The sequence below is a fragment of the Rhamphochromis longiceps genome, linkage group LG2, assembly GCF_057381845.1.
Source record: "Rhamphochromis longiceps isolate RC_006_pf linkage group LG2, R_longiceps_female_GT1.1, whole genome shotgun sequence".
Taxonomy (NCBI): domain Eukaryota; kingdom Metazoa; phylum Chordata; class Actinopteri; order Cichliformes; family Cichlidae; genus Rhamphochromis; species Rhamphochromis longiceps.
This window is the reverse complement of record NC_140558.1, coordinates 38,999,813-39,215,506: the sequence shown is the minus strand read 5'-3', so window position 1 is coordinate 39,215,506 and position 215,694 is coordinate 38,999,813. Positions and strand designations below refer to the sequence as shown.

The 215,694-nt window shown below is 40.1% G+C and overlaps 7 protein-coding genes, 1 long non-coding RNA gene and 1 other non-coding gene across 21 annotated transcripts; 5 read left to right on the top strand and 4 right to left on the bottom strand.

Annotated features, from left to right (window-relative positions):
• Window positions 1-9,553: 9,553 nt before the first annotated feature.
• Window positions 9,554-40,089, bottom strand: bcorl1 (BCL6 corepressor-like 1). Of its 8 annotated transcripts, none has more exons than XM_085428271.1 (13): window positions 39,980-40,086; window positions 34,925-35,038; window positions 24,174-24,259; window positions 21,462-24,071; window positions 21,071-21,200; window positions 20,380-20,844; window positions 18,054-18,241; window positions 17,608-17,874; window positions 17,343-17,509; window positions 16,708-16,853; window positions 13,401-13,478; window positions 12,254-12,425; window positions 9,554-11,303 (listed from the first exon to the last, which is right to left on the bottom strand). In XM_085428271.1, the coding sequence occupies exons 3-13, from the start codon at window positions 24,177-24,179 to the stop codon at window positions 10,958-10,960; spliced, it is 4,575 nt and encodes a 1,524-aa protein (XP_085284397.1). In that variant the 5' UTR covers window positions 24,180-24,259; window positions 34,925-35,038; window positions 39,980-40,086; the 3' UTR covers window positions 9,554-10,957. The 8 variants fall into 8 exon arrangements, with proteins under 8 accessions (XP_085284397.1, XP_085284389.1, XP_085284355.1 ...); XM_085428263.1 differs by lacking the exons at window positions 34,925-35,038; window positions 39,980-40,086 and adding exons at window positions 31,559-32,066; window positions 32,208-32,876; XM_085428229.1 differs by lacking the exons at window positions 34,925-35,038; window positions 39,980-40,086 and adding exons at window positions 28,569-28,773; window positions 32,208-32,875.
• Window positions 40,090-40,174: 85 nt separating this feature from the next.
• Window positions 40,175-40,247, top strand: trnav-uac (transfer RNA valine (anticodon UAC)). Its single transcript has one exon. It is a non-coding gene; the product is annotated as a tRNA-Val (tRNA).
• Window positions 40,248-44,142: 3,895 nt separating this feature from the next.
• Window positions 44,143-59,665, top strand: cstf2 (cleavage stimulation factor, 3' pre-RNA, subunit 2). 3 transcript variants are annotated; one of them, XM_085428158.1, is made up of 14 exons: window positions 44,143-44,275; window positions 44,524-44,602; window positions 44,718-44,887; window positions 44,976-45,112; window positions 46,001-46,120; window positions 46,252-46,368; window positions 48,953-49,070; window positions 51,258-51,317; window positions 56,990-57,089; window positions 57,634-57,830; window positions 57,914-58,038; window positions 58,647-58,730; window positions 59,120-59,262; window positions 59,387-59,665. In XM_085428158.1, exons 1-13 carry the CDS (start codon window positions 44,179-44,181, stop codon window positions 59,243-59,245), a joined length of 1,530 nt encoding a protein of 509 aa, XP_085284284.1. In that variant the 5' UTR covers window positions 44,143-44,178; the 3' UTR covers window positions 59,246-59,262; window positions 59,387-59,665. The 3 variants fall into 3 exon arrangements, with proteins under 3 accessions (XP_085284284.1, XP_085284276.1, XP_085284293.1); XM_085428150.1 differs by having other exon boundaries at window positions 59,120-59,665; XM_085428167.1 differs by lacking the exon at window positions 51,258-51,317 and having other exon boundaries at window positions 59,120-59,665.
• An 801-nt stretch (window positions 59,666-60,466) lies between these two features.
• nox1 (NADPH oxidase 1) lies at window positions 60,467-68,289 on the bottom strand. Its single transcript, XM_085428137.1, has 13 exons — window positions 68,034-68,289; window positions 67,430-67,525; window positions 66,410-66,520; window positions 65,652-65,736; window positions 64,780-64,925; window positions 64,204-64,397; window positions 63,988-64,114; window positions 63,815-63,907; window positions 63,494-63,735; window positions 61,916-62,078; window positions 61,478-61,624; window positions 61,238-61,362; window positions 60,467-60,613 (listed from the first exon to the last, which is right to left on the bottom strand). Exons 1-13 carry the CDS (start codon window positions 68,076-68,078, stop codon window positions 60,487-60,489), a joined length of 1,701 nt encoding a protein of 566 aa, XP_085284263.1. The 5' UTR covers window positions 68,079-68,289; the 3' UTR covers window positions 60,467-60,486.
• Window positions 68,290-68,450: 161 nt separating this feature from the next.
• Window positions 68,451-80,928, bottom strand: xkrx (XK related X-linked). The gene is made up of 3 exons (XM_085428178.1): window positions 80,195-80,928; window positions 73,888-74,147; window positions 68,451-70,135 (listed from the first exon to the last, which is right to left on the bottom strand). The coding sequence occupies exons 1-3, from the start codon at window positions 80,542-80,544 to the stop codon at window positions 69,261-69,263; spliced, it is 1,485 nt and encodes a 494-aa protein (XP_085284304.1). The 5' UTR covers window positions 80,545-80,928; the 3' UTR covers window positions 68,451-69,260.
• Window positions 80,929-80,989: 61 nt separating this feature from the next.
• arl13a (ADP-ribosylation factor-like 13A) lies at window positions 80,990-92,398 on the top strand. 3 transcript variants are annotated; one of them, XM_085428199.1, is made up of 10 exons: window positions 80,990-81,124; window positions 89,355-89,471; window positions 89,647-89,717; window positions 89,804-90,056; window positions 90,190-90,295; window positions 90,423-90,628; window positions 90,705-90,813; window positions 91,332-91,599; window positions 91,687-91,803; window positions 91,917-92,398. In XM_085428199.1, exons 2-10 carry the CDS (start codon window positions 89,413-89,415, stop codon window positions 91,970-91,972), a joined length of 1,245 nt encoding a protein of 414 aa, XP_085284325.1. In that variant the 5' UTR covers window positions 80,990-81,124; window positions 89,355-89,412; the 3' UTR covers window positions 91,973-92,398. The 3 variants fall into 3 exon arrangements, with proteins under 3 accessions (XP_085284325.1, XP_085284334.1, XP_085284316.1); XM_085428208.1 differs by lacking the exon at window positions 80,990-81,124 and adding an exon at window positions 82,524-82,588; XM_085428190.1 differs by lacking the exon at window positions 80,990-81,124 and adding an exon at window positions 85,123-87,636.
• A 2,857-nt stretch (window positions 92,399-95,255) lies between these two features.
• On the top strand, window positions 95,256-97,724 carry tmem35a (transmembrane protein 35A). Its single transcript, XM_085428126.1, has 2 exons — window positions 95,256-95,456; window positions 96,397-97,724. Exons 1-2 carry the CDS (start codon window positions 95,337-95,339, stop codon window positions 96,760-96,762), a joined length of 486 nt encoding a protein of 161 aa, XP_085284252.1. The 5' UTR covers window positions 95,256-95,336; the 3' UTR covers window positions 96,763-97,724.
• Window positions 97,725-99,889: 2,165 nt separating this feature from the next.
• On the top strand, window positions 99,890-119,221 carry cenpi (centromere protein I). Of its 2 annotated transcripts, none has more exons than XM_085428115.1 (20): window positions 99,890-100,146; window positions 104,627-104,764; window positions 105,251-105,369; window positions 105,922-106,029; window positions 106,209-106,257; window positions 106,400-106,446; window positions 106,674-106,763; window positions 106,851-106,979; window positions 107,313-107,456; window positions 112,794-112,914; window positions 113,182-113,276; window positions 113,424-113,541; window positions 113,790-113,854; window positions 114,032-114,141; window positions 116,481-116,616; window positions 116,987-117,111; window positions 117,582-117,630; window positions 118,065-118,280; window positions 118,627-118,668; window positions 118,832-119,221. In XM_085428115.1, exons 1-20 carry the CDS (start codon window positions 99,984-99,986, stop codon window positions 118,964-118,966), a joined length of 2,199 nt encoding a protein of 732 aa, XP_085284241.1. In that variant the 5' UTR covers window positions 99,890-99,983; the 3' UTR covers window positions 118,967-119,221. The 2 variants fall into 2 exon arrangements, with proteins under 2 accessions (XP_085284241.1, XP_085284232.1); XM_085428106.1 differs by having other exon boundaries at window positions 118,062-118,280.
• Window positions 119,222-180,455: 61,234 nt separating this feature from the next.
• On the bottom strand, window positions 180,456-182,454 carry LOC146677920 (uncharacterized). The gene is made up of 2 exons (XR_014914328.1): window positions 181,848-182,454; window positions 180,456-181,054 (listed from the first exon to the last, which is right to left on the bottom strand). It is a non-coding gene; the product is annotated as an uncharacterized LOC146677920 (long non-coding RNA).
• Window positions 182,455-215,694: the final 33,240 nt, after the last annotated feature.

The window sequence follows — 215,694 nt, the reverse complement described above, 5'->3', positions numbered from 1 at the left end:
ATGCTTTCTGTAGATGATAAAGGTTTAACCATCAAGTGACTAAGCTAGGTCATTCATGATTCACATAAAGAGTCATATACTATTTTCATTTTGTGATTGCAAATATACTGCACCTTGCATTTTTTTTAATTAATTAATTTCACAGGAATAAACTCAGTGGTGTGGAAAGGATCATGGAAAGCTGTATGACCCTTGAAATATTAATAACATTTTCCATTACACTGTCATGTTTTATTGTGAAATATGGCTAGAGTACATGTCAGGGTAACATGCTGTTGTAGAAACTTTGAGGGGGACCCAAAATGCCCCAAAACACTTCAGTTGACAGAATCAGGTTAACCTGTTTTCCATAACAATGATTGAAAAGCAGAATTATTTCCCATTAGGTGTGAAAAAGACAAAGAAGTATTCCTCTGTCATTTTAGTCTCTTTAGTTACTAAATTAAATATATAAAATATAAAATATATAAAAGAGACAGTTACAGTAAATACAGCTGAGGAGTACAGTTTAGTCAGTCATAAAGGGCAGCGATAAGATTAAAGCTGCCACTTTATCCACCAATCAGAACTGCTCCAAGTCTAATCAGTTAATCAGAACGATCAGTATTTTAATAAATGTTACAGACTCTCATAGTGTGTGAGTCTCTAAACTGACCACCTAATGACTCCTGAGCAAAGCTGCACTAAAGCAGTATTCAACAGTTTAAACGTTTTAGCTTCAACTTTGGCTATGCACTCAAAAAACTGGACTTTGTGCTGCAATGTAGAAAATAGAGGCAGTTAACCTCTTAACCTCCATCAGGACATCACTGCCCTGTTTACAAATGCAGGACTTGTGGTACCAGGTCTGCGGTTGTCTGTATATACATTTAAAAAGAAGGATTCTGGGTAATCAGCCTAATCAGACTGCCACTAAAAAAGCGGTTTAAAACAGTTAAAAACAGCTAGTCTATGGGCTCCTCTTTCTTGTGCTGTTATAAGAGCAAAGTTCTAACAAAAATCTGAAACCACTGTCTGCGCGTATCATGTTGTGTTCTTTGATTTCTGATGTTTCTCCTGTTTGTGATCAAATCCATTGTAGCTCCTATTTGCATTCCTGTCCATTTTTTGAACCAATCAGCACTTGTCCTATAGTGTCAGCCACTCTGAGCTATGTGCCGCTGGGTTTTTGGACTACACAGACGCACAAGAGCATGTTTACCTAAGCTGAAGACCCCTTTCCATTGGCTCTGTATGAGCAAATAGCGGTCGCAGTGCTTTATGTTAAGCAGCAGTCAAGTGCTAACAGGTTAAAACGTGGGCATAAACAGGAAAAGGAGCGACAGCTGAGTTCACCCATGAGACATCTTTTCAGAGCTTTCACATTGTGTGTGATTTCACCACATAGAGAGACATGTGCAAAAAATAAATAAAAAAATACAAAAAAACCCCAACAAATATTAAAAAGGAAGCATGCAAAACACAGACAGTGATTGTACCTGTTATTGGTGTTAACACTGCCGGCTGTTCCCTATATTTGGGACAATGGCTCCTGATCACAGTAACACACCTCTTATCCTTTATATAACATTCAGATCCTTTTCATCTTCATGGTTTTCCCAAATTGAAACCACAGCACTCTAAGAGACAAAAGTTCTTTCAGTTTTTCACAAACAACCTCAAGGCTAAACATTACTCTTGTTACTCTTCCGAGGGTTTTTGCTCAAAAGGTGTCAATATGTCTGCTTAGAGGGTTGCCCTCTGACAAAAGACACATTTTAATGGCTATGGTGGAAAAGGTCATTCATCCAGAGTGAAAAGAGTCTATCCTTGCAAATTCCTCCTCACGGTCAGCACTGAGCATTTAATTTTGAAGATAGTTTCAATGCTCAAACCATTTGTTTGGTTTGGCAAATTTTTTTATACCATCTTGATTCAGCCCTTCTTTGAACTGAAGACCTCACATATTAAGAAAATATCAGTATCTATTATCTATTACTCAAAGTAAAGATATATTCTACAGTTATTGAGTCTTTCTCATGTCTCCAGTTTACTCTAATTATAAGTCAGGCAGGTGATAGCAATCCTGCCAGTGAGCTAAAAGAGCTGAGTTCTGTGAAGGTTGTGCATCCATCGCTGGTTCTTTTGAATTAAACTGGGGGTGGGACAACAGCATGGCTGTTTGTGTGAGTGTATTCACTGACATGAAGGCATCTATTGTCAGTGGAGCCGGTGCAAACCCATACATACCTCAGAAAACCCATGATCAGATTTCAAACATCAGTGTTTGTAACATGTGGCTGTTTTAAGCTAAAATTTTTCAGAATCTCAGCTGCTTTTGTTTTCTACAGAGAAACGTGACGTCAAATATGATGCAAACAACAGAAGTGCCTTTGTGTATTGAATTCATTTAAACTTGTAGCTATGAATACAGCGTGCAGTCTCTCAGGTTTACTCGGATGGCACTTTAGTTAGTTTTGAGATTGGTAAAATTAAATTAAGGGTTTTTATGAGTTAAAATAAGGAACGTCATCCAAGTGCAAGCAATATACAGTGTAACCCATTTGAAGTTTTTTCTGTTCTATTATAGGCTCTTCTGGTAACCTTTGTCTTCTATTTGTACTTTTGTCTTGCCAGTATGTGACTGTATTCTAATTTCCCTTTATAATGACACCTTCTGTACTGTTTCTAACAGCCTGTGGATTTATTTCCATGTAAAATCCGGAGGATGTTTGGTTTATACTCACCTCAGAGCCCCTTGTCTCAGTGCTTCTCTTTCACTCCCCCACAGGGCCTCAAGCAATACTAGCATACATGTCACTGATGGACTCCAACCCAAACTTAAGGACAGAGAACAAAAACCTGATCTGGCTTCAAAGAGTATTATGCTTGCTGAACAAAGGAAACTAAGGTCAGCTTCTATATTACGTATGAGGACTGCATTTAAAAGATGGACATCACCCGCTGGTTTGTGAAGTCCTACTTTTGAAACTCAAGCTGAGCATTTGGGCTGTCGCCATGACCATTTTTTAAAATCAGGTAAACCAAGGACACGTCACACATGTATGGTTTTCATAAACAAGCTAACCTGACCGAAATGATACCCTGCTTTGGTGATAGTTTTTACACTACTGTGTACCATAATTTACTAAATGAATGTGTTGTATTAAACATGATGAAGACCATAAAATAAACAGGTAAGTGTTTACTGTAGCATGGATCAAGGTAGCAGTATTTTCATATATTTCTAGCTAATGTTACTGCTAGCAAAATGTATATGCTAATTGGTTAGCTTGCTAAATAACTTCAAAACTTATAACTCAACTAGCTTACCAACTTATTTTTTACTGTATGCCAAACAGTTTGTATTTAGCCAACATTAATTATGTAAAGGTACCAATAAAAGGTATAATCACTGCAGCTCTCTATAGTGCAAGTGGAAAGATCCCATCTAGCTGTAACCTGTATACCATGTTTTTGTCATTGTCATTAGCTTTATTGTCATTTTACTAAATACATGTCTGGTGGAAAAAAAGAAAGTTCCAACCCTCATTTAATTGAATAAATATAAAATTAAAATCAATATGTTTGGTCTGGCATCAGGTTACTTAATGTTAACTAATACAGCGAGAAGGTTCTCATTTCTTTAACAACCATCTCGCAGGACATATCGAGTGGCTGTTCAAAAGATGGTAATCCATGGGTTGGAAGGATAGTGGTAAATCACCAACTCCGAGGAAAAAATGTGGTTGTAAAAAAAATCTTGATTGATTGTGATTGGAGATTGCTTAATCAACATCTGAACTTGTGACTAATAATAAAAGTTAAAATATTTCCACTTGAACAGTGATGCACCCATCATAAATGTGGGGGCAGCGTTGTGATCTGGAGTCACTCCAGTTGGTCAGGCGTAGGTTCAACGTTATGTGCCTGAAAAAATTAAGAATACCTGAATATACTGAATGTCCAGGTTTTCCATCAGTGGATTTCTTCTTCTCTAATAGACGTATTCCAGGGTGACAATGCCAGGATTTATTGGGCTCAGTTTGTGAAAGTGTGTTTCAACATCACTTTTCCATATGGATTGCCCATCACAGTCCAGAGCTTAAACCCATTAGAAATCCTAGGAATGTGCTGTCGAAGACTTTACGCTGGGATCCGACTCTTCCATCATCAATATAAGATCATGCTGTCGTCAAATCTGAAGGAAGTCCAATGGCTTTGTTAGGTGAGGCAGTGTACTTGGATATATATACTACATTGGCCTCACAGTCATAGCGCAACATATATGGCATACAGCACAAGTAATACTGCAGCAGTACAGCACAGTATTGCAGATGTCTCAGTGCTTGCTCACGTAATGGTCACAGTGATTGTGATGTCGAGTTCATTTGTGGAGATTTGAGACTACCATTATCTACCATAAAACCACTGGACTGGCCAAATGATTGCCAGTACTCAATAAAATGCACGATAGCTCACTGGGAGTTTGCCAAAAGGTTTCTGAACTAATCTGATCTGATGAAATAAAGGATGAACTTTGTCCAACTTTTCAATGCTGTAAGAGACAGGGCAATAAGATGGACTCAGCAATACCGTCTACAGTCAAGCGAGGTGGTGGCGGCATCATGCTGTGAACATGTTTTACTCTGAACGGGCCTGAAAGAGTAGTCAGGACTATTAGTCACAGAGCAATTCCAAGTGGAAACCTTTACCACCATGCTGCGGATTTCAGGCTCAGGCTGAGATTAACATTTCAATAAGCTAACGACCTGAAGCATACCACCAAAAAGTACAGGTGTGGTTTTTGAAAAGCTCCTGGTTCATTCCTGATATTATTCTGTGTCTGGGGTGATAAGACTGCTGGTCATCCAAACCAGTACACCTACATAGGTCCTACTACCATCACCAAGTCACTAGGTGCAATAAACTTCATGTTAAATCCACACCTGTGGCCTACAACTCCACAAGAAATTAAATACAAAGAATACCTAGTAAAATATATTACATTCTTCTTACATCCAGTGACTTTGCGCACCTCCAGTATAAAAACATTCAACATTTACGATGCAGGAATTGACAGATCACATTTTATTTCATACTTTAGTCCTCGTTTCACAAGATGGAGAAATCTAGGCAGCGGTAAACTACCCTCTACTAACTAAAACTTTTGCAATGACTGTGCACTAACACTATTCTGACATAACTTCCAGAAGAAATGTGTGCCAAACTTGTATTAAGATTCCCAAGAAGACTCAATGCACTGCTGACAAAGGTGCTTTCACTGAGTTCCAAGTGAAGAGTCTGAATACAGATGTAGATTGCATAACTCTAAGGATTTATTCCTAACAAATCTGATGAAGAATTGTCTTATTTTAGTCTGTTGTCTACAGACTGAAAGACAAACACATTTTTTTTGTATTTTAAGATGAATCTGAAACATAAACTGGGCAAAATGTGACACAATATTCAGGATGAGTCACCACACTGTAGTCTCCTGGCTTATTTGACCTTTATGTAGCTAAAAGTTCAAAGTTCATGGTTTCTAAATTGTAACCATATTTCATTAATACGTCTGGGTGACTGTGTTCCAGACGTGCATGCAGCCTGAAGTGTTGGCTGCATGCAGAAGCAGACTCAGATATCTGGACAAGGTCAATCTCTTTGCAACACAGCAAAGGGGCAATGCACGACAGTGCAATTTTCCCCATTGGATTATATTTAGAACCGCAGGGCTCAAAGCACTGAGTCGGGAATTAAACACCACTGGATGTCTTCACATCAGCGCACAGGACATTTAACACCTGTTCTTAGAGAGTCGTTTCAAAATAGGCCTACTACAATTTATCAGTACGCTTCAACACGGCCATATACAGACACACGGAGAAGACTCAGACTGCAGACAGTGAACACGTTAATTTAAATCCTACTGATCATAACAAAAGGCCTGGCTGTGCAGTCTCACGGGATGAAAGCAGGTTTGATCTGTCTTGAACACTAAAACAATCGCCAGATAATCAAAGCACCACTTGGACAGATTAAAACATTTATTCCTGCACCTTTAAGATTCTGGTCAGCAGTTTTGTTTTGTTTTGTTTTTTAAAGCAATCTTTTAAGGAACCTATTTCAATGGGGACCGAGAGAAAAGGAAGTATCGAGACAGAGCCTTACATGCAGACTCATTGAGAAGGACTTCCCTCTTGTGCCTTTTTGAAAGAGGGCTGTTACATAACCTGATGGAGGCACTGTTAACAGACAACAGATGTCCTCAGTGAACCCAAAGGGAGGCAAGACACTTTCATGGGAACTCATTTTCATTACAAATAATACACAGGAGGGCAAAATAATCACCAACCTGAAAAGGGGCATGCTGGCAGAAGGATCATGCTGTAATTTAAATTAAATAGAAAGACCACCCAGCCCCCTGACATTCACACAGTTAACTCGTAATCATGTACCTTTTCTGTCATGTCCCTTTGTGTTTCCATGTATAAACCTGGCCTTGCTTCCACTTTCCATGTTTGTGAGTAGGTCTTGTCCTGACTTGCCCTCTTTTTTTATCCAATCAGTTTGCTGGTGCACAACGGGAGCCCAATGAGCATTAGGGGCATGGCAGGGGCTTGGTGAAGAAGGCGGACCTGAGGAGAGGCAGCTCCAGCATGATGCAAGGAGGCCTGATTTACAAGATTCCCCAATACTCCAGAAAGGCTCTGTGAAAGGATCACTTGGAATGCAGTGAGTCATCCAGATAAAGTTTCCATGACGTGACAAGTAAAACGGTTAAAAAGTCTAAATTCTGAAACTTCAATTTCAAACCCACAAAGCATTTTCTTTTCACTGGTGTCAGATTTCAGTCTTCATTTTTAAAAAGAACATTACCAGAAAAAACTTATAGTTATGAACGCACACAGAACGTGCTGTAAGTCTGGCAGCCGCCACATGCTGTCACTGCTGGGAGATAAAGCCCAGTCGCAGCAGTATTTGAACTACAGTAACCCTGTACAGGACTGTACAGGTTACAGTGCAGTTAGGACCATCTGTACCCAGAGGCCCTGCAAGGGGCTGCAACTGGCACGCTGAATATCAGTATAATAAAATATATCTGCACCGAGACTTGAAACGGAGTCCCATATGCTCCAGGCAAACATTCAGTTGCTGTATTATATTAGTTCTGATATTCTAATATTCTTATCAGTGCTGTAGCAAGAATAAATATGGCCCTTATTAACTAACCTTTGATTTCCATTCTTTCATTTTATGCAGATTTTTAAGAGTAAGTAGCTGTAATCTCATAAAGATTAAAGTGATGACTTGGATTAAATTAGATTTAATGGCTCTTTTATGTCAGTTTTAAGCATTTTTGCTGCTGCTTTTCAGTACTGCAGGGCTGATAATAGAAACATGTGCCCACTCCCTTATGGAAATGGAAGTTGTTGTTAGATCCATTTTATCTGGAGTTCAGTGACCCAGTGCAGGCGTTCCCATCATGAACAGCTACCCTACAGGCTAAGCAGAAGTTGTGGCACGTCTCGCACGATGCCACCTTCTGGTATTTTGGCTCAGCTGCGTCATAGCACAAGCACCACTATGTCCTCAAAAGCAGCGTTAGAAGAGATAAGATGTGGTTTAAAGAAGTTTCTGTCTGAAATGTACTGTTTTCATATGGTCCTGTGATCATGCTGAATGAGGAGGGAGCACAGACGTCGGCAGGATGGTTGTTTTCACAAAGGCTTCTTTTTGCTGTTGTGGTCTTAAGTTTGCATTCACTGATCATTTTTTTAAACAGTTTTTAGCTTTTTTCCGGGTGGAATGATTGTACAGCCGATATTGGGAAAACCAAGCTTGAAGGTGTTGATTTTGTAGCAGGAGCATCTTTCTTTGTCAGCACCTTCTCAGTACACAGATGTAAAACTTGCTTCACTCTGGACAGTGACGCTGGTGATCCAGCAATTTCCACTTCCAATTTCCTCTAATCCGAGGGTGACAGTTTGGGACGTCTTTCCAGATATTGGGAAAGTGATGACACATCAGAATAAAATGTACTTACGTACAATTGCTTGAACTGATGATCTTGGAATCTGCAGTTGTTTAGAAAGGTCTCCAAGAGATCTTCAATTCTCCAAGAGAATTAATCAATCAACCAATTGATTCCTAATTCAAAAACTTCTCAGAGCTTCACAGAGGCCTTGTCGAATTAAAAGACAGTGGTGCTGAGGGTTCTACTATAATTAAAACATTTAAATGGGTTTATGTAACATTTGAACCTCTGTTGATGTGAGAAAAGCCCAAATAAAGTCAAACCTGTGCACCCAATCATTCCACCTTGATAAAAGAGCATTTAAAATAAATCTTTAAAAGCTCAAAGTCCCACGATATTCATGCCCCTGATGACTGTTTGACAACTGCATCTAAGCCCTATGATTAAAAAACAAAGAAAAAAACACAACATATGCACACAAATCATAAAGTGCTAGTCAATCGAAATCTTACATTTAAATGTATTACTGGGAACAGCTTTAAGAGACAGTAGATTGCTGCTTTCAGCTTTAGTACTGACAGACTTGCTGACATTTGTTTATCAGCATCAAATGACTAAACCTGCAGCTCTGTTACAGACCAGGAATACTATTACAGCAACAGATCACCAGCAGGGTGACAAAGTCTTTCTACAAGCAAGTCAAAACAACCCCGGGAAATTATTCTGATCAGTTATCCAGTTAGATTTAGTTTTTAAAAGATTATTATTCGCCCCTGGAAGTTATACATCAACCGCTGTGTAAAAACCAAACAGCTTTTACACATTTTTCCATATTCTTTACTGTGATGTTGTTAATTTTTGGTGAAACATAGCTATAAATTGGTTGCCATATAGCATAAACTGTATAAACAGAATAGGTGTATCCACACCTTTTTAGTCAATAATTTATTCTTTCCACCTAATTAAATTCTTTGTTGTCAGTTATTTATTTTTATGAGCATTTTTAAGTTGTTGTTGTTGTTGTTGTTGCAAAAACCTGTTAATAGCCAGAAAAAAAAATCATGATCACTGCAGCCCACAATGATGGGAACAACCATCACTGGACGGGTCAAAGAGCAGCCTGCTAGAAAGCATGCAGTCACTTATCCCTTCCCACACTGACACTTGTAAACAGAAGTTACCAGAACAAACTGAAGCTGAGGTCAGCTGAGTGGTTTACAGCTTTGAAACTATACCTCACCGTTTGCTCAGCTGTCATTAAACTGTAAACTTGTTCATGATTTTGAGCACACAAATGACTTTTTAACAACTTAAAAGGTGACAATACAACAATTCAGCTACAGGATAATCTTAGGTGCAATAAATAAATACAAATGCTATATTAAGATACTACGAGGGCAGGCAGGGCTTTATTGTTTGCTGAACAAAGGGAGGAAAAGCTTATTACCGAGCTAAACTCAACTGTAAAGCAGTTGAAGCCCCTTTCTTGACTCAAAATTCTTATTAATATTGGTATTATTATCATTATTATTAGTCGCACCAGGAAATATGTCAAAATTGGACTTTATACATAAATTTGACATAAAAGACATTAAGTTGTGATTCACAATCATGCTTTATTCTTGTTTATTTCTTATAAAAGAATCAAATAAAAGGCTCTCTGAAGATCTCACACTTGTTGTATCCCATTTTCTTTAACTAAACTATACTTTTCTTTACACCTTAAGTCTCTTCATCTTAAATATCTTTTGTTAGTTTGTGACTTCAAACCAAAACTTCATTGATTGTCAACACAAAATCTAGTGTAGCACCAGTACAATAAAACTGTACTTTTGCTTTTTTTCTCTCTCTTTTTTTCTCCTTTGTTTTTGAAATACTGTTTTTGAATGAAGGAGGGAAATCTCAGAATAAAGGGATCCTAATAATAAGTACATTTCAGAATGAAGCACCAACCATAGAAAGTATTTTTCATAGATAGGGTTGTCAGATACACAAGAGATCAAATATATTAATGACTATTAAATTAAGCACAACAAACAGTGTAAATAAAACACTGCAACACAAAGCACTCTGGGAGCTGGAAACACCATATTGGGAAGTTGGGGGACCGTCGTGGCTCCTCTGGACTCCAGAGATGGTAGAAAGTTTCCTCTGAGAGAGATCCACAGGATTCTGTATTAGGACGCGTAGAGAAGACTACTGTCTGTCCAGTTCTGTAAACAAACTCTGCGCCTCAATGTCCGAAACAGCCTTATTTGATACTGCAACCAGGGACCGGAACAGCTTTCGCGGGCCTGCCTCACTATGTGAAATGCACAGGAAAAAAAATCAACACTTTAAATTATCAGGTCCATTCAGAAATGATCTCGAGGACACCGGAAGTGAAAAATGGAAAGGAGGCTCTGAGCAGGTGATTAGGTCTGAATGTTATGTGCCACGATCTCTTCTCTGCAGGTCTCCAGATCTCTCAGGTTGACAGAGAAACCATCTGGGCCAATGGCCTCCCTGACTTAAGCGTCTTAGCTGTACGCAACACTTCACCAAGATAAAAGCCTTGGATTATCTCCCGTCGAAAAATATCGCTTTCCCTCAGGAACAAACTAAAACAAAAAAGTCCTAAACATTATCCGTCCTCTGCCACAAGAATACATTTATAGAATCAAATGTGTTTACCCTGATGGCAAGATATACATATACACTACCATGTACATACATAATTAATAAAAAGGTTTACTCAATAGTTCTCATGTATTCAAATATACCTATAGATAGGAACCTGAAAGCTGCTATCCAGCATCGACAACTCCTGTGTGCAGGTCCTTCAGATGACTTCTGCCAAAGGTCAGAGGTCATCGGTGGAGTGTCAGTCGTTACTGTAGCTGGAGATAAAATCTTTGACCCTCGTTACAACGGACGGAGAGGTTTCCACTGAGCTGCTGCCTGGAGGGAAGGCTGACAAAATGACAGTTTGCGTGGTGCTGGGGCGCAGCTCAAGAGAGGCTATCGGCTGTGAGGCTTCCCTGTGTTTGTCACTACCTCTTCCTCTTCCTCCTCCTCGTCCTCTTGTAGGATGTGAATCGAGGAACCCAGTAGTCTCTGGAGCTCCGGTACACAACGCACCAGATCCACAAGTCCGTCTTCGTCCTCCTCTTCTTTCTCTTCCTCCTTAGTTTTGCTTTTGTAGGGAGAAACCAAAGCGGAGCTCACCTGGCTGACCGATACCTGCCTCCAGAGCTCAGCGTGCGACAAACTCACCACCTCCAAGTGTGGATACCGCGCCCGGAAAATCCGCGCAGACATCTTCAGGCGCTTCAGGACATCCGTCAGCAGGAACCAGTTGCAAAAACTGCAAAAGCAAAACATCAGACATCAGCTGAAGGTGGCATGCACAACACGAGAGCTGGCAGTTTAGGTGTAAGCGTCGTCAAATGAACAAACATGAAACTACAGTCCAGTTTTTTGTCCAGACAGACAACAAAAGCAACAATATATTAATGCACCACAGAGACACTTATTAAGTATCATATCGTTTCAAGTGTCACAAAGCAGTGGCATAACCTGAAAAAAATATGGTTGCCCCAAAATGATGGGAAATATCCAACTTTGCCCGCTTGCACACTGGTTAAGAATCCTTCCAAAAAGTCCTGGATCCAGATCAGCTTCAAAACCAAATCATTACTAAGCTGGGCCAAGCCCCAACTCTGGTAAATGCCCCATGTAAATCCCTCAAATTTCTGAGTAATCCTACAAAAATGCAACAAACTGAACTAAACCCATAACCTATTTGCCAAAGGTAACACATGCTGAGGCAATGACCTGATCTATTAAGGTTTTCTTTGCAGAAATAACATCTCCCCATACTAGCATCACCATCTGATAGTAATTAAAGTACCTGACCAATGAAACGGAAGCTTAAATATTGTGTTTTTGAAGACAAAAAAGCAGAAATATTTCATATCATCCTGTACTTGTTCCCCTTTACACGCAGGAACAATAACAACTCATGACATTAAAGATGTTGGGTTGGAACATCATGCAGATATCTTTAGTACATTTCCAATAAATGTTTATGTACCAGAAGCTGAAGCAACTGCTGTTTACTTATAAGTCTTAACCATCAGTATCTGCTATCATCATAGCCTATCTGCCCTAAATTGCTGTAATTCTTAGGCATATTGCAGAGCGGTGACCAAATTTAGATGACATTTGAGTGGCCTGATATTGTATCACCCCCCAAAAATCTGATTTATTACCGTGTGGTTTGTCGCCAGTAAACTCTCATCGTTATGAACTTACCCCTGTGTTAATGACACCTGCACGTGATAGCAGGGTAGCAGAGGCTCCGAGGAGAACTCGAACATAAGACAATCTTTGTCCGACTCTTGCTCGGTCTTCCCCGTTACATTCTCCTCCAACTCCTGGTTCTGCTCAGACAGCAGGAAGTCCCAGCACGGCTCCTGGTCAGTCTCTGTGAAGGGAAGAGTTCACTGAGGTGAGAAAGGGAGGAAGAGCGGACAAGCTGGCTGTTACTGTACTAATGAACGAGGTCTGCATGCCCTCTAGTGGGCAGTATATACCAACAGTTACACACATACAACTGGTGACATATAAAAATACACATAAACACACTTCATGGTGTCAGTCACAGCTTCAAATATAAAAGCAGATGAAAAAAAAGAAGAAAAAAAATTATATACACACACATATATATATATATATATATATAATTTTTTTTTCTTCTTCACACACACACACACACACACACATATATATACGCGCCAGTTAGAAGACAGTTGGCTTAAAGGGAGAGGAGCTAAAACAGCTTTTTTTCCAGGCAGGATGAAGCACATGTTCAGTCAATGAATAGAAACACTGAACTGGAAATGAACATAAAAGTCTCCTTTAAACCTGTATGGAAACAAAATACAAACCTCTACAGTGGATATATAAAGTGCACAATGACAACTATAATATCCATGCTGCCATTGACTGGCAGATTTTGATAAAATGACTGAAATAGCTGGCATTACTCAATGAAAAACAAAAAAAACTAAAAGTTAACAAACCGCTGCAGTTATAAAACCTGATTATCTTTTGTGACTCAGACTGTTCAGAAGCTGTAGACCACTTTGTCTTTAGTCTCCTTCAGTCCTTCCATGCAACTCTAATCCTGCTTCCCTTCCACTAGATAACAGGCTCCCTGTGGCTGTTTACAACAAAACACGGATGCTAATACTCAAAGCTAACACCCCCTCCACGTGCCAGTGGTCAAGCTGGAGCCCAGTCTATAAACTGGCTTCCATTCCCTGTGACTCAGGAGCAGCATAGGAATGCAATTTCAATTACTTTTATGCCACCATGCTTACAAATTAAAGCTGGGTATTTGATTGATCAATGGGCTGACATTCAGCAGACTGACAGGTTCAGCGTGAAGGTTACTCACCGAACAGCGAGCTGCTGTAGAAATCCCAGGGTAAACTAGGATCCTGTTCATTGCGGCCTTCCAGGTCTGTGAAATATTCTGGAGAAAAGAAAAAATACGTGGTATTTTTTTTTTTTATGACTCTGGCTGTTTGCATGTTATGACTTCTACGTGGAAATATGTAGATGAAGGCTGATGCTAGTGCTTGTTCTGGACCAAGCAAAACGTACAATGGTATAAGGGTGAAAGAAAAGTGGACTAAATTAAGACCATCAGCAAAGAAAACAAAGTTAGAGCTTGTGCATGTGATACGGTCCATTGTGTAGCTCTGTGCAGCTACCAGTGCAAGGAGAAAACAGGCCATCAGAGCTGCATGTCTGTCTTTCTGTACCAACTACTGAGCCTTCATCTCTCTGTTTATCTGTAGCCACTTTCACACATGCACTGCAGCAGAGCTGCTTGATTATGGCAAATATAAACACAGTTATTTTAGTCAAAACTGAGATCACAATTATTTAACACCACTAGTCACAGACTTACAGAAAAAACTCAATAAAAATAACCAAGTTGTCTTCTTTACTGTGGCTTTCATTAAATTTTAACACGAATTCTACAAAAAATTATTTGATAAAACACAACGAAAGAGATATGAGCTGAACTAAACAAGCCACAGCCTGGTGGAGTGTAATTGTGAGCTCGTAGAGAGCAACAAAATTAAAAGTTTGGCGAACTGAAAGACGAAACAAAGACGGGGACCTCTAACTTCACTGTGAAATAGAATGCAAACAATTTACCCTGATTATTTTTAATAATTGTGAGAACCCAAAATTGTAAGTAATCTTGTGTCTATGACAATCAAAGTGCCCTAATAAATGAGATCGGACAGTAAATGGTGTTTGCTCGGTAGGCAGGGGTGATGTCTGACAGTCTGAATTCACAGCGAGTGAAAATGCGTCATGTGGCCTGCCTCGTGCATGCTCATCTGAGCTGCCACCCTTCACCTCAACCAGACAGTACAGTGAGAACGTGGCTGACATCATCCATCTCCTGTTGTGTGGTGCAACTCTGGATAATATCCGCACTCTATTCTCTCAACACTGTTGATGTGTAAAAACTGCCTGGAGATGCACGTACGACGTGAGACTAATATGCTACCCAGATTCAGCAGCAAGCAAACACTGACTTATGTGAATTATTTATTGTTTAACCTGGCAAAGTGCTGAAAAGACACCTTTAGCATTGCATGAAAGTGGTCATGTTTATTAGGGGTGCAACAATACTCGTATCGATATTGAACCGTTCGATACTGTGCTTTCGGTTCGGTACGCATATGTATGAACAATACAACATTTTTTATTTATTTTATCAACTTACGATGCTGTCTGTGTTGAGCGCTCAGTGGATCTGCGTTCGACTACTCCGCCTAGGCTGCACTGTCGAGTGCAGATCCACTGAGCGCAGCGCAAGCTGGCAAGACAGAAGCTAAGCTCGTTGCAACATGGCAACTGCCTCAACGCTACCCGAAATTGAACCTCCCCCACCCTCATTCAGATCTGGCGTTTGGAACTATCTTGGTTTTCATGTGAAGCATGACCCTGATGGTAAGCGAGTCATGGACTAAAGTAAAACAGTATGTCGGATGTGCCACGCAATGCTCAATTTGTGGGAACTAGTGCGTCAGCGCAGTTAGCTTGTGTTGACACCGTCCAACCCCCCACGGTAACTTCTTAACGGAGATTTGCCGCGTTATGGCGTTAACGTCATTTCAACGGGATTAACGCTGACGGCACTAGTGGGAACACAACGAATATGACTGCACATTTACTCCGACATCATCCTAGTGCAAAGACAAGTGGAAGCAGACAAAAACAACAAGCAAGCATGCTACAAACTTTGCCCGACTCATTTAGACAGCCGTTAGCACAGGATTCTCCTTATGGGGACCTGATATGTTTAATATGCTGCTGAGAATATAGCCCAGAAGAAGCGTATAGTATAGCTTTTATTTTGGAAAGAGCCATTTCTCTGTAATAAACTCTCTTTTCCAAAGATGAGGGATTCCTCAATCAGATTTCAGCAACATTAAATTTAAAAACTGTACTTTTGAGTTAAAATATATATTTATAATTTTAATAAATGACAAATTAAAAAGGCAAGAACATTTTTTGTATCGAAAAAAATATCGAACCGTGACACCAAAGTATCGAACTGAACCGAACCGTGAATTTTGTGTATCGTTGCACCCCTAATGTTTATAACAAGCTGGCTTTGGTTTTTTTTCTTGCAGCCACACAAAGCAGTAACTTTGGATGGAGAACAGTTTCTGAGGAAAGCAGATTTTAACTGATTCCAGGGAGGCAACTTACAGCAATCATATGTCATCCTTCCAAATGCTTATTTATAAAAATGAATTAAAAGCTTACGGCACAAAAAATGATTTGTTCAGAAAAGTTTTTCTTCTGTTTTTACAGAACAGCAATCTATTAAAAAGTCCTTCCAAATTTAACAGACATGTCAGAGCTCATCACCGCAGCTTTTTACTTAAATTCTCCTTGTTACTTAAAAAAAAACAAAAAACTAAGGATCCTGGTTCTTATAACAAACACACAGTGATGTCTCCTAATTGTTTTCTAACATCCAAACACACAAACACTCTCTTGGATGTGTTGTGGTCCAGCATCTTGCCCAAGGATACTTCAGCACATTACCAGGAAAAGTCAGGCAGGCATCTGTCCACAGGTTTGTAGATGACCCACTCAGCCACCTGAGCTACAGCCACACCCATATGTTGCTGATTTTCTCCAACTCACAAGTGCACTGGACTGTTATCTAATGTCATATCTGCTTTGTGTGATATCAGTTGACAAACCATTCCTAACAGGATTAAGCATAAATCAATCAACACCTAATCAGTCACAAGACATATTTGATGAGCTCAGTTTGTTTCAGTTTAGTAGTACACAACCAAATTCAACTGGAAGACAACAAAAACAATGATTTAAACAACTGTCAGGCTCTTTGTGGATGTGGAAGAAGATTTGACTGAAATTCTTATGTATTCTTCATGTAACCTGTATTGTTCAATTCTCAAAAGCGATGCAGTGGGAGTGGGCGCAGAGTTTACTAATGTGTTGACACACTGCTTGATGGATGACTGTAAAGTTACAACTTCAATGATTTATTTTCCCGTCTCATTCTAAATAGCTTTATGAAAGCATTTGCTGTGTCACCAAATGTTTGTTGATGATTAAAAAAAATGAATTTAACAAAGAATAAACTGTTAATATCTTGTCCAGTGGTGTAAAGGTGAATATGAAGGGTGAACTACCTGTGAGGAACTTCTTCATGCTTGCACTATGTGCCAATTTGACTGGTGTATGTCCAGAGTAGGTCGCCAGAGTTGGGTCTGCACCGTGGTTCAGAAGCAACCAGACTATTGGTAAGTTATCACTTGCTACTGCATCGTGAAGTGGGCTGAGGGGAAGAACAGACAAAACACAAAAGACTTTTAGCATTTGCACAACTTTACATTACACAGAAAATATTGAAGACTGTAGGACAATGACATCTAACTTTAGTTATACATGCTGTTTCCAGGGGTCATGCTTAGATTTATTACAAAGGTTACACATATGACAAGTAACTCAAGAAGAGTCCTGCTAGAAGAAACTTTTGCAATGAAAGACCTCTGGGCAGATATTTTGAAGCATTATCTAAATAGTTTAACTTCAATGGTCATGAGGACATAAAAATGTCATGTAGACAATCCCCAGTTTAATCTTAAAAAATTACTAATATGCCCCAAATTAAGTCTTTAAAAAGCTTATCTTTAAATAGGTTTTTAAGAAACTTCCACCACCATCTTTTCTGTGGTTGAATCTCATTTCAAGATTTTTCAAGTAACACATCTCTCTGTTATAAAGTCTCTGATGAAAGCCACTGTCATGCTGCCTGAAGCCTCACCGTGTTCCATCCTGAGCACTACAATTGACATCTGCACCATTGTTCAGCAGCATCTGGACAATCTGAGTCCAGCCCCGGGAGGACGCCTCATGGAGAGCTGTGTAACCGGCATTATCACGCCGATTGACCTCCCGGATGTCCTTTTCGAGACAATACTGGACTACGTCCTGCAGAACACCGGAAGGAAAGATAAACTGTCAGATTATCATGCATTTTTTCCACTGATGTCAAAATTCCTGTTACCAGTAAACGTGTCGGGTTGTACCTGATAGCCCAAGCGCGCAGCACGTTGCAGCAACGTCTCCCCTGCATTTTTATTGACAATCAGCCGGCGAACCTCTGGCGGAACGGGCCTTTTGGTCAGAGAATCTGGACCGCTGCTTCTTCCTGACGAGCTTTTCTTTTTAGATGGAGAGGATGGCAAACTTTTTGGAGCTGGTGATGGGCTAACTGGTACTTTTGCATCAGCTCCATCATCATCCAAGGTGAGGGAGGCGCTACTCTTGCCCAAACTGCAGCGTTTGGTCTTATTCTAAAACACAGATTTACTGATTAGAGAACTTCCAGCTGCCATCACAAACGTGAGAAACATAGATTTCAATCAGGCCACAGGGGGGCACTGTAAGCTTGTATATCCATTGTACCTTGTTTCTATCAACTATGCATGATCTGTGATGGGCTATCCTCCCACAAGCAGCATCGGCAGCTTACCTTCGGCTCATCACTGTCACATAGGTGTTTGCTTTTGCACTTCCTCTTCCCTGAAGGCTTATCATTGCACTCTGGAGATTCTTCACTCTCCTGGTAGCGAACCGATCCTGAGCGAGTGACTGACGGTCTCTTGGGAAGAGGCTCTGGACTGGGGGCAGCGGGACTCGGACAATGTTCCACCTGTGGAACTGTAATGGCAAATTAGACCTGCCGTTATACTGAGTGGTAGACAGGAGATACACCAACAATCCTAATCTTTACACACCACTCATTTATCAACACTGCACTGATGCAGCTTTGTGCTCATCCCCATCTGCCAAGCCTAACATGGAGAATGGAATAATTTAGGTGCTGATATCAGACTGTCTGGTACTTCCGGAAGCTTAGCCATCTTATCCACGTAAACAAGAAAACTGCTGTTTTCCAGCTACTCTACCCTGATTTTACAATCTTATGCTCAAATCTGCCATGTCCTAGCTTTTTCTCTACATATACACTCACGATGCATGTCATTTCCACACTAACAGATAGATGATGTGGATCTTCTGAGAGAAATATATAGATATAGACAGACAGACCCCAAGCTGGTCTCTGTATTATTGTGAGGTTTTACCTTACAATATAATATAAAACACCTTGATTTGGTGCTATAGATAAAACTGAATTTAATTGAATAGAACATATATTAAACATAGGAAAAATTTAAAATAATGACATCTGTAAATACATAAATAAATAATACCTGTGAGTCAAAATCTCAAGATTCAGACAGTTTTTTCTACTTTTTCCTCAGTGGGACAGAGCTGCTCGATGAAGTTCAACTTTTTAACCATAATTTATTTGTGTAATTTCTTCAGAAAAACCAAACCAAGGTGATTCCTAACAGCTGATGGTTTTGCTACTCACCAAAGCCTCTCTTTCCATCATCTTGCCTGGAGCTGAACTAAACATGCCACAGATTAATTGCACAGTCCTACTGTATCATGTCAGCGAGAGGGAATATCATTATTAACATCATCCTCCCAGGCGCTCAGCTCTAGCTGTGAGCACAGATTCTCACCCTCACCTGCCTGCTCTCTACATCTTTGGTTTTCGAGGGGCAGCCAATCAGAAGAAAGTTATTGCAAAGGTAGCGGAGCTAAAACATCTTATTACTGCGAAAAAACAGCCAGAGACGCAATGTGAGCGGGTCCCAAGCAAAACCTTTGTGAACCTAAGTACTGAAGTGACTACCTATCACAGGGTATTAAATACGTTAGACGGTTACCTTGGCAACCGTAGACTGGAATGTCTGCTAGCGACCAGCTGTCAGCGACAACGCAGTGCGCAACAAGCATGGACACAGCTTGAGTCTCCAAGCTAAGTGACAGTTTGGAGTCATTCATTCTTAAATTCATTAAACAGAAATTTCTTTCATGAACAATCTCAGAACTCAGGGAAAACCAGCATCGTCACCTGTGAGTAACTAAGTTATCTACGAATATGTGTATTTTATTTAACATTTACCTTAAATGCCATAACATCTGGAGGATTTTGGCTTTTTAAAGCTTTACTCAGCTCTATTTTGACCAAATAAATATGGAATTATAATGGAAGAAAAACATCAAAGCAACATGAATTGGTCATTTTTGTTACTTCTGTACTAAAACCAACCATCAGAAAAGATTAAAGTGAATACACAGCAAACTAGTTTTTTGTTGCTAAATTTATATGTATATGTATACTGACTACTTCACAGAGTAGAACAGAGCTTTACATTATTGTCTGTACCGATTCATTCATCAGATTTTTTTTTTTTAAAGAATGAATAATCACTTAGTCTATGAAACGTCAGAAAAGATGACAAATACTCGTCACGAGCCAACAGAGCCAAATGTTTTGTCGCTTTTTATGGTCAGCAGCCAAAAAAGGATTAATGTATAATGGTATTAAAAGAGAATGATTCAGGCTTTTTTGTGAGGCTGTTTCTAACTAATGTTTGATGTGCTTGAAGGACTAAAAAACAAGTAACAATAATTTTTATTTTCAATTACACTTCTGACTATTTTCACTGATGTTTTTGAAAAATAAATGAATTAAAACAATTAATAATTTAAATAGCTGAAAATAATTTTTTAGCAATTAAGTAGTCAGTTGATTAACTGATTAGATGCCTACTTACTACCGGTCATTTAGTGAGCTTTGGATTGCATAAAAATATTCAACAGCTGCTGTATTCAAATGTTGAACTTCATTGATTCTCAAGTCATTCTCTTTTAATACTGTAATATGTGAATCTTTTTCTTTTTTAACCTTCTGACCAGGATAACTTTTAACTGATCTCTACCTTCTGGGACTCCAGCGTCCTTTATCAGAGAGTTAGATTCTTCGAGGTGTTCTCCATCTTCCAGCTTGTCTTTCTCTGTGATGTAGTCCCCAGTCTGATACTTCTTATTACGACATCGCCGACGTTTCTTACGAGATGGCGTATCGCCCTCAGCGCCAGATGTTTTTCCCTTGCCCTGTAGCGTACGTTCCGGCAGAGGATTTGATCGAGGCCTCCCTCTCGGACGGCGAACAGGTTGGGGCAGAGTCAGAGAGGGCGAAGGGGATATTGGGGGAGGAGGCATTGGCGGGGGTGGAGGGGAGGGCGTCGCAAAGCCCCAGAGGTCAAGTCGAGCGTCATCAACTCGCCGCCGCCTTCGCCTCAGTCTTGGGAAGGAGCACTCTGTGGCTTCGGCCTCCTTGGTGGATACGGCGGGACTAATGAGAGACGCTGAAGTCTCCAAAGTCTGAGGACTGCTATCTGGAACTGATTAAATCACATCTGATTGTTACATTCACACCAGACTCTATGCTGAGAGTAAGACTGAGACACTGACTGCAGGTTACTTAGCTCTAAAACTGAAACTGAACCCAGAGTAATCAAACCATATACTACAACAAAACTTTTTTTAACTAAATAAAAGTATCATTAAATTTACATTTTTGTAAAAAATGTAAAAGCTATAGGATTAAGGAAGAAACAAAGACTCTACCTGATTTGTTGCAGGTTTGCTGCTCGGCCTTGCTGGGACTGATCTTTTCCCCTGGAATCGCCTCTTTAGTTGGAGGGGAAGGTTTTCCCGCTGACAGACTCTGCTCCAGCACAGGTGCACATTGTTTCTTCTGCAGAAATACACAGGGGACAGAGTGAGCACGCTCTATTGGAGGTTATTGATCATGAGCCTCTCGTGGTGACAGAGAGGATGCAAGAGACTCACAATAAGCCCTCGAAAGTGAAACCATCAGTCATAACTTAATAATATGAAAGGGAGCTCTGAATAGCCTTTTCGCTCTTTAAACTCTTAAAAGACGATTGCTACCTTAAATATTTCTTCAAATTTAACCAAAGAGAAATAATGAGAGTAATAGGAATTAATAATTTACCTTCTTTTTAGGGGACACTTTGGTTGGAGTATTTTCTGTCTCTTGCTTTTTCCTTCTTGCAGCCTTCTGTAATGCATCTGTTGGAGATTTCTCTTTTGCTGGCTTCTTAGGACTGTTCTTCTTTTGTTTGACGGCAGCAGCTTTTGCTTTGGTTGGCGACTCCTCTTTGGTTCCGTTTGTTTTCTTCTCAAACTTGTCGCCTCCCCCTGCACACTGGCCTGTAAGAATAGATGCAGCCATGCCCTCCAATTTGTCACCAGGAGGACTGTCTGACGGCCCACTTTCTTTCCTCAATATCTCCCCCTCTAACACCTGGGCTAGTTTACTCTCCATCCTGTTCCCATTTGTTGATGCACTGCTCCCGTAGAGATGAGACTGGCCTGCGGGCTTTGAGGAGCCTTGCTTCACCTGAAGTCCCATGTGCTCTCCCTGACTGGTGTGCATGTCAGTGTTATTCTCCAAAAGCTCAGCGGCATTTGCCTTGTCATGTCTTTTCATAGCTTGAGTGAAATCCCCTTGAGATGGTGCACTAGGCCACTTTTCCACAGACCAGCATGGTGGGTATTCAAAAGTAGAGGTATGCTTAGATTGTATGTCTTGATTTCCCGTGAGTGTATTCAGACCATCAGCTTTTCGTGATGCAACAGGCGATGCTTGGGAATTACCTTCATCCGTCAGTGTTGTTGTATCAAGAGCTTGCTGCTTTACAATGGACGCAAGGTTAGACAGAGGAGACTTCATTCTCTCCCACTTATCATCCTCAGGTTTGGACGGGCTGTGATGGGCACTTGGAAACTTACAACTGTCTGTAACTGCGGTGCCCTTAGTCTTTGGAGATCCTTGTGTGATTTTTCGATGATTAGAAGAAGCTTGATGTGATGATGTGAGATGAGATGCCTGCTGCCAAGCTGGACTGACAAGGGGAGCAGAGTATGGTACCGCTGTTTTGCCAGGCCCACATTTCTGAGGAATTTGAGCATTGGTTGAGCTTAACAACGCAGTGGTTAGGGCTCCTTTTGAGGGACAGTTCTTAGTTATGGTTGTGCTGGTGTTTTTAACATGCTTGACACTGTGAGTGTGTTGGTTACCCTTCATCAGACAGGATGGCTTCTTTCCTCCTGTGGCCAGATGTTCTCCCTGGTCAATTATAGATATAAACTCCTGCTTTGCAAAACTCTGGAATTCATCCACAAACGTCCCTTTTCCATCTTTGCCCCTTAGAGTAGAAGCCAATATTGGACTAGCAACTCCCACATATGTACCAGGGATGTTTTTTATTGAATCTTGTGAAGATCCCTTACCCCAGGCTGGTTTGACCTCTGGGATCTGGTGATTCTGAGACCTATTTAATTGCTTTTGATGAGATCCATTTCGGTGGGTGTTTGGTAAGATGGGGTATTGCAGAGCGGAGCCGTAATTTGCAGAATGAGTCTTCTTTGAATTCAGAAATTCTCTCTGATTTGACTCATTATTGTGGGATTCCATCATAGTAACAGGAGGGTCATTTAAGCATTTAGGGCGTTTTGATTTGGCGGACAAATCAAGAGGTACATCTCTTGATTCAACTGAGCAGACTGTGTGGTCGTCTGTTGCAGGAGGTGTGGTTTTTAGAGAGCCCATGGTTGTCTTATCTATGCTGTTGCTTTTCTCTACATGGTTCAGCATTCTGCTCTGTGAGGCGATGTTGGCCAGAGCAGAGCCACAGCAAATGGCAGCAGTCGGAGACAAGGTGTAGTGAGTGGGTGCAGCTGAAGTTAATGATGGATGTTGCAATGGTAGGGCAATAGCTGGTGAGGCTACCACAGAAGCTAAAGATTTATGTTCTCCAACAGATTTAGCATTCTTACTTGATGCGTGGTTAGATCTGAGTTTTGAGGTCGACGTGCCCGTCTTTTTCTCTGCAGCCGGAGTCCGGGCCACAGACAACGGGTAGGGATAGGTCCGCATGAGAGGTGGCCCAGCAACACCTGAGCTTTGAGGCTGGCTTTCTTTCTGAAACTGAGTGGCTGGGGCTTCTCTCAATGCTGCAATCTGACCTAATGCTGGTGGAAGATTCATTTTACAAAGTGGAGAGGAAAAATTTGCTGTGGGAAGGAAGGCAACAGGCTGGGCTGGTTTAAACATGGCAGAGCACTGAAACCCAGGTGGGACACTTTGCACAGATTGTGTTTGTGAATGGGATTTCTTATTGGATGTCACATTGCTGTGACAGGGGCTGAGTGAATCCTCCTGGCTAACTTTTACACCACTCGACCACTGAGGAGTGGGGAAGACCCCAGAACCATCAGCTTTGAGCTTAGAGGTTTCTGCTCTTTTGTCTGTTCTCTTTTCTGAGCTGGTGAGGACCAAGCCGGACATTGGTGCATTGTTGGGCAGTTGCGGTGGAGAAAGTTCGGGGCTGTGGTTGTAGTTGTCCGGGCAGGCTTTTACAGTCTTACAGTCTTTTGTTGGAGTTGTCTTATTTTGCTGACTGAGAGCAACATCTCCTCTGAACTCAGGGGGGAGCGTCTGGGGGGGATTTCCCACCATGCTAGCAGACGCTTTATTTGGAGCACTGATCTCTCTGCTCACCGTGCCTCCATCCCCTACATTCATTAGTGTGGGATCCACCTGAGTAATAAGAAAAGTTCATGAGGCTGGTGTTAATTAGATAAGAGGACAGGATGCGCTATTCAAGCAATACAACTTCAGCAGAAAAAAAAAGCCAATTACCTGCATAGGTGTTTCTTTAGCACAACATGCCTTAGGGGGTATCTGCGTCAGTCAGGTGAGAGTTCTCCTTCAAATACAGTGATATGCTGCAAAACACACAAGAGAAAAAACATAAAACCACTTGCTGTGATTACTTTAGCACCGTTCTCCTTTCAGCTACAGAAAATATCTGTTCGACTAAACCTTCGAGAAGAAGAAATAAGTAACTAACTTTGGGCAACTGAAAACTTCCTTTCTTTAAGATATGCTTGGAGTTCAGCTGTGTTACAATTTCCTAAGAACAAGGAGACAATCTAGAGCAGCAGAGAGAAGTGTGGTAAACTGATGGCACGTATTCGTTGTGTTATTCCCTTTGATTTTATTTTGTTGCACATAGGGGATGTGGAAAGCTGCCAGTGCTCATCCATTTGAAATGTGAACTCTCTTCACTAAAAGAACATTGTACATTCACTGCGTAAAATGAGATCTAATGCATTAATTGAAGCATAGAAGGATTAGGATCCAATGAACCCTTGGCAGAGACACGTAAGAAACTACCACAAATGATGTCTTGATGCATTCTCGATCATCCAGGAAAGTAAATCTCCAAAAGTTGATTCTGTTCATCTGGACGTAGCGTTTTGTGGGAGAAACGTTTCGTCACTCATCCAAGTGACGTCAAAATCAAATTCTCACGACCATTGATCAACAACCACTGACCAAAACCCACTGACCAAAACCCACTGATCAAAGACCATAAGTACCATTCACAGAGAGTTGGGGAATGGCTGGGCCAGGACTCTGCAGTCTATTTACACCTACAGGCCAGTGGACACTCTTTCAATGATGAGGATGTTCACATCCTGGACAGGGAGGAACGCTGGTTTGAGTGCGGAATCAAGGAGGCCATTTACGTGAAAAGGGAAAGACCATCTCTGAATCGAGGAGGGGGCCTGAGGGTACATCTTTCGCCATCTTACAATGATGTGATTGAAGCCATTCCCCAACTCTCGGTGAATGGTACTCATGGCCATTGATCAGTGGTCTTTGATCAGTGGGTTTTGGTCAGTGGTTGTTGATCAATGGTCATGAGAATTTGCATAATTATGATTAAGGAACTGACCTCTCAGCCCATTGTTCCTTCAGTGGGCTGGTTTCAGTCATTATGCAAATGTACTGTTTATAAGGCTGGGGAAACCTGCAGTCAGCTGAGACTGAAGAAGTCACTTGGATGAGTGACGAAACGTTTCTCCCACTGAAAACGCTACGTCCAGATGAACAGAATCAACTTTTGGAGGAGTACCACAAATGATCACCTCTTTCATGTTCCATTTCATTTCTGCAAGTTAACCTTAAATATGATGTACTCCTGAAACTTTTTATGTTGGAAATTAAAGGAGATGGTTTTAATCCTTCTGACAACCTCCCTGCCACAGAGTCCATATCATACAAAATATCACATCATACAAAAAAGAAAATTATGAGAAACCATCAAAGTTTTTTTGAGCCAAAAAGTTGAATCGTGTTCAAATAATTATTACTGTCTTCAGTAATAAAAATGGGCATAACAATTTCTACGTCTACATGTTCACTGGAGGTTCTCGCTCAAGCTTGTGACTTTACAAAATCGTCCTGGTTGAACACAGAGGAGGTTTCCCCTTCAGCAGGTGTACACAATAGGAACAATAATACCGAGCCACATCTCTCAGGTGTTTTCAGTCTCATTGCCACAAAACCAAGCACCTAGCCATGCAAACTGCCTTTACAAACATTTGTCAAAAAATAGGTTGTTCTAAAGAGTTCAATTAATTTGAGAGTGGTACTGTAATAGGATGCCATCACTGCAACGAATGTGAAATTTCTTCCCTCCTAGACAATTCACAGTCAACTGTAAGTGGTATTATTGCAAAGTGCAACTCGGCCACCATGTACAACTACACTATGCAATATGTCATCAACACTCTACTCACTCAGTAACTGCAGAGCTCAAAACCTCCTTATTTGACATTAACATCAGCACAAAAACTGTGCCAGAAGCTTCATTAATAAGCAAAAATATCTATTACACTTGAGAACATCAAGGGACAATTAGCAAAAAAAGCGAAAATTATGTAGGATAACATGTGCTAACTTTAATGCAGCCTGGGCATACACGCGCATTAGGGGAAAATGTGCAAAAAATAAATATCAATGCTAGATTAGACCTGGAATCAGCAGAATCTCAATATTACAAGATTGGGATAAAAAAAAAACATGAATGGGATACCCCTGGTTTTTACTGCAGGAGCCCAGTGAGAAATGCTTTTAACAGTCACTTCAAATAGAGGCTCTACCTAAGGCGACCCAGGGCCTGTCCCCAGCAGGCTCATTCAGTAATCCATGAGGCAATCAGCTGTTACTGCTCAAATGATCTTTTGTTAGAGCCGACATCAGTGTGTGTGTTTTGTGTTGATTAAGTCATGCACACCCGCGAGTGACAAGAAACGAGCAAAGGTTTTTGCATGTGCGCATATAGTTAATGATTATGCATAACTGGACCAGTTACTGGCATGCAGCCTTAAATGCTCATCAGCCAGATTTAATGACCAGACAATCCCACTCACTGCTTTTCTATTGAAAACTCGCACAAGACAAGTTAAAAAGCACTGATGGCCATACACACGATTAGGAATTATAATTAAAGCGTGAATCAACTTCATATCATATAAGTACACAGCTTACACCGGGGACACACGCTGGAACTGACCCTAGTATTTACTGTAGATAGAGGTGAGCGCAGACGAGCGCATCTGCAAGCAAATGAGACGACTACAAAAGGGACTGTGCAACAAGAAAATCTGTGCCAAAGCTTTGGGGGGAAATGGAAATGCTTCACCCTTGAATCAGTGAAACATAACGAAGATGATACACATAATGACTGACAAGCCAATCTCTGCTGGAATCTGCGAGCACGACTGAAAAAAGGGAAATCCAGCGATGCAGATGCCGCTGTGTGCAGCGACGGTCTGCATACATTACCGTACAACAGTTGCTTACAGCTACTTTGTCTTTGTGCTGCGATCGCGGTCGACTCCGCCACTAAACATTTGAATTCATCCGCTCTGATGTAGGCCAGTAAATATATGCAGCAGTCCGCGCATACGCACACAGACAGCCTCACACACACACCGTGGACAACACAAAGTCGAGCCTGGGAGAAAAGAGAGAAAGAAAGAAAAAGCCTTTGAGGAAAAACAGCCGCGAAGAAGCCAAATTGTTCCGATGTAGCCTACTTCCACCCGGTCAGCTCGCTGCCCAGCCCACGTACACGGCACAAAAGACACACGTTCCCAATGTCACATCTGAAAAGTGCACAATAACAACACATGCCCACTGAAGCGTTAGGGAACCCCGAAAACAACACGTTTACCTCTGCTATAATTATCAGCAAGAAAAAACTCTGGAGAGCTCCGGGTCGCTCCCTCCTCTCTCTCTCGCTGGAGATGGCGAGCAGTCACCATAATGAGAGAATGGCAACTGGCTCTCAGGTGATCGGTCCATCCGCACAAAAACACGGGCGCAAACTGAGCAGACAGGCTGTCTGCGTCTCTGAACCTCGTCTAAATAACCCGGAGAGGATGGGATGGAAAGGTCCAGAGATGAAAGACAGATGTTTGAGGAAAATATAGCAAAGTGACACGAGAGATTCCGCTCCTGTCTAGTGGCTGCCTGGGCTACGACGTAGGAGCACACAATGTGTCACATCTCCCCCTGATAAGGTAAGTGAACATCAATGCGAAGACGCGGGGAGAACAACGGGAGAGCCAAACAAACTAAACTCCTGGCCCGTTTCATCAGCCTACAAAGTAACCCTGCCGGTAGACGTTTTTACAAACAAATAATCCGTTTCTGCCGCTGATAGCACAGAAAACTGGAGGCGCAGACTTACTGGCAGATAAGTGTGTGTGGGGGGGAAGAAAAGTAACCAGCAGGAGAACGACCATAGGGGTGGGTGGCACAACTTATTGTGCGGCTGGAGTGGCCATGAAAAGGGGGCAAACAATATAGTTAACTCCGCTGACCACCACTACCACCACCACCTCCAGCAACGTTAGGTTTCCAGCTTCCCTGCGCAGCGGATTCTCCGCGAAGCCCTCGCAGCTCTCCCGGCGGTTTGCATGTTGAGGCAAGCTACTGTTATTTATCCCCGACCTAATGCGAAGTGCTCCCGTCCCTCTTATCGGCCCTTTAGCGGACCGACTGAGCCACTTCGGCGTGGAAAGGCATTCATCAGAGCCCCCGACCCACCGAGCCTGTCCTCTGCTCTCCTCTCCGGCCCCTTTCGGGCTTTCTCTTTCTACGCAAAATACTGAATAGTCCCCAAGACAATCAGCTGTAGGGATAAAAAGATTTCTAATGACACAAACAGTTACGAACCTGCTCGTCCAGATGGCATGTGAACCACCGTGCAGGCACGACTGTGATACGGCCGTGTCCAGCCTTTCGCCTCTACAGTCCGCGGCTGCTCACTGATCTCGACGGTTTTCGGTCCTAAAAGTCCGAGGGGCTGGGGGAGGGAGGAGGGGAGGGTAGGAGAGGGGGGGTCGCCAAGACGGTCCGTTCCGTATCTCCAGTCTCCAGTCTGGTGTGAGAGAGAGCGAGAGAGGGGGTGGGGGGGAGCAGAAGGGTGCACGGTGACAGCATGGGAGATGTAGTGCTCGGCTATCCACGCCCAGGATTAAACGCTGGAGAGGCAGGGAGCGGTGAGGACTGCAGGTACCGGCATGCAACGCGAGCTCCAGCCGCTCAAGGGGAATGGGGGGGATCGCGACCAAAAGAGTGTAACGGTGCGCTAAACTGAAAAGGCTTATCGGGGTAACGAAGTAATAAACCTCGTTTAAAAAACAAAAACATTTTATTCAAACCCACAACAACAACAAATTTAGCCCCGAGTATCGCTGGATGTCCGTGCGCGTCTGGGTGTCAGCGGGTCAATTAACAGTCAGCTGTGGGTGATGGTTTCTAAACGGCCACAATATGAATTAAAAAAAAGAGTGGGAGAGGTTTGGGTCCGTTGCAGGGGAATTAACGCGAGGAAGAAAGACTCCGGGGTGTTGGAGGCTCTCCAGTTACATGCTGTAGGCTGCAGACTGGCGGACTATAGCTGGGAGAAGATGTGGAGGGGAAAGCTTTACTTTTTTCCTTTTTTATTTTACTGGATTCTTTTGAAATAGATACGCATGAAACCTATGATCCTCACATACATTTTTTCGTTATTTGTGACGATACCATGCATCCAACCTTACCAGTGAATGAGATTAAGCTTCCAGCACTGACCTCTGTCAGCTCAGCTCAAACCCAACTTTTTCTTGCAAGCTCTTTTGGAAATTTTACACCTGTGTTTTCATCGTGTTTAATCGAACTGATTTTAAACTATCTGCATAACTATTTTCACATTGCTTTACAAACCAAAAGTGATGTTATTAAAGTGCTGAGTTAGGATTATTCACATCAACAATTTGCTCGCAGATGCTTGCTCTCTTTCATAGAAAACACCAAGAACACAACTCATCATTCTTCTTTGCAAATTTACTTCCTTTTTGCCATGCACAGTCACCACATGTATTATGCTGAAAACATCCCAACTGAAGCATGTGATTTTTATTATTATTAATATTTTATGTGACACTTGGAATGAGCCAGTCCAGGCCTCATGCTGTGAAGCAATTCTATAAACACGGCCGCTAATAAACATTTATAATGAATATATGAACAAACAGAGTGCCATTCCCTCAGCGGTGCCTCTTCAGTTCCCTGTCATTCACCTCTTGCAGTGCTGTGTGTCAAAATCACATTTCCTGTTACTATCAGGTCAGCTCAGGTTTTAACTGGATAGAGAGAAGTGGTTTTAAGACAAGTTCAAGGCATAACTACAATATGGATGAGGCTTGGGTTTTGAATGTTAATGTTAGCCCTCAGATTTCTTCTCTGTATAAAAATCCAGACAGCTGACCCAATGCAGAAGGACAAGAGCCTACAACCTACTGACAACAATCCAAACATGCTTAATATAGAAGCCACACTGTGTTTAACACAACCGAAGAGGGTCAGGATACAAAACAAGACACGTTATTGCAAAGGTAATATCATCTACAACCTTCTCTAGAAGGTTGTGTGCCTCATTTGTAATAGAACAAAATCCCCATTCGTTTACAACCATTTGTAGCCTGTTGTGAATTGGAACAAGTTCACACTGAAACATGAGCAGCCTCCTCCTTCTCTGACTGCAGGGAGCTGGATATCTGTCGACCACCAGCTCATGTGTGCAGTTATGAAGTGAATGACAACACATCTGCAGCTTCCATTCAAACAAAGGCAAACAAACAAACAAACAAAAAAAACCTTAAAGTTTCAACCCAGCCTGTGGAGCAGGAGGTTTACACTTGGTCCTGCCCGATTCTCTCCCCTCAAAAGATAAACAACCACAGGATATTTAGCCCTCTCACTCCATAATCACATTTTGGCTCAGTAGTTAAGCGGTACAGGTTACCCTGCTGTAATTAGGCCACTTGTCTTACCTGAATCCTGAAAGCAGCGCAGGCCTGCTGTTTACAAGGGTATCCGCTCCTTTAGGCCAACAAATTTCCTACTTTTCTCAATACTTGCGATGGTGAGGAAATAACCGTGCACGCATACACACGGGGGGACCCTGACATCGTCGCGCCACTGAAAAAGAGTTTGTTTACTACCATGCACGATCTGTGTCGGATCCTGACCAGCACGGCGGTGCAGGACAAACGATCGCGTCCATCCGCCGAGAGCACCGCGAGCAGAAACTACTTCCCCGCTGCTCTCCTATCGCGGAGTGGATCGGTGTGTGAGAGCCTCTAACATGCCCTTCGCCATTCGCTCAGTAATGGCTGCGTGCAGGCAGCCAAATCGTTGACAGATGGCCAAACGTGAAATTGGGAAACAAAAAAAAACGCCGATCAGTAAAAAAGAAAGAAGGAAAAACGGAGGAAGAACGCCGAAGAGGACCGAGCATAAAGCACGAGTATCACAAAGTCGCCTGCTGACACATCGCATTGTGTCTGAGTCGGGGTAACCCGGAGACCTCAACGACCGCGCAAGAGCTATCCCGGTAGTGGCCGGCCGCTCGGCGCTTCACCAATTATAGACGAGTTTGGTTCACGGGCTGCACATCGGACATCTGAGGGCTTCAAAAAAAAACTTGTTATACGTGCATTTGTAAATCAGTCGAGCAGGGATGTAGCAGTCCGCACATGCACTATGACAACTGCGATATAGATGAAGGCACGTTGTTTATATCGAAGGCCCGATCTCTTTTTATGAAAGAATACACCGTCTTCAAAGTGGGCATTCACAGTCATCTATCTGTGAGTCATATTGGAGATTATCGACCCTACCTATTTAGGCCGCCATGCTCTCCAGCAGCGACGAGGATGTCCCGTCTGAGTTGGTGGTTCACCTGGTCAGTGTTGAATGTCGAGGCTGGGAGGATGGAAGAATAACGCGCTTGAGTGAAAATCAAGCGCATTATTCTTCCATCTTGGTCTAAGTAATGAATTATTCCACAGCGAACGAAAGGAGGAAGGCAGCCGATCACAGAAACAGTCAGGGTGATGTTCTTATTTTCCAGGTTAATGGATGGCCCGATGCGCCGTCCACATCGCCTTTTAAATCTGCCTGAAATTAAAACATATCTCTTTGCCTTCAGTTACCGTGTCCGCGTTTGGGTAACCGACTGCATCCACTGCCGGCACGCTTGGACTGCACACTCAGATGTCATCTCGACACACAAGTTGGCTTGTCCATAGGCTACATGTGACACGATCCTACATAATGCCGTGGGATAACAGCGAAACATCTCCGCAACTACAGGCTCCGGTAGCGGCTCCCGCAAGACAGCGACAACTAGAAAATGCAGATATCCAGGTCAAAGTTTGGCAGAGTTTTGCTCGCCCTCAATAGCATTGTGCAATGCCCCCTTTAATGCCCCCTGCTCGCCCGTAACGCCTTTGTTATTAGTAATCGCATGGTATTGCACCGTCTTACCTTGCGCTCCGAGCCGTCTACAGCCACAAAGCCTTCACACACAGCGCAACAAGCTATTGTTGTCTCCACGGTGGCTTCGCTGCGGGTCCGGGGATGTGATTTTGAAGTAGAATGAATACAGTATGTAATTTTGGCTTGTCCTCGCGATCTTCCCTTATTGCCAGTTTTCGGTCTGCAGCAGCTGGAGATGAAAATCGCGCACCCTGGGTCCTAGCGCCGGGTAAAGCCCTACAGGTGAATAACAAACACGCTGGGTGCTCGGTGGGCTTGAATCTTTAAATGAACGATCCTCGGCGAGTCAGACATACAGTCCTTATAAAGCAGCTTCTCACAGCAGATTTAGATGTTCTGCTTAGAGGTCACTTAAAAAAAGAAAAGAAAAAGGTGTGATCTAAATTTTGATTAAGCGTGTCTTCAAGTCCAATTAAGCTGCCCACGCATTACTTTAACATTCTAATGATGGTTTAGCGTCAGACCCGTGCAGCCCAATTAATCACGGCACGCTGCAGTCTCCTACGAGGCCATCCAGCTCACTGCAGATGTGCAAAAAGAAGTAAAAAGCCAAAAATCAAAGTGACCAGTTTTCACTGTAAAGGTTCATTCATTGTTTGTTAAAACGTAGCCACTTACATGAAGTGTAAATACATTTTCTTTGCCACTGCTGCACAGTTTACCCAATAAGTTTTTACATGTTTAGCAGTGGAGACAAAATGGTTAGAAACTACCTTTACTGGTGGGCTTTATATTTGCTGATATTAGCTCACAGCAGATATACCGCAACTGCAATTTCAGATGCTAAATACTGAATACTGTTTATGTCGTGTCACTGTTTCATGGTCTGTCCATCATTTAAAACATCCTATATTGCTCGGGCTGTAGCTTTACCATTCTGTGTGGTGCTGTAAAATAAAGGTATTGAGTAATACCTTTTCTAGAGCGGGTGTTAATATGAATCTGCTAAGGCAGGAAGCTTTGGACACGAGTTAGACAGCCTATATATATTTCCTGTGTGAATGAAATATCGTAGTTCAGATGCAGTCTCTAAACAACAGCACTTGAGGGCAGTGAGTGTTATGATGAATCTGCAAACTGATACAGCATAATACTAAAAAGGTTAAGGGCATACCATATTATTCTAACTGTAACTGTTTAACTCCACGCTGGGTGGCATTTGTTGCATGCCACACCTCCCTCTCTCTGCCAGTTCACTGTCTCTGGATTGTGAACAGATGAAGTAACAAAACCAAAAAAAAAAAGAACCAAAATATGCACAAGCAAGATGGAGGGCCTGTGTCCTAAATGTCACCCACACAGGCTAATAAAGAGTCTGACATCATCTGTAGATATGACAGCCAAAGGTTTTGCTTTACAAACCAAACCTGTGGCTAAATATATTGTTGAGTTACTAATGAATCACTTTAAAAGTCTTGAAAGAAGCTCACAGAGGCTAATTAAAAACAGAAATAGCTTGTTCTCTTGGCAACATGACAGACAAGACAGAATAAATATTACAACAGCACAAATATAGATGTTAGAAAAATAAAGTTTAAAAAGCAAGTGAGTGAGATTCACATAACACAATGTCTATTTTATTTCAGTTAACAAATTCATTTTAGTTAAATTCATTTAAAGCATTTTGCTGCATTGCTATGCCTGGACCTCCCAAAGGGCCAGAAAGGTCGGGACACCCAGGCAACTTATTAGAGGCTGTAAAAGTAGCTTAAGTCAGTGAACAAATCATCACTGCTGTTAAAGTACCACATTTTCCAGGATACAAACCTTCAACGGATCAAAACTTAACCAGTAGGTAAAGCGCTAAAAGCAAACACAAGCGAAAATGGATGGATTGAATGTGTGTTAGTGGAAGTTTATGATATAGGGCCCGTGGTCTATTTGCCAAATGAGGCTTGTCTGCAGATTTAGGGAGGAGACATACTTCTTTTTCTTGAAAAGAGGAACTGGGGAGCAGTACCTGAGATCTTTCATAAAGGATCTGACCGAGCAAAACTGTCAGAGATGCTATAAAAGCCTCATCAGACAACTGCTACACACACTGCACAGTAGGACAGCTGTCTGTGCCAGTAATGGCCACTGCTTCCACTGAATTCATGTTCACACAATTATCTATTTAGGGGACTGACTGCAGGCTAACCTGAGCTGGTTATTTTTTAGACACCATCATATCGGTTAAATTGTAAGCCCAAATACAAAATGACATACATGCTTACTGCACATGAAAGCTTTAGGATTTCACAGTTTAGATTTTATCTGCCCAGATTTTGAGATATCTGACTGATAATGGACAGTCTGGATGATCTAAAGACCTTGCTGTGAGCAGTTGTCACTGAAAATACACAACTTCACACTGATGGACAGAGTCTATGGAAACTGCTGACAGTGACATCTAAGAATTATCCAGAGTAAGTGGGACACTGCAGCTGATTTTTTAAAAACACATTTTATATTAATATGCATCATTTTGGGATGGGGGACCTAAAACTTAACAAGAAACACTAGCACAACATCCGCAACCCACAACACTAGGGCTAAATGAAATGTTCTTGAGCAATTCTGACAACCAGCCAGATGTTCATGTGGCATGTGATCAATTTAAGGTGTTTCATGAGGAGAAAAGACAAATAGACAGACAAGAACATAAAAGGAAGATGATTCAGAATGAGAAAACCGTAGATGTCGCTTATAGATATGGCACAAACCTTCGACTGAGACATAGACGGCTCTGCAGGTCACACTCTCCAGGGCTCCGGGTCTACAGTCACTGGAATCATGCGTAAGTCCGAGAAGATGACCATCAAAATGGCCACAGGCATCTAACAGCAAATGACATTGCTTGTAAAACTGGGAACACGCTGCAGAGATTAAAGTCCAACTGAAACAGCAATTTAGTTCCAGTGACTGATTTTCAAGATGGTACAACATCTGCATTGGTCTGCACCAAATCAGGCCGTCTACTCTTGATGGCGGGTACACATTATTGTGTAGAAGAAGATTAGGAGTAAATTCTTTCACCCACTTGAAGCTTACATTTTTCTAATCAGTTATGATTGACTCAAAGCATCACAAACCTTTTATACAAGACAGCTGTCACTCTGTTAACAGACCGGTCTGCAGCGTAGCACTACACGCTTCGCTATAAATCACACAAGTGCACTGCATCAAATAATTATCAGTTTCAGTTTCACCTCTATGTGTCCACATTCTCTCTGTTTATCACAAGTGCATTTGTGATTTCAGTTTTTTATGGCCGGCCTCTTTCTGTTGTTAGAACACATCATCATAAAGGAAGAGCTTCATCCACACATCCATGCATTCTCCTAACTATTTATCCAATTCAGGGTCACTGGGAAGCTGTAGCCTATACCAGCTGTCACTGGGAGAGAGGTGAGGTATACCAAGGTCACATCACCAGTCTATCATAGGGCTAACATAGAGACAGATAATCATTCATGCTCACATTCCGACCTACAATAATCACCAAGTATGTGGACTTTGTGAGGAAGCCGGAGTCCATAACAGAACCCACACAGACAGAAGATACTCTCCCCAGAAAGGAAGGCTCTATATAGCTGCCAGATTCAAGCCTAGGACCTTGTTGCTGTAAGGGGGGGGAGAATAGTTTCATTGCCATGCTGTCTTCAATACAAATATATCCAAAATGCATTGTTTTCAGTCCTGTGTTAAAGGCATGCTTTGGAATATTTGACCACAAGTGACACTACGGAGCAATATTCCACAACAAGACGCCCTGTGGAGATTTCTTGTAAACAAACAAAATATATATTTTTTTACATTTAACATTAACACTAAGCCAATTTTAAAGCATTTCAAATCGAGCACTGTTTTGATCCATATCTGCTCACTGGCAAACATATTCCAATCTTTTGTTTATTTCAGGACTCAGATTGCTCTCTCGCTTTGTACTAAGGCCCCTGGTTTGAACCTTATGGTCGGCTGCGGCCTTTGTGTGTGAAGTTTGCATGCTTTTCCTGTGGCAATGTGGGTTTCCCCTGGGTATTCTGGTTTCCACTCACTGTGAAAGTGTTTTTACCTGTCTCTGATCTAGCCCAAAGTCAGATAGGATAAGGTCCAGCCAGTCATCCTTGTCCTAAGTGCTTGAGAAAAAAGCTACTGGCCTTCTTTTTATAACGTTCATGAAGACATTCTGATCTGAAAGGCTTCTTTAGTTCTAAAAGGTGATATGATTCCCAGGTATTTAACCTTAACTGAAGTTGTCACCTTGGAGGTGATACTGACCCACCCAGTCATCCAGTGAGTCTTTAGGGTGACATGAGCCAAGGTGTGAATTCTCTGTGAGACAGTGCCACAACCTGCCATTGTGTGAGTCATTAAGGTCACATGGGTCAAGGTGTGAATGGGAGTTGAATTGCCTCGGAAGGGATCGTAAGACTGCATTATAAAAGGGCTGATAGTTTGTGGCATCGGTCAGTTTCAGACGTATGCAGATAGCCCCCTTTACCTCTCACTCCCGCCGTTTGTCTTCTCTGCCCAGAATTTGAACATTTGTATCCTGAAAGGAGCGTCCCTAACAGGGGTTTCCTTGGCAGAGAGTACTGATGATTTAAACCTTCTCTTACTGTGATCACATTACTTGTAAATATAAATCTAAAATTACAACACAGACCTTACTTTTAACTTCTGTGTATCTTAATTTATTTATTTTTAGAAAATTTTGCTGGTGCAACTCTCGGCAATAATCCAATTTTTTTTTTTTAAGTTGCAGTTTATTACAAGTCCAAGAAATGGCATTTGGAACTGCCTAGCATCAATAGTGGACATGTAAGTACATGCAGATATGTCCTCATTTGACAAAAACCTTGATCCTGTTTCATTCCACGCACTATTAAGGTGATTGACAGCTGGTGAAGTTAAAATTCAAGCCAAAAAAGAAGCAATTTTAAATAATCTTTACAAATGTGCTACAAAGAAAACAATGCTTTCAGTATCTCTGTTTGACACCAGAAACACAAAATGTCCTTTAAAATGAACATAGCTCTAAGATAATTCAATCTGATCTATAAATGGAAATTAATATAAGACTTAATTTCAAAATTGTACATAGGTGAGATAAGCCAATTCCTATATACAGAGTACATAGGAAATGGCTTAGCTGACCCTTTTGCCCAGCATTTTAAACATCTGTAACTGCTTAAGTAGAGGACATATCCACATAAAATTTTCAGGGATGACTAACACATTTGACGTCTGTTAAAAACTGAAACCAAATCTGTTTGACGACAATTTCGTCCTATGAATAACTATGAGCATCGATTCCACTAGATACATTATAGCTTCAATAACAAAACTGCATCAATTGAATGTTCATGGTCCAGAGTAACAGAGCCCAGCAATGGTGCCCTGGATGTTCTATCACTTGAGAAAACTTTGAAAAGTGCATCATATAATGTGGGATAAATAGCTATAACAACTCACAGCATTTTTTAACAGTCATGAATTTGGAGCCTCTGGTGTACTTCTAGGGTCTTTGACTCAGAAAGTATGCATATTATGAAGGTAAAAATTTGGATTAATTCAGTAAATTAAATCATTCCGAAGCACGGTACTGTGAAAGAATGTTTGTGGGGTCTAAACACTGAGTAAAGCTGTTTTAATGCATCCATTTAACTCGCTGATGAATTTTAGCATCGCTATTGCCCCAGTTAGAGTCAACACACTTTCTGGATTCCTCCATCAGCTGATGAGGAGGTCATCCAAATGAGTGAAGATGTAGTGAATGGCTACGGATAGTTAATGGATCCTCACCACCTTCTGCAGCACTTGTTGGACACGCAGCTGAACACTTTCTCTGTTGCACTCTGCTGCCACAAGGACACGTACAAAAGGTCTTCACCAAATCATCAGATTTAAGGCACTTATTATATTATATTTACATTTATTGAGCTCTTAACTTATTGTTTTTTCTATTTAAAACTTTTCAAGCTATTTTCTTTTGTGATACTGTACACATGTTACTGAGCTAAGTTGCTTTTCATGTTTTAGCTGCTTTAACACAGTGATTTCTCATTTGGGGGATAAAGATTTTTTTTTTAAAATCTTACATACATACTTTAAAAAAAACCCTGCTCATTGTAAAGAGGTCAGGTAGGAAATTGTGTAGAAAATTAATATTTATAAGACTGAAATTGTTTGAAAATGACTATTTAAAAACTGTTAAATAGTCTAGGCTACAAGGTGTTTAGATGAATAACTCTATTTACTTTACAAGAGAGTTTAAACATAAAAAAACAATTTTTAATAAAAAGTTCTTTTATGAAAGGTAATTCTGCTATCTTATTTGAGTTTTGTGTCATACTTTAAGTTTCTATCAGACAAAGATAATACACTGGGATTCAGGGAACTGAGCAGAAAATGTAAGCAATTTAAGCTTTTCAGTGTTTTTAACAAAATAATTTAAAATATCTCCTTAGCAATTTAACTTTTAACTTCCAAGTTTACTTTGTGATACTGTATGGCCTGTCTAGCGTCATACACAGATACCATTTGGTCAAATGAAGTCTGTGGCACAGATCTAGCATGTCTTGCATTTTGATCCTGCCCACATATGAATCTATATGATTAATTCTGGCCTGCTGTGTTGGATCAGTGAGAATACAAGCTCTGGCTGGCTCTCAAGGTGTGCTATTGTACCCCACATGATAAACAGACGCAGCTGTCATCCCCACGTTGTTCAGCCAGCCTGACTCCCCTTCCCTCATTGGCACCGAAGAAAGCTGGAGTCAAAACAGCTAAAAATGGAAGAATGAGATGCTGAGGCGATTTCAAGAGGCCAGCGAAAGGAAAACCTCTGGAACAAATAACTTATAGTGTGCATGATTGAAGATCAAGTCATTGCAAAGAACATAAATATGAATACATATTTCAGACCCCACAGGAGCATAAAAAAACAGGAGGGACCGGCCATTTGAACAGAAGCCTGATTGAGGAGCCTCACCAATCAGCAGCAAACACACTTATCACAATTTAGCAAGAGGATGAGAGCGCTTAGGAATTTATATTTGAACCCTCTGATGGGCACCTCTGGAGCTCTTGAGATGAATAATGCACAATAGATACAACAGATACAGATAAGCAGGACAGCGTTAAAAAAGCTAGACTGCTTCTGCTGGACATGTTTAAATACCCTGCTTGTTGCTGCTCTCTGCCTCGTTATTCTGCTTGTCTAAATGTCACATACAGCCATGTGTAATGATTAAACCTGCTAAGTAGTGTAAATATTACAGCATTAAATGTGTGTTTTTAACACATGGCCAAGGTAAATAATAACTTTCAGTGTGTCTGGCTATCAGTTAGTCTTTGATCTAACATCGTGCCTGCTTCCTCTTTTCACAATACACTGAAGTACAGTTACAGTGTTCAGCTATGTGGCAAAAGAGGTTTTCAAGACTGGAATCACATGTTTGAGCAACAAACACACTTGAGCCATGCTAGCCGGATAAGCCAAGAGTGCTTCCTAAGCTAGAAACGCTAATCCTGACTTGGTATGTTGTTAGTTCATGCAGTCGGAAGGCTGGACACACGGACAAATGGAGGCGACTCGCCCCGCTCGATTATTTCCAGCTCACAAGTAGCACCTCGGTGCTAGCTACCATAACGTGTGATCGGTCAAACAAGCAAAAAGAAAAGGGGGGCTCCACTGGCGCTGGAACTAAAAACAGCAGCAGCTAGGTTAGATTAGGACGTAGTTAGGTTAGTATCCAAGCGAGATGACTTACTGGGAGAGACTGACACTCATCGTCACTTTGTCTAAAAAGCAGCGAAGCACAGGGAACCGCTTGAAAGAGCAGCGAATACCAGCGGACTCTCGAAGCGGCTTTCCTTCATCATATTGGAAAAACAAGCAATTATTAGCCACGTTAGATGTATCGCGTATTCTTTATTATGCTACACTTCGGAAAGGACAATCAGCTGGTTCCATAGTGTAGCGGTTATCACGTCTGCTTTACACGCAGAAGGTCCTGGGTTCGAGCCCCAGTGGAACCAGGAATACTTTTCTGCTTCGAAACTGAGTGGAAGCCTCTGCAGTAGGTAGGTTACTATGCTGATAAATTATTAAAATGAAACTAATGTACACTTACTCTATACTTCTAAAACTTTGCAAATATACAAACTTCAGGCTGGACTCCACTTAAAAATACATAGCGATATTCTCTGAATGGCAAAAAAGCATATATGAAGCAAGGGTAACAGGACAACCTGTCTAAAGACTAACAGGTTGTCCTGTTACTCTTTGAAAATAGGTAGATCTTCTATACGTCTGTCATTCTGGCCTAATGTGTCCACTTGTTGGCCGTGATATGACCGAGTTGAGTGTGTAAGTTTCTTGTTGGTGTGAGATTATTTACACTCTAATGGTGAAAAATACTGGTTTGAAAGGCTACCTGTAAATTTTCTTTTTAAGGCCCCAAAAGGCCCAACAGAAATATGATTCTGCAGTGTCTGGATGAATAAGTGATGGGCAAGAGGAAGCTACACACCACTAGTGGATGGTTTTGTGCCGTGGTCTAACAAGAATCATGTTTCTAAATGTAAATAACAGCAGAAAGCTGGGGATCAACTTCAGAAGGAAGATGAAGACTACATGGCCTGTGTCTATCCTGGGGTAAGATGTTGGCGTGGTGGACGACTACAAGTAACACATCGACAACAGGCTGAACTAGAAGAGGCTGTATACAAGAAGAGGGTGAGCAGGCACTGGCTGGAAGGTGGACACTTCTAAAACTGCGGTGGACAGGAGGTCACTTAACAAACTGCTTTCTATCTGGGATAATTCTAACCACCCTCTACAAGACTTACTGGAGAACCTTCTCTACCAGACCAATTCAGCTCTGCTGCCACGAGGACAGAAACGGAAAACCCTTCATACCGCAGGCAATAACTACAGTACAACACGTGTAAAGCAGAAAATCATCTGAATGTTCTGTATGCTCATTTAGACATTTTATTTGAATCCTATGTGGTAACAAAACTTTATTTACTGAATTTTAGAATTTTACTTTTGCTTTGTTGATTCTGAAATGCTTAATTATTATAATTTTTAATGCTATTATCATTGTTGCTGTTTTTATTATTGAAGTGGTGTAACAAAAGAATTTCCCACACCTGAGATAAATATAGTATATTTTATCTTATTGTTATCTTTTAACAGCATTAATTTAGTAATTAGTATTGTGATTCTGCAAACACATACCTACAAAAACTCCCATTAACTCCCATTTCTCAAGACCATATTTTCAGTGTCCTAAACTGAATCAATCATCCTTTTGGCAAAACAAGTTTCACCTACTTAGACACAATTTGCAGATCCTATTTAACTGTATTTCAAAATGATAAACATGCGATCACTCCCTAAACACATTTTTCCACAGTGATTCGCATGCAATGCATAACTTCTAATAACACGAGGCAGAAGTAGATATCAATACAGCACAGACGTCATTTATCAAACACAACGCAAAATTTTTCTGAGGTAATTAAACTGCAACAAGACAGTTTAGAGGACTCAGAAAGCAAGCGAGAGCTGAAGGTTGATACCAATAACTGGTGAAAGCAATGTGACGTAAAGGAGGAAGAAGTAGGACGATGCGGAAGAACAATATCAAAAATAGTAATTTAAGTAGAACTGTGAGACCATGGTTTGACATTAAATGACAGCCCATATGAAAAGAAACTTCTAGACTTCATTAGACTTCCACTCACATCATTAGGTACAACGTTTCAGCTGTTCGTTAACACAAATATTTAACTGGCAAATCATATGACACCAACTCTTTGCAAATCAAAACAACCTGCTGAAGTTCAAACAAAGTATCAGAATGGGGAAGTAAAGTGCTTTAAGTGACTCTGATTGTAACTCTGACACTCTGGTTGTTGGTGCCAGACAGGCTTTTCCTTCAGAAACTGCTAATCCACTGGGATTTTTCCACAGAATATATCTACAGAGTTTACAGAGAATGATCCAATAGAGAGGAAATACCCAGTGAGTGGCAGTTCTCTAAGTGATGTTGATGCCAGACGTCACAGGAGAGTGACCCGGCAGCATTAGGCTGATAGGAAGGCAACAGCAACTCAAATAACCACTCATTACAATCCAGGTATGCAGAAGAGCAACTATGAAAGTTTTTCCATATTTCCCACACTTACAGGTTTTAAATCATCAAACAAATTTTAAAATTAGACAAAGATAACCTGAGTAAATACAGACATTTAATGATGATTTCATGTATTTTAAAAAAAAGCTATCCAAACCTAAGTGGCCCTACGTGAAAAGTAATTGCTTGTTAAACCACTTGACAGCAACAACTGCAATCAAGCATTTGCAATAACTGGCGATGAGTCTTTTACATCGCTGTGGAGGAATTTTGGCCCTATCTTATTTGCAGAATTGTTTTAATTCAGTGACACTGGAGTTTTGAGCATTACTGGGCTGTTCACAGTCATGTCAAAGCATCTCAATGTGATTGGATAGCCAGACCTTGATAAGGTGACTTCAAAATCTTAATTTAGCTTCTTTTTTTTTGAGCCACTCAGAGGTGGAGGTGTGCTTGAGGTTCAGGGCACAAACCGACTGCAGGACATTTTCCTTCAGGATTTTCTGTTACAGAGATGAATTCATGGCTCCATCAATTACAGCATCCTGAAGCAGCAAAGTGGCTCCAGACCATCACTTTAACAGCACCAAAAAAGTTCAACTTTTGTTGTCTTTTGGCAGCCTTTGTGTTCTTTTTGGTCATTAATGGTCTTTCCTATTGTTGAATCATGAACACCGACCTTAACTGAGGCAAGTGATGCCTGCAATTCTTTACATGTTTTTCTGGGTTCTTTTGTGATCTCTGGGATGAGTCAACAATGTGCTCTTGGAGTAAATTTGGTAGGTTGCTCTGGTTAAGGTTCACCACTGTTCCAAGTTGTCTCCATTTGTGGGTAATGGCTGTCACTGTAGTTTGCTGGATCCTGAATCCCTAGAAACTAGTTTGCAACATCTTTGTAATAGATGCCAATGACTTTGTTTCCCTTCAGTTCTTGAGTTTCTTTAGATTGTGGCATGATGTGTTGCTTTTTGAGATCCTTTAGCTTCTTTCGCTTTATCAGACAGCTTCTATATAAGTGACTTCTTCATTCAACAGGTCTGGGAGTAATAAGGACTGTGTGTGAACTAGTGTAATTGAACTCAGGTTTAAAAAAAAATTGTGGCTATTTACAGTTCATTCATGATTTCACAGGAAGTGCAGTACCTTTTTCACACAGAGGCAGGTAGGTTTGGGTAGTTTACCCCTCCCCCCAACAACAATGGCTTGTCTCCCACGCTGGGAGTTTTGTTTTTCTCTGGGTTGTTGCACTTATTACTATTTTAATTATACTTTTTAATTAATGAAATAACAGGATAAAAATAATATTCAACAGTTTAAAGTATCTAAGGCTGCTTTTGCATTCTCTTACTGTAACCCATTAATTAATAATAACAATTAATAATGGCAACAGGTGTGTGATTATCCAGGTGCACCAGAAATTATACGTTACGACAGTTTTACTACATAAAATAAAATGGAAATAAAACAAAATAAAATAGTTGAACAAATAATAATTAATAATCGCTGACAATAAAGCCTCGCTATTCAGTTAGCCAGGTGTTGCCAGTTTACTATCAACAGTCCTATAATAACCCTCAACCGTTATAAAGTAAGCAGTTTTTAAGAATCACTCACCAAACCTCCTTCTTTGCCTACAAACAAGTGCTAATACTTATAAATAAAAACCTTTTTCAATACGTTAGGAATGGTTGCGCTGCTGGGATTTTAATTTGGCCTTTCCCCCACCCACCGCCCTGCCCCCCTTTTTTTCTTTCTTTTTTTTTTTTATGAACGGATGTTGTCTCCTTCTAGTTTCCGGTGTAACATTAAATTCTGTCCCCAAAATGGCGAACGTATCTGTTGCCAACGCCGCTGCTGCGGCCGCAGCTGCAGCCGCGAATAGAGACCCAGCCGTTGACCGGTCACTACGATCGGTGTTCGGTAAGTTTGTTGCTTTTAGGTCGCTGTGTTTGGGTAAGTTTATCCTCTGGGTGCTCAGGAAGAATGTAAGGAAGCGGGTTGTGAATCAAAACTTGCTAACATGGATGTCAGGCTAGTGTTGCTGTTAGCTGAACACCGCGCGAGGGAAAGTTAAAAAGAAATAGCAAGCAAAGGAGCCTCGAATTACAAATCCTTCTTCTGTTTATTGTCATACTAACACTAAATATTGTGTGTATTAATTGTTTTAGTGGGAAATATTCCGTATGAAGCCACAGAAGAACAGCTGAAAGACATCTTCTCTGAAGTCGGACTTGTTGTCAGTTTCAGGTGAGTGAAGGAACGCGCTAGACCTGGTCCTCTCTGAACTAAGATGTTTTATAGGGTTTTAATAAGTCCTTTTAGACAGTCTTAAATGTGGATTGTTCCCTTTTCTTGTACTCAGGTTAGTGTATGACAGGGAGACAGGAAAGCCAAAGGGATATGGTTTCTGTGAATACCAAGACCAGGAGACTGCCCTCAGTGCCATGCGAAACTTGAATGGGAGAGAGTTTAGTGGTCGGGCTCTCCGTGTTGACAACGCAGCCAGTGAGAAGAACAAGGAAGAGCTGAAAAGTAAGTTTTTAATTTCCTCTCGAGTTTGTTTAGGTAAGCTTCTGGTCATAATCTGTTTCAATACCCAAGCTATTTTTGTCTTGCACAGGTTTGGGAACAGGAGCCCCCATTATTGAGTCTCCTTATGGAGACAGCATCCAGCCAGAGGAGGCCCCAGAGTCCATCAGCAGAGCAGTAGCCAGTCTGCCACCTGAGCAGATGTTTGAACTCATGAAACAAATGAAGGTAGGGTGTGTCCCCCCCCCCCCCCCCCCCATATACACTTATAACCATCTCCAGAGAGGAGATTGAGGTTTCTTTACTGTACTCTCGGTGAGAGGTGAACTTATCAATAGTAGAATCATCTGCCAAATGGGTAGTCTGTGGTGCATTTAAGAATTAATTTGATGACTTTATGTTCAGCTCTATGTAAAACGTTATGGTCTCCTGTACACAGCCAAATTTAATAAAACCTCTCGCGTTTGAGCGTTTAATAAATGCATGAAACAACAGTGAGTCTTTTAAAGTAAAAAATTAGTTTTCCCAAATGACATCATCTAAAACTGTATGTATGAGGCTCCTTACTCTTTTTTTTTCTTTTTTTTTAATTGTCAGTAGTAAGGATGGTGACAAATGTTTCACACAGTCTGAATCACCTCCAGCTTAACTGTATGCAGATGCTCCACCTTCCCTTTCATTAACAGAGGCTGTGCTGTGCAGCCTGCCACTCTCAGCTCTGCCAGTGAAGCCTCGTCTTTGTACAGCTGGTAGTCTGCTTCATTAAGCCCAAAGAAACGCCACACTGCAGACGTCTTTTGCTTTACTCAGAAAGTCATTTGTTTCACCAAAAGCTTGTGTCAGTAGGAATGCTCCAGATGCTGATTGGAGTCAGTGGCTCCAGATTTAATAGTAGTGGTATTTCTGCAGATTGTGGTCTAATGCCTGTTTGTTAGGGAGTTATGTCTGAGTCATGAGTGGGTAGTAAAAAGTGGTGGTGGGATTAAAAACTAGAGTGTTTTTTCTTTGTTTGTTTGTTTTTTAAGTCTTTTAGGATGTAGTCAGAGATTTTTCTAGTAGTTTCTAAAATCAGATCCCTTTGGTTTCAAAAAAATGTTTTTCTCTCTCTCCCTCCAGCTGTGTGTGCAGAACAGTCCTCAGGAGGCACGGAACATGCTGCTGCAGAACCCTCAGCTGGCCTACGCTCTGCTGCAGGCCCAAGTGGTCATGCGGATTGTTGATCCTGAGATAGCCTTGGTGAGAATGAAGAGATGAGTCACAGTCAGAAGACAGTTGTTCTCGACTCAGTAAATGTTTATTCTGTCCTGCATTTTAAAGCCAAAGCAAGCAGTATTTTTTTTTTTATGTTCCCCTCACTCCTTGTATAGAAAATGCTCCATCGTCAAACAACAGTCCAGCCTCTGATTCCCAGTGGACAGGGCGGAGGAGCACCGACAGTCACTTCTCCACCTACACAGCCGACCATGCCCGTGTCTCAACCTGTGGTAAGCAGAACATATCTTTTGTCATATTACTGTGTATTCTCTTCAACAAAATGTTCCCATTGTGTGTCCTGAAAAATGTGCACGCATGCAAGGGTTGCTGGGATGGCTGTAGCCCAGGAGGTAGAGCAGGTCATCTACTAATCAAAAGGTTAGAAGTTCAGTCTGGTTTCTCCAGTCTCCAGCCTGCATGGCTAGTATCCTCTGGCAAGATACTGAGCCACAAGTTGGTCTCTGATGCATTCATTGATGTATGAATGTGTGAATGTTAGATAGAAAGCAATTAGGTGTTGAAAAAGTGCTTGTATGAATGGGCAAATAAGGCATGTTGTATAAAGTGCTTTGCCTAGAAAAGCATTGTATATGAACCAGTTAATTTACCATGGAGTGAATAAATACTGGTGAAAGGATCACAAAGTCTGGCCCACCAAAAGTCCTGGTCTGGCTTCAGGAAGTGTTAAAATGTGCGGGGTGAAAAGTTTAAAATATTTCTAGATCTCAACAAGTAGTTTGCTTGAGGTGTTTAAGTCTGTCCCAGCTGAGAGTGGGTGATAGGCCGGGTACATCCCGGACACGCACCAAGTCTATTACCGGGCTAACACAGAAAGACCATAATTCACGCTCACACTAACACCTACAGCCAGTTTAGAATCATCAGTTAACCTACGATACAATTCATTTTGCTTATGAAGTTTCCAAACTGAGGAACGTAGTCCGTGGTGATCCGAATTCTCAAAATGATAAGGAACGGCTTCAGTGCTTCTTTTATTACCCCCTTTAGTAGATCATACGCTGAAGCAACCTTTATGAAAGGAAAGTAGATAAATTTTATCTCATAAGTCATAGCGAAGGACCATCTGAGCGTTCCTGAAAAACGATCAACATAACTGATAAAGTAGGCCTGATCATGCAAATGTTATTTGTAAGTGCATTTTCCATTTCCATAACCTGATGATATGTTTTTAATTTTTCTGTTAAACCCACTGGTTGTCTGTGAATAGGAGTTGGTTTGCATGAGAAGTGCAGATTTATATGTTCTCTAAATCCTGATCATACGCTGCATTAATTGATCTCAGTGCATTTGTTGTTTTGCCAGCTTTTAGGATTATCATCAATGAATTTTCTCTTAGAGCCACCTTGGATAAGTGCTGGATACAGGGAATTTCATAGAAATCCTAAACAAGGAGGAGGGGATGAGTTGGATCAGTCTCCAGTAGGAAAAATAAGAAAATAAGATGCTTTTCATTTTATAGGCTTTAAAGTTCCAGCACCTGTAATGATATGATGTTTTTTCCCAGTGGTTCTTCTTCAACAATATAAGAACACTCTGGGGTGAAGTAAAATGTGCATTTTTAATACATCTTTTGGACATTGTAGTTTCAACACTGCACCATCACATTGTTAAAGAGCCTAATGTATGTGCATTTGGATTCTCTGAGCACCACGCTTCTCTATTTCTAAGTCCTTATAACTTCCCCTTCACACCTCGTAGCGTTTTCACCGAGGTTAGAGAAAGGTGATTAGGAAAAGGACACAGGAGGTTATATGAGGGGATGTGGGAGGAAACAAGAGAAACCGTGCAGGGAGAACACAGAAACTCCACACAGAAAGGCCCCAGATGACTTGAAGGTTTGAACCAAGAATCTTATTGTTGTGAGGCAACCGTGGCAACGTCTGCACCACCATGTGGCATGGCAGTTTGTGGGTTAGTCCATTAATACATTTTAGAACAAGAATTTTCTGCTTTGGTTTAAAAAGAAAGTCACATCCACACAAGCGCTGTATTGAAAAAAACAAAACAAAACCAGTGTCCATTACTGTCAAGCAGCAGACGGCGATATAACCATTAACCGTGTAGAAATGTTGGCCAATCAGATGCCTTGGGGCAACAATAACACAGGGTAGATTATGATACCAAAAAGGAGATAAAGGCACACACCTTTGACGGTGCAAGAGAAGATTTTTGGTTTCCTTGTTTACGCAGAAACTGAGATTTGTTTGAGATTTGTTAATTTTTCAGTGACCTAAAATGGCTCTGTGTGGGGAAACGCCCAAAGCGCATAGAAAAAGCTACGTTTTTATAAAATACCTGTGTCGGTGTGGTCAGGGTGGAATTATAGAAAGGTACATGTAAAGTTGTTGTTCCTTTGTAGATCCACTGTGAGCTGTAAATTTTAATAGCAGCAGTCTAACTCTGAAAACACCAATATCAATAAATGTGACTATACGTTGTGCTGTAGGAGAGGAGGTCCGGCCCATTTGTTGTCAAACAGTGTGAACATGGCCCATTAACTAAAATGAGTTTGACACCCCTGCTGTAAGCAGTGCCTGATGGCAATGCTACTGCTTGTAGATTGGATGTTTTGCTACAAGGTTTGTCCAGAGCTGGCAGGAGTTCCAGCTCCATCTCAAACGACTTTGAAATGGAGCAAACATGCAGACAGAAATGTAACATAAATGTCACTTAACATGTTTTTGTCCTCAATGAGGGGATCAAGCACCATATGTTCTCTTCTTTATAGATACAGTTTCAGGAGATATTATTTCCATTCATTTCTTAATCATTTTTATTTTGTTATGTCCTCAGCCTGGAATGCATGTCAATGGAGCGCCCCAGATGATGCAGCCCCCTAACATGGGAGTTGTCCCTGGACCCATGCCTGTACCAGGACCTGGGCCTGGACCGGGACCAGTTGGACCTCCAGGTAATCATCAGACCACATGCACGCTTGAAATGGCAAAAGTTGTGAAATTGGTTGTGGTAGTGTGACTCTGGCCACTTGTAGTATAAAGTTACACAAACAAACCATAAATACAGGGCAGGTATCTATCTCTAAGACATTAACTTTATAAAATCATTAAACATTCGATAATCTAGAATTGTTACAAATGTTCCAAGCATGTAAATGAATAAGCTGCATGAAGGCATGTCTTAAATTTGAAAACCTGTCATATTTTATTAGCTGTTTTCTTTGGCGTATAAAACAATCACCAATAATGCTAATGTTTGTCGGTAGACAGCAGTAATTGAAAAGCAGTTTTTCAGTGCAGTGTTTCCAATTAGACAAAAGTGGATTCAAAAAGTATTTACCCCCTTTCTGTTTTTGCATACATTTTAATTTAAAGTGGATACAATTAGCATTATTTCTAGATTGGTCTTTGTAAAACGGTAATCTCAAAAGCTGAGATCTGTCGTTTATATTAGTTATCGCATGATTACTGTGGCAGTCATACTGTAGCCGGTAATTACTATTACCACACATCCACATGTGAATACGTAGAATGTGAAGAATTTTGGTACCCAAAGCTTTCTGGTGTCCAGTTGTTATTAGAGGGTTTTTGTTCAGTCACCACTCCATGTGGTGAGTAGATTGGTTCAGGATTCAGAGGAGCACTCTGTGTGCCTCATGATGATTTAGCCTTATATTTGCTTTTTAAAATTCATCTCCATTCATAATCTGACACAGCCAGCACATGTAATGGGAAGTCGTGGCCTGGATATCTGTTATCTCGAGATCAGCTGGCTAATCCGGAAGCCTGAAACATTGACCCCAGACATTAGCTGATGGGTTCCCAGATTCTGTGCGTCTTATTTGCTTTAATTATTCTTGAGGTGTGTCTTTTTCTGTGTTTTTTAAAGTGGTTCGTTTTCATGTGTTTTGGCCTTCGTCCACATGCAAACACAGTTTTTGGTCTGAAAGTGACCTTTGGGAAATGCCTTCCTTTGTTTCATTGATGCGCAGAGTTTTTGGCACGTGATGTCAGAGACTGTGGTCTTACCTTTTTTATTTACATTAATTAAAAAAAGGACATTTACGTTTATTTACACATGAAGTGTCCAACAGGTTCTCACTGGCCAAAGTTTGTGGCCCACAAACTCTGGGGCAGGGACCGCTGGTGGGGCTTAGAGCCACCACAGATAGAGCATGCACGACCAAGGGCAAAATATAAACTGGAGTTAACTTTAGGCTGAGTTTGTTGATTGTGAAATGCTGGCCATGTTTTTTTTTGTTAATAGCAATTCACCAAATTCAAAAATATCTACAAAATCTAAAAATTGTGAAACTGCACAGTGAGGACTTTTTTCCCACCTTCTGAAGTGGGGCAGCCAAAACTGTGTTGTGTTTACATGCTTTTGACAGCACCCAAACACATTTACATGTGGCCTGCGTCTAGAACTTGATTTGAAGTCCATCTATAGCATGGATTAGAAAGGCACACCTGTTTTTACTGGATCCTGAAATCCAAACTGTTTGCTAGGATGAGGGGAAAAAAAGATAAGACATGAGGTCGATTTAACTCTCTATAGACCACTGTGATAAAATTGTTCCAAGGCATTGATTGAAAACAGGGGTTTCTTCTGTGTAACACAACAAGAAGAGCCTCATTATTTGAGGTGACCACGAACCCAACAATCAGTTTGCATTTCCGCCCAGAGAGTTCAGGTTTTGTCTCATCAGACCAGAAAATCTTTTCCTTCATGCTGATGGAGTCCTTTTAAATGCAGTTCCATGCAACTCTAGTGGAAGATTAAATCTACATGACAATTTCTTGCAAAAAAGGAAGGGGATCCGAATACTTACAGAATCCACTTGCGTCCAAACTTTGCACGTGTCATGGCTCATTTGGATCAGCAGGTGTCACCACAGTCATATAAATAGTGGAGGTTTATCCACAACGATATACGCCATGTGTCCTCGTTATCGTCTTCTCTTTTTGTGTTTTATCTTAAATCTTGGATGTATGCCATCTTGATGATTTTGTAAAAGTTCCCTCTTCTTCACCCTTCTGTACCTTTATTTGTGCATGAGATGATTTCACGAGCGTGCTAAAATGGTGCTTTGCCCTCTTGAGTCTTGTCTCCTGTTCTTCTCACTTTAATGCTGGCTCAGGAAACCTTCAGCATTCTCCCACAGGATCGTCTGGTCAAGCTGCTATCGAGCGGCCTCAAGGTATCACTGTACCTCCTCGGTTCTCCAGTCAGGTCGCAGCCCTGCTAAGCAGTGACACTTTTCAAATATACAGCATATATTTTTGACAGCATTTCCGCTGTAAATAAAAATGACTCATCACACATGCAGCCTTTAGAGAAGTTCATAAGTCTGTGTATATAATTATTACAATCTCAGAGCACTACCACAGCTACACAGGAATATACCAGGTCATGAGTACAATCAATGTTTAGTTTTTTGTTGTTGTAAAGATATGCACAGTTGGGCTGATCAGCTCCAGATAGCAGCTGGAGCCAGTTTGTGCAGATGGTGCAGGTGTTCAGCCTTCAGCCTACTTGTCAGCCTGCACGGGGGAGATTGATGGATATCATGACAAGGAGTACTGATGCGATTTCATGGAGCGTTTATGTGATACAAAAGGAAGTTTAGACCGCCTCATAGTGACCTGCAGGTGCATCTGACGTCCCAGTTTATTGTTCCTACAACCATGTAATTAATGTTGTTCCAGGATCGTCATCACAGCCGCTTCAAAGTGTAAAATGCAACATTGTACGTGTAAAGAGGAGACTGGGGCGGATCAGTGGATCCATCTCACTTGGGATACCTGGGTTTATGTGCTGTTTGAATTTTTTATGAGTTATTATATTTATTTATTTATTTAATCTCTCTCTCTCTGTTGTAGTTTGGTTACTTTTAGGCACCAGAACAGTGCTGAAAGTTTCAGTAAAAGTTGTTTGGGTTACATTTTCACTAACTATAAAAATCTGCAGAAACCCCTGAAGACAAATGTGTCAACAAATCCTAGTTGACAGCTTTGTGACACACCCCGCCCACATTATGTGAATTGTTTTTTTTATTCTTTTTGTCTGCTTCCTGGAAGCCTAACTTAAACTAATGACGTCACGGCAGTGTAATGGGGAATTTATATTTGTAGTCCTCGAGCAACATTAATCATGATGTTGTAGGAACAACAGTAACACGGGAATATCAGATAGCGGTACAAGTTCAGGTGTAATTGCAAGGCGGGTCATCTGAGTTTGGATCTAAACACTGGTCAGACAGGGTACACGGCCAGGTAATGGCTACAGAGTAAGACCTTGAATCCTAAAGGGTGTTATCTGATTTCCACAGAACTGCAGCTTCTTCTGTACTTCTTGTCCTCGACATGTTTTTAGCTAGTTTTATATGTCTCCTTCGTTTTTCTGCTTCTCTGTTCGAAATTTAACAGAATACAAATGAAGTTAAAACCTTTCAGTCACTACTTTATTTGGGCGATTACAGAGTGATCAGCAGATTCTGCTGTTTGAGATTTGGCAAAGTTGGAAGGAGACTTGAGCTCCCGTTGATCCAGACTGATGGATGTCAGAGGAGATCTCCTGCTCGACACTTGCGCGATCTTAGTTTTTGAGGGGGTGGCGGGACATTTTTCTTTTCTTCCCAAAAGGCCCGCTTATTCTAATTTTCTCTATTTATGTTACATTTTTAGCCGTGGCGCTGTTGCTATGGCAGTGTGGGTAAATTTGGGTCAGCGAGCCAGTGGCGTGGTGTTTCTCATCCATACACCTGTGTGCTTGCAGATATCTGACAAAAATGATTTGATTTTAATTATCAAACGAGATGTGTTTCTAAAATTGTAATAAATGATATTCACTGACTGCTGACTTTTACAGAGCTACCACTCGTTTCTGTAGAGTTGAGCCTGAAGGGTAACGAGTTCAGATGTGAGATGTTTATTATTGATAGAGACGGTTTATGGATGTTGCTAAAGATAAAGATGAAAGCGGTGAAATATCTCATACAGTGAGAGCTCTCTGTGTTAGCATCATTCATTATTTGAAAAGGCACGTGTCATTTGCACTAATGGAAAGAGACTACTTGGCCTTCTTTTTACTCCAGGATCAGCTTAGTCACTTGATAATGACATGAAATTGCTGGCTTTGCTTTCAAGCTGGACGGTACGGTATAACAATGAAGCTGCTTTGCTACTCTCTTGATTGGCTTTTGTTTGTGTTTGTCAGCATCACTTATCGCTTATGAAGTGAGGCTGAAGCCAGTTCAGTTTAAAAAAACAAACCAAAAATCCACATTTTTAACAGGCTGTGCTGTAGTTTATAGCTTTTACTGCACTGGAGAGTGACTGGAGTGATGTCACCATTTGTATCCCAACGATACAAAGAGACACGCTTCCATGCAGTCCTCCAAGAATCCTCACTGCATGTCTCTGGAACCAGATGATGTAAGCAACTGGCGAATATTGATTGGCTGACAAGTGGGCGTAATAGAGAAGGGAACAATAGTGGAGTTGATCTAGAATGGGAGAATGACGAAATTTAAAAAACTTCAAAGATCCAGGAAATAAAGCATGATAAGCACAGGCGATGGTTGATTTGGACACTCTTCATTGGTTTTAACTACCTGTTTTACTTCAGCTCCTTGAATGTTGGTCAGTCAGATGTAGCGCAGAGCTCAGTTCAAACATACAAGTACCCTCAGACCGGTTGTAGCACATACTTTGTACACTGCCTCCATCTGAGAACAGAGCTCACTGCAGGCAAAGGGGCAGCACCTGGAGTGGAGCAGACGGCATACATGCCACCTTTGCAAGACCATAAATTCTGCTTGAGACGATTCGAGCCCCAGCTGGGGCCTTTCTGTGTTGCATGTCCTCTCTGTGCCTCTGGGTGCTCCAGGCACGGTCCAAAAGCATGCATCGGCTGTAGAAGTGAAGTAGATAAAGAGCTTTACATGTATAGAATAAAGTGTTTTATTAACATATAGTTATGCATGATTCATAGTCTGCTGTACTTGGTCAGTTAGACTAGAAAATTTCTAAATACAATTAAACTGGATTACATTACAAGCGCACCCTTGTGTGCGCACCTCCCCCTTCACACATCAAGCACGGTTTAGTCGAAATATGAGAACTGCTCATTCAAACCAGCGCAGACACGGCGTTGCTCTTACTCGGGTGCCCAGCAATAATCTTGACATGTTTGAAGGTGAATATATGACCAGTTGCTGTTGTTCTATATAATATAAACACATTACATACGTGTATACAGAGCTTCACAGTTAACAATGCTGTATGTGAGGAACTAGTTGGCAGAGGTGGGACCAAGTCATTGTTTTGCAAGTCTCAAGTAAGTCTCAAGTCTTTATCCTCAAGTCTCAAGTCAAGTCTCAAGTAATGTCAGGCAAGTCAGAGTCGAGTCTCAAGTCACTGGTGTAAAAGTCCGAGTCAAGTCACAAGTCTGAAACTTTGAATTTCAAGTCCTTTCGAGTCTTTAAAAAAAAAAAACAAAACGAAAAAATAATGTTGCAGTTATGCTAAATGTAAATATTAGACCATGTAATTTTTAAATCTGTGTTTTTCTCAACACATGACAAAATAGTGAACTTAGAAAATATACACAAATTGTGAAATTGCACCTCTTTAAAATGCAGCTCAATTAAACCTAGCTCCAAGAATAATTTTCACCGACAGTTCTGAGATAAGCTGCATGTTATTCTTGGATGCGGTTGTAGGACCAGCTTTAAAATCGCATGACAAAAATATCATACATATTAAAAAAAAACTGTATCACCAACGTAGCCTGGACAACATTTGCTAGTTAGATGAAGTCAGCTATCTCATCTTAGCATATTTATATGCATATTTATAATTATACGGTTCTTGGAGTGAGTGCATACACTCATGAAGTTTAGTAACTTCAGGTCACTGCAACAAGCCCAGGTACAGTTTACCGACGGATGGGTGCAGGACCTTGAAATGCACCGTGTAGAACGAAAGACCATCGTACGTATCATAAGTTTACCAGTCTCACAAATCGTCGTCATAAATACACATTCCTTAACCGTTTATTAATAGGACCTTTGAGCTCAACGGTAATTAATTAGTAGTGGAAATAATTTCTGGTACCCATCACAGAAATGTAGCAGTGACAATAATACTGTATGCTGTAATCGTACTGGGCAATTAGTGATACAAAAAACCTGTTTTATCCTGTGAATAAAAGTATATGTTTTTTGTCAGTGTACCATAATAACAGAAGCGAAACACAATATTGTGTCAGGACAATTCACTATTTCTGCACAATAAATAAAGGAGCATAGCGCGACAATTTCTGTTCAGCGCCAGACTTGCTTGTAACCTATATCACCAATTATGTTAAGAAAAATGACGCATTAACTACAACAGCAGACTGACCTTTGTGTAAATGCTTGGAGCAGACTAACCTGTGAGCTGGAGTGTTCTGGGACGTTATATTTGGTCTTTGAATGGCTGCGATCCAGGCCATCCGTCGCGTCTTTGTTACTTCGGAAACATGGCTTGAACAATTTCTCTTCAACGACGTAATCCGATAACAACCGATCTCTCTACCCGTCAGCTTCTCGTGGCTGTCATGCGACCGGCTATTGCAGTTAATAATACAACAGCTTCTTGACATTTTTGTGTTTCTTTTTATCGCTGTATAACTGATTTTAATTGAAAGCCTGCGTGCGCTAGTACCGCTTGCCACGAGTTCCCAGAATCCTTTGCGGTTCTACCCGTGAATGACGTCACATTTTCAATCTCTATATAATATGCATGTTAAATTTTATATTTGGGGTAAAATATCAAGTCTTTTCAAGTAAACCGGTTCAAGTCCAAGTCAAGTCCCAAGTCATAGAACATTTTTTCAAGTCAAGTCTAAAGTCATAAAATTAATGACTCGAGTCTGACTCGAGTCCAAGTCATGTGACTCGAGTCCACACCTCTGCTAGTTGGCACTGCTTGACATCTGGAATACCATCTGCTTAGCTGTCATGACACTCTTCTACAAGTGCCACTGAGAGGACTGTAAACAATGAAGTTGGTGCTGCTCTGCTGCACAAACACAGTAGCGTTACACTGACAAGGAGCCCAGATGATCTTTATCTTATCAGTTTCTTCTAAATTCGTTTTCCTTAGAGTAAATCAGAAGACGTTAACTTTCCCAGATCAACAGAAAAAGATCTATTCATTTGTGATGAATATATTTCTGCTTAAGTGCAGTAAATTAGCCTAATTTGCACTGAGCTAACTGATGGCATCATTATAGGTTGTTGCCTTAATGCTGTAACGCCGTATAAATGGAATATGAGACATCCATTGTTCTTGATCTTTTCTATGCATGCCTCTGTTCGCCATGCTTTCATGGCCAAATAATGTCAGACTTAGAAGACACAAGTAGGCGAACACTCTCAAATAAGCTTTGTGTATACGTGTGGGAGCAGAGTTTTTCTTCTTCTTGTTTTGTGTTTATATAAATTTGCTTTCAAATCTTTAGATCTGCATATTAATGCTGATGAGACCACAATGCTCTACCCTTCCTCCTCTTTGTGTGTGTGTGTGTGTGTCCCTGATGTATCTGTGTGTTGTGACCTTGTTCTGTGGCAGTTTGCTGTGGCCTTTGTGCAGTTTGAGCTAACTGTGTAGGTTTTTTTTCTTCTGAGCAAACACTCATCTTTTTAGGAGTGTGCGTGGTTCTTCTTAACTGGAATTTCAGCTTTGAAAGTCATTCGATATGATGACACATCTCCATTTCTTTTCACTAATTAACTGGCAGATGTTTCGTGTATCATCTGTAGTGTGTGTGTGTGTGTGTGTGTGTGTGTGTGTTGTGGTTAAATTTATGAATTCTTCCTCTAAGGACCAGGTGGTATCCCCCCAAGAGGCCTGCTGGGAGATGGTCCCAATGACCCCAGAGGAGGAACTCTGCTGTCTGTCACTGGAGAGGTCATAGACCCCAAGTAAGACATCCCATTTTACCTTAACGATACATTTGGGTGTGACTTTTAGGAGTGTCTGTTCCAGTCATTGATGTTGCAAGACTAAAGTCTTTATTTTGTCCTGGCTGATTTGGGGGAAATGTAATGTTAAAGAAAGGTAAACAACAACTGAAACGCAAGTCTGGTCTCTGGCTGCACAAAACAGCAGGACATGGAAGATGGATGTGTCAGCTTGTCAACAGAGATGCTCACTGTGTCTGCTGCCGTCTGCTTTAATAATTCCCCAGGTGGAAAAATATAAATTAAAAGATGTATATTTTGTTGGTTTCTTTTTCACGATTCACTAACAAATGCATCTAATTTCCTGTGACTGGTTTTCTGATGATAAAGCCCTACTCTACTCTACTACTGACCAGAAATACTACTATATAGTAAAATCTTTGCTTAATATCGTTTGAGTTTTAATGCTAGACTATATCAAAGACCACTTTATGGTCTAAAAACTATGACTTGTGCTGCGTTAGTTTTAAAAATGTTTAACTTCTCTTATTTTGTGTGCGTTTAGCCGGGGTTACATGGGACCTCCACCCCCCCACCAAGTTCCGCCTGTACACATGCCACAGTTGGGAGTTGCACCCCCTCCAGATATGAGGCCTCCAATGGACATGAGAGGCCCACCCATGGGTGAACCACGGAACATGATGGTTGACCCCAGGGCGGCCCCCATGATGGAGCCACGGGGACCCCCTATGGAAGCCAGAGGTACCTGCCCCTATGAGGCGTCATAGTTTGCGAAAGTCTCGTACTTTGAGGGTAAATTCATCTAATTATGTGTCCTTACACAGGCCGTGATCCAAGGGCAATGGATGCTCGTGTTCCAGTTACGGGTCAGAGGGTTCCCATAGCACCAGGAATGCAAGGCCCTGTCCCTCATGCAATGGGTCCGAATGCTCCGCCACCTGCAAGACCGGTACGTTTGCATCTCTGCATGTCTGTGTCAGCTGTGTGTTTTGGTTTAACTGGAATTGGCCAGGATAGGCATGGTTAGAAGTCAGAGGGTTAGCTCAGGTTTTTGGAGCGTTTTGGAGACAAACTTAAAGAGACAGGGCTGAGATGTCAAATGGAGGGAGAGTGGACAGGATTTCTAGAAAAAGATGAATTCCTCAGGAGGTTCATGGATGTAGTGACAGAGGAGGATGCTAAAGCCTGGGTGAGATGGATATTGAAGATCTGCTGTTGCGATCCTTAAAGGGAACTACCGAAAGAAGACCGCGTGTGTGTGTGTGTGTGTGTGTGTGTGCGTGTGTGTGTGTGTGTGTGTGTGTGTGTGTGTGTGTCTTGATATTGTTATGACATCAGTTGTACGATTTGCGTTACTTCATTCTTATTTTAATTTTTTTCCATGTTTTCATCTATACTTCAGGGCATTCAGGGAGTCAGAATGCTCTAAATTGTTTCATAGGCAGCTTTTACAAAAGCACGAAAATCTGCAAAATACAAGAGAAATCTGTGCTGTCTGGATAATCATTGATGGGTGAAGAACTGTGATCTTACAGTAACACTGTATTTGATCTGCAGGGTGCTGGTATTTCTGGGGTTCCTCCATCAGGAGGAGGCTTCAGTCCAGGTCAGAATCAGGTTTCCACACAGGATCAAGAGAAGGTGAGTGTCACTCTTTGTCACTGCTGCATTTTTATCAGTCAGGATGATGAGTCGGTTAAAAATATCTCGGTATAATTACTTCTGAAGTATTTTATACCAACCGAGTTGCAGGTACATGCAGGTAACATGTAAAATGACCTGTTTTTATTATCAGCTTGCTGAAAGCCTCCTTTCTGCATTCCTGATCATTGATTGCCTTACCTGAGAACAGTAACTATTGTTATTCTGGAACAATAGCTGGCAAAGTATAAACGCTTTTGGCAAAGCTGTATGATTTCTGTGTTATCGAACACTATCATTAGACTGTTGTTCTAGACTGTTCTGTTCAGCTTGTTGGTCAGAAAAACACGTTTAACATCCTCAGCAACATTTTCATTTTCCTCTTTCAGGCTGCCCTCATCATGCAGGTCTTGCAGTTGACTCCAGAACAGATCGCAATGTTGCCGCCGGAGCAGCGGCAGAGCATCCTTATCCTCAAAGAGCAGATTCAGAAGACGGCGAGTGGGGCCCCTTGATGGTCTGACTGATTAAAGTACTGAAAAGTCAGAGCTTCTTTCTTTCCAGTCGCAAATAAAACCTTAGCGCTAGAGTCAAAGGTTTTTGAAATGTTGTGACATCCTCCTTTTTTTCCCCCCCCCCCCATTTTATCATGTCAGAATTTCCTGTCTGCCCCACTCGGACCAGGCTGCAAAGTGTGAACAGATCTGAAGATATCCCATCTTAGTCTGGAATATTGTACCTGTTCTTTTTGTTTTAAATCATAATGTTTGTTTTGTGTAACATTGATTCACGTGGAGGCAAGAAAAAGTCACTTTCTATGGTGAATGTTGAACTTGAATAAAAGCTCGAGCAAGAATGTCACGTTTTTCCCCTAGAAAAGCCAACTGTTGTTATGTTGTAGCTGTTTTGTGAATAAAACAACAAAAACACACCAATTGCCTTTATTTTCTTTTATTCATGAGAAATTATTTACAAGAAAAACAGCAGGTGAATTGTTTTCTTCCACATCTTTAGAGGATCATTGACCACTAACTTTAATGACTGGCATGGTTTTATCTTTCACGTTTTTCTGATAAGGAAACGCTCGAATACAGGAGGTCGTAATTGCGCCTCATATTTTTCCAGTAAACCTGTTTCCTGGTAAACTCCTGCCAAGAAAAATAAATTTTTTTGTGTCCTGTTACATGCATGCATTCAAAGAATGGGTTATATACAGTAGAAACCGTGCATCAGCCGTGTAATCAGTTGTCTTGAGTGGAAGATAAACGATTATAAGATCATAATGAATAGTAAATATACTCCATTTGTGAGTATTTTGTAAAGTAAAAGTTTTTCACGTTCTGTCAACACCTTCATATTCAGTAGATCTAAGAACCAAGGTCCTCATCTTAATAACAGCATAAATCGTCCCTGTAACTTTAGTCAAGTACTACAATAATGCAGCCTAATATGACACAAATATATACATATATATATAATATATATATGTAGCCTCAGTGATTCCTTACTTCACAATGGTAAAAATGGGGCAAATCCCTGAGCACCACTGATTAAAATGACCCAACATGCCTCTGTACTCCCTTCAGAGTAGATGGAGGAAGGTCTGTAAACACTCGTCCTGCCACGCTGGTTTTCCTCGATGTTTTGACATTTCTCTTCTGAAGCGAGACAAAGTTCCAACTGATTGTTATCCTTTGAATATGTAAACGTGCGCTTCCTGTTTTTCTCTCGTTTGCTTATTTTATTTTTTTTTTGCTCAGAAGTTCTCCTTGTTGAAGTAAAATCTGGTCTTGCGAGGATCCACGTCTGAGTATTTGGCACATTTCTTCTCCAGGACTTTCCCCAGAGCTTCAGGGCCGCACAAGAAAGTTCCCACAATGGACCTAAAACACACAGAAAAATAAAACAAAGCTGCTTTATCATTCAAACTTTTATTCCATTCATTTATTTTACAGCTATGAAAACGTGCTCGTTTTCAGATTCTACATGCTGTTACAATCAATAAAACACACAGTGGATTCAGCCTCCTGCAGTTTTTGTGTAGTTGAGGTTGTAGACTTTATATTTAAGCAGTTTAAAAGGTCAAAGTCTATTAATTCAGACTTAATAATCCATAATGACAAAATTAAACTTTTTTAGTCTTTCCCTCAAGTGTAATGCACAATATATTAAATATTATTTCATTATTAAGATGACATTTGAGACAATATCATCTTTACATTAATATTATTAGACCCAACATATTGAAATAAGCAGATTTCACTGTGCGAGAATTTATAAAATCATTATCTTTATTATCAGTGAAATGAAAAAGTAGGTAGTTCAGGCCATATAAATGCAACAGAGTTGAGCTATTTTAGTTAACTGAAGAAATATACAGAACTAATGGCATTTTCGCTCTGAAATATTTACATTTTCAAAGCTTTAAGGTAACTTTTGAAAAGTTCTTGTTCTTCTGAGTCTTTTTAAGCACTTGTTTGAATCCAGAGAATTTTTTTTAAGCTTACGTGGGGTTCTCTTTGCGGACTTGTTCAAACTCCTTGTCCCAGATGGGCCGGCCATAGTGAGTCTTCTGTTTGAGCCCAGTGACTACATCAGTGTCCTTATCAAAGTGAACCATAACGTGAGTAGCCTGTGGAGGGAGAGAAAAAAAAACCCCACTGAGCTTGAGATGAAATGACATCAAACTGCTGTTGTGGACTTTGGTCTGAGGGTGGAGTAGGTTGATGACTGATTCACACACGTACGTGACTCTGATCCCATCCAGTCAAGTAGAGTTTATAGGTGAGGAAATCCCCCATGCCTCTCTCCTCCATCTCTTTCTCCAGCACCTGTAGAAGGTCGGCAAACCACTCAAAGGCGTGCGTTTCCCGACAGAGCCAGTAGAAATAAATCTGAAACCAGGAAGCAAATGCATGTTAAACAATGACTCATCCTCTGGCATGGGTGTGCTGTTTCAAACACAAGCGTCTTTATTTACAGGACAATTGAAGGCCCTGTGTTAGGTTTGAATAGAAGAAGTGAGCTGGTTTGATCTCACACAAACATAAGGTCAAAAGCATTTAGTAACTAACACTAAGGTTATTGTTGTCCCAACCTTGGGGATAAAGAAATAATCTTTATATGAATTGGTTTCATCCATTTCATAATAAACAGGCTGATGGGGAGCAGTTGGGTTAAGTTACCTTCCTGGTGCGCAGTTTAGGATCAGAGTCTTTGAACTTGTACCAGATGGACTTGAGGATGGAGGCAAATGGAGTGACGCCGATGCCAGCACCGATCAGCATGCTGACCTCGTAGTCGAACACATCCTCGCTGGCTGTGCCAAAAGGTCCATCCACGCCCAACCTGAGGGCAAAAAGAATTTTTTTTAACAAGAAAAATAAACTACAGGTTTTGAGACGTCTTCAAAGAGCTAGTTGTAGGTCGTCAAGAAACGAGTTGCTGGATGTGACTTTGGACGTCAGTATCAGTTTGTAAAGGTTTTGATTTTTTTGCAGTTTCCTGTGGCGCACTCCAAGGCTCCCACTTAGGCTTGTTATAGTTTAAATATACATGTATTGTTGCTTATTGCTACGCTATAATCTTCAGTTTTTGTTTGTTTGTTTGGAGGATGTACTATTTTGAATGGCAACACAATTTTTCCAGTTACATAACAGAATGGCAATTTTTTTTTAGCAATAATCAAAAACAATTAAAGTACTAGTAGTACTCGTTAAACCAACTCTTTGGTGTAACTAGGGAATTTGTCTGAAACATGAGTGTCATTTATGACTGTGTCAAAATTCACAAATTCATTTGCAATATGCATTTATTAGCATTTGTCTTTGTTATATTAGCTAACTAACATGACAATCATAGCCATAAGTGAGCCTTGCAACACACGAGTCATGTCAGACTTAGCAGTCCCATTTAATTAAAGCCCTTTATTTCAGACCAAATTTAATTGTAAAGTTGATGTTGCTATGTCGTGCACTTATTGTGCATTTTTGTGGGCGACTCTGTCCGTCTCACCTAAGTTTCAAACTGCAGTCCTGAACTTTGGAGACGACTGCTGGGAAATCGGTTTTTAAATTTGTATAAGTAGGTAATCTGGATAAATGCCACATACCAATCCACACCCTTTTTAACCTCAGCTAAATTGCAGTGGCTGTTTCTTTTTATGCATACACAATACTCATTCATACAAAGAGTGAAACTGTAATCTCACTGCAAAGATTTCAAAAATACCGTTTGATCCTTGGCTCTAAAAGACAACAGTGTAACAAAGTGCAAACTGGAATCTGGTACAATAAAAACCCTTGAAAAAAGCTGCAATGTTGATCTTGTGAGAAAACTTAGTTACCATGGATCTCATTACAGTGAATAAACATTCCATATATGTGGGTTAGTTGGCTTAACAGCCTCCATTAAAGTATCTGGAAACATGAAATTTGATTTCTCCTAAAAATGTTTAATAATGGCATCAGTCCGGATACTTTGTACACAGTTATGCACGCTTACACTGTATACAAGTTGAAGCTGGGATCACCTGATGCAATCCGAGTTTGTTATCTTGCTCAGAGATGCTTTGACATTTGGACTCTTTCTTCAGAGTCACGTATTTGCGTGTTGTTACAGTTTTAGACAAAAACAATAGTTTTGATTTTACCCAGAAAAATTAGAAGCTTAAAAAAAACAAAACAAATTACAGGTAGCAATAGTTACCTCCTCATGAAACATCTACAGTAACAGATTGGATAAGGTCAGATTGTTTGACTCACTTGGGTCCCTCTGCTCCCTCTGGTACCTTCTTCATGATTTCAATGAGTTTGTCGGTCCAGTCGCCTGCCGAGCGGATGTGGACGCTGAAGAAATCCTCCTCGGGCGCAGACGTCATGGTGAACGGGTGCCACTCCAGCTGTGAGATGGCTGGGCAGTTGACGAAGACATACTGACCCACCTCCATTTTGAAACCATTCTTTATCAGCTGCAGCTCCAGCACTTTAGAGGGTCGCATGACAATCTGAAGACAAAGCACATGGATTAGGATCACATGCAAAAAAAGTGGAAGAAGCAGCAGGTGAAATGTGAGTCTAGCATACCTTCTTGTATTGTACTCTCTGCATGTAACGAATGAAACGAACCAGGCGCTCACAGAGATAAATAACCATCGGGCCAATCACATACATCCAGGTCTGAAAAAAACCAAGAAGAGGTTAACGAGGTTTCACTGATGAAGGTTTTAATTTACTACTCTCTGTACAAAAGGACAAACCTGTGGAAACCCTCCTGCAAACTGAGGGATGGGACACTCAGGAATCTGTCCCCAGTCATCAGGGTGATCTTTACAGAAAGTTGTGTTGTGTGGTGGATTTGTCCTCTGCTGGCTCCTCACAATGCGCCTGCAGGTGCAAATTGCACAAATGAAACCTGCTTGCAAAAATAACAACACGCAAGCCAAAGTCAACAAAGGCTGAAGCCTGTCTCGTACCCGGCTCCGTGGAAGACGAGACCAGCGAAGAAGATGATGAAGAGGTGGTGCGTGTACCAGAACACTTCAAAGTAGCTGCGTCTGATGACCTCCATGGAGGAGGTGATGATGAGGATGAGCGCGAGAGTGATGACGACACCAGTGAGGCCGGCGATGGTGGTGAAGGCAAAGTAGGTGGGAATCTGCTGAGGATCCTGAGACACAAGCAGACGCGTGAGCTTTCAGGTCTTGGTCACAGTGTTCACATGTCCAGCTGATCCATTAGCAGAGCAGAACTCCCCTTTAAGTTTGCAAGCGGCACATTTATAAGTTGCTTTATTTAAATTGTATTATTATTTTGTCTTCATTAGACACAGTAAAAGGGTCTCAGGTCAAAAATGAACCTGGGTTACCTACATTAAGTCATGAGACACGCGGTCATCTGCTCCACCTGTGAGCGAAAGCGGCACCCCCACATTTTGCAGTTTGATAAATGATAAGTATGAGTCCTGTTATTTGTTTTATGCAAAGCTCTGTATTTGTTGAGAGATGCGTTTCATTTCATGTCAGTTTCGGAGCAATCCGTAGATGACTTACAAGGTTGGTTATACGGACTGGATTCAGGTAGGTGGTGTTTTCTGTGTCAGCCAGATCGGACAGAGCGGTGCTGAGCTCGTCGTCAAGACCTTGTCTACTGTTGTTGTACCGCTCCAGGTTGAACAAGTGAGCGATCGTATGAACAGCTGTGACAAGACACAGAGGAGACACGTCACGGCTGCTTTATGTAGTTTTGTATTTGTTTGCAAAAAAAAAAAAAGTGTGAAAAGTGTTTTTAACAAGTTGATCAAAGGAAACAGTTCAAGCTTTCTGAGTTTCAAATATTTGCAGTCGCTCGTTTGAGAAAAGGTTTTTGTTATCATATGTTCTTAGTCATTTCCCTGTAACTTGTCTTGCCAAAATTAATTCCAGATCTTTACATATCACTTGTTGACTTGTTGTGTGTGTTGTGTGTGTGGCTGCGTGATTGAGGGAAGGAAGGGAGAAAAATTAATCTTTCTGTCAGTTTTACTGTAACTTCACAATAGACTGAGATACGTGTTACTGTGAGACTTGAGTAAACATGTGCTTATCACTCATGTAGGCACATTTGCAGAGTGTGGCGAATAGTTAACCACACCCATGCACGGGTGTCATTTTCTTTTCGAAAAGAAAATGAGAAGTTTGTCTCTTTGTCTTTTATTGTTGGAGCATAATTCATGTCGCTATGACTATAGCACAACTATAGCACCTGAAAAACAAAACAAAAATAGACAGAAACAACATTGAAATGTCATCTTTAAACGGAAGAATATTGCCAGATTTTATTCCAATATCTACTTAAAAGAGACATAAGATACATAAGGAGGAACAGACGCACAATTTCACCTTACATTGCGTTTACTATATAAATTAAATTCACCATTACATACCTGTCATCAGAGCGATCATGTATGCCACCAGCTTGTGGAAAGTCAAATTCTTGTCCAATTGTTTCCTCATTGTTCTGCTGCAACGCTGAAAAGACAAAGAAAGAAAGGGAGTGAATGGCAAAACATGGGAGTGACATTCTTACAAAACAGAAAGCTACTCAACCTGATGAGTTATCCTTTCTCTGTAATAATCTCAGCGAGCAGTAAAAAGTAACTTAAGCTCTAAGCACAAAGCAAATTGAACCTTACATAGTTTGACAGCATGAGAAACCTGCACAAGCATGCAGAGAACATGCAAACTCATCACAAAACAGACATGAGATGTCAGGGGTTTGATTCCAGGACGCCTTACGAGTGCACCACATTGTTATGCTGGTTAATGGTGTCTGAGGTTGTGGGTGGCCACCTGACCAGTTTTGGGGGTTTATTTTTGCAGCCAGCACAGATGGTACCTTCCCAAAGAAAAACGTACTATAGCCTACGAACTATTAGACTTAATCGTTACTATATACAATAATGGACTTCTATACATTTTACATCAGATGAAAACTTTGGTTGTTAGATTCAGATAATTATTTATTAAAAGCTAGACATGAGAATAACAAAAAAAAAAAGGAGTATTTCTTTGTACCCCCCCTTCCCTGTTAATGCAGATTACATTTTTACATAGCCGATCCAGTAATTTAGGTCAGTATCGGACCGATGTCGATACATAATATCGGATCGGTCCATCCTTAATGAAAGCATGAGGAACTTACCACAAAAGAGCCTCGGAGCAGAGACAGCAGGTTCCTGCACACTGGGAGGAGGATGAGCATGCAGTTAAAGTTGAGAACAGCTGCAGGAGCTCTGGCCCAAGGCAAAGCAGACTAAAATAAAAAGCATCTTCATATGAGCATCATTTCACAAAAATCACAGAGGGTAATAGTCATTGCATTTTTTAATATACTTAAGTTCCTATTTCCATTTAAAGGCGTTACCCTCCACCACATTTGCCTTATTGCTGGACCTGGCCTCTCACTGTTGCTAAAAAAAAAAAAGTCTGCTGTCAGTTAGAGAAATTTCCCCCTTAAATTTTACACATTGCTTATTTAAATAACCATTTGGGGTCCAACGATATTGAATTTTTAATATGGCAACATTCTAAGAAGTACTTCTGTGTGATTGCATGGGGCTTGAACACATCAAGTTGCAGTTTACATGAATTAAAATACATTCGGTGTGTAATAAAGACATTTATGCAAAAAGAAGAATATTTTGCCTCCACATCTCACAACTTATGGGCAGATCAAGGTACATGCTTCTGAGTCATATGGGGTTTTAATTAATACACTGTATTTAAAAATCAGTTGAGATCGAAGTTACAAACAAACGTACTTTTATTGCTATATTATATGTTTCTCTGACAGTTTAGCTTAATCTCTTGGAGATGAACGGTTGAAGACACGTTCAAAAACCATCATCTTTACAAGAATGGGACAGACAACACTCTCCAAACGACGCACTATACATAAAGGGGAAAACATATATATACAAATAGTCTATTTGTGACTTAAAGTCGCTTTTCTTCTATATTATTGCAATTCGTACTTGTCAGGGTTGATGCAGTTTAACATAGTTTCGACACAGAGCATTTAAGTTAAAAGCTCAACACCATTGCTGTTCTCAGCTATTTACATCCCCGTTCGTCTGAACTTAAGTTCACTTAAAGAAGAGAAGCAGTAATTGTTTTTGGTAAAAGTAATGAACCGAGCATCATAACAAAGATCTTTACTCACCCCTAAAAGATGACGCGTGTAGAAGAACTGCGGCCCCAAGTCGTAGAAGAAATAAAAATACACAAAAAGGAAGATGTTGATGGCCATCCACACAAACTGCAAACATAACCAGAACAATGTTTCCATCACACAATGGTTGCAAGCATTGAAAAAGGGGCGATCGTGGCTCAAGAGTTGGGAGTTCGCCTTGTAATCGGAAGGTTGCCGGTTCGAGCCCCGGCTTGGACAGTCTCGGTCGTTGTGTCCTTGGGCAAGACACTTCACCCGTTGCCTACTGGTGGTGGTCAGAGGGCCCGGTGGCGCCAGTGTTCGGCAGCCTCGCCTCTGTCAGTGCGCCCCAGGGTGGCTGTGGCTACATTGTAGCTTGCCATCACCAGTGTGTGAATGTGTGTGTGAATGGGTGGATGACAGGTTGTGTAAAGCGCTTTGGGGTCCTTAGGGACTAGAAAAGCGCTATACAAATACAGGCCATTTACCATTTTACCATTTATTTGAAATACGTGACTTTGCGCGCAAAAGCTGTGCGTAAATGTCCCACATCTGCGTTTACAAAACCCCTCCGTTGAAAACTGAAATCGCAAACGTGTGAATATGAAAAACTTACCAGTATGAAGGCTGAAAAGCCGTAGTTGACAATGCAGTTCGCCATGTTCAGCTCTTTATCTCGACTCGAGCAGCTTCACTGCATCCTTTAAGCTGCTGGCACTTTTATTTCATCCCTGCTTGTCTGGACTCCTCCTTCATTTACAGGTGTGTGATGGTGACGAGACAAGGAAACAAAAGCAGCAGAGGCTGAAATTGCGCTGTTCAGGAAGTTTTCCTGAGTCTTGCTGATCGCATTCCTACCTCCCGGAAACTGGATCAACTGTCATGGATGGCAGGAATGAGGAAGTATATGTTGCACAATACGATATATCTCACTTCGCTGATCGGCTATGCAAGTTGTTCTATGGCAAGAAAAGGTGTACTGCTGTATATGTAAATGTAATAAAAGAAAAATAAACAAAAGCAAGCCTGAATATTCAGATATAATTTTATTTATTGTTCAAGTAACACAGTAGTAGCAGTGAAGGCACTGTTTTAACAGGACAAAACATTAAAAAATAAGAATGACTTTTAAAGCACTTCAATAAAATAGAAGCTCATCAGTGTCAGTCTCCTTAATGCAACATCAAAAATAAGGCTAGTTCTCAGTTTCCTGTGTGTTACACAAGACACAAAAATATTCTCATAGGCTTTTAGACATTTGTAATTTTCTGTTTCACAACACAAAGCCCCCCCCCCCCCCTTTCTTTTTAAACAAAAGCCAGCCACAGTGGACAATGAACAAGACGAGGCATTCATCACAGCAGTTGGTATGAGGAAGATAAATTCATCTTCTGACCTTTACTTGTCATCCTCCTGTTAGTGTGTTTTTACTTTTTTTCCCTGTTAATAAGTCTCCTACTTCAGATGCAAACCTGTGCAAAAGGGCCTTCATGCTATGAAAACCCTGAGATTAAGTAAACAGTGTGGTCTCCTGGTCGATGTTTGGGACACTCCACTTGGCACGTTTCCCCTCACACCTGGCTCAGGCGGCCCTCTCAACAGCGGCCTTTGTGTGTCGCTGCATATCTCGGCACGCTACATTATTTCGTGTACCGACCTTTGTGGGGCCCTCAGTGTATGGGACACCAGGAGTCACCCTAAATACCTTACAGAACGAGAAGTTTGAACTGAAGAGAAAAAGGCAAAAGTTTGTTCTCTGACATGCCACCTCACTTTCTCTGAAAAAACACACATATTAGCTACTCCAGACTTTGTTCAGCGATGCACCTTTATATTAGATTACTTAGGCCGCCTCCATCATATCGTCAACAATAGCCGTCTCCCGCTCTCCAAGCTGGCTGGTGAGGTCAGGAGGTTGTGAACCCTGAGTGTCCAGCAGCTCCACCGGCTCCACCGGCTCCTCCGCCCCAACCACCATGGTGGCTGACGTAGAGTACGAGTGTGCCGGCTTCCCTCGACTCCCCTGCTCTCCACGCCTTTTTTTATGGCAGCAGACGCAGTGCAGGCAGTCGTGGACGTTGTACTTGAAGAGGCGTCTGAAAGGGTGGAAAAACTGGTAGAAGAGCAGCATGAAGAGCACAGCCAGGCTGTAGCAGACCAGCAGCTGGACCACCAACAGCGGGGCGCACACATACTCATAAAAGTCTGACTTGAAGAAGTACCAGAGCGTGATGAGGAGGAAGTTCTCAATAAAGCGCCCACAGTAGTACATGGCCAGGCGGCCCCATTGCTGCCTTTTCTCGATGAGCTCTTGATGGGTGAGGTCAAGCTGCACCGCCGACCAGCAGAAGATGTTTATGCAGGCGTACAGCAACGTGAACATGCACAGCACCACCACAGTGTCCAGCTTAGAAAAGTTGTTCTCCACATTCTCAGTTAGAGAGCCTTTCCTGGCCCAGAACTCAACCCAGGGGAGGAAGAAGAAGAAAAGAAGGTTAACCATGCCGACAAGGATCGTCCAATGAGTGAGTGCCGTGCTGAAGAGGACCAGCGCCGTGACCCGGGTAGCAATCTCCAAGCCTCTCCAGACAATCATGCACAGGTAAGCACAGGGGCGCAGCTGTAATTTGTAGTCATCGAATCTGATCTGGATGGCCAGAACGCTGCACACGAGGGCCCCGTAGGTGATGGAGATCAGGGTGATGACCATCAGCACCACTGGAAACACAGACACAAGTGACCTGTTAGACTTCTCAAAAATCACAAGAAACTATAAACTGTTACAAAGTAGGTTTATTAACAGTTTGGGCACAGAGAACATGATTTATTCACTTAAAAGGATCAGAATTTAACAGACGTACAAGCAGGGTCTGACACCGCATCAAAATTTCATGTCAACCTGGAAATTCTCAGGAAGTTCATTGACACGAAAATAAGAAATATACTGCAGAGTCTGCAGTGCAATAACTAGAGCATTGCAAAGAGGGAAGCATCAGGTGTTAGAACTAAGTGAAGGTGTCAGAGATCGATCGGTTATTGCAAGGAAAGAGGGGCTCAGCATTAATCTAGTCTTTGTAGGAGCTGAATTTGTTGGCTCCAAATCGAAAGTGTTCACACCATCACTGAAAAAAAAAAAAGCACAAGAGCGCCTTCATCAGAAAAACAGTGATTTTCTCAACAAAGAAAAACTTCAATCAGTAAAAGTTCATTGGAGAAATGCTCTCTGATACTGCTCTCTGAGACGAGCAGCATCAAGATGGGAAACCAAATGTAATGGTCAGCTGAGACAAAGCAGCATTTCATTGTGAATGATGGAGAAAAGTTCATGCTGCTGATAAAATGTGAGATTTGTTGAAGTAGCAGAAAAAGAACCGGAGAATGGTGGTGAAACATGATGGGGTAAAGCCTTCACTGGATTTAGGGAGATCAACACCAGTCTTTCAAGCAGACATCCATTCATCAGAGACCTGCTTCATTCTCTCGAATGCATTTTTTGGGGAAAGGATTCCCACTGAAGCAGGATAATGAGCACAAAACTTTGAAGGACTACTTGAAATCACTGTTAAGTCACTTGACTTGAACTCCCTCAGAATATTTATGGGACACTAAGAGTGAAAAAGGCAACTTTTCCAGAGATATCCAGATGGATTATCAGGTTTTCCAGAAATGTGTCAAGTCCAAGAAACAACTAAGAAGCACTTATATATTCTGAAGGTCACGATGTAGCTTGCAATTCTGCCAATTCAACAAGATCATATTAGCATTTGAGTTAAAAACAAACAAACTGTTCTTTAACTGCACCAGCAGCATGGCAGGAGGGGAGGAGAAGTTGGGCTGTTGGCCTGGGTATCATTCTCTTCCACTCTGAACAATCTCAACTACTTTTAGATGGACAGAGGGAAAAAAAGTCTTTCCTCTAGTGCCATCATCAGGTCAAAATTTCAAGTTGTCCTAAAAGCAGTGCAAAGACTGACGTGTTAACAAGCTAAACAGTGAGAATGTGCTTTCTTACATGCTCCGTAGACCTTCTGTGTTGTCTGTCTGTGGCTTATTTACTGCTCTTGCACATAATATACCTCCTACTTCCAGAACATCATGAAAAAAATGTTTTAATTGCAAAACACAGGTTGAATTTTAGTTATTTTTAGTTTGTTAATTTTAGCCACAGGACATCTATACTTTGCCACACATACCTAAAAATAATGTTTAATAAAACAAAAATTAAATTTTATTATTTTTTTTAGTCACTATTCTTTGGTAAAGGGCAAAATAATATAATCATGTCCAGATGTTTTGGCAGAGGCAGATGAGAAACTGGGACTACTGTGGACGGCTGCACAAGTTAAGGACGTCCACAACAGTCCCAATTTCTCGTGTGGCCCCTCAGGAGCAACGTGGTGACAATCTGAACACTTTCCAACATGATAGTGATGTCTAAAGGGCTCAGAGATGATCAATTAACATTCTGAATTAATGACTAGTAACCTCCCCACATCTTCATCTGCTTAAGAATCCATGGTCGTTTCTTAAAAAGCAAGTGGAAAGGCAGACGCCTACAAATTGATCAGCTCTCAGTCCTGATAAAACTTGAATCGGAATCAATTAGAATTTAGCACAGAAGCTTAAATCCACCATGCAAAAGAGAACTGCATAAATTGTAAAGAAGGACCAACATTGACTCTTTGCATAAATGTAGAAGTCTACAAACCTATGACTTGCTTATGAATGTTCTTCACTTTATTATAAAATCATGTAAAAATAAAAATGGAAACGGCAAAGTGTCAAAAAAGAAGAAACGAGCACAGACAACAGACTGCACACCTCCAGCTTCTCAGCAGCTTTACATTTGCCGTTTTTACGCTTAAGCAGTGTGCAGAAAAAAATCTAGATCTCAATTATTCACAGAAAACAAACAACAACATTTATGCCTGAAAACATGCCTGAAGCTGTAAATAAAAAAAACCCAGAGCACCAGTTTGCTTTGGGTTCCAGGAGTTCTTTAAAAACTATTACACCACATCTGCTTGTAAGCACAGATGTCACCAAGCTTAAAGTTAGAGCATCCGTTTTATATTAGCATATTTTCAATTGTGTAAAATTAGAAAGTAAAAAAAGTTTAAATATACATTGTTAAGAATACATGCCCCAAAGCAACAAAAGTCAGTACACGTTTGAACTATTGCGGTTTAAATCTTGTTTTTTTCCGCCCCCTCCACACTTCTCATCTCTACCTTTTACTTTTTAATGCAAACCCCGTCCTGCTTGGCGTGGAAGTGTAGTTCTTTAACACCGATTTCTATTATTTATCAGGCAATGTTGTTTCCAGTTTGTGTTTTTCTGTCATTTTAGTTTGAAAAACCCAAAATGTTTTCTAAACTTAAGCCAGACAACGCGTCCGGGTCAAAGTTTGACTTGACAATTTTTTCAAGGTGCTTTGGATCACTGTCATGCCTGATCCTTCTCCTTCTGCCAGATTTGTTTTAAAAATGGCAGCAATCCTGTGAGCCAGCATTTTTACACATTCACAGACATTTACGGCGCCATCCATGAATATCATTAACGTAACATCTTTTGCACTTTAACGGCTCCTTACCGTCCAACACCCACCTCTGTGGGTTGACAGCCGACACGATAAGCTAAAATCTGAGCCTAACAAATCCATCTTAACCTCATCTGACAAAAGAACGCACTCTCAATATTCTGCAGACATCAGTTCAGATTATTTTGCGAAGTTTTCCAATAATATTTTGTGTCAAAATGCAAGCAACGGGCATTTTGTGCATAAAAGGTCGACTCTTTGTGGTTTCTTTCACCACGTCTGAGCTGTCACAGAAACTCAGATTTACACAGAGCTTTTGCTTTTTTGAAATCTCAGAGACAGACTGCACCACTCTCAAGATTCATCCAAGTATTTCCAGAAACACAGCCAACGTGTATCAGATTACTCATGCCATGACTGGTTCTATGCGGTTTGATTCATTTATCCATTTATTTTTAGCTGCTAAACAAACTTCCTGCATGTTTCTCTCTCTTTCTGAAGTCGTACAACAACTTTTTTTCAAACTCTGCTGGCATCCTCCTCCGCAGGGTGTCTGCACAGGCGTCTTCCTCAAGGAGCTCAGTTACAACACACACTGAATTACAAAGTCTTGGCTGGCTTGGGAAAACCTTGCCATACTCGACAACTTATCTACAGATATTGTAATTACTAAAGGTGATACAACTGTTAACAATGTGACATTTAAATAACATTTTATAGCTCTGCTGTAAATCTCCCAGTATTTGTGGACTGCATTTACATAAACTAACACTGGCAGTTTCTTTGATACACTATCAAATCAAAGTGATGACTCATAGTTATAAAGAGCTGCCAACCTGAATGATTTTCATCATTTTAATATTATTAAGATTTTCTTTTAAAGATACCCTCATACTGGAATAATCATCTGAAACCCCCCCGTGATTCTTACTTCTTGTAGGGAGGATGTATTTCTCCTGGATGGTGGCGTACAGCTGGAGCGTCAGCTGCGGCGTGGAGCCCAGAAAAGCCTGGATGACCGCGGTGCGTTTGAAGGCATTCCTGTGCGTGGCCAGGATGCGCTCCGTTTGGCCAATTTCCCACTCCATCTCTGTCCCCGTTCCCTTCTTCAGCTTGATCTTTCTGGAGATGGTGACATAAGGCTCTTCCTTTTTACCTGCCTTAAAATAGATCACCAGAGCCTCAAAACACCTGAGGAAGAGAGAGAGGCGTGTGTGAGAGTGAGCGAAGTAATGTTTTCACACCAACAGAGGGCAGTGCGATGTTGGGTTTAACTTAGAGGACGCCACGCTGGTATGTTGTGATGTCTGTGTTGTGGAATCAGCACATGAGAGTGTGAGCGCTGAAGGGCAGCAGAGGATCCAAATCAGACGTGTGAGAGGAAAGAAGGGAAAGGATTGGGGCTCATGTGTCGGGAATTTGTTTTTAAAGGTTGGGACATTACGGCACTGACACAACACTGCTCTTATGCATGTCACAGAAGAATGAGCAAGCCTTTGTTTGCAAATCACAGCTATAAATGCACACAGCACTGAGAGTCCAGCAGGGGGCACTCAGCAGGAGGACTACCCTGCTCCACAAGGCCTGGATGGATTACCAGAAAGTCTCAGGGTGTGGTTCCCTTAAGGTTTGCAAGGTAAATGCTCTCAGTGTTTGGTCACAGAGGGGGGAAAAAAGCAGTATTCATAAAGAGGGGAAAACAGGTTTTGCACTGAAAAGGATTTCTGTGGAAAATGTATAGCTGCTTGCTTCAAATAAAGCCTCTGAATGCTCAACAAACGTCATGAAAAGGAAAAATAAACTGAATGTGGACTTAGGTGATATAGCCAAAGTGCAAGTATGCCAACACTGTAATAATATTCATTTGAAATAACCAGGAACGGACAGCGCTGTACAGCTGTATTCAAAACACAGCCCTCTGAGTATTCCCACCGGAGCACTAAATCTCACATCACTCTATTGGAATGCCTTTTCCGACACTGTTGCTTCAGCTGCTTTTTTCTAGGAAAGCTGTAGTGTTTATGTGATCCACTGTTCAATGCCTGAACTGTGTTTGACCCACACTTAGATGGCAAGTAGGAAAAAAGATCGCATAGTCACTCAGCCTCACACAAGCACACGCATACTTTATTCTTTATGCTGGCAGTCACAGGAAAGCCACTTGACTTTCATGTACAGGATTTGCCACAGCGTTACGGAGAAGACACAATCTGATATCATTTCCTGGAACTCTGGCAGTACAGTAGACTCGGGATGCAAAATGATGGCACTGAACCTGAGCCAGTCTCCACTTAGGAGTCTGTAAAACGACCAAGAGGCAGGCTGAATTTCACTTAGAGAAAGGAAAAAAACAACAACAGCATGACATACAAATGAACCTGCAAAGAGGATCAATACCCCGACTTCAACAGAAGCATCTTATAGATTTATAGAAGGAAACATTGGTTGCTGCTCTGTATTTGCAGTCTAAACATGCAATCTGTCCCCTCAGTGTACAAATACAGCAGCACTGCGGGCCACATACCCCACGAAAGAAGAGGAACTGCCTTTAAAAAACACAAGGTCGAGCAACTCAAGAAATGCTGACATTCCTGACTATATAGGGAAGAAGAGCATTCAGGAAGTTCTTTCAGTAAGTCTTTAGCAACATCCTCCTGTTTTGGTCACTTGGGATTATGCAATCAGCTTCAGTGGCAAAGCCTCCTCAGACTGTTAAAGTTGAGACACATAAGACGCTCAGCATGTTTCAACTAGTCCTGGTTGACAAAAAAGCAATTATGTGTTGTGTATCCCTGGTTTGGTTTCATACACTTAAAGAGACAAGTCAAGACAAGTTTCTCATTAGATAACGTCTTTGTTTTACGTTGACTGTCAGAGTATTTTCAGATGCATGCACCAGTAATACAAGGCTCTGAAAAAAATGGACCATCTATACAGTTATCTGTGAACATCAAGGGTTGAGATTCCTCTCTTGACAGCAGATATGGTATGTCTGACGGTGTGGCCACGAGATCAGCAATTACGCCATCCCTAAGTCACACAGGAAGCCTCCCATCTGAGCCAAGAAGCACCAGAGGTGATTTATTCACAGCAGCGCGGTCCATAATGATGCAGAACAGGATGAGCTGTACTGCAGAAACAATCATGGTGTCTGTTTTCCGGCCTCACTGCTGCACTACCGGCAGGCATCAGATACACAATGGATGATAACTGAAAAGCATTAGACATGCAGTCAGCAGAAAACTGCTTCAAAGGCCATTTTGAATCACTGGCATGAGCAAAGCTTTTTTAGGTGGAGGTGAGATGTGTGCTGGATAGACAGCAACTTATACAGCTGACAGACCCAGCTGTTTTTTGTTAAGGTCGGCAGCAAGACCATCCTTGATATTTTCTCCTTTTAATCAGTCACTCTAAGCTCCTTTAAAACACAATCTGAAACTGTTAACATGATCAGGACCCATTTATTAAAGCGCCAAATGTGAAATTATCTATGCCTATTAATTAGAAGGTCCCAATCATGGTTTTTCCCCCTTTTATGTTTTATGCGTACAGTCTACTATAACTTTTGTGCATAACTCACAGTTCTAATATCCTTTAGATGTAATACTTTAAACCGGATTGTTATTTAAAACAATGTCTTCTTCTGATTGGTTCCTTTCATAATCCAGCTACAGGGGTGTTTGAAGTTATTTAGCTGTGACGTGGAAGCAACAACAAACACTTCCTGGCCACTTTGCTAGGTACACCTGTTCAACTGCTTTAAAAATGCAAATGCAAAAACACACAAGGCAGCAGCTCAGTGCATTTAGGAATGTAGATATGACCAGGATGACCTGCTGAAGTTCAAACCAAGCATCAGAATGTGAAAGAAAGGTGATTTAAGTGACTTTGAATGTGGCATGGTTGTTGGTGCCAGGCAGGCTGGTCTGAGTATCTCGGAAACTGCTGATCTACTGGAATTTTCCCCAAACAAACATCTCTAGGGTTTGCAGAGGATTGTCTGAAGAAGAGAAAATATGCAGTAAGCATCAGTTCTCTCGCCAAAAAGCCTTTGCTGATTCCAGACAACAGGGGACAATGGCGAGACTGCTTTAAGCTAACAGGAAGGCAGCAGTAACTCAAATTCAACAAAAGGAATGCAGAAGAACATCTCTGAACATGAATCAGATAGGCTACAGCAGCAGAAGACCACACTGGGTGCCGCTTCTGCCAGCTAAGAACCGAAAGTTGAGGCTAGCGTTCACACAGGCTTAACAAAAATCAGACAAGAGAAGATTAGAAAAAGTCTGTCTGGTACGACCAGTCTGATCATGTCTGCAGCGCCTTTTCAGATGGCAGGGTCAGAATTTGGTGTTAACAACATGAAAGCATCAATCCATCCGACCTTGTGTTATAGTTCAGGCTTCTGCTGCTGCTGGTGGTGATGCAATGGTGTGGGGGATAATGTTTTGGCAGACTTTGGGACTCTTAGTGCCAACTGAGCATCAAGCAAACCAACAGCCTGACTCTGTACTAGTGCTGACCACAGCTACTCCGTTCTGGACACAGTGTGCCCGTCTTCTGATAGCAGCCTCCATAATGGAGGCTTCTCTATCGTCCAGCTCACTCAAGAGAATCAATAAGTCATTAATTAAGATTGTTTTGTCAGGTTACTAAAGCTTGAGTTCATCACCAAGACTCAAAAACACCACATTTGGAGACACATAGTGTGTTGACTGTTTGTCTTAAAGACAGTGTAAAGTTTTTTGTGCAACTTGTAAAAAGTACAGTACTTGAGTAAATGTAGTTAAATTTTTACCAATGTTAAGTTGTGCTTCCTGCTGCTAACATCTCCCAATATCATTCTGTATTACTCTTTCGTGTGGCTTTATCTCTTATATATGTTAATAATTAGATACTAGTGGCTGGATGCCAGATACTGTGGCCTTACTTCATTTACAGTAAGAACCACTGCTCTATTTTGCAATCCAGCATGCAAGTAGATACTCTTTATATGTCGCTGCTACATTGTTATGATTTGCGATGCAATTTTCACTTACTAAAACTGGTAAAACAGGAACAACGTGAGTCTTGAATTCTTTTACCATATTTGAACACTACACTACATAATATAAGCTTAGATCAATAGTGTTGTCTCAGCACTTGAGATTTCCTGACTTTTGATTGGCATTACAAAGCATTGCCTGTGACTGTCATTTATTTATAATTTAATCACAATCTGTTTTTAAATATGTAAATTATGCTCAAATATATTTAAACTGGGATTTTTTTAGGCTTTGCTGAAAGCTGAGCCATAAATTAAGGCAACTTTTAGCCGTGCCTCCTTCTGCAAACTGTTCTTTCCAGGGCACCTAATCTGCAACAGAAGACAAAAGGGTACACGCCCTATAGTTTCACTGTAAATGCACGTCATTACGTCTGAGCACTCCAGAGACAAATCAAAGTTCAGGGAGAGAAACAGGGACGGAAGCATAGGTTTGAAGTTCATGCATGTTTCCTTTCATACATGGTACGCCTCCACCTGTGTTTTCTTACATCAGTCAACATGTGCCAAACAGGTATCTCAGCTCAGATCAACGGACATGGAAGTGCAAGCTGAGCATATTTAAACAGAACTCCTCCCTCTAAAAACGAACTAGCTTTATCAAAGCTAGCATACACTCATTGTTGCTTGACTGAAATGTATGCACTGGTGTTATTTTTTCCTAGATGTGCTCATTTGTCTCACCTACAAGAATAGAATAAAGCATGCGTTATTTCAAGAAACCTTTGCAGCAACATCCAAAACCCCTTTCCTCTTTCTCTTGCCTGACTGGTCTGCAGCACAGAGACCTTTGGATGCCATTAACATAAGATGAGGTCATACTATCGAGTGGCATCAAGTCATAAGTGTGAAACATGTGCTACAAAGGCATGAGTAAGTGTTGTGCAGTCATTTGACAGAGTGACCACAACCGTCGAGCGGTTGGCCATCAGGGAGACTTTCATTTAAAAAAGGCGACGGATATCATCGGACAAGCTGTTTGTTCTGAAGTCTATTACTAGTCAACACACTGAAGGATGTGGGAGGTTGTGATGTTCACTCATCTAGCCTCTTCGTCACAATGGACGCGCTTTCCATCTGGAGTGTGATTCGGTTACCAAACCTGCAAATCTTTATTCAGTGCAAAAACACTGGTTCAACCATAGTGCTGCAAGAGTGAACAGCAAGGGACTGACATCAGTGGATGTGGATATATTTAAGCGTGGCCAAATTAGAGTTCATTACAGCTTTGCAGAGTCAAAGATGACTTCCTGTCGTGTTTGATGAAATGTCAAAAAACAGATATTACAAGAAAAAAGGCAGCTTAAACTCATCTGAGAGGGTAGATTATGAGAATATCTGCCTTACAACCACAGGAGATTATGAGCTATCAAAAATGACTGATAGTCCTATGCAGTTTTCAGTTTACTGGGTACGCGAGCAAAAGCTAATGAAATTTTCCAACGTTTGCAACTGTTAGACTTGTTAGATTTAATTAAAGTGGCAGTTTGTTTGTAGTTCATGAAGGTACTGAACCCTAACCGGTGTTACTTTTCATTTATATCATGCATCTTACGTCTTTAAGCAACTTGTCTCCATAGTTTTCTCCTGCTGCAGAGTCATTCCAGCTCTCAGAGGTTGCTGCCAGGCTTTAATGCATTCTGCAGAACTTGTCAATTTGTAGACCATTAACTGTCCTGCACTGTTCATGGAAACTGGAAGTTGCATGCCCACTTAGGACTTAAGGAGAACTAATGAGATTCAACATGCAAGTTTTCTCTGTTAACTGCTTTGTCTCGAACATGTCAGCAATCAGTGGAAAACCGCTCTTGTTTTTTCAGTTTTAAAAGTCGTACGGTGTTTATATACTGCACTGCAGATAAAGAAACATCAAGTCTGTAAAAATCTGTAACATTATTGCTAAAACATATATTTAACTGTCTGTTTATGTGCTACTTGTCACCGTTTCATGCAGTCAGCAGTGGCTGACATCTAGTGAACTTCCCTACAGTGTAAAATCAAAAATGGAATGACTGGAAATTAAACTGGATTCATGGGTACTGGGGATGTTTTCTTCTGCTTTTAAATGCCCCTAAAATGGTAATTTATCACAGACGAACCTTATTATTGTGGGTAAAAAGGTGTAATAACAAAAATGACAAGCAGTAAAGTATCCTGATTTCAAGCGCACACACTGGCCACGTTTCCCAATTACCTGATAACCGGGCCCAGGAGCAGCAGGTGCAGGAAGAGGACCAGAGGACGGTCCCGACCCAGGTCTCTGTTGATGAAAGTTAAGGCTAGCTGAATGAGCACAGCGGGCACCAGCATGAAGACGATGGTGAAGCTCATCCAGATCACATCCTCGGTGTGATGGTACATGCTGCAGAGCACGGCGGCCGTGATGAACTCAGCGCAGTAGAGCACGGTGGCCAGCACGACGCTGAGGGGAGGACGGGCCCGGCTGTGATTGACCACCAACATGACCCCGTTCTCCGCCACAGAGGAGCACTGCTCCACGTCCGAGATCTCCCCGTCCTGCTCCCCCATGGCCACTTCGCACATAGTAATTTTGATGTTTACGCCACTGAAGTCAGAGTGCCACTTTAATAGGAACCTGCCTCCAAAATATTTCCTTTGATGCGCTGTCCCTCCAAACTTTCCTCATTACGTATAACTTGACTATCCGACTGCAGGCATTCACTCATCCCCGACTCCCCCCGGAGGCTTTTGTATTCTGTTTTCCTGTCGTCGTCGTCGTCGTCGTCTTATATTGCGTTTCCGTGTCTCCGCGTTTGGCCAAATGGAAATCACCTCACTGTCCGTTTGTGCAGCGTCAGTGTGCAGGATTGGCAAAGTTCAGCCCAGTCATACACCCTCACAATAACTCCAACCGCCCGACGATCGTCTAAACTCGGCGGTGATCTGAAGCGTTCCGATCGCTCGTACTTGTTCCTGGTTAAACAGAGAGGACTTGGCTCCGGGCTGGAGGTTTTTTGAGTGCCTCCGTGTTGGCGTGTGGCTGTTGTCGGGTCATGTTTTCAGTGTTTCATGCAACAGCTGCGTCAAGTCAGGCCGAAACTCAGAGAGGCACCGGAAATGATGGGTGGCAGCTTTCAAAATAAATAAGACGAGCTCATTGAAGGTAAGATGGGGTTATAGGTAAACTCCCCCAAATATGGGCAATACACGGGTACAAGGAAGACTATTCAACATGCTGAGTGTGTGCACAAATGAGTACACGAGGTGGAAGGAAAGGAAATGAGAAGTGGTGACATATACTCATATTAAAAACAGTGTTGGGGAGTAACGGAATACATGTACCGCCTTACGTATTTAAAATACAAAATATGAGTAACTGTATTCCGTTACAGTTACCGTTTAAAAAGGTGGTATTTAGAATACAGTTACTTTGTTGAAATAAATGGATTACACGGTGGTATTTTCCTGTTTCATATTGTTGCGGGTCAGGACTGTTTGGGTTTTGTTTGACAGTTATGTGCCGTTGTTCCAGGCAGGGCGGCAGCGTTATGGTTGCCGTGGTTACAGGGTGACGCTCTCTCTGCGACTGTGTGTTTCCTGGGTGAGAGAGGCCTTTTTGTTGTTGTTGTTGTTGTTGTTGTTGTTGTTGTGCTAAGCTAATAGGCAGAATGCTACAGGCATAGCCCTAAAGAATGTAGCCTCGTGGGCAGTGTAGTCCGTGTTGCAGGGAGAATGGACTGCGACACGTTATGTGTCTGTGAGTGCGAGGACGAAGAAGAAGGAGAGTGGAAAAGTATGAGCTGTCATCGAGCAGAAACGGGAGCTGGAAGCATGTAAATATAATAATAACCACTGCAGCCAAGAAGAGAGCCTGACGAGCCCAGTTGTAAGTAAGCTATTAAGACTCGACTGTACGCTGTGTTCGTGTTTTCCTCTGAAACAATAAGTTCCGTTGGAGCAGCCTTTCAACGCCTCTCTCTGTCTCTGGCTAGAAAAGTTGACCCAGACAACAAAGTAAAGCTAGTTTTCGGCTACTAGCCCAACTCGAACCGAGTATTAGCCAGAAGTCCTTTACTACGGTTCGGAGCCGCGGACCTTCAGTAATAGTAATAAATCACACAGCAATAGTACATTCATGTAGTTGTAAAAAGCATGAAAATATAGTATGTAATCCAAAGTATTCAGAATACATTACTCTCATTGAGTAACGTAATGGAATACGTTACAAAATACATTTTGGGGCATGTAATCTGTAATCTGTAGTGGAATACATTTTAAAAGTAACCTTCCCAACACTGTTAAAAAAATATAGGCTACACACACAATATGGGAATATTATAAAGATTATTTGTAATTGTTAAAGTGCAGTTTACTCTGTCAATGAAATACAGTATGGTTCACGATTAATCAAACGAGTATGTACCTAATTAGTAGATATCAGAGATAAGAAACTTTTAATGATAGTCAGCCTTTGTTTAAAATATAGCAAAACAAAGGAGATAGAAGTTTTAAAAAGTGTTTAAGGTTTAATTTCAGTGGGCAAACATGTGGCTGGCTGCATAGGAAAACTCCCACTGGCACTAGAGCTACTACAACTGAAGGAGGAGTGCATCAGTGTTCATCTTCAGTAAGTACTAATAATCTGTTAGAAAATGTTATACAAACCCTAACAATCGTTGTGTTTTATTCTCAGACTAACCTCTCCTCTCTCACACACAGAGGTAAAACAGTGAGAAACAGCACTACACTTTTATTGCATAGAGTATACAAATGGAAAAACACTGTGAGGGCGAGAGCACAGAGATCATTTTCACTTCCATTTTTAGTTGCCACATGCAGGCCGGGCTTGGTTCTATTGTAGTAACCTTCAGGCCTGAGAGTGGAGCAGGCACACAAACAGCTGCAGGGAACTCCTAAAACTGCACTCAGTCTCACAGAGATATTTCCCCCCTATGTAACTGTTAGAAGGGCACTCATTAGTCAATGCGCTCTGCAGTACAAGTGGGAACCATTTGGTTGTTTGCTCATCTATTCACGCAAACAAGGGTTATCACTGTTCAAGGAGCATGAGAAAGCCACAAGCTGGAGTGAACTGCCTGACACCTCCACTCAACCACACATTTAGGTTTCAGTGTGGGGGTTCATTTCAGTTAGTATCTGAGCCTTTTTCTGGGATTTTCACCTTTTCTGATCAATTAGATTAAAAAGCTGGTGGACCAAAAGCTTTTAAATAAGCCCCCACCCTCCTTTTTTATTTTGCTGAACTAGAAAAGAAAAGAAGCTCAGTTTACACCATTGTGGTTATAGCATTGTGCCATAATTTCCTCTTCTCTACAAAAAAAACAAACAAAAAACCAGAGGAAGTTTTTCCAGTTTTTCAACACAGCTCACCCAAACGTGACCTCTTCTCGTCTAATCAGCTGCCCTGTAACTAATCATGCCTGGCATTGCGAAAGGGACCTAACATTACAGAGACTACAGAGATGAGGTCAACAGACTGACTGAGTGGTGTTCAGTTAACAACCTCCAACTGAACACCACGAAAACTAAAGAACTTATCTTGGACTTCAGGAAGGGCAGAGCAGACCCGGCCCCACTTTACATTCACGGGAGCTGTGTGGAGAGGGTACACTCCATGAGGTTTCTGGGCGTGCAGATATCTGATGACCTCTCCTGGACTGCAAATACTACAGCGGTGGTTAAAAAGGCCCAGCAGCGTCTCCACTTTCTGAGAGTGCTCAGGAGGAACAACCTGGAGGAGAGGCTGCTGGTGACATTTTACAGAGCCACCATAGAGAGCATCCTAACGTACGGCATAACAACATGGTATGCAGGGTGCTCAGCTGCAGACAGGAAAGTACTGCAGAGGGTCATCAACACAGCCCAGAAGATCACTGGCTGCTCTCTGCCCAGCCTGGAGGTCACTGCAAACTCTCGGTACCTCAGCAGAGCTGGCAATATCATCAAGGACCACTCTCACCCCAGCAACCAACTGTTTGAACTATTACCGTCAGGCCGACGGTACAGGTCACATAAAACCAGGACAAACAGATTCAGGGATAGCTTCTTTCCCAGAGCTATCACCGTAGTAAATAAGCACAAAAACAATTGAACCTATTCCATACCGTCACTGTCATTATATTATGCTGCTATTCATACTGTCATTATATTAATGCTGCTATCCTGTATATATTGTACATACTATTGTTTGAGTACTTACGATTGTTTTTTTTGTACTTTTTATATTTTACATTTATATTTATTATTGAAACTTGCACCAAGGGAGTGGCACTCCAATTTCGTTGTACTCTGTACAATGACAATAAAGGCTATTCTATTCTATTCTATTCTATTACATTACCGTGTTATTGGTCAGTCAGGTCAGGAAAAGGGTGCGCTGGTTGTCTGTTTACAGTTTTTTAACAGTCACCCTGGGTCTGTCCAAATGTGTACATAAGAAAGAGCAATGCAATCCCAAGCATACATTCATTAATACACTGATTACTTTCCAAAATATCTAACAGTTCGCTCGACAGTTTTTCAAACCAGAATGTGAAAAGCAGCCTAATGTAAGCTGAGAAGCAGTAGCAATATTGGAAGTTGGGGGTCTTTGAAACATGATAGCAGTGTGGACAACAGGAGGAGATAGGGGTGTGGTGCTGAACTGCTGCTGTTTATCACTGTGTGTGCGTGTGTGTATGTGTGTGTCAGCTGACGCAGGGCTGTGGTCAGAGCTTTGGATGAGTTTACTCAGCAGAGGGAGGCAGTGGCTGATTGGAAGTCGGTTTAATGACATAATGAGATAAAGCTCTCACAGAAGCCACTGATCCCAGTCTCTGAAAGAAGCCATTACATATTTATTTGCTCACAAATTAAATCATGGCTGCAGAAACCCCACCTCTTTCACTCACCCTTAACTATGTGTGGGTTTTTCGCTGAGCATCGGGCTTTGGGGGAATCTTTAAGGTGACTTGTTTTGAGATTAATTTATAGTATTGAAGGGTTTTACCTGCACTGAGGAATTTTTCATAAAGAGTTTTATCTACTAAAGACAAAGAACAAAATTTGGTTGTCATTTACTCATTCACACTTTTGTTTACAAATGGTCAGAAACAGCAAGAAAATATATCGATTTGATTAAAACAAGACAACACAGCCTTTAATATACTCGGAGTGATTGTGCTTGTGTGGATTCTGAGCCAATGCTGAGCCAGGAAAAACTCTGGATTTAGATTGTATGGTGCACAGCAGTCACAGGCAACAATAATAGATCCGGTGTCTATGACGCCATCTAGCGGATGATGTTACACACAAACTGTATCGGGCGGCTTAATTAGGGTATTAATACCATTATGTAATATATTCAGATGATGCTTTCCTAATGTTAGAATGAATGGCTGTTACATAAATAAATATGTAAACAAACTTGACTTTTCTTTTTTTTAAAAAGAAAAAAAAAACATAAATAAAATAACACGTTATTTATTTCCTCCTAATTATTCACACTCAATACATTTTTTATCTTTATCTGTTTGCTGTTGTTGTGCTCTTTGAGAAATGGAATAAATTAAGACAAAAAGATCTCAAAAGTCACAAGTAATATCCCAGCCGACATGGTAAAAAGTCACCCTAAAAATAAAAGAAAGAAAATGAAAAACAAAATCATATGCACAATATTATGCACACAGATATGCATAAAGGAGCATACATCCGCTAATAATTGTTGCATTTTTTTTCATTATCCAGCCTCATCTACAGTTCCCCTTTAATTCCCTAGAATATTTTCCCATGTATTCCTTTTATAAATAGAATCATGGTCACTATAATTTGGCTTTAAAAAGTAGAAAAAATCCCTCTTTAATGTCAAAGTAAAAAGAAAGACTTCTACATTAATTTCACTTAAAATAACATTTATCATGTAAAGTAACTGGCTGCAGAAATATTCACCCCTTTCCAGTATAGCCATATTTTTCCACAATAGAAGCATTAACCTCACACGTGTGAACGCCAGTTTTGCTCTATTTTTGCATGGGGATCAGGTGTGAACAACTCTTTTTGATTTGATTGAAAACATTCATCTTGTTGTTTTTAAACCATTTCTGCATAGCTGTGTAGCTTTTGCTGAATAAAAGCTAATGATTCTTAGTTCCCTCGGAGACTCAATCAGACGGTCCTCCAGGATTTCCCTCTACTTTTACAAGCCTTTGAATGCCTGCTGCTGCCACCGCCCTGTTTCACAGTGAAGATGGTGTGCATGGCTTGATGTGCACCAAAACATAGCATCTAGTCTGAAGGCTAAACAACCTTCTTCCAGTCAACAGCGGAGTCTCCCACATGCCCTTGGATGAATGCGAGATTTGGGTCTTTCTTTGCAACGAAGAGATTTTTCTACCTTTTTTTTAAGCACTAGCAAATAATTTTCTAGGCACTTCTGACTGGTCATAGGTGTCCTGTCTTGGTGGCCTCCCTCACCACTCTTCTTCTTGCACAGTCACTCAGTTTTAGGAGGATGACCTGCTCTAGGCTGACTTACACATGTGCCGCTTTACATTTCCATTACCTGAGCTCCAGGGAATGTTCAGTGACTTGGATTTTTTTTGTACCCATTCCTTGAATTATACTTTTCAATAACTTTTTCTTTGAGTTGCTTTAGGTCTTCTTTTATGTTCATGGTGTAACTGTAGCCAGAAATATTGATTAACCAGTGACTGGACCTTCCAGACATGGGTGCCTTTGTACTAAAATCACTTGAGACACATTCACTGCACTTAGGTGATATCCATTTCACAAATTGTGCAGTTGCTGCAACCATCTGGCTGGACCGCTTTTGAATTAGATCGGTCACTTTATAAGAGGGGAAATATTTATGCAGTAACTTATTTTACATGATATATTTTTATTTAATTGTATAAATCTGTTTTTACTTTCACATTAAAGAGAATTTTTTTCATGTAAGTTCTTGTCATAAAAGCTAAAAGATATCAAAGGAGAGCCAAAAAAGGAGAAAACATCCAAATGGCATTTTATGTTTTCCTGATAAACCTTCAGTAGGGTTCCCAAGGATGTTATTTTTACAAGACCCAAGCAATAAAAACATTGCTGCCTATAAAGCACCCTCTCCTAGTGCACTTGCACCCCCAATAGCTGCCTATCCCACTAGGACACCCCCAGGCATCCTCTGTCCAAGCACTGATGGGTCTGATCTGCTCTCAAGCCACAAGGAGGCACAACACAATATTAGGTGGCTGTAATCTTTCTGTTTTAATTGTAAATTCAGTGTGACACTAAACGGCCCTCATAGTGTCATTATCTCACTGAGAGACTGAGATTGTGCAGCCTAAATCCATCTCTGCTACCACTTTCTGTCTTGACCAAGAAAAGGAGATCACAGCACGCCACAGATCACACCACTCGACAAATTTAGTTTTCCGGGGGTGGATATAAGCGCCTTCATTTGGTCGAGTTCCAGAAGGACCACGCCATCCAATGGGATTAGAAGTTGGTTCAGAGAGCTCTGGGATTGGTTGAAAAGCCAATACAACATTTTCCAGATTGCACCTCCCACATGGGGTGACCAAAGGCTTAGTGTGAGCCTGATTAGTTCTGTAGCCGATGGGTACAAGATGCCAGTGAAGACGAGCACCCAAACAAATGCATGGACATAGACATACTTCTGTGAGTATTCATTGAGCAGAAGGCTAAATCTTTCAAATTTGCAACTTTTATATGTAGTGGTGTCAGCTAATAGCTCCTGCTGAATTTAAAATGCTTTTCTGTGAGTTATAGAGTCACTGCATTTTACCAGGCATGTGACACTGTTGGTGTTTGTATGAAAAATGATTTTTTTCAGGGCAGTTTTTCCCATGTAGAAAAAATATCAGTCATAACTGCTGCTTTGTTTTAGTGGGGAATCCAAATTGATTAACCGTTCTTTTATGGTAGATTAAAAGTTTTCATAAAAAGTTGTTTTTTTTAATCTTTTGTTCTGATTATTTGGGATTTTTATCAAATTAGATAAAACTGTTTCTTATTTTCCATTGTTAGTAGTCCAGTTTCTTCTTTATTTATGCCTCTTAAAATGATAAAACTTAACTGATGTTTTGTATTTTATAAACAATTTAATGTTATGTTTTGTGCGCTACATGGGTGTGATGCCTAAAATGTACTGAAGTCATTGAAATTAATACATGCAACATGCACATTTAGTACCCTGGATTGGTGATTCCCTTGTGTTTCAAAACTACTCATGACTAACTAATCTGGTTTAAATGTCTAAAACAATGAGATATGAAAACCAGTCCTCTTTACACCATAGCAGAAACAGGGGCGGCCTCTTCTACAGCCAGTACAAACATGGGGCAGCTTGTTAACAACACTGTAAAAGCAGGCCATTCTAAACTGGCTTTAGCAGATTACAGGACCTGAACAGATGCACTTGACAAAGGAAGATCTGCTTGTGTGTGTGTTTTTAGCACATGCCCTACCTCAGATGCACCTGCTGTGTGTTTATTGGGAAGTTTCAGGATGACTGGATGACTGCTCATGCATCCAATGACATGTTAGAGAGCTTCTATGAGGCAAACACACATTCAGTGGCATAAAGACAATATCAAGAGAAGTTACTGAGAAACATCATGCAATACTTGCTTGTAATGGCCTATCTCAGGGGTACTTGGAGAGGCTTGAGCCCATATGTTAGATATGTTAGCAATTAAGAAAGTATTTGTGAAGAGTGTGGCTGTTGAGAAATCCTTGATGTAGTTCTGATAGATCATCGGTTCCAGAAGGAAAAGAAAAAAAAAGCTTTCAAAATTAGATTAGCTATTATGGTGGACTAACTGGTGTTAGTGGTGGGATTCTCAGAACTGTGATGCCCAGGAGGCTAAATGAGAGGACGACATGGATAAGTTGCATCATAATGGACATTTTAGTTGGAGTAGAGAGCATGGTGTTTCATGTTTTCAATTATGACTTGGTTTACGGTTGTTTACCTGTTAATGAGGGGGCTGTTATATGTCTTCACATCAAATTTAGGAAATTTTATCTGCTTCAGTGGACAGAAGAGTTTATGTTAAAGACAAATGTGCCTGCAGTCTTGCTTTTTGCAACTATCATGCATAGACATGAACTGTTTAAAGTAGTGCATTCTTTCCTTCTCATGAAGGGCCATATAAAATTCCAATGAGGGCTTCTACTGGCCCGGAAGCCGCGCCCTGGATAACCCTGGGCAGTGAATGCACTGTCGCGAGTGACCATCTGTAAACGTCTCCTAAGTCCACAGGAGACAGACACAAAGCATCTTTGCGATGGATCTGGCCTCGTTCCCAAGTGACTCAACCTTCCAGCCTTATCTGTGTGTGTGAGTCACACTGAGATTTACCATCTGTCTGCAGGTACCAGTTCCAGAAAAGATGGTGGCCACTGTGCACACCTTGCTCACCTCAAGTAAACATGTTCAACCTGATGAGCAACTGCTGCAACTGGGTCTCCAAAATACAGGAGCCAATCAGGTACAGATATTACACTTTCGCAATCTTCCTGCTGAACTTACTAAAAATAAAACGCTTCCTCTCTCAATCACTCGAGGAGATTATTTTTAGACATTCTTGTAGCATCAGCTCATTGATTGTTCCTAAAATCCACAGAAGTCATCTTAAGCTAATCTCAATATGCATTCGTCTGCAGGAAAGTGACCATTCTTGTGGTTGGTCTTGACAAAGCGGGAAAAACATCCTCCATCAGAGGCATGCTAAGAGGTATGCATGTGGCTTTACCAAGGGTTCAACCTCAAGTGTTTATTTCAGAAATACAACAAGTAACCACCTGTGTTTCCCCCCTTCAGTCGCCAATGTTGTCGAATCAGGATCCACACATGGCTGCATTAGACATGAGCTGAGGGTGGAGAATTACCTGGTCACACTCTTGGATGTTGGAGGATCAGCAGAGTCCCGTGGCACCTGGAGGGAGCTCTATGGAGAGGCTCATGGCATCATCTTTGTTGTGGACTCTGGTGACAGGCAGAGGATAAAGGAAGTCAGGGAGGTTCTTTCGGACCTGTTGAAGCAGCCGAGGGTAGCAGGAAAACCTCTACTAGTGTAATTACACTCTGTTTTATATGTCTGAATTTTACATCAGATCTCAAATCATGTGCAAACAATGCCCCCTGGTGGCTCACATGTAAAAATACAGAACAAAATATTAATTGTGACACTTCTCTTTTGCTTTCAGATTGGCCAACAAACAGGATAAAATGAATGCTTTGCTGGGTAGTGAATTGATTGAGATATTGTCTTTAGAGAAGTTGGTCAACCAGAGCCGCTCTCTGTGCCATATTGTAAGTAATATTTCAAAATGATCTAATCAGGCTTAAATCTTATTTAATAAAATATAGACAGCGCTGCATTAAAGGGGGACTCCTTAGATGTGCAAAGAAACTGAGCTTTCTTTCTGTTTCCACTCAGGAGCCTTGTTCAGCCTTAATGGACCTGCGGCGCTGGTCAGACAGAAAGACTCTGCGAGGTCTTCGCTGGTTGCTGCGAGCTGTTTGTCTGGATTATCCAGAGCTGTGTGCTCGTGTAGCTCAGGACAGCAAAAGGCCTCTGGAGCCAAGAGAGAGGGAGAGGAATGGAAAAGCAGAGAAAGTGCAAAGAAAAACCAAGGTCGAACGGTAAGAAAGGCCTTCAGAGCTCAAATATTGCAGATAAAGGCATTAATGTCTTAACATGAATTTGTTATTACCTCAGAATAAGATCCAGCAAGTCAGATCTGCGCAAGGTTCATCGGCCCAAGGACAAGGAGAAAAAACCCAAGAGCGAAGGAAAGCTGCAACCCATTCGGAATATGCTGCAAAAGGTCAGAAAAATGTCTTGCATTCTTTATAAAACCTTATAAAATGTAATGCGATCAGCAGCTAGGCCATAAATTCTTCATAGAATAATGATGGTATCATCGCAAATAATGATGGTGATTCTCAAAGAAACACACTAAAACTTGTATAAGCAAAAACTCCTAAATCCTAAATTTGTTTCTGTGGCATATCTGTTGTATTGGGTTGTATTAAACCGCACATGTAGATGCTGTCTGTCTTCATGTGTTTGCTCTACTATGATTTTATCTGTTGCATTAAATGTTCTGTTTTAAATTCATTTCAATAGGGCTACGATTAATGATTAATCTGCCAATTCTATTGATGATAAGTCTAAATGTCGGGATGCACAATTCGTTTAATAGTCTGCATTTTCAGAAATACAGAAAAATGCCCACCTCAGCTTTGGAGAACAAATTCTCCCATTCTCTTCTTTTGAATTTTCATTTTGGTGATGTGGCAGGTGTATAAACTGCACTTTGCTTTAAATTAAATCTATTTCCAGGACACTTCGCTGAAAAAGAAGCTAAAGACAAAGAAGAAGAAGAAGACAGTTAAGGTGAAGGAAGGTGAAAAAGATGAGGGACCGCCGAACGAAGAGGAAGAGGACGGTGACGCCAATGAAGGAGAGCAAGATAACTCTGGTCACAGAGACAAAGCCAGCAGTGCTCTGATCCCTCCAAAAAAGGACAAACTTAAACGCAAAACAAAGGTGAAAGAAGAGACGCTGGATGTGCCAGAATCACCAGAGAATGACGAGAAACCACTGAAAGGTTCCCAAAAGCAGTGATTGGATTACACTCAGTTTTAGTGGTTAGCTGTTTAAGAATCTCAAATCTACTTTTTTGTCTTCTGTCTAGTTAAAGGAGAAAAGAAGAAGAAGAAGAGAGTTGTGAAAGTGAAAAGAAAAAACAAGATCAACACAGAGGAGATGCCAGCAGCTTATTCGCAGCCCGTGGACCTTTCTGCAACCTTTGGTGAGCCTCATCCACTTCTTCCACCCAACAATAAAACACACTAACCACACTTTGGACTCTGACAGCATGAAATCGCAGTTTTAATATTATAAGTTCAACCTGTCTCCTGACAGATCTTTACCGGAAAGCAATACTAGCTCTGAAAGAGCGTCAGGATCAGGGACAGTGAGAGTGAATCGTGCGTGTGTCCTGCCATCTGAGTGTGAGGATGTGGGTCCACAGCAGACGTACACAACACATTGCATCCCTTCACACACACACTACTATTTCTGTATCTCTTTCCATATTGTAGACTTTCAACCTGATTCCTGAACCTTTGGAGGGAATTTGCAGACTCCGAAGTGTAGTGAAGGGCAGGTCTGAAGAGTTGTGCTTTGATAAAATAATATCACATTGTAAAAATAAAATGTGTTAAATATAAACTTGTGTACACGGCCAATACATCTAAGAGGATTTTGTTTATATACATTTTTGCAGTTTTGAATGAAAAGAAAACTGGATTTTTAAACTGTTTGTTTGTTTTGTTTTTTGTAATTATTGTTTAAACATTTTCCCATAATAAACAGTGTACTGGGGAACGTTCTGCATATTGTTGAGTGGATCACTTGCATAATACACTAGTATATATTATATAATAAACATTTGTTAATACATTTGCATAATTTCAGGAAACTGGCTCGTGCTGGGCAGCGGCTGCACAATCCTCCTCTGTTTTCTCCCACAGTCCAGAAACATTCACGTGATGTTAACTGGTGTGAAGATAAGGTGGTTGAACGGCTTAAATGTAGTATAAGGTGCTGAATCTGTACTTTTAGGTGTCGTTTGATAATTAGTCATGCATTTTTCCACCTTTCTTCCATCTGGAGAAACTGTTTACCAGATTGCTCGACAGATTTGAGACTTAGCTCTGCAGTTTCTGGCTTTGGCAGAATGATTTGTGAGTTTCATCCATATCAGCTGCACTTCAATAGCTTTCAGCAAAACCTACTAAAGGAACAAAAGATGTAGATAATTGTGATTTGTTCGGTGGTCCTGATCATCAGTTATGATGAAGCTTGTGGTTTCTTCATTTCTTACTGATAAATTTTGGACCTTTTCATATTAAACTGGTGAAAGTGCTGTCCTAAAATATGTCACAGCATTATTACTGCAAGGAGAAAAGTATAATAAATCCAATCAAATATGATGAAATAAGCTGAACAGCTCTCATAGAAATATGGGTGTTCGCTTAAGGAGTGGTTGAATGGTAAATTAAATACATTATAGACTCACATTTTACATTAAACAGATATTTCTTTTGTCTTTTATAAAAACCTGCTCAATTTGTAAGAGAAACTAGTGACTATATAAAAGGGATATTTAGGGAAGCTTTTCTTTTTAGGATCCTAAAATACCACCCGGTGCTCTGATCATCAAATGCCAAAGTCTGGCGACATTAGCAACATATGCTTTATTTTTCATTTAATTGTAACTCAATCTTTAAAATCTACAAAAATCCTATTTCTAAAGCTGTGCAGACAAAAGAAAATTGCCAATTAACGCAGGAGGAAATGGCTGCAAAATAAGTGAAAGAGCTGTGTCAACATTTCATGTCTAATTTCTTTAACATGTGCAAATATGATGTGTGAAAACATGAATTTGCATTAGCAGCCATGTCCTCCACAGGAGGCAGGACTGTCGCGCTTCCACAGCTGCTCGCAGTTTGCAGATCGCTGAGTGCAGCTTTCACTGACAGCCTGTCAATGGTTCACTCACTGAAAGCTGATGTTAAACCAATCATCAGATTGCAATGATACCACATTTTCATAGTGGAATTTATTTTCCTTTTGTCTGGTGGTGGGGGGTGGGGGTGGGGGCAGTATCAGAGATGCCAGTGGCGTCAACAAACTAATACACAAGGGTGGATTCATTATTGCCCAGAATCCGGAGGCATTTCAGTCAGTGAGCGACAGGAGGTCACTCGACAAACTGCTCTCCATCATGGACTCATCTCATCTCGTTCCATACTACAGAAGGGAGCAGAGCACCTTCTCGCACAGACTCATTCAACCCTGCTGCCTTAGTTCCTACTACTCCCTATGAAACTCTACAACTGCTCTCCTTTTTGTCCGTTGTGTGACCAGTGATCCCCGTTTTTACTCTTTACACCCATGACTGCAGTCCAGCCTATACCAGTAACACCATCAGCACATTACCAAATGATAACACAGTTTGTGGACACATCTCAGATAGTGACAAGTCTACCAAAAGAGATAAGATCCTGAAATTGTTAGTTTGGATTTCAGCAAACAACCTGACACTGAACACCAGGAAAACAAAGCAAATCATCTTTGACATCGGGAAGATGTCAGTGCAGACCAGCTCCCTGTCTACATCAGTGGTGACTGTGAGGGCTTATGCTGGTCTGTCCTGGACTACAAAGACCTCAGCAGTCACCAAAAAGATGTACAATTGTATAAGTCCTTTAGATGTGACCTTCACCAAGGTCAGGAAGAATATCTGGCACCCAGATATGAGAGAAAATTTGTCAGGATATTCAGGAGCAACCCAGCGACCAGCAAGGCTCAAGCCTGTTATGAAATGGAAATTGCTGGAACACCAGTGTCACTATTGACAGTGAAGCAAGGTTTTCTTCACCATGGGCTGAGAGGGTGCCAACCATGAAAGAAGCCCCTGCTACATCTTCAAGCTCGACTGAAATTTGGAGGATGGATTTTGAATGGATAAAGCAGGCCAACTTTAAGCTTCTCAACCTGAACCCTGTTAAACCCTACTGAATTTGTGGACTGCACTTATAAGCTGGGCCCATGCCAGGAAACCCACCAATTTAAATAAACTTCAAATTCTCCCAAGAGGAGTGGTCAAATATCCAACCAGAACTATGTCAGAGGCTAGTTGATGGCTCCCACAAGCATCTAGTTGAGGTGCAACTTATTAAGGGACATTCAAGCAAATATCAGTGGTGATGCAGATTTACATTTGAGCCACTTCAAATCTGTGCACCCATTTGTTGTTTTTTAAAATCATTAAAGGCGCATGCTGCATAACCATTCACACTCTGGAAATAATTGAAAGCACAAAATTACCATGTCATTCATGCCCATGATAATGCATGCAAACATTTATCTCAGCATATAGCACAGAAGTGGGTTTTATATGTTACCTCTTTTCGTTAAAATCGCAGAGAGGCACAAAACTCATATATAAAGTTGTTGTTAAGCAACTTGAACCCAGAGCTTTTATCTTGGCTGTGAGCTAATGCCATAATTCAGCACTATGAGTGTTTCACGTAGGATGCGTGTCCCTTCCCTTTAATCTTATTCTTAAACTAAGATGAGAAGTAGGTCTTCTGCCTGCTCCGCATCCAGCAGCTCCCTTCCTGCTGCTGCTGGATGCGGAGCAGGCAGGGACCCCGGTCGCCATTTTTATGGTAGATCCAGAAGCCCATCCCCCTCGCGCATCTTCACTGGGAAACGTTCCGACTTTCATTCAGCTCAGCGGGAAGCGCCCGGCCGCATGCACGGTACTGAAAAATGGCTTCACCAAGGACAATAACCATTGTGGCTCTTTCTTTTGCTCTGGGTTTATTTTTCGTGTTTATGGGGACCATTAAGCTCACCCCGAGACTAAGCAAAGATGCATACGACGAAATGGTGAGTAGCGTTGAGTCTTACCCGTGAAGTGTCCGCATCTTTGGGGGGGGGGGGGGGTAAAGGCCATTGTTCTGCGGTGACTACAGACTCAATGTGTAGGGAAGCTGACCTAAATAGTAAAAGGACGGGAAAATGAGTGTTTTAGATGCTGGGTTGCTCTTTTAATAGGCCTGTCTGTTGCTTGTTTTCCCAGTGGAGAGTCCTGTACGGTTATACAAATGACCTGCTATTATTGCCTGCAACAATACTTTTAGCACGCATGCTAAGCCACCGTGTTTTAGGATAAGACTCAAATTATTTTAGCAGTCATCCCTGTAAACAGATAGCATACATAAAATAGTTTAAAACGGGCCTATCCTTAGCTGAATATGGATGAATAATGAATGAATGAAAGCACTTCCTTTTTCTTTCTTCTTAAAACATGCTGTAATTCAGCTTAAAGATACAAAGAAGCATGCGGGATAATTAACAGTTTTGGAAGTGAGAGATTGGCCTTTATAACCTAAAATGTCTTGTAGCTCCCATGGATGGATGGATAGATAAGATAGATAGAGAAGCAACTTAGCAGTTGGAGAGCAATGGTGGCGCATTCGAGCAATTTCTGTGAGATGCACCTGCGGGTGCTGATGTTGAACTATCCTGTGGAAGATCATCGATGGCATGCCTGTTGGTTTAATTACTGCATTCCCAAGCTCACTGAATATCATAATTGGATGAGTTTGCAGGTTTTCTTGAGCAGTGAGCAATAGTGAGCAATAGGCTGGAGAGTCATTGTGCAGCCACAGTGATGATAAACTGTCATCTAGATGTTGTACCTGCTGACCTGAGTGTGGTGACTCCACCTGGTCCTTACATGGCCTCACTAAAGGACATTCATAGCAGCCTGTAGGCCAAAGTTACACACTATAGGTATTCATGAAGATTTCTTTTTTCTTTCTAGAAAAGGGCATACAAGAGTTATGCCAAAGCATTGCCGGGCCTGAAGAAGATCGGGATCAGCTCAGTCCTGCTACGTAAGATCATTGGCTCTCTGGAGGTGGGCTGTGGGGTGGTTCTCACCCTTGTACCAGGCCGGCCAAAGGACGTAGCCAACTTCTTGCTGCTGCTTGTCATGCTGGCTGTGCTCTTCTTTCACCAGCTAGTAGGAGACCCCCTGAAACGGTACGCCCACGCTCTAGTCTTTGGTATTCTGCTCACCTGCCGATTGCTCATTGCTCGCCAGAGTGATGACCGGCCAGAAAGAGAGGACAGCAGAGAGGAACAGCACATCAACGATCAGGAAAAGAACAAGGTCAAGCAGTCTTAAGGTCTTTCCTCTTGGTCTATGGATTGTAGTCATTCAAATTTTGAAGGAAACATTCACTCCTAGTAATAATACTACACACACACACATCCTCTGTCCCATCCAGCTGCTGACTGATGACTCTCACCTACTCCTCTACACTCTTACTGTGAAACTGAGAACTCCTGACCCATCCATCCTCTACATAACCGTGGACAATCGTACCTTTGGAAACTGATGAGCTCAGCTCATTGTCACGTTTATCCATCCCTGTTTCCCTATTTATTTCAGTCCTACACTGTGTTCAATGTTTTACTCTACTAAGAATCTCTGTTATGTTTTAGGTTGATTTGAGAATGCTGTTTTTCATTGAAGAATCTTTGTTGTTTTTCTTTCTAATTTGTTTTTATATTGTAGGTAGGAGAGGTTAATGATGAATTTCAAGCATGTTTAATTTGGTCAAATTTACAGAGTTTAAACTAAAAAAGGCACTGATAAGGGGAATTTTGGACTTGCTGTACTTTTTTAATTCGTCTTACATATCCAGGTCTGATGTTGATGCAGTGTTACCCAGTGACTCCTTCAGTTAAAAAAACAACCTATAAATCCTTTTTCATTTTTCATCTCAGTAGACTTTTGCAGAAGTACGCATGAAATCTTCTCAAAGTAAAATAAGCTGAATATCATCCTTTCAGTTCTGTTATTACACTGAAGTTGTTTAGCTGGGAATGATGGTGCTCGCTGCCTCAGACGTCGGCAGCCTGCTTGTACTGCAGAACACAACCAAATCAGAAGAGTATTTTCTCATTGAAACTCAATTTTACCATTTGTAATTCACAGTTGGAAGTCTTAAATTCTAATCACGGGTTTGTTTCTTCTTCTCTAAAGATATGAAAATAATTCCTACTGCGGTTGAAAATACTGTCAATTTTGAGACTCACAATATTTCTGTAAATGATATACTTAAAATAAAGAATTGGAGCTCAGCCTGACTAGTGCATTTCATTCCATTAAAGTTAACTAAAAATACCTTAAATATGAATCACGAGCTGCCCCCCCCCCCGCGCCTTGTTATATAACTTCAGCCAGTCCCTGTCAAAGTAATTCCTTCATATTAGCACATATCCTACATACTACCTAGAAAAGTACTGTGTGCAACAGCTCTGCAAGAGAAGTCTTGGTCATTTTATTCTGTCCATTGCACATAGATTGGTTTATTATAAAATGCTGCTTAACTCAGGCTGGCATTAAGTTATTATTGTCAGAAGGGACTGACTTTCGCACCTTTTTTTGTTTATGTGAATTTTCTCATAAGATGACTCCTGATGGCCTAAACTCAAAGCTGTGTCTGACACAGCAAAAAAAAAAAAGCCCTCATATGAGCAACAATCAAACAGGCTCACTGTACAGACTGGCTCTGATGGTTGTTTGTCTTAAGCCACTTTTCCTCCTGCTGAGCATGAAAGCTGGATGGGATATTTGTTACAGTTTGGATGAAAGTTATAAGAAGAAGACACGCTTTAAAAATCATGCATTATGCATTCCCCAAAGGGCAAATTATGACAGATGTTTGCAGAACAGCTTTGTCCACATGAAAAGAGAAATTTGTTTGTGAGTTGTAGCTGAGATTTCTGGCATACTGAAGAAAATATTAGGTAAATGAAATATAATATGATCTCTGGAAAACTAATTCAATCCCTGCAAAATGGCATAGGCATCTTAGATCCTTTGCCCTGCGTGTTCTTAGATATGGACATGTCTTTTACAGGCATATTTACTAACATAGATACATATAACTATGGAAAAAAAAAATTCAGGATAGACATAGCATTTTGGGTTTTGCTGCTGAATTACAGGAGGGCATTATTTTCTCTTGCAAAAGATGTTTTTCTAAAGGGGATAAATAAGGAGGCACTGAAGCACCACACTTTCACAAGCTGTTATCGTGGTTGCCACATTGATATTTTGGGATGAGCTACAATCTTTGTTCCAAAAGTTCATACGAAGTCCCACTTGATGTTTGTCGACTGTGCTTTTGATTTAAATTGTAAATGACAGATTTAAAAAAAAAAATCCACCTGACAAGGCTGATTTCTGCAAGGCTTGATCTGAAGATTTTCTGTGCCAGTTTTGGAAAAGACTGGAAAAAGGGCGAGTTATCAAAAATATTCTAACCAATCCATAAAGTCCAATATGGCTGTTACATTAATTAGTTAAGCATCAATATTCCATGGAAATTATGCCACAGAATATATGTGAGATGATCTATAGTGTAATGGTTTACAGATTTGCCTAAAACAATCAAAAGATGCCAAGTTTGATACAGGGAGGAGAAATAAATCCCTCTGGAGTTGAGTCAAGAAGGGCATTAAAATAGCTTTGTTCTACAAAAAAAAAAAAGATTGTATACATCTGGGATATTGTCCTCCCACTGTAGACTGCATTCGACTAAGGATCTGGCGTCTATATGTAGGAAGACTCAGAAGTGTTGGTATTTAATTTTGGACAAAGCGTTTGAAGGCTACAGGATTCAAGAATGGCTGGCAAGATATGAGGTGCTAAAATGTAACTTCATTAATGAAGTGACATTTTTTGCTGTGAGCACCAAAGTAAATTAAAAGACTGATATAGCCTATATATCAGCTATTTCTAGGTTGATATGAAGGCTTCTAACCCTCCTTAAGTTCATTATCTGTAATTAATCTGTAATTTGTAGTTCTTTATAAGTGTCATATGAATGTAAACTGCATTTTCACAAAAAATGTGCTTTACAAACATATAACGGATTGAAAACAGAGTGAGCAGTAGTGGCTTGCTATGCATACAGTTAGGGTAAACACAGCATTATTTTTGCTTTCTCAAAATAGGGTCCAGTTTTTTTAGGCCTGCGGCTCTTAAATAAATGCAACCCATAGATACCTGAGTAATTTTAGAGTGTCAGCTTCTTTGTTCACAGAGTGTTTAAGATATCTGACCGGTCCCTTTGTATTCTGTTCATCACTTTATTAAAAATGTAAAACATTTATTATGAAGAACAAATCTACACCAGTGACTATGAGGCACAGAATAACGATGGGCACTCAGCGAGGTGGAAGACGAAAGGACTACAACTCCCGCGAAGCAACAGAACGGGAAGCCCAGACTGCGCAAGCGCAGGGCAAACGGTCGCGCGGATGATTTGAGTTTTGTTTGAATGGCCGAAGACGAAGGGGGTTACCGTGTTTTTAAGTTTTGGCAATGTAGAGATGGCAGCAACGCAAAATCTGTCGGATTCAGACCAATCGTCTGTAAGCGACCAATCTGCGTCCAGTCGGAGCGGTAACAGAAGTATAAGAGTTGCAGAAAAGGAGAGGAGGAAGAACGAGGCGGAGGACCCGTTTGTTTTAGCTCTGAAATACTTCTCTGACGGTACGTCTAAATATAAACCTCCGCCCAACAACAGGCTGTGGCGTTACTGTTACTAACTATACAGTGTTTAACCTCAGCAGAAAACAGATGGAGAAAATCCAACGAGGCCTGAAAAAAAAAGTGTATGATTTCGTTACTTTTGTATTTAATGTGGCGTGTAACGCCGCTAGCTAGCATACGCCTCCCCTGTATTAGCATTGGGACCCCGGGGAAGCCAAAATATCAGCGTCTTTGGCTATTAGGTAACAGGCATTGTGTCGTGCCAAAACACAAAGGGGTCAGCAAGCTCGCTTAAACCTCTCACTTGATTGCATGGATATTCTTTTAAAACAAGAAAGAATGAGGAAAATACTCTAATACGTCTGTGGGACTCGTATTATCTCGAAGCTCTACTTCAAGCAATTTTAAGTCAGTCATAGTCGTTGTGAGCTAAACAAATTAAAATATGTATTTCAATGGATTTGATTAAAGTCTCTACTCATCACCCAAAGTTTGTTACTGTATGTTTTGCAGTAATATAATCTAATCTTTTATTTTGAAAAAACGTCTTCCCACTTCCCCTAAGCAGGTTTTGGTTCGGTGTAGTTATGCCATATTTAGAAGTTAATTGACTGCTGCTCATGTCAATGAAGATGGCCTTGATGTTTATATGTGGTGCACATATAGTTCTTTATTAGGGTACGCGTGTTGTCTAATCAGGTAATACAGCTCTGGAATATTTTCCACTTTTATGAATCTCCTGCAGTTCAGTTTTTAAGGAGGTTGCCAGAAAGCTGATTGTTTTACTTACTGGGATCACAGTGGGCTTTGGAATTCTGCATATTTTAAAGCGCTTCTAATATTTTATGTTAACATATGTAAAAGGGAGCATTTGGAGTAGAGCTTTAGGATTTTGAAGCGACTTGGATTCATCCTGAAATCATGGACGAAAAGTTGATACATGACCTGAGAGGTTTCGCTGAATTGAGATGGAAAAATAGTCACTCTTACTATCCATCTCATCCAATCATTTCCTTAACAACTTGCCCCTTTCCGTGTCATAGCTGACAGTAGGGCTGCTCAATTAATCGAATTTTAATCACGATTACGATCTGGGCTTTCAACGATCATTAAAAATGACTGAGCCGATTATTAGCCCCTCCCTCATTTATCCGCGACACCTTAAAGGCCGGTCCGTGAAAATATTGTCGGGCGCAAAAAAGGTTGGAGACCGCTGATTAAGAGGACCCGAGGGAAGCCCGGAAAGCTAAACAGAAGTTATTTGGAGAGGAGAGTGACTGCCGCTGGTTGAAAAGAGAGGTAAAAAAAACTTCAGTGGTGTTGCACACTATTTTATATTATTTTTTAAAGTCATTGTTAACCCTTTAAAGCCGGTCAGAGCAGCACGCTCCGTGTTGTGTAACTATTTTTAAATCCCTGTAGAACCTGAACCGTGTAAGCTAGCGCAATAATTTGTTTTGCATATGAAACCGGAGGAGTTGTACTTACATCTGATGCCATCAGCTTGTCCTCGGTCACAGTTTCCTTCCACATAAAGCTTTGCAAAAACTGCATAAAAAGCTCTTGCAGGAACAAAAACACAATATTCCAGAAACACGCTTTGCCGTTCTTATCAGCTGTTCGTAACACTTCCCACAGTGAAACAGACGTCAGCGGGAACTGTCGCATGTCCGCCATTTCCTGGCCGAAACCGGAAGTGACGTCATTTTCGCGGAAATTGTAGTTTTTTACTTGTAGGCCTTAAAAGCCTATACTGGTCATGTTTGACCTTTCTGAATAGTTGCTGGGATGCTTAGAACTCAAATTGCACTGCTGGAAATAGTTTATTTTGATGCACATGCTGTTTTCTTTGCAAATTTGCATCATAGGATTGTTTTTTCGTTTTTCCTGCAGTATATAAAAATTGGTGTATCTCCAAAATAAAACTATGAAGACACTCAAAATAAATTTCCTGTTGTTGTAAACTTTTTTTTGCAACTTTTTTGTATTTAAAGTTTTGAGGGATAAACCTCTTAAATTTCTCCAAGTAGAAATACATGTAAAAAACAAAAACGATTTTCAATTTTTTTGTAGTTTATTGCACTTTTTTGCAATTAATGTAGTTACTATGGACTTAATGCATACATATTATTAAAATATGGGCTATAACAGTTGCATAGCAAATTGAAATGCTCCCACAAACGGCACTACAACATGTAAAAAAAATAATATAAGCTCTGGCGGACTTGGTTCTATAGTAGGTCTTAAAGGGTTAAATAAATATCGTCAAATAATCGCGATCTCAATTTCAGTGAAAATAATCGTGATTATCATTTTTGCCATAATCGAGCAGCCCTAGCTGACAGCGAGTGAGTCACAACTGTATCACAGGGCTATTATTCTTACATTCTCAGTGAAAACATAGATTAATTTGTTCTAAAAGATTTATGTGGTTAAACCAACCATCCATCGGGGCATCTATCGATTTATCGTCTGCTTACCCAATTCATTGTCACGGGGCCTGAAGCCTATCCCTGGTGTCATAAGGTGACAGGTGTGGTACACCCTGGACAGACCACCAGTTTGCTACAGGGTTAATGCATTAAATCAATAACCCAGACAAATATAGTAGATTGATAGCTTTCTTTTGAACTAAGTATTTCAAAATCTGTTGACTTATGTGGAGGATTTCCTTCAAATAGGTGGTTAGAAGAGTCTTATAGTAATTTTAAACAACCTAAGATGTAAATATTCAACTAAAATATCACTTGCAGCCAATGGAGTGGTGATGTAACTTGTAGTTACTGACGGGTAATCATCATTATTTTTAAACAAGCAGGTAAGCAATCTTCTGTCAGACCTAGTATTAAGCCAGCATTGAAAACACAAACATTCCAGTATTTACATGAACAGGAAAGTATAGACCTACGGCAGTCACAAGTAACTTTAACTGGGTAAAAAGGCTTTCAACACACTACATTATGCTTTACTACATGTCAGAAATTTGATTAACTTCATCATTTTTAATAATTGAGCACAACCTTTATTATAGTCTTTTAGCCGATTAGACATTAGTGTAGCATTTCTTAACCAGAAAGAATATGTGGAGCTGCAGTTCTTTCCAGTACAAGTGGATTTCCCATGATTTGGTTTTTGCATGACTTTGAACATTTGTGGTGCATGACAACAGGACTGAAAAACTGTGTTGTATTGAATTTTGAACCATCTCATGTGATTTTCAAGAGTCTTTATATTTCTTTAATTGTGCTCTTTTGACTCTTTGCTTTATTTTTCCCTCCAGAAATTAGTATCTCTCATAAATATTTAGATATGAGTTAATTATTCATCCAGGATTCTCTTCCATATCTTCACCATCTGTGTTCTTATTCTTGTTATTTTATGTTAGTTCTATTTAGTGCTAGTGATGAAGTGGTTAAAGGCACTGTTAGTGATGCATTCCTGAATTACTTGCCTACAGTGACCCTGGTTCCTGCAACTTATTAAACATCTTAAAAGGCATTGGATGCATTAATTAATTAACTTGGCATAAAAGGATTCAAGGATGAAATGATTCAAGAGACTGACATCACTTGGATGTTTTATTTTAGATCATTTTAGTTGTTTTTGTCTTCACATTTTTAATGTATTTTTTGTTATTTTCTTGAAAATGCAGAAAAAGGAATGTACCACACACCTTCTGATTAAATACTTTAGCATGTAAGCAATAAAGCATCAAACATTGTCTAGCATCAGCCAACTAATTTGTTATTACTTTTAACTAATCTGACAAATATTTTCACCCTGGAGCTGTGTTGTATCTAAATAACCCCCAATGTCCTTGTAACCAGGAAAAGTCTAAATTATTTCTGTGATTTGACTCTAGATGACAGCAGCGCTGTGGTGTGTTTTTGTTATTCTTAATGAGAAGCCAGCAAATGCGTGAATATTTGATGATGGATTTAACACTGAGCTAAATTGCGAAAACAGACAGTTTTTATGTCGCAGTGAGTAAACATGTAATAAACTGTTTTTCTGGGGGGTCTGATGAAGCAAACTGTTTATATCAGCTCATACCCTGTCATCCGATATCAAAGTTGCTGACTTATTCTAGTGTGTGAAACTGTTTTGTTTATGTTTTTGTTTTTGTTTTGTTTGCTTCTCAGCTCATTAACACATTCCATTTTAAGGCCCTGCAAGTCACTTCTTTACATAAAACTGTTTACATCCATCTATCCATTCTCTTCCGCTGGTCCTTATGAGGGTAGGCTGGAGCCTATCCCAGCTACCATAGGGCGAGAGGCAGGGTACACCCTGGACAGATTGACAGTCTGTCGCATGGCTAACGCATCGAGACGGACAACCTTTCATACTCACATTCATACTTATGGGCAATTTAGAATCATGTCTTTCCTGAAGTCTTTTAGGAAATATCAGTGTAAGTGTTTTTTCCATTTATATAAATGTACGCACTTTAATACAATGTCACCTCTCCTCCGTATAGTTGAAGCAGGGACTCCTGTTCTGGGGAATGATGAGCTGGAGAAGAACCTGGTGCAAGTGGAAAAGGTGGCCTATAGTCAGGGACTTCCCCCAGAAGCAGTTTCTATTATGCTGGAGTTTGCCATGAGCCTCCGTATGGGTAAGACTGTCTTTGCATCAGCCTCAAACTGGGTAAATTGGGGAATTTCCAGCAGGGAGGATGGGCTTGTGTAACAGAATTATAGAGAGCAGGAGTCTGTCAGATTGAGGACCTAGCAAATGTACTTTTGGTTACACTTTTCACACTTAACTGAAGACACACTTAATTGAAAACAACAATTCACCAAGCCTGCCAGTCTTTGTACTGTCAATAGAAAAAGAGAGCATAAGCACAACAGATCTATTGTAGTCTTCCACAATGTAATATTGTGAAGGTTAATTGAAAAGATCTATATAGTAATATAATATTAATTGTATAGTTTATAAAGAATTATTATTTCTAATCGATGTGATGTGAGTTTCATTCTTTTAATTGTACAGTCATTTGGACAGTGTGAAAAAATGTGTGGTAATGTCTTTGATATTACGTCGTTCTGCACTCTTTAAGGCTTCTTTTGATAAATTTTGCTCTGAATTTTCTGTGCAGGGACTTCTCCATGTGTCCGGGTGCTCAAGTGTCTGATTCCTGCCTCTGTGGTGCCACAGGAGGCTGTTGTTCGAGCAGTGGTTTGGCTCAGCGTTGGCAAGATGCCCATCAGCACTCAAGTAAGTGCACGTAAAATATTTGCACTAAAGGAAATATTATAACTTCAAATCCTTCTTTAGGGATTCAGTTAACTTTTGGGGCAGTAAAACTTTGTTTGATGTGCCTAAAGCTTCTTCTCATTTTCTGTTCATTAATTATTGTCTGGAGGAATATTTGTCCAGGGAACGCGTGAGTCTGGCTGTGTTGCAGCTCTGTTTGAGCTCCAGTCGTGTCTGTTTAGTATAATGATTGTAAATCCACCAAGTCCAACTTTTCAGCTCTGCCACACTAAAATTAGCACAAGGTATATTTTGGGATTCCAAAGAGCAGCTGAAAAGCGCAGGAAGTGAGATGTAGGAGCAGTTAAGAGATACCAGCCAATTTTCAAAATAAAATGCAACTCAGGCTCAAATACTCCACTTCTGAAGTTCTTCTGGTGTGTTTTGAAGTTCAGACTTGTTTAGTTTTATGCCTTGTTTATTCCTGGGGTCACACTGAAGACATAATTTCATTGTTCTATTTGATAAGAGTGTGACATTAACGACCATCAAACTTACTTCTCTTCCATGCAGGTTCTTTTCATAAAGTGGGTATTGACTGTATTTGATATGATTGATGCAAAGGACCAGCTACGAGCAATTTATGGCTTCATCTTCAACTTTGTCACAGATGAAAATCTGGTAAGTGCTGGCGATCTTTATAATAATGGGTTGAAATGACTGTTTAGACAAATCCGATGGCATTTACACATGTCAGGCACGCTTTTCACTAAGCTGGACTGTGTTTTTAACAGCTGGCAAGATAAATAGTTATGTTTTAAAGGTGTGAATTGATTAATCATGTTGTCAAAATTTTTCAGTGTCCTTTCATCTGCCATCTCTTGTACCTTTTGACCCGAAAGGAAAGCGGTAAGCCAAATACTTTTATCCTTGAAATCAGATCCCTATACTATGAAAATACTATTCTCCCTTTTTTCAGTTTACTTCTTTGTTTCACCTTTTTCCTCATCACTTTTCTGAGGTTTTTTAACATCTCATTTTGTCGCGGTAGTGCGAGTCTTCAGAGTCAGGAAGCTACTGGAACTACAATCTAAACTGGTAAGCATCCTGCAGTTTTGATGTCGTCATTAATCAAGTGAATTTCATTATTTCCTTCCTCAGTGTGAGAATCATTTTGGAATTTAATTGCAGAAATGCAACGGCACAATTTTCCCATAAACAGTTACCCTCCAGTTGCCCATGTCGCGCATCTCATTATGAAAGAAACAAAAAAATGTGATGCAGAGTACAAAGATGGGACTGATTGTTTATTGTTTTCTTCTCAGGGAAGACAGCCTTTCCTCCTGCACCTACTGTCACTTTACAAAGTGTTTTGCCCTGAACTGGTGACACTCTCCATTCCATCACGGATGAAGGTTTGTACCTAAAACATACTTGCTCTTGGAATACGACCATTCTCTGGAAAACAAAGCAAACATGGTGGTTTTCATCTTTTGTTGCAGAGTGGGTTTAGGAACCACATTTCTCCCTGGCAATCAGCATTGATTGCTGTCCAGAAGAGGAACGGTTTGCAAGGCGCTTCCAGCATGAGTCTGGTCACAAACAAGGATAAAACCAACCCAAGAAAAAGGGTATGCATCTTTTAATTGGGTTTGTAGCCAACCGTCAGCTACTGCTGCTGCCTGACAGTACCTTCCCAGCTTTTCATTTGTTGGAGGTTCACATTAGTGTGTACTTTATTTGTGCCAGCAAAAAAAATTGGCATATTTTCATTCAGATGTACACTGCAGATCATTTTCTTGATTACTTTGTACATTTTCTTGTGCTGCCTGATGCTTTTTTCCCTTCCGTTCATTATCATTGTGTTTTGAACTGTTAGTCAAAGGAGATACATAATTATTTGTATTCAAGCAGTTTATCATGATTTTAACTCCTTTGCTTTTTACTTTCTGCTTCTTTCTTAGAAACACTGCCACCTGGAATTTCCTGCTTTGATTCCTGCACTGAACAAAGAAGCTCAGTCTGAGCAGTCCTCCAGCAGAAGGATGGTCCCACTGGTGGAGCTCCACTCTTTTGCTCAGCTGTTGGAAAATATGCATCGTATAGAGGTAATTTCTCCTGTGATAAATCTCAGAGTTCTGCATCTGTCAAGTGCCGACACTGGGGAGGCATCTTGATCTTTCGCTGTGTTGCTTCCTCTTATCTAGTTTAATTTTACAGATCAGCTGTAAATCATTTCAGCAACAGAATATAATGTATTCTAGTTGGCCACTGAAGTGTCCCAGTAAATCAGATGCAGCAGGAAAATGAGAATCCCTTCTTCCTAACTACCAAGAAACACCAGCAGTGATGACAGCTGTCAAAGGAACACTGCGGTCTCAGGATGGATTAATAGTGAAGCAAAAGACAAATCTATGATCTAAACTACTAACATGGAATTAAGAGAAAAGAGAATATATAATGAAAATTACTTTTTCACTTTTAGAACAAGTACACTGGCTACTTGAATGGATGGCAAGAACTTGTGGCTTAAACGGGTTTTATACGTTTTGTGTCTGCTTGGGTCCCTATCATGTAAATTTCGTCATTGAAGAGTGAGTGCAAGGAACTCACCTGTGGAGAACTGATATTATAACTCGTCAACTATGCATGCGCCCAGGCAGCAAGTTTAAAGTGGACTTGGACGAAGTAAAACAGGAGAGAATACTCTGTCGTGAGGACTCCAGCTGTCTGTGGCTTTAAACAGGCTTTTTCATAAGGAATATATATGTAAAGATGCAGCATCTCATACTGAGCCCCCACAGCAGGTTCACAAGAAAGGCAAAAGAGAAGGAGAAGTCCTTTTAAGGGGTCTCATAACAGGCGTATAACAAAAATACCAACTTCCTCAGGTGACTACTTACATTACAGAAGTTTTTTTTTGTATTAGGAATTTTCTTTTATGTTTAAATATGCAAACTGGGCATTGCCAGTTAAATTATGCGTGAAAATTGGCAAGAAATCCCGATCTTGGATCAAATCACATTTAAGTCACCAGTTCAGCAGGCTTTGAGTGACTCAGTAAAAACTTTGGGCGCATAGATATCAAATTGGAAAGTTTGGATATGCTACTGAAGTGAGGATTTTTGGATCAGAGTACAAGTATTTATAGAATGTTATACAATTATAATGTACTAGTAAAATAAATTCTTTACTTAAACATACACTTGAAGCATCACCATTTGATTACATACACAAAATCCAACATTATTACTTTGCTTAAACAGCAGAGAAAGTGCAGTAAAAATATCTAAATGTGTATTTTGGGCTTTTATTTTCACAAGTGGGAAAGAAGACATGTTATTGATGCAAAATGGCACAACACCTCAAGTCTGACTGGTCCATAAGAATTTTTTTCCCTTTAGTAGCTGTGTTTAAATTGTGTTATATCCTCTGGGCCACAGGGTGGCGCTGTGTTACTGTTGTATTTGTATGAGTTTATTGTGCTTGGCCATTAAAAACTTTGACCTAGAGAAACCACAGCGTAAGTGGCCTGTGGCTGTTTATTATATTAGAGCACAAACTGACTTCATTTCATTCATTCATTCATTTTTCATTTATTTATTCATTTTCAGGCACAACAAATACCTATATTGAACATAAAATACACAAAACAAAAAACAAAAATTGCCTGAAAAAGGAGTGGGACGAAGAAAACTTATTAAATCCCACCCCTATACTCACTCATCAACAAAAAAAACAATAAACTTCCCGCAGCTACGCCCATCATTGCATACAGACCCATCAACAGCTCCGGACACATACAAGCATCTAAGCGGCAGCTCGCAACCAACAATTAGAGCCTTCATAACTGAATACAGAATATATAAATTATAAATTGCATTACCACAGGTAACAGGCAGTAATAACTACAAGTAACAGACACACATACATATACATACATATATATCTACACACACAAGTACATATATGTACATACATACGCACACTTTATTTTTTATTTTTTATTTTGGAATCCATACCAGCAATGGTAAGAGAACAGACATTACAGAGCACACTAAAACCCATCATTGAGTATACTGTGACCAGACCAACTGTTTGTAGAGAAATTTAAATCTATGAATATTTTTGCATTGTTTCAATTGTAAACTCAGACTGTTCCAGATTTTCACACCACATACAGACACACAAAAGCCTTTACGGGTTGTTCGAGTTCTGGGTAATTTGAATTCTCCAAAGCCTCTCACATTATAAACCTTTTCTCGAATTTCAAATCTAGTTTGTAAATTTGCCGGTAAAAGTTTAGTAAAAGCTTTATACAAAATTATGGATGTATTGTAATTAACCAGATCCTGGAATTTAAGTAACTTTGCCTGAAGAAAGAATTTGTGAGTATGATCTAGATAACCAGCCTTGTGAATAATACGCAGTGCTCGTTTCTGTACTGTGACTAATGGATTAGTTGTATTTTTATATGTGTTTCCCCACACTTCCACACAATATGTAAGATATGGAAGAACCAGGGTACAGTACAGAGTACGAAGTGCATCTTTATCAAGGAATTGTTTCACTTTGTTCAAAACTGCGAGGCTTCTAGAAATTTTGGTTTTTATGTGTCTGACGTGGGGTTTCCATGAAATTTTATTAACAATTATAACTCCCAAAAATTTGTTTTCACTCACATTATCAATTGGTACACCTTCAATGATAATTGGTAATTCTATATTATATTTTAAATTACCAAAAAACATTGCTTTAGTTTTATTTATATTTAATGATAATTTATTTATGTCCATCCATTTTTTTATTAATTTTAGCTCCCTGTTTACGGTCATTACAAGATCAGTATAATCATCGCTACTGAAAAATATGTTGGTGTCATCTGCGAACAGTATGAGTTTAAGTACTTGAGAAACATCAAAAATATCATTTATGTATACATTGAAAAGTTTTGGTCCCAACACTGACCCTTGGGGAACACCACATGTAATACCAAGTTTCTCTGAATGGTAATGCCCTATGCTAACATATTGTTCCCAACCTGTTAGGTAACTTTTTAACCAGTTACCAGCTTTCCCTCGAATACCATATCTTTCCAATTTATCCAGTAAAATTGAGTGATTGATTGTGTCGAAGGCCTTTTTGAGATCAACAAAAATACCAACTGCATATTTATTTTTATCCAGTGTATCAGTAATTTCTTCTACTGCCTCAATTATCGCCATTGAAGTGGTTCTTTGCGTTCTGAAACCATACTGACCAACATTTATTATTTGATGTTTTTCAAGGAATTTTTCTAATCTTGAATTAAAAAGTTTTTCTAGAATTTTTGAGAATTGAGGCAGTAGAGAAATAGGCCTATAATTGGTAAAACTGTGTTTGTCATTACTTTTATATAGTGGTATTACTTTCGCAATTTTCATTTTTTTTGGAAAACAACCGGACTGAAATGATAAATTACAGATATATGTTAAGGGACTAGCAATATTCAGAATAACCTGTTTAACTACAGACATATTTATGTCATGATAATCCATTGAAGACTTACTTTTACATTTTAATGTGATATTTATTACTTCTTGCTCATTTGTAGCTGAGAGGAACAGTGAAAAGGGATTTGATTTTATATTACTGATATTTTCATTTTTATGACACGGGATGTCCGCTGCTAGTTCAGGGCCAACATTTATGAAGAATTTATTGAACCCATCGACAATATTACTCATGTTGTGATTTTCACCATTTGCATCAGTAAAATATTCAGGATATGATGTTCCAGAAGATCCTTGTTTAATTAAGTTGTTTAACACATCCCAAGTTCCTTTTATATTGTTTTTATTTTCATATAATCTTCTTCTATAATAAAGTTGTTTGCTCGTTCTTATAATATCAGTCAATTTATTTCTATATGCTTTATATCTTTGTTCCACTTCTTTTGTTTTTACTTTGATAAACTGTTTATACAGATTGTTTTTCTTTTTGCAAGCATTAATAATTCCTTTTGTGAGCCAAGGACTTTTTATCTTTTTTTTCTTTGTCATGTGTTCGTTTACAGGACAATGTTTATTGTACCACATAGTAAAAATATCTAGAAAATTATCATAAGCCTTGTCCACATCTGACTCTTCATACACCGAACTCCAATCTTGTTGTGCTAAATCGAAATTGAAGGCATGAATTGCTTCTTCATTTATTGTTCGCTTTGCTATCATGATCTTGGTATCTATTTTTTTTAAATCACAGTCACACAAAGTAAAAACTGGTAAGTGGTCAGTTATATCACAGACAAGCAGGCCACTATTAATTTGGAAATCCATGACATTAGTAAAAATGTTGTCAATAATAGTGGCGCTATGTGATGTTATTCTGCTTGGCTTTGTTATTGTTGGATATAGTGATAAGCTGTACATTGTGTCAGTAAAGTCATCAATGGCTTTTAACCTTGTTGGATTTAGCAAATCAATGTTAAAATCACCACAGATAAATAGTAATTTTTGGTTCACCGAAGCAAACGTTTTTTCTATCCACTTCATGAGCAGAGTGCTTGTCATTTGTTTTTTAAACAGGCTGTTGCTTTTTTATTTTTACAGATATCATCAGCGTGTTATTTGTCCTTTATGAGTAATGAAAGCAAGGGATGTTAGTGGAGATGTATCCGAGTAATGCATTGGACAAAGTTGCAAAGCAAATGGTCATTTAGAGAGGCCTCTCCATAAATGTCTATTTGCCCTGCAGATTCAGTGACCTGATAAACCAATGTAAGTCATTTTAAAAGGATTGCAGGGTTTTATGCGTCATGCTACATAAATTCACCTCTTTCACTGCCCACAAAGCAAACGTGGACAATAAGGCTTGGAGGGCGTTGGTGCCAAATGTGTTTATGGCAGGGAGAGTGGTGCTTTGCCACGTGTTAGGAAAGACAGATGAGTACAATCAATTTCCCTCATAAAACTATTCGGTTACGGCATTGACAAAGGATCATTGATTATTTCCCTCACGGCCGCCGTTCTTGTTGTCAAAAGCAGAATGGTGCTTTTTCAGTTTAACGATACAGTTGCTCCATAATTACTGAAGAGCTGAGTTGTGTCCATTTACAGTCTGTCTTTCTCTCATTCTAATTCGTGTATTAAATTGACAAAGTCCCCATATTGAGAGGCAGCTGTTCAGCCACAATAAGGGACTGTATAAACTATCCAGTGTGGTGGAAGAAGTGTCCCAGTACTGCCATTATGGGGATTACCAGATACCGAGGAACTGGCTTAAAATTAGACTGGTGGCCAACCCTGTGATAAGGACATGATCATCTGTTGGTTCTTACACTCTTATTTATTTCAGCTTCTGTGTTTGTTTATTTGTTTTTTGCTTCTGTGTACCTGTTGTCTTTATGTGTCTTTCTGGTTATTTTAGTTTCTTAATCATAATTTTGCTTTATGTGTTTCCACCAGCTGCCTGCTCAGATGGGCTCGCTGCTGGGTTCCAGTCTGGCGCTGCAGTACCTGGACTGTGTGCAGGATGAGTCTGCCCTCCTTCGCCTCAATTTCTGGTTAGGCTACGCTTTTCACGAAGGTAAGTCGGGAATGCACACTACACACTACATAACTGCTGTGACATGTTCTTTCTAGAAGTTAGAGGAAAAGCAGAGCTGACCTTGAGCTGAACCCCAATATAACTTTGTTGCCATGTTAAAGGGATTCTTTTACAGAAGGGTTTAAAGACATATGAGAATATGTCTCCGTGTGAAGATGCAGTGCATCTGAAATCTCCTGCTGTCCTCTTTGTAGTGCTCTGAATTTTTCACGCAGTAAATACCCTTTTTGACTGTATTTTTTAAAGAGTTTTTATTCTGTGGCGATGGAGGACCCAGTCAGACTTCAGAAGAAGCTCTCCAGTTTTTGAACAAGTTGCTGTCTGCACAGCACTTTCTGCAGGTGAGCCCCTGATAGCGACGTCCACAGCTCACTGACATCGTCATTATTTCTGATGCTCATTAACCTGGCGCCACACGCGTACCTGATACGTGCTGTGTACCAACGCTGAGCCAAAGATTTATTTCAAATCATAATTTTCTCCAACAGGAGGGCTTTTCCAGTTCAGAGGTTTTCCTCTATAAATTTCTGAATGTTTGGGACGGCTCACTACTCCGTCCGCAGATCCTCGGCCTGCTGAGCAACATTCCGGTTGTTCCAAGTTCCCGTGAGTGTTACCTCCACAGATCACTGCTTTCTATGACCGTCTTTCTTCACAGCTCAATTTTCTCTCCTTATGTCTGTCAACGTACACTTACATAACACAGGTTTTCTCTCTGATCTTGTCGTGCACTTGAATAAAATCACAGTCATGTTCTCATCTTAGCAAGCTGTCATTTTGTCCTTTATGTAGGGAACTGTAACGCATTGAATTGTACGTCAGGTACAATAGTGACCTTTTGTCTCCCCCTTCAGAGATCAGAAGGCTTCTGTTTGAGCCTCTCATGCAGCTTTTCTTCACATCCTCGCTGTTTTTCAAGGTAGGCTTTTCTTTCGCAGACACAAACAGATCAAACTTGCTCCCATTACTGTTCAAAGTTATTAGGAAAAAAAAATGCAGTAGTGAAAAACAGCGCAACAAAGCCCTTGAGTAGTTCAGTGTTTAACATGCTGCATAATTGGTTCTTTTTCTCTCTTTCGTGTTTGTATCTCTGCAGTGTGGACTGATGGAGTGTCTTAACAATATGCTGTTGAAGTGGTTGACCTGGCACTCCATTTATGCTCTGGAAGACGACCTGGACATCAGCCTCAACAGCCACACGTCCATGTGAGTTTCACATCTGTTCAGTTATATTTAGTTCCATGTATATAGCGTGTTTTCTGAGCAATAGTCACTTCAAGGGAAGTAAACCTGGATGATTTAGCAATCTGACGTTAGCATGCAGTAGAAAGTAGGGAGGAAGACAGAGTCCTGCAGCAGAATCGGGCTCAGGGAGGGACAGCCACTTGATTTATTCCAAAATCTGAGATATGTTGAATAGAAAATCCAAAAAACCGTGAAGACCCCAATAAATGGAAATCTAATACGATTCCCTAAGGAGAGCATTGTGGTATGCAGAGGTAAAAATCCTCCCTGGTTTCAGATATTATAGAACGTGTTCAGCTGCATAACCAGTAAGCGATGCAGAGGTCACGATCCATTAATTATCAACATCCATTTAACACATCCTCAGTCATTTGGATGACCTCTGCATCAGCTGATGGAGGAAACAAACAGTGTGTTGATTCAGACAGCAGACATCAGTAATGACAAATTCCCTACGCAAGTGAAATGGACACCTTCCAACAGCGAGTGGTTCATTACTCAAGCCAGATAAACATTCCTGTGCAGTAACATGTGCAGGACTACTCCCCTTTTCAATCACTAGTTCAACCCTTCCACATTTCTTCTTACCTTGGAGATAAATGTCCCTGAAAAATCCTGAATCCAGGTACAGTCACGCTGTGGTCGGGGATGTATGAGTGTGTCAGTGCCTCGCTGCAACACTCCATGAAGCACATCAAACTCCACTCTCTGTGTTCCCCCGTGGGGCTCAGTCAGCTCACCGCGCTCATCCATAGTACTGTCCAAACACCTCACATTCTCCACGATGATCGCTGGAACAGCTCCTGCTCTGAGACCCCGTTGTTTTCTCCGTAGCTTCTCCAGGATTACAGGCTTTGCTCGTGGAAGTAAAAACTGTCAGCACGACCAACAGCTGAAGACAAGGCAGAGGAAAATACAAACACCAGGAACAGCAAACAGAACAAAACACAAACTACAGGAGAGTGCAGACAGAAGTTAATGGCTTACAATAGTGAGAAATTCGTAGAGGAAAGAAAAGAGAGGTATCGAAACAAAACACTCAGTACATCATGGGAGGTTCCGCCTGAGCCTGTAGGAGTATAAGCAGTGGATGGTTCGGTTTAAACCATAACTATAGGCTTTATCAGAAAGGAAAGTTCGAAATTATTAAGAGGTCTTTAAAATATGATGATGTAATTTGATCATTCAAGGCTTTGTATGTAAATGATTTTGAATGTAATCCTAGATTTGGAAAGCCTTTAGAACAACCTGATGATATGGAATTATAGATTTTCAGCCTAGAAGTTAAAAAAAAAAATCCATGATATAGTTTTTCACTGTTGCTTTGAGATGGGATTTTTTGAATATTGGTAGAACTGTAAAGAGAAAGAAGCCAGACCTCAAGCTTAAGTTTATTAGGGAGTGAATGACACATCCTGCAGGCCAAGTAATGTAATACATAGCGGATATCTGGTTAGACACCCATGTTCTGAGAACTTAAAGTGCCAAATATGATAACCTAATTATAAAATTACATCTGCTTCCTGCTTTCTTGATGCTTGAAACTTGTACTTTGTGTCACGAAATGCTTTCTCATAGAAGTTGGCTTTTTATTTATTGTGCCTTAATTGACTAATTACTTTTCCCCAAGGACAAAACAGTAGTTTTAATTTTGATTATTGGCAAATTAAGTTAAATGTCAAGTCTCTTGTTGCAACTTTTTTTTTTTTTAATTTTTGATTACGTTAAATCTTGAAAGACAACTGACATTTGTATATGTTGCAACTATTTATCTTGAATTGAATCCATCTGTTATCCACTGGCAGCTAAAGCAAATCAGTCTTTATTGTATGTTTTCCCTTTGGGTTTTGAGCTCGTTTATACAAGTCCTTTATTTGAAATTTGTTTGGGAACAAGTGGCACCTTAATATTCCAGGGAAACGATTTTCTAGCTTCCAAATTGAAGGGTGGCGTACGAGTCAATTATGTTTAAATGCCTGAGCTTCATCACTTGTTTAATCCTGCAATAAATGCCTTCAGTCAGTGGAAAGATCCATTTTACTCAGTGCCATTTCCAAGTTCACCTGTGGTATTTACCCAGTGTACAACTCATTGAAGAAATCATTGATCACGCATTGTGTTTGTATCTGTTTGATTCAGTGTTTGTCATTTGTGTTTGCAGTGAGCTGCTTTGGATAGATTCCTGTGTTTTTATATGAAAAACTGCAACAAAGTTTCAAAGGACATGAGTTAAAGGCTGTCACAGGTGTCATTTAACATCCGTTTTGGGTAAAGTGACTCTCTTTTGCCCTGTGTTCCAGAAACATGACTCTGTCGGGGTTTAAGGATTCGGTGATGGAGCTGATTCACTTTGTGGGTCGACTGGCCTCTGTGGGCCTTCAGCTTGAAGGCTGTCACTGTCTCCTCCTCAGCTTCGTCCTGGACTTCTATGAGACGGTAAAAAAGAAGAAGAAGCTGGAGTTAATGATTTTATCTGTTTTGTCATAATCTGTGTTTGCGATTTGTTATTGTCTCTATATAGTGACACAAAAAATAAAACATCCTCGAGATGTTTCACCACCCCTACCTTGCAGAATGATGGTATTTGTAGGGTCTGACACCTTAAAAACACAAGCCCAGTCTTATTTAGCAAAATGCAAGTAGAGGGAGAGAACATGAGATTCCCTGAACAGCTTTAAAGATCAACTTGTAGCAGAGCACACTCTTTCTAAAAGGTTCAGCGGGGATGCATATTCTATGTCTGAGCCTCTGCTTTAACGTTTTTAATCTCTGTGGGTGTTTGTTACATGTTTTTCTCCTCCCGCAGGTTTGTGACACATTTCTGAAGTATGGCCTCCCTCTCATAGTGATGCCTCCAGCTGGAGTCTTTTACCCAGCCCTGTTTGCCACTGACCCCGTCAGCGTGGACCGACTGGCCTACATCATGCACAGGTGGGTGCTCAGCACCTCTATGGGAAGCTGCCATAAGCTTATCTTAATGCATACATTAGCAATGCCCTAAATGTAGTATGTCATATGCTGCTTATACATATTTGATAAAGGGACTGAATTGGAATCAAATGGCTTAATTGAACTTGCATGTTAAGGCATTATTAATGATGGAGGCCAGGGGGCAATACCCTAAAGCCCAGATTCTTTCCTTACGTGGAATTCTAGTATCATTTATAACTCCAGGCTTTAATAACACACGTCCTTATAGCCTAACTAATTGAGTACACCCTGGGGTTTTAAAATAATTTTACCAAAGCTAAGAGTAAAAAGCCGTGACTCCAAAATTAAAACGTAATTGCACGGTGTGTTTTGACTGACCATAGAGAACTGGCTGTTGTGCAGTGATTTATGATCACAGAGGCCACTGGTCCATTGCTTTTATTTATTTATTTTTCTTCTATTTTCATCAGGTACAAAGTGAACTTGACATCAGCCAAGAGCCAAGAGAAAGTGACAGAGGTAAAGATTGATGCTTATTGTTTTTGTTATGTGAAAATGAACATGTGAACAATATTATACATTAATTTTCTGCTTTAATGTTTTAGTTGATGCTCTCTCTGTGTTTTGCCCCTTCATTCACTTTCGTAGATTTAATAGTAAAGCTCCTTAGGAGTCTACAAGCATCTCCTTAAACCTGGTGACTTTAATATCTTCTCAGATGTGAACTTAAAGTTGTCCTTTATTACAGCAGTCACTGTGAGCTGCGAATTTGAAAGTACATGTCAGTCAAGCCAGTATGTGTGCCTGAAAATGTCATTGGCAGCCTTTATTAAGTAAAACAGCCTTGGTAAATGGTATTCAGATTAATCATCACAGCATCAGATCTCTGTAGTTCGGCTATACTCTTACTCCACTTTCTTAGTTTCTCCTTTTGGAAATGTGCTTCTCAGCAGGCCTTTCACATCAGCCGCCAGACTTTCCGTGAGTTCAACCACTACGTCGTCATCATGGTCAACTGCCTGTGGAACTCCAGAATGTTTTATCCAGGGATGGGCGTACAGCTGGGAGAGGAGCTGCTTCTCAAGAGTAACGTGCCACAGTACGGGTCGAGCTTCGACCTCGTCCACCATCCTGCCTTCATGAGCTACGCGGTCAACTTTCACCAGAAGGTGAGTGCGCGTCATTTGTCTTGATTTGGATTGAATCCTACATGCTACAGTAAAACCCATGCTTATTTTCATACCGCACAGGGAATTTGAATCAGCAGGCAGCGCGGTTATTCATCTTACAGACCAGCTAAATGTGGTGTTAATGTATCTTTCACAGATGATGCATTAATACAGAAGGAGATTTTATTATTAATGAGTGCAGCGTGAGATGGGGTTTTTCATCAAGTTTAATAATATCCGCACCTTTTTTATTTTTTGGTTGGGTCCAACTGCATCATCCAGCAGTGATCCTGTGAGATTCGCGAAGGCTGGCTGTCGATAAATATTAATGTTCTCTTTTCATCAGTGTTGGCCGGGGAAAAAGGACATGGACCTCAATTCCATAAAGGTATGAGAGGTTCCTTTTCATTTCCCTGCATTTATAATAAAGTTCAGGTGTAGTTTGATGTGCATCGGTCATGTTTCATAGATTAATAGAGACATCTTTGATCACACAAATCTTCAGATGTCTGCAATCTGACCTGACATGTTTCTGTGTGTGTGTGTTTCAGCACTCCAAGCCATGGAATTGGTACCTGGAGTATTTGTTCACTCAGGGCTATGACGGCCTTAAACATTTTGTTCAGAGTAACATCAGCTGGCAGCTGAAAGCAGACGATGGTCAGGTTGACGCACAGCGGAGGTAGAAGCGGAACCCGGCAGAGAAGAAAAAAAGCGCCAACTCGCTTCTTATATCCCCCCTTTTTAAAAAAGACTTGTACATATTTTTCCCCTCGCCTCTTCCAAGTGTGCGAGTCGTTTTTATGTAAATACATTTCTGTCCTTATTGTCTTGTACATTTAACAATGATGGCATAATGTGTTTTTTTTTTTCCCCTTGTACAGCTTGTCAGCTGCAAACCTATTAATTGCACTCTTGAAAAATAAATAAGTGTAAGACTTTTCCTTTTTTATGCAAATAAATAACACCTGTTGTTTCTAAAGAACACAGCACTCACAGTTCATAGTTTATTTTAAAATAATTTAAATCCCTGAGTTTTGCTTCTTTCTCGTGAATTCTAGTCCACCATTATAAAATGGTATTTGTCTAATTTCGGTGCGAGCCAACCTGGATCATACCCTACTTGTATTTTTTTTAAATGCTTTGAAACAAAACAAAAGCACTACGTGGACTTGAAGTTTCTTCTTTTTTTATTTTATCCTAAGTCGGAATCTTGAATGTTTAACTTCTGTTGTGCACGTGTGTGTATATTGTCCACATTTCTTCATTTCAGGATAATTTTGAAGTTTATTGAAGAAAATACTTTCTAAAAGCAATTGAAAAAAACTCCCACATACTCAGTGCTGAATTCTTTTTTTTTTCTTTTTATTTCAGTTTTTTGGTTATACCCTATGAAGGTTGGATAGAACCCAGTTTGCAGGATAATTTAAAAGATTCAGAGAACTGCCTGAGCTCAAGTGGACCCTTGGGAAAATTTTTTTCGAACTGAGCACAGTGTATCTTGGTTATGCAACAAATTATTAATTTCATCATTTGTTGAGGAAATGAAAGCTCACTGACTCAAACCCCGTGGTTGCATCCTTGGAGTGCTGTGCATGGTGCAGTGTGTTGCGCTCTCCAGTACTTTATATTTTCTTTCATTTTTTTCTTGTACCTTTACAGACCACACACTGATATAAACATGGCCAAAGTTTTGAATAATAAGGTCAGTTTATATGAAAATAATCCCTAAATGCTAAGTTTATCTATGGTTTGTTCTACAGAATGTTTAGAGAGGAATACCCTTTTTTAAGGTAGATTCTTGGCCTTTATTGCAATAACATAAAAAAATCTGGGCAAAGGATCGAGCAAGGTAAATTCAAACCAGGTGTCCGAATTAGCCTTTGCCATATGGGTCACCTGCGCTACCAAATGAGCTAAACCGGCATCCAAGTGGGGATATATTTACTGTGACCCTCTCAGGCACACAGCAAACTCCAACTACAGAAGCCCCGCCCACCTGCTGTTCAAATCTTCTGTTTGACAGGGGCAGCCAATCAGAGAAAAGTTGGTTTAAAGGGTGACTAGCGTTTATTTTGAACTGTTGATCATGCAAAGCTAATCTGTTGGTTTCCAAGAATAAAATATAAGGCTGGAAATGAGCATAGTAGTTCTCCATTAATGTTAGAAGTGCGCCATCCTTTCCGTACTTATGGACCTATAACAGAAAGGTTTATGCTCATTGTTTGCTGATATTTTGTGGCTGACATAACCCAGAACTGGGTTGGAAGGAAAAACCGAAAGTCGGAATTTTGTTTCACATCTTCCAGGCTTGACTGAAGTTTTGGGTTTGCTGTAAAATGATGAAGAGTTGCGGAGCTGTGCGCGCTCTCTCTCAACCTTGAGCTAAATGACTTCCTGAGCTCTCTTTGGACGGCTCCCATTCAGCTCCCACCGATCCCCCACCTCAGCTCCAACAACGCAAGTTTTCTATTACAGTTTCATTTTATTCGCAGCTTATAATCTTTACTGCGATAGTTAAACCGGGCGCCTGGAAGCCTCCCCGCGTGTGCCGTGTCGCTGATGTGAACGAGCGGAGCCACCTTAAAACAGCCCTCTGATGTCAGCGTCAGAGGCACAGTCTCCGCCGCCGGTACAGCGCTGCGCTGCTCCGCCGTTTCAAATCTTCTGCGCTGCTGCTCTCCTCACTTTCTTCAGCTCATGTCGCGGCTGCATCCACCGGAGTAGCTCATTTATTTCAGCGTCTTCTTCGCCAGCAGCTGAGCCGTGTCAGTCCAAGCTGAGCCAAATCCTCGCTCCAGGGAGAGAAAGGTAAGATTGTTGTTCAAGGGTTCTTCTTCTTCTTAAGTGATTACTGCAGGAAATGTGTTCAACCGGTTACCCTCACATTCAGAGCAAACAGAGGAACGCGGTGTTGACAGTAACTGGCTTCTTAAACTGCCTTTGGGTTACTCTTGTGCGTGTTGAGATGGAAACTGGCTGTGCTGCTGCAGTTGAGTACTGGCCATCGTCCTGGTCGCAGTCTGCCAGATGTATTTTTAAAACCAGACATCTGTGTGATGGATGAGGTTTGCCGGATGAGCTTCAGGGCTACAACCTGTGTATGCACAGTGTACGCGCTCTTCTGACCGGTGGAGCTGCCAGATCAAAAGGTGTCGGGCGTTTAGGCAACCTCTACTGTTCTTTCGACTTTTCTCGCCTCTTCTTCTTTTGAATGAATGAATGAATGAATGAGGCTGTGCACAGACCACATTTTTATCAATTCATTAACTGCGAAGGAAAGGAAGTAATTTCAAAGACAGTGATTAAGTGTGCGCTCAGCGCTTGTTTTGTGGAGCTCACAGGAAAAGAGCCTGTCAGATCCCTCTCCTCTTCCCCTGCAAGTTGCCTCTCGAGTGTCGCTTTCTGCAGGGAAAAAGAAAGAAAAATTTATAGGGCTTTTCTGCCTCATCAGTTTGTATGGGTGGAGACTGACGTGTGATGGCAGGCTGAGGTGTTGAGCCGGATTTGAACTCTGGATGTCGCGAGTAATTATGGTTACAATTACACGGTGTGCGTCTTAAGCCCCGAGACTCCTTTCAGGGCCCCAGAATGCAACACAGTGTGGGATAATTTAGGGAATATATTTGGAGGAGAGGAAGGTAATCCTGTGCGCTTCCGTGGACGTGACAGCAGCAGCAGCAGCAGCCTATATTTAAACCCAAATGTCAACCAAATGAAATCCCCACTAACTAAATGACATCTGAACCCGCTCTTACTCCCGAGCTGACTGACAGGTGTCAACACAAACTACGCTAAAGTTTATTTTTTCGATTTTATGACACGTTTGGCATATTTTGGCCTCAATTTTAGTTTTCATTTATGGATATTCTGCATTATTACTGACTGACATTGCCTCAAAAAATCTGCCATATTATCACTGCTCCTGTGTCCACATTCTGGCTGTGATGGCTATTCTAAGAATCAGTTAAATATAAAAAAAAGAATCTTGGTTTTCAACATCAAAAGCCTTGCTCTCCCTCATTCTTGCAAGGCCGGTGATATTTTCTTTTATTCCTTTCCTTTCATCTGTGATCATAAAGCCCGGTAACTCTTATTCATGGCCCAGTCCAGGTTGAAACTGAATGTCTCTCTGAGCTTTAAATGGTTTATTTTGCTGGTAAAGAAAAAGAGCCGCACAATATTTCTCTCCCAAAAGGGCTTGGAGTGACGTCCTATCTCAAAGAGGAATTTCATCTTAAAATGGCTTTAATGTTGTCATTCTGCAGGACCTTCCAGCTATATCAATCTGCATTCACTTGGAGCATTTTTATGGTCAGTAACCTTCCTGTACTTACACTGAAAGAGCATTTTCCTCCAAGCACAAAGGCTATCAGAAGCCCATCAGATGTTTTTTTTCTTTCCCGAAATCCAATTTGATTTGATGACAGGATTGCACAGCTTTTGATCTTGAGCACAGCTGCAAAACATCTGTAATATTAAAAAATAAATCCACGTAGCGGGTTTAATAATGGTAGCATATGCCCTAGCAGCTCACATATCGTGTGCTTCTCTTTTGTAGTCAGATTTGGCAGAACTCTTAAGGCTCCACGCAGTGATGAGCTATAATTGTGAAAGACTCTAAAAGGACTATGAGCGTGTTCTATTTTCAGCGCCTTTCTTCTTCTACATGCCTGCTGGTCATGTTTCATGTTATGCATTTTCCACACTCTCCCTCAAGCTGTTTTCAGCGGAATATAGATGAAATCATTCAGCGTCTTCCTGTTTTAATGTCATTTATTCATTCTGGAGAGGACTGCGCCACTGCCGCTGTGTCAGATAATGTAAAGGTTGGGGTTCCCAACCTTTTATGTCTGCTACGCACTCGCAGCCCTGTCAGCTGAAGTACTTCTGAAGTACCTCTTCCCTGACACCAGCCGTCATGTTGCATGCAAATATGTGGATTTGAATTCATGTCAAACAATTGGTTTGGCCACATTTACAACCGCTTGGCTGCACAGTCTCTTGGAAAGCTATCTTATTCAATCAGTGAATCACGACTGTTACAGTTGTTAATCCATTTGGGATGCTTTTAGTAGCGTTTAGAAACATTTATGCATTCGTTTTTAGACATCAAACAGAAACAATTTTCATTACTTTTGGGGAATTTTTTGAGACATTTGACTTTTATCCTTTTTAGAAGTCTACATTAACAGGTTTGGTAAATGGCCTGCATTTGTATAGCGCTTTTCTAGTCCATAGGACCCCAAAGCGCTTTACACTACATTCAGTCATTCACCCATTCACACACACATTCACACACTGGCGATAGCAAGCTACATTGTAGCCACAGCTGCCCTGGGGCGCACTGACAGAGGCGAGGCTGCCGGACACAGGCGCCACCGGGCCCTCTGACCACCACCAGGTTTGACACTCTCAACAGCATGTGATGGATAAATTGTAAAAGGTTGTAAATTCTTTTATTTCCATACATCCATGCTCAGTAGCACGCCAACCCTGGCTGGGAATTAGCATTTTTCCCTTCTGATTTGTACAACTTTTCACAGTTTTGGGAGGGTGCAAGGTTAATCCAAAATCAAAGTGGAAAGCTGATGCCTTTCATGGTTTGTTTAAATCTCCTCTCATGAATCCTAAGAATGCATTTCGGGATTGCATTATTTATAATGTTATGTAGGAAGCAAACTGTGTTAAAGATTGTCTCGGGCGTGTTTTTTATTCTCTCTCCTTTTTTAATTCAGGAGAGTGATCTGAAAATGTCATCCTCTGTTAAAGTCTGCCCCGGGTCTCCAGTAACTCTAGCAGAGCGTTAAGAATTAGCAACCTACCAAGTGCTGTAGTGACATTGCATATTCTTATCCAGAAGATTTTTCTTTGTTTACAATGAACAAGGGACTGTAGGTCAGATTCAGATGCTGTGATCATGAATAATCAGTCTGGTCTCGTATTTTCTTCCTACAAAGAGGAACATTGAGATGAATTTACAGGTTGAGACCTCAATAGTACCTCGTGGAGTTGAATTGGACAGAGTGCTTTTGTGATTTTATTAGCACTGACCACATTTCTGACCTTATTGATATCACCTTGCTCTCCAGTGGGCAAGATGAGGACCTCAGTGATTTGTTTTCCATGCAGCCAGACTGAATATCTTTAGCAATGGCACTTTTGTGACTTAATTTTTCAGTATTTAAAGTGACATTAATGTGGGCTGCCTTTCATTTTTACATAAGTATAATTAGCAATAATGTACTGTAATCCCATTGGAATCTGCACACAGATACCATAGCTGCAGACATAAGGGCTCATTTTCCTCCAGTCAGATGAAACCATTTCATACTACTCCTTCTTGCACAGCATGAAAAACAGCTTTGACTAAACAACAAAAATCCACTCAGTTTGCAGTTTGTAAATTACATTTGTGTCTTCTTTTTTCAGTTTAAGGTTTTTGTTTGCATGCGGAGAACATGTGAGACTATCTGACTGGACGAGATGTCATCTGTGACAGTATAGAAGAAGAAGAAGGCGAATATACTCAGTAAGAAGTGGCACCTTGATCGCCACTTCTGCGTCTTCTTCTTTAGGGCAGCTTTGTTAGCTGACAGCACTGTTAAAATTAAGTGCAGTGAAATTGTAGTACATTCCTACAATGAAAATGCAAATCCAACACTGAACTGATCCTAACAACAATAACTGTCTGTGTAGCTGAGTCTTAGTCGTAGACTTGCAACAGTTGCCAGGCTCCTGTCTATTGAGTGTTAAGTTAATTAATCATTGATCATTGTTTTTGACTGAATACTTTGAATGCCGTGCTAAACTTCCTTAGTGGTTGGATACCACAGCATGACCAAAATTTCTGTGACTGTGGGCAATGAATTTGCAGCCTTGGTTTCCTTGAAAAGGGGAGACCAGATCTGCAACCTTCAAAGTAACTTTGGTGCGTCTAGGCGACGATGAAATGGTGATAAGTTTGATGTCATTTTGCAATTACATGACATCTTTTTGTAATAATGTAATAATTGGAATACATGAGTCTACTATTGCAAAGAGACATGTCACAGGTAAGTTGTACTAATCCGTGCAGACCGACTTGGAAATGATTGCAGTTTGTTGCTTTGATATGTTACATGTCAGTATTTTGCAAACCTTTGTCAACCTGTCTGAGAGCGACTGCCGTCGGTTCAAGTCAGATTGCGATTGGAGACAGGTTTCCTCCTACCGGGCGACCTGTGCTATCTCCTTGCGATTGAAAGTGGACGCTCAGAGGTCGAGGTTGTCGCACAATCAATTTTTGGGTGACTGAACCTTGTCCTTCACTGTCAAAATGAAGGAGAAGTTGATTATTATGGTGAGCAACCATCCTTGTTGTGACAGAGGCAAAGTTACCCCCTAAATGTCGGGCACACCCACCGTTTGTTTTAGCACAATATGCACATGTGAACGCTGCTTAAATGCATCTGACAGTGATTTCACAAAGTATTGAATCTCACTGCAACAAGGTAAGAAAAAAGGATTTTCAGCAGGTGTTAAGATCTCAAAGACAGCAGGATGCCAAAGACAGGGTGGAGAAGTCAGAAAGTATTAAGAGACAGACTGACATGTTTTTGCCTCTGATGTTTGTATGATATTTGTTGACAGTAAACGAACTGAAAATAGTCTATTGGCACCACATCGCTTCTTTTTTTGTGACATGGTAAAGTAAAAACAAAGAAACAGGTGTAATTCTATTTTTCAGACATTTAATTAGGTAGAAAATTGCAAAATAACAGACAGATCCATCATCAGTCTTTAAAACCTTCAATAAACAGTTGAAAATGACATTTATTGGGCTCACATAACAATGCCAAGCATATTCAAATTGAGCAGTGTGTATACACAATTCTTGTCCAAGAAATAAAAGTGCCAGCAGTCACACTGAAACACCTCAGGCCCTGCTGGAATAAAAATATCTCAGCAGCCTGTCAAGTGGCTGTCTCTCCTGAGACCCAGACGGAATGATAGCTGTTGTACACCTAGGAGCATCATCATCCCGAGCTATGTGGCCGTAGGACAGGTGTGCTCAGTCAGGCAGGCTGCAGCAGTCCCGTCATCTCCCTGCACTGGTCCATCATCCCCGTCCTGCGCTGAGAGATGGCAAAACGGACAAATAGGGGAAGAATGGGGATAGAAAAGCAATTTGCTGACTCCATAAATTCCTGCGCCTGTGGTAACTATCCTTGGCCATGGTGACTGCGAGCTATTATTTAGAATCTGGTAACCGATGCTTTCCTATTAACATTAAATGGGTTGGTGTCTGTGGGGTGTCTCCCATGACACGTTTATGCTGGTTATTTACTGCCTGCCACTGCAGGCCTTGCTCTTGGAGCTGCTTTGAGGGCCAGCTCACAGCCAGGCCCCGTGTGGCAAGTCATCTGTAATATGGCACGATGGGTGAGGGAGGGAATGGCCGACCAGTTGCTTCATTTAATTTGCAGAGAATGTTGTGCCGGATTTTTCAATTTGCATAGGTGCAATATTGTGCGAGCTGATAAATTTCTCTCTGTGGTATTCTGGTTTATGCCATCCTGGTGGCAAGGCTGCAGGGGCAGCAGTGTAAGTCAGTCACTTTGTTATAGTCTGAAATATCTTGACACATTCTGGATGTATTGAATGAAATTTGGAATCGAGAATCTCTGACTTATTATCCAGTTACGCTGCAGGTTAAATTTGTCACACACCCTGTGAGATATCGTAAAATGTGCTTGATGGATTGGCACAAAATTGAATGCAGACATCTGTGGTTCTCAGATGATACATCTAGTTACTCTAACTCTAGCATATACAGTATGTGCTATGTAGTGGTGTTTTTCCTTGAAACTGGATTAGCTTCTTTTTTTAAAGGAAATTATATAAAAAATAATTTTCAGTTATTTTACTTTACGACCAAATTACTGCAAACTAAACTAGATCTTATGTTGCAGTTGCATTTTGATGTCAGCTGCAAACATGTTTTGTGCCTGCAGCTTGCATGGTTATAGCTCTACTGCACAGGAAATATCACAGGCAGATGGTACAAACCCCTGAAAACATACTCAGAACTACCCTTGTGGTAATTCCTTCTACAATAGGTGTCCACTGATACCTGGTGAGGCTGCCTGTCTGCTATGCAGGCTTGTGCCAAAATTCCCTTGGGTACACACAACCCCAAGTTGCTTCCAAGTTGCTCCCAGTGGCACTCTGCGTGGCACAGCTGCCAGAACTGAGTGTATGACATGATATAAATGATGCAGTTCTCTCAGCTGCACAGCTAGTTTGCACACCTGAAGCCCCGAGTCATCTCTTATGAGGAGCTCAATTATGTAGCGAGGAGTTTTTTGCAGGAGTTTGTGAATAGGTGACTGCAAAACAAACTGTAAAGCGCCTTGTAGGACCTAGTTGAGGTTTAAAGACACTATACAAGCGCACGCAATTTAAGATTTAGGCTCCGCACAGACAGACCGACTAGGAAATAAAGTATTAAAAACAGCAAAGCTTGCATAGTCAGAAAATGTTATATGTGAATGAAACAAATAATAATACGTCATATTACAAAAAAGATTCCGCCTGTGTGTCGTGTTGTGTGTCAGCATCATTATTGAGAGGATGCTGGGAATCTCTATTCAATGCACAGCTTTAGAGTCGCCTCGCTCACTAGCTTCAGACTTGCGTTTAATACATTTCATGGTAAATTTACAGTGAAAAATCCACATTGTTAAAAGATAATTAAACAGTTTTGGGAGAGTTCAAAATGCGAAGGTGACATCTTAATCTTTTCAGCCTTTCCACCAGAGATGCTGGCTTTGGTTATCCCGCTATTTATATGCATTTGTCAGCGTGCAGGGCAGGAGTTTGTTGTTTGTTGCCCAGCGACAACTCCAATGATTTAATGATCTTTTCCTGCTAAAGTGTATCATTTAAATGCAAAGCTCCATCTAATCTTTTTCAAAAAGACTGAAATAACGGCTCTTCAGGATGGATCTTCAGACTGTAGTAGACACTCTGGTCAATAACATAACTTCAGCAGTCTCCTCCAGCTGCTACCCTCTAATTGGAGTTAATGGCTCCTGCACTGAGTGTTAAATAACTTATGTGCTTCCTTACAGTTTCCAGTAAATTTTATTCTCAGGTGGAGTGATCACTCTTGTGTCAGCTCTGGTTAGGGTAACGTGGCGCCGCCGCTCGTCTGGTCACACTTCATATTCTGCTTATGCGCTTCTAATTGGAGCCGACAAGTTCTGATGTTCTGATCGGTGCTTGGCAGTGTGACCCTCTTTTGGGCTTTATTCTCTTCTGCAACCCATGTTGGCTTCCCTCAGCTCACTCCAGAACATTCACGGAGGACATGAATGGGGATGCATTATGGGTGTGTGTTGGGTATTCTGGCACTGACGGCCACTACATCAAATTTGAAACACGCACACTGTGACTTGCAGAAATAGATCATCTTCGCCTGTGTTAATTTTAGCACTTTTCACTCATCAAAAGAAACATAATACTTGTGACTCATGCAACAGCACTGGAGGCAGATTTATCTGCAATTTGTCAGTGAAACTGGATGCCATTTGCAATTTGCATGTGAGTAGTTTGTTTGTGAAACAGGCCCCTGGCCTACACCTCAATCGGGTCTGGTATTTTTTTTTTTTTTTTTTTTTTATCCCTTATTTTTAGATTCAGGAAATAGGATTGACTGAGCTGGGTGACAGTCATTTCATGTCATTTTGCAGACATAATGGCATATTTATGGCAATTTGAAAACCCTCTTTACCATACACAAGGTGGTGAACTCATTCGAAATGACTCATGATGTTCGCCCTCCTTAGTCTAACCTTCAGGCTGTGAAAAGGAGGGAAAACGTAGTGCTAGAGATGATTCTTATTCAGTTCTTCCACTCCGTCTTTTCACTGCATGTTTTCTATGTGTTGTTCTCAGGTAGCTTATGTTCAATATACCGAATGAGCTCACAGTCTGAAGAAATTAAACATTATGAGGCGTTTTTCTTCAAAAGGTTTGACATTTATTTTATTTTGTTTTAATCTGTGAATTTATATTTATCTGTATAAGTATTAGAGGGAATATATTTCTTTATTTCTTTCAGTAAACCTCTGTTTAAATGTTTTTTTTATCACTTTGTTGTGACAACATTTTTACTCTCCTCCATCACATAATTACTGTGCAAAAAGTCTTGAGTCGCCCTTCATTTCTTCTTATTTCTCAAGAAAAATTGGAAATACCTGCAGCAATTTACTGTAACATATGCAAACATGCATGGAAATAAAGCAAAGAATGCAATTATTTTTTTACAGTTAACTTGAGCTTGAAATTGAATATTCGGTATGAACACCTTTATTCTTTAACACAGTCTGAACTGTCTTCGGCAAACTTTACTGTAATTTCTTTAAGTAGTCTTTAAATAATAGTGCTCCAGGTTTCTTGAAGGACATTCAAAGCTCTTCTTTGGATGTTGGCTGCTTTTTGTTCTATTCTCTGTAAAGATGATCCCACACTGCTTCAACAGTCTGGGCTCTGGCGAGGTCAGTCCATGACTGATAGTGTAGCAGGCATGCTTTTACTGCACTGGCTCTTCGATTGGGATCATCGTCATGCTGAAAAATTAAGCTGACAATACTTTTCTTTGTTCATAATTTCAACAATTTAGAAAAGATCCCCATCACCACTGACTCTAACGAAGACTCAAATGACGACTGTTTCAATATACCTTTCATCTACGTAGATGCTTTTTCAGGCCTGACACTTTTTTCTCAGTATTTATTTTTAAGGAGACACTGCACATCATTCTGAAACATGGAAAGTTTTTGGCTAATAGCACTTTGTTGGTGCAACAATACTATTTTATGCTATATTTATATGTTATCTTTGATATCTTTAATAGATTCAGATTCAAAACATGGGAACAAATGATGTGTTTTTGCAACAGGCTGCTAGTTACAAAGTGCCTGCAGATACAATTTAAAATAGTTTCTTTGCTAAGGTATGTATAGATGCAGCACTGGTTCAGCCCTGGAGTTCGGTGTCTTTCTTATGCTTGAATCATTTATAGATTGATGTTAAGTGGCTAAACAAAACGAAAAACACATTCCTCTGAAAATGGTCAGGTACAAAGACTGTAGCAAAATATTCATTGTCCAAAGAAAAGCTTTGAAACCCTTCATAAAGCCTGTTTCTTAAGACCGTTTTAAAAAAAGCACCAGAAAGTCTGGCTCTTTAGAAACAAAATATAAAGAAATAAAAATGTGGCTGAAGACTTTTGTTAATCATGTGGGCCAAGCCCCCCTTATCAGTGATGCTCTCTCCTTTTCAATCAGCTACAGGGTCTCCTCAAGTACACGCAGGAATCGCTCATTTGATTGTGTTGCATTGATGTTTAAATATCATTAAAATGAAATGTCTAAGATTTCTTAGTTGTCTGCTCTGCGTCATGAGGAGCATTTAACGCAGAGGTGAGTCACACACAGTAAAGCAGTGCATTCTGCCGAATGTGATCACTAGTTCATTCTGACTGCTGAAATGGAAATTGAGCAGCAACGCATCTGAGAACTTTACCGTCATTTTCATTTGCTGGTGGAAACTCATCAGCGTAATGAGGCTGAAAGACAAACCGCATGGTGTAACTGGACAAACTGAGGGAATCATTTTTAGAATGTGCAAATTGTAATTATGCTAGTCGTAAAGGTTTTCAAAGAGTGAGGCCTGGTTGTAACGGGGAAAAAAACGAGCCCAGAAATGTTCACGTGAAACTCGTGAGACTGATTTATTTATTTAAAATCAGCCTTTAACAAAGAAAAAGAAGATCCAGGTGAGTTAAAGTGAAATAAAGGTGATCATGATACCCCTTCCCTTCAGAATAAAATCAAAATAAATCCCAAAATGAAAAGTCAAAGCTGTTGATGTCATCGATAAAGCCTCGGCAGGGAATACAGTTTAAAATGACCAGTGTGGTACATGTACAAGTTGAGCCTATTTTCACATTACCTCGGCGCAGATTTCCCCTCAAAGAGGTAAACGATTGCATAACCCAAAAATCCATACTTTTCTCTTTTGTAGTCTTTTCACTTCCACCCCACCAGCAGACAGCCTTCTGTTTTTGTGCTGAGTTCCACCTGTTTGTTTATTATTGTATTCCAGGAACATGTAATAACACGAGTTTTTATGTTTATTCTAACACTCCGCTGAGATAATTAATCATTTTTTCAAGACACCAAAGGCCGATGCAGACACGCTCAGCTGTAAGGCGGCTCCTTCATCATGGATCAGTGTGTGCATTTGGAGGAAAAAAAACACATTGCGTGTACGTTCTACTCGAATATAATGACAGTGCTATGAATCTGTGCAGAGCTGAGCTTTGATGGAGTGACACGGCTGCTCAGATTTTATACAATACAGATTCATATTGTACAGAAGGTAATAGATAATAGAGCAAAAACTACTTTGTGTACATGATGAAATCCCCCAGAAATCACCCTTGACTCTTTAAACTCGCGTTTCACCTTGAAAATAATTACTCTTCTCTAAAACTGTGCTTACCTGATTAGTTAAAAGTGTTGTCTTGGCTCTGACTCGTCTCCCATTTTTGAAATTTTTATTTAAAAGCTACAGATTTAAAAAAAAAAAAAAAGAAAAAGTCGGAAGAGTTCGGGAAGTTCAAAAGCCTCTGTGTCTCGAAAAGCCAATGAAATGTGGTTTCCTCTTAAAATGGATCAGAAAATAACCTAATGACTGTCTACATTATGCATAGTCCAGAGACTAGTGTGGCTCCTGCTGTTGAAGTTTAATTGAGCGCCTTGGGAATGCTTCCCTTTACTAAATGATGAAACAGGAATTTGACTTCTTCTCAGACAATAAAGCACCAGTGTCTCTATCCCATTTCAAGTGAGTAGGATAGGGTACTACAAATTTTGCATGCAAGCGTGGGTGTGTTCTGTATGTGTGCTTCAAGCACAGAGTGGCCGGTCGATACCGCTTTGGATCCTGAGAATTTGAGATCATTTCTCAAACCTGCGTATTTTCCCTCTATAAGACTAATGGCAGTCTCTTAGGCTTTATGATTTATCAAACAGAAAAGGTCACTACAGCGAGCTGCAATTAATTCTGTCTGCTTTTATTTGGAGTGCTCGCTCCTGTAGTGACAGATATCATTACATGGGCTGTCTTCAGGGTGAGGCTTCAGGAAGGGATGGCAGGTATATAAAGACAGCGCAGTTCTATATTGGGCCTAAGCGACTGCATATGTTCAGTTCTATGTTCAACTGAAATTACATTTTTCAACAATAATAAAGCAAAAAAAGAAGAACGTAAAGAAACTGCTTTGAAGAAAAGTTACAGTGTTCGTGTTTACCATTAGAATCTGGTGTACTAATATAAGCAGGCTACAGCTGTGGTGAGCTGGGATTTTATTAGTTTTACTGGAGGTTGTTCAAATATTAGACCTGATGGTGGAACTAGAGAACAAGTTGTTCTAAGAATTCATCATAAGGACATAAATATGCATGCAGAACTGGACCAAAATAACATTATATACCACTTTTACATTAATACAGTTCTTCCTCTGTGGCTTTTTGATAACCAGCCCACATTTCAGGTAATAATGAAAGTTGCACAATGATGCTAGCAGTTGGCATAATTTCCGTAGGAAGTACTGCATGCATCTGCAGGCTGCATATCTTTTGTGTTTTTCTTGCAGTACCCTCTCTCATAGTTGAAATCAGTGGCTTTAACTTTGGCTCCAACAAGTTGTGCCATGTCATCGCTGTGGGAAATTTCCTTTTTTTGATAGAAGAGCATTGAACTGGTTCTACTGTGGATTGGATACATCATTGGAAAAAGGATATCCTTTCGTGCCTGGCACCATACCATTATATGGCATAGCCTTTGGGAACCATAAAGGACTGCAATGTTGATCTCTGTAAGACTTGTTGAGATATGTTGGTTAAGACTACAATGGTGGGCTGTTCCTAAAGTTATGTCACCAGCATGGATGAACATTGAATTTTACATATGACAAATGGTAAAATAAGTATATATTTGTGCATGCAAAATAACAAAAACAAAACAAACAAAAAAACACGGAAGAGTTGAGCTTACCTAAAACACAGAATACGTCTTGAGTGTGAATGTTCATAATTAAAAGTTAAGTCAATTAAATGCCTGTTGTGGATTTTCTCCCCTCGGCAAATCCAGCAGCTTCTTTTCCTTTTGCAGTTCTGTTTTCGGAAAAGGTTTTCCATCTCAGATTAGGCACCTTGCCTTAGGCAGTGTTTATTTTTGTGATATTTATACTGCATTATGGCAAAATTTCAAGATTTTCCAACATGTTTCATAAAATGGTTTATAATCCTTCTTAATCAGTTCCCAAATCATTTTGTTTGCCTTTTTTTGGTTCTGTTTTGAACATCAGTACTCTTTCTCATGCACTTAAAAATGTCTCACCAATCTGTCTTATGTGCTGATAGCTGTATCACACAGTTCCTATGGAAACTGCAGTGTTAAGAGTTCACTCTTATTGGTATGCAAAACAATCCAATAGGCAGAGAAATCTTGCAAAGCTGCAGAACTCTTTGCCCGGGCAGAAAATTCTTCTTCATGACAAACCTTGCTTTTTTGGCACAAGGCAGCAGGGCATTGAACTGAAGGTAGCTAGTCTTTTAAAGCTTTTTTCCCCTTTTGTGCTTTTTTCTTCAAGATCCAGCAGCTTTGGAACAAACTTTGACTAAACTACAGTAATTTGGATATCTGATCATTTTACTGGCTTGACCTTTCAAATTTCCTCCAATCATGTTGACCTTTCCATGTGCCAGCACAAGCCTCTCGTCTTATCATATTAAATGCTGACATATACTCCAAACATCCTTGTTCATGTCACCAAATTTGCACCAAAATTATTTCGTGACTATGTCTGTGAAATTAGCATGCACTCCTACTACCTTGCTTTTTTTTTTTAACCCCAGTTTGACTGGTTCAGTACCAGGACAAGATGTATAGAATGAGAGGAAATGCTGATAGTGCCTCTTTATTTTTAGATTCAGTCTCCCGTTGATGCTCACTGTTAGCAAGGAAGCAGTGAGTCATGCTAAAACCAATGGATGTGAACTGCCAAGCCACAGGGGCTTGGCAGTATATATTGTTTGGTAGCATTAAAACCGCTCTTTACCCCACCAGATACAATATGTCGTTCTGATCAGTAAACATCCAGCTGGCGGATCCTTTGCCGGTGTTTTGCCGTGGTGTGACTCTGGTTGGCTTCGTTTGGCTTTCTGCATCACAGATTAGTTGGAGCAGGATGTTCGCTAAACACTTCATACACCCACTCAGTCATCAAAGCAGTACATTCTTATTTCTCACGGTGAAGCATATTTTCTGCTTACCAACCAGGAGTCTGGAGACATGCATGTATTGCTGATGCATTTGAACACCCAAAATGCAAATTTTAGTGAACCTATGTTTTGAGCTTTTACTGTCCTCTGATTTTATTGGGTCATTCTTAGGCTTTTTTTTCTTTACCGGTGCTGGGCGGGTCCATGTGTCTGCTCAGGGCTGCTGGAGTCATGAAGAACAACGATGTGCTATATACCGAAAGTGCTGATTGGTCAATACCATGTGCAGTTTGCTGTATATTTTCTTTGACTTATGAGTTGCGTATTTGCTTAGTCTTGTGTTGAGTATTGTTAATTTGAAGTAACTATTTAACTGTTTTTTTTTTTCTTTTTTTCTACCTGGTCTGACAACCAGTATTTAAAGTCACCTTTGTTTGTTGTGTGTTAGATCAGTTTTATGTTGTTCAGCAGTTAGCTTGGAGTTCTGTGCAATTTGGCTTCTGATCAAAGTCGCGTATTGTTCATTTTTTTTGTATATTTTTGCATCTTTGGGTAAATAAAACCCACTTTTCTCAAAATCCCCACCGTGTCCTCATGTCTTACCAGTCCCTCACATATCTCTTAGTTTTAATTATTGTAACTCAAGCTAATTTTGTAAATTCTTTGTGGGCCAAACTTGCACAAACTTGTGTTTCCAGGTAAAAAAGGTGCACATGTGCACCACTTCCAGAGTTTTCAGTGAATAGTACTGTTGTCTCACAGCAGGAAGGGTCTGGTTTTGAACCTGCCTTTGTTCTTCCATTGCCTGGTGGACATACAGTAGGTACAGATGTAGATGTAGAGTAAGATGGGAAAAGCACTCTGCATATCCTAGCCCATTTCCAAGTCTATGATTTTTAAAAAATATATAAATAATATTCAGCACTCAATGATTAATGTAGATAATTGTTGTCACAGGTTCAGGACCACTTACCGTTGGGTAAACCATAAGGGTAGAAATAAGGCTCATCTGTCAAGTAGGATCTCCAAGGAACAAATGTACCTCTAAGGGTACGATAGGGCACGTTATTTTAAAACAATATGGCTAAAATATGAAAAAAATATACTTATTCCAACTGTGTGAGTAAAGTTTCTCCATATGTTATATGACTCTCAGTTAAACCTGAAAGTCACTTGGGTAATCATCAGTGCAAAATATATTTAGCACTGCGTTATCTGCTTCTTTGAAGCTACTAAGTATGCCTCCCAATGCTCCAGTCACCAAGCTTTATATTCTGTGTAATGCAGTTACAAGTGTGTAGGAGCTGAAGATGGTGGTGAACACAGTGTGCAGCATAAATCAATAGAAAGATTAAATTCTGGTGTAATTGTTTGTGAATTCACAAGTATCATGTATTTTGTTGTCAGCAACAGTCGAATTTACGTCCCTGCCCAACCTCTTCTCGTGTCTAGAATGGCCAAAGCTTATGGTTAGCAGTCTGAGCTTTAAGCTCTACTAAAATGACAAAACAGGATTTCTTAGAAATTGCCCCACGTGTCAGTAAAGGAGAATAGAGAACTTAACTGCACTTGTGGAGAAAAATGAAGTAGGTGGACTTTTTTTTTGTTGTTTAATGACAGTTCAAATAGACAAGTGAGAAACCAGCTCAAAGGAGCAAAAAAGAAACTTTGTGGGGTGAGGGAGACAGCTAGGTCATAACACAGGAAGGACGACAGGAAAAAGGTGGGAACAGGAACTGGTTACAGGCAGGAAGGCTAGAGCGTTATGACAAGCTGGCGTCACTGACAGTGTGGCGATGTGGCAGGGAGCAGGTGGAAATGGGTGGTATAAATACTGAAGAGGTGATTGGGGAATGAGGAACAGATGAGCAGGTGGGTGGAAATCAGGTGAGTGAGACTGGCCAGGGAGAGCCAGAGACAGAGACAGCCATGCACCAGAAACAAAAGCTGAAATAATTAAATGTGCAACAGAGTAAGAATAACTCTTTTGAGCTTGAGCTTCGCTGTTCATACCTGCAGTGGCCAAAACGTAGAAAAAAACGTGCATACGCTGGTGGATTCAGATGTAAATAACATTACAGAAGAAGAATGAGGAGGTAAGGGTCGCGGTTTCCGGTTACTGTGCAGGAATGGTTGCCAGACTTTATTGCCTTCAGATCATCATCTTCTTCTGTGTGAATTAGTTATGTAACAGCTAGATTGCCACTTATTTAAAATGTGGAATCTCTGTAAAGATCCAACACATCACTGCCAAAATATTCTGGGCTTTAGGGAGATTCTGATTACTTTGTAGTCTTTCAAGTCTGAAAGTTAAACAAAATTTTCATTCCAGAAATAATTCCAACATGAAGAGGCAGAATGAACAAAGAAAGTTTGCTGGACAACTTAAATTAAACTCTAGATAAACTTACAAAAGATTACTCCTCCAGAGATGTAGTCTGCAGAATCTATTATTAAATATTCAAAATATATTCACTATCTTTAAGTTCGAGACCGCTGACATCGGAAGAAATATCTGCAAGCTAATTTCCAATTTTCAAATATTTGTCTGCGGTCTAAACAAACTCCCCACAGACTGCTTTTTACTTGCTGGAGTGATTAACGTATTAATCTGAGCTAGTTATGCAACAATTTGTCATCACTGATTGAAATTACATGGAGCGATCAGAAAACACTCCACAGTCTCTGGTAATTATGTAGCCACCTCAGCGAGAAAGATGTGTGTGTGTGTATGTGTGTGTGTTTCCTTTTAAGCCTTGGCTTATGATAGAAAATGCCTTGGTTACACTTCTGGATGAAATTGGATTTGAAGAATGCACGCAATGAAAGAAGTTTCGAAGTTTTGGACTAGAGAATAATTTCCAAAAGAAAAAACTACTCCAGTGTTATGAGTCACATACAAGAATAATGAAAAAAAGACAAGGTATTTCAAGGCATTTTCTGAAGAGTATTGAATAATGAGAGCATGCTTATTTTTCAGTTGGAGGAGAATAGCATCATGCTGTGTCCTATGTAAAGACTATTTATAATTAGATAATGTAGCTATTTGTTAGTGCTAAGTTGTTTTAAAAGTATTCCCATTGTACAAGCTGCTCAGTTTACACAACACTGTTCAAATATCTTGAGCCAAATCTAATTTCTTTATATTTTGCTTCCAAGGAGACAGACTTTTATTGTAATTTTTTAAAATATAAAGAAAGCAGTAGCAGTAGGTCACTAAAAAGGCATCTAACTCCAGGGATGAACCAGTGTTGAGGCTACACATAACAGACGACTTAGCAAAGACACACCTTTAACTCATACATTTGGGCATTGTTGCAAAAACATAAAATTTTTTCCTATTTCTTTGCTGTTTATCCTGAGGAAAAAACAGCATTTTTGCACCAACAAGGTAAGTCCCAAAGAGCTGTTAGCTGAAAATTTGTCGAGTGATGATTTCAAATTTTGAATCTTTTCTTTGAATCATCATTAATATTTACAGAAGAGGTCAGGAGAGATGGTCAACTGAGTGCCTACAGCAATCTGTAAAACACACTGGAGTTTCTGTTGTGGTTTGGGGCTGTTGGAGATCTGGTCAGAATTGACTGAATTATTTTTTTGAATTGAAATTGAAATTTTTTTTAAATTTTATTTCAGTCAACAACAACAACAGATTATAACATGAATGCACAGAAGTATCTTCAGCTCTTTATATACAATTTTTAGCATGACAAGCATCCAAAACACAATGCCAATGCAATAAAAGCACACCACACAATCAAACACTATCAATCATCAGCTGGCCTCTGAAAATCCAGACTGTCAACATTTTTAAGCAGTGCAGAATAATCATCTTGGAAGAGAATGAAACAAAAGGAGGCCAACATCCAAATAAGAGTTGTGAATGTCCTTCAAGAAGCCCAACAAACAGTTTTTGAAGACTAAAAGAAATGGCAGGAAAGCTTGTCTAAGAGAGTTCAGGTTGTGCTGAAGATTAAAGGGGGTCATACCAAATATCGACTGTCAAATTTAAGTATACTGTTTCCCCAAGCATGTTTGTGCATTTTCCTTTTAAAATATACAGAAATGACAGTTGCAGAGTACCATACATTCTTGTGTGAAAGACAGTCGATTGTCCTTAAAATACCTGTCTACTTTTTATAAATGCTCAGTAGAGGCACTAAAGGTGTTGTTTTTTTTAGCTTAATCGCTAACACCTCTTGGCGGTACTTTGGCACTTGACAGACAGATATGTGGTATTGATCCTCTCACCTAACCCTCTACAAGAACACAAATGGCTGCATTTGAAAACTGTCACACTGTGTAACCACAAAGTTGACCTAGTTCATCACCTGAAAAGAAATGAACCAGCAAAGAGTGGCAGAGAAGAACCGAGGACAAAAAGGCATCCTTGGATTTGTCTTTAAGTTAATGTGGTGTCACAAGCTTTGCTCCAGTTTTTTAAAGCGTCTATTCTAACGCAACTCATCAAAAAAAGCAAACGTTTTATTTATGAGACTAATTTCTGAACACCTTGTAGTCTAAGTCTTTCAGAAGATTTAATTTGAAACACTGTTTTCGTTAGTAAACTGATACAAGAATCCATCTCTTACCTTGCACTGCAGCATCAGCCCACAGAGGTTGACTACCATAAGTCTAATAACCATCCTTCCAATCAAATACAGACACAAAGTAGTGGCTTTTAGCTACAATGCTGCACAGATCCAGAATAAATGTTCAGAAAATGTCACACAGGACTGACCTATTAATTTTTTTAACTTTTAATTAAAAAGCAACATTTAAACATTCCCATCAGTCTTCTTTCTGTTGTTTGACTTTTACCTGTCATTTAATAAAATTCATACCTGTAACTTTCTAGTTGCCAAGTCTTATGCAAATAAATGTGGTGCATATGTGCCTCATCTTGCCTTGTGTGAGGAACTTGAGTACCCCTGCAAACTATGAGATTTGTGCACAGTTAGACCTGGCCCAGGAGCTTCTTCTTGTGAGGCAGTAGTGTTATTTCAGTCCAGTTACTGGTTAAGATAAAGTATTCAAAGTTTCAACTCTCTGTCTAATAGATTGGCAGAACTAAGCGAGTGCTTCAAAGAGTCATTTGTTCTTAGAGCTCAGTCTATATGCAAATGAGCCTGAAGAATAAAAGACACGAACTTTAGATTGCTGCAAAGATCAATCAGCAGTGTTTAATCAGCTGAGTAGTGCAGGGCTGCAGATAGATGCATAGATGACAGACTGAAGCAGGTGCTGAGCTAGAAGGACACTGACCTCCATTGGAACTGACTGTTTATCTAAGGCTGTCTTGACTGCTATTATTCTGAATGCCAGACTTGTGTTTGCTGTGTACTCCAGAGCCTGATTTCGTCTTCCATAGATACAGCCTTAACATCAAAACTTATCTGTGGAATTCAGACTGACAGTCCTTATCCCTGTACTCTTTCATGCCGTTATTCAAAACACAAGAGATTTGGTGAGGCTTGTTTCATTCTAGCTCTTTAATATGGTTCTGAGAGGAAATTCAAAGAATCAGGCTAGTGTCTTTTTTTTTTCATCATTTTGAGTAAGGGTTAGTTTTTCATCTGTAGAGAGGGAACAAAAAGAAAAGGATACAAAGAAAAGACAGAGGAACAACCCTGGAATTATGCTTCTTGGGAGATGAGACGGCGTTTGGTTCTGCCTGTGGGACTGTGTGTGCTACATCTCGTTAGTCTAAAATGCAGCTGGGAGTTTGCAAATGTTGTCATGGGAAAACTCAAGTGCATCGTGGGAAGCCTTAGGCGGTCCAGGTGAAAGATAAAGTGCAAAATAAGGACATCCAGGAGGTGAAATTAAAAGGAATTCCACAGTTGACCGTGTTAGTTATTATTATTATTACATTCAGCATACACATTTATAAACTTTTAATTACATTTGGATTAGTTCTACACTTCAGAGAACAGCTGAAAAACACAATGCCACTTTTCATTATTATGGAAATTGTTATTTGGATCCATATCTCACAGTCTGGTGGAGGGAGGATTTTGTGGAAATGAATGCAGCAAATGAAGAACAATGCTGTAGCTGGTGTTCAGTTTTTAAAGTTTTCATGGTCTCATACACCTACTGGAAATAATGCCTCAGTATTAACACAAAGAGCATAAGTAGTATGGTATATTTTTGTTTATCACTCAGAGTAAAAAAAAAAGAAGGAAAAAAAAAACCTTTGACCTTTTGTGACTCTACCAGATACTCAAACAACCCGAGAAAAGAACAGGTCATGAAGGGTGGCAGTTATGCGCACTTGTGGAAGGAAATTATGCATCCCTCCAGGAACAGTAGCATTTTACTGGAATCACCCTGTAAAAATCTCTTTTGAAAAGCTGATGCCAGAGGGATGATAACTGATGGGCTCCAGCCAGTTTTCCAATTCAGATTCAGATGGAAAAATGCTAATTTCATTATTTCATGTAGTACACTTGAGCAGACCTTTCCTCTTGCTCTCAGATTGTCATGGAAAATTCTTAATCTGGTTCATCTAATTTATCTTTGTTTTGGAGTTCATGCAGCTGTTCCCAACAAGCTCAAGAGTAAATGACATGTTTGCCTTTCGTCTCTACAATGACTCCAGACTGAATCTCTCCTGTTTGCTGATAACACTGTTTTTAAAGCTTTTTATTAGTAGAAGCTCTGATTAGGATCTGCAGTGTGACACTATGACGTCATAAACACTTCAGTAGAGGTTGAAGGTGAGAAGTTAATAGGGTTTACAAAATGAGAAGAGATGATTGAATCTTTGGACTGTTGGGGGAGGGGCAGCGTACAACCTGAATAGAAAGAAAGCAATCATTCATGCTCACATACAGGTCATTTAAAACCATCAATAAACCAAGCATGCATGTCTTTGGTATGGTAACAGCTTTATTGCTTACATTTCTCGAGAAGCATTAAAAAAAAACAAAAACAAAAAAAAAACGGGCACTAGCTAGTCTATGTCTCACAAAAGAAACCAGGAGGACGCAGTTATGATGGAGAACACAACAAGAACACGAGCAAACTGAGGGGTTAAATACTCAAGAGGAAATGAGGCCAGAATGGAGACACCTGGGGAGAAACACAGTGAACTGAACCCAACTAATGAGGCAAGGGAAGCAAAACTGAACATAATGCACATGAGATAAGAGACTATCAAAATAGAACAGGAAGCATAAACACTAAGAGACAAAGACTAGAAGACTAAACAATGTAAACTAGAAGGCAATCATAATAACTCAGAACTGGATAGATAAACAGGAGAAAAAAACTTGGAACCACGACGGACATATTACAAAGAACATTTCATTCGAAACTGTAATAATCTGAGTAACATAACTTTTTAACGTATGCACAAGGCATTGTAGGAGCCTAGATGCAGTTTGTGGAGTTTATATGATTCAAACTATAAAGTTATGGCTCACTTGCTTAGTGTTGTATTATATTGGACGTAATACTTACAGATTGACATATTACGAATAATGGAATAAGTTTCAAGTTTGATTTCTTGTGCTTAAAATGTATACTTTTATTTTGATAGTCTGGCAGAGCCAGGAAGTTAGGAGAGTGGAGCCACACAGATTTTTGACCTCTCAATCTCAATGCGTCCGTTTTGAACTGAACTGAAGTTTTGATCACTCTGGCTTCAGTTACTGTGTACCTGTTTGGACATTCGTAAGTAAATATTTAAAAACTGTACCAAGGACTCTTGTCGATTTTTGGAAAAAAGGAAAAGAGCGACTAAGTGGAGCGTCGAGCTAAGGCTTCATTCACTGGAAAGCTATGGGCATTATGTTATTCACTCAATATTTTTATTATATTATAGTGAGATTGTGACCTTACCTTATTTAAAGTCTATATTGCATTATCTACAGCTGTGACGTTAACCTTTTAGTTGCGATATTGCTGTTGAGAGCCTCAGCGCCCTTTATTACTGTTCCAAAGTGAACAGCAGCATCAAAATGGATTAATTGAAAATCTAAATTTTAAATTTGATCTTGTAAACAGGTGTTCTTCAACCACATTGAAGAGGAAAACCCTTATCTCTAATCTCCTAAAAAGTGTGTTTCCAGTTAACTAAAATGTTGCTACATTTCTCTCAAAAATATTACCTTACGTTTAGCCATTATTTAGACCAACATAAGACACACATGCTATCCTTAGGAAATTGCACATAAGACTACCATAAACAAGTGTAGGGTTCTACTCCGATTTGGGAATATGTCTATTAGAGCTTTTGTCTTTTATCACGTTGCACGTGATTTTCGACCTCTGAACACCTTTGTTACACCGACATTTGTGTGGTTCCATCCACACGTCTGTCTGACAGCCTCAAATGGAGAGAGCAGTGTTATTATTATCGCAGAGTCCTGTAAAATTTAAAGGTCGTCCCCTGCACTGCAGTTACAAATTAAATTTCATTTAGTGGTTTCTGGTATATCTCTTTCATATCCCATTCCCTTTGTGTTTACCTCTTTATCACACAAAGAGGGACTAAACACAGAGAAGTGTTTTTTTTTTATAATCCTGTAATCTCCAAAGCAGATATGTCAAGAAATGACAAAATAGGCAGAATCAGAGGTTTTTATTTTATTTTATTTTATTTTTTGTACAAAGCAACGGGATGCACCACACATCTTTTCAACTCGGTGTAGAGGAGGTGGAGCACAGTTGAGAGTGAACTGCTTGACCCAACAGGCATTTCTTGGGCGGTGAATGAAATGAAAACTGTCAGAGAAAAAGGTGTTATTTAGGTATTTGTATTCCCAGTGAATACAATAGCAGAATGAGCTCTTGCCTGCAGTATTTGAGATTTTAACCCACAAGTCAAAAATGCACACACATCTCAATTTTGAGCTGCTGGCTGTTATTTCTTCTTCTTCTTTTTTTTTCTCTTTTACTTCAGTTCTGATTCAGAATGAAACAGGCACAACTCTTTTGTTCGGTTAGTTGCTTTTAGAACAAGCCTTTGTCAGAGTGACTGTAATTAAATGAACTCAAACCTTTTTCTGGGTCTGATTATTAAGCATTGTGCTTAACCTGTTAGCAATCAGCCATACTGTTCACTAATAATAACCACCCTGATGAAAGCTTCAACAACTGAATAATATGTGATGCCTTCCAGTGAATTTGTTTTTCTTACCTTTTCTAATCACATATCTCGGTGACAACCACTTCATCATCAAGGTAAGAAGATGCTTTCAGTTAACCTTAACATTTTTTCTTGCTTAGTCTTCATGTAAATGCTTGAAGAAAGTGTTGAGTGTGGGAGGCATAAAGGAACAGGAGGAGGTTGATGCAAGGTCACGAGGGGGGTGCGTGTGCCCTTATCAAAGTCTTGTCTCATACCTGGGTAGAACTGTAGAGATGAAGCTTCGATTGTGGTGAGTGCTTCCCATGTGGCCTTTTCATCCCCCCACCGCGTCTTTTCCCCATTTCCTCCTCCCAGTGGTCTGTGATAAAATAGCCTTAGGCAGGGCTGGCTAATTAGACCTGACATCGCACCATAACTTACTCTCACGGCTCCTCTGGACACTTTTTACTCATGCAGATATTCATAGACAGAAACACACAAACTTAAAACACGGACACGCGGCTGTCTTAAGAGGTTCTATGTACACGCACGCTCACACGAACAAACACCTTCCCGTGTTTCCGTGAGGCTGTCAGGCCCCATGCTGCACTCATCTGAGTGTTAAACCTGCGAACGTCCCCATTTTCACTCCCTTATCTGTCGTTAAGTCTTATGACATACAGAGAGGGCCATGGGTGGGAACGAGGGGGTGAATGTCAGATCTCTAACCTCAGAGGCAGCACGGCATGTCTCAAGGCGCGGATGTACTAAAAAAGAACTAGTTTGAAATGAGATCAACTAATTTGCTGTCCAACTAAGCGAGAAAACACACTAAAGGTTTAAAGGTTTCCTAAACACCCACATTTGAGAACAGGGTGAGATTCAAAGATCATGTAGGGGAATTGTGTTGTTCCTTTTGCACTGGGTTGTTGACATTAAGAGAAAAGAAATAGCCGTGTAAAGAACATAATTTCTTTCTTGCATCTACACATCCATAGTGAATGTTAGACTGTCAATCACAGTTGCAGCAGTCACAGTTCTGACTTTGGTGACTGTGTAAGAGAGAGGCTGAGATAATGCTGAAGTATCTGATCAGTGTGTTGGAAGGACTGACGTCTGTGAAGCGTTATACACATTATATACATCCAATGACAGTTGGATACTTTTTCATCAATAAAATAGTGAATTAATTCATTAGTTATTGTCATTGTCTAAATATTATTTTAATGAGTTCAGCTGGTTATAATTTGCACTTTTGTTGAGAATTATAATAACATCCAAAAGATGAAAATCAGTCACGTTATCTGATGTTTCTGTTTTTCTGTCACCCCTCTCTTTTGCCTTCAGAGCTACTTTTGTGTCATAGATTCAACAAAGTTTTGGAAACTTTCCTCAGAGATTTTGGTCAGTGTTGACATGATAACATCACACAGTTGCTGCAGATCTGTGATGTGAATGTCCTGTTCCATTACCTCCCAAAGGTGCACTGTTGGATTGAAACCTGGTGGCTGTGGATGCCATTTGTGTATAGAAAAGTGAATATCCTGTTAAAGAAGCCAGAGGTGATCTGAGCTTTGTGATATAGCAGGTGTGGTCATATAGAACATGGTCAGCAACAATACTCAGGTGGACTGTGGCATTTCAACAATGTTCAGTTCACTAATCAGACCAGGAAATGTTTTTGCACTGTTCTGTTGTCACATTTTAGTGAGCCCCTGCAAACTGTGCCCTCGTGATCTTAGCTGACCGAGCGTGTTCTTCTGCTGCTGTAGCCCATCTGATTTAAGACTGGAGATGTTGTGCAGTTGTTGGTGTGACCATTCTCTGTGACATCTATAAAGCATTTTCCGTCCAGAGAACTACCAAGCACAGGATATTTTCTGCTTTTACAACAATTTTCTGTAAACCCTAGAGATGGTTGTGTGAATATCTGAAATACTCGCTCCAGCCCATCAATACCAACAACATTCAACCGCATTCAAAGTCACTTAAATCCACTTTATTGCCTATTATGATCCTCACTTCTTCAGGTCGTCTTGACCATGTCTACTTGTGCAGTTGACCAGGTGTACAGAGAGAGTACAGTTCACTATAAATCTGAAAGTGGAATTAATTAATTAATTGTAGTTTTGTTGAAGAATCCCATAGCTGACTGCAAAAGTATCAGTGGTATGTATATAATTTCTTTTTTCTGTATTGTATTCGAGCATGAGACTAAAATATAATACTAGTTATTGTTTTTTAACTTAATGATAGGTAGTCGCAGTGAAATTGACCTGCCTTAAACTGTCTTCAGTGCCTTGTCTTTAACATTTTTAAATCTAGTATCATTTATGCGGTAATTCAAATATTGAAAACGAGCCAGAAGGTGTCTGCAGATATCAATTTAAGGTTATTACAATTAGGAAGGGAAACCTATGTGAAAGTTGATCTATAGAGTAGCTGTCACGGCTTCTCAGTCCTCCTGTGTGGCTCTGCCAGTTTCTGTCTTGCTCTCTCTCTTTTGATCTGTTGTTTCTCCAGCGTGATTTGAAAGATAGCTCATGCTACATATCACGTAACAAGAATAATTACTTGTTCCATAAATATATTTTGTGAATGCCGACGAAGTGGATAATTGCTATATAAAGTAAGAGACCAGCTGGGTTAGAAGTGAACAGAGGCTCACTCTTATGTTAGTTTGTGTGTGGGCGAGAGGTAACTGAAATGTTCGGCCTGTAGCGATGAGGGCAGAGTTGTTGTGACAGGCCGTGTGGAGGACTGAAGTTTATTTGAATCAGCCACTGTGGGGAGGGCTGTGTATTTGTGTGTGTGTGTGTGATACTGCAGGGACTTACCATACCGTAAATATTATCATCACTGCGTGCGACTGCTTGAGTTAGGTGATGTTCTTTTAAAACATGACTAGGTTTTCTTGTTGTCATTGACACTAATGGCTTCTGATTTGCGTAGTAAGGAGGTGGATGATCCACAGCAGTGCTTTGATACGCACCCGCCCTGCTGTGTCTCCTGCTATGTTTATATTTCAGATTCCAGTATAGCTAGGATTATTGTGGATTATAAAGAAACCGAGAAAGCGTAATTAACGTAGTATTTAAATCTATTAAATAGTAATACTGAATTAAGTCTAGTTTTTTCCCCAAAATCATTTAAATCTTAATTAAGAAGGTAATTCATGCTTTTTTGGAAATGCTCTGAAATATTTTGGACTCGTACACCTTTTAAGTGACACTCCGCTGAGTGCTCTACAGTATTTTAAGGCCACACTTTGCTACTTGAACACAGGGCCGGGCAACACTTTTTCCTGAGGGCCATACCGACTTAGATAACACTGGCAATACTGGTTACATAAAAGGGAAATCCACCTAACTGCTTTACGGACATTTAATTTAACCCACTTCTTAACAATTGTCTAGCACACATTTTATTTTTAAATTCAATTAAGTAGCAGTGTAGACACTATAGTCATGCCCCTTGAGATTATTTAGCATAATTCTCTCTCTCATGGATTGAGAGGTCTACTATTTTTCCCATGTGTGACTAATTGGACTGGAATAAGTGAGCCCGTGGTGGGAATCAACGTGTTTATGATTGTTTCAAATGGCCAATGAAGACTGAAAAGCAGACTGACCCAGAAAAGGAGGGCGATTAGTATTGTTTAAATATGGGAAAGCACGTTGTGCCGACTCAGCACATGATGAGGTACACTGCCCAAGTTTCACTTTATGAACCAGTATATCTTTTAAATACGAAAATTGCTACAAATTTCCGTCTTTTAAGCTATTTTATCAGCAACATTCATCTTAGACTTCTGGGTTTTGCTGCTATTTCTTGCTACATCAAGACAGTATACACACTCAGTAAGACATCAAATGCACTCAGAAAATGCCAAAGCAGCAGGAGTGCTGCTGGAATTAGTAAATGTAATGTAATAACTGAATTTTAAATTATATTCCTTCAGGCTACTGAAAACATAATCACATTTTACAGATTATTGTGTTACTAACCAGCACTGACCATGAAACATCAACAAACATTTAAAGCATTTAAAAGTTTTTAAAACTTTTCTTCAAACTGGCATTTAAAGCACTCTATGATTAAATAAAAACATGACACATGGCAATCAACTTGGTTTTGGCTTCTTGTTAGTCAACCATACATAACATTATCTCTTTTTATATATGAACTGAGTCAGTCTTTGCTAGACTTGCTTCTAAACAGTTATTGTGAAAACAGTTATTTGGTCCTATTTCTGCTCAGCAAATGTTAAGCAGCCATGTCTAAGCGGCGCATAATAAGGCGCTGGAGCGTTGTATATTCTTGCATGACAAAAAACCCTCTTCATAATATCTGTGACCTCTCTTCTGCCAGCTGCCAATGCGTCAGTGCTATAGCTATTGATTTGTAAAGCACAGGGTAAATCACTGCAAAAAATGCTTTTCAGCATTGATTTTTAACTGCGCCACAACTAGTATCTGCAAAAATACTGTCACTTATTACAGTTACAGTTACTAACTCATAGCCTAAAGACAATGGAAGCCAAATAGGCCAAAAAAGCAAGTGTGTGAGAGTATGATTGTTCTATGAGCGTTTGGGGTGAATTTGCTGTATTGAGGACCGGCAGTGCCGTCCGTTCTTTCATCATAGCAGGATACCTAATGAGTGTGACAGTGGGCATGCCATTGATTCCTGCTGCGCTAGCTTCAAAGCCCCAATCAAGACAACAAGGGGGAGAGTGAAGAAGACACCTACGGCACCATCTGCCGCTGCAGGATGCCGAGAGGCAACAAAGGAGGCAGGGAGGTTGCTACAGACAAGGAGAAAGGGGAGAGAGCGGGGGTGGCTTCTGCTCCCAGTGATAAAGGTGCATCTCCTGTGGTCTGTATCTGTGCAGGAGGCTGACACCTGATTGAATAATGTGCTTGCTTGTTGCCGCTCGGTGGAGGTGCTGGCTGCCTGAGCTTGAGGCTGTGTATACATGTGTTTGCATATTTGTATGTATATACAGGAGAAAAATGATAAAGTGGTATTCTCCTGCTCACGCTTGTTTGCAGTTTTGCTTCTCTCTGTGTGAGTGTGCTTGTGTTTGTGAGGTCACTATGCAAATTTACACCAGTCTGAAGGATTTCCAAGCACAGCTCAGCCATGGTCATCTCTATAGCAACTCTGTTCATGGCAGGACTTCCCGATATGCTGAATAGAATTAAACGGTGGCATTTAGGGGGGGAGAAAAAAAATTCAAGTGTTTTTAAATGAAACTAAATGTTCTAATTACATCTTATGCTTTTAAATACAACAGTGGGGATTTAATTAGAGGGAGAGACGTCCCAGTCTGTGCCATCCACAGGGAATGCTCCGTAGAACTTGAAAGCAATTTGTTCCTCCTTCCTTCATTCCACAACCCTGAAACGGCTTTGATAGTGCAGTGAAATTAATGTTTGGAATAAATGTTGGTAGAATTGAATAAAGGCACCCCTCCACCCCCACTACCCCCCGCCCCGTTGTCCATTTTCCTCTCTTACACACACTTTTCCATTTGTATGACTTCACCACCTCCACATCCTCCACCCCCCCCCCCCCCCCCCCCCCCCCCCCCCCACACACACCTTCCCCTCCTCATTCGGTCAATACATCAAAATGTGTCATTAGGTTTGTGGATGCCTGCTCTCCTTCGCAGATTAGTCTCTGCTGTGTGAAAATGACAAGGCATTGTTCAGCATTTTTTTGGCCTGGGGTGAAGATGAGTTTGGAGTTCAATTTTCATAAGCGCCAAACCCTGACATCTCACAGAGCTGTGAATGAGCAATAGCAGCCTATGGGGAGTTGCCAGGCAATGAGGGGCTGCAGTCTGCTCGGTGCAGTGCTTCCTATTTACAAAAAAGCTCCTTTCTTATTGAGACCTTTGAAGTGAGATATACTGGCTCATCAAATATGAATGTCATACCCCTGCTGCAGTAGAATTGCAAAATTAAACTTAATTTACAGCTTGCTCATTTGCTCTGCTGGGATGTGACTTTGGGATTCACTCCAGGAGAAGCGATCAATTGGCAAACATCTTGAACAGGGAATAGAAAAGAAAAAAAAGATAATCTGCACATGGCTGCAGGGTGAAGCAGAAATACACAGCAAATAAAATGTTCATGTTGTCTTAATGCAATTACTTCACTGAATATTCTACCCACCCTAAAGCTATCAAGGCTCAGTTCATTTCAGTTACTCTACATTATACATTCACATCATTTCATTATGCAGGACTATATAAATATACAGTTATGTGAAAAAGAAAGTACAGCTTCTTTCGGTTGCAACTTCATGCGTTAGGAAATAGTAATAGCAGCTAGGTGCTGCTAATCAAATGCACTTGATTAACTGTTCATCAGCATGCGTGAGCACCACTGGAAAAGCAGATGTTTTATGAGTGTTGCGGTCTGGAATGTTCAGATGTGTTTTAACACAATGCCAAGACTGCTAAAACCCCCAAGAGCTACATCTCATGCCTCAGTTAGCATGTTAAATGTTAAAGTTCATGACAATACAAATAGAACAGGAGTAAACAAGTTTGGCTTCGTTGGAAGTTTTCTTCTCTTTAAAAAAGGAACATAGCAGCATGGCTTGTTTGCCACGTTGCATCTGGACAAACCACAAGACTTGGAAAAAGACACAGCATGTCAACGCAACCCAATACTAACAGTCAAACACAATAGTGGAGGGGTGATGATTTGGCCTGAACACTGCCCTTTGTCCTGCTGCTGGAATAGGCTCTAGGCGCCCACAACCCTGAACCAGATAAGCAAACAAAAATGGCTCATACATAAAACCTTATGAGCCATTTTTAAAAGGTATACTTTCTTTTTCATGTGACTATAATATAAAAATGAATCATCACCTCATAGTATGCATACCCAATCTGGCAAAACTTCACTGCAAATGCAAATACATTTTTCTTATTTTATATATAGAATTTGGGTTTTCTTTTCTCACTTTGCTTCCATAACGTCTCGCGCATTTTACAAAGTGTTACTCCATAATGATCATCACTTGCATCTACTCTTTGCAAAAGTGCCAGATCATTATATAACAATGCTTTGTGTATATTCTCAACATTGATACGACTGTGAAAAGACTAAAAGTGAAACAAAAATAATGAAACAAAAATAATGACTACACTAAATTCCTTGTGACTGTTTCTGTCAAGGTTTAAAGAATGTGATTTTCTTTTAAAGTTTCCCTCTGGCTCAATAAATAACACATTAAATGGACTGGAGACGGGATGAGATCTGTTCCAGAGGCTGTTTGCTTTCCTGACAGGATAAGTCATGAAAGCGTGATCTTTATTCTCTTGAAGGGTCATGCACTAGCCTTTTGATACCATATTTCGTTCTTTTCCCAACCTCCCCACAGAAGGCTTGGGCCAGTTTTCTTTTTTTGTTTGAAAGTCAAGCTTCATACCATCAAGAAATGTATGAACCATGACTGCGCTATCAAAGGAAACTAGAAGGACTTGCTTGATGGTCTGTCTTTGCTTGCACTCCTGCTAAAAATGGTTCCTTGTGAATAAAATGACATATCCTTGGCCGTTATCCCATCCTCCCTCTAAAGAATCAAGATGTTCTCCACAGGGTTGCAAGGAGAGCCTGCCGTGCAAGCTAATTCATCAGATGCTGTAACTGTGTTGACTAAAAATGTCGCCTTGTATGTTCTGGCATTCTCTCTCCACTCAGCACGTTATGGCACCATAAGCTGCCACTAATGAGCGATTCACTGACTTGTGTGCAGTGCGCCACACAAAACAACAATAATGGAATAATGAGAAATAAAAGAAGAGTGTGTGTGGGGGGATGGTAATGCCGGAGGCTGTGAAAATGGAAGTTAAGTGCTGACCTTGGTGGCCTAATGGCTCTAAATAGCATCTGAATGTCAGTGTGGTCCAGGGAAGGGCAGCTCTTGCCCAAGGGTAATGGGTAAGGTGGAGCTTTAAAGTTGTCAAAGGGAAGCAAGGCGCTGTTAGATGGATTAGGAAGATGGGATAGCTGCATGGCGATGGTGTGGTAATGCTCTTGTTCCCCATGAGAGTAACTAGATCACTATTCAGTCTCAGCAAAGAACATGAAGCTGGCAGAAATCTAGAATTTCCCTGAGTGAATGTAAAATGAGATGTGGGCTACAAAGTGCTGTTAATGTATAATCTCTTTTGGGTTGGGGATAGACGGATATGTCAGGTTTATGTTGGGTTCTTGGTTCTTTACACAGACAAGACATCGTTGTTGTTTTTTTATTAGTTTCTTTGTTTCTTTGTCTCAATAAGGAGAGAACATTTGAAGGAAATGAACATGATTTATTGATATACAGAATTCAATTATGCTATTTGGTGATAGGAATTAGAGCAAGACCCCCCTGAATCTAGGCACTGGTGGTGGGGAAGATGGAGACTTTGATGAAGTGATTTGCGTGAGGCGGTGGTGGGCTGCATGAAGGAGTCTGCAAGGGACAATGACAGATGAGCAGTGTGATTTAAAGTACACAGATTCGGAGCTTAATTGGTTTGATGAAGGCTGGCAGAAAGATGATAGACTATAGCAATGACGTCAGCATTGAGTTTTACACTGTGGGGAAGTGTTGTACTGAATAGACTAGCAGCCAAGCACTTGAAAGCAGACAGATGAGGGAAGGAGTGAACATATGCATGAGCTTTGTTAAAAACAGCAGATGCAGGAAAAGGTCTTTTTTGGCAAATACCAGTTTCTGTAGGATATAGAGTACAATGCACAGTGATGTCAGCGTCTAGCTGGACTTGTTTTTTCTTTTGTAGGATACATGTTCTCAAGTTTAGCTTTAAGTACTAACAAATATAGTGTCAGTTTCTTTTTAACTCTTTTAACTGCTTCTTTCTTTTTTTACTCTTTTCATTTTCAGATACCATATTTGCTTTGCTCTAGACTCTAGACTTTGAATTTGCTCTATATTTTTGAGTAATATAGAAAATCATTATAGAGTGATTTTTGAAAAAATGAGACGGAAAAAGGGCAATGGGAAAAGGTCTGCCGAAAGTGAGCAGACGTGCCTAATGCTGTTATCAAACTGTTTTTAAGAAATGTCAAGCTGTGTGGTGGAACCATAATAATGGTGGTGCCGTGTATCCAGTGCTGCCTGACCCCACTCTTAAAATCTGAACAAAATCAGTGCGTTGGCATGACTTTGTATCAGTGTTGACTTAAAATGACAAAGATTCACTCGAGCTGCTTGGAACAAATTGGTTAGGCCCTGCCCAACAGAAATCATGGAGGCAATGGCTGATTGAAGATGAATACTAAGTGCATGCCTGGATCATCAAGTTAAAAACCCCTAGGCACTCACCAGCCCGGATACATATACACACAACACCTTTACAAGGATACCATGTTTAATGTGTACATACTCTCCCTGACAATCTTCTACTTTTCCACCTTTCAGTGTCACTTGTCAGTACCACTTCTCTCCCTCTATCTGTTGCACCCGTTCACAACCTCAAGTGTTGTAACAATATATGATTGTTGGAAAAATAATTAATGTGCAAGTAGAGCTTGGAGAGCTTTTCTCAGGAAAAGTACTCTTTCTGAATGTATCTACTTAGAAAAGGAATCCATTTTTTTAATCCAATAAAAAAGCTATTTTGTGCTTTTCATTTGGCAACCCTGTTTCTGTTATAAATTGCATGTCGCACACCTAAATGGAGATTTCTTTAACAAAAACGCGTTTGTTGAGGTGAAGCAAATAATCCAAAAGCTGACAAAGAACATAAATTTACAGAATGAACACACGAGGAAAAGGAAACAGAAAACAGAAGATGATGCAACAAAGATTGAAAGCAAACTGAGGCTTTAAATAGACTCATTATGTAATCAGGGAGATGGGAAACACTACAGTAAGATTTTGTAGCTGAAATTAATTAAGGCAACAAAGGAAGTATAAGTAAAAGCAAATCACAAGAGACAGAGAAGTAACAAAAGAAAACAGGAAGACTTAACAAGATATAATATTGTGCTATAACACTGTTATGATCATATATGGTTTCAAAATCAAAGGTTTTAGGGAATTAAATTGTGTTTTTTTTGCTATTTTTTTTTCTCATTTACTTCTTGGGTGGGCCTCCAACTGTGTGTGAGCCTCTTGGCACATGCTCAGGCTGCCCATTGGATAATCTGGCCCGCTGATAACCCTGTCTGATAAAATAGTCTTAATTAAGTGGCTGACTTACTCAGTGACTTAATAGACTCATCCAGCTTACATTTCTCTTCATAGTTTTTTTTAATTTTTTTATTTATCTACTTTTTTACAATAACAAAATTATTTTGAACATTGTTATAAACCCAGCAACCTACTACACCCATGGTGTCACAGCGTCACTAATCTCATGTGAAGGTTATTTAAAAGCAGCTAGATGGTAATAAATATGGATCAGCTAAAAATATTTGTTCCCCCTTCTTTGGTAGCTACACCACAGGGTTATGTAGGAGATGAAGCTTCTATAAAAGTAGTAATATTGAAAGCTTCATTTCTTTCCTCATACCTAATTCCTTTAAAAAATACTCGAACACTCGTACTTGAACAACAGATCCAGGGTGATTAATTCTTCATTCTTTATATTTTTGTTGTTTAAGACTGTTTAAGAATCACAAATGGCACATAAAGGACATATTACATACTCCAGAGACAGTCCATGAATATTCATATCCAAACTTCAAGATGTACACACCTATGGTTATTACACTTTCGCTTTTTAGGGAGTTTAGTGAACATTGTGAGGCTCATAAAAACAGTTTCCTCATATCATTGCTGTTTTTACTGAACTGCCTGCCTGTCTTAATGAGCCACTGGGTGCCGAGGTACTGGATGAGGGTGGCATGAAAAGCAGTTGGGACTCTGAGGCAACTTTTCAAAGTGCCCTTTAATTTAGCAATCTTTTCTTTTGGTCCCCAGAAAGGCTGCCAAGGGATGAGGTCTACCAACCAGGGTTTGTGAATTCATTCTGTGCTCGGCTGGTGGAATTGATGACACTGGATACACCACGAAGCTTCCAGATGTGAGCTCTTAATCAAAATGAAAGCTCACAAGATCAGTAAAACTCAATGAGGTGGAGGCCTGTGATTCACACTAAATAATCCATCTCATTTTCCCATGCATGAGGCTATAAAAGCAAGCATTTATTTGCCAGTGATGTCTTTTTATTCATCAATAAAGAGCATGAGTGGAACATGGAAATGAAGTGAGCTACATTCATTGACAGAAATTGAGTGGGGTGTGGATGAGAGGGCGACAGGTGCGGGGCTCTAGTGCCATTGTGTCAGATCCTCTTCACACGCCTAATAGACCTAATCAGTAGCATTTAGAGCAGTGATGTGCCCACAGCTTGAATCATTCAATAACCAAAACATGATCAGATTTTTAGCAGGACTGCTTCAGCCACACATGCCAGGCAATTTGTTTGAAGTGTGTGTGTGTGGGTGTTCGATGCCGGAGTTTTTGTTGGCTATTTCTGTTCCACTGTTCAGTTAGGCTTGGTTGTATTTGGGACATTGATGAAAAGGATGGGGACAAAACGTGGCTTTTTCCTATCTGAAGGCATTGTCTGTGTCATTGGGGCTTTCGGAGTGTTTTATCACCAGAGCACAAAATGGTTGTGTGAAATTTGCTGCGCAGGCTTTAGTAAATTGGCAGTAGAAGAAGTCCATTCTTCTCAAGATGTATAGCTCACGGGCCTGGAATTTCCTTCATTCTTACTTTGCTGGCTACGTATTTCTTATTTAAATTAAAGAGGACTATTGATGTGGATCTTATTGAGCCTTTGGTCACAGAAGGGGTTTTTCATGCTTTATGTCTGTCTTTCTTCTCTCTGATACTAGATGACTTTGAAGTGTGACATTAAAATGAAAATCTTCCACCGGAATCTCACTTTTAAGCACAATATTGTCTCATCTTAAATATGATGGCTAATTTATTGCTTAGATGATCTGTTAGGCACATATATGTTGAAATAGGGTTAGTGCAGTTTAGCTATTTTTTAATGATTAAGAAATATAAATGACTGGAAACAGTTCCTCGCTTCTTTGGATACTACGCATTTATCTGCCCCCCCACTCCCATTTCTGCTTTCAAGGAGTCAGACTTTCTTGAATGTTTTAAAGGAGTCTTGAGCAATAGTTTTGCAGGCTTACTGACATAGACATTGGCTGTTTTTTTTTCAGTCTGAACTTGACCATTTTCAGAGGAATTATTATTAGTACTATTATTATTATTATTTTGCTAAGCCTCTTGGCAACACTAACCTATGAAGCACTGAGGCAAAACTGAAGTGAAAGTCAGGCTGTCACAAAATCATGATTTGTTTCAATTTCTTTGTTGAATCTACAAAAAAAAACAAAACAAATAGTATTTTTCACACCAATAATGTGATTCCCAAATTGGTGAATGAGCTGTCACAGCTCAAAAACTTTAGAGAAATAGGAAGTGGCACGACTAAAAAATAAACTATCTACAGAAGATTAGTAGTATCTATAAGTAATTTAGTTAAGAAACAGGAAAAAATCCAGCAAAGACCTGACAGAGGACCTGAGAGATGCATCTGGTTCAGTTGGTCCATCTACTGTGGATCTACTCATCAGAAATGGTCTCAGTGGAAGGGTGGTTGTCACGAGGTCATTCTTGAGGAAGGGAAACAAAAGGGAAAAAAGGCTGAGGTATGCCAAACTATACAACGGACTGATGTCTACAGAGTCCAGACCTCAGCATTATTTAGATGGTTTAGGATCATCTTGAAATGAAAAAGCAACCAACCTCCAAAAGAAGAGCTTCGAAATGTCTTTCATGAAGTCTGGAGAAATATTCCTTCAGTCTATAATTAAAGACAGTTTTGCCTAAGAGAGTTCAGGTTGTGTTGGAGAATAAAGGTTGTCACAAATGCACAAACTGTTTTTGTCTTCTTTTCTGTGTTACATTCATATCTTTGTACATTTAAGACATTTTTTGCAGTTATTTCTATTGTTCCTAGATGAGTAGCTCAAGACTCTTCTGCAGTAAAGTATGACAGCAATGCCAGGTGGCTCTTTATCTGCGAACAAATTTTATTACAAAATACACTCTCATAACTATGTCTAGGTTGGATTGTGATGGGGCTAATTTAACTGATTCAAATATTTCTATGTGCTCATATAATAGTTAGAATAATTACCATTTAGCAATATAAATATTAGGCTACAGAACCACACACCAACACGAAGCCTTATCCTAATGAAGACATACAAACAATATTTTTTTTCAGTTTTTACATATGAACACAAAGCAAAGAAGCAGTTGTTTCTATCCTGGATATAGTTTACACTTTACTTTTATTTTTATTGCAAGGAAGGACACAAGGACATTTATCTCCTCCTGCACATGACTTGTAATCAGCTGACTGTGTTAATAAAACATGGACCCAACACTGCTAATAAGCAAAGTTACACTGCAGCGGAAATGGTTCACTGCACCCTGCTGCGAACAATATGCCAATATCATATTGGCATACGCTAAAAGGAACAAAAGTATTAGGCCACCTGTGTACTAATACCTTTGCCAGTATAATGTATCAAAGTTTCTATTGGCCCAGAGATAATGTTTGAAGGAGTTATAGAAATCATATTCTTGTTGCATTGGTATAAATGTCCCCATCTGTATAGACGCACTTTTTAATGATACAACACAAATTTACAAGCTTGTTTGTGGCCCCCTTGGCTATGACTACAAGGCCCACTTTGAGAACCTGTTTCCCCTTGTTTCTGCTTATTATGTGAAGCTAAGCTGTCCCCTGATTTTTAACTTAACTATATTTGTCAGTCATCTGTTATATCCATCCATAGAGTTTTGAATACTTGGTTGATGTTGCGCTTCTTACATCTCATTACACAGGTGTAAAAGCAGTGTACAGAGGACATAAAGACTGACAAGGACAGGTAGCAATTTTCCAGTGGTTGAGCTTGTTGCTTACCAGGTGACAGATGAATTGTGTTTTTCTGCAGCAGGCGTGATGACTTGAGGGTTCAAGTAAAATGCTGAACTGTCATAGAAGATATGAACTTAATAAAATGCTTGCAAGAAAGGTTAGGGTTTTTTTTTTTTTTTGCTGCAAAGATTCTGGTTAAGCGGCATTCTTTATTCTGACTGATGCATTTTTTTTTAAGTAAAAATAAAAGCTCAGTAATGTAGTATTGTTACAGTGCATGAAGGCAGATACACTGCTCTGTGTTGTGGGCTCCCTTGTTTATGGCCTTTTTTTTATTACTCCAAATTGATCTCTGCATAGTTGCTTTCTGCCTGAAAATCAATGCCCTGATTGGACTTGCTTTTCTTTCATTAACCTTGGCTAATTTCATTTCTCAAAATAAAGCTCCTAAATATCATTCATCTTGAAATGTCACCTTGTTTTGTAGGGAGGTGTCGGGGATGCTGGAGGGTTTAGAGGTAACAGAGGGAGCCATGTTTCTGTCAACATAACTCAGCCACATTAAGCTTAGCGCTGCCACGGTTTGCCACTGAACTCTGGCATTTCAAGGACCTAAGCAAGGAATGGGAAGCGTTGGTAAACATATGATGGACGTCAGGAGACAACAACCTTGTGATTTGTGGAAGTCAGCCCCCAGGAAGTCTCGTAACATCAGTGCTTTAGTGGCAACTAGCACAGTTAGCACAAGGACAAGGTTAGCTGAGATCTGTTTGTCCTCGTGACAGGTTCAGGCAGGAGGTGGTGGAAAGGGAGTACAGCATCCTGATAAGGAGCAGCTCTTTTCAAATTCAGCATGACAGCCATGGTTGGATTTAAACATTAGAAAGTAAACACAAGAGATGGATTGTGGAACCCACATAGCAGGAAATCTGTGTGATTTTTTTGTTTTTTTTTAAAAGAAAAGTGTGTATGTGTGTGTAGCTGTCCAAAAATTTACATTTTAAGATTGCCCCAATTTTATAATCTCTGTGTGTTGACTGTACAGTGTACTTTGTACACTCACTGGGCACATCATTAGGTACAGTAGTGCGGTGCTCTGAACGGATAATTGGAGGTGAGCTTCCCTCCCTCCAAGACATCTACAGGAAGCGCTGCCTGAGGAAAGCGGGGAGGATCATCAAGGACTCCAGTCACCCCAGCCATAAACTGTTCAGACTGCTTCCATCAGGAAGGAGGTTCTGCAGCATCCGGTCCCGTACCAGCAGACTGAGAGACAGCTTCTTCCATCAGGCCATCAGACTGCTGAACACTTCATAGACACCTCAGCTTCACTACTGGAACTTCAACATTATGCACTCCACACTGTATATAAATGCCACTTGTTTTGCACATATTCAACTCTGTATATTTTATATATTTTATTATTATTATTATTATTATTTTTTTTACTATTTACTATTTAATTTGTAAAAATGTGTACACACACACACACACACACACACACACACACACACGTAGGAAAATATTTAGTATACACATCCAGAAATGCATACACTATTATATATTGTACATATATTTATTAGTTTCAGGTTGGCCATTCTTGTATTTTGCTCGTTTGTGTTGTTGTGTTTGCACATCTCTGTTGCTTGTGGGGCTCACACACAAGAATTTCACTCGCATGTGCTGTGCCAGTGTGCCTGCACATGTGATGTGATAATAAAAGTGATTTGATTTGATTTGATTTGACACCTTGCTAGTACTGCATTGGACCAACTTTAATTTTTAGAATTGCCTTAATTCCTTGTGGCATAGTTTCAACAAGCTGCTGTAAATGTTGCATTATTGAATTGAATCTGGTGACTGTGGAGGCCACAGTGAACTCATAGTCATGTTCAAGAAAAGAGTTTGAGATGAGTGAGCTTTGTGACGAGGTTTGTTATGGACATGGTCAGCAGCAGCAATACGCAGGTAGGGTGTGGTGTTAAAATGATGCTCACTTGGTACTAAGAAGCCCTGTGCATGCCAAGAAAATGTCCCCACCCATCACGCCTGAAGCATTGATACGGTGCAGGATAGATACATGTTTTTGTGTAGTTTATGCCAAATTCTGACCCATCCATCCAAATTCTGCAGCAGAAATTGAAACTCATCAGACCAGAAAAGAGTTTTTGCCTGCTATTGTAAAATTTTTGTGAGCTCGTGTGAATTGGAGACTAAATTTTCTGCTCTTAGTTGACAGGAGTGTTGCCTGGTGTGCTCTTCTGCTGCTGTAACTCGTCTGCTTCAATGCTGGATGTTTTGTACACTCACAGATGCTTTATTGCATACTTTGGTTTTAATGAGTGGCTATTTAAGTTACTGTTGCCTTCCTGGTAGCCTGAAGTGTACTGGCCATTCTCCTCTGATCTCTGGCATCAACACAGCGTTTTCACCTAGAAAGCTGCAGCTCAATGGATATTTTCACCTCTTTAGTTAATTCTGTACAAAACTTAGAGATAGATATGTGGAAAACATGTAACAAATATACCACAAAACCATTTAAATCACCTTTCTTCCACAATTTGATGCTTGGTTTGAACTTCAGCAGGGCATCTTGAACATCTGTGTCTACTTGTGCAGTTAAACAGGTGTGCTGAGTGTTGAATTTTTGGATGGATCGATGGATTTCTCTTGCTGACTGCAATAATATTCATGGCATACATGCAACGTTTTGGTTTTGTATCCCAAAAAAGTTATGTGAAAAGGACCGCAACTTATTAAAGAATGAAACTAAAATATAATACCGGTTACTTTTTCCTGAAAGATTGGTAGGTAGTGAACATCCCCTTCTTAAAATTGTCTTCACTGCTTTGTCTTTATCTGATTTAAAAAAAAATAGTTATAAAAATTAGCTATAAGCTAAAAATAAAATATTGAAAAGGATCCAGAAAAGTGTAATATGTATGTAACCTGATCTGTTAAGTACCTGCTGCTTGTTGTTAAACGCCTTCCTCAGAGGCAACTGTGATAGTAAAAAGGAGTCAATTTAACATATTAACATTTTTATTACTTTGCCCTCTTCTTAGACTATGAGGGATATTCAACAATGTTCAGAGGGACCATACTGATGTATGAAAGAAGGGGCTACAATGACAAAAATTATCCTGGTTTTTAATTTTAGCATCCCATTTCTAAAAGAAAAAGACTTGAAGGGCATAATAAGTGGTGCGTGTCTCTGTATGTGTGTGTGTGTCAGCGGGAGTTATTTACTCACCAAATCAAGTTGTAAAAGGGCCTCCTACTTGTCTGGGCTAAATCTCGGTAAGATGAAAGTTAGAAAAATGACTGCAAAGTATTCCTCTGTGCTTGTTTTGAGGCTGTTTTAGTTCAACAGTTTTGCTAACAATTAGATCAGTTTATTTTGCATCCCCCTCTCTGCCCTTCACTGATGAGGAGGAGGCTCTCTCTGGTCTGCATTAATCTGACACATAGTATAACACCACTCCTCTTAGATCATTTTCACTCATTTTATTGCAAACTGTGGAGGAGGAAGATGACTGATATTCGACAACTAATTCCTGGAATCTGGACAAGCACTTCACACTTGCTTGTTTTCTCTCTCTGGGGTTGCGGAGGCTTTCTCTGGCCTGCATAAATCAAGCTCTTCTTGTTATTATATTGTGACCACGAGTATAAATTAAGATTGCTTGCTCTTGCACAGCAAACATGAACAGAAGACACAGAAAGGGAGCTTAATTTCACTTGCAAGGATAATTAACATTAATAATAAGTGGTTTACTGACATATTTCTCCTGCATATGTGGGTGATGTGGCTACTGTGGAGTGGTGCTAAAATCAAGTGTGAAAAATAAGAACAGTGCAGATAGTTTGGCATTTGCACTTGATTTCTATTTTACACATATCAAGTGGTGAATATTTGCATTTTTGAGCTACTGTTTAAGGTTGTAACACTTAGCACTTAAAGTAATATATTAAATTAAAAAGATCTGATTGTGTTTGTTTATTTATTTTTTTTGCCTTTTGGGTTCATCATAAACTATCCATATATACCTAAGATCTTAGTGACAATATCAATAATGTTTAATATTTTATCTTAACCATGTCTGTGTGATGCACAGTATGCAAATGACAACTGTAGTATGAACTGGAGCCAAACAGACTTCCTTTGCAAACATTTGTGAAACAATGGGTCATTTTAACAAACTCGCTGAATTCGAGTGCGGTATTGTGACAGGATGCCGCTGTTGCAGAAAGCCAGTTTGTGATGATTGCAAAGTGGAATCGATGAGGAACCACAACAACCCTGAAGTTACAGAGCAGGTCACTGAGCGTTGAGGCACATTTTGTGTAAAAGTCTCTGCTGACTCAATAACCGCACAGCTCCAAACCTCCTCTGGCATTAAAATCAACAGAAAAACTCTGTGCTCAGAGCCTAACGGCATTGGTCTCCATGGCCAGGCAGCTCCTGTAAATTTAGCAGGTGATCAATCCCTTGGTCGTCTTCATATTCACACAATCACAATTACAGCAGAATGGGCCTATCATATCCCCTCATACAAATCTAGAAATAATGATCATAGCACTTCTACAAAAATTAAAATTCATTTGTCTTCATTTCATTGTGACCATTAGAATCAGACAGATGCAATGCGCCACAGTTATCAGGCGTCCATTTATTAAAATATAAAACACATTTATGCTATTTACTTGTAAATGATTATCCTGACTTGTTGGATGTTGGGATTAATTGATTGGGTTCTCTGTTCCTTTACGCTTCCAGTATAAACACCCTAAACCTGTGCTATATTAAAGAGTTCCCTTTGTGTCATGCTTGGTCATCTGAGTACCAGATAACCAAGCATGTTTGTGTAGGTCCTCAGTCATCCAGGTCATGGAAGTCTAGATAACTCATAGATAACTAGAAAAAGAGGGCAACTGGTCTTCTTTAAGTTCTAAATCAGGGGTCCCCAATCCCAGTCCACGAGGGCCGGTGTCCCTGCAGGTTTTAGATCTCACCCTGGGTCAACACACCTGAATCACATGATTAGTTCATTACCAGGCCTCTGGAGAACTTCAAGACATGTTGAGGAGGTCATTTATCCATTGAAATCAGCTGTGATGGATCAAGGAGACATCTAAAACCTGCAGGGACACCGGCCCTCGTGGACTGGGATTGGGGACCCCTGTTCTAAATCAACCTAAATAAGTACCTACTGTAAATCAGGTATTTAACTCCTTGTTGAAGTCGTCCCTTTGGGCGCGCTGCTGATCATGTGAGTCATCACATGAGCCAAGGTGTGAAAAAATCTGTGGTTCATTACCATAAGTGATAGTGACGTGACCTATTGAGCTCATCTGATTTGTTTTTAGATCTGATCTCTTGGATTTCTCCACAAACTTAAAGAAGTCCAGTTGCTTTCTTCTTTCCAGCCAACTGTAGTTACAATATCTAAAAAGTTTCTCTCTGCTATTTTAGAAGATGGCAGTGATCGGCAGTAGTAATGTCAAGAACCTTTTGATAAGACTTGATCCTGACACATATCAAAACTATACTGAAGTGGAGGATGTGGTATGGAGGATAAACTTAAGTAAATCACCTGATGTTGACAACATTGCAGCAGAACTTTAAAAAAAAACTGAGAAAAAAATTCCTTGTGCATCTGGCAAGTTATAGAAAACTACACAATGTTCTACGAATCGAAAACTATAGTTAACTATCATTGTCCTAAAGAAAAAGAAATTTAAGACTTTGCCAGAATTGCAGATTAATCAGCTTTATCTGTGATGCAGATTAATTCTTTGGATTATCCTGAGTAGGCTGAAGAAGGTAGATTTAATTCTTTCAGAAGAACAGCCAAATTTAGACCAAAACAGAGGTATCACTAAGCAGATTCCCAGCATCTTTCTTGGAAAATATTGGAAAAAAGGAGATGTGACACGAAAAGATATTCATTGCCTCTTAACTTCTTTTAATTTTATTTAATTTAATAACGTTTTTGGTAACTATTGTCCTTGATGTAAATATGTACAAATTGTGTATGTTTCTGTTCTGTGTCTTGTGTACTGTTTGTTTGTATATGTGTCTTTCTTGCTGCTGTTACACCCAAATTTCCCCTTGCGGGACAATTAAAGGATTAATCTATTCTATTCTATTTCACCAATTCTCCATTGGAAGATTACCCATATGCAGCCTATTCCTCACTGATAACGCTGACATTATGGGAATAAATAGAATAAAACTTACTACCAGGCTGCAAAAGGTAGTTAGTGTGTATGGAATAAAGCCAAAGGCAAAAACAACTGATTTTAGTCAAAAGCCAAAATAAATAGGAACCATCAGTCATCTGGTTAAATGTGCAGAAACTGGAAGAGATGTAGGACAGGGTTGTGTTTAATAAAAACACAAATTTTAATTGTCTGTCTTTCATGTTAGGTTAATGCCTCTCTTGTGAATGAAAGTCCGGCGTTCTGTGTCAGGGGTGGTTAATACCTTTTCACAACCTTGAAGTTAACACCCTTACCTTTGGCCTTGCTAAATTAAGGTCACCAACCCTTCAGTGATAGCACTCAACCTTGAAAATGGACGTAAGTCATGAGGTGAAAAATCACCTAATATGGATGTAATTCTCGCGGATACTTGGCTGAGTTGACAGAAACTGCAGAGTGGGGTGATAACTCCCTGTGGGTTCAATCACAATAAGCAACATATTATAACATAATTTAAGTAATATTCATTTGTGCAATTATGATTGTTCTAAGATGAAAGCGTGAAGCATTGCACAATAGTGTTTTAGCTTTATGCATAAGGAAGAGAGTCACTATTAAAGGTTTCTGGAAGGAGCTACAATATATTTTTTATATGTTTTGTTTTGGGGTTTTTAATGGGTCAACTTAGCAGATGTGTTCCCTGTGGTGTCCCTGTTTCCTGCAGCTTGGGACATGGGTGGAAGATAATAGCAATGGTGAAGTAATGTTGTGCTTGTCTTGGGATTATGGCAAGGTTGCTGTGGATGGTTTTTATTCTATGGAAATTGTTAATTTTTCTTAGTCCACGTGCACCTAAAATTCAATATTAACCCCATCCATGATGGTCAATATGGCCTAAAGATACCATGTTGTAATCAATCGGTGAGAACACGATAACAATCTACCAGAGTCAACAGAAAGCCTATTACAGCATGTTGGATGATTGTAAAACCAGATAACAACTTGCAGAGAAAGGAGTGATTATCTGGATGTGGCATGATGCTAACCTGCAGGGTAATAGACCTGGATGACCCTTCCAGGACTGTAAGATAACCTCTCATGAAGCCAGGGACATCCCCTGAAAATGAAAGCCCTCTCATTGATTAAACAATGGAAGCTTCTATGGGCTCTTCATAAAAAATGCAATTATATCTAATGGCTTTTACTGTGCAGTAGTGAATAATGCCGATGTAAGAGGCTCGACTGTGCCAGGATTTGTGTGATACAATGTTAGAACTCACCTTAAAACCTTTTTTATCCCAATAAATGTGGAGGAAGGTTATGGATGCGATGAATGGTTGGTTAATGGAGGGATGGAGGGTGAATGCGTGTATGAGCTGATACCAGAACAGTGCCCGAGGGGAACAGTTTCCAGAAGCTTGCAATAAGAGAGGAATTCTAAATAGGGCAAATTCACAAGTTATAGAGAATAATAAACATTCTTCATGTGGAAATCGCTTGAAGAATTGTCTTTTAAACCACACTTTTTTTGGTCCAAGAGAGAGTTACAAGCAGAGTTCATGAGTGGGGTTCACTGGATGTATGTGTCAAGCTTGCATGGTTGCTCAGTAAAATTGCTATTCTGTCTCTGTTTATACAGGGCACTGTTAATGCAGATGAAAACAGATGTAATGGTCATATTTGTTGGCCATTTCAATGAAGACGAGTGCTACAACATAAGGTATCATCATAATTATTCATAAGTAGCTGTAAAGTTTTGTGGTTGTGTCTCCCAAGTGCAGGAAAAAAAAGTTATTTAAGATGGGCAGTCACCATGAGGGAGCTTGTTATGGCCGCTGTGCCCCTTCAGCTACATCTTGGTACCGCGACAGGGTTCATTACCAGAGAAGATGGCGTGCAAGTAATCTCAACACTTAGCCCTCAAGAGAGCCCCATTCACTAGAAACTCAGGGGCACAAATTTCACATCTGACTGGATACATGGGTACTGTATAATGCCCTCCCATTCGGAAACTGAAATCATTCAAAGTGTAGTTTTGCAGTGGAGCCAGGGCCCGGTCAACATATTCCCAAAGGCTTGCTGAAAAGAGGCGACAACTGAAGTAATAACTGCACATGTGAAATATTACTACAAGCTGTACTGCACAACCAACCTCTAGATGCTACATGCTAGTTCATAACACAGAATAATTTATCCATGATTGGTGTTGTTGCAATACTTAAATCTTTGCTTAATAGATCTTTGCCCCAAAATTGAGGTATAATTCTGCGGTTTTCTCATATTTTTTTACTGAATTAGCTCTTCATCACATATTAATTTTCAGATACTAAGTTTATGATAATTGCATTTTTAAAATAACACTAATCAAACACAGCAGTGTGCCTGTTTGCCATATTAAAAAGCTATGCTGTTACGAACAGACTTTTTTTTATTGTTAAATGAGAAACAGATTAAAACGAGAACTTATTACCAAGGAAAACCTATTGAAGCACAGCAGGACCGCCAGCTTACTGGAGCTGCAGATGGTTGGAAACACACATTCAGTCCTGCTGCCTCTTTTTCGTCACTGTTGTCTTTATATAAAAGATGGCCATTGCCTCTGAGGCTGAAAGGTAAAGCCATTGTGGAAGTGCTATAAACGTGCAGTCTTTCTCAAGGTAAGCATGGCACGACTCTACAGCTCACTTGACTGATGACCTTTAAGGGTGTGGCTACATTATGGTTGATTTTGGTGCTGTGTGATCATGCAGCGTCTCCTGGTTTCTCATTTGTAAGATAAGATAGAACTTTATTAATCCCTCGGGTGGGTTCCTCTGGGAAATTCGACGAAATTGTAGGGTCTGGTTTCAAAAACCCAAGATGGTAAGGACTTCAAATGGTCATGTCTGTTGTTTATATACAGTCTATGATGCTTACAGTTTCCGCATATGTTGTCTTGTGCATTTTTGCATTCCATAGAAATATTTTTCTGGCACTACATAGAACATAGTTTTGCATTTTAAGATGACTGACTGCAGCGCTGCAATCACAGTATGCTTGAGTAACTGTATCAAAGCTGGAATAAACTTTCTGCTGGGGATCCAGCGGCTCAGTGTGTTAAGCACAACCCGACACTCTAAGGGTTATGATTCTGATTCATGCCGCAGCCAGCCATGCTGAAGTGTGTGCACCATACTGCCATTATTCATCAGCTTATGTACCTCGGGGACAAGCCCCTGCAGCACTTACACTAAAGTATGCGGCTCCAGCAGAATTAAGAAACTCTGAGACTTTCTTGCCTTTACCTTTAGCCAAGTCTTGGTCATTCTTGAGCATGAATAATGGAGTGTGAGCAAAGTGAGAGTGAGGTGGTAGCAAGGGCACAGAAATGGAGAGGACACACTCATAGATGGCCTCTCTTTGTGTTTGTGCTTCCTCTACTGGGCACCAAGCTGTTGCTCTGGGGTGGGCAGATACTGTATTTATTCCACCTGTATTCCACTTTTAAAGCTCTGTTAAAGACGAGTAAGAACGGGCAGAGGTGATCTCTTTAAAGAAATCCCGTACATGTCAATAAAGTGCTACATCATGTCTGTTTGAAATGTGAAAATTTCAGGTGTTGTGGTTGTGTTGTGAAAGGCTGATTGCGTAGGCGGATCCAGCCACATGCAGTGGGGTTTTGCTTTCTCTTATTGTTCTGCATTTCTGTTGCCTGGCAAGACTGACAACTTGGCAACTACAGAAATTGATTGAAGTTGAAGCTGGAGAAGTAATTTTCACACTTCGGTGCCACATGGAAACAAAAGAGCACAATTCTGGGAGCTCTACTTAAGCACACTGCAGACACAGGTGTTTACTATGCTCACAATTTTACTCGCAACTAAACTAAAATGGGACTGCAGGAAATGTCATGTGCAGCCACTTGATTGTATAGCCACAAGTATCTGATTACACATGCACACACTGAGTGAATGTTGAACATCTATTTCCAGACCTATGGGCAGTAAGATTCTGCTATAACTGCAGCCACAGATGGAAGGATTTGTTCCCCTTCAAATTCAAAAGCATTGGCCCGACACTGATTCTGGATGGTTCAGGTATTGAACTGGTGCTGAAAACCTTGACTGGCCAGCACAGAAATAAAAAAATAATCTTTATGGACCTTCTTTATGGTGCCAGCAAGTTGGAAACATCTTTTTTTTTAAATGGAATTACTTAGAAGAGCCATAAAACTTTCCTTGACTGAAACAAAAAGGGCCAGATCAAGAAAAAAGACCACAAGACTGCTTTGATGGCTATTTTAGTGCATCTTTCTATTCTTATTGCTTATAAGTTCGTTGCAGTTGTTGTAGTTTTGGGTTTTTGTACTCTGCTTTATTTACTCTTTTTATCAAGTCGAAGGAGAGGATTGCACAGCAGTTCTCAATACTCTAAAAGAAACTATTTAACTGCCCTGCTAGGGATGAATACAGTTAACTGCAGTTCAATAAATGTAGTTCACTTAAACTGGAAAAAAAAAAGCTTTGGAAAAACGATAATGGTTTCAAGCCATGATCCAGAAGACAAACCTGCACTGCTGGCACTATTAAGTTTAGCTCAGCAGAAAAAAAGTTAGTTGGCAATAATGTTATCTTAACTATACATTATAGTGAAGCTACAGTCATTACAATACAGTAGACTTGGAGGTCAGCTAAGTGGCTCCGTTTTTATTGTTTTTGGCTGGTCTGTGTGCAGTGTAACTGTAATACAACATAGCTCTAGACTAGTAAGTATGCAGAGATTACGTTACCATTTTCACACATGAACTTCAGGCAATTTCAGGAGAATCTGGTGAGGACATTGTCCCAGTTACCCTTCCTCACATGCAGTACCCAACGTAAGATTGTGCTCCTCAGACAGGTTCTCACTGCTAGAAATACTCCACTTGTAGGTTTGCAGGTGTAAGAACTCATAACATGCACTGGCTCGCTTTGAATTCAGCAGAAAATTACATTCACCATGCTCACACAGACTTTGTTGCTGGGAATTGGAAGGGTGAAGACTGTTTAATATCTGATTTGACTGAGTCAGACATTTGCATACTTGCATATAGCTCCTCTGATCAGTGTTTAGAGAAATTCTGCACTATGGTGTGTGTGAAAGTGACCCTTTTGATCTATATATTGGTAAGGATATCTTTTTTCCCTCCAAATTCTGACTGCAGGGACATGCTATGGGAATACTGACATGCTTGTAAATGAGTGTGAATGACAGTCAGTCCTCCCAGCTTTTCATATCTCATTCCACCCACTTGATGGGAAATATTGGACTAAAACTCCTGCTGTGCTCTTGGGATGTCTTGTTGAGTGTTTTCAGTGTTTATCTGTCTTACTCTCTGTCTCAGCATAAAGGATATCCGGCTTATTCATCTGTCATTCAGTTTTTCCTCTGATTCTACATTTTGTAGTTCAATATTCCTGTATTTTTGTCCACCGGCCCAATACTTCATAAAAGAAAGGTTTTATCTTTCTTCTTTCTTTCTCCCCCCCCCTGTATTATGCTGTACCGTGTTTACATGTATAAACATCCCATTCTCCTTGTTGAAAGGCACTGTGTTATTGCTGGTGACCAAAAAAACAGATTTTAATTAAGTTTGATATAATTAGTTCCATCCATGTGGACATCTCAACATTTACGTTCATCTCTCTCAAACATGAATGCAACATTTGAAGGGTGCACAATTATTTCCAATCAAAAATCCCTCGTTGTCCAACTAGCATGATGAATGGGTGAATAAAACTGTAGATCGTAAACTGTGTCAAATTCTAAGGTTGAATTCCACTTCACTGTCCTATTTATATTGACAAGCAGCCACTGAAGCTACACTACTAAACACTCATGCCCCTATATTGGTAAGGGCAAGCTGGCAGGAGCATGTGTGAAAATGGCCCAAGGCAGTGAGTGCCCCTTACCCACCTTGAAGAGTGAGACGCTTTGACAACTCGAAGGCCTGAACGCACTGAATCCCCTTTGAAATGTTGTTGTTTGAGGCGGCTAAACGCTGAGGGTCAGTGGGGTGGCCACAGGGGAAGTGAAGAAGAAACAGAAAGGGAATGTTAATATTCAGTAACACATCGTGTTAGTGTCAGCGCTGTACTTCTGTGAATGAGTGACAGAGCTGCACTTAAGGTCTAACCATCACTCTGTCTGGCTGTCTGTTTATCTAGCTCGCTGTCAGTACGTATCCGTCATTGACACAAGATTTGGCTCGACCACTTTCATGACGCAAAAAATATCTGGAGTACAGGAAACATACACTTACAGGCAGAGATGGGCAGTAATCTGATTACTTTTTTCAGGTAACGAGTAAAGTAAGGGATTACTGTTGCAAAAACGGTAATTAGATTACCGCTACTTTCCCGTAGGAACGCTGCGTTACTGCGTTACTAAAACTGTGATTTTTTTGCGAGAATGTGTCATGACAGTGACGTTAGCAAGTGCAACGTTCGTGACAACAGCTGTGTGCAGATCAACAGTGGATCATATATCGATTGTGGGAGAGAGTATGAGCGTGCAGCGTTTAAAGCGTGGAAGTACTGACCTTACTTTGAGTTTGATTCCATAAAAAGTGACAAAAACATTAGTGTCCGTTGTGCGTGGGAAGAAAACTTCTTTTTACAGCGAAAAAAACCCTAAACTTCCAAGCAAGCACTGAGTGCGCAATGACGTAATGGGAAACTCACAGAGAAACTCGCGGATTCTTCCACTGACCGCCGCGGCACACCTGCACCAGGGCAAACCTCCGCCTACGCCACTCCTGCTTTACAGGTGAAAATAGAGCAACAGGACTGCTAGTCCTTTGATGTTATTTATTTTCTGCTGTGTTTTACTTGCATCTATTTGAAAGACTGAGTGTAAACACAAAAAATATTTTATTTTATGTGCTGGAATGTGCAGAAAATAGGTTTAAATGTTAAACAAATTTCTTCCAGTCAGAGAATGTTGCATATAATTACATTTTTGCTTGATGCATAAAGTTAAAAGGTTAAAACTGATAAAACAAGATTTAAAAAGAGACTTTTCCATTTGATTACATTTTGTATGATGGATTATGCAGAAAAAGTAGAATTGGGCTGAAAGATCTATCGCTTTATCATCTATTCAGGTTGTAAATCGTGTTTTTAAAAAGTAACTAAGTAACTAAGTAATTAATTACTTTTGAAAATAAGTAATCAGTAAAGTAACAGGATTACTTTTTTGGGGGAGTAATCGGTAATTAGTTACTGATTACTTTTTTCAAGTAACTTGACCAACACTGCTTACAGGACAGTTTTCAAAGGAGCTGGCATGCGAAAGGTGGGGCCAGGTTTCACAAAGAGCTCACCCGAAACCCTGGCTGATTGGGACCCACACCCAGTTTCACACCTTGGCTCAGGCGATTAGAGGATCATCAGGAGGTCCTTTTGTCCCTCTGTGGGGGAAACTCCCACTAGGTTTAAATCTGGGACTCTCCACCATTTGACCTTAGAACTGAAGAAGCTTCTCGGATGAGAGGTGAAACGTCTTCAAGCAACTTAAAGAAGTCCAGACGCTTTTCTTTGCAAGCTCCTTTGACTACAATGACCTGGATGACTGAGAACCTTCACAGACATACAGGACAGTTTGTTAGGTGTACCTATTCAGCTGCTCATTAACATGGAATTCTCATCAACCAATCACGTGGCAGCAAGTAGACATGGTCATGAAAACTTGAAGTTCAAACTGAGCATCAGAATGGGGAAGAAAAGGTGATTTAAAGAGACCTTGAATGTGGCGTGGTCGTTAATGCCAGACGGTTTATCTTAGCAAACAAACACAATGATGGCTAACATTATTATAAAGCTTAACAGTGTAACTTTAAGCCCCTCTATGGTTCTATAAGAGAACTAAGTGTTCTACCCACCAAAGATAAGATGCTTTATGGAATTATAAGATAGGGCAGGTTGCCATTTTGCAAAGAACCTCTTCATGCTACTTTTAACTGTATGTGTAATCTTTTCCGTTTTTTAAAAAAGACAGAACATCTCTGAGCCACTGAATTTTCTGGATTTCCAATAGCAGAACATGTCTCGCCAACAATGAAGTAATTGATAAAATAAATCAATGTTTATTTGTCCACTGGGAGCCCAACTATTGGAATCTGAGGAGAAATTGAAGAGTTAGTTGTAGTAGGCATGTGGTCTTCTGGGCATTTTTGCGACATAGCTCTCTCAAAACAGAAATAAAACACAAGTAAAGTTACAGAAAGGAGCACTACACTTGTCAAATACATGAATATTGTTTCTAACCATGTCGATTTAATTCAATTTTATTTATATAGTGCCGATTCAAGTTCAAATAATCTTGTTTCTTTAACATGACAGTACGTTCACTACTCACATGGCCTCCACAGGCACCAGATTTCAATCCAACAGAGTACATTTGGATGTGTCAAAATGGGAGATTCACATCATGGATGTGTAGCATATGTGGGATGTTATCATTATCAATATGGACCAGAGTGTTTTCCAGTTTGAAGACAAAAGTGGGTCCAACTTGATACTAACAAAGTGTACCTGTAACAAAGTAGCTGCTAAATCTATGAATGCTTTTATATCGGTCTGTTCTACTGTTTTAAGTGTCATTGTTGATTTTGAGGTTTTTATCACATTTTTTGTTTTTAAATAAGTTTGAAAAAGTCAAATTCAAATGCAATCATGATTCCACACATCTCTGTTTCTGCAAATGTTAAGAACTGGGGCGCTAAAGAAGAAGTCTAACAGTTTTGGGAAGTCTGCAGTTTTCTCAGTATGCTGCACAGATCTGATGTTTTTGTCTGCCAGTGTTTTTCCAGTGAAGTGGGAGTGTGAGTGACAGATAAATCATATGCTTCATGTATGTCCACATTAATTTTCAATGTCTGTTTCCATTGCACTTTTTCACATTTTGTTTTTATTGCTAAACCAAATTACCCACCTCTGCCAAGTGAAAAAGCTGCCGTATTTTCATGATTGGATACTGGACTTTGCTGTGGGCTGAAAAAGCTGTGTACAGTCTTTCTGCCCCAAGCCAAGCGTTTGCTCTCAATAGCTCAAAAAGGACTCAGGACTGTTCTACTATGAAAATGGCAGGTGCTTCAGGACTGTTTCTCAGGTCGCTCCACATAAATTTCTCTGTTGTTTATGCATCGAATGATCTTATTTACATACCACTCTTGACTCTTTTTAAAAATAAATAAAGTTAATGTCCAAACCTGCTAAAAAGATTAGCACATGCATATGCAAGAAATAAAGAGATATGCAGAGGTTCCCTTTGAAAATTGACTCAATTGACTGGAAAAATTAAAAAAATATATTTTTAAAGTATGCAGCTGCTGGCACCAAAGTGCTGTTGAGAGAAAGCTAGTAATTACATACAGGTCATGGTGATGAAAAAGTCTATCAAAAAATACATGAATAAATACATACATATACTGCAAATATCTTTTGCTGTCTAAATTTGTACACGATATCTTTCCAGCAGCCTTCTTATTGGGTTTGTAGGACACGCATTTTATGAATGAAAGGGTTAGTCAGCCACATGGGGTTTTTATCCACAATCGTAAATAGCTGTCTAGTTACAGCAATAGATTAAAAAAAAGATCTCTAAAGGCTGTGATCTGGGTTATGATCTGCTGCCCTAGTTCTTGTCCGAGTCCTATTAAATATTTTACAGATTATATATAGTTGATACTGTTTCCATTCCATAATAAGAAAAATACCCTATTATTTGGTCACCAGCTGTGTTAAATTAAGTGGCTGGTTGAAAAATCAGATGGTAATTTAAAGTAACACATGGATGAACAGGAAATGTATTATTGGTTGACCTGGACATGATCAAACATAGTGATTCAAACATGGTGAACGTTGAAACAAAAGGCAATGACAGTATTTTCTTTTGCTAATTTTCCAACACTGCGGTGACGGGTAGCTGATAGTGTCGACCTTCCAGAGTGCTTTTGTAACAGCATGGTGGCTGTATTTGCTTAGCAACAAAGGTTAGCTCAGTTTAAAAGAATATATAAATGCTTATTTATATTTTTATTTTAAAGAACACTGGGTCAAAGTTGCACTTCTGCACAGCACAATGCCTACTATGGTTACTCTCTCACTGTGAGAAGCGAGAATGGCATCAGGGAATTTATTTTCCATGTCCAGCATGAAGAGAAAGTGCTGTAGGCCATACCAGCATTAGCTCACAGAACCATGGTAAACCTTGTGGTGAATGACCAAGCCTACCCTAAAAGCTATCAGCTAAAGAGGTGTAATTGTATTAAGTCATGACATTTGCTTTTTTTATGTTTAGCTTTTCAAGCGTATTTACCAATAACAAGAATAAGATGTCTAATGAGGTGCATTAGGTAAATTAAGTTTTTAGATAAAAGTTCCTTATCTATGTGTCCACTAAGGCTGTTGGGAGGGTGGCATTCATCCTGGATGCATCGCTTGTCTATTGTAGGGCATACAGAGAGGGAGACAACCATCCACACTCATATCTATGTGCAATTTAAAATCACCAGTTAACCTAAGAAACACAGGCTCCATTGTGTGGTGGTTTACACATTTGCCTTACCAGCAAAAGATCCCTAGAATGGCATCTGCCAAATCAAATATGCAGCGCTACCTTCTGTGGCGTCTGTTTGTGATAAAGGGAGCAGCAGAAAGGTTAACGAAAAAACAAAAGATACTAATATGGATGCCTTTGGATTGTGGGGGTGGGACTGAAGCACCCGGAGAAAACAGATAAACTCTACCAGCTCCAGCCGACTGATTGTTTTCCTTGCTGTGATGTGCCAGTGTTTACCACTCAATGGTAAAAATAAATAAATAAAAATTATACACAAAAACATGTGAAAATTGCCTCAAGGCATAGGTCTGGCAGAGGGTCAACTAAATCAGGCAACCCACTGAGCTTGAAACCCTGCATTTCTTTATATGGAGTTTCTCTATTTTCATTGTTTGGTTTTGTTTTTGTATTTTTATATAGGAAGGATGAAGCAAAATAAAACTTACTTTTACTTATGCTGCTTACAAAATCTATCATGTGCAGTATTAGCACTGTTTTCCATCTCCAGTATTAAGAAGGCTCAGTGATTTCTTATGGTTTAATGTTCTAATTCATAAAGTGATTATTTGTTGTGAGGGGTCTGTTTTTGCCATTTATGCTGTTATGGTTTCATGGCTTCGTTTTTTATTCAGTTAAAAGTGGCACAGGTGTTGTTATCCAGGCTTTTTCTCAGTGGCAAAAGCAGATGTCCTTGTAGATTTAGCTGCATAATATGTGGATGTCTGTGTGTATCTTATATCTCTGTAGTTCGAGATATTTGACATTTTCAGATCTGATTAACCTTTCTCTCTTTTTGCTGTTGTCTTTACATTTCATTAACATTTAACAGTTTCACAGTTGAGGAGAGGAATACTGCAGTAATAGCTCGGTATAGTTTTAAATGCTGTATTGTCAGGGTTTATTTGTGCACACATGGATGCATGTATCGAACATTTTATTTATTCCACGCTGTGTTTATTCTGTCTAGCTGGTCCTGCTGTAACTACATGGATATCCGTGACACTGTTTAATCGTATTAATATCCCCACGTTATTGCATTTCTTTATTAGCAAACAAAGATAGTTAATTTATTGAGATTCAGAGTCTGATGTAGCCATTGTGCTGGATTATGGCTGTCTTATTGGAAAATGAAAACTGTCTCTCACATTGTCTCTAGCAGTTGTTGGTGCACTTATTTCATGTAGCTTTCATTTTGACACCCTCCAGGATGCTGCGCAGAAATTTAGCATATTGAGTCTATTAAACCAATGAAATATTCTGTCACTCAAGCGAATATAAACAAACACGCCTTCCTACACAAACACATAGTGGCTACAGTGCAGCCATCAATGCTGTAGATGTACTACAGGCACAGAAACAGTCTAAAGGAATATTCTGCTTCCTCATATAAAACTATAATGTGAATTATGAATGCCACTTACTTCTTTGAAAATAGTTCAGCTCATTCCCTTTCTGCCTGCTGCTTGCTTCCAGCTTGGAATTAAACTTTCATATCTGTTTTGAACTGTTAGGGAGTGCGCTCTTTCTTCTGCCAACCTCTGCACTGAACCCTCGCTAGATTTATTGGAAATGTGACACACCTCTAAGGCAACCTGTTTGCTGACAAAATTTCTCAAAATGTGTTCCTGTTATTTTTTTTCTTTTTCTTTTTTGGTGAAGCTGCTTCTATGTCTCTCTGTACTCAGTCAAACGGGTAAAGCAAACTAATGTGGTGTTTATTGCTAGTCACTATATGAGGCTCAGAATTAGAGAAAATACTACAGTTAATGTTAACACTCCTATCTAACCTGAGGCCATGATAGAGTTCCTTTGCAGGGTAGTTTTGTGGCAGAGTCGAAAATGAAATCTCTTGGAAGAGAGGGGATACTTATTGGCATTCCGTGTGCAACGCCTTGCTCCCTGTTTCTTGCCAGTGGCCAGCACCCAGTGTCTCAGTAGTCCTATATTCCAGACCCGAGTGTGCTCTCTGCCGATAATAAACAACCGAACAACCACGCTGGAGTCATAGAGGTTTACTGACTTACAATCCGACCACCTTGCTCTGTCTATCTCGCTCAACGGTTGGGTGCAACCTTTGCTTTATGTTCAGTGTTGACATGTTTTAAAACCCCTGCTGTTTCTGCTTTGCTCCCAGGTCTGAATGTCATTGGGCTTGTTTAAAAAAAAAAAAAGAGAGGGGGGTGGGACTGGTTAGACTGAGGGAGGGACGGGATCTTTGGCATTTGGCCCAATGTCAATAAAGGATTAAACTCCAAAAGACATCTGTTAAATGATGTGTCTTTTTTCAGCTTCTTATCAAATCTCCTTCTGTCCACTGGGGAGCAGTTTCTGACCCTGTCTCATGTATTGTAGGTTTCACCCGTGTGAGGAGATTGCTGCTGCTGCTGCTGCTTCTGTCCTTCCTCCACACCCAGGCCTCCCCCCCTCCTCCCTCTTCACCAGAGCAGGGCAGCCACGGAAGGCTTGGCTCGATTTCAGGGAGGCTCAGATCCTGCAGCCACGTCAATCACGTCTTCACCGCTGGGTAACTATCAAGCATGCTATGAAACTACTGCTGCCTTTGAATTTTTCTGGCATGAGAAGCACAGACATTTGAGATTATGTAGTCTTGTTTTTGGAATTGTTTTTTATGCTTGTTTGTTACTTCTGGAGTCGGTCATGTGTGCATTTCTCATGTAAAGAGGCATTTTCTCCATCCAAGCGTGCAATAAACACACACACTTGCTCTCAACCGCACAAACAGAGATGCCAGAGGGTACAGGAGATATCTTTAGGCGGTTGATAATTTATTTATTTGTTTTTTTTAATTTAATCCTATTGACTAGTTTGACGGGGTGCCATGGTGATGCACTGTCACAGCAACAAGGTTCTGGGTTTAAGCCTGATGGTTAACTGGGCCTTTTTGTGTGGACTTTCTATGTTCTTCTTGTGTTTTTTCAGGGTACTCTGGCTTCTTCCTGCAGTACAGAGGTGCATAGTAGGTAGGTTAACTGGTAATTCTGAATTGGCCGTAAATGTGAGCGTGAGCCTACAGGTTAGGCTGTGTCCTTGTGTTACAGTAGCTCTGGGAGGGACTGGCACTTTGTCTAGGGGTTACATTGCCTCTTGCCCAACGGCAGCTGGCACAGGCTTTAGGTGCTTGCAACCCTCTACAGCAGGGTTATTAACCATGCAGCACACTGAATAGCTTTCCAAAGTGTAACAATTGTAAAGAAGAAGGGAGAAGCCTTGGAATATTTCACTGTATTTTGCAAAAGGTAGCACTATTTTGCCAGTTGTCAAGAGTGGTTGTCTGAATTGTTGATTTCATGTAGGCCAGAGGTTTGAATCATTGTCAATTTAACAACCTTCTGTCCAGCCGGTACCTCATAGGTTTAAAACAGAAATTCTTCTATAGATACTGAAGTTGTTGCTGCAGGGCAGTGATTTAACTGAAAAATGACATAGGCACTAAACAACCTTGCTTTTCTACAGGAATATAACAAGAATGCAACTAGTTGGCAACCATTTGTGTCGTGTCCCCTGTTTCTGTCGTATTTCAATCTCGTGTGAATAAATAATTAGTAAAATTGCTCATGGCCTGCCATGCCACACCAAAGTTAGATTACTAAACCAAGAGCTTTGTGCTATGGAACTCCAAAGTGTTCAAAATTAAATAAATAAATAGGTCAAGATGAAATAAATAACTATGTGAATAAATAAGACACAGATATGTAATGTGAGAATGATATTGTGAAATAATGGAACACATTTTGAAAACAATGCTCATTATTGTGAAACATATTACATTCTGCTATATATATTTTCTTATTATTGTGAAATATTATTTCATGGTCATTATTTTTCACAATAACAGAGATTATTCCTGAGGCATTTTATTTATTTCCAGCCGTTTTTAGTCCAAAATGACCTTTTTTCAAAGTCAGTCTTTATTTCAAAATCCCGTTTTTCCCGATGGTCTATTTATTTCATAATGCGACTTTTCAGCAGAATGACTTTGTCTGTCAATCAAGAAAGACAGGGCGGAGCCAGTTGTGTGATTGGTTGCTCCTTTACTCAGACATAAGTAATAGCACATGAATTGTCGATTTAGGTTTAATGGTGCAATGCATCTCCTATGCAGCTGGCGGCAGTATGCAGCTCAAAATAAACTTAAGGCACCGACAAATGCAAAACACTGGGCGCGAATAACGTTACAGGTGTATCAATTCTTGTGAAGGGCATGGCTGCAGGAAACAAGTCCGTTTCTGAGTTACTCAGAGAACTTGCTAACCGCTTAGATTGAACGTCTTCACCTCAGTCTGCGTATTGCAGCAGTGTACTGGAGATGAAGTGGTCCCTGGTCCAAGTTCTCATCACAACCGCACAGTGTTAACGTTAGCAAATGCTAACGCTATCACAGCTAGCTCCACTCCACGAAACGCTGTTCAGGGTAAGTAACGATATGTTATTATTGCTTGGTTAGTCTGTCTGTCTGGCAAAAATGAGCTTTTTAATCAGTTTAGTCACAGATTTTTTTTAATACTGTTTTTTATCATAGCAAAGAATTCTATAAATTAGGTAAGAGAAAATAATTGTCTTCTGGGTTAATGTCTGTATTACTATTTACATTGTTGTAGGTAATAGTTATTCATGACTGTTTTAAAGTGGCTTATCTTCTGTGCTAATATGGAAGACAAGTAATCTATGTGAAAGAAAAGAAAGCAATTTTAGTTCAACGTAGTGATTTTGTAAGTGGGTATAATTTGAAAATGCTTTTACTAGTACAGTGGATGTTCTTTAAATATTTAACATTTAAAGTGTGTGTCACTTTACAGACTCCAACTTCAGTTTTGGTTTGGTCTCACCGTTGTAGGTCATAACACAAACAAGTCGTCAAGTCAAGCAGCTGAGGAAAGGGCTTAAGGAAACCATGGTATGGCCGCTTCTGACAGAAAGATCAGACATCATTCCTCCTTTCTTACCAAGGGAATCAGAGACTGCTCCCTGTTGTGAGGTAAGGTCAGGTCACATCTTTTAACATCTGAATAGTAAAGCTATTTGGTTAATTTATGAAGGATGAACATTAATTGTTGACACAAAACACCAATATACTGTTTTGTATGCGTGGGTTAGTTGAACAGCTGGGTTACATTTAATAAAAATACACCTAATGTTGCTGATGCTCTTAAGACTACAAGATAAGTAAAGCTATAAAATGACTGTGGCCTGCCACAGAAGATGAAGATGAGGAAGAAGAGGAATGCTCTCGAGGATAAATGCAGAGTGGCAGGTTACCTTCGGTCCTTCATTGAAAATGGTAAGTCTGCTGCGATAGGTATTTTGCCATTTTTTTATAAAAAGGACAAGAGCGGTGAGGTCTATCGCAATAGTTTAATTTTTCTATTGAGAAAAAGTTATTTCGCAATACATATTGTTATCGTTCTATCACCCAGCTCTACGCTATAGTATAATTTTGTTTTGTTATTTGCTCCATGCAATACATAAGAGTGGTGGCATTATCAGTTGCACTAGAATTGTATGTAGACTACTTTTAGCTTTGTTAACATAAAAATATCTATAAAAGCTACAACAGCAATTTGAGTGGGGCAAAAATGTCTGGTGCCCTGTATGTAAGTGGTCATCTTTTATGGTATTTCTCCATAAAAGATTCAAAATAATGAATATAGGATGTCATTATAGTTTAAAACAATCTTCTGTTGCAGCATCTTGTGCACAACAAAAAGCCCTCATCAAGTTTTGGACAGGATGGGAAGTCTTGCCGAGAAATGACTGTGGAAGTGGTCAACAGCAATCTTCCAAAGTCTTCCACCGGTTTTGAAGTACTACGTCTTCCTGCACACTACTGTACCTATGAGTCATTTCTAATGGACATTCAGGTGTGTCTCAACTCTACTGACTCAGGTTTTGGTCTGGTTTACGATTGATTCCATAACCACATGGTAAAATTAGACCATTTCTTCTTTCTTGCATCACATTACTGTACTCGGTGTTCAAAGAAACGGACAATCTAGTGAGTTCTAGTTCTTTTTAATACACTTGACAGTGAAAAATACAGAGTACAGGTGTGCATTTATGGCTTTTTTAATATAAACTGATGAAGAGTTCAGATATCAAAATCAGTTGTTCACTGTACATTATAAATTACACAATATGTTTTGTTTATACTCGCTACTGATACAAAAAAAATTTCTAGAAAAAATTATTTGAATTAAGATGTTACACTACTCTACTGTGTTCATTGTATTAAATCTGCTCAGAGTTGACATGTACTGTATATCCAACCAAGAAATGAATATCATTAAAGTGACAGCTGTATAAAACAAATCCTGTTTTATAGCCACTCACTGTTTTGTTGAAAATGAAATTGGTTATGCTCTTTTGAGTCAGTATTAGCTACAAAGCTGTAGAAATTTAAAAAAAAAAAATCCTCCTGACATAGAAACTGATTAAATGTAATAATGTCTTTCTACAAGTGATTTTGAAGTATTGGTAGCACAGCAGGGTCTTGTTCATTCAGTGCATCTGGGAGCTGAATCTCAGGAATGGTGATCTCATTTGATGGGCAGCGATTATGTTGTCCTGTCCAGTCCACACCATAATCCTCATCAACCTGAAAGAGCATGCACATGTTTTAAATCTAAACTGAAGAGGTGTTTCCTGCAGCTGTTCCTAGATGGACTTATTGAGTCTGCCAGGGCCTATGTGAGTTGCTTAGGCATTGGCTACCAACTAATTATTCATTCACCCATTCTAGGTCAGGATTGGTTCTCTTCAGGTATAACAAATTTAACTTTGTTTAAAGTATTGCCATCTATACCTGACAGGTGGGATAAAAGAGAATGGCTTGGGAGGCGCACAGCAAATCTCAAAGTTTTCCAATTAATGCTGAAAGAACCAAGGATGTAAATGTATTCTTGTTTTAGCTTTACCAAAGACACCAGAGAAAGTATATCTATAATGCTGCTGAAATAGACAAAACCATTTCAATAAACTCGCTATTTAACATCAACCTTGTTATGCGTTATCAGAGAACAATCAACTGCAAACAGCAATGAAACATTCAACTATGTACTATTTAAAGCACTAATGACCCTGTTGTCTAACAAGATGTGATAAGTAAGTAGACTGTGGAAAGCTGGTGGGTCTACTCTCTGTGTAAAAGGTTCCTACAGGCTCCACTGACCCCAGTCTCCGAGTTAACACACTAACAGCTAACACTGCTAAACGTGTCTCAACGCCGAGATGGCGCCGATAGCTTTAGCCGTAGCTGCCCCACTTAGTTTAGACAGTAACAAAAAAAAGTAAGCGATAATAATTCATTGTCAAACGTCATAATTAAGGTCAACACCTAAACAATGCTGTGTACAGAATCACACAGGTGCTCAATTACAGCATAAACTTACCTTAGACCATCCTCCGTCATTTTCCTCCTAATTGTGCTCGGAGACACAGAAAATGTATCGGCAATTACCCCGACGGTTATCCCGGACAGCACTAAAGTCCTGAGTGCTGCACCGGGATTTCTAGACGTGGACGGCCAACATTTGAAGACTGTTCTTCCTCGGCGTATTCCAAACGAACACAGTGCTGAATTGATCTTAAACCTTTGACAATGCTGTCATCGATGCGAACATCTTGAAGAGCAATTATCATCCCAAGCATTTCAGAAACATCTAAACGACTCAAAACAGTATCTACAGGTAAATGATCCCTCTCTATCTGATTTGCTTAAATGAGCAGAACTGGCTGAAGTTCACACCAGTCCGCCATCCTCCGTGACTTTTGACCTAGCACGCTGTTGCTAGCTGCAGTAGCCGTCCGCGGAGCCGGTATCCAGGAAAACTAGTCGATGGTAAACGATAAGCCAATAGGTGCAAAGGTCCAGCCCACTTACATTGATTGACAGACAAAGTCATTCTGCTGAAAAGTCGCATTATGAAATAAATAGACCATCGGGAAAAACGGGATTTTGAAATAAAGACTGACTTTGAAAAAAGGTCATTTTGGACTAAAAACGGCTGGAAATAAATAAAATGCCTCAGGAATAATCTCTGTTATTGTGAAAAATAATGACCATGAAATAATATTTCACAATAATAAGTAAATGTATATAGCAGAATGCAATATATTTCACAATAATGAGCATTTTTTTCAAAATGTGTTCCATTATTTCACAATATCATTCTCACATTACATATCTGTGTCTTATTTATTCACATAGTTATTTATTTCATCTTGACCTATTTATTTATTTAATTTTGAACACTTTGGAGTTCCATATTGTGCAACCATTAATTTGATAGATGACAGCAGTATTTGTCCGTGATTATAGAAAACTGACACTTACGAATGTTTTATAGGTTATTATATGGGTGGCTGTAGCTCAGGTGGCAGAGCAGGTCAGCCACTAACCAGAAGGTCGGTGGTTCGATCCCAGGCTGCCTCCTAGCTGCATGCCAAATATCCTTGGGCAAGATACTAACCCCGTGTTTACCTACTGGTGGTGGTCAGGCAGCCTCGCCGGACAACTGTCAGTGTGCCCCAGGGCAGCTGTAGCTGCCATCACCAGTGTGTGAATGTGTGTGGGTGAATGACTGAATGTAGTGTTTGGGGTCCTTAGGGACTGAGTAAAGCGCTATACAAATGCAGGCCATTTATTATGCAGTGGTGGCCATAGACTACTACAGTCGTCACATTGTCTTTGGACAATATATTAGTGCTCTGTTTATAGCTTGCTCTGTTAGAAAAAAAAATTTGGATACATATTTATGTCACAGTTATACTTTAGTAATTTTCGGCTAGTGTCCACTGAGTTCTGAGGTCTGCTGGTGACCTCGCTACCCTGTCTCAGTTGACACGTTGAACTAGTTCTGCATAATACGTCTCTAAACTTCCATTTTTGCCCATTATTTTAACTTTCTAAATTCAGATTTGTACATATTCTACTGAATTCTTCAGGTAAATAGTGAAAAAAAAAAAGACAAATGAATGCACATTTCCAATGTGTGGTGTTATGCAAATGTTGGGTGCATCAAGACGAACAGCTGGCTGAGCTAATTCTCCAGGTGGGTGCCGTTAAACCATTATACACAAATTAAATGTAGTTAAAAAAAGAAGATGAATGGACATGGAGTTTGTTAATAGTTTAATGCATCTGTTCTCATCTCCTTTTTTGTTTCCATTTCCCCCTTTTTCATCACAGTTTTTAAAATTTTGTTGCCTTCTCCTCAACTCCAGAAAACCTTTAAATTACCTGAGTGAAATTATGTACCTGTAGGTTTAGCCTACTTACTACACATAAATTGGACTCACACTAGAAACATGTAATCTATGCATCCTTTTATTTTCCTTCTTGCTTTCCACGAAGCTCTACTATATGCATTTGATAACCGTGTCCACCTACACTCAGTTATTGAAGGCCCATCGTTCCAGACTTAAATAAATGGGTCTTAGGTTTCTGCCGTGCAGTCACCCTCCAGAGCCAGTTCAATCACTGTCTAACCAGGAGTTACATCCTTTCCCTGCCTTTATCTCTAACTCCAAATTACGGAGTTTCAGCCCTGTTGTCACATCAGAGAGTCACAGGAGGACGTCAGGGAACCAGGGGCCAGCTTAGACAAGGTTATAAAAGACAGAAAAAAGGCAGAAGGTGGTTTGTAAATACACAATGAGGATTATGCGGACGTAGCGCCAGCCCACTGCCCTGCCTTGGCAGGGAAATAGTTCACTCAGTCATCCAACTGGTGTGCCATGAGGGAATATTGCCTTGCTTTGGCTGCTGCACATAAGAGATGTGGTTTTAGAGTTACAGCCTGCTATCTTGCTAAAAGACATTTGAGAAAGGGTTTACTGCTATACTTTGTCAGCGATGGAAATTTTGCTCGCTTTTTCTCCCCCCCTCTCTTATCTGCGGGCTGCTGCATTATAGTCTGAGTCCATGATTGGCATTCTGCAAGTGTGGTCCGCTACTTTGATTAAAAAAAAGAAGTAAAATAAAAATATGTCAGCTATACATATAAGCTTCTGTCCCAACGTGTCAGCTGCTGAAATTACCCTGTCTCCACGTTTCTGCTCTCTTGTGTCACATTGTGCATAAAAATGAGCTAATGGGGGAGCACCCAGACTGCTCTATCCCGATGCTAATGAACAACAAAGTAGCATGAACAGTAGTCATCAACATGTTTTCCTGAGGTTTACACCTGAAATTCCAATATTTTCCCACCTACTACCACATTACCCATTGTTGTATAATTTTCTTTTTCATATCAAGATAATAAACCAAAAGCATAGGATTCTTCCTCTTTAATGGGCTAAAGAGGTCACATTAGTGCTTTAAGGGTTTTAAAATAACAGCGTAACCACAGATAAGCACCCGAAGCAGCACTACAGAGCTCAGTGTTAACATCACATACTGTTGCTGTGGCTCCCTGCTAATCTATGTTCAAGGCAGCTTAGCCTATTTGCCACCATGAATGTCCCAGAGTGTGTCACAGTCTCAAAGACCCACCACACTGGCTTCTGGGAGCATCGCGTTCCCTTTTCTTTTTTTCCACCTTTCCACTCTCCATCACTCTTTAATTCCACTCTTCTTCTCCCCTGTCACAGTTTGATCTTCTTATCTTTACTTTGATTCAAATCTTCTGCGGCCCTCTTTCATTTTCTTGTTCTCAGCCCTTTCTTAAGGTCCTGCATGTTGTGATGAGCCTGAGGCTGCTGGGCGTCTGTGGTGTCCTCCAGAGGCATGGCTCCTGAGCAGAGGATCAGGTTTGAGGATGAGTGAATGTGGCACTCCGCTATCATCCTCTCCCTCTTCTCACTAGTCTCCCTTTTGCTGTCACATCTCCCACTCCTCCTCTTCACTCCTTTATTTCCCATTTTCACTACTATCTGTCCCTGACTCTCTTTGCCTGTCGCCTCTGAGAATGATGCGTATGAGGGTGGCGGAGAAACAGATATAGCTTCCCGACAGAATTGTCTTTACTTGTTCTTCTGGTGCGTGTATGTGCTTGTAAATTGTACTGAATTGTAAATGGGTAAATGGGTGGTTGTTCATCTTAATGCTGGTATGGGAATATGTGGGAGGGAAGGGTATGCTGTTTATGTTTACTGCATCTCAGCATTCCCATTCCAGGAACAAAGAATTGCTGTGTGTAAACTGGGTGGAAGGGTGGGTGGGTGGTGAGGTGTGGGTCATTGTCTGTGAAGAAGATGCTTTACACACACGCACCTTATGGTGGCCCAGAGTGCACACCACAACAAGTTTGACAAAACAGGATAACAAGATGTAAGAAACCACAGCAAAAATGATCAGAATGAAAATGCATTTAACAAAACACATCAACACGCAGCAAAAACTGAAAATGCAAAAATCACACAGAGAGAGAACAAAACAGTAAAACAGAAAGTACAACAAAGATAACCCACTTCATTTAGAGAATAGTAGAAATGTACCATTTAAAAAATTAAAAGGGAAACTGTTAATTAAACTAATTAAATTAAACACATAGCACCATATGAATATGCCAAATCTATAGACAAGGGACCAGATTAGCTGCACCCAGACCTTTCAGGTTTCTGTTTGTACTCTGCTTATAATCTAAGTTCTGTTGACCACTAATATTTGAGCAGGCTTTGGTTGGGTAGAGGTAAACAGTGTAGGTTTAAAAATTTGACAATCTCAAAATCGTCAGCTGTCAGTGATTTATCTTCTTGTTAGCTGTTTTGTGCATTAGTAAACAATAATCAGTGGCTGGAACAAGGAGTCTTGATCCAGATATTTGCTGGCTACACTGAAAGCCCCTAAAACATGGACCTTTGCCACAAGGGGCTAAGTCAGCAGATTAACATACAAACATACATTCTAATTTGTTAATATTCTCTCACCAGTCAGTTAGCTACAACTTGCTACTATTGGGTTGGGGCCTCTTTAATATTTAGAACACCCTTCGTTGTCTGTGAAGGTTCTCAGTCATCCAAGTCATCGTAGTCTAAGGAGCTTGGAAAGAAAAGCGTCTGGACTTCTTTAGGTTTCTTGAAGACATTTCACCTCTCATCCAAGAAGCTTTTTCAGTTATAAGAGCAATTGGTGGAGAATCCCACATTTTAAGCCCTATGGGAGTGTCCCCAAGAGGGTCATGGACCCCCTACTGATCCTCTACCTCATACGAGCCAAGGTGTGGCCCAGGATGTGAGTGGGCGTTAAAGCATCTGGGAAGGGATCTCAAAACTGGATTAAAGATGGCAGACAGTTGGTGTCGTTGGTGTCCCGGGCATCCTGGGCCATTTGACCTCAGTCAATCACATGATAGGGTGGGGCTAGGTTTCACAAGGGGCTCATGCGAAACCTTGGCTGATTGTGACCCACAACCGTTTTCACACCTGATTAGATAGAGGATCAATAGGGGGTCCGTCACCCTCTTGGGGAAAAACTGCAGACAGATGACTGAAAAACTCAGTGTCATGTTCCCCGTGTCTGCCCGGCTGACTCAGGTTGGCTACATACGTTTCTTGTTTACATCTACCTCTCTCACGCTTGCCGTGTCTTGCCGGGGCGGAGCTCATTGTGGGCTCCATTTCCCTTGGAGCCCTGGGTGTGCAAGGTTGCTGGTGTGCTGTGTTTTGTGAAGTCCCTCGTGTGTGAAGAGCTCCTTTTCCGGATTCCCCTGTGCCCTGGATTCCCCCTGCCCTCTCACTTGTATATATTCGCAGCTGGTGTTGTATAGCAATAAACGGAACTTTTAGCTGTCTCGTCTGCGCCTGAGTCCATCCCACATCGTGACACAGAGAATTCAACTCAGTCGCATCAACAACCATGCCACCTTTCTACCCCTTTCTGATACTCAGTTTAAAATTGGGCAGGTCATCTTGACCTTTGTGTCTACATGTCTACATATGTTGGGTTTCTGTTAGATGAGTTGCTAATTAAATATTTCGATTAATGAGCACCGTACCTAATAAAATGGCCAGTGAGTGAATGTTCTGAATGTTGTGCTTTTACTCGTATTTTTGTCTTATCCCTTTTTTTATTGCTTAGTTTAGCACTTTTAAGTTAAACTGCAATTATATCTGAAAGTGTGTGTGTGTGTGTGTGTACAGTCTGCCTGGTGTGCACTCACACAAGCTAGCAGACATGCACTTGTGTAAAATTAAATCCACGTCAGCAGGCAGCCATTCAGATAAGATTAACAGGACCTGACGTTTTCTTCGTTGGAGACATATGCTTGCTCCAATTCCCTCAGAATATTTCCCCTTGCCTTCGTCTTCAGTCCAAATTGCATTTCATCTCAGTTCGAGGACATTTCTCCCCACTTACCCTGTCTGCCCACAGCAAGACCTGTTCTCACTATTAATTTGATTTCTGATATTGTTATTACAGGGCAGCATGATTAGGAGTGCATGAGTTAGATAAAAGCCTTGTTTTATGCCATATTGAAGCCAATTAGCATTAGTGTACACTTTCACCTCAGCAGACAGATGACTGTAAATGCTGATTTTATGAATGCAGACTAGCTCGCTGCTAGGGACATTGTGTAAAGGAAAAGGCCGTTTGTTTGCCATTCCAGGTTCAATGTTTACGACCCCTCTTTTAAAAAAAAATTCTATCATGCTAGAGGAAATTAAAAATTCATCTGCCTCCTGTGTGATGGATTTCTCTAAGAATCACAGGCTGCTGTGTCAATTAACTCTTAAACTACAATATTATGACTTGAGCCTTGAGTAAAGAATTGCACACAAGTGTTAAGTTAACGTCAGTTTGAGCAGGCATTATACATGTAATGCTGCACATAGTTGAAGAAAGGGATTTATATAAAAGTGAGGAATGAGGGGCCGTGTTATGGGTTAGTGAGTAACACCTACATAGATGTGAACATCATTTATACATAAGCGCAGAGGCTGTCACATGGATGTCACTGAGGGCTATAGTGAGGAAATGTGATTATCATTTATGCATAAGCACCATTATTGTGTGGGAACAGTGCACTGCAGAAAGTAATAACATCGGTATCTTAAAGCAGCCGAAGCAGGTAGAGCTGTTTCATCCGTCTTCTGCCAGGGCTGCTTTAAAGCAAACTGCCTCACTAGTTGGCTAGCATGTTTGTGTGGTCTTGAGCTAAATGTATAGCTTTAGTAGAAAGAGACAGTGTGTTGGAAAATAAAGTTCTGGCTGAAGAGATTTAATGCACTTGTAGTTAAGCATTTTCCCCCACTATATTATATGGGGAAAACTAGTTTTTGTTCACTGCATTTAAATGCTCTTATTATAGTAGTTACTTTTTAAGATTTACATTTACACACAAAAATAATTAATTAAGTCGAACCCTTTCAGAAAAAAAGCTGTATTTTCTTGTCGTTGTCACAAAGGCCTTTTCATGCCTGTGGTTATTAGCTGTTGCATCAAAGAGGCTTTCTGTATAAAGTCATCAAATGGTTTTATTCACTTTCAACTGGCGATGCCTTTTAGCAGCTGTTATAAAGATGTGATTAAACAAGGTGTGAGGTGATGTAAACAACAAGGAAGGGTTCAGATTGAAAAACAGATTTAAACATAGATTATGATGCTTCCTGTTGCCCTGTTTAAATGTTGGAATTTTTAATGCTTAGAGAAACTCTAGGTGCCTATTCTTTAATTCAGTTAGCACCACAGTCAAAGGAAGATGAAAAAGAAGAAGTTATTTTATTTGCTAAAATTTATATTCTCCATTGGAAAATGTAGAACACATATGATGATACATGGAGAGGTTGAGTATCCTCTACAGAACAGATCAGGCATCAAGTACAACAGATGGGACACTCATTAAATCAAGTTACATTAAAGCAACTTAACTACTGTACCCTACATGTGGATGAGTTTATTGCAACTGGGGCTGCGCTTGACTCTGAACTGATGCTGTGGCCATTTCATATGGTCATTGTTGAAGACATTATGACATTGTGACAAAGTACCCTTAACATATTCTAGTTTTTCTTAAATTCATTTAAATTGTTTTAAGTATAATTTAATCTTAAATAACAAAAATCATTTGATTTGACTTTAAAAAAATCTCGGTGTTATTCTGGAGTGCAGATATGCTATATTTTAATATATCCTTTGGAACATTAGTTGACGCTAGTGAACCTCATTAATCTTCTCAAGCCCCTTAGGTTTCTCTTTTGACTTTTTGAATGGACTTAGCCCTCAGCTGGGAACTACAGAGCTAAACATGACAATCCTATAAAGCATTTAAAACAACCTTTTACTTAACAGACAGAATCCTTGGCTTAGTTTAATGCTTGCCGATGTGGTAAATTTGCTTTTGTAAGACCTATCAATGCTGTCGTCACACTGACAGGAATTAATTATGGTATCCCATAATTTATCCATGTAGCAGATGGGGAAGCAACACATATTGAATCTTGGCTTTCATACAGGCACGACCATTACTGTGTGAGCTGTGTGAGACAGAGTGGAGGTAACTGAGAAGTAGCTGAGTGTTGTGTGTTTGTGATGCTGTCACTCTGATGTGTTATAAGCCATTAGCAGAGCTACGAAACGGTAGCTCAGAGGAACAAGTCATTGATCTTTTGTGTCTGCATTTGTTGCTTGTGTGCACCTGTAAAATGTAGCTTCAACTTTGGTAGATGTCAGGTAATATGATTGCGGGTGGTGGTTCATACTTGCACGTGTTTGTGTGCAAACTGTGCTGTGCAGCACAGCCTTCATTTAGGATTCTGCAGACATATTCACAACTTTCCTGCTAATCCCGGAGCACTGTAATTGTCAGGGTGAGGGATGTAAGGTCTTCATGTTGGCATCTATTGGTCCTAATACAGCACTGAATTGCCCTTCATTAGGAGGAAGTTAATCCCTGCTTATAGTGGTGGAGATGGACACTAAGAGCACGCCGCAGAAGTCGATACATTCATTACTTTACAGCCCCTCTGCTGTGGAAGGGCATTTGTATGAGCCGACGAGGACACATAATTTGTTTTTAACTAAAGTGTAATAGAGAAGTGACATATTTATAAGACGCCATGATTTTTGCTATATAGAGTCATATAGAATATATGTGTATTTTGTCTTTTCATTTACTAATAAATATTAATAAATGAGTCCAACATGCACTCAGGTTAAAGAAACCTCAACATGATATTCACAATCATCGGATGCATGTGGGTATTCTATAAACCTGAGAAAACATTAAAGATTTAGGTGTAGCAGACATACAGAGGTCACACAAATCACCACAGGATTGCATATCTGTGTCCATTAAAGAGAGAACATGTTTATTTTTAAATGATTTGTAAAATATATGTTACTGTTACTATTAAAAACATCACAATTTTGGCTTTTTAAGCGTCATCAGCCTGACGACGGATAGGTTGAAATGCCTAATATCATTAGATTGGTTTACAGTTTACAGTTAAACAACACATAAAAGCTTCTGTAGCTACACTTTACATCGTTATGAAGCCATCTGTCTAATTTTCTATACATTTTCATTCCTGTATAGTAATGCTGGCATCGCGCCACCTCACCAGGAATAGAAGTGCATGCTATTAAGAAATGTAGCAATTCATAACTTCACTCTCATTTTCACACTTTGCAGAGTGACCCATTACATAGTCCGGCATATGACCAGCTCTTAATAAGAGCTTTTCCAGTTCAACCATGTGTCAGAACATGAAGAAGCATCTCCAAAGGCTGAGGAGAATAAGGCTGTCACCTCGTTGAACAGGAGGCAACGATGGACCAAAGTTCCATTCATTATTATATCATCATATTCCACATATTCAAGTTTCATACCATATATACAGGATTTTAGCGCATACGTTCAAGGCTTTTAAGGACATCATGATATTAAATACAGTTAAAATATTTGTAGTGGAGTGAGGATGATGAGTTCAGTGTCTCAGTTCAGCTCAGCCTGAGGAAAGCGTTGAAGTGTGGCAGTACACAGCAGATACTTGTGTATTGCTTGCCAGGCTGGAGCAGGGTTTTAGCATTATCTTTCAGCATCCTCTTGGCTCTACACAATGCCCTCTCACCAGTATCACTAATGCTCAATAGATGGGTGCCAATGATGTTCAGGGCAGTTTTATTAATCTACAGCAGATCCTTTGATCTCGGGCGGTATGCTTCCCTTAACTTTGTTTGATGTTTTCAACTATGAACCTTCCTATTGTTCCTCTTTAGAAGTTCAAAAGAACTTGGCAGTTAGTGTCTCAAGTTTCCTTAGTACATAACAATAACTATATTGATCATATCAGAAATATTGTAATATTTTAAAAGTTTTTAATAGACGTTAGCCTTTGAGGCTTATGAGGGGTCTGAAAATTATATTAGCACCAGTTCTATTTAATTTTCACCAGTGGAAAAGGAGCATTTTCTACATAAAAAAGACAGTTTTGTATTCTGTAGTAAAAAATTTTTGTCTGTTTTTTTTGTGTTTTTTTTGTGTTTTCAGTTGTTAAAGTCTTAATCTGGTTTGTAAAGTAAACATCTCATCTCTCGCAAGAGCGTTATGAAATGCAACTAAAAATATATTTAATTAAATATATTCATAAGTAAATAAATATAGCGCTTTCACATCATTTGAGGGCTTCATTTGATTATATATATATACATGTTAAAGTGCTTGTCTAATTCCCACACAGTGACTGGCAAGAATGGGAAAAGATGATCAGCAATGTCTGAACGTATGTGTATATCCTGCAGGAATCTGAAAGACTCTAGTTTCTGCTAAAGCTGAGTATCAGGTGGAAGAAAGAGACACATGTTTCATCACTAATTAATTTGCATGAGATTTTCTCCTCAAACTGACAGAATATTTTTACTCTCGTTCGGTTCCAGCACTCTCACCATTCATTAACTCCACATTTGAATTCCACTTGTACACAAATTTTATCCACTGCATTTCGCCTACAGTCACACACAAGGTAGCTCTAAAATTCAGCTGAGAGTACCAAGCCAAAGGAAGTGTCCCTATCCAGATTATCTACTTACAAAGCATAAGGGTAGCTTAATGCCATCTTACTGAAAGTGCACTTAAAGATGCCATAAAAGAATAATTACAGAAGGTATAGTTGTTGTTTTTTTCAGACTTCACTGAGCAGCCTTGGATTTGCCACCCTGTAAGGTAATGCGTCAAGGATCTGAGTGGCATCACACTGTGGACAAATGGCTCAGATGTGGCAGACCTTACTCACATTATCAAAAAGGCAGAGTCATAAATAACACCACATTTGGCGGATGACGGCTCAGCTTGACTCCCTCTAATGTCTGACTGAGCGGTGGATGCGGGGCACCGGGGCGGCAGTGAAAGATCACATGTATCTATCAAATGCAGTAAAATTAGGTAAATAGCTTTGCAGGCCACTTTTCACTTTGCCAGTGGAAAGATGTGCCACTAGAATTTTTACTCGTCCCCATGAAGGATGACAGGAAGCATCTGAGCAGCAGAGTGGAAAAACGCATCCTGGCTCACAGGCTCACGCCATTTTAAGAAGTTCTGTGTTGGTGCGTGTGATGGCAGCAGGAGTTATGTGGCTCTGTGAAATAGAACAAACAAGTTAATAAAATTCCCCTGGCTATCTTTTATACAGCAGTGTGCTGAAGTTGACAGGCATGAGCTGATATGTGTGGCGTTGGCTGTTGTTGGTGTCGGGGGTATCTTAGAGCCCCTGTGGATTCCATCTACTCCCAGCTGTGGACCTGCTTCCACTGCTGAACTGAGGTGGACCATGGGTTGCTGTGTCACGGTGGGGTCAGGTGAGCAGACGGCGTGGGTGCCTGTGATTGAGAGCTCTGTCACAGCACCTGCAGTCACCGCCTCTGACAAACCTCCCGGGGCATGAATAATGTACGCAGTTGGCCTGAGTGATGGTTTAATGGCAGGCAGAATGGCGTGACCAGAAACCCCAGTAATGGCCAATGTCTTAACCAGCCTGCCAGCCAACATACACACGCTTACCTACCACGGGGGAGATGTATTTAATTTACAGTCTGCTGTTGGAGGGTCTCCTGAGTGCTGCTTTTTTTTAGAATGAAACTGTTTTGCTTTCCTTTAAAATTTTAATTTTTTATGTAGGTTTCGAAACATAACCACATTGCTCAGGTGAATTGGATCTTACACACTTATTACATTTAATGAAGTGAAGCCCAAAAACAGACTCCTGGGACATGGCAGATTTAGGAAAGGCTTGCTTTACTCAAATGCCATTCAGCACATGTGAATGCATCTTTTGGGAGCTATGTACCTCGTGCAGTATTCTCAAAAGAAAGGGGTTTCATACAAGTCTTACGGCATCTAACGTGGTTATAGCTGTGCAGCTGCACAGGAGGTAATAAGCCTGCACTCACAGTAGGGACAAGAAACAGTGAAGACAAGGATCAGAGTCTGTCCTTAAAGCCATTTATGGTGTTTCAGTTACTTCACCTCTTCAAAAACTTCTCACACACACACAGTAGTGACATATGTCGCTTCACTTTCCCCCCCAACTTTCATAATGAACAGTGTTGTGTTTTAAAACAAATGAGCCTTTATTCTAGTATTATGTCTTCTCCTTTTACAAAGCAGACATTTTGGCTCGTCACTAAGGCAAAGGTGTTATAAAAGATGCCTCTCATTGTCCCAAATGTCCATGACAGTGTGACAATGTTGAACATTCGCTGCAGCAATTAAATTAAAGTTAAGTTCAATTGAATCCTATTTTTATTCTGTTAATTCACTACAATACTCGCTGTACGCCGCTTTATAGTGTAAGGTAAAATCTTTACTATGTAGAGAGAAATTCAGCGATTCCTTTTGAGCGGCAACTATGTGACAGTTGAGAGAGCGAGAGAAAAAAATCCTTTTCACAGGAAGATATCAGGGTCAGGCAGAGTGGCCCTCTGCCTTTTACTGATGAGGGGAAAAATGAAGATGGAGCAGAAGGTCATAGAGGGATAACAAACAAGAATGAAGCCATTATTCATATCATTATTTACACTGAACCTGAGTACATGTACCTTTTTCACATCAGATATTTTAACTTGGCAAATTAGGAAGAGCACAGGTTTAATTAATGAGAAAAACTAAGGCTTCTATTTTAGTATTGCAGCTGAGGGATTTTATCCTATTCACCCTTTAAAGTCTAAACCATTAAATAATTGCCAGGAAATTCTAATCTTTTGAAAATAGAGCCATTACTGTGAACCTTCTGATGAAATTACATTTTAATTTTCATTTATTAGTTTTAATTTGTATCATATTTGCTATATCTGGCTTTTTTTTGTAATTTATTTTTAAAAAATGTACTGTTTGTTTGTGTTTTGAGAACACTGATGATATAGCAGTCTAAAAAACTCTATCGATCAAATATGCTTTTAAAGGGTTAAAAAAAAAGCGAATTTATGTTCAAAGTTGTGTTTGCTTACACTCATCATGGGCATGAATGTCATGATAATTTGGGGCTTTTAATGATTTCTTTGAAGTGTTCCTTTTCCACAATAAAATGATTGTACATCTTTAATGACTAGCCTATTAACTTCTCGCTGATCATGATTGACTACAACTGGTAGTTTTTCTTCCCCAGCATAAAAACGATTTGTTTGACAGCACTCGCTCTATGGACCACAACTCAGAACAATTGGAAAATCCAAATATTTCAGCAAAGACATAAAAAGGAAACGAGTTTAGTTCAGGAGACAGAAACCTGATCTACTTTTTTTGCTTAGTTTTGTTGCTGTAGAGACTGCTGGGGACTTCCTGTGATGTACTAAGCATTTCTTTTTCACTCACCTCTTTTTACTCTCTATGTTTATAAACCATTTTCCATATAATTGTTAGTTATTAATAAACTCTGGCTCTCTTCCACAGTGTTTCTTTTGTCGAAGTCTCATTTTACTTTTCATTTTCTTTGCTTCCTTTCACCCCCAACCACCGCAGCAGATGGCGGCCCACCCCAATCCTGGTTCTGATGGAGGTTTCTTCCTGTTGAAAGAGAGTTTTTCCTTCCTACTGTTGCCAAGTGCTTGCTCACGGGAGTCCTATGATTGATTTTCTGATTTACATTATAAAGCTGCGTGAGGTGACTGCTGTTGTGCTTTGACGCTAAATAAATACAAATTTAAAAATTGAAATCGAATGCTTAAAAGCCAATTTAAATGAACTCTATCAATTCTGCTAAGAAGAGTGGTTAAATATCCAGCCAAAAGCTTGTTGCTTACTATCAAACACATCTTGCTAAAGGATATTTAACTAAATTTTAGTGGAGATGTATGCATATATATATATCAGCCTATATGTATAATGTTGACCCTATATGGATTAAAATACATTAAAACTTGTGCACCCAATTCTTATTTTTTAAAGTAATTAAAGATGCTGTACATTTATTCAACCCTGGAAAAAGAACAGTTCAAAGAAATTATTAAAAGCAAAATTACTATGACATTCATACCCATGATGAGTGCATACAAATTTGTTTCCACAACCGTAGCTGCAATTTATAATTTATAATTTTAAATTGCTTGAAGGCAAATATAACAATATCACTTACATACACAACTGCTCCCTTACAAAGTATGTATGTAGCTGCTTATCTACAGAAGGGAAAAACTTACAAGTGAGCCGCTCTGTGCTGCTGCAAAGGTATAGTGTGGTGTAGTGGTAATAAATTCTGTGAAACACCCAGACAATAACAGCAAAACCGAGTGTCTGTGTCAGAGCAAGAGGGAGATAGAGAGCAATGTGAGTCACACAGTCAAGCGGTATGCTTCACTGATGTGAACAATGACCCTAAAAACAATATTAAGAGACTGGAAACAGCCAGTGCATTGACTCCAGAACACTCTGTTGTTGTGTCTGGGGTGAAGGTGTGGTTCAGGTGTGGTTTGAAGTTTCCTTTATTCTTGCTGTCACCAGTACAGTGTTTGAGGAGAGGTTCAGAACTGTTGCACTGAGGTTGCAACATAGATTTTGCTAGTTGAATATGAAGTGCCTTGCATTGCCTGGTTTTCTTTTCACTCTCCTCCTTTATCTATTGTCTTTAAAAGAGTCTTTATCTAACTGAGCTGTTTTCCTGGAAGCGTTCATCTGTTTCTTCAGAGAATGTGCATCCTCCGTTGGGGCTTGCCCTCCTTGATTACTGCTAAACTGTTTCCCTGCTCAAATCCCCATCTCAAATCCACTATTTTCTTGTTGTTTTCCTCCCTGCTTTCTCATCGACTCCCCTATGTACCTCATCACCTGTCACTCATTGTCCTATCACTTTTCCGTCTTTATATTTCCTCTCTGGGTAGCAAGCAGTTGTGTAGGTGTCAGGTAGTTGTGACAACTTCAGGCTAATGGGAATAAAAAGGAAAAGAGAGAGACAAGAAAACACAGCCATCCTCCTAACATCACCAGTTTTTTCCTGATATTGAGTAAAAGAGTAGGAGGTAACGAGGGAGAAGAAAAAGGAAGTTGCACAGATTACTGGAAAAAGGGAGCGTCTTTTTCTAGGGTGCGGATGGGGTACCAAACACCGACTTGATGGCAGCACTGTGATCTTCAAAGCTTTTCTCCCCCAGTCTCTTCTCACTCCCTTGCTACCATGTTTTCTCACTTGAGAGAGGGTATACACTGGCTGGGGGCAGGCATGAAGCTATTGCAGCATCAAAGTTTTGTTCGTATATCTCAGGACTACAAACTCATTCTATATGCTGTACTCTGTTGCAAACGATATCCCCTGCCCCTGCACTTAAATAACCACTTCTGTCATTACTATATTAGCAAAAGAGAATTTTTACCCATTTTCTGTGAATGGCATGATGGGGACGGTTTATCCATAGGTTGATTCATAAAAGTGTACAATAGCCACACTACATCTCTTTCACTTCTTCATGGCTCAAACCTGTCTCCCTCAGGCCAGTCTATACGCCGAGTCGCTCTTCACTTCCATTTCACCCATGTTTGGTCCATAAAAGCTTGACATGGCGCAGTGGACAATGCTCACGTCTGAAGCAGGACCACTACTGTGATTTTTCCGAGAGGGGACTTGCTTTGATGGGGTTTTGCTATTTTTGTGCTCCACAAATACCTTCCATGTCCTGTTTTCTGCTTTTGAAAATCCCTTCAATTTAATCCAGTTACTACTCTCTGCAGGGGGAAAAATGGGGGGAAAAATGACACAGCATTTCTCATGGTGGTGTCGCTCAATATTTATTTAATCAAGATGAAACATTGTTCTGGGCCTGAATACAAATGTTAATTACATGCGTGTGGTAATATCTTAATTCACGATCATGACAGAGTGATGGTATTGTTTACCCAGCAAGGTGCCTAAGGGAGGCCTTTCAGGATGGTTTATGAGTCTGGTTAGACACTTGATGAAAGACTTGCTTTCCACTGGGGCTCAATCCTCACTCGAGCACAAAAAAAGGCACAGTGAGCTCTAAGTCTTACTTCCATCATCTCTGGCTGCAGTATGTGTGGCACTTCAAATATTTATAAGGCTCAAATTAGGCTGAAGGAATATGAAAATGCAGATTTTACAAATATAACATTCCTGGCACATTTATTCATTGATTATAGGTTGACTTGCAGGCAGAGAAACTGGTAAAAGCACACTGAAGCTGAAAAATGTTTACAGGGCAGCACCTGTGCTGCTGAAACTATTCGAGCAACTCAGAAAAGTCATCAACCTGTCATTTCTCCTAGCTCAGCAGCACTTAATCTGCTCCAATAGCTGTCACACAAGAAACTTTAATGAGCGTTTTGAATACAAAAATCAAACAGAAACTGCATGTTCATATGTGGAGCGTTTCTCCTAATGGAATCAGTTGCCACTGTTATATATTGCATAAAAAGCTGGAGTGGATAAAGAGAAGCTACCTCAGTGGACGCCATGTCCCATGTGAGTTTTTTGTTCAGGTTGCACTTGGAAGCAGACCATTATTATTTCATGAGATCTTGTCAGTGTCAACCCCAATGCTCTCTGTGTGTTCTGATTTCAGGGTGAGCTGAAACTAAGAGAGCAAAGTGTGCTGCTCAGAGAAGAGCAGCAAATGTATACAGACATTTTGACAAGTGATTGGATCTGCAGTGTCAGGCTGTAGATCAAATGTGTCCCTGTGCCATGTGTGCTATAGACTGGTGGGAGGTATAGATGAAAGCTGGCACCTCAGTGCTGCTTCAGTCATCCAGGCAGGATACCGCAAATTCAGCAGTGGCTTTCTATTTATCAGCCCCACTGATTGATCACAACGTTTTCATATAAAATCATCATCTAGTCAGATGTCAGATTTTTAATATAGTTTGCTGAATGCAAATTTCCACAGATCAAAACAAGAGCAAAGTAAATTTGACGAATCAGCCAAGCAAGATGAATGGCTCTACAGGTGACTGTAAGAGTAGGTACACCACTTTAGAGCGGACTGATATATGCCGTCAACAATTAAGGTGCACATGCACATACCTCTTCAAAAATTTCCTTTCCTCATTCACTTTTCTTACACATCCATTAAAGATTTAAAATCTTTCAAAATGCAACTATGAGGGTGGCTGAGCAATACAGTCAGAAATAACAGGCTGTTCAAAGGATCGCCAGCCCGGTCTCTTTTTATTCCCTTTTCCTCACAGCAGTGGATTATTGTACCACATTTACAGTGCAGATTGTTTGGCCAAACTGCAAGAAAACAAACAAACAAAAAACAAACAAAAACAAACAAACAAAACAAAACAAAAAACTATGAAAATATTTTTTCTAGGGTTAAAAAAGTATCTCCAAAACTAACTCAACTTTTAAGGAACAATTGCACACTGGGCTAAACTCCATTTCAATAAGGAGAGATCAGGAAGGAAGTGCACATGATTTATTGATATAGAGAATTCCGTTAAGCTACATGACGAATAGACTCCGATGGCACATCGCGGCAGAACGGAATCAGTCAGTGATAAAAAATTAGGGCAGGACCCCCCAGAGTCAATGCTGGTGGTGGAAATAAAGATGGAGCCATAGATGGAACTTGAGTAACATGGGAGAGGCGGAGATGGCGAAGAGTTGGGTTGCACAAAGGCATCCGCCAGGGAGAATGACAGATGCACAGTGAGATTTAGAAAATGTGAAGTGGAGGCTGTTTAGCCTGAAGAACGTAAGCAAAAAGATGAATGGACTAGACCTGTGATGTCAGCAATGAGCTCGACAGTGTGGGAAAATGATCTAAAGCATACTTTCACCACCAAACACCAAGGAAGCAGAAAGATGTGTGATTATCTTCCTTACTGAATGTAAGCATAAACTTCATTTCAGTGGGCCCCTTTCAGTGCAGTCGCTGTAGTCCGCTCACCATCATGACCTTACACAATGATGTTCAAGAAGAGCTGCATTTACTGTCTACATGGCCATTAACTCTTCCCACTCCAAGGCATAACAATTACAACAACAGCTCAGTCTATTATTCAAAGAAAATGGTAATAAGTTAACACAGAGAAAATAAGCTTAGCTATATTTAGGGAAGTGTGATAGATTGGTGACCTGCACAAGGTGTGCCCCGCCTCTCGCCCTATGGTAGCTGGGATAGGCTTCTTCCCAACCCTGACCATAAAAAGGACTAGTTTGGCAAAAACCGTGTCCCAATTGGATGGAGGCCAAGTGCCGTCTTGAAAAGAGGTGAGAAACAAACAAATTAATCAGATACTAATGTTCAAACCAGCATCTTCAGTCACACTCTCTTTAGGATTTCATGACCGATGTGACAGCAGTATCCATTAGTCATGAAGTTAAAAGCTCTGTGTAGTTTGTTTAGAGGTCATATGCCTTTCCATGACCACGACTGTATGATTTGAATGATGAAAAGTCTGTGACAAGTCCGATTAATAAGACTTATCAATAATGTCTAAAACTGGTAAATCCCAAATTAAAGTTCACTTCCAGCTATTTGCAATTTTTTTTAAAATCCAGAGATTATTACCTGTAGCATCAGATAGTAGAAGAATCCACCCACAAGCATTTCCAAAGTGAGAGATGAACAGATAAAGCAGCTTTAATTAGCTGTTATTAATTGGCCCCTAAACTAATTGGCGATTTTAAACTGACTGTAGGTGTGAAAGTGAGTGTAAATGGTTGCCTGTCTCTATGCGTAACCAGGTGACAGACTGGAAACATCTCCCCCTCCTCTCACCCAATGACAGCTGAGACGGGGCATTAACCCCCTGTGAATAAGAGACGGAGGGCTGGATAGATGCATACCCCCACCAAGGGGATTAATCCGTCCCATAATAATTAATAAAAAAATCAGTTATTCATTAAAATAACAAAAACAGAAAAAGCAAAACACAGAACATATGTTTTCATAACTGAATAAAAAGTTTCAAAATGAAATGTCAGTTGATTTTCATTTGAGTTTCCACGTTCTCTTTGTGCCTGCATGGGTTGTGTCTATGGCTACTCCAGCTTCCTCTCACGGTCTGCATGGGATTAGTGATGATCCCTAAACTGGCCGTAGGTGTGAATGTGGAAATAAATGGTTGTCTTTCTCTCTGTTAGCCCTGTGTTAGACTGGGGATCTGTCTAGGAGGTACCTCGATTCAGCTCTCTGCATCTCTGAACTGGATAAGCAGAAGAAGATGGATGAATGTTTAATAATTTGACTACAGTGGGTTTTGTCATCTCAAATTATCAAAGCAGCTATGAAAATGTAACCGCTTGATGTATCGTCATTTCTTGCACAATACATAATACTAATGTACTGAGTACTTATTCTGTCAATACTGTGGGAGTGTCTTAATGAATGAACCTACTTGTGAAGCCAGCAGAAAGAATTTCATAGTATAACAGACTGCTGCAGCACAACAGGGAGTACAGAGATGGTTTGATACAGCGAGTGAGAAAGACAGACCAAAAACTCTCAGGAAGAACAAATAAACCCAGGTGGCACACATTAGGGTGAAGCAAGTAATCACACAAGAGCAGGATGTGGAGGAGCTGAGAAGAGAGACGTGAGTGCTAACATATTACAGAAAAATAAAATAAAATGTTTCATAACTCATTTAAAAATGAAAAACAATTACACATATTGTAAAGTTTTACGCAAGATGGTATTTTTTTTACCGAACCACCCAATTAGTGTTAATTGGACAGAAAGGATTGAGATATAATCTATTTCCTCCATTAGTGAGATCGAACATCCATCAGCATGTGAAAAAAGCAGCTTAATGACATGTTTATCTTGTCTCATATTTAGGTTGGTGGAAAGGCTTCATTAGCAATGTGTGTGTGTGTGTGTGTGTGTGTGTGTCTGCCAGCCTGACATCTGACACCTTTGAGATTTTACTCTCCCCTAGTTGTAGCAGAAACTGGTTGTATGTGCAGTTTATCATTATAACAAAACGTAGGACAAAGGGCTCATTCAGTGTTACCTTTCTTTTTTTTATGTGACTGTATCATCGCTAGCCTTAAAGGTCAGTCCAGTTCTTTCCATCCAGCTCGCTGCCTACTGACCCTCACTGAAAGGACAGAGTGTTTGGGAATGTGTTTGTTCGGCCTACTCGTGCTTTTCTTTTCCAACCTTTTTTGCATTCCTATCCGGTGTGTAATGAAGATGTTGTGTGCGTCTAAAACAGGATTCAGTCTCCTGGGTAGAATCGCTGAAATAATCAAAGAAGGTCTTTATGAGGAGACCTTGAATTAAGGGCATCAGAAACGTAAAAAGAAAGTGGGGGTATGTTAATACAGGTCTCAAAGTTTCACAGCAGATGAGTGCTACCTGAATATTTTAAAATCTCTCCTATCATTAGCTCTTTGTTAGTCCATTGAAATCCACCCTAGATTCAACTAATGGAGACACACTGCACTCTCTTTTTCTTTTCTCCCACCCTACTTACCTCTAATCAGCGCCATACAGTGCCTGGTTATTGATTTTACTCACATCTGACTTGCGATTTAGGTTAGATTTAGGTTAGGTTTTGAGGAACTGAAATGTTCAGTTACTCATTTAAGTTAAGCTCTTGGCTCTTTCTTTGTCACTCGTTCTGTATCCCAATCTCATTCCACAGTTTTCCTTTTAGTCTGTCCTGTTTTGGAGCATGTAAATGATTCTCGAAACACATTTTTAAAATAAGTTTATTTGTGTTCAGTGAGAAGAAAACAAACATGGCCCTGTTTACGCAAACAGCTGCTTTCATACTGGATTCACGCCTGTACCAATTACATAGTTAGTCAGCCGCAGAGTTTATGTCCCAGTGTTGTGTCACACAGGCGAAACATCAGTGCTGCATTTTCTATTTCTGTTGTAATGTTTGTTAAATCTGAATGTCTCCTGTGTGCTTTGTGTCTCCTCCTCCGTTTGGCAAAGTATTCTGCTGCTCCTTCACAGCTGAACTGTTATAGTCTATACTGCAGATATTCAGTGGAATTCATTGTCACCTTTTTAATGGACAGAGAGCTGTCAAAAGGATTTCAGTCTCCATAGCTCCCTTGGCAAAAAAAGAAGTGACAAGGTTGACAGGCCAGTGACTGTGGACAGTTGAGCAGAGAGCCAAATGTCACACAGAACCTGTCAAAAGCCATTTCCTGCTGTTATAATGAGATTCATGCATTCAAATTAGCCTCAGTGGAGTTCTGAATCCATTAAACCTCATTCCCTGTTGATATGTGCTTTCTACTGCCTTTATTACTGCGGATGTTCATCATTAGCACAGTTATTCACATTGGCACAGGTGCTGTTAATATTCAGTAATTATACCTCCTGATATATACAAAAAAGAGAACTTTTTTAGCATAAAAAAAACCAAATTCATGATTCTGGCTTGAAACTCGATCTTTTATACCTTATATCTACATCTACATTTAAGATAAACACAGATTCAATAAGATAATCATGAAACTGAAAATAAGTTTGTGAAAAAAAAATATTTTGTATGAATTCTTTAGAACAAAAACAAGCTTAATGCCAGTTTTGACAAGTTAAATCCTCAATAATGATAGAAAAGCACAGTGCAAACATTCACACATGCTTGTAACCTGCAACCTGGTAACCACAGACTTTAATACCTAAACATATTTGTACTTTAGTGCTTCAAGTACGTTTACCTCTTAATGAAAGATCAATTTCAACAGTATTCAGAAATATTAACCATTCAACAACTCATATAACATTCTGGAAAGAGCAAATCATCTATGTGACCATTTGCAAAGGAATGGTGTGTATAAAGATTTTCAGTCAGGATTTTAGGATTTACCACAGAAGTAGCACTGGTTACTATACTTCTTACCTTCTTGATCTAACTTTTTAACCCATTATTGTAGTGTACCTAACTTCATGTATTTGTAGGCAAATATGTAGCAGCGCGCAGACCTTTGGCTGGGAATGGAACAGGACCAGTTGGGGTGGAGACCTCTGGTGAAGCAGTAGCCAGAGGTCTCCCAGCCTGCTCTGGATGCTGTGCCTGCGGCTGTGCAGGGTGCTCAGCTGCCTCCACTAGCAGTTGGGGCTGGTGAAGAGCCCTGGATGGGGTTCAGGTACTGGCTGAACACCAGCTGTCTCCACCCGAGGGACCAACAAGTGATGGTGCTGACATCACCAAACTCACTCTCAGATTTCGTATATGGGAAAAAAAAGTTTTTTTCCTGAGTCAATAGTCTAGAAAACACAAGGCTCAGGGTTAAACTGGGAAGACTTAGAAACACAAAATTCAACTTCATCTCGAGTTAGCTTGGCAACAAGTGGAATATCTGTGGCAGCCTCGACAGGCTGAGACGGCCGTCAGTGTAGTGCTCCCTGTGCGGGGATGGAGGTTCAAAGCTGAGAAGTCTTTTTGCCAGGTTGCAAAAAGTTTGCATACCAAACTGCAGATCTTTTGCCTTAATTTCTCCTTCTCCCCCTCATGAAAAGGGATCAGCCACCGCCCATTAAAATTAGCAGCTGGTTCTGAAACTCTTCAAAATTCACAAAAACAAAGTCTGTGTATTCTCTGTATTCCATTCTGGTCAGAGTCTACTGTCAAGATCTATGGCTGCAGATCGTGGGAGGTGAAAAGAGGCTCCAATTCAGACGACACAGGAGAACAGGAAATAGTTAACACAAAGCGAGCCGTTTATTTAATCTGAACATAAAGATACGAAATAAACTAAAATGCAACAAATAACCTAAACTGAAAAAACTGGGAAACACAAGAGTTGATGAGCAGAGACTCAGATGAGGGACAAGGGAAAGCTGGGATCACATATATACAAGGGGAGGAATAGAGGGGTGGAGACCACTGGGAAACACAGCGGGAACAAATAAGACATAAAGAAGTAAGGGAACAAACCTGAATGTAATGTGAGAGAAAAAGGATTATCAAAATAAACAGAAAGTAGCACAAACATGCGAACTTGACACTAATATGGAAATAAGCAAACATGGGAACACACGACAGACTGGGGAGACGAGGATGAAACACAAAGAGAGGAACATGGAAACCGGTAAGGGAGACAAAACACGGGGACATGACTAAGACAGAGTGAGAGATACAGGAGAGAGGGAGAGCAGGGGACACGGAGAGAGAGGGAGCGCACGACACAAGAAGATACATGGAGACAAGACGGTGAGGACAAGATAGAAAGAGAACCATTATAGGAAACTAAACAACCTAAAATAACCAGAACTCCACAAGACAAAGCACCGGTTCAAAAACCTAGAACTCTGACACTGTCATTTTTTACATACTTCCCTTATGCAATATTATTAGGAAAAACTGCATACATTCCCACTACTATGTACACGATACTCAGTTATATTTATCAGATGACTGTGATAAATTAACGTTCACATTCACACCTGCATACAGTTTCAAATCACTGGAGTAACAGAAAAAAGAAACAATCCACGCCTCGGTCGTCCGGTTATTGAACCCAGGACTCTATTGCTGTGAGGCAACAGTACCAAACACCATCCATCCCTTCAACTTGCATAAATGTATAGGACTGCTTTCAGCTACGCTTTTGCTAAATTGAGAAAAACCCTGTCACAGAGCAATGCTGAAAATGTAGTTCATAAATGTGTTACTTTCAGGATAGAATGACTTATTATCAGATTGTCCTTAAAGCTAAAACAAGAGAGAAAAATGTCCAACTGAAGGAAGAAGAATCCTTCCTTCTTCTTACATGCTTAAGTTTTTTCTTAACTTTTGTCTAATTATTCCCATATTTTGTACATGGTCAATTAAAAAATCCTCTTTAGCATCACACTGATCTGGTACATTGTTTAAACCTCTATGAGCCTGGTTCTAGTGGGTTTCTCTTCCCATTAAAAATGAAGTTCTTCTTTTACACTGCCACAAAATTCTTGTTTATAAGGGATCATCTTAATCTTTGGGTTTTTTCTTTAATGTTGTAATACAATACAAAACACATGCCTGTAAAAGGTATATGCCTCCTAATAATCAGTAGTCTGCACACAATCCTCCACAATGTCACAGCAACACGGTTTTGTGACTATATAAAAAAGAAGATTGAAATATTCCATTTACGTACTTTAAGTATTTAAATCCTTGTTATGACACTGACATTGTACCTCTGCTTAATTTTAAAAACTGTCTTTGATGTGCTGGATTGGAGGAGTGTATCAAAGTAAATCAGGCCAGAAGACTCAGTCAAACAGGTTACCAAGTACCAGCGGGATTAATGAGATTCAGAATTTAATTCTGGTCATGAAGGAGCCTTACAGAAGAAGAACCACTAGTGCAGCTCTCCATTAATCAGGCTTTTATAATAGACTGGCTAGACAGGAGTCATTCTTCACTAAAAGGCACATGCCGACTGGTCGGGAGTTTTCCAAAAGGCACCTGAACAGCTCTCAGACCATGAGAAACACAACCCTTTATAGCCGGGGTGGGTAATTAATTTTCCCCACAGGCCCACACAAGAAACTGGGACTGTTGTGGAGGACCACATCAATAAACAAACTCAGTTTGGTGCAATATGAATTTTCTCTCTTTATCAGGTTATTTGTGTGGCCCTCCTCAGCAGTCCCAGTTTCTCACATTTCTCTTTTGGGAAAATTAATTGGCCACCACTCATCTGGACTCATGAAAGGGCAATCTATTGTCAGCGAGGACTCGTGCTGTGGGGATTTTTTCTTTTCTTTTGACTGAGACTGAAATATTAGTCAGGAGAAGATCTGCACTTGACTTTTTGCTTGCTTTCGAAGGTCAGCTTACATTTGATTTGCAAATAAATATAAAGCAAAACATAAAAAACAAAATCAGAATAAGCGGATTCTTGGAATTCCCATTTATAATGTGCTTTGTGATAGACTTCACTGCTTTCTGGAACAATCCTACTAAGAACTGCCCTGCATTTTACTTATGCCAAAATGGCCATAGAGTCAAGAGCTGATGGTGATGCAAAATAATGATAATAAAAGAACAACTGAAGAACCTCTGGAAAGGTCTCAAACTGAATGTGACAGTGAATTTCTATTTCTGTATATGCATATTTTAAAACTTTGATTCTGAACTTAGACTATCGTGAATTTGGCTTTTTGGATCTTTGCATGAATGCGCGTCATTTGAAATGATTTTGTTGAACAAACAGAGGAGAAGATGAGGAGCACGGGGAATGAGTCAAACAGAATAAAACAACTGTTGGCCTAAGTGTCTTGGCACTAATACAGAAAAAAGAAATACAATATTCAGACCCTCTCAGCTCGATCCACTTACTGGGTGTAATGAGAAACATGTCAGAATAGATAAAAGGAAATACTTCTTTGTTAAGTGACATATTTGAACAAGAGCCCAGCTTGTATTAAACCGAATACAAAGTCGTTATTGGTAAAATGAGGAGTGCAAATGCATCACTTGGGACCAAAATAATGCAAAATCAGATTAGTCAAGGTCAGCGGTACCCACCTTGTGAAAACACAATTAAAATTTGTATTTTGATAGTAATTTTGTTTGGAATGTTTCTGCTTTTTGCGTTATTCTAATTATGTAAAACTAGATACCTTAGTTTAAGAAAATTCCAGTTAAATCCAGAAACCTTGACATTTATTTTGCTTTATTTTTAAGCTGTTGTTTGCTGCTGTGCGAGAAGAAAAGAGAATAAATGGATGGAGGACATAATAGAAATGTATTACCAGGTAGCAGCTGAGATAAGACGTATATTCTGTATAAACAGTATGTACAGTATTTTATATTAGCAGTAAAGGAGCAGTGATATATGTTTTTAAAACAGAAAACGTTGACATGCGAGCATTTTGCTTTATGTTTCAGCTTCCTCTGTTTCTATGGATTTTCTTGCAATAGATTATTTTCTCTCACAGTGGAAGAAACTCATCTTAATTAGCGGGGATTTCATTTGGGGTTTGCTAAATTACCTCCTTTCTGAACCAGGCGTTGCCTCTCCACACATCACTGCATGGTGGGAAGCAATGACGGGGTTGACTTTTAATCAGCTTTGCTTACACAGTAATTGTAAGGCAGTACAAGAACTGCGTTGTGGTAATTTCCTTTGATTAAGTCTAAACACAGCAGATGCACTTGTTAAAGAATGGGTATTTCTAACGCTGCCTTAATTTATTGACTTTTTTTTGGGCACAAAACTCCTAACTTACAGCTGGGGACAAAATGTGATGGAATGATTTAATGTCTTGGCTAAATGCTTTTTGACATTATTATAAATTGGCTGACTATAGGATTTTTCTAAAATACTGTCTGACATGTTCTAAATCTCTTTAGGGACACTCAACTTTACTGCTTTGTTTCCCTGCAATGCATCTTGTCATACAGTATTAATCTCCATAAAGTAGATGTAGTAGTACGGATGCATATGCAGTTTCTGTTTTTTATAGTCCACATGGCCAATCATGTTTGAGCACAGTTGTTTGCTTTAACATAAAAAGTACAGGTGGAGAGCAAAATAATCATAACTGCCACCCTAATGTAGTCTTTTGTCTTGTTTTAAAGTAATTATTTGTGAACAATGACTTGTGAACAAACATGGAGATCTAAGCCTGGATATCCACTGGCTGCACCAGCATCCCTGAAAAATTGTCCCTTAGTTTGCATGGAGAACACAGACTTGTCTGCAAGCACTTGCCATTTTCTCTCTGTACTGTATTGAACTGGGAAGTTTGCCTTCAAAGTAAAATCTTTGCCTTTTGAAATGTGTTGGCTGCAGCTATAATGGCCCAACTTTTACTTTGAAGGCAAATATTCTCTGTGTCTGATTGGGTTGCGCTTTTCATAGTTTCATTGCTGCTCGGTGAGTTTTTGAATGCTCTCATGACCGTCATGCTTACTGCTGGTGACTGAATCAATCTTCTACAGACCAGCGCAATTGCAAGTAATGGTTAAAAACCACTGAATCGTCTTTAGCCCTGTGTGAATGGTGTTTTAGTAATTAATTTCACCACACTTGCAACCGGTTGGGGAATACACATTTTTCCCTTGAGATCAGTGGTTGCTAGATGATTGCTGACTCCTCTCTAGGATTGTGTGACAGGTCTAAAGCTTAATTAAATCCTAATGCTTTGTATTTAAACTGGCTTTTGTTTTTACATCTGTCTGCTTGGTCTAAAAGCTGTTCTTCTGCTCTTTTAGCCACTGTAACAGTGTAATCACTTTAGTTTGCCAAAGGTGCGCTTGAAGCAATTTACGAGGATAAAATATTCAAACCTCTTAAGTTAATCACCATTTATGGTTTTGCTTAAGTAATGAGCTCTAACATCCATAAAATGAAGTCAAGTCCACTTTCTAAATCCTTCACCTATGATTTCAAACCCTGTGGCCCTCTGTTTTTAATTGCTAACTTTGATTTATAACTGCTTGTCATTTTCTGAAAAAGGAGCTAAAGTCTTTGTTTGATAGAGGATGACATATCTCAGCTGTCACCCCCATCTTTACAATAGACCCGAGACTTAAATCTTAACGTTATTACACTCGATCATAAACATAATTGAACAGATGAATCTCAAGTTGGATATTTGCATGAAATGTGCGCACAGATTGGAGTGAAATGAACCGTATGTGAAATTGCATATGGTTTTTCAGGTTTCATTAAAGGTTACACAGCTTTAAATACAATTTTCTTGGAAAAAGAGCAGGAGAAGCAACAATGATTGTATAAAAAAACAAAGGCCTTCACAGTGTGCTCATTAAGAATGCTGTCAGTGGAATCAGGAAAAGAGCTGAGTAAAGTGGACATTTGCTTCTGATCTATTTCTTGCTGGTGTAGCTGTTTGAAGTTGAGGCCACTCTGGGCACACAGCGAAAATAACTCAATCACTTCCAATAAGTTTTGTTTGCTATTGAGATGTCTCGTTCTCAAAAGAGGACTCAAAAGCATAATGATATGTCAATTATTTTAGTAAGTTTCCAAAACAAATCAAATTCTGAAATGTGCGGTAACATCTTAAAAGAAGATAAAATAGAGTCACGGGGGTTTTGAAGGAAGTCTTTTTGTTTGTTTGTTTGCTTGTTTTTGTTTTTTGCTGGTAGTCTTTCTAATCATTAGATGGGCATGAAACTCTCTTTGTTAAATCATCAGTAAGAGATCTGCTTTGATGAAAAGTCAAAAGTTCTAGGCTCCTTACATGCAGACTTCTAAGAGTATTGTCTGCTTGTAATGTGAACGCCTTTGCTCATTGTTGAACCTACAGACACTCATCATCAGTGGATTCTGCAGATGTATAATGCCTCTCAGTGCATTCTTTTGTTTAATGGCTCACAGTGTAGTTTCTAGACAAATTCAACTATTTTCAGCAGAAAGCTTTGATAAACACACGGTACTTATGAGCACCTAACAACAAACAGACTGAACTGGAAAATACAATAATAGTAACAATAAAAAATTACTTTGTTATAACTTATAATAAATCTTACATGCTCAGAAGGTAAACTGAAAGAGAAAAGCAATAAGAGAGAAAAAGAATAAATAGGAATAAATTAAGATAAAGTGGAGAAAGCAAAACACAAGTTGGCAGTAAACATAATAATTTCCAACATAAGAAGAGAAACAGCTACAATAAAAATATCTATAATAGAAACAACAAACAAGACAGCTGGACAATGATAAACAGACAACAAAAGAGTATAATATACAACATGACATAAAGGCAAGTTTATATATACACTGTATGTGTTTTCAGAGGTCATTCAAGTGAAGTTTCTAATTCTAGCTCATAGAGACCATCGTGGTAAATGTATAAACACTTTTTAAATTCAAGCCTTAACTGTGGACTTACCAGAAAGACTGCATATGAACATCTAAAACAGAACATAAGGTTAATGTCTTTTTAGACAACAGGGCCAGAAACACAAATCACACCAAATACTAATTGGTGGGAATTTGTCCACACTAGTTTTCCTAATATGGCTTCTGTGTTGATGAGCCTGCAGCACTTCAAATAAACCTTACTGTTTTGCATTTGTGTGGTGCCAAAACAAAAAGCAATAATAAATAGCGCTTAGATCCATCCATCAATCTATTTTCTTCCATTTATCCAATTCAGGGAGTTTTGGAGTCTATCTCAGCCGTCACAGGATGAAAGGCAGGTTACACCCTGAAGAGCAGCAGGAGTATGCAGCCACCCATGGGGAAAACATGCAAACTCCACAGAGAAAGACCCCGGCTGGCTGTTGGATTCAAACTTAGGACCCTCTTGCTGTGAGGAAACAGGACAAACCACTGCACCACTATGCTTCCCTAGCTTGTGCTTGATTTTTATATTTTTATACCTTGTATTTTACTGACAATAGAACAAAAGAAACTTATTCAATTTTAATTTCAAACTTTGAAATGGAGAAATGTTGTTTTCTTGGAAAACAGGTGCTCGTTTTGAATCTTATGCTAGCAACACCTAGATCACCTCTTAGACTGCCATCCACTAAAAATCCAATATCAGAGTGATATTTCAGATATTCATTTGGCACTCTAGGAGCACTTCAGTCACCACATACAAATAAATGAAAACCATCATCACCTGATGTTACAGTCGACAAAATAAGCATCTTGTAAAGTGCTCGAATGATACTTTCCCTCTTCCGCCTTCAGTAATAATGATGTTAATGTCCCTAGCCCCTAGTATTTTTCACTGCCAAACTCTTGCTTCAAATCCATCTTGAAAGGACAAAGAAAGCAATGGCACCATGTAAATATAATTAAGTGTGTTGATGGCATGTTTGCTCCAGGGGGAAATTACTTTGTCATTGAAAAGATAATAAAGTACGAAGGGTAATGAAATATCTGGTTAGAGGGCAAAACACTGCTAGCATGACAATGTGTAGTCATGATGGGCCAAAGCAGGAAGGCGGCAGGAGGAGGGCAAGTGAAAGTCTTTTTTGCTCCTGCTGTTCTTCTGGTTTGCTTCCAATCACAAATCACTGTGCCACATGTCTGCAGACAAAAAAGAGTCAAGCCTGGAAAGAGTGTGATGATGTATCATGGGGAAAGGTGGTAATTTTACTCAGGCCTGTGATCATGAAGGGTATAGTTAATGTAGTTGGAAGTCTTCTGTGTGTGTGTGGATGTAGACAAAATGCAATAGTGAATTTGTGATTGTGTGTTTGCTGTGTCACTGGAGCTCCTCCAGTGTCTCCAGCAGTGTGTGACGAGCAGCTGTGAGGAGAAGCTCAACTCGCCCCTCCTGCTTCACCAGCAGAGAGGGACTGAGAGCTGGAAGGTTTGTGTGTTTGTGTGTGTGTGTGTGTGTCCTCCGCTTTCTTCTAACTGGTAGCTGTTGAGGGGCTGTGGGACAGCGGGGCAGAGCAGCAGGGAGGCAGTGGTCCAACCTCCACTAACCCCCATCAGGCACAAAGCCAAGAGCCTGCAACTGAAACAAGTCAAGACACACATCAACATGCATCTGCGCACACACTCACAGAAATGCACATGTAGTCTTGCATCCACTCGTATTTGCATGCTATTTAGCAGCAAGACTCCCGGACACTGATACTCTGAGTTATTGTTGGCTTGGCATTTATTTGTTGAAGTTAAATCAGTGCTCGGCACATTTAGTGAAGCCACAGCCACAGAGTTCTGGGTGTCTGTATCAGCTTTTGCCAGGTCTTTTGGATAGTGCATAATGGCTTTATCACTTCTGTTAAGTGTCGTAATTGTGGGTGTGAAAGCGTTGGAAATCGTTGTTGGCTTTAGCCTGCTGACAGAAGGATATGTTCACAACTACAGTACAAAACTAGTTCCACTTCAGTACAATCCATCTGTCACAGCTGAGGTATATTTTAATATGAATAATTTCTCATTTCTAAGAACGAAACCTTAATGGTGCTCTGGTTAGACCTTAGTCTCACTGCATGAGTCTGGAGAGATTTAAATTGCAGACTGGTTGGTTTTCAGATGTTTTATACCTTCTATCCTCACTGCTTTTTTCCTGAAATATTGGACCTCTTCAAGCTTTTATAAATGCTTAAGCAGAAGCAATCGGAAAAGGAAACAAATTTTGCACAACTTCAAGACCAAGGCAATGGTTATCAACTTTAGCAACACAGCTGACATCCCAGCTAGAAAATCCAAAGCAGCTGGAGCGATAAAGTACCCAGCTGACTTTATATGGAAGACAAAAAAGCGTTTTATGCTGCATAAATCCTCAAATATACACTGCCTTTGTTGTGTCTTCTATAGTACAGAAGTCAGGTCTCTGCTTTGCGATAGATGAAAAGCTGAGCACGGGAAACAGGGTATGCTACAGCAAATAAGAGTATAGTGGAGGTATCCAAGAAATGTTTCTGATACTCAAGATAAAAAGAAACTCAGTTCTTAGAGGAAGGCTTGCAGTCTGAACACGAAGTAATAGATGGTGAGGACAAACACAGATTAAAACTCATCTGGCTTTTCCCCGAGGAAAAAAAGAGGTGATGATTTTAGTTAGTTAGCATGTCAATAGATGATTCTTGTGGTCACTTTAAGGAAAATTTAGAGACAAAAAACATTTATGTACAGAAAATAATGCCCCACTCAACACATGCTCATGGCTGCAGCAAAATTTGCTCTTTGCAGATAACACTGATTCATCCAGAGGAACTGTGATTTTATCACAAGCATGTAGCTTAAAACCTATAGTCATGCACTGTGATTGAAATCTCACAAGAATCCAGCTACCTTATAAAGTAACAGCTCTTAATCCTGATGTGTCAGTAGTGCTCGTGCATGAACTGTCACACCTAGAAAGAGGTAACAAATATTCAGCACTGCAGGTTTGACTGTACTACACCAATATTTCAGACAGATTTCTTTATTACAAGAGATAAAATACCTTGAGACTTCCATGTTAAATTAATGAAGTAAACTGGTGACAGCAATGTTCAGCAAGACTTATATTCTATTTTTTTTTTTTTTTTTTTTTTTTTTTTTTAAATGACATCAGAAACAGCAGTATGCGACATTACGTGATGGCAGAGCTTCAGTTCATCCTTTGTCATTTTTTTTTTTTTTTTTTTTTTAATAAATAGGACAGGGGGAATGAATGAGAGAAAGAGGGGGAGAGAAAGAAAGAAAACCAAAGGGGAGAAGAGACGGTGAGAAGGGGGGGGAAGAGAGAGAAAAAAAAAAAAGAACTCCTGGGTCACCTGTATGGAGAAAAAAAAACAACAAACAAAAAAAACAAACAGAGGAGACAGCAAACAACAAAGAGCAACATAATAATAGAGAAAACAAAGCACCATCACAATAAACTAGCTAGTCATAGATATCAATATTTACTAAATAATAAACGATATTGTGCAGCACGCAAGATAGACAGCGCACAGTGTGCTTTGAGGCAGCAGCCAAGAAAGCTTTAGTCCGCGTCTGTGAATACCCATGTGTGCATACCTGTGTGGATCAGCATGCTTGCATTCCAAAGGTTTCTCCATGTAATGATCTGCTAGGGAGTGTGGGGGGGCCACAGCCCCGTCCTCCAGGGTGTGAAGCGGGTATGGAGGAGATCAAAACTCCAGACATCCAGAGGCCCCCAGAACACAAGAGACCATGGAAGACCAACAGAGGGGCAGCCGCGCCACTGTTCCAGTAAGAGCTGAGGAGCGTCCCAGATGAGGGCTCGCCCAGCAGCCGCGGAGCAGAAGTCAGGGGGAGTTGCAGTGACGCGCCCGTGAGCTCCGCCGGCCCCCAGCTGTGCCTGAGTGACCGAGCCCCAGGCCGAGAGGCCGGGGGCACCCCACCTCCAAAGGGGCCCGAGCGAGCCCCAGGCCCCGACAAGCGGCCGCCAAGGAGTGAGCCGGTGTGTACCCGGACGCCCACCCCCAGACACAAAGAACCACCAACACACCGACACCTGAGGGAGTCCGCCACCGGCAGGGGAAGTGGTGGTGGGTGGAGATAGGCCTCCAAACCTTGGAGGGCCTGAGGTGTCCCCAGAGAGGTGGCGTCTGATACCCAACCTGACATATAGACACAGACATACAGGCACACACAGACACAAACATCCATTCCCACCCTCATGCTCTCATATGCACTCACTCCACACTCAACCAACGTGGAGACAGACATAAAGAGACGCTGTACACACAATCACACTCCCCAAGCGTAGACTTATATTCTATTGCAGGGGTGTCAGACTTGTTTTAGTGTGTTCAGCCTTTTACAAAACAGCCTGGAAAATAAGTCCAGTTTCAACGTGCATCAGTTTTATGGATTTAGTCATTCTAATATCAAAGAAATGCTACTGCTGTGAATCAATGAAGCGCATTTGCATACTGTAGCTTCTCGGATTTACCACCTTACACACAATACAAAGCTTTGACCATTTGGCCGACCCATTTCCATACCTTTGACAGTCCTGGTCTACAGCTCTGCTAGTAGCTCTGCGAGGCTGCACTCAAACTTACTGGTGCTTTGAGCTAATTGCTTGCATGCTAAAATGCTGATTTTTAGATTGTGACATATTTATGTTTAATGTCTAACATTTTCTCATATGCAGTAAATTTAAATTACAGCAGAGGCTGATAGTAAAATTAGGCTGTTGTTAGTTTGGCTGATGTTACGTCATAAACCATGTTAATGGTACGAGAGTGACTTGATGATGTGCTAAATGAAAAGTCAGGTCATCAGTGTGAACAAAATTCATTTTGAGAGAAACATGACCACACTATATGGCAATCTATGCAATATTTGTCTAGGCCTATTATGCAAAACATAAACTATTAACAGCAAACCAACATTAATGCTTAATTGAAACTTGAAAAAAAAAGTTATTATGCTGGCGAGCAAACATTTCACGACTCTCAGCCTAGTTGTTGAGATGTTGCTTGCTCCGAAGCCACGGCACTACCTTGGCTAAGGATCCAAACAAAGAAAAGCAACATCAAAAGCTTC

Excerpts from the sequence above, each read along its gene's own strand:
- nox1 (XM_085428137.1), bottom strand. The coding sequence starts at position 68,078 with ATGGCGAACTGCATTGTCAACTACGGCTTTTCAGCCTTCATACTG. Across the intron at positions 62,079-63,493 it reads GAGGGAGCAGAGGGACCCAA|GTTGGGCGTGGATGGACCTT; the intron begins GTGAGTCAAACA and ends TTTTGCCCTCAG. Across the intron at positions 61,625-61,915 it reads CTAAACTGCGCACCAGGAAG|ATTTATTTCTACTGGCTCTG; the intron begins GTAACTTAACCC and ends TCCTGGTTTCAG.
- bcorl1 (XM_085428254.1), bottom strand. Across the intron at positions 21,201-21,461 it reads AAGTGTCCCCTAAAAAGAAG|AAGAAACAATGTGCACCTGT; the intron begins GTAAATTATTAA and ends GTATTTCTGCAG. Across the intron at positions 17,510-17,607 it reads CTGCGCGCTTGGGCTATCAG|GACGTAGTCCAGTATTGTCT; the intron begins GTACAACCCGAC and ends GGTGTTCTGCAG.
- xkrx (XM_085428178.1), bottom strand. The coding sequence starts at position 80,544 with ATGTGCGAAGTGGCCATGGGGGAGCAGGACGGGGAGATCTCGGACGTG. Across the intron at positions 74,148-80,194 it reads CTCCTGGGCCCGGTTATCAG|GTGTTTTGAGGCTCTGGTGA; the intron begins GTAATTGGGAAA and ends TCTCTTCCTCAG. Across the intron at positions 70,136-73,887 it reads ATACATCCTCCCTACAAGAA|TGGTGCTGATGGTCATCACC; the intron begins GTAAGAATCACG and ends CTGTGTTTCCAG.
- cenpi (XM_085428106.1), top strand. The coding sequence starts at position 99,984 with ATGGCAGCAACGCAAAATCTGTCGGATTCAGACCAATCGTCTGTAAGC. Across the intron at positions 106,258-106,399 it reads TTTGACCCGAAAGGAAAGCG|TGCGAGTCTTCAGAGTCAGG; the intron begins GTAAGCCAAATA and ends TTGTCGCGGTAG. Across the intron at positions 113,277-113,423 it reads CTGCACAGCACTTTCTGCAG|GAGGGCTTTTCCAGTTCAGA; the intron begins GTGAGCCCCTGA and ends TTTCTCCAACAG.
- cstf2 (XM_085428158.1), top strand. The coding sequence starts at position 44,179 with ATGGCGAACGTATCTGTTGCCAACGCCGCTGCTGCGGCCGCAGCTGCA. Across the intron at positions 44,888-44,975 it reads GAACAAGGAAGAGCTGAAAA|GTTTGGGAACAGGAGCCCCC; the intron begins GTAAGTTTTTAA and ends TGTCTTGCACAG. Across the intron at positions 49,071-51,257 it reads GGGACCAGTTGGACCTCCAG|GAAACCTTCAGCATTCTCCC; the intron begins GTAATCATCAGA and ends ATGCTGGCTCAG.
- arl13a (XM_085428190.1), top strand. The coding sequence starts at position 87,617 with ATGGACATAGACATACTTCT. Across the intron at positions 90,629-90,704 it reads AGAAAAACCAAGGTCGAACG|AATAAGATCCAGCAAGTCAG; the intron begins GTAAGAAAGGCC and ends TTATTACCTCAG. Across the intron at positions 91,804-91,916 it reads GGACCTTTCTGCAACCTTTG|ATCTTTACCGGAAAGCAATA; the intron begins GTGAGCCTCATC and ends GTCTCCTGACAG.
- tmem35a (XM_085428126.1), top strand. The coding sequence starts at position 95,337 with ATGGCTTCACCAAGGACAATAACCATTGTGGCTCTTTCTTTTGCTCTG. Across the intron at positions 95,457-96,396 it reads AAGATGCATACGACGAAATG|AAAAGGGCATACAAGAGTTA; the intron begins GTGAGTAGCGTT and ends TTTTCTTTCTAG.